General features: G+C 43.8%; 2 protein-coding genes across 11 annotated transcripts in view; one reads left to right on the top strand and one right to left on the bottom strand.

Annotated features, from left to right (window-relative positions):
- Positions 1–148236: 148236 nt before the first annotated feature.
- On the top strand, positions 148237–254441 carry LOC121232951 (lens epithelium-derived growth factor-like). 3 transcript variants are annotated; one of them, XM_041121507.1, is made up of 17 exons: positions 148237–148345; positions 148735–148902; positions 161357–161433; positions 166135–166273; positions 178000–178116; positions 183527–183619; positions 184001–184063; positions 222920–223013; positions 224926–225001; positions 226901–227126; positions 227800–227918; positions 232684–232700; positions 238674–238744; positions 239666–239767; positions 239980–240199; positions 240997–241108; positions 254321–254441. In XM_041121507.1, exons 1-17 carry the CDS (start codon positions 148298–148300, stop codon positions 254367–254369), a joined length of 1791 nt encoding a protein of 596 aa, XP_040977441.1. In that variant the 5' UTR covers positions 148237–148297; the 3' UTR covers positions 254370–254441. The 3 variants fall into 3 exon arrangements, with proteins under 3 accessions (XP_040977441.1, XP_040977439.1, XP_040977440.1); XM_041121505.1 differs by having other exon boundaries at positions 232684–232739; XM_041121506.1 differs by lacking the exon at positions 254321–254441 and adding an exon at positions 241194–241233 and having other exon boundaries at positions 232684–232739.
- A 15360-nt stretch (positions 254442–269801) lies between these two features.
- Positions 269802–288358, bottom strand: part of LOC121232949 (transcription factor RFX3-like) — a 175664-nt gene continuing 157107 nt past the window's right edge. For 4 of the 8 annotated variants that reach the window (XM_041121486.1, XM_041121485.1, XM_041121487.1 and 1 more), the window contains 6 exons: positions 284431–284528; positions 283965–284114; positions 282085–282293; positions 280897–281050; positions 277578–277620; positions 269802–276814 (listed from right to left, as the gene is read on the bottom strand). In XM_041121486.1, the coding sequence (XP_040977420.1) occupies positions 276573–276814; positions 277578–277620; positions 280897–281050; positions 282085–282293; positions 283965–284114; positions 284431–284528 (896 nt within the window). In that variant the 3' untranslated portion in view covers positions 269802–276572. Of the gene's footprint in view, positions 276815–277577; positions 277621–280896; positions 281051–282084; positions 282294–283964; positions 284115–284430; positions 284529–284842; positions 284920–288358 lie in introns of those variants that run through there. The other 4 variants (XM_041121484.1, XM_041121489.1, XM_041121491.1 and 1 more) reach the window with 4 other exon arrangements.

The following is a 288358-nucleotide window of genomic DNA, read 5'->3' as shown; positions in this document are numbered from 1 at the left end:
TGCTTTTTCCTGAGAAGCAGTCCATTCCCATTTGGCCCCTTTTCTCAGTCAAATCATAAAGAGGTCTGGCAATGATAGAAAAGTCTGGGATATGTTTTCTCCAGAATACCAATAACCCTAAAGCATGCTGCAAATCCTTTTTTGATTCAGGCATTTTAATCTGATCTAGAGAAGTGAGGGTGTCTGGTGGGATACATGTCATTCCCCCTTTCCACCAAATTCCCAAAAACTTTACTTCTTGTGAGGGTTTTTGGATCTTTTCCTGGGGGAATTTGCAAACCCAAGTTCTCCAAATGAGAAATTATGTTCTGTTGGGTTGCCCCCACCTCCTTTTCTTCATCTCCACCCACGAGAATATCATCAATATACTGATAGACAGCTATGCCAGTCGGCTTTTGGTATTTTCTCCAATTCTTGGGCCAAAGCGTGGTGAGCTAGTGTAGGGGAATGTTTGTATCCCTGAGGCAGCTGGGTAAAGGTAAATTGTTGTCCCTCCCAAGTAAAAGCAAAACGATGTCTGTCTTCTGGTCGCAAAGGTATCATGAAAAACATATCTTTAACATCTATGGTTGCCATGATCGGATGAGCTTTCTCCTGAATTGTTATTACCAGTTCAGCCATATTAGGGACTGCGGCAGTCAGAGGCCCTGTGTTAGCATTCAGCCTTCGAAAATCTACTGTGAGCCTCCACTTCCCATTAGGTTTTTTCACCGGCCATACCAGCGAGTTGAAAGGAGAATGGGTATTTATCACCACTCCTTGTTCCCGCATCTCCTGCATGACTGGTTTGATACCTTCCTTTGCTCCCAGGGGGAGGGGATATTGTTTAACACTAGTTACTTTGCTAAATGGCAGAGGGGGTGCAGCTTGAAGCAGCCTGATGTTCAGCTGCGGTGTCCCGAAAGTCCACAGCAATCCTTCTGAATCCTCCCACCCCCTTCCTTTAAGGGTATCTATTCCTAACAGGTTAGTCGGAATGTTCCCAACCACCATGTCAATAGTGATTGTGCCTTCCTCTCCCGGCAGCATCAGCTTTACCGGAACAACGTTCATAACTTCTGTTGACCCTAAAGCGTTCAAGACACAAACGTTTCGCTTAGAGGGAATCACCCCACACCTCTGTGCATCTTCCTCAGTCAGGGCAGAGATCTGTGCACCGGTGTCAATTAAAAAGGTTACAGGTGCACGCTTAGGACCTACAATAGCTAGTAATCAATAAATCTCCTCTGTTAGTTTTAGTGAGCTGTCGGATATAAATCCATCCTCCGTTCCCCCGCCCACTGCTAAGGAACGGAGGTTCTAGTTTCCCTGCTGACTTTCCCCATCGCCCGTGCTCTCCGCGGGGGGGGGCTGTGGGCATGACAGGGGAGATTTCTCTATTTGAACCTAAGTGCTGTGGGTGTTGTTTCGGACCATACCACTTTGATATCAGTTTACTCAGTTTATTAAGGGGTAAACCATCCATCACATCTCTGGGAACTCCCTTTTTAATTCCCAAAGCCCACCATTGCTGTCGAGTCAGGGGCTGTCTTCCTCCTCCCCCAGTTTTAGAGTAGGAGTAGTCAGCAGCACTGGCGGAGTCAGTGAGAGCAGTTACAGTTTTACTAACAGATACGGGTAGATCTTTAGCTCCTACTTGACGGATTCCTTTAGGTTTCTCCTCCAAAGTTCTCACAGGACCGTATTTTCTGCTATAATCTATCAATTCCTGTGCTACATCTCCCCACGTCCACATCCTTTTATGTTTTGAGTGGGAAGAAGCCGAGCTATGATTAAAAGGTGAATCTGTGCCAACATTAGTTTCATCTCTTTTGCCTTTAATAAAGCTCTCCAACTTTTCTACAGGGTCTAAAGACGCTATGGTCCTTTGGAGAACAATCCCGGTAGATTTGAGTGATTCTGGGAGTCCCCTTATCAAAGGAGTCATGATTTCAGGATTCACCAGCAACATCATTGGGGATTCACATCCGGGAACTAACTTCCTTTCATGTATCATTTGCAGGCAAGCTGCTTTGTGCACACTTTCTAGCAATTGATCAACTGTGCCTGTGATTGCTAGGGGATCCCCCCTGTCTAAGGGGTTCAGCCCTCCGGCTCAATAGGCAGCCCGCTGGGTTAGGGACCATGGGGCACATCTATCCCCTGTTGTTAAAAAGACACCGTGGCCCCAGCAACCACTAGCTTCCCTTTCATTTAACTGAATTTGGTCCCCTCCAGTTAAAGATACACGCCACACATACTCTGTTTCGGATTCTTTGGGAAGGCGCCCATATTCTCTTTTCATTTTGGCCAATTCAGTGGGAGTGTATGGTATCTCTTTAGTTGTAATATGTGGGTCATTATCCTCATCATTTATATAAGTATATTCTGCTTTAATCAAAGGCCTCACTTGGGGGTTTTCCCTGAAGTGTTTCCTTGCTTCCTCTAGTTCCTTTTGGGGGTATACCTGACTTATTTGCCGAATACCTATCTTTTCCATTTTCATTTCTATCTCATTCAATGATTCAACAGACTTTGAAAGTTCTTCTTTCAAGGCATCTTTTAGACAGCGATTTTCTTCCTCCTTTTCCTCTGCTTGCTGTTTGTACAAGCAAATTACTCTTTCTTTCTCTGCTAACTGCTCTTCCAGGTTGGAGGTTGTTTTCTGCAAAAGTTGTACCAAATTTTCAAGGGATTCTATGATTTGTTTTTCCTGGCTACGCCGCTTATAGCGGTCTTCAATTGCTGCGACCAGGCTGGCTCCAAGAACTGCACAGATTATCGCTTTGCCTTTGCCTGACCGTGATCTAGCCTCATTCTGTATAGAAATCACTCGGTCTGTTACACTCTGTAAATTTGCCCAATTGTCTCGAGCCCACTCTTCCCCAGGCGGGGAGGGTCGAGCTCCATACTTTGCCAAGAGTGCATAAAACGAGTCCAAGATTTTTTACTGATGGAGAGTTTTGATAACCATTCTTTTCAGTCATTTTGTTGCAAAGGGCCAAACTCACTTCGGGGAGGTCAAACTTAGTTACACCACACACGCAACAACTGCTGCGTTCGCCCTCCTCTTCCCCGAGTGGCTGAAGGGACCAAAATCTCACTTCGGGGAGTCAAAACTTAGTTGCTCACAAGTGCAGACTTTCTCTGCTTGTCCCTTCAACTTCCCCGAGTAGTCAACCTCATCTAACGAGGACAGTTCCCCTTTTGCACTAAGAGATCCTTCACTTGATCCTGATAGACAGAGCCCTCAATTCGAGTTTGGGGTGAAATACACTGAGGTGTGTGGGGTGTGCGGGAATCCTGAATCGCCCCCCTTGCTTTCTGGACACCTCTCACCCTTTCAGGTGTAGGGCCAGGTGCGGCTGGAACGAAACGTTCTTCCCCTGTTACAAACCACACAAAACCTGCACCCCTCTGTCTCTCAGGATGCTGTCCGTGACGCCAGTTTAATGTCACGGTCCACTCGGTGGACTCGTGATGGTTCGTTTGCTACGATCTCGAAAGTGCAAAATTAAGGTGACCAACACCAAAGGGGATAGCAGTAATCACACAGTAAAACTTTATTGTATTGCCTGTGAAGAGGCACGTGATAGAGATGGGTGAAAGAAAGGAGAAAAGTAAAGTAAAGTTTAGAGAGAGGAGAAAGAGAGGTTATAGCTACCACCGCTGATCTCAAGACATCCTAACGCTAATGCTGCGTCATCGATCATCGTGGTCCTTGGTGGGGAAGCTTCAAATTCCCATTGTTCAGAAGTCATCTTTTATGCTTAGTAACACACCTTGCTCCACCTCTGCCTCAGGAGTCTCCACCCTTCTCAGAATACAAATATATCTCCGCCCTTCTCGAGCGAGGCTATCACGCAGGTGCAGGGTCGGTGTCCGAGGCGTGGTAAGTCTTGGAGGCGGGTAGCCTTCGACCAGGAGGTGTGTTTTGGTATTATAATGAAGCAAAGTTCGTCTAGAGTTCATGATTTCTTCATCGATGTTATGGCAACGGTTGCAATCCATCCTTTTTGACAGTAGCTATGCGGTTACCTCTAACGGCTCTAGCCAGGGTACCTTCCAGGAGCCTTGTAACCAGCACATTCTGTCCTTGGGATTGGCCGCTGCGCTCCAAACAGGCCGTTGTCAGGTAACGTACTGTTCATGTTCCTGATGACAATGTTGAGACAATGCTGATTTTCTGACCGACTCTTACAAATGACCACAGATCAGATTTGACAAGGGTATAAATGGGGCCCCGCCAGAAGACATTTTGAGTCAGTCCTCCTCAGAGCAGCAGGTCTGCAGTCAGGGACTCTCCCCTTGGGTCTGGACACTGTCCTAGGTAACTCCTCGAGGTTGAGAGCCCTCATCTTTTAGGTGAGTGATATGCACATTTTGAGTCATCATTTTTAAACCTTAAGAATTCTTAAGTCAGCTGTGTAGTACTAATTCCTGTTACGTCATTGAGCCTGTGGTTCACTAATGTTACCGGAGTTTTAACTAACTTTTTACTGAAGAATAAATCTGATTTTTAACACCTGTTGGATTTGATTGTGTGAGCCTCCATACTCCATAACAAGGTGATTCTGCTTAAGCCCCTTTTTTTTGTTTTTTTGATCCCTTCCTGTCACATCACCCCATGCCCTTGCTCAGTGATCCTGTCCATCACTCGTTCACAGGGCTGCTGGTTGCTCTCTCCCTCCCCCATCATTCTTAGTTTAAAGCCCTCTTTTTGTGGTCAGTCATCCTATTGGCAAAAATACCTTTGCCCTGCTTAGTGAGGTGGATCCCATCTCTCCCAAGCAGATGCTGTTCTGCAAACAGGGTCCCGTGGTCATAGAACCCAAAACCCTGTCATCAACAACAGTTCCACAGCCAATTATTGACTTGTTCTTTTAGTGCTCTTAAATAATTTTTAATTTCTATTTGTACCTTTTTTAATATTTTTTTTAAATCAGTAGCTAGAAAAGTGTTGAAAGTGTCATGTACATGTAATGGCTGCAGTCCCCACAACCCAACTTATTGGCAATTCTCTACCATAATAATGTGTTGAGATTTTAAAAAGTCTGGTGATGAGTAGGATCTCATTTAAGCAACAAAGAAAACTCAGATAATTGTTTCAAGTGCAAAGTCCTGCTACAGTACAGACTATATCGAAGTCCTTCACATTGTCCAGGTTCAGTGACCTAGAGACAAGAACTACACTACTAACAGAGGGACTTGAAATGTTAGGAGTTTCAATACAGGAAATGCAAGAGAGTAAGATCATAGAGCTTTTCACATGTAGCTTGACACTTAATTTTTGCTTCCTTTAAAGGATCTCCAGTGAAAACTGTATTTTTTTCTGTAAGCACAATCAACTAGTAAGGAGCAGCTTTGTAATGGCAAACTGAAAGAAGGTATTGAAGTACGGCAAATGGACCATTTTGAGGTTAATTATGTAATGATATACATTTCTCTGTGTTAAAGCTTCAGGCTTAGAGCTGGCCTTTATTCCTGGTAAGCATTGGAAGAGAATGTTTATGAAAATTGCTGACCTGTAATTCAGATGTCTTGATTCTGCTGATAGACATATTTGCACACTGCAATCAAAAGGCTGATTCAACTCCTGCTGATGCATCCAAGCTAGCCTTCAGCTAGCTAATATGAGTGCTGAAGTTGAACTAGCACAGAGGTTAGCATGGCTTAGTGCTTGAGTGTTTGGTCAGGATGGATTTTGCAGTTCACACTTTACTTTTGATTTCTGTGGCTATGTTACTATTGGTACCTGAGTTAGCAAATTTGAATCTTGCTTTGTAAATCTGCCTGCTCTCAGGTGTTTGACTGTGGTAACAACATCCCCCCCCCCCCCAACTATTTCATGGTGAATCAATGTTACATCCTGATTGCCAGTACCTGTACCTCAGTCAAAGCATTGGCCCTGTATTGCTTCTCCTACCATTACCCACCAAAGAACTCTTCTTCCTTCCTTTCAAAGATCCACCATGGATAAATTTCCGAGACTGTAATGAGTTCAGCAGCCTCAGGGGCTGCTCTTTATTCCAATACATTTGGTATTGCAGAGTTTTCTCCAGAAAGGTCTGGCTCCATCTTTTTTACTCCTTCCCTTCAGGTATTTATATGCATTGATGATATCCCCCTGAGCCTTCTCTTCTCCAGGCTAAACAATCCCAGCTCCCTCAGCCTATCCTCATGAGAGATGTTCCGATCCCTTAATCATCTAAGTGGCCCTTCGATGGACTCGCTCCAGTATGTCCATGTCTCTCTTGTACTGGGGAGCCCAGAACTGGATACAATACTCTAGATGTGGCCTCACCAGTGTTGAGTAAAGGGGAAGGATCACCTCCCTCGACCTGCTGGCCAGGCTCTTCCTAATGCAGCCTGGGATGTTGTTGAATTTCTTTGCTGCAAGGGTGCATTGCTGGCTCATGGTCAGTTTCTTGTCCACCAGGACCCCAGGTCTTTTTCTGCAAAGCTGCATTCCAGCTGGTTGTCCTGCAGTCTGTCCCAGTGCCTGGGGTTATTCCTCCCCAGGTGCAGGACTTGGCATTTCCCTTTGTTGAACTGCATGATGTTCCTGTCAGCCCATTTCTCCAGCGTGTCAGGGTCCCTCTGAATGGCAGCACAACCCCCTGGTGTATTGGCCTCTCCTCCCAGTTTTGTATTATCTGCAAACTTGCTGAGGGTGCACATGATCCCATCATCCAGTCCCATCATCCAGGTCAATGAAGATGTTATTCAGTACTGATCTCAGTATTGATCCTTGGGGTACAACACTGGTGACTAGCCTCCAGCTGGACTTTGTGCCACCCCCATTCTTCCTTCCTTGGTAACTTCAAGTTTCTACCTCAAAGTAGTGGAGTTGCACTAAGATTTTCAGATGTGTAGTTGGCAACATGTTTTCCATAGACAACATTTTTTTAAAAAATTTTAGTTCAGCCTTATCCTGGTTTTAGCTGGGATAGAGTTAATTGTCTTCCTAGTAGCTGGGATAGTGTTGTGCTTTGGATGCAGTATGAGAAGAATGTTGATAACACACTGATGTTTTCAGTTGTTGCCAAGTAGTGTTTAGACTAAAAGTCAAGGATTTTTCAGCTTCTCATGCCCAGCCAACAAGAAGGCTGGAGGGGCACAAGAAGTTGGGAGGGGACACAGCCAGGGCAGCTGACCCCAAGTGACCAAAGGGATATTCCATACCATGTGATGCCATGCCCAGTATATAAACTGGGGGAGTTGGCCTGGAGGGCAGATCGCTGCTTGGGAACTAACTGGGCATCTGTTGGTGAGTGGTGAGCAATTGCATTGTGCATCACTTGTTTTGTATATTCCAATCCTTTTATTATTATTGTCATTTTATTATTGTTATTATTATCATTATTAGTTTCTTCTTTTCTGTTCTATTAAACTGTTCTTATCTCAACACACAAGTTTTAGCTTTTTCCTTCCGATTCTCTCCCCCATCTGTTGTGGTTTAACCCCAGCCAGCAACTAAGCACCACGCAGCCGCTCACTCACTACCCCCCCACCCAATGGGATGGGGGAGAAAATCGAGAAAAAAAAACCAAAAAAACTCATGGGTTGAGATACGAACAGTTTAATAGAACAGAAAAGAAGAAACTAATAATGATAATGATAACACTAATAAAATTACAATAGTAATAATAAAAGGATTGCAATATGCAAGTGATGCAGAATGCAATTGCTCACCACCCACTGACTGATGCCCCGTTAGTCCCCGAGCAGTGATCCCCCCACCCCCACTCCCCCCAGTTTCTATACTAGACATGACGTCACGTGGTATGGAATACCCCATTGGCCACTTTGGGTCAGCTGCCCTGGCTGTGTCCCCTCCCAACTTCTTGTGCCCCTCCAGCCTTCTTGTTGGCTGGGCATGAGAAGCTGAAAAATCCTTGACTTAGTCTAAACATTACTTAGCAACAACTGAAAACATCAGTGTGTTATCAACATTCTTCTCATACTGAACTCAAAAACATAGCACTGTACCAGCTACTAGGAAGACAATTAGCTCTAGCCCAGCTGAAACCAGGACAGGATCCCGCTGGGTGTTGGGGGGTGTGAGTGAGCGGCTGCATGGTGCTTAGTTGCTGGCTGGGGTTAAACCACGACAAGCCTTTAGAAAAGTGTTTATATTATGTTTGGGTTCTGAATCTGCTGTTTGGAATTTTGTCACATTTTATAGCATTATTCATGGAGATGTATTGGGTCTGGCTGAGATGGAGTTAATTCTCCCCATAGCAGCCCTCATAGCGCTGTGCTCTGTATTGGTAGCTAGAAAGGTGTTGATAACACACCAGTGTTTTGGCTACTGCTGAGCAGTGCTTGCACAGCATCAACACTGTCTCTCCAACATTTCCCCCCTCCTCACCAGCAGGCTGGAGCTGGGTAAGATCTTGGGAGGGGACATAACCAGGACAGCAGACCTAAACTGACCAAAGGGATATTCCATACCATATGACGTCAACTCAGCTATAAAAGCTAAGTAAAGGGAGGAGGAAGTGGGCCATTCCTTATCTACATTTGTCTTCCTGAGCAACTGCTACATGTACTGAAGCCCTGCTTCCCAGGAAGTGTCCAGACATTGCCTGCTGATGGGAACTAGAAAATAAAATCTTTTGGTTTCCTTTGCTTTCGCTTTATTAAACTGTCCTGATCTCGACCCATGATCCTTTTGTTGTATTTTCTCTCCCCGTCCAGTTGAGGAGGGGGAGTGATAGAGCAGCTTTGGTGGGCACCTTGCATCCAGCCAGAGTCAACCCACCACAGGGAGTGTAGCGATAGGATGAGGGGTAACAGTTTTAAACTGAAAGAGGGTAGATTTAGCTTAGATATTGGGAAGAAGTTCTTTACTGTGAGGGTGGTGAGACAATGGAACAGGTTGCCCTGAGAAGTTGTGGATGCCCCCTCTCTGGAAGTGTTCATGGCCAGGTTGTATGGGGCTTTGAGCAACCTGATCTAGTGGAAGGTGTCCCTGCCCATGGCAGGGGGGTTGGAACTAGATGATCTTTAAGGTCCCTTTGAAACCAAGCCATTCTAAGATTCTATGATTCTATGATTCTATGATATAACAGTCAATTATTTCCATGACCGAAAAGACAAACTACTTATCAAGCTCAAATTTCCAAAAGCACATAACATCCCAGAGCCCAGTTGTAGAAGCTAAGTTGTAGTTAGTAGGCGTTTTCTTGGGAGCCAACATCAAAGAAAGGTACTGCCTTGTCTAAACGCAAACATAGAAAAATATTGAAACATTCCAAATTTAAGTTCACTTTATTTAGTGTGTGTCTGTGTTTGCCTGGCTGCACCCAAGAGGAACTTCGCCCAAACTGGAGTTTAGGGCATCTTAGGCTTTTAGTAGAATGTCTTTGTTTGCAGGACTGTTGGGGTGCTGTGATGCAGCATGCCACATATATAAGCCCTAAAACTGTGAAAATACCACTGAATAAGACAGGGAGCAATCACATTTAGACAGTTGTAAGAGCAATCTCTGAGGCCTCCTGCCCTATGATTTTCAAGGTTATTTGCTTGAAGTAGAGGATATATAATTTTCCTGATGGTTGAAAATGGTAATTTATCTGTGTCCTGGTTTCAGCTGGGATAGAGTTAATTGTCTTCCTAGTAGCTGGTACAGTGCTATGTTTTTGAGTTTGGTATGAGAAGAATGTTGATAACACTGATGTTTTCAGTTGTTGCTAAGTAATGTTTAGACTAAGTCAAGGATTTGTCAGCTTCTCATGCCCAGCCAGCAAGAAGGCTGGAGGGGCACAAGAAGTTGGGAGGGGACACAGCCAGGGCAGCTGACCCCAAGTGACCAAAGGGATATTCCATACCACGTGACGTCACATCTAGTATATAAAGCTGGAGGAAGAAGGGGCAAGGGGGGGGGTGTTTGGAGTTATGGCGTTTGTCTTCCTAAGTAACCATTACGTGTGATGGAGCCCTGCTTTCCTGCAGATGGCTGAACACCTGCCTGCCAATGGGAAGTAGTGAATGAATTCCTTGTTTTGCTTTGCTTGCGTGTGCAGCTTTTGCTTTACCTATTAAACTGTCTTTATCTCAGCCCACAAGTTTTCTCACTTTTACTGTTCTGATTCTCTCCCCCATCCCAGTGTGAGGGAGTTGAGTGAGTGGCTGCGTGGTGCTTAGTTGCCAGCTGGGGTTAAACCACAACAGAGGGTCTCAGCATCAGTAGCTGGAGGGGCCATAGCTCTTGGGAGTCCCATGGACTTTGTGTCCAAAGTGCCAGCTACTGGGGGACCAGTGTGAGTGTATTTGGTGTCAGCCACTGGAGTCAGACCAGGAATACACCCTGGGCCTGTGGGGTCAGCTCCAGTCAGCAAGTGGGGGTCTCAGTGCCAGCTACTGGAGCAGGTGAAGGTCTTGGCTTCAGCCACTGGAGTGAGAACCATGTGTGTGTCCCCCAAAAAACAGCTACTGGGGGGACCAACATGAGTGATGCAAGTGAGGGGCTCAGCACTGGCAGCTGGAGTGGGACCAGGGGTCACAGGCCCACGTGCCTGGTGCCAGCTGCTGGGGAGGGGGGACAAGTGTCTGTATCTTGCCCAAACATGGGGGTGTGTGTGTGTAATTTACTAGTAAACTTCAAGCTGGACTAGCTAGCAATTAGGAGGCCCTGGGTCTGGGCAGGGGTATCAGGCCAACAGAGGGTCTGTGCTGGTATTCTAGGGAACCCACGAGTGTGGAGTGCCTGTGAAGCAAGTGTGTGAGCATGTGTGTCTGTTAGCGAGCACCAAGCTGGGCTAGCCAGCGAGTAGGAAACCCATGGAGCGGGTAAGAGGGCTCAGGATCAGGGCAGGGGTATTGGAGGGACAGAGGGCTTGTGCTGGTACTTGAGGGATCTGTGAATGTGCATGTATTTGTGAATCTAGAGAGTGCTCTGTGTGTGCTTTCACTAGTGAACTTCAATCCTTACCAGCCCAAGAGGGAGAAAGGGAATTTGTTGTCTATGCTTATGTTTTATGAGAGTCCTGCTAGTGTTATACGTGGGTGCTGTTGAAGGCAGCACCTTGTCTGTGGCAGTCTATGTAGCCAACCATGTGGATGTCCTGTGTGAGTCTGTGTCTCTGGGATACAGTCTCAGCTTTGCTACTGGTTGAACCTGCAAGCGGGAAAGCAGCAACCACATCCCTCAACCTAGTGCAGACACCTCCCAGATCCCTGGATGCACTGGGCTGGCCTCCAGCAGAATTCCCAAGCCCTGGAACTGCTGGAGGCAGCAACTGCTTATAATAACCCTTAATAGACTATGGCAGGGCCAATTGTTTAAAGGATATGTAGTAGTTCAGAGAAATGGAAAAGTTAGATTTCAGCTTGGTGTCTACATCAAAGCTCTGAAATCAATGCCATTCTTCTTCTATCATCTCCTTCATCCTTTCCCCAGAACCTGAAGTTGCATTGCTTCACAGTCCCAAGGGCTCCAACTGCAATGTTACAATATGTTGTAGAAAAACAGAGTCTGTCATAAGTTATCATATATTTTTAAAATGTGTATTTTGTGGTCAATTTTGTTTTACAATATAAATATTTGCCCCAGAGCACTTGCTAATTTTAAATGGAGTCAACATTCACGAGGGACAGGCTTTTTCCCCACTGTGAATGACCCCAAACAATGAAGTCTGAGGAAATCTTAATCTTCTAATTGTTTCTCTTCTGAGTAGTTTCAGCAGTTCACAAAAGGGGATTCAGCAGTAGTGTCTTATTTCTTTATTCTGTTGTACTTAGAAAGCCTCGATGCTTGCACAAGTTTGAGTGCCTGTCTTACCAGCCTTCAGATCACTATACAACTCTTCTCAGAACCAGAGACTTGTAATGATGGCAAGCAAAATGCTCTAAGTTATGTTCGGTAATAGTCTTTCTCATGATGAGGTAAATGAGCTGTCCTACAATGTGATTATAATGCCACCTTCCAAGTATCTGCTAAGTAGCAGAGTCCATATTCAGTTTTTAATTGAACAATGGAAGATTTTGGTTTATGAATGTCATTTAAATAAGAAAAGTGATAATAATAATAAAAAAATAAGATGATGACCTAAGGATGCAGGGAGGCCGGGGGGAAAATCAGTCTTTCTGTATTCCAGGTGGACCTTTGTGCTCTGAGTTTCTGAAATGTCAGTGATGTTTGGGAAAGGAAGGAGAAATCATGCTGCTACCGTATGCTGTTTATCCACCTCCACAATGTCTCTGGTAGGTCTTTGTGTTTTTAATGAGCAAATTGTCAAATTCATCTGATGACTCATATGTTCCTTCTGTCAGAGTTCTCATCCTTTCTGTCAATTTAAAACTATACAGAATTCCTCTGAGATTATAGCAGCTTTCATTTACTCAGTATTGTGATAAGCCATGTGCCCTCCAGCATTTGCGTAACCTTTACAGTTAAGACCACAAATCAGAGCATGGTTCAACACAGCAGTTTTATGAGATTTCTACAGTGCATCAACATTACCAGAATAATGTTTTGACTGTGTCCTGTAGACCTCTGGATTCTTCAAAAAGCAACTTGCTTTAAGCAATTGAGAGAGCAAGAAATTGTTTTGTCTGTCTATATACATCATACTGTGTAGGGAACGGGGACCACTCAGGCAGCAAGGTTCCATGTGACAGAGAGCTACCTTGTCAGGAAGTATTTGATGGCAATTAAGACACTTAATGCAAAATCCACATTTTCTTAAAATGAATTCTGAGTTATTTGTGGTCTTCACACATGGTTTTCCATACTTCCCATTCCACATGCTGTTAATTTATTGCAAAAGGAAATTAGGCCTCTTACTGGAATATCTCTGCCTGTATGCAATCTCCTTCATTTTGTTCTTACAGCTCTGGTGAATGTATGCATAAAAGTAGCATAGTAATCTGTGCCAACTTCAATGACAACCTAGCTCTATACAAAGAAAAGGTTAAATAATGAAGTCAGAGTAAATCTGGCAGGAGATCAGACCTAATAATTCCACTTGGCAAGATTATCCATGCCAGTAAAGAGATGCTTCAGTTTGACTTTATAATATAAACAATTAACTGTGATTATAAAAGATCTATCACATGCTATATTACTGGCCAAGAAAAAAAAAAAAGCATAAGTGGCCAAAGTCTTTCAATTAATTTGCTCTCTGCAAACTAATTAGATATCTTTTTGGATTTCATGGATTGGTTTATTCATTAAAAAACAGGAGAGCCAATAGTATACTTCTTGAATATGTCTAAAGGGAAAATAATGCATTCTGTGTCTCAGCAACCGATTTTTGCATATTATCTCTTCTGACTTTCAAAGCAATATTTAATTTGTAACAGGGCATTTGCCACCATCCATGAGTCAGTGTAGAGATAAAGTACTGGCCCTTTTTCTCATTCAGCAATGTCTAAAGCCAGCTGGATGGCTTTCACCTCTGCAAACTGACTCGATTCACCACCTCCTTCAGCAGTTTCTGCGACTTGTTGTATGGGACTCCATACAGCAGCCTTCCACCTCCGATACTTTCCTACAATATGGCAGGACCCCATCAATAAACAAGGCATATTGCTTCTCATTTTCTGGTAATTTATTATACAGTAGGGCCTCTTCAGCATGCGTCACCTCCTCCTCTGCTGATATTCCAAAATCTTTGCCTTCTGGCCAGTCCGTGATCACTTCTAAAATTCCTGGGCGACTGAGGTTTCCTATTTGAGCTCATTGTGCGACCCACTTAGACCATGTAGCATCAGTTGCATGAGGTGTAGAAGAAATCCTCCCTTTGAACATACAACCCAGAACCGGCAGTCGGGGTGCTAAGAGGAGCTGTGTTTCAGTACCAATCACTTCTGAGGCAGCTCAAACTCCTTCATATGCTGCCAATATCTCTTTTTCAGTTGGAGTATAGCGGGCCTCAGATCCCTGATATCCCCAACTCCAAAACCCTAGGGGTCGACCTTGAGTCTCCCCTGATGCTTTCTGCCAGAGACTCCACGTAGGGCCATTCTCTCCAGCTGCAGTATAGAGCACATTTTTAACATCTTGTCCTGCCCAGACAGGTCCAAGGGCTACTGCATGAACAATCTCCTGTTTAATTTGTTCAAAGGCTTGCTGTTGCTCAGGGCCCCATTTAAAATCATTCTTCTTCCGGGTCGCTTGATAGAGAGAGCTTACAATCAGACTGTAATTTGGAATATGCATTCTCCAAAAACCCACAACACCTAAGAAAGCCTGTGTTTCCTTTTTATTAGTTGGTGGAGACATAGCTGCTATTTTGTTGATCACATCCATTGGGATCTGATGACATCCATCTTGCCATTTTATTCCTAAAAACTGGATCTCCTGTGCAGGTCCCTTGACCTTACTTTCTTTTATGGCAAAACCAGCTTTCAGAAGGATTTGGATTATTTTCTTCCCTTTCGCAAAGACTTCTTCTGCCGTGTTGCCCCATACGATGATGTCATCAATGTATTGCAGGTGTTCTGGAGCTTCACCTTTTTCCAGTGCCATCTGGATTATTCCATGGCAAATGGTGGGGCTGTGTTTCCACCCCTGGGGTAGCTGGTTCCAGGTGTACTGGATGCCCCTCCACATGAAAGCAAACTGTGGTTGGCAGTCTACTGCCTAAGGGATTGAGAAAAACGCATTAGCGATATCAGTTGTGGCATACCACTTAGCTGCATTTGACTTCAATTCATATTGAAGTTCTAGCATGTCCAGCACGGCAGGACTCAGTGGCGGTGTGACTTCATTCAGGCCACAATAGTCAACCAGGGAGTCGTGTTTAATTTGAAATTCCCTCGGGCTAAATTAAGGTGAAACAACACCAAACGATCAGTTAAAGATTTTATTCATGACAGAAGCAAACTGAACTGGGGAGGTGTGGTAGTAGGTGGCAGGGTTTCTCACAACAGGAATTGGCATAAGACTACTTCTGTAAACTGTGTAACCATATACATCAATTCAGGGAATAAGGAGATTCCTCCCGTTGAGTCACGAGGTTCAGAGCAGACCCCCTTGCTTTCCAGACTCCTCCTCAGAGAAGGGCCCAGGGGCGGCTGGATCCACTCTTAGTCTCAGACTTGGTCAACGGTTTATATCTTGATACGGATGAGGTGTAGGGATTGTGGAAAAGGACAAGGAAAGAGAGAAGACAGAGAAAAAGGAAGACAGAAAGATTACACTGGTCCTGGGTCCAGCGTTGGTTCAGTCAGCTGAGGTGTCCAGTCAGCTGAGGGGTCCAGTCCTGGTGGGCTTGCGCACCCGGGGCTTCAGTTTGTGTCCTTTTATCATCCTTGCCCCTCCTTTGGGTGGGCACCTGAACTCGTTAGGTTAATGAGCAGTTTGTGAGCCTTTGGGCTTGGGGGTCCTTTGTGGAGTGACTTCTCCTTCCCTGCAGACACTGCCATTGTTTGATCTTTGCATCAGAACAGTTTATCAGAACAGGGAGCTGCGCACCCTCTAGCATGCCCTCCCCCTCCTGTTGCTGATGTCTGAGCTGATGGGCTTTTCACCTTGGTTCCTTGCTGTGCAGGGTTTGTCTTTAAGCAGAACTTGTCCCACCACAATGTTTGAGACATTAACTCTTTCAGTCTCTCACAGTCTCCACTCTCCATTAGATTTCTGCACTGGCCATATGGGACTATTAAAGGGTGAGTGAGTTTTGCTGATCACTCCTTGGCTTTCCAGTTGACAAATCAGCTTATAGATGGGAATCAGGGAGTCTTGGTTGGTGCGATATTGCCGCTGGTGCACCATTGTGGTAGCATTCAGCACTTGTTGTTCTTCAACCCTCAGCAACTCCACAACCGAAGGGTCTTCAGAGAGACCAGGCAAGGTGGACAGCTGTTTAATTTCCTCCGTCTCCAAGGCAGTGTCGTGGTTTAACCCCAGCCAGCAACTAAGCACCACGCAGCCGCTCACTCACTCCTCCCCCACCCAGTGGGATGGGGGAGAAAATCGGGAAAAGAAGTAAAAGTCGTGGGTTGAGATAAGAACGGTTCAATAGAACAGAAGAAACCAACAATGATAATGATAACACTAACAAAATGACAACAGCAATAATAAAAGGATTGGAATGTACAAATGATGCGCAGTGCAATTGCTCACCACCCGCAGACCGACACCCAGCTAGTCCCCGAGCGGCCATTCCCCACCCCCACTCCCCAGTTCCTATACCAGATGGGACGTCACATGGTATGGAATACCCTGTTGGCCACTTTGGGTGAGGTGCCCTGGCTGTGTCCTGTGCCAACTTCTTGTGCCCTTACAGCTTTCTCACTGGCTGGGCATGAGAAGCTGAAAAATCCTTGACATTAGTCTAAACACTACTTAGCAACAACTGAAAACATCAGTGTTATCAACATTCTTCACATACTGAACTCAAAACATAGCACCGTACCAGCTACTAGGAAGACAGTTAACTCTATTCCAGCTGAAACTAGGACAGGCAGCTATACCAAAAGCCCACTGATACCCCTTTGGGTCCTTAAAATACCCTCTCCTGAGATAGTCTATGCCATGGATGCACAGAGCCTCTGGGCCAGTCACAATGGGGTCTTTCTGCCATTCATTCCCAGTTAAACTCACTTCAGCCTCCAATACAGTTAGCTCTTGGGATCCCCCTGTCACACCAGAAATACAGATGGGTTCTGCCCCTTTATAACATGATGGCATTAGAGTACACTGGTGTCCACTAGAGCCTTATACTCCTGTGCGTCTGATGTGCCAGGCCATTGGATCCACACAGTCTAGTAAACCTGGTGTGGGAGCAGCTCGGAACACCTGGCATTCGTTTTCAAGAGTGACCGTTAGAATTTGTTGTGCTACATGTTTGCCAGGCCTTTGAAGAACTAGTTTCACAACGTCAGGTTGGAGGATGGCCTTGTGTAGGCCTGGGAAGATGTGGCTGAAGACAGTCATGAGTATGTCTATGGAATGTTTTTATCTTTAAACTGTTCTGAGGACTGGCAAACATCCCAGCTGGGCCAGATATGCCCTCCTGTGCTAGTAGTATTGGCTGTGTGCCGTTATTCCCTTTCTGGATCTTTGTTGAAACATATATAAGTTGGATTCTTTTGTGAAATAAAGGGAATCTTGCACAGAGAGTTTGAGCGCTTAATTGAGTCTCTGCAGATGGTGACCCTGACGTGATCGAGAGAAGAAGACGACGTGATCGAGAGAAGAAGCTGGCACGATTAAGAGAAGAAAACGATGTGACTGAGAAAAGAAGAGGTGATTCCCCTTCACTGCGGAGACCATGTAATCTAATGGGGAGAGTTTTGAAGAAGTGGGCCACGACTCCGAGAAAATAGGTAACAGCAACCCCTGCGGAACGGGTGAGTTGCGAGATTGCGGTAGCATGGCTCAATCAGTTTCCCAGGAGCATAAGCTCTACTTAAACATTTTGCAGCAGATTTTACGGGCCTCTGGGTGTAAAATAACAGAGGGACAAATTGCTTCACTTTTAATATGGGTAAAGGATAGTTGTAACTGGTTTCCCCACAGAGGGAACTTTTGATAGCAAGGTTTGGGAAAGAGTCGGGGAGCATTTACAAACGCGAAAACTTTGGCTTTGGTGTATCAGAAAATTTAATTATGACATGGAGATTTATTTATGCTGCGCTGGTGCATTTAGAGCCGGCAGTGAAAATCATACCAATACAGCCTGATACTGCTTTTGAGGAGACAGTCTGTAAGCAGGCCGCTACTGAGCAGGATTCTGATTCTGATAATAATTCTTTTGTATCAGGTAGGGTGGACTCTGAAAAAGAGCCAGATTTATATCCCTCATTATCTCCACCACCGCCTGCACTAACACCGTTAACGCACCCACCCCGCCGGCAGGCAGGCAGGCAGGCAGCGGGCGGGCAGCACGGGGTCCGCGGGCTCACCGACCCTCACCAACGCATACAGGTCCCCGCCGCCCCGCCGCTGCTTCCCGCCGCTTTCGCACTCCCTTCGCTGCCACTGCCTCCCGCAGCCTCTGCGTCCGCCACAGCCGCCGCCGTGCCGCCGCCGTCCCCCACCCACCCACCCCAATCTCCTGGTACTCCCTCTCCAGGGTTTGCAGAACTTAAAACAGAACCTGGCTTTGCTGCACTGCCTGTATCTCCTTGTCCTACTAATCCCTCTAACTCTGTGCCTCTGTCTAATCCTGTGGCTCCTGCTTTACAGCGGTGCGGAGAAAACATTATAGTGCCTTCAGCTCCACCTTTAACAGACTTTGATGCTAAATGTGATAATTCACTTAATGATTTGGGAAAAAATAAACATAGCTTGATGCAACGCTGTCGAGAAAAAGCTCTACAGCAAGGTGATACCATGTTCACTTCCTGTTATATACAAACCCCATACTCCACCACAGCATGACAGTTTACCTTATGAAATGATAAAAGAATTACGGAAATCGATTCGTGAAAATGGGGTACACAATTCATTACAATGGGACTAGTGGAAGCAATTGGAGGAACTTTATCTAATTGACTCCTTGGGACTGGAAATTGCTTATGAAAACGGTGTTGACTTCTGCTCAGTATTCTGTATGGCAATTAGAATACAATGATTTGTCAGTGGAACAAATTATGGAGAACTTGTCATCAGGGATAGCTATAGATCAAAACATGTTACAAGGAACAGGCCCTTACATTACACCTCAGGCACAAGCAGCTTTGCCAAAGCAAGTCTTCAATCAAGCCACTCATATTGCAATCATGGCTATACGACGAGTACCTGAAACTGGGCAAAGTACCATTTCATTTGCCTCTATACGACAGGGCTCTCAGGAACCGTATGTATCTTTTATTGATCGCCTTCAAGCTGCGATAACACGGCAGGTAGAAAATCAGGAAGCTGCAAAAGCATTATTATTTCAATTGGCTTATGAGAATGCAAATACGGACTGTCAGGCTGCACTGAAGTCAGTTAAAGGAAGAGCTACTGACATCGGGCAGTATATTAAGATATGTCAAAATATAGGGACAGAAACTCATAGAGCTAACATGTTAGCTGCTGCACTGTCACAGCAACTAAAGGTTCATCAAGTTACTGTGAAATGTTTTGACTGTGGAAAATTGGGACATATGGCTAAGCAATGTCCTAAACGACAAAAATCCAAATGTGATAAACCTGTAAATCACTTCTGCCCTCATTGTAGTAAAGGATATCATTGGGCAAATCAACACAAATTGAAATTTGACAAAGAAGGTAATCTCTTCCAGGGAAACTACAGGAGGGGTGCGAGACCCGGTGCCCCGCAAACCAACAGGGTCTGGAATTCAGTGGAGGCACCACTAACCGATAGGACTGCTACACAAACAGGCAGCACACAAGAACCATCTATGACCTCCAGCCCGCAACTACAGGGAGTGCCAGGATGGATTTGGCAACAGCAGCCGACCTCTCAATAAAAGAACAGAGAATTTATATTGTGGGGACTGCAATATTCGGACCTTTGCTTGATGGCATGTTAGGATTAATAATTGGACGATCTAGTGCTACGACACAGGGAATAATTGTATACCCTGGAGTTATTGATTCAGATTATCAAGGGGAAATTAAAATCATGCTAGCTTCAACGCAAATTCCATGTACAATTCCGGCAAACACAAAAATAGCTCAATTAATATTGCTTCCTTGTTGGGTACCTCAAAGCATGCAAAATAATCGAGGCGACGGTAGCTTTGATAGCACCGGGGGTCCTTTTGTATTGTGGTCACAGGAAATAACACAGCAACAGCTGATTTTAAAATTGCAAATTGAGGGTAGATGGTTTTCGGGATTGCTAGATACTGGAGCAGACATTTCTATAATATCAAAAAAAGGACTGGCCAACTTCGTGGCCATTGCAAATAGCTCTTTCTACAATTGTTGGTATAGGAGGCAATCGACAGCCCATGCAAAGTGCCAAACTTTTGTCAGTAAAGGGGCCTGAGAACCATGACACATGGATTCAGCCTTATGTACTTGACTCATCTGTAAATTTGTGGGGCAGAGATTTATTGAAACAATGGCACATTACCCTAACCACAGTCACTTCAAATTTATCCTAAGGGTCACTGATGTAAAACCCCTGCTCAAACTTACGTGGCTAACTTCTGCGCCTGTTTGGGTCGATCAGTGGCCGTTAAAAGGGGACAAATTGATACAAGCACATAAATTAATTCAAGAGCAGTTGCAGCAAGGACACATTGTCACTTCAACTAGTCCATGGAATACACTGATTTTTGTTATTCCCAAAAAGTCAGGAAAATGGTGATTATTGCAGGATTTACGAGCAATAAATGCAGTGTTACAACCGATGGGGATTACCCAGCCGGGAACGCCAAATCCTGCAATGATCCCTAAAGAGTGGGAGTTACAACTCATTGATTTAAAAGACTGCTTCTTCATGATTCCTTTACATCCTGATGATTGTGCACATTTTGCCTTTTCAGTGCCTAGTGTAAATAACGCCGAGCCTATGCAGCGTTATCAGTGGACAGTGCTACCTCAGGGCATGATGAATAGTCCTACTATCTGTCAGATAGCAGTTGCTGCGGCTATTCAACCGAGCCGAGACGCATTTCCAAATGCTATAATATATCATTATATGGATGATATTTTAATTGCTACAGAAACAACGCAGTATTTGCAGTATTTGGAAAGTGTTGTGCAACATCTTGTAAATTCTTTGCACACCTTTGGACTTCAAATTGCTACAGAAAAAATTCAAACGATGCCGCCCTGGAAATATTTAGGGTGGATTCTTACAGAAAGAACAGTACAGCCTCAATCATTAAAGTTGCACACAGATATACGAACTCTGAACTATGCTCAGAAATTATTAGGAACAATAAACTGGGTACGACCTATGTTAGGTATAACCACAGAGGAATTAAGTAATCTCTTTAACATTCTGAGAGGTGATCCTGATTTAACATCACCACGGATCTTAACTCCAGCTGCCAAGGAAGAGTTAAATTTAGTTTCACAAGAGATATCTACATTACAGGCCTATAGAAGGGACTTAACTTTACCTGTTGATGTATATGTCATACAAGGTCCAAAGCAACCTTTTGCTATTATAGGGCAACATGATAAAGTCGCTCAGAAAATTTTATATTTGGAATGGGTGTTTCTCTCTCACACTTTGAAGAAAACTGTTACACAGCCTTTAGAAATGATTGTGACTGTGGTACAAAAAGCACGGTCACGTACTCAGTGTCTCATTGGTTTTGATCCCGATACCTTGTATCTTCCTTTTTCAAAACAAGATTTTGCTTACCTTTTTGTCCAATCACAATCACTGCAAATCGCATTGGCCGACTTCACGAACAAAATTTCTTTCTCACTGCCTAAATGTAAGTTACTGCAAAACCTTCACACATTAAACATCAAACCACAGACGATAGTATCAGATACTCCTATTGTTAATGCTCGTACAGTTTTTGTGGATGGCTCTGGAAAAACTGGACGAGGTGTAGTTGCTTGGCTAGATGATGGAGTATGGCACACATCTGTTGTTCTGTTACAAGGTTCCACACAGCGTGTGGAATTACAGGCTGTTTTACACGCTTTAACTTTATTTCCATCGGAACCACTCAATATTGTTTCTGATTCAGAATACGTCATACGTGTTGTACAGCGATTACCAGGATCTTACTTAAAGGACATAAATGATGAAGACTTATTCAACAAATTTTTGGAATTGCAAACTCTTTTAAATAAAAGAGCTTATCCTTTGTTTATTTGTCACATTAGGTCGCACACTGTGCTGCCAGGACCTTTGACTAAAGGCAATGCCGTGGCTGACTCTTTTACTGTTGGCACAGTGCAATTCCACTCTGTTGTGGCCTCTCATTCCTTTTTTCACCAAAACGCTGCAGCATTGCAAAAGATAATTTGACAAAAGCACAGGCTAAAGATATAATTCGTTCTTGTCCAGATTGTCGAAGAGTTTCTTCTGATGCATTGAGCATTGGAGTTAACCCACGTGGTTTACACTCTAATGCCATTTGGCAAAGTGATGTTACACGTGTATCTGCCTTTGGCTCCTTGAAATTTGTGCATGTTTCTATTGATACCTTTTCCTCTTATATTTGTGCTACTGCTCGTTCTGGAGAAAGGGCACGTGATGTACAACGACATTGGTCACGATGATTTGCAATTATGGGGGTTCCACAAACCATTAAAACTGACAACAGTCCAGGGTATGTAGCTAAATCTACTCAATTATTTTTGCAGCAGTGGCAGGTATCCCATGTGACAGGAATTCCACATTCACCTACTGGACAAGCAATAATTGAGCGTGCGCATCATGCTTTAAAGTCCATGTTGCATAAACAAAAAAGGAGAAATATGCCACCACAAGAACAGCTAGATAATGCTATGTTTACTTTGAATTTTTTAAATCGCTCACCAGACTTAATGGCCAGCACAGCGATAGATGGACATTTTAAAATTCCTGATTCTATTTCACACAGACCTAAAGTACTGTATAAAGATCCTTTTAGTGGACCTGGTTGGAATGGACCTGTGGAACTAATCACTTGGGGGCGAGGGTATGCTTGTGTTCTTCTTCCCACAGGAACCAAGTGGATTCCAGCTAAACACATGAAGCCATATCATGAGCTGGCGAAACCACCCGGACAACCCAATCCCGCAGATGAAGACTCTGAATTTGAAGGAGAAGAGACAAATGAGGAGGAAGCAGCACATCGAGAATGAAAAAGCTATCACATAGGGACATTTGAAGAGAATGCAACAACAAGCTAGCGAGATGATGCAACGTGTATCCTATTCCAAAGAATACCTTTATTAGCATACCTGGCAATAGTGGCCAGCAACAGTATTGTAAGAATTCTGATCTTTTTTCTTTGCGGATGGGTTAAAAAATGGGATTTTGGTCCGTGGATGAACACTGGGGGAGAGGTAGATAGCCGAGGAAAACGCAGACTGCTGGATGATGACAATAAGCCGCATGTACAAAGCCCATGAACCAACAGACAGGGTGGCTATGGCTCGTGCAGCGCGCCTGGCCAGCGAGCGCATGCGTCATAGGCTCCCTATGTTACAATCGAGGCGTCTTTTGGCACCCTGCTGGCCACGTGTGCTGAAACCCGTTCCTTTGCAAATGTATAAATACCAGGATTTTTCCGAAGAGCATCGGGCTGGTGTACGGCGAGGCCACCGTTGCCTCCGTGGGGACACCCACGTAAAGCTGGCACCTACCGATTGCCAGGCTGAGCTCGCGGCGTAAGACGGCACAAGAATGTATAGAATCACAAAGATTTGGTGATGATATGTACTTCACATCCTTATGTTTTTGTAGGAACTCAATTTCTAGATGTAGCTTTATGTAACCATGCTTTTGAAACTAATCTGAATTAACCTTGGTATTTTAGCTGTTTTACTCATAAGAATATATCTGAACTAAGTCTTACAGTAATCATGCCAATATGATGTCGTGCTGAATTGTGGATCCCTGTGAATATGACAAAATCGTGGGAAAGGGAATAAGGATTAAGTCAATTATCAAGGCTTTTAAAGCGGACAATTAGTCACCCAAAACAATTTATAGGATGGCTCATTGCCTTTATAATATCAGCTATCATTATTGCAGCTACTGCCGCCGTTGCTACTACGGCGCTTGCGAAATGTGTTCAGACTGCTCACACAGTAGCTAATGTATTCAAAAATGTTATGGCTGAAATGAATACCCAGGTACAAATTGATCAACAATACTAGAATGATTGGATGCTTTGGAAGCAGTGGTAATTTGGCTTGGACTGTATTGGGTTTGTGTGGCAAGGTTTTGGTAGCGGGGGGTTACAGGGGTGGCTTCTGTGGGGGCTGCTGGAGGTTTTCCCCTGTGTCTGATAGAGCCAGTGCCAGCTGGCTCTAAGACAGACCTGCTGCTGGCCAAAGCCGAGCCAGTCAGTGATAGTGGTAGCACCTGTATTGGCTTTGTGTGGCAAGGTTTTGGTAGCGGGGGGGGGGTGTTACAGGGGTGGCTTCTGTAAGAAGTTGCTGGAAGCTTCCCCTGTGTTCGAGAGAGCCAATACCAGCCGGCTCTAAGACGGACCCGCCGCCGGCCAAGGCCGAGCCAATCAGTGATAGTGGTAACGCCTCTGTGATAACATTTTTAAGAAGGAAAAAAAGTTGGGATAGAGAGAGAATACGGCAGCCGGAGAGAGGAGTGAGAACATGTAAGAGAAACAACCCTGCGGACACCAAGGTCAGTGAAGAAGGAGGGGGAGCAGATGCTCCAGGCGCCGGAGCAGAGATTCCCCTGCAGCCCGTGGTGAAGACCGTGGTGAGGCAGGCTGTCCCCCTGCAGCCCATGGAGGTCCACGGTGGAGCAGATATCCACCTGCAGCCCGTGGAGGACCCCACGCCAGAGCAGGTGGGTGCCCGAAGGAGGCTGTGACCCCGTGGGAAGTCCGCGCTGGAGCAGGTTCCTGGCAGGACCTGCGGATCTGTGGAGAGAGGAGCCCACGGAGCGGGTTTTCTGGCAGGACTTGTGACCCCGTAGGGGAACCACGCTGGAGCAGTGTGCTCCTGAAGGACTGCACGCTGGGGAAGGGACCCATGCTGAAGATCTTCGTGGAGGACTGTCTCCCGTGGGAGAGATCCCACGCTGGAACAGGGGAAGAGTGTGATGAGTGCTGCCACTGAGGAGGATGAAGCAACAGAGATAATGTGTGATGAACTAACCGCAAAACCTCATTTCCCGTTCCCCTGTCCAGCTGAGGAGGAGAGAGTGATAGGATAGCTATGGTAGGTAACTGGTGTCCAGCCAGGATCAACCCATCACATAGACAAAATGCATTATAAAATAGAATGAAATTACATGCAATTGGGAATTTCAAAAACAAGGGCTCTGTGTAACTCCTTTACAAGGGAATGAAAGTGTATGTGATTGGAATTAGGTAAAGGCACATTTGCAAGGTGCATTTGCTACTAATATTGCAGGAGAGACCTAAGACCTTGCACAGATATTACAAGATCAAATGGGAAATACACAAAATTAGCAGAATAAGGTGTTTTTCAAAGAATTGTCTAATAGTGTTAAATGCTTAAATCCAAAAACATGGTTTGAAGGTTTAAATTTGTGTATCTGAATTTATATTGCTATTGGAGGGTTATTAATCATTTGTGTGTTTGCAGCAATCAGAATCACCTGAGGAGCAGTACGAGGATTGCGTCGGTTCGAAGCTAGAGTCCTCGCTGCCTTCCTCGTGAATCTGATGTTCCTAAACAAAAAAGGGGGAGATGTGGGAGCAGCTCGGAACACCTGGCATTTGTTTTCAAGAGTGACTGTTAGAATTTGTTGTGCTGCATGTTTGCCAGGCCTTTGAAGAACTAGTTTCACAAGGTCAGGTTGGAGGATGGCCTTGTGTATGCCTGGGAAGATGTGGCTGAAGACAGTCACGAGTACGTCTATGGAATGTTTTTATCTTTAACTGTTCTGAGGACTGGCAAACATCCCAGCTGGGCCAGATATGCCCTCCTGTGCTAGTAGTATTGGCTGTGAGTCGTTAGTACTTTCTGGATCTTTGTTGAAACATGTATAAGTTGGATTCTTTTGTGAAATAAAGGGAATCTTGCACAGAGAGTTTGAGCGCTTAATTGAGTCTCCGCACCTGGTTGTCCCTTTCCTCCACCTGGCTGGAGGCAGGGCCCCTCTACTCTTGATCATAGGATTCTCCACTCACTTCTTGTAAAAACAGATTAGAATTCCTTTCCATAGGATCAGGCGTAAGATCAGCCCTTCCACTCTGTCTGGGGAATTGCCCGATGGAGACTGGAGCAGCAATTTTCCTGGATGAACTCCCATTTGTGATTGTTTTTCCTTGTAATTCACGTACCCGTGCTTCTAGGGTTGAGGTAGGTTTTTCCATCCAACTTCCTCAAGTCTTCTTCGTTGTTCTGCAAGTAAAACCACAGGGCACCTCGTGGTGTGTACCCTCTATATCCTCTTTCTTGAGCGGAAGAATGGTTACTCTTAATAGCCGAGACATTGGTCCGTACAGGTGGGGAGTAGGACATATCCTCTTTGAATTGCTGGAAATCCCAGGACAGCTTCTCCACAGCCGAAATGCAGACTTGTAAGGAAGAGGAGAGATTTTCTTTGTATTGCTGGAGTTGGTGAGCCATTTCATCCACTGTCGGTGCCTCTTCGTCTTTCCAGGTCATTATTGCCAGTGAGTTGGCATAGGACGATGGTGCGTTCCGTACAAACTTCCGCCACATGGGTCGTGTGCATTGGACTTCGTCTGGATCTTTGGGTAATTGTGGGTTGTCCGGGTCATGATGAATTGTCTCTAGCCAGCTTATTTCCCTCAGATATTGGATACCTCTTTCCATGGTGGTCCACTTGCTTGATTGACATATAACATCTTCCTTAAAGGGGTACCTTTCCTTCACACTTGACAGGAGTCGCCTCCAGAGGCTGATGGCTTGTGTTCCTCTTCCAATTGCCTTGTCAATGCCACCTTCCCTGGCAAGCGATCCCAGCTGCTTGGCTTCCCTACCCTCTAATACCAGGCTACTAGCCCTATTATCCCAGCATTGAAGCAGCCAGGTGACAATCTGCTTGCCTGGATGACGGCTGAAATCTTTTCGCATAACCCGCAGATCACTCAAGGATCGGGATGGAGTGGTTACCTCTGGTTCTGCGTCTTCCTCCTGTTCCTGTGATGGCCCTGCTTCATCCTCCTTTACTAAGCGAACTGATTTTCGTGTCCATTTCTTCTTGTGTATAGGGGGGACTGATACTGGCACTGGTTGATTCTCTGGTTCAGCTGCATCACCCATCGCTGTGGTTTGAGTAGCCACAGTGCCTGTCGTGGGGGTTGATCTCTGGGTGGTATTCTTAAATAGTTGTTTAACCCTAAACAAGACCTGAACCATATTCAGGACCATGCTGGTTTAAACATCCCAAGGATATTCAAAATTTTCAAACACTTTTGTAATTAGCCTGGCAGAGAAGGGGAATATGTCTCCTTCATAGGTTTGCACCCCGAGAAAAGGTAAAAAGTGTAATTATTAATAGTCTCCAGGAGATGACAACCGAAGTACAGAGATGATGGCAATGCTGAATACAAATACCAGATTAGTCTCGCAATCAGTGTTACACAGTACAGCTGACTGATCCCCTTGATCCAGACTCCAGAGCTGATAACCAGCATAACAAGGAGCAAGTAATGTGTTACATCCCACAGCTCTAATAACAATTCAGAGAGCAAATCAATCAATATTGTGACCAGTGACTTTTAAACCAATAAAATGAATACTTATAACAAATATGTTTTAACACACTCTGATCAGATCTGTCATTATCTCAACCCTTTGAGCCCCACGTTGGGTGCCAAAAAGGACTGTCGTGGTTTAACCCCAGCCAGCAACTAAGCACCATGCAGCTACTCGCTCAATTCCTTCCCTCCCCGCAGTGAGATGGGGAGGAGAATTGAAAAAAAAGTAAAACTTGTGCGTTGAGATAAGAACAGTTTAATAATCGAAAAAAAAAATAGTAATGAAAAGGAATATAACCAAAAGACAGAGCAATAAACCCCAAGGCAGACAAATGATGCACAATGCAATTGCTCACCACCCGCTGACTGATGCCCAGCCAGTTTCCCGAGCAGTGATCAGCCCCTCCTGGCCAACTCCCCCCAGTTTATATACTGAGCATGATGTCCTATGGTATGGAATATCCCTTTGGCTGGTTTGGGTCAGCTGTCCTGGCCATGTTCCCTCCCAGCTTCTTGTGCACCTCCTTGCAGACAGATCATGGGAAACTGAAAAATCCTTGACTTGGGATAAGCACTACTTAGCAATACCTAAAACATCAGTGCGTTATCAACATTATTCTCATACTGAACCCAAAACACAACACTATACCAGCTACTAGAAAGAAAATTAACTCTGTCCCAGCCGAAACCAGGACAATCTTCAAACAAAACAAAAAAAATCCACATAACATATTTAATAACTGATCTGAAGTGAACAGTAGCAAGCTCTTTTCCACTAATATCTTGGTAAGGTAATGCAAAAACATAGAAAGATAGAGATTGCATATTGAATTATATACATTGACATCTTAAAGAAAGCCACTTCTTGAAGCTGCAGTATTATCCTTCATAATTATTTAATGAAGTGAGGAGGGCTGACTCTTTTAAGAAACAGAACTTCAAATCTTTAAAAATATTTTCTCCAAAAGAAGATTTTATGCATGTATTATTGTTATGACTTTTCACAAAGTTTTAGTATCCAAGCTTCAGGATAGCTTTCTGATTTACAAAAGCTCCTTAATTTTACCAGTTTGTTAGTTGTCCCTTCCCTAGCATTTGTCTAAGCCCTTCTTAGTTTAGTAAAACTTGGTCTATAGACTTAATATCAAATCTGTCATAGGTAATTTTAGAAAAGTTCTGTGTGGTTTTTCCCTGTGGAAGTTTGTCTATAATATATATTGAATTGGGAACACTTTCTTTCAGAGGAATGAGTTTCTAGGACAAATGTAGCATGGTAATATTGAAGGCCAAAGCTCCAAATAATCCTAAATTTATTTAAGGCATGATATGAAATAACTCTTGCAATAGCAGGGCATCAAACTCAATAACCAGGAGATTTCTCACCATCTGTGTTCTTTAGTGCTCCATAGCTACATATTTATACTACAGCAACACCTAATCTGAGACTGAAACTGAGAACCTGATGAGACACTTCCCAAAATTTATTTAACAAATTAGGGGGCAAATCTGATGTATTGGGTCTGCACGGCAAGGTTCTGGTAGTGGGGGGCTACAGGGGTGGCTTCTGTGAGAAGCTGCTAGAAGCTTCCCCTATGTCTGACAGAGCCAATGCCAGCTGGCTCCAAGACAGACCCACCGCTGGCCAAGGCCAAGCCAATCAGTGACAGTGGTAGCGCCTCTGTGATAATGTATTTAAGAAGGGGAAAAAGTTGCTGCGCAACAGAAACTGAAGCTGGAGAGAGGAGTGAGAATATGTGAGAGAAACAACTTTGCAGACACCAAGGTCAGTGAAGAAGGAGGGGGAGGAGGTGATCCAGGTGCCAGAGCAGAGATTCCCCTGCAGCCTGTGGTGAAGACCATGGTAAGGCAGGCTGTCCCCCTGCAGTCCATGGAGGTCCACGGTGGAGCAGATATCCACCTGCAGCCCGTGGAGGACCCCACGCCAGAGCAGGTGGGTGCCCGAAGGAAGCTGTGACCCCGTGGGAAGCCCACGCTGGAGCAGGCTCCTGGCAGGACCTGCGGATCTGTGGAGAGAGGAGCCCACGTTGGAGCAAGTTTGCTGGCAGGACTTATGACCCTACAGGGGACCCACGCTGGAGCAGTGTGCTCCTGAAGGACTGCATGCCATGGAAGGGACCTATGCTGGAGCAGTTCGTGAAGAACTGCAGCCCATGGGAACAACCCATGTTGGAAAAGTTTGTGGAGGACTGTCTCCTGTGGGAGGGACCCCACGCTGGAGCAGGGGAAGAGTGTGAGGAGTCCCGTCCCTGAGGAGGAAGGAGTGGCAGAGACAACGTGTGATGAACTGACCATAACCCCCATTCCCCGTCCCCCTGTGCTGCTGGAGGGGGTAGGTAGATGTCGTGGTTTAACCCCAGCCAGCAACTAAGCACCACGCAGCCGCTCACTCACTTCCCCCCCACCCAGTGGGATGGGGGAGAAAATCGGGAAAAAGAAGCAAAACCCACGGGTTGAGATAAGAACGGTTTAATAGAACAGAAAAGAAGAAACTAATAATGATAATGATAACACTAATAAAATGACAACAGCAATAATGAAAGGATTGGAATGTACAAATGATGCGCAGTGCAATTGCTCACCACCCGCCAACCGGCACCCAGCTAGTCCCCAAGCGGCCATTCCCCACCCCCACTTCCCAGTTCCTATACTAGATGGGACGTCACATGGTATGGAATACCCTGTTGGCCGCTTTGGGTCAGCTGCCCTGGCTGTGTCCTGTGCCAACTTCTTGTGCCCCTCCAGCTTTCTCGCTGGCTGGGCATGAGAAGCTGAAAAATCCTTGACATTAGTCTAAAAACTACTTAGCAACAACTGAAAACATCAGTGTTATCAACATTCTTCTCATCCCTAACTCAAAACATAGCACTGTACCAGCTACTAGGAAGACAGTTAACTCTATCCCAGCTGAAACCAGGACAGTAGAGAATTCAGGAGTGAAGCTGGGCCAGGGAAGAAGGGAGGGGTGGGGGGAAGGTGTTTTAAGATTTGGTTTTATTTCTCATTACCCTACTTTGGTTTGATTGGTAATAAATGAAGTCAGTTTTCCCCAAGTCGAGTCTGTTTTGCCCGTGATGCTAATTGGTTGAGTGATCTGTCCCTGTCCTTATCTCGACCCACAAGCCTTTTGTTATATTTTCTCTCCCCTGTCCAGTTGAGGAGGGGGAGTGATAGAGTGGCTGCATGGTGCTTAGTTGCTGGCTGGGGTTAAACCACAACACCTGGATTCATCTACTGTTTTGCTCATAAACTCAATCAACTTTTGCTGTAAGTGTAGAAGATATGTAAATTCTATACTGCTTTTAACCAACCTACCAATAAAGATGATTCCAAGTCTATTGTATCTGACACCCAGAGTACTTTTGAAAAGTGCAGTGTATCTGGCCATCTTGGCTAATTCTGTGCGTCTCTGTTGCCTCTATGGATTAGCTCAGCTTCACAGGAGCTCAAATCCTGTCCCCTCCATTCCCAGTTTATTTAATTTTCAGTGAAAATGTAAAGCATGTGAGTTAATAAATCGACACTTTACATGTTAGAACATCAATGGAGTTCTACTGAGAGCCAAAGATACCAAAACAACATGTGGTTTGAAACAGTCCAACTGTGTAATCAAATATAACTCTGCTGCAGGCTTAAAATATTTTCTGTAAAAGGTTGGTTCTTTACTTTTCCTGTCCCAAATGGTCCATGATTGTCTCATCTCTATTTTTCCCAGCAGTGGTCTTATGCCTCCCAAACCATATGAGTCCTATTATAAGAGTGGCACCTGGCTTATGATCCATCAGCGTCTCACCTTCACAAGGTGCTGATGGAGCAGTACAACATGCTAACACCTTTTAGACATTCCAGCAAAAAAACCAGGAGCATAAAAATAGACTGTATACTACCAACAATGCTAATAAATTCTAATTATAATGGAGCCAGCTGTTAGAAGCTACAGGCCATAATAACTTTATGTGAATTGAACTAAGTTAGATTACAATTTAATCCAGCTATGTCTGATGATTGTTCTCTTGTGCTGATACATTGTCACTTCCCACAGAGGCCAACACATGCATGTTGCATTAAAGGGTAAAAAAGTTTGGCAAAAAATAAACCCCCTTGCATTCCAGCTTATCCTCAGATGTCAGAGGTGTTGGGAGCAGCTAGGTTTAATTTCTGAGTGATGTCCAATTCGACGCTATAAGTCCGGTTGCGTTCAATATGTTGAACTATCACGATGATGGATGCACTTAATAGCGTACTGCACTCTCAGCTTAGCCACGTTCAACACACAAGAATTACCAGACTTAGGGAGTTTGGTTGCGTTAAAGAACTATCATGACTAGATTAATGAGCAGCGCAGTTTATTAAAGCAACAGTACAGATTCTTTTGGATTGCCAATGATAAATACACTGTCTGCAAAGCACGTGCAAGTACCAAGAATACAGTTGACTACAAGCACATTAAATTATGGAAAAAACTCTATAGAGATTTCTAAGTTTCCCAGAGAAGCACTCAGTATAACCGAGGGTTTGAATCTTACCCAATAGGCATCCCTATGGGAGGGGAAGAGAGGTTCAGCCCATTGACTGATCCCAGAAGTCAGCAATGTCCTCTCAACTTGTCTATGATGGTATCTTCCCTAACATTCCTCCTCTCTTAAGCCCTTTTATATTTTCTTATTTTTTAGGTGGAGCTTGAGTGACTCTAGTCACACATACCTTTACTTTGATTGGTATAAAGTTCCCTCGCTTTGCTTTTAAAGGTACATGCTAGAGAAAATTCAGAGCGCATGCTCAGTGAGGGGTGGTCGCACGTTGGAGGCGGGTAGTTTTTGGGACGGAGGTGTGTTTTGCTATTATAATGAGATTATAATGAGCAAAGTTCACCCAGAGGACACAATTTAGCATGTCACTACTCCAGAACTGGGCACTTCTGATATAAATCAGAAGTAAGGCAATAGCGTTGACAGAACCCCATTGTTTCACCTCCTTGCTTCAGTGGACTCAATGCAGGGACCTTCCATTCTTGTTCCAGTAGTTCCAGTTCCCTATCCCTGCGGTGATATCGCAGAGCCTGGCCGTGGTGTCTCCACTCCATGTTGCTTCTCTTAGAGTCAGCATACCAAGGTCCCCTGGTGTTGTTACCATTTGAGGAGACTGAAGTAAACGGACGCCTGTAATCTTGAGAGCAGACAACAGACGACACTTTATTGCTAAAACACACACATACTTATAGTCACATATTCTGCAAAGTCACTGTACACGCGCACAAGCATAAAATATGATTGGTTATATCAACACTGTACACGCGCATAAACATAGGACATAATTGGTTATACCAATTAAAACATGCAAAACTTGTCTCAGTCTAATTGGTCAAGATAAACTGCCGAATTGAGGTTCTTTGTGCCAATTTCCCTTTATCGTGGGATGCGCACCTGTGTTCTTCTAATTGGCATCTTTCTTTTTTTGTCTTCTTGTTTATTCTGTTCAAGGTCTTCTAAAGGCATCTGGAATGCTCTTGCGACCGATGTTAGCTAAATATGTGTCCACAATTCCCCCTTTTTGGTTTTTTTTTTGACAATTAACAACGTGCTGTATTGCCCTTTGCAAAAACCTATGAACATAGTTAATTAAACACGGCAAAAGCAACATTATACCTAATAAAATACATAAGAATAAAAGACACACAAAAAGAGGTTTGATTAATAGCTTTAGCCACTGTCACCCAAACATTCTTACTGTCCCATGGCGTTAAACGATGTGGATCAAACACCGGTGTCACTGTCATGCTGCTTACTACAGTCAGTGTGTTCCATATCAATCTCAGCATAAGGTTTCGTCCATTTAGTTGGAATCCACTTTGGCCCATTTTCTGTAATGACACAAGCATAACCTCGGCCCCACGTTATTACTTTAAAACGTCCTTCCCATTGCTGACGCTCAGTATTTTTAACCCAGACTTTCCACCCATTATCAATATTTTGAATCCCACTATTCATTGTTTGAAAATGCCGAACTACAAGGGGAACAACTGACTCTCCACGCAGGGTCAAAAAATTCATCACATATATTGCTTTCATGAGTCTATTTGAAGGAGGTTCCCCTAATTCCCCTGTTACTTGTTTTTCCAAAAAATCTTTTAATACTTTATGAGTACGTTCAATTATAGCTTGACCTGTGGGAGAATGAGGAATGCTGGTAATATGAGTAACTCCCCATTGCTGAAAAAATTCCTGAGTCCGTTGTGCTATAAAACATGGTCCATTATCTGTTTTTATCTGGGCCGGGACACCCATTACTGCAAATGCTTGTCGTAAGTGTGTTTGTAGATGTCGACTTGTTTCGCCCGCAAGTGCTGTGGCCCATATCATCAAGGAACATGTATCAACAGAAACATGAACATAACACAATTTTCCAAAAGCTGGTACATGAGTCACATCAGTCTGCCACAATTGCAAGGATTGCAGACCCCTAGGATTTACAGCGCCATCTCTGTGCCCAGATAATTTCTGGCACTCAGCACAGGACTGAATGATGGCTTTGGCATCTGCTATAGAAATTTGAAACTGTTTGGCTAATACTTTCGCTGGTTGGTGGAAAAAACTATGAGCTCCACGTGCCTGTAGAAGTTTATTGGGGAGTGGCCCAGTCCATACAGGATTAGCTAGTAAATCAGCTCGTTTATTCCCTTCTGTGATCCATCCAGGCAAACTGGTGTGACTTTGCACATGCATTATATAATAACACTTTGTCCGTTGATTTAACAGAAATAGCAACATCTTAAATTTTTCAAACAATGTGATGTTATCAATTTCTTTCAAATAAGCCCGTCTCAAGCGTTTTACTACACCTACCACGTATAAAGAATCAGCAATAATATTGACCTCAACATCCTGCCACTTTTTAAATACTTCTATTACAGCCTGAAGTTCCACCACTTGGGGGGAGCCTTCACATGTGACAATGTGATTTTTCCATACCTGGCCTTCTTTCCAAACTACTACTGCCTTTCCTGTTTTTCCACTGCCATCCGTAAATACTGTAGGACCATCAGTAGGTAACTCTGCACACAATTCTTTTTCTTCTAGTTGCATATTTTGTAGCAAGGTAAACATTTTGTGTGCAGGAAGATGAATATCTATTTTTCCTTCGAAATCTGAGAGTTCCATAGTAAGATGGTTTCTATTGTTGAGACATCCACTCCAGCACTTCCAGCTGTTCGGTCTGGCGATTCTGCCAGACATCCTTCTTGGCGCCGTTCTGGGATCCTTTCGGAACTGTTGGGGTCATCGCACCGCTCCTCGCACTCTTCTTAGAGTTTCCCGGCGATGAGGTACCTCGAGGTGGCAGAGCTACACCTTCACTTGTGAAACGAGATCTACATTGGTTAGCATAACGTCTCCCTTTATGACAACGAGGGCATATATTAGGCCCAACTTCCAGTTTGTTTCGCCCCTCTTTACACTGAAATTGCAAATGTCCCGGTTGTCCACATTTATAGCATTTCTTAACATTTTTTGTATCCATTCGCATGGCTACAGCAAAAGCATTGGCTATTAATGTAGTTTTATGCTCCAAAGACCCAACTTTGTTACAGGCCTCTATCATATCTACTAGCGTCACTCTTCCTGGCATTGATTGTAGTATTTTTTTACAGTCTGCATTTGCATTTTCCACGGCCAATTTTATTATCAATGCTTCTTTGGCATCAACATTATCTATTTGCTTTTCAATAGCATCTCACAGACGATCAATAAAGGACATATAAGGTTCCGTATTACCCTGCCTTATACTTGTAAATGATTGTTGTGGCTTTCCAGCTTCAGGCAAGATTACCATTGCCTTCAGAGCTAAGGAAGCTGATTCTTGTAACGCTTCCACCGGTAGCCTTGCTTGCCTATTAACATCTGCAAAGTCACCAGTCCCCATCATTTGTGCAGAAGTGATCATATACCGCGGATCTCCTTCTGGGCAGTCCAAATTTCTTAGTGCCGCTAAATCACATAATTCTGCCCATTTCACCTTCCATAATAGACGCTGAGTCGGGGTTAAAATCATTGTAGCCAATTGTGTACAGTCAAAGCCCGTTAAAATTTGACCAGAAAATATATTCTCCAATAACGCCTGACTAAATGGAGCAGACAGTCCATTAGCCATTACTGTTTTCCGTACTTCTTTTATTAAATCCCAATTGAAAGGTTACCACACGTTTGGGGCATTCTGCCTGACTGTAACTGGAAAAGCCACAGGATTTAGACCTTCAGTTAACATTTTATCATTTATGTCCTTCCATCGCTTTTTTATAGCTTCTCCTGGGGATGTATCTGCCTCATAGGGAGGTGCAGAGGGGATAGGTCTCTGCTCGAGAGGCAGGTTACTTAAAGGTTGATCGTTGCCTCCATTAATGACATCTCCCTCGGTGTTTAATTGCTCATCACTGTCCGAATTATTTACCACCTCGCCACACACACTTTTCTCTTTTTCCGGGGTATTTTCAATTGAAATTTTTACAGCAGCAGCCACCTCCTTTTCTTCCTTAAGGGCTTTCAACGTTTCCAGCACCAGTCTCCATGTAGCGGAGATTTTCTGAGCCTTCACGTCCCCACGCGATACAAAGTCCCAAATTACTTTTCCCATTTCTTCCCAATTTTTAATTTCAAAGACTTCTATATTCGAAGTGGGGGCACCATGGTCCTTAAGCCACTTCAGCATCATACGTAAAGTATTTGAATCATATTTAACTCCTCTCACGGAGAGGATATGCGAAAGCATTTGTACAATTGCCCCTTCTTCCACAGACATTTGGGCACCCATTTTAATCCTTCTAGCCACTCACCTTACTTCCAAACGAGCAGGGTGATTGATCTCCCGGGAGAAAGTTGTCCGCTCAGTCCAGCTGGCTAGACGATCATTCGGCTAGAGTCTCCTCCGGACGCACTTCCAGCAATTCCAGCGTTTTCTCGGCCCGCAATCACGTCGGGGTCACCATTTGAGGAGATTGAAGTAAACGGACGCCTGTAATCTTGAGAGCAGACAACAGACGACACTTTATTGCTAAAACACACACATACTTATAGTCACATATTCTTCAAAGTCACTGTACACGCGCACAAGCATAAAATATGATTGGTTATATCAACACTGTACACGTGCATAAACATAAGATATAATTGGTTATACTAACTGTACACGCGCATAAACATAGGACATAATTGGTTATACCAATTAAAACATGCGAAACTTGTCTCAGTCTAATTGGTCAAGATAAACTGCCGAATTGAGGTTCTTTGTGCCAAGTTCCCTTTATCATGGAATGCACACCTGTGTTCTTCTAATTGGTATCTTTCTTTTTTTGTCTTCTTGTTTATTCTGTTCAAGGCCTTCTAAAGGCGTCTGGAATGCTCTTGTGACCGTTAGCTAAATATGTTCCCACAGGTACCCGTTTGCATTGGAAGCCTAGGTGTCTGCCCGTAAGTCATAAGTGAAAGCTATTGCTGGGTTGGACATTTGTGTATTTGGGACAATTGTCATTTGCATTTGTTTGGTATTTGATATTTGGTATTTGATATTTGGTATTTGAATGTATATAAGTATAATGGCATTAGCAAAATTGTTTAAGAATAAGAGTGCAGGAAATATAACTGCTGATGAAAAGATACCAAAAACATCACTGTTGGGATGTTTATTGGCACATTGGGGTGAATTGCAGGAAAAATGGTAAAGAAACAGAACTTTGAGTTATAATACTATATTGCAATTAATGTTGTTTTGTAGAAGAGAGAGTAAATGGAATAAAGTGCCATATGTAGATTTGTTCTTTTTAAGTGAAAGTATCTGACGGGGACTGGAGGGGAGTCTCCCAGCAGAACCTCTGGTTACAGCTAACCTGGGAGAACAGAAAATTGAATTTGAATTGACACTAGAGTCACCTTTTCAGTTTTAAATACCTTAGAGGGAGAGTTAAGTTTTGAAGAAATTGGTGGAGTTAGTGCAACAAGTGAACGAGAAACTAGACCCTTCTTTAAATCTTTAACAATGAAATTAAGAAAGCAATGGGTCACTCATCAGTTTCTGTATTTGCCAAATTCTCCTAAACCCCTGTTAGGGAGAGACCTACTTGAGAAATTGGGAGCAGAAATTAAATTTAAAAATGGTGAGATTAAAATTTTAAATTCCAGAAACTAAACATATCGAAGCAGTGGCTTTGTTGTTACAGGATGGTTACCGAAAGCAGAAGATTACACCAGTCGAAGTAAATAATGCTGTAATTCCAACCGTCTGGACTGGGAAGTTGCCGGTAAATCCAAAAAGCAGAACCTGTGAGAATTGATGTAAAGCCAGGATCGAATCCGGTGAGAATTAAACAATACCCCCTAAGACTGGAAAGTTGGAAAGGGTTAGTATCAATAATACAAGAATTTCTAAGATATAAATTGTTAATAGAATGTGAATCCAAATATAACACCCCAATCTTGCCTGTTAAAAAGGCTAATGAAAAAGATGACAGGCTAGTTCAAGACCTCAGAGCAATAAATCAAACAGTACAAGATATTCACCCGGTAGTAGCAAATCCTTGTACTTTGTTAACAACCCTAACAGAGAAACAAGAATGGTTCACAGTGTTAGACTTAAAAGATGCCTTTTTCTGTATTCCCTTGGATCCCAACAGTCAAGGGCTTTTTGCTTTTGAATGGGAAAATCCTGAGACTGGGAGAAAAACACAATATACATGGACAGTCTTGCCTCAAGGCTTTAAGAATAGTCTTGCCATTTTTGGAAATCAATTGGCATGAGAATTAGAGATTTGGAAGAAAGAAAATAATCAAGAAATTTTGTTGAAATATATGGATGATCTGTTAATTGCAGCCGAGATGGAAGAACAATGCACAAAGTTAACTTAACTTTTTGGGAATCAGTGGATATCGAGTGTCAAAAGAAAAAACGCAAATAACCCAGAAAGAAGCAACTTATTTGAGTTTTGAAATCCTGAAAGGACAGAGACGATTAGGAACTGAGAGAAAGGAGGCAATTTGTCGTCTCCCCGAACCTAAGACTCAAAAAAATTAATGACGAGCATTTCCGGGAATGGTTGAGTGGTGTCACCTGTAGATTATAAAGTGTGGCTTGCTGGTCTGACCTTTATACGAGCAGCTCAAAACCTCAAACAATGGATTGGACTGATGCCGAGAAAGCTACTTTCAAAGAATTGAAACAGGCTGTAATAGGGGTGCCAGCCCTAGGCCTGCCAGATCTCACAAAGACATTTGAACTTTTTACTCGCGAAAGAAGAGGTATAGCTCTGGGCATCCTAGCCCAATATTTAGGGCCAAGTTGGTGAGCTGTGGCCTACTTCTCGAAACAATTAGATAATGTGAATCTGGGATGGCCTGGTTGTCTGAGAGCTGTCGCTGCAACTGTGCTACTGATCCAGGAAGCTCGTAAGTTCACCTGAGGACAAAGGATTACTGTGTATGTTCCCAATATGATAACTATTGTGTTAAAACAGAAAGGGGGCATTGGTTATCCCCTAGTAGAATGCTGAAATACCAAGTGGTGTTGCTGGAACAAGATGATGTTTACTTAAAAACTACTACCATCGTTAACCCTGCTGTGTTTTCAACAACTGATCAAGGTAAAGAACTGGAACACGACTGCTTGCAGGCAATCGAAGAAGTTTACTCCAGCCGACCGGATCTCCGAGATGCGCCACTGGAAGAAACAGATTGGGAACTATATACTGACGGAAGCAGTTTCATCTGTGAGGGAAAACGTTTATCAAGATATGCGATAACTACTACTGAGGAGGTAATTGAATCGTGAGCTTTGCCTTCGAATATATCTGCCAAAAGGCTGAATTGATAGCTCTTACTCGAGCACTGGAACTAAGTCAAGAAAAACAAATCAACATTTGGACAGACTCAAAGTGCTTTTGGAGTAGTACATGCACATGGAGCAATATGGAAAGAAAGAGGACTGTTATCGGCACAAGGAACCACCATGCAGCATGCGGAACAAATGCTGAAATTGTTAGAAGCCATTCAAAACCCAACAGCAGTCACAATAATGCACTGTAAAGCACATCAGTCAGCTAGGACTGTCCCTGAAACAGGTAACCGGTGGCTGATAGAGCTGCTAAAGAGGCTGCAGAAAAAGGCATCCTAACACTAGTTCCAGAGAAAAGTGTAAAATTGCCTAAAGAAACTCCAAATTATAATGAACAAGATGAAGAATTAATTACTAGATTGCAGGCTAACAAAAATGAAACAGGATAGGCTGTAACACCGACAGGTCAAATAATAGTCCCACCCACAATAATGAGAGAAATTGCCCGAGCTGAACATAACAAAGTATATCGGGGAACAGAAAGTAAAATATGACAAAGATTGTTTAAACAATTATAAGCGGATGTGAAATTTATATATAAGATTATCCCCAAACCAGTAATAAGATTATCTTTGGAATTATTAAACAAGGGAATTTTCCAGGATAATATTAGCAAATTGATTTTATAGAATTGCCTTGAAAAGAAGGATATATCTTAGTTTTAGTTGATATCTTTACTGGGTGGCCTGAGGCTTTCCCTTGTTGCACCAACAAAGCAAGAGAAGTAGTTAAAGTCTTGCTCAAAGAGATAATACCAAAATTTGGGGTGCCTGTAGGAATGTCATCTAACAATGGCCCTCATTTTATAGCAAAGATTATGAGACAAGTTGATCAAAGTATTATTTATAGATTGAGACTATCACACCCCATATAGACCACAAGCAAGTGAGAAAAAAAAAAAAATAGAAAGAATGAACTATACCCTTAAGCAACAGTTGAGTAAAATTTGTCAGGAAACCTCACTCACATGGGTTAAAACATTACCCATGGCTCTATTAAGAATCAGAGTATAGCCAGAAGAGAAAGAAAATTTAAGTCATTATGAAATGCTATATGAAAGACCATATCAAGAGTCCTATGTTTTGAGTACCTTGAGTGTCTTTGGAGATATGTTTGTAAAGGGTGTTATGATTTTTTTTAAGAAATTCTTTTTAAGAACTTTGTCAGTATGTCTCCACAGCTGGACCCTTAGAATTGGACATAGCAGTGCATCCCTTCCGACCAGGAGATTGAATATATATAAAATTGCTGAGAAGTGGAAAGGACCGTATCAAGTCATTTTAACAACATATATAGCAGTAAAGGTCTGGGAAAAGAACCTTGGCTTCATTATTCAAGAATAAAGAAAACACCAACAGGAAATTGGAAGTCTAAAGAAACTGGTCCTTTGAAATTGAAAAATCTATAAATAAGTTTTATGTTATCTACTTGGGAAAACAATTGTGTAAAGCTTATAATATTAGGGTTGCTATTAGGAATATTGTCAAGGGCAGCAATCTTTTTGTGTGTTACTGATTTTAAGTATTTTTTTTTAAGTTGTTCTAAACATAAGATAAATAAAATTAAACAATTATTGTTAGAGCTACTAATCTTGATATTAACTGTCTCTGTAATTCTGATTAAAAAAAAATTAGTTTTGTAATTGATTCAAAGTTTTGTAAAGACACAAATTTTAACCTCAATAACAGTCTGCCTTCCGATTCCAGTCAGATGAAAATCCAGTTCCATGGAAAATATTGACATTGAATTTAACCGAAACTTGAGAAAAGATGTGGGACAATGAAAATCATTTTAGCAAATTAAATTGGATGGATTTAAAAGGCAATTTTTTTTTTTTAATTTGAAAGAAGGAATTATAGCATTTTGAATTATAACATTACCAAACCATCCACCTCATGGGCAAAAGAATTAATTTATCGCCCTTCGGGAGAAACTTGTATAAATACCCCTTGGGGCTGCCAATTGCCAAAACCATAGAGACAAGTGCAAAAATGAACTTGAGATCATATTCAAAATATAAAATGGTGTTTAGAATTTATTGGAGTTCCAGGATCCTTGTTAGATCCACCCAGAGTCAGGACCATCTATGGAAATTTAGATTGGTTTAGACAGAGAAAATCACACATCCTAAATAGAACTGTATGAAAGTTTATACTTGTAACTCCTCTGACCCAGAAATTCAAAGACTTTATCCAGTAGCTAAAGCTCTAAGATGGAGATGTACTTGTAGAAATTATAATAATATTTTAAATTATATTTGGTCCCTTTTTAATAATGGAAGAAAAATTTGACCTGGAATTGACTGTATTAAAGGACAGGTGAAAAGTTTAGGGTTAACTGTTTGGGTGAGTAGTGATGGTACATGGTCCACTCACCTTCCCATGAAAGACAAAAGCAAGTAATGGACCTTAGACTTAATACCTCTATAACCTCTCTGGAAGAAAAAAAAAAAAAATGTTGCAATTGAAAATGGACCCTGAAGCTGGTTGCAAATGAAGACCCTTTACTGAACAAAACGAGTCCTTTTATCTGCTAGTTGTGGCCGACGCAACAGCCAGCAATCATAGGCAGAAGCTTTCCAAAATTTTCCACTCAGCAGCAACTATCTTATCTCTACACAGTTCTTGGCTCCGTGTTCTTTCAGCATGATTACTTCGCCGGGAACCTCACTGTTCCCATGGCTTTCTGCCAACCAGAGCAATAATATCATTGTTTTCACAGGTGGTCACTGAGTCAAGTGTTCCCACAAAAAAACCCCCCAAAAAAACCCCAAACACCTCCCTTGTGGCCTTGATGGTGGAATTGGGTAAAGTGAGAAGATGATACTTGGTAATTGCCAGGTATTAGAACTAAAATAGGATGGGTATTAAAGTCTATATTTTTACCACAGTTAACAACTCTTTAAAATAAGATGACTCCTCACAATCTTTCATTCCAAGTAGAAACATTAGCTAATGTTACTCAAAGTGGGTTAAATAAACTCAATGTATAAATACAAGCTACTAGTAAAATGACATTGTAAAATCAATTAACTTTAGACTTATTACTATTAAGAAACATGGAGTATGTAGGTACATTGGACTTTTAAATGATTTATGTTATATCTACATACCAAATATGACAGATGATCTAAATCATCAGATAGACAAAATAAAACATGTAGCTCAAAACAGTAGAGAATTAAGATCAAACATAGAAAGTTTTTAGCTAAACAAAATATTTTAAAACTTTAGATTTTCTCTGACTGGATGGTTGACTGAGCTTTTATAAAATATAATTCTGATAGTTATCATCGTTGTTATAATCTGTGTCACTTTTGGCTGTCTTAAACGAACTGTGACATAATCCCTGTTCAAGTGAGACTACTAAAAAAATTAGTAGCCTCAAACAGAAAAGATGAAAGTATTGAAATGATTTTCAAAACTTTCAAAGGGGGGAAATGTTGCAAATATTCTGGTAAAGAAATCAGAATTTAATCACATAGAAGAGTTAGGTTTGATTAAGAAGTAAGATTGTAAAGCATAATGTATAGGATTGTTAAGTTTGAAATGTAGCCATAGAAACTTTAGGAACTGTGTTATGTGTGACTATAGGAACCTTAACGTTGTTAAAGTTTGAAATAGCTAACCATAGAAACCTCACCAGGAAGTTACTGGTCTTTCTATGTTTTGTTTCAAGAAACTAAGGAAACAGTCATGGACACCAGTTTGCTGCTTGGAAACCCCCTTATTCTTCCCACCTTAATTTGAGTATCGAAGATTCCAAGCAGTAGAGCTAAGTGTAACTGACCAATGATTGTTTTTTAAATAAGAATATTGATAAGGTTATATAATCAAAGGACCAATCATTATAAAGGTTAAGTTTAAGAGCGAGCATAGTATGCATTTTTATGTAAAGAGCTTACATAACAATGACCTGACAGAAAAAGTCTATAAAAACTGATGGATTTTGATACTAAGTTGGACACGCCTTTGGAGGAGCGATCCCCCGTGTCCCCAGCGCTGCAATAAACGAAGTGCCTGCTTCTTAACTTCACGTTGGTGTTAAGGAGTTTTATTCCGGACTTTGGTAACAAAGTTGTTTGCTTGAACCTTGCAGTTAAGTCTCTTTCCGCCACACTGTTTTAGATAATCAAAGCTACATTTTTGTCATTGTTTTGTAGTTATCCTTTCCATTGGCATGTATTGGAGCCTTAATACTGAATAATGGTATCATGGTCATGTAACTGCTTAAATACTGAGATTCACGAATCTGGAACCAGTATCCAACAATCGAAACCCAAATATCTGCCATAGAGTGAAAACAAATTGAGGCCAGTGAGTCAAAGAGTATAAAAACAAACTTTGAGAGCCCCTTGCTAGAAGCTTACAATAAAGCAGAGTGTTAAAGAGATGGTCAAAGTAGCCTACTGGAGTTTAGAAAGTCCAGATTTATCACTCCTTGCCCAAGCTGATCCAAACCTCTGGAGGTTTTGACTGCTGTCCATCATTAACATTAATTTCTTATGCTGTATTGGGTTTATGTGGCAAGGTTTTAGTAGCAGGGGGGCTACAGGGGTGGCTTCTGTGAGACGAGACCAGGGGCTGTCCCATATCGTACAGAGCCAATTCCAGCCAGCTCCAGAACAGACCCACCCCTGGACAAAGCTGAGCCAATCAGTGATGCCATAAGCGCCTCTGTGATAACATAGTTAAGAAGGGTAAAAAACGCTGTGTAATAGCAGATGGGAGAGAGAGGAGTGAGAAAAATGTGAGAGAAACAACCTTAAAGACAGAGAGGTCAGTGAAGGAGTGGGAGGAGGTGCTCTAGGTGCTGGAGCAGAGATTCCCCTGCAGACCATGGTGAAGACCATGGTGAAACACGTTGTCCCCCTGCAGCCCATGAAAGATCATGTCGGAGAGGATATCCACACTACAGCCCATGGAGGACCCCATGCTGGAGCAAGTGGATGTGTCCTGAAGGAAGCTGCAGCTCGTGGAGAGCCTACGCAGGAACAGACTCCTGGCAAGAACTGCAGCCCGTGGACAGGAGCCCATGCAGGAGCAGGTTTTCTGGCAGGAACTGTGGCCCATGGGAGACCCATGCTGGAGCAGTCTGTTCCTGAAAGACTGTACCTTATGGGAAGGACTCATGCTGGAGCAGTTTGTGAAGAACTGTATACTGTGGAAGGGACCCCACACTGGAGCAGGGGAAAAGTGCGAGGAGGAAGGAGCGGCAGAGACAAAGTGTTATGAACTGACTGCAACCCCCTATTCCCCCATCCCCCCTGTGTTGCTCAGGGTCGGGAGGAGGTAGAAGAGTTGGGAGTGAAGGAGTGAAGTTGAGCCTGGAAAGAAGGGGGGTGGGAAGGTGGTTTTAAGGTTTTTTTGTTTGTTTGTTTCTCACTATCCTACTCTATTTCTAATCGGCAATAAATTAAATTAGTTTTCCCCAAGTCGAGTATGTTTTGTTTGTGATGGTAATTGGTGAGCAAACTCCTTGTCCTTATCTGGACCCAGGAGCTTTTTCTTCTCCTGTCCTGATAAGGAAGGGGAGTCAGAGAGCAGCTTGGTGGGTACCTGGCAGCCAGCCAACATTAACCCACTACATATGCTTCTTTTATAGCAGTGATAAAAAGCACTGTCTAAGAAACTGGGATGCAGCCCACAGAAAACAAACAAAATTTCTTACGGGGGAACATCTGAGAAATGATTCCTGGAAAGCAAACTGGAAAAAACAGTGGTATCTTGTTATATTAAAGTACAGTTTAAATACTATTAATTTCTTTTACAAACCATAAAAACACAGGTACATACTATAAACTAATGAAACTCATCAGTACTACTGAGCATCATTGTGCTGAGTCTTGGCAATACACATGCTGCTGTTTTATGCCTTTCCCTCCTGTATGGGAAGCTCTTTCTTCTTAATATGCTTAAGCTAATTGGTTCTATTTAACAGAATTGTAGTTCCCTACACACAAGTGTATGGATGAAAGACTATAACAACCTCATTTTTTTTCTAGCATGTATAACTCAAAACAATGAAAGATCTAAATTGTGCATTATTATTTAGTTGTTAAATAATGATGATCTTATATGACTTAAACTTATCCCCTGTTCTCTCTTACCCATTTCATGTCTTTTTCCATATCATACATTTGCTTGCTTTGGATTCGGACTAGTTTCGTAGAGTAGGGGCTACTGCATTAAATAAACCAAAGATTCATTGAATATTATAATATTAAACAATACTTATCATTAATAACAACAAGCATATCTCAGAAAAATGTTCAAGTAAAGCCAAAACTCTGGTGCTATTGCCAGGGTTTTGGCTTTCATGATAATAGGACACTCTTTGATGACTATAACCTTATAGGAAGAGATGGGATCCACCTGACTAGAAAAGGAAAAGGAATCTTTGCCAACAGGCTAGCAAACTTGGTGAAGAGAGCTTTAAACTGACAAGTCTGGGGGATGGGGTCCATAGTGGTGACACCTGTGAAGTTGAAAGCAACAGGGTAAAAAGCCATGCCAACCAGAGCAGCAATGAACGCTCCTTAGCCATCTCAGTGGGGGTAGGGGGTGGAGATCCACATGGCAGCAAAAACACAAGGATTATTGATGTGTTAGAAACCACAGTAGCACCTGAGAACAGTCATGTAGGAATTAGGGCTTCTCCCCCAAAAAAGGTGGTGGCAGCATCAATGGCCCAACTGAAGTGAATCTACACCAATGCACACAGCATGGGCAACAAACAGGAGGAGCTGGAAGCCATTGTGCAGCTGGAAAACTATGATATAGCTGAAATCACAGAAACATGGTGGGATGACTCACGCAACTGGAGTGCTGCAATGGATGGCTATAAACTCTTCAGAAGGGATAGGCAAGGAAGGAGAGGCGGTGGGGTAGCCCTGTATGTTAGGGAGTGTTTTCACTGTCTAGAGCTTAATGATGGTGATGAAAGGGTTGAGTATTTATGGGTAAGAATCAGGGGAAAGGCCAACAAGGCAGATATCATGGTGGGAGTCTGTTATAGACCACCCAAGCAGAATGAAGAGGCATATGAAATATTCTATAAGCAGCTGGGAGACGTCTCACGATCGCTAGCCCTTGTTCTCATGGGGGACTTCAACTTACCAGATGTCTGCTGGAAATACAATACAACAGAGAGGAAACAGTCTAGGAGGTTCCTGGAGTGTGTGGACGATAACTTCCTGACACAGCTGGTGAGGGAGCCAACTAGGGAAGGTGCCCCGCTGCACCTGTTGTTTGCGAACAGAGAAGGACTTGTGGGTGATGTGATGGTTGGAGGCTGTCTTGGGCATAGCGATCACAAAATGATACAGTTTTTGATTCTTGGTGAAGTAAGGAGGAGGGTTAGCAGAACTGCTACCTTGGACTTCTGGAGGGCAGACTTTGGCCTGTTTAGGGGCCTGGTTGACAGAGTCCCTTGGGAGGCAGTCCTGAAGGGCAAAGGAGTCCAGGAAGGCTGGACATTCTTCAAGAAGGAAACCCTAAAGGCGCAGGAGCAGGCTGTCCCTATGTGCCGAAAAACAAGCTGGTGGGGAAGACGACTGGCCTGGCTGAACAGAGAGCTTTGGCTGGAACTCAAGTTAAAAAAGAGAGTTTATGACCTTTGGAAGAAGGGGAAGGCAACTCAGGAGGACTACAGAGATGTTGTGAGGCTATGCAAGGAGAAAATTAAAAGGGCCAAAGCCCAACTAGAACTTAATCTGGCTACAGCTGTATAAGACAAAAAAAATGTTTCTATAAACACATTAACAACAAAAGGAGGGCCAAGGAGCATCTCCATCCTTTATTGGATGCAGGAGGAAACAGTGACAAAGGATGAGGAAAAGGCTGAGGTACTTAATGCCTTATTTGCCTGAATCATAGAATCATAAAATCATTTAGGTTGGAAAAGACCTTCAAGATCGAGTCCAACCATCATCCATGCCCACTAAACCATGTTACTAAACCATGTTATGGAGTACCCTGTCTACGTGCTTTTTGAATACCTCCAGGGATGGTGACTCAACCACTTCCCTGGGCAGCCTGTTCCAATGTCTGACAACCTTCTCAGTAAAGAAATTTTTCCTAATATCTAACCTAAATCTCCCTTGCTGCAACTTGAGGCCATTTCCTCTCGTCCTATCTCCAGCCACCTGACAGAAGAGACCAGCACCCACCTCACTACAACCTCCTTTCAGGTAGTTGTAGACAGCGATAAGGTCTCCCCTCAGCCTCCTCTTCTCTAGACTAAACAACCCCAGCTCCCTCAGCCGCTCCTCATAAGACTTGTGCTCCAGAGAGGAGAATGAAGCCCCCATAATCCAAGGGGAAATTGTTAGTGACCTGCTACACCTCTTAGACACACACAAGTGTATGGGGCCGGATGGGATCCACCCAAGGGTACTGAGGGAGCTGGCAGAAGTGCTCACCAAGCCACTTTCAAGCATTTATCAGCAGTCCTGGCTAACTGGGGAGGTCCCAGTTGACTGGAGGTTAGCAAATGTGACCCCCATCTACAAGAAGGGCCAGAAGGAGGATCCAGGGAACTACAGGCCTGTCAGCCTGACCTCAGTACTGGGGAAGATTATGGAGCGGTTCATCTTGAGTGCGCTCACATGGCATGTGCAGGACAACCAGGGGATCAGGCCCAGCCAGCATGGGTTCAAGAAAGGCAGGCCCTGCTTGACCAACCTGATCTCCTTCTATGACCAGGTGACCCGCCTAGTGGATGAGGGGAAGGCTGTGGATGTTGTCTACCTGGACTTCAGTAAGGCCTTTGACACTGTCTCTCATGTCATACTCCTTGAGAAGCTGGTGTCTCATGGCTTAGACAAGTGTACTCTTTGCTGGGTAAAAAACTGGCTGGATGGACGAGCCCAGAGGGTTGTGAACAGAGTTAAATCCAGTTGGTGGCTGGTCACAAGTGGTGTTTCCCAGGGCTCAGTTTTGGGGCCAGATCTCTTTTATATCTTTATCAGTGATCTGGAAAAGGGGATCAAGTGACCCCTCAGTAAGTTTGCAGATGACACCAAGTTGGGAGGGAGGGTTGATCTGCTTGAGGGAAGGAAGGCTCTACAGAGGGATCTGGACAGGCTGGATCAATGGGCCGAGGCCAACTGTATGAGATTCAACAAGGCTAAGTGCCAGGTCCTGCACTTGGGTCACAACAACCCCATGTAGCGCTACAGGCTTGGGGAAGAGTGGCTGGAAAACTGCCTGGCAGAAAAAGACCTGGGGGTGCTGGTTGACAGCCAGCTGAATATGAGCCAGCAGTGTGCCCAGGTGGCCAAGGCGGCCAATGGCATCCTGGCCTGCATCAGAAATAGTGTGGCCAGCAGGAGCAGGGAAGTGATTGTTCCCCTGTACTTGGCACTGGTGAGACCGCACCTCGAGTACTGTGTTCAGTTTTGGGCCCCTCACTACAGGAAAGACATTGAGGTGCTGGAGTGTGTCCAGAGAAGAGCAACCAAGTTGGTGAGGGGCCTGGAGCACAAGTCTTATGAGGAGCAGCTGAAGGAACTGGGGTTGTTTAGTGTGGAGAAGAGGAGGCTGAGGGGAGACCTTATAGCTCTCTACAACTACCTGAAAGGGGGATTGTAGCGAGGTGGGTGCTGGTCTCTTCTGTCAGGTGGCTGGAGATAGGACAAGAGGAAATGGCCTCAAGTTGCAGCAGGAGAGGTTTAGATTGGATATTAGAAAAAATTTCTTTACTGAAAGAGTTGTCAGGCATTGGAACAGGCTGCCCAGGGAAGTGGTTGAGTCACCATCCCTGGAGGTATTCAAAAAGCATGTAGACAAGGCACTCCAGAACATGGTTTAGGGGGCATGGTTGATGGTTGGACTCGATCTTGAAGGTCTTTTCCAACCTAAATGATTTTATGATTCTATGGTTTAGTGGTGGATTTGGTAGTGTTAGGTTAACAGTTGGACTCGATGATCTCCAAGGGTCTTTTCCAACCTAAATGATTCTATGTCTCAATTGTATCAGAAAAATGTATAAGAACATCCCAGTTGCTAAGTCCATGATTCTATCCAACAATAACAAAGTCCAGACTGCCCACTTAGTTCCCGAGCAGTGATCCCCCCCCCAGTCCAACTACCCCCAGTTTATATACTAGGCATGACGTCACGTGGTATGGAATACCCCATTGGCCACTTTGGGTCAGCTGCCCTGGCTGTGTCCCCTCCCAACTTCCTGTGCCCCTCCAGCCTTCTTGCTGGCTGGGCATGAGAAGCTGACAAATCCTTGACTTAGTCTAAACATTACTTAGCAACAAATGAAAACATCAGTGTGTTATCAACATTCTTCTCATACCTAATTCAAAAACATAGCACTGTACCAGCTACTAGGAAGACAATTAACTCTATCCCAGCTGAAACATGTTGTTTCAAACCAAAGGAAAAAGGCATTACTTGAGGGATGAACTGTAGCTCCTAGGGTCACAAGTGCTTCCTTGGTTCTTTCCTTGTTTTATGGAGGAGATATACCGTCACTACTTACTGTAAGAGTAGTAGTAATAATAACAAAAGGGAACATTCACATTCCTTTTTTCATTAATTGGTATTCTGGAGGATGAGAGAGGGAATGAATCCCTTTTCCTCCATCCCTTTTTCTCATCAGCTACAGGTCTAGGTTTTAAAAGCTGATTTTAGAAGTTGCAGATAAGAAGACTCTTAGAGCACACAATAGGTTTTATTAATCCTTCACCACTAAACTATACACTTTCAAGGGCCACCTACAGCCAACCTCTCAGACAACAATTTACAAATATACAGAATTAGAGTAGTTTTTCAATAACACACACATGCAGTTTGGTGATGCTGCCCAACAAATGAAGGGATGTATTAAGGCCCCTTTATTTTCTTGTTTTGCCGCAATATCAAATGCAATTTTCTCTGTAAGCCACACAGTCCTTGTATATGATTTCAAAGAGGATTCAGGGAAGAAACACTTTGATGAACAATATGCTGTCATATACATTTAAGAATTTTAAATAACTGATTCACATAAAGCCACAGTAAGTTGCAAAAGCCTATAAAAATATCATTCTCTAACCACCACCTCTGGTATACCTTAAAATTGTACATAATACTATGATAAAACGAAGCATCTCATCCCTGCTATGAACAATTGTCGTGGTTTCAGCCCAGCCGGTAACAAAGGACCACGCAGCCGCTCACTCACTCCTCCCGCCCCCCTCCAGTGGGATAGGGAGGAGACGGAGGAGAGAAAAGAAAAAAACCCTGGAACCTCGAGGGTTGAGATAAGGGCAGTTTACTGGGACAACACAAAAAAAAGGTTACAACAACAACAACGGTACTAATGAAAGAGTATACAAAAAGAGTGATGCACAGTGCAACTGCTCACCACCCGGAACCCCAATGCTCCGCCACTTCCCCCACCGAAAGTCAGTCGAGAGAGCTCTCCCCCTGCCCCACTCCCCATTTATATACTGAGCATGATGTCACATGGTATGGAATAGCTCCTTGGCTAGTTCAGGTCAGCTGCCCCGGCTATGCCCCCCCACCTCCCAGGTTCCTGTAAAAATTAACTCTATCCCAGCTGAACCCAGGACAACAATGCATAAGAAAATAATACTGTTATGCAAAACTTTTCTATTTATATTTCAGCTTTTCATAAAAAGTAGTTATAAAGTGTAACATAAAATGATTAATGCTAATTAATACATACAACACATAAAATAGATGGAATTTGAATAGGTGATGTTGAACTTGAAACATCTACTGTAAATATTTCTGCTATGCTTGAAGTTATCCAAAATACTACTGTAAAGGCTTTAAAAGATTTACAATCTGAAACTGACTCGCTTTCACAATTAACCATTCAAAATCATGGGGCTTTAGATTATCTTTTAGCATTACAAGGAGGTGTATGCATACTGTTAAACACCACTTGTTTTTATGCTAAAAAATCTAAACAAATTGAATATGACATAAACATCATTCAACAACATTTGTACTTTTCACCAAATAACTCAAGAGCGACCCTTATTAGAAGGTCTATCAGCTGACTGGTCTTGGCTCTGGTCCTGGCTACCTGACCTCAAACCATGGGCTGTCCTGGTTTAGGCTGGGATAGAGTTAATTTTCTTCTTAGTAGCTGGTACAGTGTGTTTTGGATTTAGTGTGAGAATAATGTTGAGAACACACTGATGATTTAGTTGTTGCTAAGTAGCAACCCATTTCCCGAAGGTTCTGAAAGCACAAACTGTGCATGACAACTAATTAGCCTAATGAGTTTGAGTGCCCACCTGAAGGAGGGGCAAGGAGATGATAAAAGGACACAAATTGAAGTCACGTGTGTGCCTACTGGAACCGGACCTCTAGGCTGACTGGATCAATGCTGGACCCAGGACCGGTGAAATCTTTCTCTTTTCTCTTGCTTTTTCTCTCTCTGTCTTGCTCACTCTTTCCTCTTTCATAATCCCTACACCTCATCCCTTTAGACATAAAAGCATTGACCAAGTCTGGGACTAGGAGGGGATCTAGCCGCCCCTAGGCTCTTCTCTGTGAAGGAGTCCAGAAAGCAAGGGGGTCTGCTCTGAACCTCGTGACTCAACGGGAGGGCTCTCCTAATTTTCTTCCCTGAATTGATGTACGCGGTTACCACGGGTTACTCGGTTTACTGAGGTAGTTCCATGCCAATTTCTGTTGTGAGAAACCACGCCATCTACTGTTGCACCTTCCAAGTTCAGGTTGCTTCTGCCATGAATAAAATGTTTAACTGATCCTTTGGTGTCGTTTCACCTTAATTTAGCCCGAGGGATTTCCGAACTCACCACAACCCCTCCCTGGTCTGTCTAGTACGGGTCGTGACACCAAAAAAACCACTAAGCCATGGTGAAACATGAACAAATGCCAGTAGAACCTCTTACCTGCCTGTCGTGGTTTAACCCCAGTCAGCAACTAAGCACCATGCAGCCGCTCACTCACTCCCCCCCACCCAGTGGGATGGGGGAGGAAATCGGGAAAAGAGATAAAACTTGTGGTTTGAGATAAGAACGGTTTAATAGAACAGAAAAGAAGAAACTAATAATGATAATGATAACACTAATAAAATTACAATAGTAATAATAAAAGGATTGCAATATGCAAGTGATGCAGAATGCAATTGCTCACCACCCACTGACTGATGCCCCGTTAGTCCCCGAGCAGTGATCCCCCCACCCCCACTCCCCCCAGTTTCTATACTAGACGTGACGTCACGTGGTATGGAATACCCCATTGGCCACTTTGGGTCAGCTGCCCTGGCTGTGTCCCCTCCCAACTTCCTGTGCCCCTCCAGCCTTCTTGCTGGCTGGGCATGAGAAGCTGACAAATCCTTGACTTAGTCTAAACATTACTTAGCAACAAATGAAAACATCAGTGTGTTATCAACATTCTTCTCATACCTAATTCAAAAACATAGCACTGTACCAGCTACTAGGAAGACAATTAACTCTATCCCAGCTGAAACCAGGACACTGCCACAGGCAGCAGTGTAATTTCTAAAGCCAGATCTAGGTTTGCAGAATTATAATTGCATTTTCTGATTGCAAAGCACTAAATAAATGGTACTGGTCACTTTGCTGATTCAGCTTAGTCAAAGACAATATAGATATATCTGGCTCCATAACAGAAAAATAAATATGGAAAAAAAAGATGGCGTGCTTCCGGAACCCAGTGCAATTTTTGGCAAGTTGGACCAACAAATAGAAGAAGCTAGAACGGCCAATTAGCAGGCCTATCAATGGGAGACCAGGCACCAATCTCCAGCCCTAACTAGAAGAAATGCGGTAGATGATAAAAGCCTGAACCCTCTATAAGTGCCTTCCACATTGTCACAAGCAAAATGGTCTCAGTTTGTGGCAACCCACACTGAAGCAGGTACACTTGTGAGAGACTGTGGCCTGTAGATGACCCATGGTGGAGCAGAGGAAAACCAGTAAGCAGCAGAGAATGGCAGAAAGAAACCATTATGCATGCAACCCTCCTTAAATTAAATTAAGTAAAAATTCCCCAAACTCAGGGTTTTTTGCCAAACTGGGACCAGTTCTCAGTTTGGGGAATATTGAGGGGGCTTCATGTTAATTCTTTTATCTGGTACCAAAGCTCCAATTACTTGATCACGCAATGCCACTCTTTTGGCTGGCAAATTGGTCTTTCTATTTCCCTGGATTATTTCTCCTTGTCCTCTTTGGTGGGCTCTGTAATGAATTATGGCTACCTCTTTTGGTTTTGAAACTGCATGTAACAATTTCAAGATTTCTTGTCCATTTCAATATTTCTTCTGGTCCCTTTATAGCATCATAGAATGGTTTAGTTATTAATCCAAAATTCAGGATCCAAATATGACAAAATCCAGCCATCCCCAAAACTCCCCTTAATTGTCTTTTAGTTTTTGGTACTGCAATCCTGCATACAGCCTCTTTTCCTTCTATTCCAAGTTCTCTTTTGTCCTTTTGATACTTCAAAGCCCAGATATTGAACTTTTTCCTTTGCTATCTGAGACTTTTTCTTGGAAACTCTGTATCCTGCCAATCCCAGAGAGTTTAACAAGCTGATTGTTGCCTTTAAACAACTTTCCTCAGTGTCAGCTCCTATTAGTATGTCACCAACATATTGTAACAAGGTCACATAGTCATTGTTACCTTGCTATTGTTCCAATTAGTTCACCATTATGTTACCAAACAGGGTAGGGCTGTTTTTAAATCCTTGTGGGAGTACAGTCCAACACAGCTGCACTTTTCTCCCTGTTGTGGGGCTCTCCCATTCAAAGGCAAAAATTGTTTGGCTTGGTTCGTCCACTGGGATACAAAAGAAGCCATCTTTTAAATCCAAGACAGTAAAATAAGTGTTTGATTTATTGCTCTCAAATCCTGTATCAGTCTGTATTCCTGAGAATGAGGCTTCTTTACAGGTAAAATAGGAGTTTTAAATTCGGATTGACATTCTCTGAGCAATCCATACTGCATAAAAACATTTATCAAAGGCTCTAATTCTTTGAGTGCTTCCAGCTTAATAGGGTACTGATTTACCCCTACTGGACCTGCGTTGTGTTAAAGGGTAAAGATGTTTGGCAGAAAATAAACCCCCTTGCATTCCAGCTTGTCCTCAGATATCAGAGGGTCTGGGGGTGGCTAGGCTTAGATTCTGAGTGATGCCCAATTCAACTCTATATGTCCAGTTGCATTCAATATATAATGAACTATCACAATTACAGATGCAGAAATAGCGTAATATGCTTTCAATCTAGTCACGTTCAATGAACTATCACGGCTAGATTTTAATGAACTGTACTTTCAATCTAGTCACATTCAATGAACTATCACGGCTAGATTTTAATGAACAGTACAGTTTATTAAAGCAACAGGAGTACAGGTTCTTTTGGATTTGTTACGGATGCATGACTAACCAAATCCAACAGGTGTTAAAACTCAGATTTATTCTTCAGCAAAAGTTAGTTAGAAGTCCGGTAACATTTTATAAAACCACAGGCTCAATGATGTAAAGAGAATTAATACTACACGGCCGACCCAAGAATCCCCAAGATTTTAAGTGATGGCTCAAAATGCGCATATCACTCACCTAAAAGCTGAGGGCTCTCTCCCTCGAGGAGTTACCTCGGGCGGTGCCCCGACCCGAGGGGGAGTCCCCGACTGCAGCCCCGCTGCTCTGAGGAGGACTGCCCACGTGTCCTCTGGCGGGACCCCGTTTATACCCCTGTCGAAGCTGACCTGTGGTCATTTAATTCTATTGGCTAGGAGGGTCACCTCGGTGTACCTGGCGCATCTCAATTGGCCAGTTCAAATTTCAACCTGCAGCCTCCAGGGTTTCCTTCCCCTTCTCCCTTCCTGGAGAAGTTTTGTTTCCTGCTGGCAGGACGGGGGGGGGGCGGGATGTACTGCCACAATCCACCCCGTGACCACAGTCATGATTCAACTGGTTTCTTTGGAGTGGTGGTACAGTCACCTCTTGCCTCCAAAGTTAAAAGAGGGTGCAGTTTGGTGAGTTTGACGCTCACTGTGGGTCATCGTTCCCTTCTGGTCTAGAACTAAAGTGGAATATCGAACACAGGAATATTCAGTGTATGGACAGTTTAAAGGAGTATACTTAACCATTAGTACAGGCTTCACTACCAAGCGTTTGATAGAACTTATTGCAATATAGATTACAGTAGTCATAATTACAAGCATTATTAAAGATTAGAGAAGGCTGGTCTCCCATCCCGTGAAAGAAAATCTGAACATATCAAAACTTTTCCCAACCAGTTGGTCCCTGTGGCAGAAAGAGTTGCCTCCATAGAATTTCAGAGCGTAGTGTAGTACCATTCCAACTCCACCCTGTGATTCCATGGGTTAGTCGGAGGATATAGTCACATCTGGTGACCAACTATAATTGTTACATTGCTCTCATGCGAGGTCAAAGACTCGCGATATTAATGTCCATCATTTTGCCACAACATTATAATCTAGATCTTCACCATCCACGTCTGTCACAGTCATCACTGTCAACAAAAGGACTGGAATGACTCGTTCCTTCATGGTCCTGTAAAAAAAGCACGAACTAGGCCTCGGTCTTAAAACCGGGTCACAGGGTTAGAAGTCTGGGATTATCCACCGGGTACTGATACGGTGAGTCTTTCCACTCCCATCCAAGGCTTCCCAGGCATGCAGGCCTCTGGGTTTTGCTAAGGGCATAGGAACAATACCAGTGGAGGGCAGTTTCACCATGACAGGTTGGCCCACGTATGTCTCCCGTGGGAACTGATGTCTCTGGTCATCTGGTATAAAGTCCTTGCCCCTTAATGGTTCCGTAGGACCAAATTCTCGAATTTTTGGACTACCATAATTTCCCCACCGGTTATTAACCGTAAAAACTGCCTGTGGTAATCGCATGTCCCAGTTATGGCATGAGACATCAGCATGTTTTTTAATCAAGCCATTCATTCGATCAACTATACCATTGGCTTGGGGGTAATATGGGGTGTGAAACACCCATTTGATGCCCTCCCCTCGAGCCCAGTCTTGTACCACTGTGGCTGTGAAACGTGATCCGTTGTCACTTTGAATGCATTCAGGAATAGGTAGAATACCAAACCACCCTCGCAAAACCTGAACTGTCTGGTTTCCAGTGGCTGTACCAACAGCCGTTGCCATAGACAATCCTGATACTACTTCCACTCCTGCCAAAATATACTTCTTCCCGTGAGATGGTCTTAAAGGACCAATGTAATCAACCTGCCACGTGCTCCAAAGAGCCTTGCCTTGTCTGATATGCTGGGCCGGAGCTTGGTTTGGGTGATTAGCCTGTAGGAGTCGGTCAGAAAATCAGCATTGTCTCAACATTGTCATCAGGGACATGGACAGTACGTTACCTGACAACGGCCTGTTTGGAGCGCAGCGGCCGATCCCAAGGACGGAATGTGCAGTACAAGGCTCCTGGAAGGTACCTGGCTAGAGCCGTTAGAGATAACTGCATAGCTACTGTCAAAAAGGATGGATTGCAACTGTTGCCATAACATCGATGAAGAAATCATGAACTTTAGACGAACTTTGCTTCATTATAATACCAAAACACACCTCCTGGTCGAAGGCTACCCGCCTCCAAGACTTACCACGCCTCGGACACTGACACTGCGCCTGCATGATAGCCTCGCTCAGGAAGGGCGGAGATATGATAATTTTATTCTGAGAAGGGTGGAGACTCCTGAGGCAGAGGTGGAGCAAGGTGTGTTACTAAGCATAAAAGATGACTTCTGAACAACGGAAATTTGAAGCTTCCCCACCAAGGACCACGACGATCGATGACGCAGCATTAGCTGGACCCGGGACCGTTAGGATGTCTTGAGATCAGCGGTGGTAGCTATAACCTCTCTTTCTCCTCTCTCTAAACTTTACTTTACTTTTCTCCTTTCTTTCACCCATCTCTATCACGTGCCTCTTCACAGGCAATACAATAAAGTTTTACTGTGTGATTACTGCTATCCCCTTTGGTGTTGGTCACCTTAATTTTGCACTTTCGAGATCGTAGCAAACGAACCATCACGAGTCCACCGAGTGGACCGTGACATTAAACTGGCGTCACGGACAGCATCCTGAGAGACAGAGGGGTGCAGGTTTTGTGTGGTTTGTAACAGGGGAAGAACGTTTCATTCCAGCCGCACCTGGCCCTACACCTGAAAGGGTGAGAGGTGTCCAGAAAGCAAGGGGGGCGATTCGGGATTCCCGCACACCCCACACACCTCAGTGTATTTCACCCCAAACTCGAATTGAGGGCTCTGTCTATCAGGATCAAGTGAAGGATCTCTTAGTGCAAAAAGGGGAACTGTCCTCATTAGATGAGGTTGACTACTCGGGGAAGTTGAAGGGACAAGCAGAGAAAGTCTGCACTTGTGAGCAACTAAGTTTTGACTCCCCAAAGTGAGATTTTGGTCCCTTCAGCCACTCGGGGAAGAGGAGGGCAACGCAGCAGTTGTTGCGTGTGTGGTGTAACTAAGTTTGACCTCCCCGAAGTGAGTTTGGCCCTTTGCAACAAAATGACTGAAAAGAATGGTTATCAAAACTCTCCATCAGTAAAAAATCTTGGCTCGTTTTATGCACTCTTGGCAAAGTATGGAGCTCGACCCTCCCCGCCTGGGGAAGAGTGGGCTCGAGACAATTGGGCAAATTTACAGAGTGTAACAGACCGAGTGATTTCTATACAGAATGAGGCTAGATCACGGTCAGGCAAAGGCAAAGCGATAATCTGTGCAGTTCTTGGAGCCAGCCTGGTCGCAGCAATTGAAGACCGCTATAAGCGGCGTAGCCAGGAAAAACAAATCATAGAATCCCTTGAAAATTTGGTACAACTTTTGCAGAAAACAACCTCCAACCTGGAAGAGCAGTTAGCAGAGAAAGAAAGAGTAATTTGCTTGTACAAACAGCAAGCAGAGGAAAAGGAGGAAGAAAATCACTGTCTAAAAGATGCCTTGAAAGAAGAACTTTCAAAGTCTGCTGAATCATTGAATGAGATAGAAATGAAAATGGAAAAGATAGGTATTCGGCAAATAAGTCAGGTATACCCCCAAAAGGAACTAGAGGAAGCAAGGAAACGCTTCAGGGAAACCCCCAAGTGAGGCCTTTGATTAAAGCAGAATATGCTTATATAAATGATGAGGATAATGACCCACATATTACAACTAAAGAGATACCATACACTCCCACTGAATTGGCCAAAATGAAAAGAGAATATGGGCGCCTTCCCAAAGAATCCGAAACAGAGTATGTGTGGCGTGTATCTTTAACTGGAGGGGACCAAATTCAGTTAAATGAAAGGGAAGCTAGTGGTTGCTGGGGCCACGGTGTCTTTTAACAACAGGGGATAGACGTGCCCCATGGTCCCTAACCCAGCGGGCTGCCTATTGGGCCGGAGGGCTGAACCCCTTAGACAGGGGGGATCCCCTAGCAATCACAGGCACAGTTGATCAATTGCTAGAAAGTGTGCACAAAGCAGCTTGCCTGCAAATGATACATGAAAGGAAGTTAGTTCCCGGATGTGAATCCCCAATGATGTTGCCGGTGAATCCTGAAATCATGACTCCTTTGATAAGGGGACTCCCAGAATCACTCAAATCTACCGGGATTGTTCTCCAAAGGACCATAGCGTCTTTAGACCCTGTAGAAAAGTTGGAGAGCTTTATTAAAGGCAAAAGAGATGAAACTAATGTTGGCACAGATTCACCTTTCAATTATAGCTCGACTCCTTCCCACTCAAAACATAAAAGGATGTGGACGTGGGGAGATGTAGCACAGGAATTGATAGATTATAGCAGAAAATACGGTCCTGTGAGAACTTTGGAGGAGAAATCTAAAGGAATCCGTCAAGTAGGAGCTAAAGATTTACCCCTATCTGTTAGTAAAACTGTAACCGCTCTCACTGACTCCGCCAGTGCTGCTGACTACTCCTACTCTAAAACTGGGGGAGGAGGAAGACAGCCCCTGACTCGACAACAATGGTGGGCTTTGGGAATTAAAAAGGGAGTTCCCAGAGATGTGATGGATGGTTTACCCCTTAATAAACTGAGTAAACTGATATCAAAGTGGTATGGTCCGAAACAACACCCACAGCACTTAGGTTCAAATAGAGAAATCTCCCCTGTCATGCCCACAGCCCCCCCCGCGGAGAGCACGGGCGATGGGGAAAGTCAGCAGGGAAACTAGAACCTCTGTTCCTTAGCAGTGGGCGGGGGAACGGAGGATGGATTTATATCCGACAGCTCACTAAAACTAACAGAGGAGATTTATTGATTATAGCTATTGTAGGTCCTAAGCGTGCACCTGTAACCTTTTTAATTGACACCGGTGCACAGATCTCTGCCCTGACTGAGGAAGATGCACAGAGGTGTGGGGTGATTCCCTCTAAGCAAAACGTTTGTGTCTTGAATGCTTTAGGGTCAACAGAAGTTACGAACGTTGTTCCGGTAAAGCTGATGCTGCCGGGAGAGGAAGGCACGATCACTATTAACATGGTGGTTGGGAACATTCCGACTAACCTGTTAGGAATAGATGCCCTTAAAGGAAGGGGGTGGGAGGATTCAGAAGGATTGTTGTGGACTTTTGGGACACCGCAGCTGAACATCAGGCTACTTCAAACTGCACCCCCTCTGCCATTTAGCAAAGTAACTAGTGTTAAACAATATCCCCTCCCCCTGGGAGCAAAGGAAGGTATCAAACCAGTCATGCAGGAGATGCGGGAACAAGGAGTGGTGATAAATACCCATTCTCCTTTTAACTCGCCGGTATGGCCGGTGAAAAAACCTAATGGGAAGTGGAGGCTCACAGTAGATTTTCGAAGGCTGAATGCTAACACAGGGCCTCTGACTGCCGCAGTCCCTAATATGGCTGAACTGGTAATAACAATTCAGGAGAAAGCTCATCCGATCATGGCAACCATAGATGTTAAAGATATGTTTTTCATGATACCTTTGCGACCAGAAGACAGAGATCGTTTTGCTTTTACTTGGGAGGGACAACAATTTACCTTTACCTGGCTGCCTCAGGGATACAAACATTCCCCTACACTAGCTCACCACGCTTTGGCCCAAGAATTGGAGAAAATACCAAAAGCCGACGGCATAGCTGTCTATCAGTATATTGATGATATTCTCGTGGGTGGAGATGAAGAAAAGGAGGTGGGGGCAACCCAACAGAACATAATCTCTCATTTGGAGAACTTGGGTTTGCAAATTCCCCCAGGAAAGATCCAAAAACCCTCACAAGAAGTAAAGTTTTTGGGAATTTGGTGGAAAGGGGGAATGACATGTATCCCACCAGACACCCTCACTTCTCTAGATCAGATTAAAATGCCTGAATCAAAAAAGGATTTGCAGCATGCTTTAGGGTTATTGGTATTCTGGAGAAAACATATCCCAGACTTTTCTATCATTGCCAGACCTCTTTACGATTTACTGAGAAAAGGGGCCAAATGGGAATGGACTGCTTCTCAGGAAGAAGCAATGCAATTGTTAATTTTTGAAGCAACAGCTCATCAGGCTCTTGGCCCTATCCACCCTACAGACCCTTTTCAGGTAGAATGGGGGTTTGCCACAACAGGATTGTCAATACACATTTGGCAACGTGGTCCTGAGGGTCCAACCCGCCCTGTAGGATTTTACTCCCGCGGCTTTAAGGATGCTGAGAAGAGATATACTGCATGGGAGAAAGGTTTGTTTGTGGTTAGCATGGCTCTCATAGAAGTGGAGAAAATTACACGTCAGCAACCAATCGTGCTAAAAGAGGCCCGTTCAAAGTTATAAAAGCAGTCACTAACAGGACCCCCCCTCCTGATGGGGTGGCCCAGAGAGCCTCGGTACGAAAGTGGTATGCCCAGATTGAACACTATTGTAACCTTTTCTCAGTGACTGAAGGAGCTTTAAAAAACTTAGCTATCCAAGAAACAGAAAGCCTGGACGGCAGCCAAGACAAACCTATCTCAGTTATTCAGGTAGCCCCTCCTTTCTCCCACGATCAGTCAGTGAATGCTTGGTTTACTGACGCTTCTGCAAAGCGAGAAGGAAAAGTGTGGAAATACCGGGCAGTAGCCCTCCATACTATTACTAAAGAACAGATAATAACAGAGGGAGAAGGGAGTGCCCAGGTAGGAGAATTAATTGCAGTATGGAGCGTTTTCAAGCATGAAGCACAAACCGCTTCCCCTGTCCACATATATACCGATACCTATGCAGTGTTTAAAGGATGTACTGAATGGCTCCCTTTCTGGGAGCAAAATGAATGGGAGGTTAACAGAATTTCAGTGTGGCAAAAGGACAAGTGGCAAGAAATCCTGAGCATTGCAAGACAAGGGAACTTTGCTGTGGGATGGGTAGCTTCTCATCAAGTAGATGGGGGCTCGGCAGGAGAATGGAACAACAAAGCTGATGAATTAGCAAGACTAGCTCCTGTACAAAAGGACCAGATCACAGAAGATTGGGATCGTTTGCTAGAATGGTTGCATATAAAACGTAAACATACGGGAGCTAAAGATCTGTATTGTGAAGTATTGTGAAGCCCTTGCCCGAGGTTGGCCTTGTCACTAGGGAAATGTGTAAAACCTGCATATCAGCCTGTGAACAGTGCCGTACATGGCTCGAAAGACACCCCTTAGAGGATGACCCTCTGCATTTAAGAGAGGGTAAAGGCTTGTGGGATGCTTGGCAGGTAGATTATATAGGCCCCTTTAAGAAATCAGGAGGAAAACGCTTTGTGCTGGTAGGAGTGGAAATAACATCGGGGCTAGTCCAAGCCGAAGCTTTTAACAAAGCTACGGGAGAAAAAACTGTGAAAGCACTGCGTGAATGGTTTGGAATTTTTCCAAAACCACAAGAAATACAATCTGACAATGGCTCCCACTTCACCGCCAAAATCATACAGGATTGGGCACGAAGCGAAGGGATTAAATGGGTCTTCCACACTCCATACTATCCACAGGCCAATGGAATTGTAGAGAGAACAAATGGTCTCTTAAAATGACTCTTGAAACTACAGGAGGGAAATTGGGATGCTCACCTATGGGAAGCTGTCAAAGGTGTAAATGACAGATGGGGGGTAAATGGATGCCCCAAAATTACTGCCTTTTGCCCGAAGGCTCCCTCTCTAGTTCCCTCATTAAAGGGACCAGATGATTCTAAGAAGCCAGCACATTTCCCTGGACAACCTGTCCTGGTAGAACTTCCCACCATAGGAAGTGTGCCACTGGTATTAAAAACCCCACTGAATGCATACTCATGGGTAGCATCCGATGCCCTAGGGAAGGAGCATCGGATAAATACTCGCTGGATAATTCCATCATTTTAATTTTCTGTATAGTATTAATCTCTTTTGCCTCAGAGAGGCAAGTTTTGTTTGTTGGTTTTTTTTACAGAAGAACTCCGAAGGATGCCAAGAACAGCATGAATTATGAATCACTTAATTGGATTGATAGTACTTTTTTGTATTTTACCACTAATCTGTAGCCAAAAGAATACAGAATAGCCATGGTCTCAAGCTATTGTCCAGCATACTTGGAGTATGGGACAGTATCCCAAAGACCATCTCCCAAACTTAGCCACTGTAGTAATGCATGATTCTGAAGTATACCACCCACTTGAGTGGGGGGAATGGGACAAAAAAGACTGGGTCCGTGTCCTGACTGGAATGATTGGAGAAAAAAATCCAAGTGGGATGCAGAAAGGTGGAAAGATCTCTTTATGAGAAAGCCTCTTCAATTACCATCTCTGGAAATCTATTGGACCCTAGTTCCAACATCACTGCGAAACTCTGTCCTACTACAGAATGGGGAAGTAACAAACAGGATTCTCTCATTATGTGTTGCTGTCAAAAGAATGTCAGTAACTACCCCCTAGACCCACGTACCAATAATATTGAAATCACCAAATCCTGTATTAAGGAACAAGGAGATTGTTGGTATAATTTCACTTTGACCAAGCCAGTCTATGTGACGTGCGACTGGCGATCTAATCCACTGACAGGAGGGCTATCAGGCCTAACATTTAAATTCAAAATGAATGCTGTAACTAGGCCTCTAGTGATGCTTGTTGCAGTAGTCACGCACGATGGCATAGATACCCTCTTTACGCTAACTGACAAAGATGAAGTTATACCCTCTTTTACGGTGGTACAAGGAAATAACATCACAATAAGATGCAGACTGATCACTGAATCTCACATTGAATCCACAAACAGTTATGGAATTGGACCTCATGGCCCTATTTTGTTGTGTAAAAATCAAAACCTAGACTGTTGGTTAAATTTGACTGCTGTACAATACTCTTATAAAGTTATGTGTGGTAAAAATAACACTAAATACTGGGGAGGATTTAAAATAGACGTTGTAATACCCGCTACCCAACCAATTGTTGTGCTTAGCCCAAAAAATCTTTGAAATTGGACCGTATGTGATCAGAAATATGGGCCTACAACAAATGTTGTTTAACCCAGCGTGGTCTCTCAAACGAGTTGAATTGTCGATGCAGAACAATGTTTCAGACATTCAGCCAGCTTGCTCACCTTTCCTAAAGACTTCTTACGAGGGATGGACAACCTGGCTGCAAAAACGAACTCTTCCCATGAGAAGAACACAGAGAGACCTAACCGGTGTTTTGGGAACAGGACTGGGAGTTTTAAATAGCATCGATTCGGAAGTAATAATGAACAAGTTGGCTACCTCAATTAGTGATTTGGCTAAATTACAACAGCCTTTGCGGTCTTCTTTATTGGCTTTGGGGACTAACGAGTGGCTGTTGTCAAATATATTACCAAAATGGGAAAAGGTAAATGTAAGGGACCACGAATTGATTATTGACGCACTTGGGGTGATCCAAAATAACCTCTCTTTGGCTCTCAGTTGTATCCAGGCTCAAATATGGATGCAGTCGGTAGCCGCCTCAATTATAAGAGAAGGTGAAGAAGGCACTCTCCCCACTGAAATTCGGAAAATAATTTGGGACAGTGCCACTGATTTCGAGAAGGAACTCCAATCCTGGTGGGACCTGGTAAACTTTACTTATGATCCCGTTACAAACATAGCTACAACTTTTGTGCTTACTATATATAATGCTACCATATACCCAATTTATCCCATTATTGCATTAGGGTTGAACCACAACGGAACTATACTCTATCCTTTTGAGCATAGAGTATGGGCCCGAAAGGTGAATGAAAAATGGCAAACTGTTAATTTGGAATCTTGCATTGTACGAGAACGACAAGGATTTGTTTGTGAAGGCAATGCAATTGAGGCGCAAGATATTTGTTTAGATACAGAACAAAATATTTGCCACTTTGAGATTCATCCTAATGAAAACCCTGAAACAGTACTCATATATATCGGCAAAGGCTGTGTATGTTTGAGGACTGTTTGTGACTTTCTATCTGTAGATAATGTAGTTGTGGACACTAAAAATCATTCAAATTTTTGTGTTTGTAATTTCACTAAGATTGTTGGATGTGACTTTTCCTATTCGGCCCCGGTCACATCTCACCAACTTTTGCAATCTAACTATATGTTGATTCATGAACTGCTGCCTATACCCATTGGAATGAATCTCACTTTGGTAAAACAGTTATTACAACACAAGGATTTGGTTGAGATTTTGGAAAAAATTAGGGAAAACGGACAGAAAACCTTAATAACTGTTCATCACAATGTGAAAGAAATACACCGAGTTTTAGAAAGAGTGCAAAAGGATGCAGAACATAGATGGTGGGACACACTTTTCGGATGGTCACCTACTGCTACAGGCATCCTGAACAAGTTGTGTCACCCCATCATGGTTCTCTTGATATTGGTTTTGATCAGTTTGGCTTTGTCAGCAGTATTGTATGTCATAGCCTGGAGAATGATGATGAATTGGTTAACACATTTGATGTCTGTATTGAACACATACAATATGCTTGATGTCCCATCCAATGTGGATATCCCCAAATCAATTGATGTTTTGAAACCTCATTAATTTTTCTTTTATATAAACAGCTTTGATTGTAATTTATATCACTGTAGTTGCCTTACTATCTTCTCTCCTTCTCTCTCTCTCTTTTCTTTTCCTTTTCTTCTTCCTCTTCTTTATCATGCTACCACCAAGCGGTCCTGACATCCCGATGACCATGTTGAGCCACGGGGTGGTGTAGGAGTCGGTCAGAAAATCAGCATTGTCTCAACATTGTCATCAGGGACATGGACAGTACGTTACCTGACAACGGCCTGTTTGGAGCGCAGCGGCCGATCCCAAGGACGGAATGTGCGGTACAAGGCTCCTGGAAGGTACCTGGCTAGAGCCGTTAGAGATAACCGCATAGCTACTGTCAAAAAGGATGGATTGCAACTGTTGCCATAACATCGATGAAGAAATCATGAACTTTAGACGAACTTTGCTTCATTATAATACCAAAACACACCTCCTGGTCGAAGGCTACCCGCCTCCAAGACTGACCCTGCGCCTGCGTGATAGCCTCGCTCGAGAAGGGCGGAGATATGATAATTTTATTCTGAGAAGGGTGGAGACTCCTGAGGCAGAGGTGGAGCAAGGTGTGTTACTAAGCATAAAAGATGACTTCTGAACAACGGAAATTTGAAGCTTCCCCACCAAGGACCACGACGATCGATGACGCAGCATTAGCTGGACCCGGGACCGTTAGGATGTCTTGAGATCAGCGGTGGTAGCTATAACCTCTCTTTCTCCTCTCTCTAAACTTTACTTTACTTTTCTCCTTTCTTTCACCCATCTCTAACTATCACGTGCCTCTTCACAGGCAATACAATAAAGTTTTACTGTGCGATTACTGCTATCCCCTTTGGTGTTGGTCACCTTAATTTTGCACTTTCGAGATCGTAGCAAACGAACCATCACGAGTCCACCGAGTGGACCGTGACATAACCTTAAGCCTTATTTGGCATTGCGGGCAAGCTGTAAGAATTGCTTCACAGGTTTTCATAGACACTGGCCAACCCCGAGATCGGCATTCATAATAGAGATCTGCTTTCCCTGAGGGGCCTCGTTTGATATGCAACCATTCTGCTAGTCTATCCCAATCTTCCTTCTCACTGGTGACCATCCTGATTTGGGCCAGGTGATCCACCTGTTGATTCCATTTCACAGCTGGGGTTCCATCCCAAGCATGTCCCTTCACCCATCCCACCTTTAAAGGTCAGGATCTCCCTATTGCCAGGAAATGTTGCCAGTCCTCTGTCCTCCACACTTTCACATGACCTACTTCCTACTTACTAGATTCCCACTGACATATCCACTATGTAGCGCCCTTAAAGGTCACGTAAGAGTCAGTATAGACGATGGTAGCACCATTCTCTACAGCCAGTAATAAAGCCCATAGTTCTCCTACTTGTGCACTACCTTCACCGTCTTCCTCAACTGTCTTCCCTGTACCAATCTCCAATGCCACTTCTTTATATTGCCACTTTGATCCCACTCGATGGGCAGATGCATCTGTGAACCACACTCCCTGCACATCTGAGCCTGCCACAAATTCGGGTGCCTCCTCAATCAGAGAAGGTTTATACGGTTGACCCAGCAAGGCTGGGTCAGAGTTCACAGGTTGCTGTAGTTTGAAAACCTTAGTCAGACCCTCTTTTAGTGGAGCAATTGGCTTATCCCTTCTAGGTATGCATACCATTTCCTTACTGTGGCCTTTTGGGCTACTCCCTCCGGAGGAGGTGACCCATTGAGGATTGAATTTAAGAGAGGGAAAGGACCCTGTACTATAACATCCTGTGATGTACACAGCTTTTCAGCCTCCTTAACTGCTCTAGTGAGGGAAAGGACCCCCTTTTTCCAATCTGAATATCATTGCTCAGTCTCCTTAGATGAAGTGGAAGAGAATAATAAAGGCCTAGCTGATCCTTGCGGTCCCTTTTGAAATACACCACAGTACAAGGCATGTGCGGCAAATCCCCATTCCACCCTTAACGGATCTCGCGGATGCAACGGGCCTAGTCTCTGATAAGCCTTAAGCTCATCTTTCAAAGTGTTAAGGGCTTCCGTATGTTGCAAAGTCCAATCCCATTTCCTATTCTTTTGGAGCAAGTCATAGAGAGGGTGGGCAATCACTGAGAACCCTGGTATATGTTTTCTCCAGTAGCCCAAAGTACCTAGCAGCTGCTGTAATTCCATTTTATTGCCTGGAGTCTGTCCCTTTTCAATAGCTGATAGAGTGTCATCAGGTACCGCAACTGCTCCAGCTATCCACCATGCCCCCAGGAATTTAATTTCTTGTCCAGGACCTTGACATTTAGAAGATGGATTGTCTAGCCCATTCTTGACTAACAGATTCCAGATGGCCTCAGCCACTTGCCCTACCTGTTCCTTGTTGTCCCCACCAACTAGGATATCATCTATATATTAATATATGTGGACACCTGGTGGTACCTCCACAGCATCAAGGAGCTTGGCTAAAGCATTGTGAGCGATAGCAGGGGAGTGCTTGTATCCCTGGAGAAGTCGATTAAAGGTGTATTGGGCACCTTCCCAAGTGAAGGCAAACTGGGGTTTGTCCTCTTCCCTTAGGGGAACCATAAAAAACATATCTTTGACATCTAAAGCAGCCATCCATGGGTGGGCTGCAGCCTGTATTGCTGTTATCACTGAGGTGATACTTGGGATGGCAGAAGTTAATAGTGGGGTATTACTATTCAATGTTCTATAATCAACTGTTAGTAGCCACCTTCCATCTGATTTACGGACTGGCCAAACAGGAGAATTGTAAGGAGAATGTGTGCAACTGATGATCTCTCTTTTCTCCAGATTATTAATTACTTCCAAAATGCCCCATTTGGCCGCAACTGGCAGTGGGTATCGAGGGACACGGGTTACCTTAGATTGCAGTAGTGCAGGAGCAACCTGCAATGTTCTCACATGGGTGGCCTCTGCCTCCCTGCCCCCAAAGCTCCACACCCTACCATTGGGTAGATACCATTGTCTGCCTGCCAGCACATCAAATCCCAATATATTTCCCTCATAGGGGCATAAAGCCACCTCCACAGCTGTCATTCTTTTTTCCCCTGGTAGCCAAAGTTGGGTTCGAGCTATGGGGCATTTTTCTGTCACCCCTGTTACTCCTCTAGTGTTTATAGCCTTTCTTGATGGCTTAATTCCCAGCTCACTAGCTTGTAGATCATTTAAAACACTAATTTGGGCTCCTGTATCAATTAAGAATTCCAAACTTATCCGTTTTGGGCCCACAGGAATGTGTATATAAGGCTCCTTATGAGCAGACCATTGGCAAGTATTCACCATGCGGATTGGGCGGCCTGAACCCCAAACCGCAGCTCCTAGTTTTTTAGCCCTTCCAGTTCCTCTTGCAGTGCCGCGAAAGGATTCTGTTTCCCTTCCCGAGGGGGCGGGGTTGCTGGCGCTTCCCTCTGTTCTCTAGCTTTCCCCTCCAGCAACTCCACCAACTTCCGGACGTCGTCAGCGGCCTGCCCGTGCAGCACGGCTCGGGGTGCCCCCAGTGCCAGTGCCTTCCGCCAGAGAGCGTTCCTTTCGGGACCGTAATTCCGGTCCGCCCGCCCGCGAGATCGAGACCGCTCGAGGGGGCGGGGCTTACAATTGGCTGCCCGGACCTTCCTGCCACCCTCCGTGCCACCGCTCGGCTCCGCCCATCCCATCTCGCGCCCGTAAACTACTATGCTGTGCAGTACTTCCGCCCAAGTCATCACATGCGCGGCCGGCCCCTGGGGGTTCTGTCGGTTACGATCAATGGCCCCCTGGATTCTTTCTCTGAGGGACTGGACGTGTATTTTTAAAGCGTCCGGCAGCCCTCTAATAAGGGGTCTGAGGTGGCGGGGGTCCACCGGTACAGTCATCGGTATCCCTTGCTGCCCTCTGTCGTACATGGCCTGAACACAGGCAGCTTTTTGCACTCCCTCCGTTAACTCCGACACTCCCTTTACCCGGATAGTGATAGGTTCTCCTCTCTCCCTCGGGTCCACACCCCCAGCCCAGTAAGCTACTCGGGACGTTATTGACCGATCCCCCGTCAGTCCATCATTCAGAAACACTCCCGGTCCCCAGTAATTTCTTGCTTCATCATCACTCAACAGTATCCGGTGTCCGTCCCCCGTTCCCCCCCCCCCCCCCCCCCCCGTTAAAGAAACTCTCCACAAATACTCAGTTTCGGTTTCACCCAGCTAGCGTGAAAACTTAGCTTGTAACTCACTGAGTTCGGGGCCTGACCAAGGAGTTGTGCGAATAGTGGTTCGGGGGTTCCCACCATGTGGACCCGTGTGCCTTTCTGTTATAATAAGGGGTCACACTTCTCTTTCTTGAAATTCCTCTACCTTGATGCAGAGGCTGACACTAGGCCTAGTAGATGCAGAAATAGAACGTATGCTTTGACTCAGTGTATTGTCAGATAAAGGACTTCGGAATTTGTTAGAAGATTAACAACTGTCTTCATAAGTTGATTTATGTAGACAAGCCAAGGACATAAGCCTGTGTATGTAATGATATGTCTTGTTTGTGGAGGTATCCTGTGTGATAAGGGGAGATGTTCTGTCTTTTGTGATGTCTGAGCTAAAGTTAGGAGATAAGCAGAGAAGTTGTTTGTGAGGCCCAGAAGAGGAGCATACTGCGCAAACTCATACAACAAGGGTCAAACAGCGGACAAGTGAGGAAGACTATGGACGACCACCAGAGGACTCCGGACGACCACCAGAGACCTCCAATGTGCTTGCGTAAAGGACATTTACATATGCTAATAGCTTTTCGGATAACTAATGACTATGCATAACATTTCTCGGAAATCTAGTGAATATGTATGTAAGGCATGTATTTAACCCATACAGTTAAGCTCGTGGTTAAGCACGTTTGGAGGAGCGATCCCCCGTGCTTCCAGCGCTGCAATAAAGAATACTGAACTCCATCACCGAATGCTCAATTTGTGAAACAATCTGGCACCCCAGATGGGACCCGCTCTGCTCGGCTGCAGGACCCGCTGAGAACAGGACTCCCTAGGGTACCCCCGGGATTTTCCCGGAGGGACTCCTCGCCTCACTCGGATCACTGTGGGAGCAGACAAGGACACCATCTAAAGGAGTGTGAGGTATTCTTTATTTTGTATCTTTGGGTTTGGGACCGGTCATTTGTAAAGCTATCCATAAGTCATAAGACTAACTTATGCAGGACAGCGTATGCCAGGTAGCCAATGCTCTTGGTATGCATTTGGTTTGATACGTGTTTGGGCACTTTTGTTGTGCACTTTGTGCGCTTTAGGTTTGGTTTGGTGCCCACTCATGTACTTTTGGTTTTGATCTTTCGGCTAACTGAATGTGGTAAACAACCATCGGAATTGGATTATGGATACCGTTTGTGAGTTCTGAGTTAAAACTGTGTCGAAACGGTAAATTGAATGATTGAGTGAGTGAGAAGCAGCTGCAGGGAGTGTGTGAAATTCCGATCCGCAGTTCATAACTCCGTGGGAGGTACGGCCGGAGACGAATGAGGTGTGATTGATTCACTGATGGTTTGGGATGTGAACTCGTACATTATTATTTTAGTTATAAGTCTGAGTTTGATTGTCTTACTTGTCTTGTGGTGTTGTTATTGTAAGAAATTCCCTGTTTGGTGTATTATATAAATGTGGATATATGAATGGTGTCTTTTGCATCCGGGAAACGAGTGTAGATCTATTATATATCCTGGAGTGTGTGTGGTGTAAAAAAAGGTTGCAAATAGGTTGTGGAAAGGATATTGACTGCCCTAAGTGTCGGGTCTGGACTTCCTGGGACAAGAGGGAGAGAGCTACGTACGTAGTGGAAATAATTTGTGGTTGGGCAGACAGAAATCAGGGCGAGTAATATGGGAGGGAAACAGAGCGGTGGAATATTGAAAAAGAGCCCCTTAGGTTGTATCCTGGCACATTGGAAGGAAATCAGGGGACCTTCAGGCGGAAGCGTGGACAAAAAGACCTTAATTAAATATTGCAACCAGTGGTGGCCTTTATATAGACTGGACAGTGGCGAAGTGTGGCCTTTTAATGGAACTTTGAATTATAACACATTGCTACAGCTGATGTTATTTTTAAGGCGGGAGGGAAAATGGGATGAAGTTATATATGCGGATATGTTTTTCACTTTGAGAAATCATCCAGAATGGCAAAGAGAGTGCGGAGTTAATATAGCTCCGCAAGACCCACTTGTGCTAGCAATGGAAAAGGAAAAAAGAGATTCTGAGAAATTGAAGAGATGTTGTTCAGCCTGTAACATAGGGCAGAGGTGTTTAAAACTAAGAGAAATTGAGGAGAGAATGGAGGATTTTGTTTCCCCACCATTACCACCTCCAGTCCCGGCAATAATGGAAGGATCTCCTGGAGGAGAAGGAGAAGGGGCAGGGGCAAGTGCGGGCAATGGTAACATCGAACAGGACTCTGAAGACTGGGGTTCCACTCCGATTACAGCTCGTACTCGGAGTAAGACGAGACCGGTGCTTCTGGCCCCCTTAAGACAAGCAATGGGAACGGCAGGCCCCACTAGAATTAAAATACCTTTCACTATGAATGATTTGGATTCATGGAAAGAAGTGGTAAAAGGATACCGTGATGATCCTGAAGGGATTGCTAAAAGATTTGAACTGATTGTTAAAAATCAGGACCCAGATTGGAAAGACATCGATTTAATGTTGGATGCTCTAACCGAGACCGAAAAACAACTAGTAATAAGAGCAGCTCAAACACAAGTTCAGATTCAAATCACTGCTGGAACCTTACCAGGCACAGTAGATAATCATGTGCCCAGGACGGATCCCAACTGGGACCCGAATGATAATACTGATTATCGGCTTTTGAAAAGATACCAAGAATGGATAAAATTAGGTATTGAAAATGCAATACCAAAAGCAGTGAATTGGTCGAATCTGTATGCCGTAAAACAGGGTCAGACAGAGACCCCAACAGAATTTTTGGATCGGTTAAGAGCAGCCATGCGAAAATTTACCACTTTAGACCCCTCATCTGACGTGGGGAGACAGCAATTAGTGTCCTTATTTCTTGGGCAATCCTCAGAGGACATAAGAAGAAAACTCCAAAAATTAAAAGAGCCGGATATTAGAGACTTAGAGAGATTAATGGAGGAAGCCTGGAGAGCATATCGGAACAGGGAAAGGGATGAGAAACAGAAATTGGGGATGGCAATTGCCATAGCCACTGTGGCTGCACTGGGACGACAAGGTAACTTGCTTCGTGGGAGAGGTCGAGGAAACGGGAATCGAAGGGGTGCTCGACAGCCTTTAAAATCAGATCAATGTGCCTATTGCAAAGAAACGGGTCATTGGAAAGGAGAATGCCCTAAATTAGAGAATCGTGCTGTCGTTGCCAATGTTACCTCCGAAGCATGAAGGGAACCGGAGGAATCCACCCTAGCGGACCCTCTGGTTAAAATTAAGCTAGGGATGGGAGAGCAAGAAATAGACTTTTTAATAGATACAGGGGCAACATACTCAGTGTTAAATCAAAAGTCAATACCAGAGGACACCGAATTCGTAACAGTAAGAGGGGCTACTGGACGACAAACAAAAGCATACTTTTTAAAACCACTTAAATACAAATTAGGTAAACAAATTGGAATACATAAATTTTTGTATTTACCGGAGTCCCCACAGTCTCTATTGGGACGAGATCTATTAGAACACCTAGACGCAAAAATCACCTTTGATAGAGGAAATATGGTCTTGAGAATTAAGGAAAATCAGTTGATTAATGTCTTAAGCCTAGCCCTGTTACAAGCCCAAGTGAAATGTAATACAAATACTCCTCAGGAAATTGTTAATCAAGTATACCCTGGCGTGTGGGCCTCTGAAGTCCCGGGAAGAGCAAAGAATGCAGCACCAATAGTGATAAGATTAAAGGGCGGAAAGGAACCTGTCAAAATTAAACAGTATCCTTTGAAACTAGAAGACAGAAAAGGGATAAAACCAATAATAGACAAATTCCTACTATATGGTCTGTTGATAGAATGTGAATCAGAATATAATACTCCAATATTACCAATTAAGAAAGCTGACAGAGAGAGTTACAGGCTAGTTCAGGATTTGAGAGCAATAAACAAAATTACTGAGGATATACATCCTATGGTAGCAAATCCGTATACTTTACTAACAAAATTAAAAGATAATCAAGTTTGGTTTACCGTGCTGGATTTGAAGGATGCCTTTTTCTGCCTGACCCTAGCCACTGAGAGCTGAGAGCCAAAATTTGTTTGCTTTTGAATGGGAAAATCCAGAGTCAGGAAGAAAAACTCAATTAACATGGACAGTATTACCTCAGGGTTTTAAAAATAGCCCTACCATTTTTGGAAATCAATTGGCAAAGGAGCTCGAAACCTGGGAACCGCCCAGCCGAGAGGGAGTCTTGTTGCAATATGTAGACGACCTCCTAGTAGCTACAGAAACTCGGGAAGATTGTATTCAGTGGACTATAAGCCTTCTTAATTTTCTGGGTTTAAATGGATATCGAGTTTCTCAACAGAAAGCCCAGCTGGTCCAACAACGCGTGACCTATCTAGGACTAGAAATCTCCGGAGGACAACGGGAACTTGGACCTGAACGGAAAGAAGCCATCTGTCGAACTCCAGAACCACAGACGGTAAAGGAGTTGCGAACTTTTCTGGGAATGACAGGTCGGTGCCGGCTTTGGATATACAATTATGGAATGTTAGTCAAACCTCTGTACGAACTGATAAAAGGAAATTAGTCTGGACAGGTGAAGCACGAAATGCATTTAAGCAGCTTAAACAAGAACTAATGAGGGCCCCTGCCCTAGGGTTACCGAATGTCTCCAAACCGTTTTGGTTGTTCTCCTACGAGAGACAAGGAATTGCTTTAGGAGTGTTGGCACAAAGACTTGGTCCCTACAAACGAGCAGTGGCTTATTTCTCTAAACAATTAGATGAAGTAAGCAAAGGCTGGCCAAGCTGCCTTCAAGCTGTTGCAGCAGTTGTAATTAATATCCAAGAAGCCCGAAAGTTTACTATGGGCCAGAAAATAACAGTACTAGTCTCTCACACGGTATCAGCGGTCCTAGAACAAAAAGGGAGCCATTGGCTCTCACCCCAAAGGTTTCTGAAATATCAAGCAATATTGGTAGAACAAGATGATATAGAAATTGTGGTTACTAATATTGTCAATCCAGCCTCTTTCCTCAGTGGGACTCTAGATGAGCCAGTGACACGATTGTATTGAAACCATGGAAGCCACTTATTCAAGCCAACCAGACCTTAAGGAAGAACCTTTGGAGGATGCAGAGGACTCCTGGTATACAGACGGGAGCAGTTTCCTGCAACAAGGACAACGTAAGGCTGGGTATGCCATCACAACAACTCAACAGGTAATTGAATCACAACCGTTACCCCCGGGAACTTCGGCCCAAAAAGCAGAAATAATTGCTCTAACTCGGGCATTAGAGCTAGCAAAAGGAAAGAGGATAAACATCTGGACGGACTCTAAATATGCATTTGGTGTAGTACATGCTCATGGGGCCATTTGGAAAGAGCGAGGACTACTGACTGCCCAAGGAAAACAAGTAAAACACGCTGAAGAAATCCTAAGACTATTAGAGGCTGTACAACAACCGGAGAGAGTGGCCATTATGCATTGCCGAGGACATCAGAAAGGAAATACTGACTCGGAAATTGGAAATCGTCTGGCTGATTATGAAGCCAGGAGAGTGGCGAAATCAGGAGAAAAGGTTTTATCCTTAATACCAGACGGTAAAATCCAAACTGTAAGTACAAATCAGAAACCAAACTACTCAAAGGAAGATTTGAAGTTAATTGAAGATTTAAAAGGTAAAATGGCAGAGAATGGGTGGGTCCATATAGCAGATGGTCGGGTCATAATACCATCTAACTTATTATGGCCCACAGTTTTAATTGAACATAATAAAACACATTGGGGGTCAGATGCCTTGTATAAGAGCTTAAATCAGAAACTGATAGGGCGAAATTTATATACTATAGTGAAACAGGTGTCCCAACAATGTGAAACTTGCCTACGTAATAACCCCAATGTGACCAACAAAGTAAAATTGGGAACGATCGGCAGAGGAAATTATCCAGGACAACAGTGGCAAATTGATTTTTCAGAGCTCCCTAGAAAAGGGGGGTATCGATATCTATTAGTCATGACTGACACCTTTTCCGGCTGGCCAGAAGCCTTCCCTTGCCGAACGAACAAAGCAAGAGAAGTAACTAAAATATTATTGAATGAAATTATTCCTCGTTTTGGAATTCCTGCCACGATATCCTCTGATCGGGGTTCTCATTTTTGTGCCAAAATAGTACAACAAGTAAGTACGATCCTAAAAATAGATTGGCAATTGCATACCCCATATAGACCTCAGGCAAGTGGGCAAGTGGAAAAAATGAATCATTTAATCAAACAACAAATAGCAAAAATCAGTCAGGAGACTAACTTAACATGGCCCCAATCTCTCCCCTTGGCACTGCTTAGAGTGAGGGTGAAACCAAAAACAAAGGACAATTTAAGTCCCTTTGAAATACTGTATGGAAGACCGTACTTGTTTCAGTTTACAGGGGAGGACATAACCCAGCAAGGTACGGGATATATATATAATTATATGATCTCCCTCCAAAAGCAGCTAGAGAAAATAAACAAGCAAGTTTTAGGAGCTAGAGCTAGAGGATTAGATCAACAGTTAAGCTCGTGGTTAAGCATGTTTGGAGGAGCGATCCCCCGTGCTTCCAGCGCTGCAATAAAGAATACTGAACTCCATCACCGAATGCTCAATTTGTGAAACAACCTCTTTAGAGCTGCTTCCATCAGAGTCTCCCCAAATGTTCCCATCCCAATCCTCAGGGTACATATCCGTGATTAACTTTCGGATTTGGGTGATGCTGGTTTTTTTTTTCGCTTGTGCCAGCATCTTTTCAATCTTTTTTTCCAAAAAACGCGTCCGCTCCTTCCCTTTTCTCAATTCCACCCTCAAACAATCTATTTCTCCTTGCTTTTTAACATTATCCCTTTTCAATTTATCCATTTTCCGCTGCCATTGAACAAAATCACTCTTTTGGTTTTGTGCTTGAATCAAGCAGGCGCCCAGGACGGCACACATAATACCTTTGCCTTTACCGTCCCGACAAAGTCCACGGCACAGTTCTACTCTCTCCACGACCGCTGCCGGGTCGGACCACTTCTCCTTCCCCCAGTCCAGACCTGGGGGAGAAGGGCTACAACCGTGCCTCCGTAATAATTCCTCCATTAACACCATCCTGCTGACTACGACAACTTAAAATGTTACAGATGCGCGACTAACCAAATCCAACAGGTGTTAAAACTCAGATTTATTCTTCAGCAAAAGTTAGCTAGAAGTCCGGTAACATTTTATAAAACCACAGGCTCAATGATGTAAAGAGAATTAATACTACACGGCCGACCCAAGAATCCCCACGATTTAAAGTGATGGCTCAAAATGCGCGTATCACTCACCGAAAAGCTGAGGGCTCTCTCCCTCGAGGAGTTACCTCGGGCAGTGCCCCGACCCGAGGGGGAGTCCCCAACTGCAGCCCCGCTGCTCTGAGGAGGACTGCCCACGTGTCCTCTGGCGGGACCCCGTTTATACCCCTGTCAAATCTGACCTGTGGTGATTTAATTCTATTGGCTAGGAGGGTCACCTCGGTGTACCTGGCGCATCTCGATTGGCCAGTTCAAATTTCAACCTGCAGACTCCAGGGTTTCCTTCCCCTTCTCCCTTCCTGGAGAAGTTTTGTTTCCTGCTGGCAGGACGGGGGGGGGGGGGGGGGGGCGGGGAGTACTGCCACAGGATTGCCGGTGATAAATGCACTGTCTGCAAAGCACGTGCAAGTACCAAGAATATGAATAATACAATCGACTACAAACACTTTAAATTATGGAAAAACTCCAGAGATTTCTAAGTTTCCCAGTGTCTTGGGTTCAGGTGGGATAGAGTTATTTTTCACAGGAACCTGGGAGGGGGCACAGCCAGGACAGCTGACCTGAACTAGCCAAGGAGCTATTCCATACCATGTGACATCATGCTCAGTATATAAATGGGGAGCAGGCTGGGGGGGGTGTCTCTCGGCTTTCTGTGGGGGAAGTGGTGGAGTGTCGGGTTCGGGTGGTGAGCAGTTGCACTGTGCATCACTCGTTTCGTATATTCTTTTATTAGTACCGTTGTTGTTGTTGTAACCTCTGTTTTTGTGTTGTCCCAGTAAATTGTCCTTATCTCAACCCTCGAGGTTCTGTTTTTTTTTTTTCTTTTCTTCTTTCTGATTCTCCTCCCCATCCCACCGGAGTGGGGTGGGAGGAGTGAGCGAGTGGCTGCGTGGTCCTTTGTTACCGGCTGGGCTGAAACCACGACACCCAGGAAAGCACTCGGTATAACTGAGGGTTCTAATCTTACCCAATAGGCATCCCTATGGGGGGGGAAAGAGAGGTTCAGCCCATTGACTGATCCCAGAAGTCAGCGATGTCCTCCCAACTTGTCTATGATGGTATCTTCCCTAACATTCCTCCTCTCTTAAGCCCTTTTATATTTTCTTATTTTTTAGGTGGAGCTTGAGTGACTCTAGTCATACATACCTTTACTTTGATTGGTATAAAGTTCCCTCGCTTTGCTTTTAAAGGTACATGCTAGAGAAAATTCAGAGTGCATGCTCAGTGAGGGGTGGTCGCACCTTGGAGGCGGGTAGTTTTTGGGACGGAGGTGTGTTTTGCTATTATAATGAGATTATAATGAGCAAAGTTCACCCAGAGGACACAATTTAGCATGTTACTACTCCAGAACTGGGCACTTCTGATATAAATCAGAAGTAAGGCAGTAGCGTTGACAGAACCCCATTGTTTCACCTCCTTGCTTCAGTGGACTCAATGCAGGGACCTTCCATTCTTGTTCCAGTAGTTCCAGTTCCCCATCCCTGTGGTGATATCACAGAGCCTGGCCGTGGTGTCTCCACTCCGCTCCACCCTTCATGTTGTTTCTCAGAGTCAGCATACCAAGCTGCCCTGGTGTTGCTAACATCTAAGGTTGCAGGTTATGTTGCTTAGGGAATTATTATGGAACAGACTTCTTGTATATCCACTGCATTCCACCCCGGAGGTTTACCTTCCCTTAAGAGGGGACATATCAATAAGTCACCTCCAGCAATTATTCTACAACCTGCCCCTGGTTTGAGCTTGATTTTGATCGGGATCGCATTCTTGGCTTTACCTGGCATCTTTGAGGCCCATACCAGAGGAATTACTGCATCCAATAGCATGTCCAGAATGTTATCTCCAGGTTCTTCTGAGATTTCATTCATCAGTAAACAGAGTTGAGCTCTCCATGCTGTTTCTTGAGGAATGTGCAGCTGTACAGAATTCTCAGAGAACGTTGTTTGAGCATTAAGCTTGCATAACAAATCGCATCTCAAGAGTGGAAGGAGGCATTCAGGCATATATAGAAACTCATGAGTTAATTTAGTGTCTCCAATCATACACTCCATAGGTTGTAAAAATGGCTGCAAGATTCTTTTTCCTGTTGCCTCAACAATTGGTACCGCAGTCTTACTAAGAGGTCCCTTACAGCTTGTTACCACTGAATGAGTAGCTCCACTATCTATTAAAAAATCATTTGTTTTATTCCCCAGCTTTATTGGGATTAGGGGATCCTCTGGGGATGCTTCAATGTTCTCCCTGGTCCTCTTCATTTGGTTGTCTTCATTTATTATCTGAGCTCTCTAATACCATCACAGTAACATCCTTGTCTGGCTCCTTTTTCTCCTTGTTGGGGTATTCATTCCTCTGATGCCCTTCTTGCCTGCAAATAGCACATTGATTCAGACCTAAGGGATGACCTCTATGTGCCCTGGCTTTTTGCCTTTATCCTCACAGCCTCGGCCTCCTTTCTTTTTTTTTTTTTTTTTTCCCCATTCTCTATCTACTATTGCTGCCACTAACAAAGAGGCTTGTGTCCACTAACAGAGGCTATGTACCACTAACACATATCGTTTTCCCTCTGATACCCAAAAGGGGCCAATATAGTCAATTTACCAGTTTGCCATAAACCTTTGTTTGTCCTTAAATGTAGGGGTTGCTCTTTTAAAGGGTTATATTTTTCCAAATGAACTCGACATTGACCGCATGCAGAAATAACAGTGTTACATAATTCTCGTGTAACAGCCCATCCTCTACTAATAGCCTCTTTGTACAGGTCTTTACTCCCCGAGTGGCCACGCTTCATGTGCAGCCACTGCAGAAGGTGTTCCCATTTCTCTGTTTCGCCATCGACGGCAAGACTAGCTAGACACGTTAAAGAATCTACTTGGTTATTTAGGAGGTGAGCCGGGTTATCTCCTGCCTGGTGTGCAGCAACCCAGCCTACCAAGAAAGATCTCTGCTTGGTGATATTCAGTATTTCTTCCCATTTGTCTCGTCACCACACTGGCACTCGGTTTACTTCCCATTGGTTTTGTTCCCAAAACGGTAACCATTCAGTACATCCTTTAAACACTGCATAGGAGTCAGTATAAATGTATACCGGTTCTGTTGTCTCAGCTTCCTTAGTGACTACACTCCACACAGCAACTAACTCCCCTACTTGGGCGCTGCCCTCTCCCTCAGTTATCACATGCTCCCCTGAATCAATATGTAATGCTACTGCTTGATACTTCCACGTCTTTCCTTCCCTTTTTGCAGAAGCATCAGCGAACTACACGTTTGTTAAATGGGGCTTAAAAAGGGGAGACTCTGATGTACGATCGAGGGGGTTCTGTATCTGGGTGATCAGAAGGGGGATCCTGTATTTGGAGCATTTTGGGTGTTCCCTCCTCTATCTGTCTAGTGTGACAGTAGTGGTCTAACTGGGCGTACCACTTCCTTACTGTTTCTAGTTGAGCTACTCCTACGGGGGGAGGAGTTCCAGCCAATATTGGTTTCAGGATCTTAAAGGGCCCTCGTAAGATGATGGGCTGCTGCCGTATCATTCTCTCGGCTTCCTGTAAGGCTAGGTTAACCACAAAGAGTCCTTTCTCCCAAACTGAATACTGTTTTTCAGCATCCTTAAAGCTACGCGAGAAAAACCCTATAGGACGAGTAGGACCTTCAGGTCCACGCTGCCACATATGTATAGATAACCCATGAATTGCGAAACCCCATTCTATGTGGAGCGAGTCTGTTGGATGTATCGGCCCTAGGGCCTGGTAAATCCCTGCTTCAAAAGTTAATAATTTCAGAGCCTCTTCATGGACAGGTGTCAAGTCCCAAGCAGTTCTTTTACAGATTAAATCATATAAAGGGCGAGCTATGATAGAAAAGTTGGGGATGTGTTTTCTCCAGAACACTAGCAAGCCTAGGGCATGCTGCAATCCTTTCTTATTTTCAGGCACTTTTACTTGTTAGAGGGTGGACAAGGTTTCGGGAAGTATACACACAGTCCCTCCTTTCCACCAGATACCTAAAAATTTTACTTCAGGTGATGGGAGTTGCACCTTTTCAGCAGGAATTTGGAGCCCTAAATTCTCTAAGTGACTAATGATTTCTCTCTGGGTTTCCCCCACCGCAGTGGCATCTGGTCCTCCAATTAGCACATCATCAATATATTGATATACTCTTACTCCATCTTTAGGAGTGATCTGATTTAGTTCCTGGGCCAATGCATAGTGAGCGATGGTTAGCGAGTGGCGATAGCCTTGGGGAAGTCATGTAAATGTATATTGTACACCTTCCCAGGTAAAGGCAAAGTGGTCCCTATCTGCTTCTTGCAAGGGAACCATAAAGAACATGTCTTTCACATCAATGGTTGCTAAAATCTGGTGACCCTGTTCTTGTATGGTTGCAATTAATTCTGCTATATTGGGGACTGCAGCTGTTAATGGGCCAGTATTGGCGTTCAAGCGTCAATAGTCAATTGTCAATCGCCACTTCCCATTTGGCTTGTGGACCAGCCATACTGGGGAATTATAGGGTGAGTGCGTAGGAATAACTATCCCCTGTTCCCATAACTCAGTTATCATTGAAGTGATCCCTTCCCTTGCTCCCAAAGGCAAAGCATAAGGTTTGACATTAACTATTTTTGAAGGTGGGAGAGTCGGTGCTGACTGCAAAAGCCTCATAGAGATTGCAGGAGACCCAAATTTCCATTCTCTGCCTTTTGAGTCTACACACAACTGGCCTTTTAAGAGGTCAAGTCCTAGAATATTGGTGGGTAGAGGACCTAGTATCATAGTAACCTCAACAGGGGACGAACCCCCTGGCAGCCAGCATTTAACTTTAGCTGTTGGCTGTGGTTGGGAGCTTCTGAAAACATCTGTGACCCATATCTGCTTCTTATCTGCAATTATTCCATTGTGGTTAGCAACATCCGCATAGAGTGCTGACATCTGAGCACCCGTATCAACTAAAAAAGTTACTGGGGTCTTAAAGGGACCAAGGGGAAAAGTAATCAACAGGTCTCCTGTCTTATTTTCAGTGAGCCTCCTTAAATAAACCCACTGGCTGTCCCCAGGCTCACTTATTGGGGATGGCGTGTCCAGTTTCCCATCCTATGGACAGTCATACCTTCCTCTGGGGCAGTAGGCATTTAGGGAGTGGGAGTTGCCAGCAACTGCAGATTCACCCCCTTATCGCACCAAGCAGCTAACTTAGTATGGGGAGGCTCCTTGTTCTTGTCTTTCCACCCTAGGACCAACTTTTCTAGGACAGAGGCGAGCATGCTGTCCATCACGTCCCGGGGAATTCCCTTTTCTATCCCTTCTTCCCACAACAAGTTCCGCTGAGCCCCATGTGGCTTTTGGGCGTTTACAGTCTTAGACAGGGGAGGTCGGCCAAGTCCTTCTATTCGGCGGATAGCAGGCTTAGCCCTGCTTTCTTCCCTTGTTAGACCCATTCTCCCGCCATAGTTAATCAATTCCTGTGCCACTTCTCCCCAGGTCAGAGCCCCTCCTGCATTCTGCCTGATCCCTCTAGGTGCTATTGCATAGCGTAGTCTATCCTGCAGCTGGACGGCATATAATTTCAAAGAATCTGGTAAACCTCGGATTAGAGGAGTCATTCTATCGGGATTGGCATTTAACAACATCGGGGAGGGCTGTTGTGGCACTAATCACCTATCATGCATTAATCGGAGACAAATGGTTTTATGTAAGCTCTTGGTTAACTGGTTTGTAGCAGTGCTACATATCAAGGTGCCGCGATTAGATCACTGGTCGGCCTGGACCAGGGAAGAGACAGATAACACACATGGTGTGAGTGCCAACTCCGTCCTTTATTGCGCAGTTAATTCCTTTTATACTAACAACAGTAGGTGGGATTACTGATATGTCATAGGGAGGTGACGACTAGCCTTCTACCTTTCCGTGACATCGCGAGATCTTCCGAACGGTGTTCCCTACATCTCCCCCTCCTCATGTCCAACTAGCTCCCATTGGTTACACCCACTATTCATGCACTGTCCACGCGTCCAGTTGCACTCAATGATTGGCTGCATCAACACTGCACACACGCATAAACATAAAATATAATTGGTCATACTAACTAAACATACGAGACTTATCTCAGTCTAATTGGTCAAGATAAACTGCCGAATCGAGGTTGTTTGTGCCAAGTTCTCTTTATCGTGGAATATGCACCTGTGTTTTTCTAATTGGTATCTTTCTTATTTTTGTCTTCTTGTTTATTCTGTTCAAGGCCTTCTAAAGGCGTCTGGAATGCTCTTGTGACCGTTAGCTAAATATGTTCCCACAACAATTCCCCCTCCCTTTTTCTATTAGAAGAGTATTAGCAGATCTAGTCACCACCATCCGCGAACTCAGGCCAGCAATCGGTAGGTGCCAGCTTTACGTGGGCGTCCCCACAGAGGCAACGATGGCCTTGCCGTACACCAACCCGATGCTCTTTGGAAAATCCTGGTATTTGTACATTTGCAGAGGAACAGATTTCAGCACACGTGGCCAGCGGGTGCTAAAATTTGCCTCAGTTGAAACATAGGGAGCCTATGGCACATGCGGTCGCTGGCCAGACGTGCCGCACGAGTCATAGCCATCCTGTCTATTGGTTCACGGGCTTTGTGATGTGGTTGCAGTGCACAGAGAATCTTGACCTGTTATGTTGGCTAAGGTGACCTACAAGATATATGAACACAATTAATTAAACACAGTAAAAGCAACATTATACCTAATAAAATACACAAGAATAAAAGAAACCCCGATTTTTAACAAAGATACAAACCAACTCCTAAGTCCCCATCCCGCAGCTAAATGCTCCAAGCCAAAATGACAGTTTTCTTAATTGCTATAAAGGTCTTGCAGCGCCTTCTTGCTTCTGCAGTTCTGTTATCTTGTTTATTAATTGCTCCAGCATCAGAAATTCGTAGCAGATACCCAAGACATCACAAGCCAGGAAAGGATAACAGCAATCTGTAAAGAAAAAACACTCAAAACACTACAAGGTTAGGGCAGGACGAACCATACGACTAGGGACCCATTTCAGTAGCCCTTCAGGTGTCTGTACACAGGTGTACCCCCGCCTGAGGCAACGCAGCTCAAACGGTCCGTCCCATTGGCGTGTCTGGGGATCACGCACACGGACCAACGGGTAGGGGCCTTTCTCTTCCGTACTCGTAAAATGTTGTTGCGCCGTCGTCTGGTCCAGGTCCCCCCGAATTGTCTGATTTAATGAAGTTAACGCAGTTAACAGGAGACGCTGTGCACGGAGAACAGATGAATTATCCCGTAAGCAGGAGGGCTCCGCCTGGTCCCCCTCCCTAAGACGATCTAGCAGGGCGTTCTACAATGGCCTGCCCGGTGCTGTTATAAGGAATGCCATGTACAAGGGCTATATCCCAGATTGCACAAAATCGTTTCACCTTTTCCGCAGCATAAGCTGTACCATTATTCGTCTTGATCTGTCGTGGAATCCCCAGTTGGGCTATGCAAGCACGCCAGTGTTGTACAACCACCAAGCTATTCTGCTTCCTGTGCGCTGTAGCGAGAATATATTTACTATAGGTGTCTACGGTAACATGCAAATACTGTAGTGGCTTAAAGGGAGCGTACTCCGGTCCACTCATGTTGACTGCGGGCTACTTATGCTAACTGTAAATAATCAGGCTCAAAGAAATGTTCCCCCATTTTCTATGAAATCTCCCACAATTTGCCCTTTTTTTTTTTTTTTTTTTTCCGTGCAAGATTCCCTTTATTTCACAAAAGAATCCAACTTATATATGTTTCAACAAAGATCCAGAAAGTACTAACGACTCACAGCCAATACTACTAGCACAGGAGGGCATATCTGACCCAGCTGGGATGTTTGCCAGTCCTCAGAACTGTTAAAGATAAAAACATTCCATAGACATACTCGTGACTGTCTTCAGCCACATCTTCCCAGGCCTACACAAGCCCATCCTCCAACCTGACCTTGTGAAACTAGTTCTTCAAGGCTTGGCAAACATGCAGCACAACAAATTCTAAGGGTCACTCTTGAAAACAAATGCCAGGTGTTCCGAGCTGCTCCCACATCTCCCCCTTTTTTGTTTAGGAACATCAGATTCACGAGGAAGGCAGCGAGGACTCTAGCTTCGAACCGACGCAATCCTCGTACTGCTGCTCAGGTGATTCTGATTGCTGCAAACACACAAATGATTAATAATTCTCCAATAGCAATATAAATTCAGATATACAAATTTAAACCTTCAAATCATGTTTTTGGATTTAAGCATTCAACAGTATTAGACAATTCTTTGAAAAACACCTTATTCTGCTAATTTCGTATATTTCCCATTTGATCTTGTAATATCTGTGCAAGGTCTTAGGTCTCTCCTGCAATATTAGTAGCAAATGCACCTTGCAAATGTGCCTTCACCTAATTCCAATCACATACACTTTCATTCCCTTGTAAAGGAGTTACACAGAGTCCTTGTTTTTGAAATTCCCAATTGCAATGTAATTTCATTCTATTTTACAATGCATTTTGTCTATGTGATGGGTTGATCCTGGCTGGACACCAGTTACCTACCATAGCTATCCTATCACTCTCTCCTCCACAGCTGGACAGGGGAACGGGAAATGAGGTTTTGCGATTAGTTCATCACACATTATCTCTGTCACTTCATCCTCCTCAGTGGCAGCACTCATCGCACTCTTCCCCTGTTCCAGCGTGGGATCTCTCCCACGGGAGACAGTCCTCCACGAAGATCTTCAGCATGGGTCCCCTCCACAGCGTGCAGTCCTTCAGGAGCACACTGCTCCAGCGTGGACCTCCACAGACCGCAGGGGAACGACCCGTCTCACCATGGTCTTCACCACGGGCTGCAGGGGAATCTCCGCTCCGGTGCCTGGAGCATCTCCTCCCCCTCCTTCTTCACTGACCTTGGTGTCTGCAGGGTTATTTGTCTTACATGTTCTCACTCTTCAGCTGCCATGTCTGTGTGTTCCGCAACCGCATCTCTCTTCCCCCTCTCCAGCCGTTTGTTTTCATTAATTTAATTTTTTTTTCTGTCTCTTCCTCTCTCTCTGTCTTTTTTAAAATTATTTTTATGCAAGCCAAGTTACATGAAATGCTTTTGCAATCATACGTTCAACTATTTTATGATACGTAGTACAATCATTACAACTGCTAATATTACAATTAAAATAACTAAGCCATGCATAAGCAAATCTTTTAATCATCCCGTAATTCCCAAACTTGTTAGCCATCCAGTTAAACCTGTGTCAGTTATCGTGAGCCTTTTACTGTGAATCATATTAATATCGGGTGTTAGTAACGTAAGTCGTCCGAGGCTACATGGCCTCCTGTTAAGTTTCGATGGAATTCCTCTCCCACGCTCTATTCCCACAAATTAAAAACATCCGTGTAGGTAAAGCAGCTGGAATAGAAAAAAGAGTGTGATATTCTGGAATAGATATAGTTACACCAAGCTGTAGCATTTCTATATACAGGCAAAATAGCATTTACATTCTGACCCTTTCGAGTGGTGTTATAGATGTAATTAAAAATCACACAGGGATTCATGATGACTGATCCTAAGAACTCTCTCTTGAGGTTCTTGCATTTCTTGAGGCAGGTGTGCATACAACAGGAAGAGTAAACATGGTATCTCCTTGCTGTAGAGCTTTTCCTCGACAGCATTGCATCAAACTATGTGTATTTTTTCCCAAATCATTAAGTGAATCGTCATGGATTAGACAGAGGCACAGAGTTAGAGGGATTAGCAGGAGAAGGAGATACAGGCAGTGCAGCAAAGCCAGGTTCCGTTGTAAGTTCTGCAGACCCTGGAGAGGGAGTACCAGGCGATTGGGGTGGGGGGGTGGGGGCCGGCGGCGGCACGGCAGCGGTCCCGGCCGCGCAGAGGCCGCGGGAGGCAGCGGCGGGACGGCCGTGGGAGGCAGCGGCGGAGGTAATGAGGGATATAATTCCGGCTCTTTTTCAGAGTCCACCCTGCCTGATACAAAAGAATTATTATCAGAATCAGAATCCTGCTCATTAGCGGCCTGCTTACAGACTGCCTCCTCAAAAGCAGTATCAGGCTGTACCCGCCTGCAAAAGTTCTTGCAAGGCCGCCACTATCGGACGCGCTTCCCGGTGTTGCTCTCTCTGCAGTACATGGCGTATCATGTTACCTAGGGACGAACCCGCTGGCAAATGAGAGACAAGCGCTGCGCTCTGTGGGTTAGCTTGAGCCCTAGCACATTCAAGCACAATCGCCTCTTTAGCCGCCTCCGGGAGGTTTGCCGCCTGCACAGCAAGCTGAAGCCGATCTAAAAAGGCAGTAAACCTCTCGGCAATCCCCTGCGGAACTTTCACGCAAGGGGGGTCCACTCTATCCATGGCCGCGACACGCCCAAGTGCGGCCAAGGCAGTTGTTGCAAGTGCCGTAAAGTCACGCCCGCGCATGCCCTGTGCCTGTGCCTGAGGCGTTGCAAACCGTCCCTCCCCCATGAGCTGCCGAACCACCCACCGCAACTCCTCTCGTGGATACTGGGGGGGGGGGGGCGCATCAGGTCCCGCTGGTGCCGCCTCTGCAGGAAAAACCTCCGTCTCCGCCGCACCCTCCGTGCCCATGTCCGCAATCAAAGACGGACCACTCTGCGAGCCCCGCTCCACGGCCGCCCGCTCCGTCTGAGTCCGACCCGCTGTTCCCGAGGGCACTGTCCCCGCTGTCCCCGAGGGCGCTGTCCCCGCTGCTCCCGAGGCGGCGCTGCACCCGCAGACGCAGCAGCTCGCGCCGCCAGCCAGCACGCCTCAGCCTCCCGTCCCGCCGCGACCACCTGCTCCACCTTCCCCCAACTCTGCGATCGTTCAGCAGCTCCGCGCTCGGATCGGAGCAAGGACTCCCGAATCTCTCCCCAATTTGGGGGGCTCAAAACTTATCTAGGAAACTCAATGTCCCCCCAGCGCAGCATCCATTGGATGCATTCGCCCGTGGGGCCCCTCCAAATCGAACCGCGGGCACCCACCTCATAAGCTAACACCTTTAATACCTTAATCGCTTGCGCAAGCCCCATCGTCGCCTGTGCGGCCGATCACGTCGGGGTCACCACTATGTAGCAGTGCTACATATCAAGGTGCCGCGATTAGATCACTGGTCGGCCTGGACCAGGGAAGAGACAGATAACACACATGGTGTGAGTGCCAACTCCGTCCTTTATTGCGCAGTTAATTCCTTTTATACTAACAACAGTAGGTGGGATTACTGATATGTCATAGGGAGGCGACGACTAGCCTTCTACCTTTCCGTGACATCGCGAGATCTTCCGAACGGTGTTCCCTACACTGGTTTATAGAAGGGGTGTCTATCCGTGCTGGCTCTCATTCCATTTGGTCTATTCCCCCCACCCAGTAAGCTCCCGCTGCGTCAGAGACCATGGTTCCCTAGGATCATCGGTAGTTAGGAACACTCCTGGCCCCCAATATCCTTGGGCTTCATCTTCTGACAATAAAATCTGGTCACCACCAGTTAATGACACCGTCCACACATATTCTGTTTTGGTCTCCTTTGCTAGTTGGATATACTTTTCCTGAATTTTAGATAATTCAGTGGCGGAATATGGTATCATCTTAATGGTCACCTGTGGTGCTCTGCCATTTTGGCCATTGTCTATGGTTTCTGTCTTTAATTAATGGCCTCATTGCTATCCCCTCACCCTCAGGGTAAAAAACTTTTCTGGTACATTCTAACTCTTGATTTGGGGATAAAGACTGCTGTTTCTCCTGAACTACCTCTAGACCTTCCAGATCTAAATCCAGGTTGGATCATTCATCCACCTCGGCTCGCAGAATTCTTTCCCAATCTAACGCATCAGACAAGGTGGCACGAAGCTGCTGCATTGTATTACGCTCAGCAGTTAACTGATCTTGCAGGACTTTAACTAAATCCTGCAGGGACTGAATCTTCTCCTCATCTGCCTGCTTAGCTCTCATTGTTTCCTGTCTGTCTTCCTGGGCTGCTACGAGTGCGGCCCCTAAAACTGCACACACTACAGCCTTCCCTTTTCCTGGGCGAAACGTGCCTTCTTTTGCTAGCTTCTCAATTCTTCCTACAATGGTTTTTGGGTCATGCCAGTGATCTTGTGCCCAGGCTACTCCTTGTGGGGAAGGGTGGGCTTTATAGGCAGTTAGCTTCTCTAAAACAGGGGAACAGTCAGACACAGATGTTTCCCAGGTCTCTATGTCTGCCACTGCTCGGATCCCTCCCGACTTATTGTTGAGAGATCCTTCCCATATCCTCCCCGCCCATTCTCCGAGTGGAGGTCTGGTATCCTGTTAGGAACTCCCTTCCAACAAGGGAAATCCTGTCCATGACGCCAATATAAGATGTGGCATCCCAAGGTTGGAGCGACTCAGGTTCGTGGATTTCTTTTGTCAGAATTGAAGTGAAACGACACCAGAGGAGTTCAAACAACAATCAACATTTATTTAACCAAGCTAACCTTTGCCCAAGTATAAGTGAACTTATCAATATGAACCTTGCATTATGTCATTAAGCTGCTGTTTGAAAAGAGAAGAGAGGTGTAGAAAAAGAAGTGGAAAAAGGAACATGAAACTGTCAGGAGAGCCCTCCTGTTGAGTCACGAGGTTCAGAGTGGACCCCCTTGCTTTCTAGAATCCTTCTCAAAGAGGAGCCCAGGGGCAGCTAGATCCACTCCTGGTCCCAGACTTGGTCAATGGTTTATGTTTAAAAGGATGAGGTGTAGGGACTGTGGGAAAAAAAAGAGAGAGAGAGAGGAAGAAAGAGAGAAGAAAAGGATTTCACCAATCCTGGGTCCAGCATTGGTCCAGCCAGTCTAGAGATCCAGTTCCAGAGGGCATGCCCCGAGAACTCGTCTTCCCTTCTTTTATACCTAAAGGGTCCACCCCTGTAGGTGGGGGTTTACCATCATTAAGCAAGCACAGTGTGAGCTCAGGAGTGTTCCAGAAAATGAGTCGGTGGTCTCGACATGAGCAGTTCACGTTCCCGTGATTCTCTGGAAATGGGTCGGTGGGCTTGGGGGGGGTCATTGGGGAGTTGCTTCTCTCTCCCTGCAGGCATGACTGCTGTCTGGCCTTTCCTCCAGGCGCATATGTTGTGCTCCTTCTCATGGTCGCTTAAGATAAGGAATTGTGGCTTTGGAGAAGTGCGGTCCCACCCTCCGTGGGGCCTTCTCCTCCAGCCACATTTTCCTGTTCACACAACTCCAGCACTTTTACAGAGGCCGCCTTCTCCACCAAAGTTCTTTAACAGATGTTTGAGACATTGGCTATAATTTGTCAGACCATCACAGCTTGTGATTTCATTTTCGCTTGCTCTCTTCTTTCTGCTCCTCTCTGTTATTATACACTTTATAGGCAATTTCAATTAATTGTGAAATAGACATTCCTTCTGCCCCATCCACCTTTTGCAACTTTTTCTTATGTCTTGGGAGGACTGACCCATAAACAGCATATTAAACAGCCTTTGATTGGCATCTTCCTCTGGATTTAAATCCATCAACTTCTTAGCTACCTTACACAACCTCTCATAAAAGGCTGAAGGGTTTTCATCAGGCACTTGTCTCACTTCATATAGTTTGGACAAATTTTTAGGTTTAGGGACCCCATGTTGTATTCCATATAATATCAACTGTTGATACTGCTTCAATTTAGTTTTTCCAAATCCAGTATTTGGGTCCCATCCTGGATCTTCCCTTAAAGGTAAGTATTGATCAGGATCCTCCTGCCTATTTCTTTTTTCCCCTTCCTCTTTTGCCATACCTAGCACCATTCTTTTTTCCTCTGCAGTAAAAAAGGTGTTCAGTAAAGCTTGCATGTCTCCCCAATTACAGTTATGAGTTAACATAATAGTTTCTAAAAGTCGATACATCCCATTTTCCCAATCAGCGACAAAACAACATCAATTGCAATATTGTATTACATTGTAAAGATCCATTTTCTGGCCACCGTTCTCCATCATCCAATTTATAATTTGGCCACCATTGATTACAATATCTTGTCATTTTATCTTTAGTCATTGGATCTCCCCCAAACTTATTCCAATTTTTCAAAATACACCCCAAAGGGCTACAGGGAGGAATTGTGGATTGGCCTGATCCCATTTTTGCCAAACATTCAGATTATTAATTATTTGCTGGCTCTGATCCCCCCAGTCAGTAATTCCTTCTGCGGTTCTGACCCCCCGGTCAGTAATTCCCCTTGTGCACACTTGGCTCTGACCCCCAATTTGTCAGTAAAGGCAATCTTTTCCCCTATTGCCAAGCGTCTACATGCGATTTTATAACCTTCCGTGGAAGCAATTAAATTAATTTAAATTAAATTTAATACTCACCAATCCAGGAATTCGGTCCCCTTTCACCCTTGTACAAATATCTATGTTCGGTGTTGCACCTTTGAGTCGCTTGTCACCCCGACTTCGGAAAGAATCTGGAAGAGTCCCCAATCAATAGGTCAGTGCGCACTGGAGCTCTGTCTGGTCCGGTCCACTGTTGGGGACGGCAAGACGATCCGGGCAAGGCCTTATGGCTGTCCCTTCTGGGTCGCCAAAATGTTGTCCCAAAATGGGGTTCTTCACCCAGTGTGCAAAGAGCCGATAACACACAGAGACGAGATATTTGTTTATTTCATGTCTGTGCAGAGATGGGCGCTAGGTGGTAACTCTACAAAGCTAGCATGCACCTGAAATGCAAACAGGGTCTTATATACACATCAGGATCAAAGAAAAAGTGGTAACAAAATACATGATTGGTTACAAACAATTTAGATAACAAAAGCACTTCTATGCATGTCTAAATAATTGCCCAACTCATTATATTAAGGTGGTCTTACATTTACATACTCATTATGCATGAGTGGGTGTCATTTTTAATATTAAAATCAAGCTAAGTTAGCTAAGGACACACTTTTTTCTTGACACTACGCCAGAACTGGGCACTTATGATATAAATCAGAAGTAAGGCAATAGCGTTGACAGAACCTCATTGTTTCACTTCCTTGCTTCAATGGATTCAATGCAGGGACCTTCCATTCTTGTTCCTATGGTTTCAATAAGAGATTGTCCTTCTGACATCAGTTTGACAGTGATTTAAACGATGATTTAGATGATGATTTAGATGATGATTTAGACAGCAGTCAAACACTCTACTACTTGCTACACTTCTAATAATTAAGCTATAGCTGTATATATATAAATGTTGCCAGCATATGATATACTTTTAGGCCTAATGTAAAATGTTGCTTACCTCGTTATAGATATCAGATGCTGGGTAAGGGGTGTCTCAGCCTCGAGGAGTAACCTTGAGAGGCATCCCTGCTCAAGGGGGAGATCACCACTGTGCAGCCTGTTGCCGTGCAGGAGAGCTCAATGGGCTCAGAGAGGCTACAGATTTTTATAGCGTAAAGTGATTGACTTGTAGTCACCCCCCCCCCCCCCCCACTTTAGTGTATGTGCAGGTGTGCAGCTGTAGCAGTTTTAGTTTTGTCTAGTCCCAGCTCGAGCTGGTACTGTTAGCTCCTGATAAGACATGGCCTAGATTCCTTAGTTCCTGAGATGTGGCCTAGCACAGTTCTCATGGTTTGCACAGTAAGGCTGATTTCAGTCAGGCCTACTTGTCGGTGATGCCTGAACCAAAGTACTGTTCACTCATTCAGAGTGGGTGCATCCGTCTGTTGTGGTTTAACCCCAGCCAGCAACTAAGCACCATGCAGCCACTCACTCACTCCCCCCCACCCAGTGGGATGGGGGAGGAAATCGGGAAAAGAAGTAAAACTCATGGGTTGAGATAAGAACGGTTTAATAGAACAGAAAAGAAGAAACTAATAATGATAATGATAACACTAATAAAATGACAACAGTAATAATAAAAGGATTGGAATATACAAATGATGCACAGTGCAATTGCTCACCACCTGCTGACCGATGCCCAGTTAGTCCCTGAGCGGCGATACCCCCTGCCCCCACTCCCCCCAGTTTATATACTAGATGTGACATCATATGGTATGGAATACCCCGTTGGCCACTTTGGGTCAGCTGCCCTGGCTGTGTCCCCTCCCAACTTCCTGTGCCCCTCCAGCCTTCTTGCTGGCTGGGCATGAGAAGCTGAAAAGTCCTTGACTTTAGACTAAACATTACTTAGCAACAACTGAATACATCAGTGTTATCAACATTCTTCTCATCCCTAACTCAAAAACATAGCACTATACCAGCTACTAGGAAGACAATTAACTCTATCCCAGCTGAAACCAGGACACCATCAGACTCCACCCCATGACTACAATCAATTCACTTTCTTCACAGAGTGGTGGTATGGTCACCTCTTGACTCTGTGCTATAAATATGAGGCGGTAATGGCATTATGTTATCTACTGGAGGATTAAGCGATAAATACAGAAATTAAAAGGGTTAATTATAAGACAGTTCTGCACAATCAGATGGTTTCACATAATCAGTAGCAAGATATCAGGCCAAAGTACTGTTTACTCACTCAGGAGTGGGTGCATCCATCACAATAGTTTATACACATTTTATTTAATCTAATAATTCTATAACTTGAATGACCAATGTTATAGACGCTCGTGACAAATTGGAGGAGCCAATTTGTATTAAATAAAAGATCGAATTTATTAGCAAGCGATAAAAGAGCAAAACAGCGCTGGGCGGCCGGGGAGACAGTGCTCCGCCACAAGCTCGCACCCAAACAGGGGAAGAGCCTCTTTATTTATACAGTCTTTTTAGTCCCTGGTATGTGAAGGCTGGCTGGTATCTTTGGTATCTTGTGCCATCAGGTGTTAAGTGGTCGTAATTTGCCTTCAGGTGGTTGTTGGGATGAAGGCCGAAGTCTTCCTCAGCTGTTCTTTAGGTGACTCAAGTCCCATTCATGCTCTGTAAACGTTTCTCTACATATGCTAATCATCGGTACTCATGGTCTCAGATAAGTGAAGAATATTCCTACCTCCACATGCAATTTCATGAACAAAGTTAACCCGTTCATTACAATCCCCCCTTTTCTATTTTATCCTGATTTTGTTCATTAAATCGATCTAATACTTCTTTTGTCCGCCCGAGGATAGGATTAATTCCTTCATCCTCTATTTGTTCATATTGTTTTCGTAACAGCATTAAGTGTGCAGCTTCTAAGCGCCCTTTAACAATAGCGATCAACTTATTAAAAATGCATGGCCCAAAAGTCAAAAATAAGATCAACAAGATAAGGGGTCCTGTAATAGTTGACAATAGGGTGGTTAACCAGGGTGAATAATTAAACATAGACTCATACTAGCTCTGTTGTGCTTCCCTGTCTTTCTTCCGTTTTTCTAACCCCTCCCGTAGCTTGGCCATTGTATCTCTAACTACTCCAGTATGGTCAACATATACACAACACTCTTCCCGTAGGGCTGCACATAACCCCCCCTGCTGCATGAACATTAGGTCTAAGCCCCGTCTGTTTTGTAATACTACTTCTGATAAAGACCTAACAGACTGTTCTAGGGCTGTCATGGCTTTTTCTATCTGTCGTGGTTTAACCCCAGCCAGCAACTAAGCACCACGCAGCCGCTCACTCACTCCCCCCCCACCCAGTGGGATGGGGGAGAAAATCGGGAAAAAGAAGCAAAACCCATGGGTTGAGATAAGAACAGTTTAATAGAACAGAAAAGAAGAAACGGATAATGATAATGATAACACTAATAAAATGACAACAGCAATAATGAAAGGATTGGAATGTACAAATGATGCGCAGTGCAATTGCTCACCACCCGCCGACCGGCACCCAGCTAGTCCCCCGAGCGGCGATTCCCCGCCCCCACTTCCCAGTTCCTATACTAGATGGGACGTCACACGGTATGGAATACCCTGTTGGCCAGTTTGGGTCAGGTGCCCTGGCTGTGTCCTGTGCCAACTTCTTGTGCCCCTCCAGCTTTCTCGCTGGCTGGGCATGAGAAGCTGAAAAATCCTTGACATTAGTCTAAACACTACTAGCAGCAACTGAAAACATCAGTGTTATCAACATTCTTCTCATACTGAACCCAAAACACAGCACCGCACCAGCCACCAGGAAGACAGCCAACTCCATCCCAGCTGAAACTAGGACACTATCCTAGCCAAATCCTCATCGACTGCTATTCTTAAGGATTGAAATTCTTGATTTTGTTGTACGAGGGAGGTTATTCCTGTACCAGCTCCAGCAGCTCCGACTGCTATGAGGGTTGCTACCGTGAGGGCTGTCAAGGGCTCACGTTTTTGTATGTGATGGGCCTGAGTAGTTTGATAGTTATAAATAAAATCTTCGGGATGGTAAATAAGCTTAGGTATTACAGTTACTTGTAAGATAGTAGTAGTCTGTACAATATTGTTATTATCATCTTCCTCTGTTACGACTGAATTTGGTCTTACACCAGAGGGTTTATTTGGCACCAGCTCTTTCCTTATCGTAATTATTCCCCCTTAATCTGCGCCTGGTTTTCAAAGTCTGACTCCCCATGTTCTCTCGGTTAACCAAGCAGGATCTTTCGGGTTGGTTGCATTAATATAAACATATGGGCAATTTCCACTCCATAGTCCTGTTTGGCTTCCATCCCAACCATGTGAAGCAGGTGTACATCCATGAGGTCCCCACCTTACAGATAGGAATTTATCTGGACCTCCCCTAGGAATCCAATCAGAAGCTATAGTTTTGCAACCCCAATAAGCATAATAGTAAGAGTCGGGATGGTTGCAATACCCCTTTCCAGGGTTAGAACTGGGACAAAAGTAAAAGCCCAAGTTATGTAGACATGGGTTCCTGGGTATGATTTGACATAAGGATTGATTAAAGCTTGGGGCCCCGGCAGCAATTACTTGCTGTAGTATCTTTTGATCCTCCCACCTATAAAGCGTCTATTTGTAAGGTTGGTGGGGGTTCCCTTTGTCTTGGGTTGTCTCCATTAGCATTAGTAACAGTCCTATCATTCAAGTGCTTAATCTCAAGTTTGAGAAAAGTGGTGTCCCTTTACCCTTGTGACAGGTATTCCAAGGGTGCTGATAATCATTTTGATTTTTGTCTTCATCCCTGGTGAGAGATGGGAGACTTTGGGGAAGCTCTGAGGATGTTTTATTTGGGAGTAATAAGTCAAGAGGCTCCGTGAGCCTTCTCTGGAGGTAGTTCATCAACCTTAATCCCCACAGCAGTACGTCTCTGCCCTCTTCTCTGCCTACTCTGTTGCTTAGAGCAGCGAGGTATACTATCTTCTCGGCAGCAGTCGTATTCTTCAGGGGAACCTCCTTTATATTTACTTTGTTTTGACTTATATGCGTCCCAGTTTGTATCCTTCACTTCCCAAGCTCCTCACCCCACTCTGACCACTGTTCGTCTGCGGGATACTTGCACTATTTCAGTCTTCACTGGGCATAACTCATTTACATAAAGACAACACCTCTCAGGGTTTATGCCTTTAGCAAAAATATCCCACCATTCTTTGGAGTCTTTTATAATTTTTCCAGTTGATATTCCCATACATAATGCTTGCTCAATTAATTCCTGTTCGTAATTATAACATTCGTGGCAAATGTCACTAGGGGAATACCCATAGGAGCAATGTGTCCACCACTTTTCTCTACAAAGTTTACACCTGTAACGTATAAAGATAACATATACAGTGAGGATTTTTACAAAAGACAGTCTCACTCCTCCCCTTTTCTTCGGAGCTTGATTTTCAAGCTGTCAGGGTCTTTGGTCACCTCTCAATGAGAACTCCGAATTGGTCCTTTGATCCTGCTTGCATGAGTCTATCCTCGTTCTGTAGTTCGGACAGCAGTTTCTGTGGTAAGTAAAACAAGAAAGGGCCCCTCCCACCTAGGAGTGAGAGAGGATTTTTTCCAGGCTCTTATTAATACCATATCACCTGGCTTTACTGAATTTCAGGGGTTGTTTTTCTTTGGTGTCCCTTAACATGTACCACAGTTATTCGCTTGGGCCCTCTTATTGCTTGTCTTGACTTCCTTTTCCCTGTTATTACTAGAGATGACCATCAGCGAATAACTTTTCTCCCTCTCTCAATTTTACCTCTTCCAGATCTAGCCTAATTTTTGTTTGTTCTTCAATGGTCTGAAGGCAATTATGTGTTAATTCTTCTTCAGGACCCCCATACAAAAATTGCGCCGGATTTTGCAAGTTCGTTGTTCCGATCTCCAATTTAGGGGAATGGATTAGGATCCCCTTATATTTAAAAGCCTAGCATCGGTGATCCATTTTTCAGCCTTTTGTTGGAGAACTCCTCGAATATTATGGGAGAACACCCTTAATTCACTTCTAAACGTTATCTTATTTGCTTCTTCCACTATCAGGGTTACAGCAACAACTGCTTGTAAACAGGTGGGCCACCCTCTACTGACGGGGTCTAATAATTTGGAAATATACCCTACAGGTTTCTTTTTCCCTGCCCACTCCTGGGTTAAAACTCTGTATGCTGTCCCCTCCTCAGTGGCCACAAATAAATAAAAGGGTCTCCTCACATCAGGCAGACTCAAGACAGGGGCGTTAACTAGATCAGCCTTGAGACTCTCTAATCTCTCTTCATCCTCCGGGGTCCATTTAAGCAACCCATCCATAGTTAACTTTTGATACAAAAATCGTGCTTTCGCACTAAAGTTTTCAATCCACTGCCTACAATACCCAAATAGCCCCAACAATTGTCTAATCTGTCGTTTACTCCTCGGGGCTTTCAGTGATAAAATTCCATTTACTCGTTCGGGGTCTAACTTCTTAGTCCCCTTGCTTATCCAGTGTCCTAAATATTTCACCTCCTTTTCTGCAAACTGTAGTTTTGGCCGTGATACCTTGAGGCCTTGAAGGCCCAAGAAATTTAACAACCGTATGCTTTCTTTTCTGACTGTTTCTTGATTTTCTCCTGCTAACAATAAGTCATCCACATACTGTATTAGTACGACCCCATCCTGCAGTTGGTATTCCCGTAGAACCCGTTCTAGGGCTTGTCCAAATAAGTTTGGGGATTCTGTAAACTCCTGGGGGAGTACAGTCCACCTTAACTGCTGTCTCCTATGAGTGTCTGGGTCTTCCCACTCGAAGGCAAAATAATCTCTACGTTCCTCCTTTAGAGGGCATGACTAGAATGCATCCTTAAGATCTATTACGCTATACCATTGGTTCTCGGGTCCCAATTGACTCAGCAGGGTGTGTGGGTTTGCCACTACCGGGAACCGGCTGACAGTCCGTTTATTGATTTCCCTTAGGTCATGCACCAACCGATAGCTACCATCGGATTTTTTTTTACTGGTAAAATCGGGGTATTAAAAGGGGACATGCAGGGTTCGAGTATCCCCTTTTCTATTAGTCTCTCGATCTCAGGTTTTAGTCCCCTTCTCCCTTCATTAGATAAGGGATATTGTTTAACTCTCACTGGAATCTCTGGGTTCTTAATAACCACCTCAAATGGTTCAATCAAGCCATTCCATTGGGGTCTCATCTTTTTCCTGTGAGCCGGATCCTGATTATTCCAGTTTGGCCGATTTAAGGGCCATTTTTGATCCGTCGCTGGGCCAGCCTGATGTTGCTGGTCCCACAGTCTCATCCCAGCTCCCCTAATCTTGTCCCTTTCTTCTACGGTAAATAATATGCCCAGGATAGACTGTAATTCATCCCACGTGTACAAATTCAGTCCCAAAAATTGATCCAACCTTTTGGCTACCCCCAGGGGATCATCTAACAGATTCCCCATTTCCTTCTTAAATTTTCTTACATCCCCTGTATTAAGGGGGACTGCCACATACCCCGTTCCCGGTCCCCCCTGTTCATCCTCACCAGGCACCAACATTTCCCGAAGAAGGAACAATCTTTCCTTTCTTCGTATTATTTTATTACGTGCAGACCTTCTGGGAGGGGGTGCCGGGGCTGAGGAATTAGGTTCTGAATCTGACCCTTCCTGGGCCTGGGCTATTTCCTGGCCTTGGAGTGGGTCCTGAGGAGGAGGGGCCTGAGGGGCATAGGGAGGGGGCCAAAGGGGGTCCTCATCATCTTTTCGAGGTTTATCTGGTCTGTTTTCTCTTAAGGCAAAGAGGAATGACATTTCCCAGGATTGGGAAATCCATAAGGCAGCATATTCACTTTCCTCTGGGCTGGCTGGTGGTCTCTTATTGTTTACCCATATATTTAATTGTTGACACACCCAATCCTCAGAGGACCCGAACACAGGCGAGAGTATATGAGGATTGCTGAGAGGTTTTCCACCCCAAATCTCAATACAATAACTAATCATCTTTTTCCTTAGACCTATCCTTTCTCCTTGGTGAACTGTCTCAATATCTTAGCATCAGGCTTAGGGGACTGTCCGGGGGTATGTCTGGTAACTTATTTCCTTTCCCCATCCCCATGGGTCCAGAGGGCTTGCTTTTCCTCTGCCCCATCTTCCAAGGTGCCTTTGTCCACACACACACTCACTTCCCCTCGGTCGTGACTCGCTCCCTCGCGGGCTACGAGAACTGCACTACTGGAGGGTCCGCACTCGCGTGATCTCAGAGAGACTTCTCACACAATCGCACCTCGGGATAACCACCCCAACCAAACGGCTCACGCTTTATATACTCACCCGCTCCCGGGGTCTTCGTTTGGTCTTCGTGCACAAAATTTAAGGGGTCCTGCAGGTTCTTTTGCTCAGTTATCATAATTTAGAGGGGTTCGTGGATCCAGGGTATGGCGGCGGCACCTCTTCAAGACGGGGCTATCCGGGGATAGGGCGCCTCCCCGCTTGAAAGGGTCCGCACCAAAGAACCTGGATCCGAGTCACGGCACCAAGTTTGTTATAGACGCTCGTGACAAATTGGAGGAGCCAATTTGTATTAAATAAAAGATCGAATTTATTAGCAAGTGATAAAAGAGCAAAACAGCGCTGGGCGGCCGGGGAGACAGTGCTCCGCCACAAGCTCGCACCCAAACAGGGGAAGAGCCTCTTTATTTATACAGTCTTTTTAGTCCCTGGTACGTGAAGGCTGGCTGGTATCTTCGGTATCTTGTGCCATCAGGTGTTAAGTGGTCGTAATTTGCCTTCTGGTGGTTGTTGGGATGAAGGCCGAAGTCTTCCTCAGCTGTTCTTTAGGTGACTCAAGTCCCATTCATGCTCTGTAAACGTCTCTCTACATATGCTAATCATCGGTACTCATGGTCTCAGATAAGTGAAGAATATCCCTACCTCCACATGCGATTTCATGAACAAAGTTAACCCGTTCATTACAACCAAGAAGGGGCTTTCGTTTTGTCAGAAATTAAGATGTAAATTATTGAATCTTGCTAGTAAAGTATTGTTCAAATTCTCAATCTTCATATTATTAGGACACCTTTTCAACAAAATAATATAGGACAGCAGGAAAAAAAACAAGTATAGCTGTACACCCTATACTGTGGGGATCATTTGTAAATTTGCAAATTGACTTTATTCAAATGCCTAAATGCTGTAATTTTGAATATGTCATTTTAGATATGTTCTCAGGACGGATAAACATGCAGATGCAACAACTGTTGCAAAAAGCAGTTGCTGAAAGAACGAATTCCCTGGTTTGGTATTCCCCTAATACTAGATAGCAATAGAAGAACCCATTTTACTGGATAAGTAATGCAGAAAATTTGTGCAGCCCTATAAATAGAACCAAAGTTACATTGTGGCTATCATCCCCAATCTAGTGGGGCTATAAAAAGAAAAAATTTGATTTGGAAGTCAAATTAGCAGAGGTTTGTACAGAGACTGGCCTGAAATGGTAGGATGCGTTACCTCTCCCACTGATGTATATAAGAAGCATTGTGAATAGAAAATATGGGCTGTCACCTCATGAGATTTTAATTAGCAGACCCATGTGACTGGCTTACACAGCACCCTGAGCTCCCCATACAGGCAAACTTACAATGGACAGGTGACGCTCTTCTAAAATATTGTCAGGCATTAATGAAACGTGTAAGGACTTTCCACACACAGCTGGAAGAAGCCTCACTCGAACCTCCTACTGATGTGTGTCACTTCTTGAAACCAGGAGACTGGGTCTATGTTAAGGTATACCAGCAAAAACACACACTTCAGCCGCACTGGAAGAAAACTTATCAGGTACTGTTAATTACTAATACTGTGGTAAAGTACAAGAGCCTGCTCAACTGGATCCACACTTCCCAGTGTAAAAGGGCCATGCCACCTTCAGACACAATGCAGCATGTAGCAACTGTCACAGCAGAGCTCAGTGATCTGTATGAACTTCCTCTGATCAAACATCAACAAAAGTACAATCTACGACTCTGCAAATAGACTTTGATGACCCTGCTGTTATCATCTGAACCTGTTGAATATTTCTAGAAAACATAGCTTTGTTTGCTCTGGGATTTTGCATTTGGGTTTATATTACTGGTCATATACTAACCTATAAGAATTATTATATAATAGAACCTTAGGGATCAAATTATACTAACCACGGGCGATAATAGAAAACTATTGGGACTCAAGGCATTATTGTATTCATAGTACTTAGTGTTTTATTCATTGATAATCTTTTGTTGGCACCCCAAATTTTAAGCATGATAGAAAGAATATTGTGTTTTTCTCCTCGTACTCAAAATAATGCAAATTAATAGCTGGGAAAACAATACAGCTGTCCAATGAATGAAGGCTGTTGCCACTGCTGGCAAAAAGTCCAATTGCTGGTACTGTGTTCATGGACCCCAGCAGACCGAGGGTAGTTATAATTGAAAGGCCCTCTCCCTTGACACCGTATGGTTATAGGGTAAAATCACCGATATTCAAGGCTGACCTCTGGTTCCTAACTATCAAACACAAGCCATCCCTATTCATCAACCATCCACATCTAAACTATGTGTCCATAAAATCTATAATTCAAACCGTGGATCTAAATTTATAGGAAAACAAATAAACTGTAATATAACCATATACTATAATTGTTCAATAGGACAATATTATTTTAATCAAAACCATACAGGTCAACATAAGGGCACCTATAAGGCATATGGAAAAAATCGTACGCAATCTAATAACACCCAGTGTCTAGATTATTGGGATCTAGACATTGACAACACCACAATAAAAATAGATGCCCATGGAGGAGTCAGCCTACTAACAAACAGTGCTGTAAAAATATCCATGCATCCTTTATGGAGAATGAGAGGCTGATAAATGCCTGTACTCATGGAACTCCAAATCCACCAACTCTAGCAATCCATACCATGCAACTGCTAGAGCCCTCACACTCACTTGTCAAAACTGAACAAAACCTCTAATTCCCACTCTCCTTATTTCTGGGCATTACTGGTTATGTGGCTCCAGTGCTTATAAAGCACCCTGTCTCCATTGTCTCTCTTATATTTCTACAAGATTACTTTACCACTGGACTGTGGATTTCAAGGGGTATGCAAATCCCATTTAATACCCCAAAATCTAGAAACTCCCTGTACTATTTCTATAATAAAATGGGGTCCTTTATAAGAAGAAATATGTTCTGGAATACCAAACCTAGGGATAATTTCTTTTAATAAGGCCTTAATTACTTTTCTAGCCTTGTTGGTACGACACAGAAAGGCCTCTGGCCAACCAGAAAAGGTATCTACTATCACCAATATACCTTGGTAGTTCCGTAAAATCTATTTGCCAGTATTCCCCAGGAGTTATTCCTTGTTTTACAACTCCTCCTATAACCCTCTTGGTAATTTTTGGATTATTAGCACAACAAATAGCAGATATAATAATTAAAAGATGTGCTAGATTTTGCATTTTTGGTCTTACAGTCTTTTAAGTAGAACAATATAATTGTTCTGCCAATTTATCTTCTTTTCAGTATACTGTGGCTGAAATTAAGGCTCCTTCAAATTTTGACTCTTTTAGAGCTGCTTCTTTTGCCAGTTGATTTGCTTTTCTATTTCCCTTTATAATTTTGCTATTCCCTCTTTGATGGGCTTTACAATGTATTATTGCAACTTCCTTGGGTTGAAGAAATGCCTGTCGAAGTTTCATTATTTTTTTTCCATATTTAATTGGGGTTCCTTGTGAGCTTAAAAGTCCTCTTTCTTTCCAAATTGCTCCATGTGCATGCACCACTCCGAAAGCATGCTTAGACTCTTTTTCCTTGGCCAAGTTCCAAGGCTCATTTTAATGCTACCAATTCTGCCTTTGGGGCAGAAGTATTATTACCACAGCATATTCAGCTTTTAGCCTTCCTTTCAATATAAAACCGCTCTGTGAGAGACTGAAAGAGTTAATGTCTCAAGCATTGTGGTGGGGCAAGTTCTGCTTAACGACAAACTCTGCATAACAACGAACCCTGCATAGCAAGAAACCACAGGTGAAAAGAAGCCGATCAGCACCCATCAGCAACAGCACTGGGAGGGCTGCCAGAGGGTGCACAGCTCCGTTCTGATGTGCTGTTCTGATATGCTGAACAGGGCAGCTCACCATGCATGGCCAAAGATCACATCTGCAGGGAAGGGGAAGTTACTCCCCAAACGACCCCCAAGCCCAAAAGCTCACAAACTGTCGTGGTTTAAAGCCAGCCAGCAACTAAGCACCACGCAGCCGCTCCCTCACTCTAATTTGCAAGAACACTATGGCTGTAGGCCAGGTGACACTGAAACTGAATACCTATGGCAAGTATGTCTAACTGGGGAAGATAGAATCTTACTCAATGGCAATGAATTTGTTATAAACGCTCGTGACAAATTGGAGGAGCCAATTTGTATTGGATAAAAAAATCGAATGTATTAGCAAGCGATAAGAGAGCGAAACAGCGCTGGGCGGCCGGGGAGGCAATGCTCCGCCATAGGCCCGCAAATTTATGTTACTGTTACATTCCTTATATACATTTCATGTACCCCTTTCTTGTAAATCTCCGCCTTGTCCTGCTTCTTCTTTCTTCATTCGTGCAGTGTAATGAACAGGTTAACTTTGTTCATGAAATCGCATGTGGAGGTAGGGATATTCTTCACTAGACGTTATCACTAGAATAGCGTCTACTCTTAAATAAAATTTGTATAAGGAATGCTGGTGGACACACTGCAGGAACAGCCACCCATTTAGGGACGGCTGTACACAGTGTACCCAAAGGAGAAGGGGACTAAACGCGTCCGCCTTACGGCGGGGGGGGGGGGGGTAACTACAGGAAATCCCTAACCAACCCGAAGCTCCTATAACCCTGAATCCTGCGAGTGTCTTGTCATTTCCCAGGTAATATAAAATATTCTACACAGTTCCCGGGGAGGAGCTAAGTCCCGTAAGGGCTTTACAAGTGGAAAACACACCCTTAAGAAGTACGACTGCTGCCGAGAAGATGAGAAACCTCGCTGCTCCAGGCACCGGAGTAGGCGAAGTAGGCAGAGGCGTACGGAAAAGGGAGTGTGAGTACACCGTGAGATCATCGGCGGGTAATGGCGAAAAACAGACACTTCGAGAGGAGGAATGGACTCTGGGAGCCCGACCAGGTATGCCCTGGCAAAGAGATAATCGGGAATTGACATCGACACCCATTGGTGTTCCTTGGGAAACCCCACCAGCAATCCGTGTTTGGATGATGTTACTGTGATATTTGCTTGTTGGGCCTATGGTATCTGATAATGTCAGCCATCAACCCTTCAAGTGGTCACTAATACAACTAGAACACTCAGTTATCATACAAAACAGAATTACCCCGGGCGCTCCCTCTTTCACAGCCCACTTAAGTTCCCTAGTAAGGTCATACCATGGATGGGCCCCCATTGATGAAAATACTCGCAAGTATACAGTTCAGCGTAAAGCCTTTTAAATGTGTCCAGCTAACAATCCAGGAAAAGGATATTGCAATCACCTAACTGAATATTACTGTGCATATTGGGGCTGTGAAACAATAGCATCAGAATGGACACCAGGGGGAGGGAAAGACCAATTTTTAACTGTAGGATGGGGACCGCCAGGATGTCAAAAACCCACCTATGGACCTCAGGGTTCGGTTCGGAGAGGCACATGTTGGCATATTTATCTTAACATTTCGAAACCTGAAGATCTAGGATAGACTATAGGGAGAACTTGGGGAATCAGGTTTTGGGAACCAGGCACTGATACAGGGGGAATAATTTTAATAAAAAAGGAGCCGGTGCCCAATGAACCCTCTGGTGTAGGACCAAATCCAGTCATAGCAGAGGAAGATGATAGTAACAGTATTGTACATACTGTTACAATCTCTCCTAATATAAACATCACTGAAAATAACACCCCAGGCGTATCAACAAAAATCAAACCCTCGACTCTTACACCCGAAGTCAGCCCATTGTGGGATATGCTCCAAACCAGTTATCAAGTACTGAATGCCACCTACCCTAATATAACTGAGCATTGTTGGTTATGTTACAGCATTCGTCCACCCTTTTATGAAGCTATTGGGGTGGACATTAGATTTAAAAAGGCCAACGGAACAAACCCAACTCAGTGCTTATGGAATAAGGAATCTGGACGTAAACAAGGGATAACAATGTCCCAAGTATCAGGAAAAGGAAGATGTATAGGGAATGTCCCAAAAGACAAACGACACCTGTGTAACACAATTCACAAATCAAGAGAAATAACAGCTGAGTGGTTAATTCCTGCAGATAATACTAAGTGGATTTGTTCCCAAACTGGGGTTACACCTTGTATATCCCTAAAGGTTTTTAATTGGACAGCTGAATATTGTATACAAGTAGCTGTAATACCTAGGCTTATTTACCATCCCGAAGATTTTGTTTAAGACTATCAAACTACTCAGGCCCATCACATACAAAAACGTGAGCCCTTGACAGCCCTCACGATAGCAACCCTCATAGCAGTCGGAGCTGCTGGAGCTGGTACAGGAATAACCTCCCTCGTACAACAAAATCAAAAATTTCAATCCTTAAGAATAGCAGTTGACGAGGATTTGGCTAGGATAGAAAAAGCCATGACAGCCCTAGAACAGTCTGTTAGGTCTTTATCAGAAGTAGTATTACAAAACAGACGGGGCTTAGACCTAATGTTCATGCAGCAGGGGGGGTTATGTGCAGCCCTACGGGAAGAGTGTTGTGTATATGTTGACCATACTGGAGTAGTTAGAGATACAATGGCCAAGCTACGGGAGGGGTTAGAAAAACGGAAGAAAGACAGGGAAGCACAACAGAGCTAGTATGAGTCTATGTTTAATTATTCACCCTGGTTAACCACCCTATTGTCAACTATTACAGGACCCCTTATCTTGTTGATCTTATTTTTGACTTTTGGGCCATGCATTTTTAATAAGTTGATCGCTATTGTTAAAGGGCGCTTAGAAGCTGCACACTTAATGCTGTTACGAAAACAATATGAACAAATAGAGGATGAAGGAATTAATCCTATCCTCGGGCGGACAAAAGAAGTATTAGATCGATTTAATGAACAAAATCAGGATAAAATAGAAAAGGGGGGATTGTAATGAACGGGTTAACTTTGTTCATGAAATCGCATGTGGAGGTAGGAATATTCTTCACTTATCTGAGACCATGAGTACCGATGATTAGCATATGTAGAGAAACGTTTACAGAGCATGAATGGGACTTGAGTCACCTAAAGAACAGCTGAGGAAGACTTCGGCCTTCATCCCAACAACCACCTGAAGGCAAATTACGACCACTTAACACCTGATGGCACAAGATACCAAAGATACCAGCCAGCCTTCACATACCAGGGACTAAAAAGACTGTATAAATAAAGAGGCTCTTCCCCTGTTTGGGTGCGAGCTTGTGGCGGAGCACTGTCTCCCCGGCCGCCCAGCGCTGTTTTGCTCTTTTATCACTTGCTAATAAATTCGATCTTTTATTTAATACAAATTGGCTCCTCCAATTTGTCACGAGCGTCTATAACATGCAGGTCTGTTACTATGCAGATTCGGTAAATTTTCTCAAGGATGAGTATCCTTTGATGTCAATGTCTTTTGACGTGGAGAAATACAGTCTTGGTAAATTGCAGCTGTTGTCCTTCCTCTCCTTATCTAGTAAGTTATAGCTGTTGTTCTTTTCCCTCCTTATCTAGTAAGTTATAGCCATTGCCCTCTTCCCGTGACCTTTACGCATCACTTAAGCAAGCTTTGTTATTTACACAAGGCATATGTTAACTCTCAATATGTCTCTTCCCCCTTCTCGATTTCATGAACAAAGTTAACCCGTTCATTACAAAGCCAATGGATTTTGGGGCCCTGGTGTCTTTTTAAATGCTGGACCCAAACGATCCCCACTCGATAACAAGTAGGGTAGCATACTGGGCTGGCAGAATAGATATATTAGAGAGAGGAGAACCTCTGTTAATACCCATCAAATCCTTGAACGAGCTCTCTACAGCTATTACAAAAGCTGCCTGTATCCAGGCCATGCATGAACGCGGCCCTCTTAATGTTCCCATATCAGCAATTGCGGATCCTGACATGCTAAAAGCCTTTAATCAAGGGAGCCCCTGCTATGCTTAAACCCCACCTCATTGCAAAAAGAGATTAAATTAGGAGAGACGCAGACTTCAATGCCCTATTGCTGATAAGGGATGCTGCTGATGACCCGGAAGAAGCCCTAGTGCATAGAAATCTCCCCACCCAGGCAACATTGATGCATGACATCATAAATCATGGATGAGAAATGGGATGGGGTGATCTATCTGATGAAACCAAAAAGACAGGTTGTAATGTGAGACAAATTAAACAATCAATCCAAAATAGTTCACAAGAACTGGAACCCATTGATCATGAACCCAGGACTCAGAGGTGGAGATAATTATACAACCAAGCATTGTCATTAGGCATCCCTAGAGCTGCAATTCAGAGACAAACTGCCAGCATTATCCACAGTCAAATTCATGCATTTCAGAGACATGATGATAACAATCGGAGAGGAAATGCTCCAAAAGCTCAGATACCGTCACCACCTCCAAGAGGGTTTAATACCCCCTTTCCTCCCCAAAATTCGGGAGCAAAAACCGAATAGCGCCTGTGATGTGCGGAAACAGACTCCACAATCAGTGAGATTGTAAAGTAGGTATGTTCATTCAGCGCTGGGCAGCACGGGGGGTAGTCCCACCAAAGTCGTGCACCTGACTCGGCAGTTCGCTTTAAATTTATACAGTCAAGTGTCGCACTTTCTCCGCTGCGACAATCTAGGGAAAATGACACATCACCAGGGACTCGCCCTGGGGAGAAAATGGACTAACACAGATACTGTGGATCAAATGATTTCTCCGTTTATTAACTGCGCAACACTCGGTTATATATGTTTCTAGTATCTACTCACGCATAAGCCATTTGTTGATTGGTTAACATGTGCCGTTCACGCGCTTAAACAATAGTCTAATTGGATAAAGTCTTCTAATCACGTGAATAGTTTCCTCCGCCTGCATGCTGTCTTGCACTGTCTTCAGTCACATCGCCCTCCTGTTATCAGTCACGTATGCCCGACCTTGTTCTACTTTTTGTGCATTCTTCAGCAAGCTCATAATAATTGTGCCTTTGTGCAGTTAGTAAACTTACAACAACAGTTGTGCCTTGTGCAGTTTCCTTCGTCCTCCCACAATTTCTCCCACAAATTCTCCCACAGTCAAGTGTTACATATACATAGAGTTTCGCAATACGCCTATACATAGGCATGACCTATCCCCGCTTCATATTAAAATTAGCTCCAGGAAGTCATTTCCATAGTCTCCTCTCAACTGCGCTTGCGCAGTGCCTCCTTATGGTGGTTGTCTGGTGGTCGTGAAGATGAAGGCTGTATGTCTTCTTCGTGGTGAACTCTTAACCTTCTGTCCCTGCAGACTCAGTCGCTCCTTGGCATTTATCCAAATCACAAGGCTGGTCTTGGCTAGTTCTTGGGGTCGACTGCTGCTTCTTATCAGGGACTATCTCCTGCCCCAGCCAGCCTCAACAATGCAAACGTTAAGCATCACCTCTCATCCCCTTGGGCCAACAATGCAAACGTTAAGCATCACTTCTCATCCCCTTGGGCCATGTCTACCTCTATAGAAATTTCTTTAACTTCACTATAAGCTAGATAATTATTAAACAGTTCCTATCTACATCCATATATCTACTATATCTACTAAGGTTCCTTTGGCTCCCCGTCTCACCTGGACAACAATTGGGTTTGTCTGTCCGGCAAGTGGAATCCTATCAATGGATAGATAACAATGGCCTATACATTTTGATTCCAGTTGGTCCTCAACAACAATTAATGAAATTCCTAATAGATACAGGAGCACAAATTTCAATATTAACACAACAAGATGCTGAGAAGCTGGGTGTACAATCTGGACAGCAAAGAGTTAAAATCACTGCAGTAAACAGAGCGATATATGCCAAACTGCAAAAGGTAATTTACGGTTCCCAGGCGAGAAGTGCATGTCGTCCACTCGCTTTGCAGTTAAAGATCATAATGAAAATATTTTGGGTTTTGATATTTTGAATAGCCAAACCTGGCGCCTGCCAAACGGCAGTGTGTGGTCATTCGGTTCAAACATTAACCCTAGCCCTGATAAAAATCAGGAGGCTACAGTCCATGTACTCTAGCACTAAAACAGCCATTTAAACCTTCACTGATTCTAGATGCACCCCCCCCCTCACTGAGGAAACACCAACTGAGGGCATTTGGTTTACTGGCGCCTCAGCAAAAAGAATAAATGATAAATGGCAATATAAGGCTTCTGCATTAGAAATTAACACTGACCGACAAGTAACTGAAGAAGGTGAAGGTAGTGTACAAGTAGGAGAACTAAGGGCAGTTGTTCTAGCAGCACAAAATGGAGCAAAAGTTATCTACATCGACTCCTATGCCGTATGGGCAGGAGCCAAACAATGGCTTTTCCAATGGGAAGCCCTAAATTGGGAAGTAAATAGATCCCCAGTCTGGAGAACCGAGGATTGGCAACTATTACTAAACATAGCCATAAAGACACCATTCATGATGGGATGGGTGAAAGCTCACGCCAAAGACAATAAACCAGCTACAAACTGGAACCAACAAGTAGATGAATTAGCCAGAGTTAGAAAAATAAAATCAGGGGATACGTCAGATCCTGAATGGTACTGACTAGGGGAATGGTTACATGAAAAATTAGGGGACACAGGCCGAGAAGCACTTTACCTTGCAGCCCGAAGCTGAGGTTGACCTTGTGGCAGGCACACTGTCCCGATCCAATGTCGGGGAAGGTTTCGATATGATCCCAAGAGCGAGATTAAGACACAAACGAGGTCAAATGCCGTATAGTCAAAAGAGTTTTTATTATCAAAAGTATCAAAAGTGGAAAATGGTAGCGATAGGATAGAATGGAAGAAAAGGTAGAAATTAAGCAAGCAGTCGGGATAGAGTTGCAAGGATAGTCACCACCATGGATCCAGCGGCGTCCCGTCGGCCCTCAGGCAAGCAGTCGGTGGTGGGAGTTGCAAGGATGGTCACCAGCACGGATCCAGCGGCGTCCCGTTGGTCCTCAGGCCAGCAGTCGGTGGTGGGAGTTGCAAGGATGGTCACCAGCACGGATACAGCGGCATCCCGTCGGTCCTCAATCTTCAATTCTTTGGTGAGGAAGAAGAGGCCCTCTCACCACTTGTTTCTAGGGGTTCTTTATAGGGCATATTTCGATGATGTCATGAGCTGCAGGTTTCATTCATCACACAATCTTCGCGTGATTGATACCAGAAACCAATATCTTATCAGCTCCAGCCCAGTTTCCTCCCCTGGATGCCTCAATGGCCTGGTAATCGTCCTTATGGACAGAGGAGTGTCCCGCTTAAACCGGCCATCTTGGAGACAAAGGGCTCACGATGAGCAGTTCACAGTTCCTTGATGACAGCCCAGTCCCTCATACCTAACAATCTTTGAGGCAAATGGTTCGAGATAACAATTCAGCCTCTTACACACACCTGCCCTGATAGAGCGTGAAACTTCTCAGACATGGAAAAGAAAAAAAAAAAGCTAGAAGTCACGGTTTGGGGGTCAAGCCACCCCGCCTGCAGAGTGGGGTCGAGTTACGACTGCCAGGTGTTACAGATGTATGCATAACCAAATCCAACAGGTGTTAAAACTCAGATTTATTCTTCAGTAAAAAGTTAGTTAGAACTCCAGTAACATTTTATAAAACCACAGGCTCAATGATGTAAAGAGAATTAATACTACACGGCCGACCCAAGAATCCCCAAGATTTCAAGTGATGGCTCCAAAACACACGTATCACTCACCTAAAAGCTGAGGGCTCTCTCCCTCGAGGAGTTACCTCGGGCAGTGCCCCGACCCAAGGGGGAGGCCCCGACTGCAGACCCGCTGCTCTGAGGAGGACTGCCAACATGTCCTCCGGCAGGACCCCGTTTATACCCCTGTCGAATCTGACCTGTGGTCATTTAATCCCTATTGGCCAAGAAGGTCACCTCAGTGTACCTGGCACGTCTCGATTGGCCAGTTCAAATTTCAACCCGCAGCCTCTAGGGTTTAGGGTTTTTTTCCTTCCCCTTCTCCCTGCCTGGAGAAGTTTCATTTCCTGCTTGTGGGATGGGGGGGGAACTGTACTGCCACACCAGGTAGAGGTACACACTTTGGTCAGGAATAAGGAAGCGTTGGACCTTGGCCAATGAGGACTAACATGACCTGATTTGACCACAGATCAGATTTGACTAGGGTATAAACAGAGTCCTGCCAGAGGGCAAATTGAGTCAGTCCTCCTTGGAGCAGCGGGTCTGCAGTTGGGGACTTTCCCCTTGGGTCTGGACGCCGCCCAAGGTAATTCCTTGAGGTTGAGAGCCCTCATCTTTTAGGTGAGTGATATGCACATTTGGGTCATCATTTCTAAAGCTTAGGACTTCTTAAGTCAATTGTGTAGTATTAATTTCCTCTTACATCATTGAACCTGTGGTTTACTAATGTTGTTGGAGTTCTAAACAGTTCTGATTGAAGAATAAATTTCGTTGAGTTTAACGCCTGTTTAATTTGACTGTGTGAGCCTTTGTGACAGTCCCCTCCCAACTTCTTGTGCACCCCCAGCCTACTCACTGATGGGGTGGTGCGAGGAGCACAAAAGGCCTTGACTCTATATAAACACTGCTCAGTGATAACGAAAATATCTCTGTATTATCATCACTGTTTTCAGCACAAATCCAAAACATAGCCCCATACTAGCTACTATGAAGAAAATTAACTCCATCCCAGCCAAAACCAGCACAGGAGTGAGCGCTCCTCTGCCCAAGAGAGAGAATATAGAAGGTACACACCGCGAGGTGCCCTGTGGTTCTACCTATGTGACCACGGAGAGGACATGAGGAAGTGGGATGGAAAACCTACCTCGGTCCTAAATGCACGGGTACGTGAGCTGCGAGGAAAAACCACCACAAAAGGGGATTCTCCCAGGAAAAATGCCGCTCCAGTTTCCAAACAGAGTAGAAGGGCTGATCTTATTTCTGACCCTCTTGAAGGGACTTCTGAGCCAATTTTACGAGAAGTGGGTAATGGATACTCTGGCCAGAATTAGAGGGGCCCTGCCTCCAGCCAGGTGGAGGAAAGGGATAACCGGGTCTATTGGACTGTGTGGATTCAATGGCCTGGCACGTTAGACCCACAGGAGTATAAGGCTCTAGTAGACACCAGCGCACAGTGTACTCTAATGCCATCAAGTTATAAAGGGGCAGAACCCATCTGTATTTCTGGTGTGACAGGGGGATCCCAAGAGTTAACTGTATTGGAAGCTGAAGTAAGCCTAACTGGGAATGAATGGCAGAAACACCCCATTGTGACTGGTCCGGAGACTCCGTGTATCCTTGGCATAGACTATCTCAGGAGAGGGTATTTTAAGGACCCAAAGGGGTATCGATGGGCTTTTGGTATAGCTGCCTTGGAGACGGAGGGCACTGAACAGCTGTCTACCCTGCCTGGTCTCTCTCAAGACCCTTCGGTTGTGGGGTTGCTGAGGGTTGAAGAACAACAAGTGCCAATTGCTACCACGACGGTGCACCGGCGGCAATATCGCACCAACCGAGACTCTCTGATTCCCATCCACAAGTTGATTCGCCAACTGGAGAGCCAAGGAGTGATCAGCAAAACTCGCTCACCCTTTAATAGTCCCATATGGCCAGTGCGAAAGTCTAATGGGGAGTGGAGACTAACAGTACACTATCGTGGCCTGAATGAAGTTACGCCACCGCTGAGTGCTGCCGTTCCAGATATGCTAGAACGTCAATACGAACTAGAGTCAAAGGCAGCCAAGTGGTATGCTACAACTGACATCACTAATGCGTTTTTCTCAATCCCTTAGGCAGTAGAGTGCCGACCACAGTTTGCTTTCATGTGGAGGGGCATCCAGTACACCTGGAACCAGCTACCCCAGGGGTGGAAGCAGAGCCCCACCATTTGCCATGGACTACTCCAGACTGCACTGGAAAAAGGTGAGGCTCCGCAACACCTGCAATACATCAATGAAATAATCGTATGGGGCAACGCGGCAGAAGAAGTCTTTAAGAAGGAGAAGAAAATAATCCAAATCCTTCTGAAAGCCGGTTTTGCCATAAAAGAAAGTAAGGTCAAGGGACCTGCACAGGAGATCCAGTTTTTAGGAATAAAATGGCAAGATGGACGTCGTCAGATCCCAATGGATGTGATCAACAAAATAGCAGCTATGTCTCCACTGACTAATAAAAAGGAAACACAGGCTTTCTTAGGTGTTGTGGGCTTTTGGAGAATGCATATTTCAAATTACAGTCTGATTGTAAGCCCTCTCTATCAAGTGACTCGGAAGAAGAATGATTTTAAATGGGGCCCTGAGCAACAGCAAGCCTTTGAACAAATTAAACGGGAGATTGTTCATGCAATAGCCCTTGGGCCAGTCCGGGCAGGACAAGATGTTAAAAATGTGCTCTATAGCACAGCCAGAGAGAATGGCCCTACCTGGAGCCTCTAGCAGAAAGCACCCGGGGAGACCCGAGGCCGACCCCTGGGGTTTTGGAGTCTGGGATACAGAGGATCCGAGGCCAGCTATACTCCAACTGAAAAAGAGATATTGGCAGCATATGAAGGAGTTCGAGCTGCCTCAGAAGTGGTTGGTACTGAAACACAGCTCCTCTTAGCACCCCTACTGCCAGTGCTGGGCTGGATGTTCAAAGGGAGGGTCTCCTCTACACATCACGCAACTGATGCCACGTGGAGTAAGTGGATTGCACTGATCACACAACGAGCTTGCACAGGAAACCGCAGTCGCCCAGGAATTTTAGAAGTGATCATGGACTGGCCAGAAGGCAAAGATTTTGGAATATCACCAGAGGAGGAGGCTGAAGAGGCCCCGCTGTATAATAAACTGCCAGAAAATGAGAGGCAATATGCCCTGTTCACTGACGGATCCTGTCGCATTGTGGGAAGCATCGGAGGTGGAAGGCTGCTCTATGGAGTCCTACACGACAAGTCGCAGAAACTGCTGGAGGAGAAGGTGAATTGAGTCAGTTTGCAGAAGTGAAAGCCATCCAGCTAGCGTTAGACATTGCTGAAAGAGAGAAGTGGCCAGTGCTCTATCTCTATACTGGCTCATGGATGGTGGCAAATGCCCTGTGGGGGTGGCTACAGCAATGGAAGCAGAGCAACTGGCAGCGCAGAGGTAAACCCATTTGGGCTGCCGCACCGTGGCAAGATATTGCGTCCCAGCTAGAGAATCTGGTTGTGAGAGTACATCACGTAGATGCTCATGTACCCAAGAGTCAGGCCACTGAAGAACATCAAAACAACCAACAGGTGGATCAGGCTTCCAAGATTGAAGTGGCCCAGGTGGACCTGGACTGGCAACTTAAGGGTGAGCTATTTATGGCTCGATGGGCCCATGATGCTTCAGGCCATCAGGGAAGAGATGCAACATATAGATGTGCTCATGATCAAGGGGTGGACTTGACCGTGGACGCTATTGCACAGGTGTGGAATGATTGCTGGAGGTGACTTATTGATATGTCCCCCTGCCCTCTTAAGGGAAGGTAAACCTCCAGGGTGGAATGCGGTGGGTATACAAGAAATCTGTTCCATAATAATTCCCTAAGCAACATAACCTGCAACCTTAGATGTTAGCAACACCAGGGGAGCTTGGTATGCTGACTCTGAGAAGCAACATGGAGGGTGGACTGGAGTAGAGACACCGTGGCCAGGCTCTGTGATATCACTGCAGGGATGGGGAACTGGAACTACTGGAACAAGAATGGAAGGTCCCTGCGTTGAATCCACTGAAGCAAGGAGGTGAAATAATGGGGTTTCTGTCAACGGTATTGTCTTATTTCTGATTTATATCAGAAGTGCCCAGTTCTGGAATAGTGACACGTTAAATCATGTTCTCTGGGTGAACTTTGCTTATTATAATCTCATTATAACACCAAAACACACCTCCATCCCAAAAACTACTTGCCTCCAAGGTGCAATCACCCCTCAGTGAGCATGCACTCTAAATTTTCTCTAGTATATATCTTTACAAACAAAGCAAGGAGATTTGACACCAATCATAGTAAAGGTATGTATGACTAGAGTCACTCAAGCTCCACTTTGTTGTGGTTTAACCCCAGCCAGCAACTAAGCACCACACAGCCACTCACTCACTCCCCTCCCCCACCCAGTGGGATGGGGGAGAAAATCAGGAAAAGAAGTAAAACTCGTGCGTTGAGATAAGAACGGTTTAATAGAACAGAAAAGAAGAAACTAATAATGATAATGATAACACTAATAAAATGACAACAGTAATAATAAAAGGATTGGAATATACAAATGATGCACAGTGCAATTGCTCACCACCTGCCAATTGACACCCAGTTAGTCCCCGACTGGCGATCCCCCCACTCCCCCCAGTTTCTACACTAGATGTGACGTCACATAGTATGGAATACCCCATTGGCCACTTTGGGTCAGCTGTCCTGGCTGTGTCCCCTCCCAACTTCTTGTGTCCCTCCAGCTTTCTCACTGGCTGGGCATCAGAAGCTGAAAAATCCTTGACTTTAGACTAAACACTACTGAGCAACAACTGAAAACACCAGTGTTATCAACATTCTTCTCATACCGAACTCAAAAACATAGCACCATACCAGCTACTAGGAAGACAGTTAACTCTATCCCAGCTGAAACCATGACACAAAGTGATCATGACACCTAATTAGCCTAATGAGTTCAAGTGCCCGCCTGAAGGAGGGGCAAGGATGATAAAAGGACACAAACTGAAGCCTCAGGTGTGTAAGACCACTGGAACTGGACCTCTTGGCTGACTGAACCAATGCTGGACTCAGGATTGGTGAAATCTTTTTCTCTTCTTTTTTCTCTCTGTGTCTTGTTCTTTTTCCTTTTCCATAATCCCTACACTTCATCCCTTTAAGATGTAAAACTGTTGACCAAGTCTGGGACTAAGAGTGGATCCAGTCACCCGTAGGCCCTTCTCTGAGAAGGAGTCTAGAAAGCAAGGGGGTCTGCTGTGAACCTTGTGATTCAATGGGAGGGATCTTCTTATTCCCTGAATTGATGTATATGGTTACCACGGGTTACACAGTTTACTGAGGTAGTTCCATACCAATTCCTGTTGAGAGAAACCCGGCTACCTACTGTTATACCTCCCAATTTCAGTTTGCTTGTCATGAATAAAATGTTTAACTGATCGTTTGGTGTTGTTTCACCTTAATTTAGCCTGAGGGAATTCCAAATTCAACACAACTCCCTGGTCTGTCCAGCCCGGGTTGTGACATGCTCCCATCAGTAAATAGCTCCAACTCCGCATAAGGCAAGGGTTCATCCTGCAGATTGGGTCTACTGGAATACACCCGTTGAATAGTCATGATGCAACATTATCACTTTGCTATTGTTCTAGCTCTTTAGTCAGTTTGTTACCGAACAAGGTGGGGCTATTCTTGAATCCTTGGGGAAGAACAGTCCAACATAGTTGTGTCTTTCACCCTGTAGTTGGATTTTCCCACTCAAAGGCAAAGATGATCTGGCTTTGTTTATCCACAGGCATACAAAAGAAAGCATCTTTTAGGTCCGACACTGTAAAATAAGTGTTATTGTCAGTGATTGAAGCAAGGAAAGCATATGGATTTGGAACCACAGGGTGAACATCTACTGTCCTCACATTAATTTCTCGTAAATCCTGTACCAGTCTATACTCTGAAGAATGAGGTTTCTTTACAGGTAAAATTGGAGTACTATATTCTGATTGACATTCTCTTAACAGTCCATATTCCAAAAAGGAGCTTATCATAGGTTCTAAGCCCTTCTGGGTTTCTAGCTTAAAAGGATATTGTCTTTTTCTTACCGCCTGGGCTCCCAGTGTAAGCTCAGTCTTTACCAGAATCACATTCTTTGCTTGTCCGGGTATCTTTGATGCCCATACCAAAGGTATAACTGCATTTAGTACTTCTTCTGGAATATCCATTTCTTCATCAGGATTCTCTTCAGTTATTAAATGTATCTGGGCTTTCCAAGCTGTCTCTGGAGGAATATGCAACTGAACAGAATCTTCAGAAAAGGTTAGTTGTGTATTCAACTTACAAAGTATGTCCCATCCAAGCAGTGGTAAGGGGCGTTCTGGCATGTAGAGAAATTCATGAGTTAATTTAGTATCACCAATTGAACACTCCATAGGTTTTTAAAAACGGTCTTAAGGTCTTTTTCCCTGTCACAATAACAACATTTATTTTAGTTTTACTTAAGGGTCCCTTACAACTAGTTACTACAGAATGTGTGGCTCCACTATCAACTGAAAAATCTATTATCTCATTCCCCAGTGTCCTGGTTTCAGCTGGGATAGAGTTAATTTTCTTTCTAGCAGCTGGTATAGTGTTATGTTCTGGATTTAGTATGAGAATACTGTTGATAACACACTGATGTTTTCAGTTGTTGCTAAGTAGTGTTTAGTCTAAAGTCAAGGATTTTTCAGCTTCTCATGCCCAGCCAGCAAGAAGGCTGGAGGGGCACAAGAAGTTGGGAGGGGACACAGCCAGAGCAGCTGACCCAAAGTGGCCAACGGGGTATTCCATACCATGTGACGTCATGCCTAGTATATAAGCTGGGGGGGGTTGGCCTCAGGGGGGATCACTGCTCGGGAACTAAATGGGCATCGGTCGGCGAGTGGTGAGCAATTGCATTGTGCATCACTTGTTTTGTATATTCCAATTCTTTTATTATTTTGTCATTTTATTAGTGTTATCATTATCATTATTAGTTTCTTCTTTTCTGTTCTACTAAACTGTTCTTATCTCAACCCACAAGTTTTATGGGGTTTTTTCCTGATTCTCTCCCCCATCCCACTGGGTGGGGGGGTAGTGAGTGAGCAGCTGCGTGGTGCTTAGTTGCTGGCTGGGGTTAAACCATGACACTAGGCACTTCCTGGGAAGTAGTGTTATGTATAATATGATTGAAATAACCAGGGACCTGCTGAAGTCCTGTGTACAGCCCCCATCTGTTAATATTTAAAATAGGGAAATGATAACTAGACATGATTTAGGGTTTAGGAACTAACTACTAGACAATGGGGCTTTATGTTTATGTCAGAAAAGGTAATGGACTGTGGTCTGGTCAATAAACCTTGAAGAACCACTTGGAACTGCCAAGATTAGGGAAGACATAGGTAAAAGGTAATTCCTACAGGGGGAGATTGCGACCACCAACTCATTGACCACGAGTCTGCACAGTAATTTACATGAGGGGCGAAGAAGAAAGAACCAATCATTAAGGAAAATAACAATGCATATATATGTATGTTAAGTGTATAAATGTGGGAATTTTTGAGATAAGGGTGTGCTGTCTTGAGACAGGCACCCATTCATGCGCATCAATGAAATTAATTTGAAAATACCTTGACTCTGTGTGTTATTGGCTTGCACACCGGGTAAACAAACCCTGTTTGTGGGACAACAGTTTTCTGGCAACCCAGATGGGACCACGCTGACAGCCTTGCCCGGATTGTCTTGCCACACCTGATGGGGAGAAAAGAATTGAGTGGACTCCAGCATGCACCGACCTGTTGATCGGGGACTCCATCAGCTCCTCTCCTGCGGTCGTGCAGTAAGCGACACAATGGTGCAACGCTCTTTAAAAGAGGTATTTTTTTAGAAAAAGGGGGGAAAGGAAGACTACTGAAAAGCAGTGAGCATTTGGATCTTGCATAAGATGTATCAAGGAGGATATGCAGCAGAGGACGAAGGGAGACATCTCTTGTAAATTGTTTTCGGTACCGAAATGGGCGCTATTGCTTCTCAGGAAGTACCCTCCTGCTCTCCCTTAGGATGCATCCTAAAGAATTGGAATAAATTTGGTGGGGATCCACTGACAAAAATAAATTAAAACATTATTGTAATCAGTGGTGGCCACAATATCGATTAGAGGATGGTGAGAAGTGGCCAGAAAATGGATCTTTGAAATATAATATGCATAGGACTGAAACATGGTATGAGGTACCTTATGTTGATTTATTCTTTACTTTGAGGAATCATTAGAATGTTCAAAAAAATGTGGCTTAGTAGATTCTAAACATCAAATTGGTATATATGCATTAAAAAAAAAAAAGGAAAAAGGAACTAAATCTTGTTGTACTGGATGTGGGGGTAGAAAAACTGAGACTGGAGAAAATGAAGAGGATGTACAATTACCAGTATCCCCCCCACTAAGAATTCAGAGGCAAATAGTTTGAGTGATGAAGAAAGTGATAATATGAGTCCAATCTCAGGAAGAACAAGACAACAGAAACCTATAGTGCAGGCTCCCCTTAGACAAGCAGTGGGACCAGAAGGAACACCAGTATATGTACATGTACCATTTACCACCTCTGATTTGTTAAATTGGAAACAGGTGATTGGATCATATCAAAGCAATCCTGAAAGGATGCATAGTACTATCAAAACTGTGATGATGACTCATAACCCTAATTGGAGAGATATACAGGCCCTTTTAGAATATTTGTTCACTACTGAAGAAAGAAGAACAGTTTTAGAAAAAACTGGGGAAGGAGTAACCCAACAGCATGGGGGGTTACCTAATATGGACATTTACCTCCCCAAAAAAGATCCTCATTGGGACCGTAATATGGGAGGAGGAATGGAAAGGCTAAAGGAGTACCAAAAATTTATTTTATATGGAATTCAACACAGTGTACAGAAGCCTAAAAAATTTATCCAAATTATATGAAGTAAGACAAGGGGATAAAAAGACCCCTTCTGCTTTCTATGAGAGAGTGTGCGAAGTAGCATGAAAATGGACTGATTTAGATCCAGAAGACCCCAGCAATTTGAAGGTGTTTAATATGTTGTTCATCGGTCAAACTGCAATCGATATTAGAAAAAAATTGCAAAAAGTAGAAGGGGCAGATGGAATGACAATTTCACAGTTATTATCCATTACATATAAAGTATAGAATAATCAAGATGAGGAGGCTGAGAAGGAAAAATGAGGATGGGCCAAAATTCAGACATCCCTAGTAGCTGCCCTAAATGATGGGAGAAGTAGAGGGCGAGGAAGGGGACGTGGAAGAGATGGATTTCAAGGAAGGGGAAGAGGACAGGGAAGTTATGATAGAGAAAATTATAACATCCCTTTAGGAGCAAATCAATGTGCATATTGCAGACAGGAGGAACACTGGAAAAAGGAATGCCCTAATCTCTCTAATGATCAGGGAAAGAGGAAAAAAGAGGCTATTGAAGTAATAGCAGAGATTGGGTTAGACTGAAGGGGACCGGAGGAATCTCTTAAAATCTCCCCAGCCAATCCTCTGGTTCCAGTTGAGCTGGGTGTCGTGGTTTAACCCCAGCCAGCAACTAAGCACCACGCAGCTGCTCACTCGCTCCCCTCCCCCGCCCAGTGGGATGGGGGAGAGAATCAGGAAAAAAACCCATAAAACTCATGGGTAGAGATAAGAACAGTTTAATAGAACAGAAAGGAAGAAACTAATAATGATAATAAAAATATTAAAATTACAATAATAATAATAAAACAATTGGAATATACAAAACAAGTGATGCACAATGCAATTGCTCACCACTCGCTGACCGATGCCCATTTAGTTCCCAAGCAGTGATCCCCCCTGAGGCCAACTCCCCCCAGCTCTATATACTAGGCATGACGTCACATGGTATGGAATACCCCATTGGCCACTTTGGGTCAGCTGCCCTGGCTGTGTCCCCTCCCAACTTCCTGTGCCCCTCCAGCCTTCTTGCTGGCTGGGCATCAGAAGCTGAAAAATCCTTGACTTAGTCTAAACACTACTTAGCAACAACTGAAAACATCAGTGTGTTATCAACAGTATTCTCATACTAAATCCAGAACATAACACTATACCAGCTGCTAGAAAGAAAATTAACTCTATCCCAGCTGAAACCAGGACACCTAGACATGGCCTGCTGATGGGAAGTAGAGGATAAATCTTTTTACTTTGCTTTGCTTCCACGCATGGCCTTTGCTTTTCTTCATTAAATGCCTTTATCTTGATCCACAAGGTTTTCATTTCATTTTCTCCCCCCTGTCCTGCTGAGGAGGGGGAGTGAGAGAGTGGCTTGGTGGGAACCTGGCAGCTAGCCAAAGTCAACCCACCATAAGGGGGCATAGCTCTTTGGATCTAGGGAGGCTCCTGCAGACTTTGTGCCCGGAGTGCCAGCTACTGGGAGGACTGGCATGAGAGGTCTGGGTGCCAACTACTGGAGTCAGACAGGGCTTGTAGTGTCAGCTACTGGAGTGAGTGGGGGTCTCTAATCTCAAGCCACTGGGGTGGGAACAGTGTGCAACCCGAAAACCAGCTACTGAGGGGGAACAGTGTGAATGAGGCGAGCGAGGGGCTCAGTGCTGGCGCTGTAGCAGGACTGCGGGTTACAGCCTGTGTGCCTGGTGCTGGCTGCTGGAGGGAGCTGAGTGTCTCTATCTTCTCCAAACCTGTTGTGCATGGGGGGGGGGGTGTATAATTTGCTAGAGAGCTTCAAGGTGGACTAGCCAGCGAGTAGGGGGGCTTCAGGTCCAGGCTGGGGTATCAGGCAGGCAAAGGTTCATGCTGGTATGCCCAGGGGGACTTGCGAATGTGGAGTGCCTGTGGGACAAGTGTGTGAGTGCGTGCCTGTTTGCTAACAAGCATCAGGCTGGACTAGCCAGCAAGTAGGGGACCCATGAAGTAGGTAAGAGGGTCTGAGATCCAGGCAGGGTTACCAAAAGGACAGAGGGGCCGTGCCAGTAGTCAAGGGCTCCGCAAATGTGCACGTGCTTGTGAATCTAGAGTGTCGTGTGTATGCCTTCACTAGTGAAGTATCTCTACCAGCCAAAGAGGAGGAAGGGGACTTGGCTGTCTATGTTTATGTTTTATGCCAGTCTTGTATGTGTGTGCTGTTGACAGCATGTGGTGGGTTGACCCTGGCTGGGTGCCAGGTGCCCACCAAAGCCGCTCTATCACTCCCCCTCCTCAGCTGGACAGGGGAGAGAAAATATAACAAAGGGCTCATGGGTCAAGATAAGGACAGTTTAATAAAATGAAAGCAAAGGTCGCGCGCGAAAGCAAAGAAAAACAAATGATGTTATTCTCTACTTCCCATCAGCAGGCGATGTCTGGCCACTTCCTGGGAAGCAGGGCTTCAGTACGCGTGGTGGTTGCTCCGGAAGACAAAAAATGCCTTCCCTTCCGCCTCCTTTTACTTAGCTTTTATATCTGGGCTGACGTCATATGGTATGGAATATCTGTTTGGTTAGTTTAGGTCAGCTGTCCTGGTTATGTCCCCTCCCAAGATCTTGCCCTGCCCCAGCCTGCCATTGAGGGAGGGGGCAAAAATGTTGGGGAGACAGCCTTGATGCTGTGCCAGCGCTGCTCAGCAGTAGCCAAAACACTGGTGTGTTATCAACACCTCTCTAGCTACTAATGCAGAGCACAGTTCTATGAGGGCTGCTATGGGGACTATTAACTCCATCTCAGCCAGACCCAATACAATCTCCACCCCTTATTCCATACCATTTGCGTCATGCTCAGGTCCCACATAATTTAATACAGATGTCTTCTAACCATGCCATTGAATTTAATTCTCATTACTGAAATCCCTTCTTACCAACACTTACAACTGTAACTACGTACTTAAACCACTTTTATACCCAACATACAGATTTATACATTCTTATTAATTACTATCCCCTGTCCTTTAAGAGATAGATCTTCCACTCCTCCAGATGTTCACACACAGGTTATGACTTGGGCCCCATCCATCAAGATGAGTGGTCAGGGCAGGAGAAGCAGTATGTTCGATCGTTGGGCACCAACACCGGCTTGGTTTGGGTCACCGATGCACTTTGGTTCCTTGCGAAGTTCACTCCTTTGCAGTTCAGGTCATTCCTGCTACATTACTTCCTACAACATACAACTCACATCACAGATTATTTTTCCCTCAAGGTTAAATGTCCTTGAGGCACACATTGGGTCTCCCCATCCTTCCGCATTACCCACCAAGTACACCCAGGTCCCTGAGCAAAGACGATCCCACGAATGGGTTTGCCTTTTCCCATGGGAGGAGAAATCCACACTGCCTTCCCCAGCCACTTCCCCATGTGCACTACGGGGACCTTATCTCCTCCCACAATATGTAGGGGTTTTGTTTGGGCAGGACCAGGACGGTTAGCAGATCCTCTGGTGTTAACTAGCCAAGTGGCTTCTGCTAAATTTGTATCCCAATGCTTCCATGTCCCATTGCCTAGTGCTCTCAACATAGTCTTCAACAGTCCATTATATCTCTCAATTTTTCCAGATGCTTGCGGGTGATAGGGTATGTGGTACACCCACTCAATGCCATGTTTCTTTGCCCAGGAGCTTATGAGGTTATTTCGGAAATGAGTCCCATTGTCTGATTCAATTCTTTCTGGGGTACCATGTCGCCATAAAATTTGCCTTTCGAGGCCTAAGATGGTGTTTCGGGCAGTGGCATGGTTTACAGGGTACGTTTCTAGCCAACCAGTAGTTGCTTCCACCATCGTGAGTATGTAGCGCTTGCCTTGGCGTGTTCATGGCAGTGGTCCAATGTAGTCAATTTGCCAGGCCTCGCCATATCGAAAACCCAGCCAGCGCCCTCTGTTCCAGGGACACTTTACTCTGGTGGCTCGTTTGATTGCAGCACGTTTCACATTCATGAGTGACCTGTGTGATGGCTTCCATGATCAGGTCCACCCCTCGATCACGAGCCCACCTATATGTTGCATCTCTCCCTAGATGTCCCGATGTCTCATGGGCCCATCGAGCTACAAATAGCTCACCCTTACGCTCCCAGTCCAGGTCCACCTGAGCTACTTCTATTTTGGCAGCCTTGTCTACCTGTTCATTATTTCGATGTTCTTCAGTGGCACGGCTTTTGGGCATGTGAGCATCTACATGACGTACCTTTAGAGTCATGTGTTCTACACGGGCAGCAATGTCCTGCCACAATGCTGCTGCCCAGATGGGTTTACCCCTGCGTTGCCAATTGGTCTTCTTCCATTGCTGTAGCCACCCCCATAGGGCATTAGCCACCATCCAAGAGTCGGTATAGAGGTAGAGTACCGGCCGCTTTTCTCGTTCAGCAATGTCTAGGGCTAGTTGGATGGCTTTCACTTCTGCAAACTGACTTGACTCGCCTTCTCCTTCAGTGGCCTCAACGACTTGTCGTGTGGGACTCCACACAGCAGCTTTCCACTTTCGATGGTTCCCTACCACACGACAGGATCCATCAGTAAACAAAGCATAAGACCTTTCGTCTTCTGATAACTCATTATATGGTGGTGCCTCTTGGGCACGAGGTACCTCCTCAGGCGTTGCTCAAAAATCTCTGCCTTCTGGCCAGTCCATGATCTCTTCCAGAATTCCTGGGCGGTTAGATTTTCCCAGTCGAGCCCGTTGCGTAATCAATGCTATCCACTTACTCCATGTAGCGCTGGTTGCATGATGTGCAGAGGGGATGTTTCCTTTGAACATCCAGTGTAGCACAGGCAATCGTGGTGCCAAGAGGAGATATGCTTCTGTACCAACAACTTCGGAAGCGGCTCAAACCCCCTCGTATGCTGCTAGTATTTCTTTTTCAGTCGGGGTGTAGTGGGCTTCTGATCCTCGGTACCCCCGGCTCCAAAACCCTAATGGTCGACCTCGGGTTTCTCCTGGAGTTTTCTGCCAGAGGCTCCAGTTGAGACCATGCTCCCCAGCTGCAGTGTAGAGTACATTTTGTACATCTGGTCCTGTCTGGACAGGCCCAAGAGCTACTGCACGAGCTATTTCCTGTCTGATATGCTCAAAGGCTTGTTGTTGTTCAGGGCCCCATTCAAAATAGTTCTTTTTCCGCGTTACTCGATAGAGAGGGCTCACAAGCTGACTATAACCTGGAATATGCATTCTCCAGAACCCCACAAGGCCTAGGAAAGCTTGTGTTTCCTTCTTGTTAGCTGGTGGAGACATAGTTGCTATCTTGTTGACCACATCCATAGGGACATGACGGCGTCCATCCTGCCATTTTATTCCCAAGAACTGAATCTCCTGTGCAGGTCCCTTGACCTTGCTTTTCTTTATGGCGAAACCAGCTTTCAGAAGAATCTGAATTATTCTTTTTCCCTTCTCAAACACTTCTTCTGCCTCGTTGCCCCACACGATGATGTCATCTATGTATTGTAAATGTTCAGGGGCATCGCCCTGTTCCAGTGCCGTTTGGATTAGTCCGTGACAAATGGTAGGGCTGTGCTTCCACCCCTGGGGCAGTCGATTCCAGGTGTATTGGACACCTCTCCACGTGAAAGCAAACTGTGGCCTGCACTCTGCTGCCAAAGGAATGGAGAAAAATGCATTGGCAATATCAATTGTAGCATACCACGTGGCTGCCTTTGATGCCAGTTCATATTGGAGCTCTAACATGTCTGGTACAGCAGCACTCAGTGGCGGTGTCACTTCATTCAGGCTGCGATAATCTACTGTTAACCTCCACCCTCCATCAGACTTTTGCACTGGCCATATAGGACTATTAAAAGGTGAATGAGTCTTGCTGATGACTCCTTGGCTCTCTAGTTGATGAATCAGCTCATGGATGGGAGCCAGGGAGTCTCGGTTTGTCCGATATTGCCGGCGGTGCACCGTCCTGGTAGCGATTGGCACCTGCTGTTCTTCAACTCGCAGCAATCCCACAATGAAGGGATCTTCCGAGAGGCCAGGCAGGGTAGATAGCTGTTTGATCTTCTCTGTGTTTACAGTGGCTACACCAAAAGCCCATCGGTACCCCTTTGGGTCCTTGAAGTACCCTCTCTTGAGGTAGTCTATGCCAAGGATACAAGGGGCCTCTGGGCCGGTCACAATGGGGTGCTTTTCCCACTTGTCCCCTGTCAAGCTCACTTCAGCCTCCAATACAGTCAATTCTTGGCATCCCCCTGTCACTCCAGAGATCCAGATGGGTTCTGTGCCCCTGTACCCTGATGGCACCAGCGTACGCTGTGCACCAGTGTCTACCAAAGCCTTATACCTCTGTGGGTCTGATGTGCCAGGCCATCGAATCCACACAGTCCAGTATATCTGGTCATCCCTTTCCTCCTCCTGGCCGAAGGCAGGGACCCTCTGTTGCTGTTCCTCATCAGAGTATTCACTGTCTGACCCTTGCGGTGCCAGACCAGAAGTCCCCTCACCAGAATCAAGGGAGGTGGTTTCAGTTCTTCTATGCCTGGAGGATCGCTGATTGCTTTCTTGGGCCTCTACAGCAACTACGCTGACAGCCTTCTTCTTGGGTGACCCCTTCTTAACAGCTGTCTTCCCTCTCAGTTCACGTACGCGGGCTTCCAACTTAAAGGTGGGTTCACCATCCCACTTCCTCATGTCCTCCCCTTGGTCACGCAGGAAGAACCAGAGCATACCACGTGGCATACGCCTTGGGCTCCCTTTCCCTCTGACTGGGGCAGGAGAGGACTGATTTCTTGGAGCATCCCTAACAGCCAAGGCACTGTCCTGTAGGGATGAGGAGACACAGAGATTTTCTTCAAAGTTTTGGAGCCAAGATGACGCTTTCTCCACAGTTGGTGTTTCCATATCTGGGCAATACATTGCTGCCAAGCTGTTAGAATACGACGCTGGGGCACCTTGAATCACCTTTCTCCACATGGCCCGTGTGCACAGGACATCCTCTGGATCTTTTGAGACTTCGTCCTCATCTAGATCACTGTAGATGACTTCCACCACTGCTAACTCTCTCAGGTACTGGATGCCTTCATCTGCGGTAGTCCACTTTTCTGAGGAATTCACAAGATCTTCCTTGAATGGATATCTTGCCCTCACACTTGAGAGGAGCCGGCTCCAGAGACTGCAAATTGCTCCTTCTTTTCCAATTCCTCTTTCAATTCCCCGGTTTCTAGCGAGGGATCCCAGCTGTTGGGCTTCCTTGCCTTCCAGTAGCTGACTGTCGGCCCCATTATCCCAGCATCGGAGCAGCCAGGCAGGGATCCGCTCACCTGGCTGGCGGCTGTAGTCTTTCCGCAAGTCCCGAAGTTCTGAGGACGTCAGGGACCGGGTAGTTTCCGCTTCCTGTTTAAGTTCCTTCACTCCTTCCTCCAATTTCTTTATTGAAGGACCAGGTTCTAAATTAAGGCTTTCCTCTTCTTCTTCTTCCCTTACTAATCGATGGTATGGACCTGTTGATCTCCTTATCCATTGTTTCCTTTTCACTACTGGGGCAATTACTGTGGTGGTTGTTGTTGTTTGGGTCCCTATCTCAAGCATGGTGTCCTCAGATGCAGTCTGGGTCCCTGCCTCAACCACGGTCCTCTGAGAGTGTTGAACTATGGCTCGGTAGGCATAGGCCAAGCCCCAGTACAGTGCGAGAAGCTGCTGGTTTTCATTGGGATAGGCAAGGCACCCTTCTATCAGGTGGCGCGCCAGTTTGCCAGGGTTACTTGCCTGTTTGGGTGTAAAGTCCCAGGTTATGGGAGGTGATAACCGTCCTAGGAATCTGCCCAAATCCTTCCATATACCCTGCCACCCAGGGACCGGTCGCTTGAGGGCACATTTCAGTATTGCCTCACCCGAAACTTGTCTTCTCTTATACCAGGATGAGACCAGATTCCACAATACCCATAATACACCACCAGTATTAATTATTAGTATTGAACAACTCACATAAGGGTGAACAAGGACCTCAGGAGCCTGCATAATGAAACCATTCACATCAATGCCTGGTAGGGAGAGGGAGATGTGTTCCCTCATCTCCTCCACAAGATAGCTTCCACAACACAGCAAAGCCATCAGTGCCAGGACAAAGCACATAGATATTATTTGTATTAGCATGTTCCCGAGTTCCTTCATTCTCCCCACAAGATAGCTCCCGCAGCACAAAAAAACCATCAGTGCCAAGGCAAAGCACACAGCCATTATTTGCATTACCATGTTCCCAAACTCAGCAAGGTAGAGATAAGCAAGCAGCCAACAAGCTCCGTGACCTGCACAGGAGCTTGCCACTTAATAACTAGCTAAGGCACGCTTAATGCAAAACTGCCGTTGTCTTGCCCCACGTTGGGCGCCAAAAAAAGGACTGTGGTGGGTTGACCCTGGCTGGGTGCCAGGTGCCCACCAAAGCCGCTCTATCACTCCCCCTCCTCAGCTGGACAGGGGGGAGAAAATATAACAAAAGGCTCGTGGGTCAAGATAAGGACAGTTTAATAAAATGAAAGCAAAGGTCGCGCGCGAAAGCAAAGAAAAACAAATGATGTTATTCTCTACTTCCCATCAGCAGGCGATGTCTGGCCACTTCCTGGGAAGCAGGGCTTCAGTACGCGTGGTGGTTGCTCCGGAAGACAAAAAATGCCTTCCCTTCCGCCTCCTTTTACTTAGCTTTTATATCTGGGCTGACGTCATATGGTATGGAATATCTGTTTGGTTAGTTTAGGTCAGCTGTCCTGGTTATGTCCCCTCCCAAGATCTTGCCCTGCCCCAGCCTGCTGTTGAGGGGGGGCAAAAATGTTGGGGAGACAGCCTTGATGCTGTGCCAGCGCTGCTCAGCAGTAGCCAAAACACTGGTGTGTTATCAACACCTCTCTAGCTACTAATGCAGAGCACAGTTCTATGAGGGCTGCTATGGGGACTATTAACTCCATCTCAGCCAGACCCAATACACAGCAGCACATTGTCTGTGGCAGTCTGTGTGACCAGCTGTATCAGTATCCTCTGTGTGTGTGTCTGGGATACGTGCTCAGCTTTGCTACTGGTTGAACCTGCAAATGGGAAAGCAGCAGCCACATCCCTCAGCCTGGGCAGAGACCCTGGGTCCCTGCACGCACTGGGCTGGGCTCCAGCAGCTGGGCAGGAGGAGGCCTGGGCCGGAATGGCTGGAGGAGGCAGCCCTGCTCTTAACCTCCCTTAATACTTATGATTAATTGGCTAGTGGTTGTATAAAAAATAATCAAATAAAATGAAACACCAAATTTTCCATGCACTTGTCCTTCAACAAACTGGCTTCCACCAGTTTGCATGAGCATTTCTTCCCTGGCTAGGAGTATCTGCATTAGAAAAAGCCATTATAAATATCTTGGCCTCCCTTGAGAAAATTGAAAATGTTACAATAGATGCAATCCAAACTGTGCAACTAGAAATCACTTCTTTGTCCCAAGTGACATTACAAAAACATATGGCACTAGATTACTTACTAGCAACACAAGAAGGTGTATGTGCCTTAATTAACAATACCCGTTGCTTTTATGTCAACCAAGATAAGAAAAGAGAAACAGATATAAATCAAATATAGACCCAACTAAAATTTTACATGAAGTAGCTGAAGAAAAACCCTTTGACTGGTGGGGTTGGCTGCCAGATGTGGGAGAATGGCTAGGTGCCCTATTTAAAACTGCATTGAAATATATCTTAATAGGACTAATATGTTTAGTTATCATATATATGTTAACTCAACTTGTCTTATGTTGTTGTAAACAGACTTGTAACAAAGTTGAATGAGGTCTGACTCATGCAGAAGCTAAAATGATGATGCTGAACTTACAAAAAGACAAAGAAAAGGAATGAGAAGAAACCATCAATTTGATGTATGTCAGTCAAGTCTAGAGGCAAGAACCGATGGTGAAACAGCATGGCCTACACAATGATCGACCCACTTCCTCTGAAGTCTGTGGTTCACCTACTGTACTCTAGACTCTCAGTTGTGTGAGACTATACGTCTCAAAGGATGGAATGTGAAAGTAAAAGAGTTAACACTTCATAGGCCTTTGCAGACCTCACTAGATAAAAAATACTTGTCAGCATGATCTAATGGCCTCACCAAGTCAGCACGATGTAATTAACAAAGGAGTGAATTATTTGTAAAAAAGAGGTACTGTCTAGAGCTTCCTTATCTCACTGTCCAGGGCCTCCCTATATGAAGTATATCCACATGTTACCGCTCTTTGTTGCAATTACTATAGTCCTGCTTATCTGACATGTTTTAGTGAAGAACAAGTCACATAACCTAAAGGTATATAGACTCTGTAACTGCCCTATTTGGGCAGAGTTCATACCAGCAGAGGCTGTCACTCTGCTGCTCTGTGTTCTCTCCTATAGCTATAGTAATAAACTGCTGCTGTTCCTACCTGATCTAAATGTAGTCTGGTTATTCTGTGACAGAGTGGAAGGCAGGCTACAGAGCTGCAAATAGAAGACCCTTAGCAATACAAAGGCTAAGGCACCTAAGGTGCTGTGCAGCACCCCTCCATCTCCAGGCATTTGCAGATCCTATTCTTCACTCAGCACTCCTGAATATGAATAAGACTGTAGGATGTATGTCTGTATACATCGGAAGGAAACAAGTAAGACTATGAATAGATTCAGTAGCCAGGACTTGGAGGATGAAACTTAAATCTCTTCCCAAACGAGCATATTTTTGGATGTTCTTTTATTTGTTTATTGGTTAGAATTAAAATAAAAAATAGCAACTCTAACCTTAACCATCTATTTTCACCAAAAGGAAAGTGTGCTGTGGGAGTGGTGCGGTTGTGTTTCCTTCCTGCAAATCAAAACCTTCTTGGAAACATGAGTGTTTCTCAAGCTCAGTAAAATCAGCTTTTCTACCTAAATGTCCTAGTTTCAGCTGGGATAGAGTTAACTGTCTTCCTAGTAGCTGGTACAGTGCTATGTTTTGAGTTCAGTATGTGAAGAATGTTGATAACACTGATGTTTTCAGTTGTTGCTAAGTAGCGTTTAGACTAAAGTCAAGGATTTTTCAGCTTCTCATGCCCAGCCAGTGAGAAAGCTGGAGGGGCACAAGAAGTTGGCACAGGACACAGCCAGGGCACCTGACCCAAAGTGGCCAACGGGGTATTCCATACCATGTGACGTCCCATCTGGTATAGGAACTGGGAAGTGGGGGCGGGGAATCGCTGCTGGTGGACTAGCTGGGTGTCGGTCGGCGGGTGGTGAGCAATTGCACTGCACATCATTTGTACATTCCAATCCTTTCATTATTGCTGTTGTCATTTTATTAGTGTTATCATTATCATTATTCGTTTCTTCTTTTCTGTTCTATTAAACTGTTCTTATCTCAACCCGCAGGTTTTGCTTCTTTTCCCGATTTTCTCCCCCATCCCACTGGTTGGGGGTGAGTGAGTGAGCGGCTGCGTGGTGCTTAGTTGCTGGCTGGGTGTCGTGGTTTAACCCCAGCCAGCAACTAAGCACCATGCAGCCGCTCACTCACTCCCCCCCCCCCACCCAGTGGGATGGGGGAGAAAATCGGGAAAAGAAGCAAAACCCGCGGGTTGAGATAAGAACAGTTTAATAGAACAGTTTAATAGAACAGAAAAGAAGAAACTAATAATGATAATGATAACACTAATAAAATGACAACAGCAATAATGAAAGGATTGGAATGTACAAATGATGCACAGTGTAATTGCTCACCACCCGTCGACCGACACCCAGCTAATCCCCGAGCAGCGATTCCCCGCCCCCACTTCCCAGTTCCTATACTAGATGTGACATCACATGGTATGGAATACCCCGTTGGCCAGTTTGGGTCAGGTGCCCTGGCTGTGTCCTGTGCCAACTTCTTGTGCCCCTCCAGCTTTCTCGCTGGCTGGGCATGAGAAGCTGAAAAATCCTTGACATTAGTCTAAACACTACTTAGCAACAACTGAAAACATCAGTGTTATCAACATTCTTCCCATACTGAACTCAAAACATAGCACCGTACCAGCTACTAGGAAGACAGTTAACTCTATTCCAGCTGAAACTAGGACACTGGGGTTAAACCATGACACTAAATTAAATTTATTGAGCTGTATGGGAGAGTTATAGGAAGTATTTTTAGCAAGGTTAAAAACTCCATGGCATCTTGTCACCTGACACTAAGGGGACAGACAGGTTCTTTTAGGCATCCTTGGCAGAATGATGATGGCACTAATCGTAGTTACAATTAAAGCTTTATTTTCTTAACAGGATATTATGATTAGTATAGCACAGAATTTATTATTAGAATGGCACAGGATTTCTACAAGCAGAATCAATATAATACAATCTATAAGTAGCGTAATACAGAATTTATAATACAACTTATAATTTCTAATCACCTGGACCCTCTGCAGATCGGGTCAGATCTTAATACATGGTTTGTGGTATCAATATAACAATCATAATCTAGACTCAAAAATCATATGAAAGAATATGAGTCACTCAATCCTCGGAGGAAGCAGACGATGGTGGAGGCATCCCTGGCCACCAGGGGGTCACAGGTCTCACTGTCCAGCAGCATTGCCAGTCCAAGTTCCCCACTTAGGACTTGTAACTTTGATTTTATAGACAGTGCTCTGCGTGCTGTTATGCTTCCCTGTTCTGTGATGGGGTCATCAACAACACCTCTTGGTCGGGTGTCTGGGACCTTCAAGGCTGGTAAGGAGGGAAGAAGTCAGCCTGGCACCCAGGAATCTTGAGGCCAGTAGGGAGGGGATGAAGAAATCCGTTTGGTTTGTCTACTTGGTTCACAGGAACTTCAGGGCCTGATAATGAGGGGAAAGGGAACGAATACGTGACCCGCTCGGTCACAGAGACTGGCTGCTTGCCTTATAAAATGGCATTAGTTATGCTAACCACATTACCAGGGGTCGGGAGCAGGGGGTACCGATCACACATCTCACTAACAGCAATACCTGGTGTCAACCTAATTGACAACCTAATCTGTCAACCTGGATTGAAGCCTACTACATAGTCCTAAAGGGACTGGGTGAAATCCCAAATGCACTGGATTTAAAGCAGGAAGGGGGAGAAGGAACTGAAATTGACAAGAAGAAAGCCTATAAGTAGTAACAGACTTCCAGCTAGTCAGGTATAAGGTCTGCTACACCACATCCCTATCAGTTCTAAGCACTCCTCACCTGCCTCACTAGCCCCCTTCGATTCAGTAGCCTCCCTCAATGTCCTGCCCTATCAGCTCACTCCATCTCCCTGAGCCTCAGCCCAACTCTCCAACTACCTACTACCTCCTGCTTCCCACCACTTTGTGTGTCTGCAGTTGCTAGCATGGAGCTGCAGTCATAGGACACTGGGATGGTCATTACAGACCAAGTAGGCTTCAGCAAGGCACTGAAACAGGCCAGTCTTGTTTCCCAGAAGGAAGGAAGTGAACAAGCTAAAATCTCAATGGCCACAGGAGACATTTGCAATGGTTACTTCTGGTAACACCACCATGATCATCTCACTCCATCCCAGTTGCTGTGGAGCAGTGTTTTTGACTGGAAGAGTGGAGCATTGTGACACAGCACATTTGGACTGGATGGAGACAAAGAACAAGCAACCCTAGCTGGGTGTTGGAAGGTGGGGCATGGCACATGCGTAGTAAGTGAAGGTGAACAGGGCCTAAAGAAGGTATGTGTGGAGGAAGTGCTACTCTTGCCTTATCTCAGTGAGGTAGGCCAGGAGCTGCTTCTCTTGTAGACTGTGTCCAGTTCCAGTTAATACTCCAACCTTTTTTTGGAAATAAAAGCGCTTTAGAGAATTTCAGATGCTCCTTTTTGCAGCCAAGCTCTTCAGCAAACAGTGATGCTATATCCCTGCAGGCAAAAAGCTGTGTGATTTTGTTTTCCCTGTGCAGATGTAAATCACTAAGCAGGACAACTTAAAACAGTGGGAGAATGGCTCAGGTTACCATAAGCCCGATGTACTCTCTTTTTTTCCACCTAGAAGTTTTGTCTCGTACAGTTTGAGGATTTCTTATGGTTATCCAAGATTTCTGGATATATGAAAACATCACCAGACCTGTTAGTTGCAACCATATCTGGAAACACTAGCCATATCCTCATCCTGCATACCAATCAACTGTGCAAGAAGGGCATGTGACTGTGCAGCACAGTCTTTTCTGGAAACAATGGACAGATGTATTAACAGAGCATGTGGATCAAACCCAAAGCATCCCCAGAAGAACTAATTTACTGAACACGTACAGGGAGCCTGTACAATGTATGAGGTAAATCTGTTATTTCCCAGAACTGCTGGAATATACACACACACACGCATATGTTTCTGTCTGCCAAACACCAGGCATGTTTTAGGGATAGTAGTTCTCACTCAGGAAAACATGATACCTAATACCATATTTAAAGTACAGCTGGTTGCTTCGGATCCTGAATTGGGTTTAGGCAAAAGCATGACATCATAATTACAAAATAGTGTTATATCAGTGTATTGGGTCTGGCTGAGATGGAGTTAATACTCCCCATAGCAGCCCTCATAGCGCTGTGCTCTGCATCAGTAGCTAGAAAGGTGTTGATAACACACCAGTGTTTTGGCTACTGCTGAGCAGTGCTGGCACAGCATCAAGGCTGTCTCCCCAACATTTTTGCCCCCCCTCAACAGCAGGCTGGGGCAGGGCAAGATCTTGGGAGGGGACATAGCCAGGACAGCTGACCTAAACTAACCAAACAGATATTCCATACCATATGACATCAGCTCAGATATAAAAGCTAAGTAAAGGGAGACGGAAGGGGGAGGCATTTTTGTCTTCCGGAGCAACCACCACGCATACTGAAGCCCTGCTTCCTGGGAAGTGGCTAGACATCGCCTGCTGATGGGAAGTAGAGAAAAACATCATTTGTTTTCCTTTTCTTTCACGCACGCGACCTTTGCTTTCACTTTATTAAACTGTCCTTATCTTGACCCACGAGCCTTTTGTTATATTTTCTCCCCCCTGTCCAGCTGAGAAGGGGGAGTGATAGAGCGGCTTTGGTGGGCACCTGGCATCCAGCCAGGGTCAACCCACGACAATCAGGTAAGGTCCCTTGGCACTTTTTATTTCAGGATTAATTCCTGTTGCTTTTAGCTTTACCAAAATGTTACTGTTTGGGTTGAAATTTTCTAAGCTGTGGGATCAGAGAAAGCCTGATAGCAATGTCCTTCAGGATTCAGGAAGGGGCAAATAGCTCCCTCAACTTTTCACACCCTCCAAAGCAACAGTTACAGTTCTTTATCCTCAGTTTGTGATCTGATCTGCACAAATGTCTTTTATCTGTATTTTTGCTATTTCTGAATCATATAGTATTTTTTTAATTTATTCATTATATGACAAATGAATAATCTTGTTTGACTTCATCCAGGTGCATGCAGTTGAAAGACATTGTGATGTGGCTCTGAAAAATAAAAGGGTACTTTCTTGATGATCAAAAACCCAGTACTGAACAGGGCTTCCTCTCTGTTGCCTGTCTGCAGCCTGAAAATTAGTTTGAAACTGAATCAGTTGGAAAATGGTATTGTCCCCAGACAAATTATGGGATAGCATGGAAGGACTCATAGAGATTTAAATACCATGTTCCCAAATTCCAGTAGGGTTTAGCACTATAATAATTTACCAAGGACTTGATCCTACTAGCAGACTAATGTACCTGCCTAAAATACTGTGTATATCTTTTAAAAAAACCAACAAAGCACAGTAGTACACATTCACTAATTGACAAAAGTTACTTTAGACAAAATAGTGTTGCTACACTGTTTAGGCTAGTACAGGTGTATTACTATAGCAAGACAGGCAAACAAAACCATTTCCTTCCTCCCATATTAATAAAAACCCCCATATATTGTGTAAAAGGTCTTACATATTACTGTAAAGCCAAGAAATATTTCAGTCTAAATAAAGACATAATATTTTAACAAGGTAGAAGGAAATCAAAACCATAATATTAATTGAATTTAACATTAACTTATTTTTGTGAAAAAGATTCTGTACAGCGATTTATTTATAATGTGCAGTGCTTGAAATTCAGAATAGGAGTGAAAATACAATATTTCAGTATGGTTCTGACCTCAGGAAGAGTAAGAAGCAACTGTTTCATACTCAGAAAGGATAACTTGCCTCTCTGCAGGAAATCCATTGGAACTACTGTTTTAAACACACAAGATCCAGCTAACCAACTGCTCATGGGGAGGAAGTGGTTCTAAGTTCATATAGGCTCTGTGAAACAGGTGTGGCAACAACAATTTACTGCTTATTAGTGGACTAGTGTCAGGTAATAGCTCTCTGTTGGGTTTATGTGGCAAGGTTTTGGTAGCAGGGGCTGCAGGGGTGTCCTCTGTAAGAAGAGACCAGGGGCTGCCCCCATGTCAGACAGAGCCAGTTCCAGCCAGCTCCATAACAGACCCTCTGTTGACCAAAGCTGAGCCAATCATCAGTGACATTGGTAGTGCCTCTGTGAAAACATATTTAAGAAAGGGTAAAACACTGCACAGCAGTTGTGAGAGAAGAGTGAGAAAAAAAAGTGTGAGAAACAACCCTGCAACCACCAAGGTCAGTGAAGAAGGAGGGGGAGGAAGCATTCCAGGTGCTGGAGCAGAGATTCCCCTGCAGCCCATGGAGAGGACCACGGTGAAGCAGGTTGTTCCCCTGCAGCCTGTGGAGAGAACCACAGTGGAGCAGATATCCACACTGCAGCCCATGGAGGACCCCATGCCACAGCTGCTAGATATGCCCTGAAGGAAGCTGCAGCCTGTGGAGAGGAGCCCACGCAGGAGCAGGTTTTCTGGCAGGAACTGTGGCTCCGGGGGAACCCACGCTGGAGCAGGGAAAAAATGTCCGGTGAAAGTAGTGGCAGAGATGAGCTGTTATGAACTGACTGCAACCCTCCATTCCCACCCCCCCTGCACTGCTCTGCAGTGGTGGAGGTAGAGGAGTTGGGAATGGAGAAGTTAAATTGAGCCTGGGAAGAAGCGGGGAAGGGTGGGGGGAAGGTGTTTTTTAGCTTTGTCTTTGTTTCTCACCATCCTACTCTATTTTTAATTGGCAATAAATGAAAATATTTTTCCCCAAGTCAAGTCTCTTTTGCCCGTGATAGTAATTGGTGAGTGATCTCCCTGTCCTTATCTCAACCCACAAGCTTTTCCATTTTATTTTCTCCCCTTGTCTTGCTGAGGAGGGAGAGTGAGAGAGTGACTGGGTGGGGGTCTGGCAACCAGCCAAGGTCAAACCACCACAAGCTCTACAGGTATTGTCATTCAGAATAAAACCATTTGCTGGAAAAAACAGTGATATGATGCTACTCAAAACTTAAAAGCAGTAATATAGCTTTTTACTTCACTGTACAGTTTATATCATAAAGATTGCTTGCAGAATATATGTTTCCATTCTATTAGAGGCTGTACTTGAATGTTTTATTTGACTTCAGTTTTATGTTTACTTAACAGTGCATAAATGAACCTGATTACAAACAAAATACAAGCCTCTCAAATTTCTTCAGTATTTTTTTTCTCTACTTCTTAAATTGTATTTAATATACTTTCTTTCTGTTTTCTGGAAGCAAGCATACTTTAATCAGTTCTTTCCTCAAAGAAAATATTTTCACTTAAGGCTTGCACAAAGCGCAAGGCTTCTAATTCCTGAGAAACATTAGTTTTCCAAGTCAGCTTCAAAAGACTGAAAAAATGACCATGTCCTTCAAAAGCATCGCTTTAAAACTAAAATATAAACTTATTAAATAAGATGTTGTTGCAAATATTTTGATAAAGAAATTAAAATTTGATTATATAAAAGAGTTTGGTTTGATTAAGAAGTAGAAAATTGTGAAGCATAGGTGTGGGAGTGTTAAGTTTGAAATGCAGTCATAGGAACTTAGGAACTTTAGAAAATGTACTACGTGTAACCATAAGGATTCAAGTATTGTCTAAAATCAGTTAACCACAGAAACTTTGACAAAGATTTGTTGTGTTTTGTTTTAAGAAACTAAGGAAACTGTTATGGACACCAGTTTGCTGCTTGGAAACCCCTTACCCTTCCCACCTCGATCTAATTATCGAGGATTCCAATCAGTAGAGTTAAGTGAGATTAACCAATGATTGTTTTAACATAAGAATATTAATAAGATGGTGTGTCTGAAGGACCAATTATTAGAAAGGTTAAATTTAAGAATAGACATAGTATGCATTTTTATGTAAACTAATATAGATGATGGTGAGAATCGTACTGCGCAGAATCACCTAAGAGAGGTCAAGAAGCGGACAAGTGAGGAAGACTATGGAAGACCACCAGAGGGCTTCACTGCGCCTGCGTGAAGAGACATTTACATATGTTAATGATTTATCGGAAAGTTAATGATTATGTATAACATTTTCCAGAAATTTAGTGAATATGTATAACAGGTGTGTATTTAACCTGCACAGTTAGACTAGACAGGTGCACACGATAGGTGGAGCGATCCCCCGTGTGCCCAGCGCTGCAATAAAGGAGTGCCTGCTTCTTAACTTCTCATTGCTGTTAAGGAGTTTTGTTCCAGATTTCGGTAACAATGTGGAAGACAAATATAACTGTAGGATTAAACAGAAATTGTGCTGAGTTGACTCCAGCCATAACCTAGCACCCACACAACTGCTCGCTCACTACTCTCTCCCCCAAGACGGGGAAAACAGAAGGAAGGTGAGAAGACTCCCAGGTTGAAATAAAGACAGTTTAATAGGTGAAACAAAAGCTGCACACGCAAGCAAGGCAAAAAGAGGAATTAATTCACTACTTCCCATCAGCAGGCAGATGTCCAGCCACTTCCTGGAAGGCAGGGCCTCAGCACATGTAATGGTTACTTGGGAAGACAAACACCATAACCATGAATGTCTCCCCTTCCTCCTTCTTTCCCCGAGCTTTTATTGCTGAGCATGACATCATAGGGTATGGAATATCCCTTTGGTAAATTTGGGTCAGCTGTCCCAGCTGTGTCCCCTCCCAACTTCTTGTGCATCTCCAGCCTATTCGCTGGGGAGGGCAGAGTGAGATACATAGAAGGCCTTGACACTGTGCAAGCACTGTTCAGCAACAGCCAAAACACTGGTGTGTTATCAACACTGTTTTGATTGCAAATCCAAAACACAGCACCATAGGGTCCCCAATGGTCAGGCATTTGTGTGTAGGAGGTGAGGAAAATACAGGGTTTTTTTTGTCCCTGTCAAATATGTTACCGATGTTTCATTTTTTGATAAGCTCTTGTGCTTCCTTTAGGAACTTGGTATTTGTGCTAGGGATAGGAGGTTTTTTCTGCCTCTACAAAAATAAGCCTAAACTTGACCATGCCATTAGTTTTAGCTAAATATCATTATGAGAACATCACAGGAGCTAAGCACCAACAAGATTTGAGAAATTCCAGAGTCAGGATTGAATATCACATCTCAAGTCTATCTCCACATATTTAAAGTACACATATTTCAGTTTTCTCTCTCACCGATTATAAAGAACAGTATTTCAGATGATCTGTAACAATGTCATGATCTGTGGTTCCTGAGCAAGTACATCTTACTTTTGAGAGATTGACGTGCAGAAAACAGACTCCACAATCAGTGAGATTGTAAAGTAGGTATGTTCATTCAGCGCTGGGCAGCACGGGGGTTAGTCCCACCAAAGTCGTGCGCGCCTGACTCGGCAGTTCGCTTCAAATTTATACAGTCAAGTGTTACATATACATAGAGTTTTGCAATATGCCTATACATAGGCATGATCTATCCCGGCTTCATATTAAAATTAGTTCCAAGAAGTCACAAGGCCGGTCTTGGCTGGTTCTTGGGGTCGACTGCTGCTTCTTATCAGGGACTATCTCCTGCCCCAGCCAGCCTCAACAATGCAAACGTTAAGCATCACTTCTCATCCCCTTGGGCCATGTCTACCTCTATAGAAATTTCTTTAACTTCACTATAAGCTAGATAATTATTAAACAGTTCCTATCTACATCCATATATCTACTATATCTACTAAGGTTCCTTTGGCTCCCCGTTTCAGTCCCCCCTTTTCTAGAAAATAGTAAATTCTTTTACTATATCCAACTCTAGTACGTCTAATGCATTGTTTCCCTATCTAGCGTTCTCTCAAAATATTTGTTGGACTCGAGTTTTTGTTGTAACTGATTCTTTTTCCATTCGCTGTAGGAATCCCCTGTGCTTTGGAAACACCATAAGCCGCATCAAATTGTTGTACAAAGGATTATGAGCAGAAAAATGATTATTATTGCTGTCACAGTTGTTTTAGCCATGTTAAATTTGGCAACCAGGAAGATAGTTTTTCGCATATCTCAGAAAATCCCCATGATGTGTCATCCATAGTGATAAGATGTAACTCCTTAGAAATTTCCCAAATCTTTTCAATATCTGTCTCTATTTGCTGTCTTTCATTTAAATAAGCACAACAGCTTTGATTTATAAGTACGCACACACCCCCTTCCTTTGCGGTTAACATATCTAATGCAAGGCGATTTTGTATCGTTATCTTTGCCAAGGAATCAATTTCGGCTTGTAATTTTCCTAGAGCGTCAGCAGTAGTATTGGCTAAAATCTCGACCACCGCTGATACATTGACTATTGCTTTTTCCAATTCAGATACTCCAAGCATTGGGAAAAGCCATCGTACCACACTGTGGAATGTGGTGCCTCGTTCTATAAGAGGGTTAGAGGTTCTTTTAGTCCTCGTGTGGTGCCATGGGGATCGGAATATTCCCTGTAATTTTCCTAAGACAGGGAGTGTTTGTGGGATTATTATTCCCTCTGTGCATTCTCCCCACCAATCGATAGGTAAACTCTTATGTGCCTCCCCATTTGCACAAAGGTACCAACGTCCGTCAGGGAGATTACAATTGGACGGCTCCCGAGGAGGAGGAAGATAACAACTCCCTGTTAGATTTTCCCATCCTGTATTAGCTATCCCTGTAGAGTGTGATTCATTACATCGAAAGCAAGTTTCATTCAGTGTCCCAAGAAAACTAGAAGTGTTGGCATAATGGGGGCGCATCATTACAGGGTCTCCCCCTCTGCCTCTTTCCATGTCTTTTAATCTCCAAGACCAATTGTATCGATCATTATCATGTGGGTCTCTGCTATCCAGATCAAGTTTATACTTCACTATAGTTCTGGAACCATTTCCATATAAACAAGTATAGTTGGCAGTTCTATTCAATAGTGTTTTAGTGCTGTTTGTTCTGAGGGGGACACCAATAAATGGGAAGGTTTCTCCTTGTCTGGGTATTAAGGTACACATCCAACAGCTTGATACATTAATATCCTTTGCTAGCTCCTGGTTATATCTGACAAACAGGTTTTCATCCCACGCCTTATACAGAGTCCCCACAACTCCCCATATTACCGCGTAAAAACTAAATGTCCATTGGGTTTTGTGGTGACTTTCCATGGAGTTTTGGGTGTCTTTTTCACTCTGGTGTGATGAATCCAAGCGTCCTGTTCCTTGATTCTGATTGCAGTAAAGGAGGTGAGTAGTACTTGGAATGGTCCTTCCCACTGTGGCTCCAGGGTTTTTTCTGTAAAAGACTTTACATATACATAATCCCCAGGTTGTATATTATGTACAGGTCCATCCAAACCTCTCCCTCGAGTCCCAGCCACATGCTTCCTGATTTTATTGAGCTGCTTACTCAATGCTATCATGTAAGAGGTCACAATTTCGCCCCCAGCTTGCACAGACACCCCTTTCTGTATTTCATAGGGTCGTCCATACAAAATTTCAAAGGGGCTCAGTCCTTCCCTCGCCCTTGGTCTTGTTCGTATACGCAGAAGGGCTAAAGGGAGAGACTGAGGCCATGTCAAATTTGCTTCTTGTCCTAATTTCACAATTTGCTGTTTGATTAAGTGGTTCATTTTTTCCACTTGACCACTCGACTGGGGGTGATATGGAGTATGAAGTTGCCAATCTATACCCAAATGGTGGCTAATTTGTTGTACTATTTTTGAGACAAAATGTGGTCCTCTGTCAGAGGACATGGTAGCTGGAACCCCAAAACGTGGTATTATCTCTTGTACTAGTATTTTAGTTACCTCCCGAGCTTTAGCCGTTCTTGTTGGGAATGCTTCTGGCCAACCTGAAAAGGTATCAGTTAATACCAATAAATATCGATACCCCCCTTTTCTTGGAAGTTCTGTAAAATCAATTTGCCATTGTTGTCCAGGCCCATTGCCTTTTCCAATCTGGCCCATTTCCGGCTTGGGGGTATTCTTAGGATTAGTCTGGAGGCAAAGATCGCATTGTTGAGTCACCTGTCTCACCGTGGTATATAAATTTCTAGCCACAATTTCTCTTATCAAATGATTATACAGAGCCTCTGTCCCCCAATGTCTTTTCCTATGCTCCTCTCGTATCAAATGCCACAGTAAGCAAGAGGGAACGATTAGTTTTCCCTGTGGGGTATGAGCCCACCCCTCTTCATTGTATGACCCTTCTAAATCTGTAATGAGCTTCTGATCTTCCCTGGTATATTCTGGCTTACCTTTTAGGGAGATTTGTCTATCAGGAATTAAGGCCCCTTCTATTTTTACCTTTGTTCTGGCCACTTGTTTTGCCTCTCTGTCCACCAGTTCATTCCCTTTTTCCAAATCTGAGCTCACTTTCTGGTGTGCCTTAATATGCATAAGTGCCACTTTCTTAGGGAGCTGGACAGCTTCCAGTAACTTCAGAATTTCTTCTGCGTGTTTGATATTTTTCCCCTGGGAATTCAATAGTCCTCTCTCCTTCCAAATTGCTCCATGTACATGTACAACTCCAAAGGCATATTTTGAGTCTGTATAAATGTTCACAACTTTGCCCTGGGCCAACTCCAGGGCGCGGGTTAGAGCAATTATTTCTGCCTTCTGTGCGGAGGTGTTCATGGGCAAAGCCCCTGATTCTATTACCTCTTGGCTGGTGGTGACGGCGTATCCCGCATGTCGATTACCATTTAGGACGTAACTGCTTCCGTCTGTGAACCAAGTTTCCCTGTTTTCCATGGGGCTGTCTTTCAGGTCTGGGCGGCTGGCGTAGGTTGCTTCGGTGGTTTCCAAACAGTCATGATGTACTGGTTCTCCTGTGTTCCTGCTGAGAAAAGAAGCTGGGTTGACAATGTTAGTGACTACAATCTTCACATCATGCTGCTCTACCAATATAGCTTGATATCTCAGGAATCTTTGTGGAGAGAGCCAATGTCCACCCTTTGCTTCCAGTACTGCTACTACTGTATGAGACACCAAAACAGTCATTTTCTGGCCCAGAGTAAACTTTCGGGCTTCCTGTATGTTCAGTCATCCGCCCGCAGGCATCCAGGCCAATCTTTTGCAGTTGTGTCTAACTGCTTAGAGAGGTAGGCAACTGCCCGTTGATATGGACCCAGGTTTTGTGCTAATATTCCCAGGGCAATGCCCTGCTTCTCGTGGGAGTAAAGAAGAAACGGCTTACTCACATCTGGGAGTCCTAAGGCCGGGGCTGACATCAAAGCCATTTTCAGTAGCTCAAAGGCTTGTTCGGTCTCCTTGTTCCACTCAAGGTGTTTCTGCTCAGTGGCTGTCAGCGCATACAGTGGTTTAACAAGCAATCCATAATTATAGATCCACAATCGGCACCACCCCATCATTCCCAGAAAAGTCCGTAACTCTTTCACTGTCTGAGGTCTCTGAGTTTGACATATTGCCTCTTTACGGGCCTGTCCCAAAGTTCTTTGTCCCGCACTAATTTCATAGCCCAAATAATTCACTTTGCGTTGCATTACCTGTGCCGCCTTCTTGGATACCCGGTACCCTTGAAGTCCCAGGAAATTCAACAGACTCACCGTCCATATTATACAATCTTTCTCTGTCTTGGTGGCGATCAGGATATCATCCACGTACTGCAATAGCTTCCCCTCCTCAGACGGGGTTTCCCAGGATTCTAAGTCTTTCGCAAGCTGATTGCCGAAAATGGTAGGACTATTCTTGAATCCTTGTGGCAACACCGTCCAAGTGAGCTGGGTCTTTTGACCACTCTTGGGGTTTTCCCATTCAAATGCAAATAATTTTTGGCTGGTCTCATGGAGAGGGAGGCAAAAGAAAGCATCCTTCAAATCTAAAACAGTAAACCAAGTCAATTCAGGTGTTAATACGGACAACAGGGTATATGGGTTCTCCACTACTGGGTAAAGATCTTCAGTTATCTTATTCACCGCCCATAAGTCTTGGACCACCCGATATGACCCATCGGGCTTCCGAACAGGTAATATAGGGGTATTGAATTCAGACTCACATTCTTTTAATAATCCCAATTGCAAAAAATTTTTCTATCACTGGCCGGATTCCTTCTCTGTCTTCCTTCTTTAGGGGATATTGTTTAATTCTTACTGGCTTTTGGCCTTCCTTGATCCTGACTTCAACAGGTGGAGCACTTTTCGCTCTTCCAGGTCCATTAGTAGCCCATACCCCTGGGTACACTTGGTTTAAGATGTCCTCGTTAATGCTTCCTTCTAGGGGGAGACTGGTTAAGGTTAGGCTCAATATTTGAATATATTGCTGATCTTTTACCTCCAGACTAATTTCTCCCTTTTTGAATACAATTTTTGCTCCCAATTGTTCCAACAAGTCCCTTCCCAAAAGTGCCTTTGGGGAGTTGGGCATATATAAAAATTTATGAATGCCCCACTGTTTTCCTAATTTATATTCTAAAGGTTTACAAAAATATGCCTTTTCACTTTGGCCAGTCGCTCCTTTCACCATGCCATAATCATCTCCCAGGGGCATCAAAGCTTGGTTCAGAACCGAGTATGTTGCCCTCGTATCTACCAAAAATTCTGCCTCTTGTTGTGTTTTCCCTAGCTTAATTATAACCAGTGGATCCGCTAGGGTAGATTCCCCAGGTTCCCGTCAATCTCCCTTCACATGGGCTACCGTTCTTCCTGGTTTAGCCCTCTGATCCTCCTTCTTGTTCTTTGGGCATTCCTTTTTCCAATGACCAAATTTCTTACACAAAGCACATTAATCCTTGCCCAGTCGGGGCAAGTCTCATCTAGGCCCCCTTCCTCTTTCTTCCTGGATAACAGCCATTAATTTCCTTTGCCCTTGTCTATATCCTTCTTCTCTGTTACTAAATACTCTCCATGCTTCATCCAACAATATTTCTAAATTCCTACCCTCTGTAGGGCATAATTTCTGAAGTTTGCGCCTTATATCCCCTGTAGATTGACCCAAAAACAGGGAGACCAATTGTTGTACTCTTACCTCTGACCCAGGATCCAGCGGTGTGCTGCGGCGCATTACATCCCTCAGTCGATCCAGGAATTCAGATGGAGACTCGGAAGGACTCTGTTTGACTGCATATAAAGCTGACCAATTTATAGTTTTGGGGATTGCCCTCTCCATTCCTTTTGTAATCCAATCCTGATACCCCTGCAATCTTTCCATATGTGCAGATCTATTAACATCCCACTTTGGGTCTTGGAGAGGGAAATATTCCTTAATGTCCCCTCCTGTGATCTTATAATAATCTTCAGCAAGGTTCCCTGCTGTTTTTAAAATCAGCTGTTTCTCTGTCTCAGTCATATATTCCAGTAATAGCTGTATATCCTTCCAATCAGGGTTATGCTGTTTTACAATAAATTGGAAATGCTTAGTTACACTTATCGGATCACTCCTATAATCTTTTGCAACCTTTTTCCATTCCCCTAGGTCAGCAATAGAAAAGGGTACTTTGATTAACATCGTCCCACCATCCGGCCTCACCGCCTCTCGGAGAGGTGCTTGTAAAGCTGTTGAGGTAGTTTTCTTCCTAGTACGGGAAGATACAGGGCTGTCCGGGGGGGTCGGAGTTCTATCCGAATCTGCATCCTGTTCCTGTGGTCGAGGGGGAGGCTTAAACAAATCAGTTAGATCTTGTTCTGGTGCCTGATGGATTTTATTTGTCTTTGTACATCTTTGTCCAATACTACATGCCGAACAGCACCGCCTCAGTTTACCTCTAAGCTCCTTGTTGTTTTCTCGCTCAACTGCGAGCACCATGGGGTCCTGTGGGGGTACCATTCCACAGTCCCTTTGCCACTCCGGATGGTTTCGGAGGGTGAAAAACATGTCTGCATACGAAACCTCATCCCATTTTCCTTCTCTCCTTAAAAACAGCATTAGTTGTAATAGAGTATTATAATCTATTGACCCATTAAGTGGCCACTTAGCATCACCTTCTAACTTATACAATGGCCACCATTGATTGCAATATTTAATAAGGTTCTTTTTACTTTCCGTACCTCCGGTCCCAACAATATCTTTCCAGTGGGCAATTACACAACCCAGAGGACTCTTCCTCAATACTCCTCCTAATGATTCTTAAGTTTGATTTTGGCTTCTCCTTTTAATAAGCTTCCATGCAAATTGTTTCTTACACTTCTTTATAGTCTTCCCCCAGTTTTCTTCCCACACATCCCAAATTTCTTGGAATTAAATTTTCCCTTCCACACCAATATTCTTGGAGAACTCTTTCCCAATCATAAAAGTGTGGAATTTGGGGAAAACACTCAAAGCAGTCTGGTTTCTGTCTGCTAGATGTACAGTACCACCTCCTCCCACAAGATTTACACTTCAACAAAACCCAAGTCGGATGCTAATTATTATATAGTCCAGTTGCAAGCCCACATACAAAGCAGGGAATCACCCCTATTAATACGTAAAGACATTCACATGTTAACAAACATACATACACCTATAAATTTCAACATATCATTTCCACACACCCACACAAAATGTTTAACATAAATTTCCAAAAATTCACATCATACAATCATCGCTCCAGTTGACAACCTTTCAGCAGCTGCAAAAATAAACCAAGCGCAATTGCGAGGGGGTCCGCTTACCCCATAAACCAAGTGCAATTGCGAGGGGGTGCGCTTACCCTTCTCCTGCCTCTTATATACCAGTCATCGACAGGTCCGTCCTGGCTCCCGATACTGGGATGCAGCGGTCACCCCGGATTTGCTCAATCTACCCCCAAGATCACTAGCAGCCGCTCTATTGGTCAGCAAATCCCCCCTTGTTACCGTATAGGGTACCCTCCTCCCATACGGGGACTACGCTGCACGCCAGATGTCTCTGTGCGATTTACCAGCTGCCCCAGCCTGTACTTTTACAGGCTCCCTCTAAGACACATACCATTTGGTCCGCGGCTTCAGGAGGTTGTTGTCTGCTCCCGCGGTGAGTGGCTGGCAGCAGAGGCTCCTCCGAGGAAAGTGCTCGGGGCGCGCCGAGGGGCGTCCGCTCCGCAGTCGGTCCCACAGCCGAGCAGAGAGTCTCCTGGCTGGCTCGCCAAACTGACGTGCGGAAAACAGACTCCACAATCAGTGAGATTGTAAAGTAGGTATGTTCATTCAGTGCTGGGCAGCACAGGGGGTAGTCCCACCAAAGTTGTGCGTGCCTGACTCGGCAGTTTGCTTCAAGTTTATACAGTCAAGTGTTACATATTCACAATACACCTATACATAGGCATGACCTGTCCCCGCTTCATATTAAAATTAGCTCCGAGAGGTCATTTCCATAGTCTCCTCTCAACTGCGCTTGCGCAGTGCCTTTTTATGGTAGTCGTCTGGTGGTCGCAGAGATGAAGATAGATGACTCCTCTTCGTCACTGCTAGTAACCTCTTTTCTTGCGCAGGCTCAGTGGTTTCTTGGTATTCACCCAAGCCGCAAGACCAGTCTTAGCTGGCTCTTGGGGCCAGCTCCTGCTTCTTATCAGGAACTGTCTCTGCCTCGTTGGCTGGTTCTTGGGAACAGCTCTTCTTATCAAGGACTGTCTCTACCTCAGCTAATTTCAACAATGGAAGCGCTAAACATCATCTTTCATGCCCCTTTATTATGTCTATTGAGATTCTTTTGACTCCCCTTGTCTCAAGTGCTTTTCAGCAGACTTTTCTCTCTGTTTCTGCACAGTTGTCGCCAGGAGCTGCCTGCAGGCTTCTGTCCGGAGGCAGCTCCCTCCCAGATAATTGCCTGCACAAGCAGGTCAAACTTGCTAAGGCCAGTACGTCACAACCACTGTGTGGAATGGTGAAGTTACTAGACAAATATTGCAGTACTTAGTACATGTTGACCGTCTCTTCCCTCAGCCTTGCCTGAACACAGCTGCCACTGCCTCCTCTACGGAAGTGCTTCTCTTTCCCCTATTCCCAACTGTGACAGATACCACATCCCCTCCTCCCCCCCTCCCCAAGCAGCAGCCGCGAAAGAAGGAATGAACTATTTCATCTGCTCTATAGGGGGAGAACGCAAATTAGGGTCTCTTTCCCTTCTCTAACGCAGGAAGACAATATCACTTTCTTTTCCCCTTCAGCCTTCTACATGCCCGCATGGGAAGGGATTAAGCTCCTTTCAGCAGGGCTTGCTTATTTTTTCTTTCTCTTTTTTTTCTGTTTTTTTGTTTGTTTGTTTTTGGTTTTTTTTTTTTTCACTCCAGTTAGTATCAACAAGCTTTCTAGAGGGAGAGAGGGAACATAGTGGTATTTTCTACCGCAGGCTAAAGTGAACTGTGGGATTGGACATGAATGTGGTAGAGACTAGACTGCAACAGTTGAAGCTATGGGGGAAGGGCAAGCAAAATTTTGTTCCTCCGCCCCTCTTCCCATTCTGGCGTGTGCGCGTACGTGTGGGGTGGGGGCAGATGGTACGGCGGGAGCACTGTTGGCCTCAGGGAAGCTTTAGTGGAGGGGTGTGTATATATATATATCGTATGTATATTATACAAAGCACGTATCATATGCATGTGTCTGGTGTTGATTGTGTGGGGAAGGGGAGTGAGAGAACACGAGCAGAGGGGGGAAGTCATGTGTGAATGTAAGCAGGTTGGGACAAGGTTGGGGGTGCTGCACATGGGCGGAGAGGGGTCTCTGGAGATCAGAGATGAGGTTGGGTGGTGTCTGCACTAGGAGAGGGTATGTGCGCGTGTGTGTAGGTGTAGATGTATTTGGCAGCTTGGTTTCAGTATCCCTTTACTAGCCAGAAGGTGGGCGGAGAGGGTAATGACATGGGGTGGGGGCTACCCTTGGAGCGCTCTGTTGGCATCCTCTTCCTATCCCCCGGTATTTTTATCTCTGGCAGTGTGATCTTGAGCGGCTAGAAGCACCTCAGTGGGGGGAAAAGGAGGTGCAGATCCCTCCCCCGACCTTATTCATCTCGTCACATCACTGTGAAAACATGAGCCGAGATTTCAAACCCGGAGACTTGATCTTTGCTAAGATGAAAGGTTATCCCCATTGGCCAGCCAGGGTAAGACACTCCCTCCTCTATGTGCAGGCTGCTGCTACCTCTTTACCTGTCCTTTTTTCCTCCTCACCGCCTTTTCTGTTCTTCCAGTTTTGTGTTGAGAAGAGTGTTTTCAGACACCTATAGAGAAGAAAACAGATAAATTGTGTTGTGCCTCTATCTTGCCAATGTGTGTGTGGGGGTGAGTCTGTGTGTGTGGTAGCACTGCTGTTGCTGAAAGTGACTTCTAAATCACACTGCAGATCCCACAGTGTGGTTTGTTCTTGGCTTATGGTGCTTTATAAGTCTCTCTTTTTTGACATGTAGCCCTGTCTAGTAGTCATTAGCTGTCATTAAGTTTTTTAAGTCGTGGAAGGGCTACTTGAATTCTGTATGTGAAGATATGTATTGGGTTTGTGTTAAAGTCAAGCAGTAATTTTTGAGAGTCTTAAAATCTGGAAATGAATTAATTAATAGTGTTTTTAGGAGGAAAAAGTCCTACTGAACTTCATATTTATTGCTTTAAAGCTTTTTATATGTCTGTGGTGGGTTGACCCTGGCCAGCAACTAAACTGAATGTACATAAAGGGTGTGGAGGTAGAGTGGCATCTTGCATGTAGAATCTCTGTTATTCAATTTGATTACTTGTCCCTCCCTAACTTTAAATTAATGCTATTGCCTATTAAATATAAACACTCCTCTCTGTAGCTTGTACTGAAATACAATATTATTAATCAAAGACAGCTTCTCAACAAAGATAGATGGTACAGAAATATTTGCAAATGAACATATAACCCATCTCAGAGAATTAGACATGTATATGCTCAAGTAGAGAAGCTTAATATCATTACCATCTATGCAAAAGTAATAGCACTAATGGGGAGAGAAATGCTAATTTCAGTAAGCAAGCCAACTGATATGCTAGAACTGTCTCTGTGGAAAATTACAACTAATTTATGGAAGGTGCCAGAGTCATTTTACATACTGGATTTGCACCATTTGTGTGCAGCTGCCAACAAACAACTGAAAAAGAAAATAACCAAATGCAGTTTGTCCCTTTTTTAAAACAAGAAAGAATATTCTGACATAATGCCTTGGTGATGTTCATTAAGAAACTTCAAAAGTTTCAAGAGAAATATTCAAAGCTAATGCCTTGTGCTGTCTGAGCCTTCTCTTCTCCAGGATAAACAGTCCCAGCTCCCTCAGCCTTTCCTCATAGGAGAGATGCTCCAGTCCCTTAATCATCTTTGTGGCCCTTTGCTGGACTCTCTTCAGGAGCTCTATATCTCTCTTGTACTGGGGACCCCAGAACAGGACATTGTATTCCAGGTGCGACCTCGCCAGTGCTGAGTAGAGGGAAAGGATCATCTCCCTCAACCTGCCGGCAATACTTTGTCTAATGCAGCCCAGGGATACCATTCACCTTCTTTGCCCCAAGGGCACAGTGCTGGATCATATTCAACCTGGTGTCCACCAGGACCCCCAGGTCCTTTTCTGCAAAGCTGCTTTCCAGATGATGATGACTGGACCCAGTATTGACCCCTGGGGTACACTGCTAGTCACTGTCCTCCAACTAGACTTTGCACTGCTGATCACCCTCTGGGCCTGGCCATTCTGCTCATCCAGATATGTTGGGGATCCTGAGTACAGAGGTCACAAGCTTGAGCTGCACATTTCTTTCCCAAAGATAGCAAGGAGTCTTGGATACCTGGATAACTCCAGGGTCACCAACCTCTGGCACCCCACGCTGGAGCAGGTGGATATATCTTGAAGGAACTGTGGCCTGTGAAGAGCCCATGCAGGAGCAGGTTCTCCTGACAGGAACTGTAGCCCATAGAGAGGACCCATGCTGGAGCAGGAGAAAAGTGTGAGGAGGTAGGAGTAGCAGAGAGGAACTGTTCTGTACTGATTGCAACCCCCCCATTCCCCATCTCCACTGCGCCACTTGGGGCAGGAGGGAGGTAGAGGAGTTGGGAATGGAAGAGTGAAGTGAAGTCTGGGAACAAGGGGTGGGGGAAGGTGTTTTAGGTTTTGTCTTTGTTTCTTGCCATCCTGCTCTATTATTTTAATTGGCAATAAATTAAATTAATTTTCCCCAGGTGCCCACCAAGCCACTCTCACTCCCCCTCCTCAGCAGGGCAGAGGGAGAAAATAAGATGATAAAGCTTGTGGGTCAAGATAAGGACAGGGAGTTTGCTCATCAATTACCGTCACAGGCAAAACACACTAAACTTGGGGAAGATTAATTTAATTTATTGCCAATTAAAAATAGAACTAAAACCACCTTTCCCCCACCCCATTCCTTCTTCCCAGACTCAACTTCACTCCTTCATTCCCAACTCTTCTATCTCCTCCCCGCCCCATGAGTGGCCCAGTGGAATGGGAAATGGGGGTTGCAGTCAGTTCATGACAGTTCATCTCTGCCACTCCTTTCTCCTCATACTGTTCCCCTGCTCCAGTGTGGGGTCCTCCCCACAGAATACAGTCCTTCATGAACTAATCTAACCTGAGGTGAGCCAATAATTCCACACAACACACTGCCTCTCCTGTCCTGAGCAACCACCATAACAGATTGAGTCCAAATCATTGGAGTAAATGAACTCAATGGACATTTTATATGGGTGGCCCATAAACTAAGGGAATGATGTCTGTGGGTAGGAATGGAGGGATGGTTAATGAGGATGTATTGGATAATGTGGGTCCTGAGCATGACGTAAATGGTATGGAATAAGAGGTGGAGATTGTTCTTGTTTTGGCTGGGATGGAGTTAATTTTCTTCATAGTAGCTTGAATGGTGCTATGTTTTGGAATTGTGATGGAAACAGTGTTGATAACACACTGATGTTTTAGCTATTACTGAACAGTGCTTGCACAGTGTCAAGGCCTTTTCTATTTCTCACTCTGCCCCGCCAGTGAGTAAGCCGAGGGTACACAAGAAGTTGGGAGGGGACAGCTGACCCCAAACTGACCAAAGGGATATTCCATACCATATGACATCACTCTCAGCAGTCAGGGAAAAGAAGGAGGAAGGGGAGACACAGTTAATGGAAGCAGAAAACAGATGTAGCAGCTTGTGCAGGAATCTCTGCATTTTTCTTTGGGAGCTTCTAGGTCTTCTGGGGGCAGGGTACAGGATCATCAGGGAACTCCTACGAAACCTCTAAGAAACTTGAGGTTTCCTGCTGCTGTCAGGTAAGGACAAGGTAAGGGGAGCTAAAAGGGTGTGGACCTGAGGAAGCTCTAGCAACTTCTAACAAGCTTGGTCAGCTGCCCTTGACCCAGGATGCCTGGAGCCTTTGTTGCAGCTACACCCTGATTAGGGAGGGTCAAGCACCTGCTTAGCAAGTGCCAGGCAGAGGTCTCTATAAAAGCCATGCCCAGCACAGCAGCTTATACATAAAAATTGCAAAGAAGGAGTTCTCCTTTTAATTCAAACCAGCCTAAGTGTTTTCACTTATGGTGATGATACACCATGGGGCAGTTTCCCTGGCAGGTTTTAGAGCAGCTGCCCCTGCTATGGTAGAGGCTTTGATGCAGGCAGACATTCAGATAGTGGATGCAGCCCTGTGATTTCCAGGTTTCAGGGAGTGCCTGAGGCCTCTCTCTGAGGCCAGAAGAGATGGCCCTCTGGTCCTGCAGGAGGTGTGCTGTCTTGGAGGAGCTGTGTTACCAAGTGGAGGAGTTATGGGAGGAAGTGAGCAGGCTGCACAGCATCGGAGAATATGAAAGGGAGATAGATGGGATCTTCTCTGAGACACAACAGCTTGAAGAGCCCCAGACCCCAACTGCAGTAGAGATACAGGCAGTGTCCACCCCTAGTACTAAGGTAAGTGCAACCTCTGGAAAAGGGGAAGAATGGAAGCTGGGGACTCATGGCACCAAGAGGAAGGTTCCTGCCCCGCCTAAGGGCTTACAGCTATAAAATAGGTTCACCACTCTCAAAGGTGAAGAGAAGCCAGATGTGCTTTCAAGCAAAGGATCTGGGCCACCTTACCCTAAACCATGCAAGACCAACAGGAAGAAGCAGTGAGTGATAGTAGTGGGTAACTCCCTGCTGCAGGGGACAGAGGCACCTATCTGCCTACCTGACCTATCAACAAGAGAGGTTTGCTGCTGGCTGGGGGCCTGGATCTGGGATGTTGTGGAGGGACTGCCCAAGTTTGTCTGGCCCTCTGACTACTACCCCCTGCTGTTCTTCCACGTGGGCACCAATGATACTGCTGGGGCAACCTGGAGAATATCATAAATGACTACAAGAGCTCTGGAGGTGGCAGTTAAGGGCATGAGGGCCCAGATGGTGTTCTCAGTCCTTCAGGTGAGGGAAAAGGGTGTGAAGAAGAGGGCACCGATAACGCATGTCAACAATTGGTTCTGGAACTGGTGTCGGCAACAAGGTTTTGGTTTCTATGACCATGGGACCCTGTTTGAGGATCAGCATCTGCTTGGGAGAGGTGGGATCCACCTTCACTAAGCAGGGCAAAGGTATCTTTCCCTGCAGGATGGCTGACCTGGTAAGGAGGGCTTTAAACAAGGAATGATGGGGGAAGGAGAGAGTTAACAGCAGCCCTGTGAGGGAGTGTCAGACAGGGATGATAAGCAAAGGGCCTGGAGTAATGTGACAGGAAGGGATCAAAAAATAAAAAAAACAGGGCTTAAGTGGGGTCACCTCCAGCATTTGCATGTAAGCAAGGAAGTACCTACAAGACACCATTATGGAGGAATCCCCAAAAGCCTTTCTGGCTGTATCTGTATTTCCTGTATTAAATTTTAAAAATACTACACTTGTTTAAAGAATAAAAAATGCATATCATAGCCTTAAATAATCAGGAATCTGCCCATCCTCTGTTGAGAAAATCTGAATTTCTAAATACAAAATTAATAGGAAAAAAAAATGCTTAGAGAAAAAAAGAATCTCTTTCAACATACTACTGTTAAGTTTCCCTCCACAGAGCAAAATAATCACACCCACATATATGGGAGGAGAAATGAGGGGTAAGGAAAGGAGAAGGATATTGTTCATTTTTTTCAAGTTTTGTTGGGGGGGTAAATTCTAGTGATAAATAAGACTCCTTATATGGAGAGTACACAATGCCAGCAAACAAATGAAGAGTTTCTGTGATGTAAACACAAAATGCCTGTAGTGATCCTAAATGAGTCAGGAATAGAGAGGAGACCAATAAGGATGACATTCTAGTCAATGTCTGCTACAAGCCACCTGACTAAGAAGAACAAGTGGATCAGGCCCTCTACAGACAGCTAGGAGCAGCTGCATGTTCAGAGGCCCTGGTTCTTATGGGGGTCTTCAACCATCCTGATATCTGCTGGAGGGACAACACAGCAGGGCATAAGCAATCCAGGAAGGTTCCTGGACTGCATAGATGATAATTTCCTCCTCCAAGTGACAGAGGAGCCAATGAGGAGAGGTGCTCTGCTGGACCTCATACTTGCCAACAAGGAGGGGCTTGTTGGAGATGTGAAGGTCGAAGGCAGCCTTGGCTGCAGTGAACATGAGGTGGTGGAGTTCAGGATCCTGAGGGCAGGGAGGAGGGTGAAAAGCAGGCTTACGGCCCTGGACTTCAGGAGAGCAGACTTTGGCCTCTTCAGGGACCTGCTTGGAAGAGTCCTGTAGGATAAGGCCCTGGAGGGAAGAGTGGCCCACAAAAGCTGGTTAATATTCAAGGATCACCTCCAAGCTCAAGAGTGTTCCATTCCAATGAATAGGAAGTTGCAGGAGCATAATCATGGACTCAACGACAGATCAATATGATTATAGTTGAAGACCCTTTACTAGAGCATCAGACATCATTTTATACATTAGTTACATCCGTACATGCGTTTAGCTATTTTACTATTGGTTACACACATTATTCACGCACTGTCCACGCGCCTAGTTACACTTAATGATTGGTTATATCAACACTGTACACGCGCATAAACATAAGACATAATTGGTTATACTAACTAAAACATGCGAAACTTGTCTCAGTCTAATTGGTCAAGATAAACTGCCGAATTGAGGTTGTTTGTGCCAAGTTCCCTTTATCGTGGAATGCGCACCTGTGTTCTTCTAATTGATATCTTTCTTATTTTTGTCTTCTTGTTTATTCTGTTCAAGGCCTTCTAAAGGTGTCTGGAATGCTCTTGTGACCGTTAGCTAAATATGTTCCCACAGGAAGTCAGGCAAAAATGCCAGGAGGCCTGCGTGGATAAACAAGGAGCTCCTGGCCAAACCCAAACACAAAAAGGAAACATACATAGGGTGGAAGCAAGGATGGGTAACCTGGGAGGAATACAGAAACATTCTCTGAGCATGCAGGGATGAAGTTAGGAAAGCTAAGGCCCAAATGGAATTTAATCTGGCCAGGGATGTCAAAGACAAATAGAAGGGCTTCTATAAGTACATAGGCAACAAAAGGAAGATGAGGGGAAAATGTGGGCCCATTGCTGAATGGGGCAGGGGCCCTGGTGACACAGGACATGGAAAAGGCTGAAGTACTGAATGCCGCCTTTGCCTCAGTCTTTACTGGCAAAATTGGCCTTCAGGAATCCCAGGCCCCAGAGACCAGGGGGAATATGTGAAGCAAGGAAGATGTACCCTTGGTGGAAGAGGATCAGGTCAGGGACTACTTAAGCAAACTGGACATACATATGTCCATGGGTCTGTGGTGGTGCAGCCCCCCCCCCCCCCGCCCACATTGCTATGTCAGGACCAGCCAACATTGTGTTCTTGTGCAGTGAGTTGGGACAATCTGGTACTTTCTTATCCTGGCTACGGTACAGTGAGTTAGGACAATTAGGCACTCCCTAACTGTACCTGAAATTCCTGCTGCCTGAATCATGGCCCACCTTGGAGGGTACCAGAATTACCCGACAAGAATTATGGCCAGAATGGAAATACACTGACCAAAGCCAATCATCTCGCGAACCTATAAACAGTGATCCGAAGTGAGGCCCTTTGAGCTCTCCCGGACCACAGCAGGCTGCGACCAGCATCTCTCTCTGAGTGGGACGCCTCTCAGAGCTCGCAAACTCTCCAGCTGGTGAAGTTCAGAGGACCATCGCTGAAAGCTGACGATGGGACCTGGGCTGAAACCCTTTGCTCCTTGAGGCTTAACCCTTGCCCATTGAGAAATGCCGAGACATTTGAAGTGAATATTTCCCTGAACTTGAAGGGAATTTTTAACAGGTATACCTTTGTTATATATATATATATATATATCTCTAATATATATATATCTTTGTGTCTGTGTGCATGCATGTGTGAATTGACCTAGGTATCTGATAGCAAGTATAGTATAAATATTGCCATTTTGAATCTATAATTAAGTCACTGTTGTGATTGTAGTAAATTATATTGAATCACTTAATCGTTGACTAATTTAACATTTTATAAAGTGCTGCTAAATCTTGTGATTCACTTTAAACTGTGAATGAACCTTAGACTGCTGCTACACACATATAATCCCTGAAGACATAAACCATTGCCCAAGTCTTGGACTAGGAGTGGATCCAGCTGTGCCTAAGCTCCATCAGGAGTTTAGAAAGCAAGGGGGTCTTCTCTGAACCTCGTGACTCCATGGGAGGGTCTCCCTTACCCTTTTGCGTCTTCGGTCTCTGTATAAATCATTCTAGTTTGATTCTAACTTGATTTTTCCTTTGTATGCTTCATCCATGTATTAAGTAATAGAGTGAACCTTGCCATTGAACTTTGAAGTTGTGCTTTTATAAACTCCTATTAAATCACTTTTGCTAATACCCTTGACGGTGATTCTTTAAGCGGCCCAAACCACTCATTCATGACAGGGTCCTGATGGGATGCACCCATGAGTGCTGAGGGAGCTGGCTGATGTCATTGTGAGGCCACTCTCGATAATCTTTGATTGATCATTATGATTGGCAGAGGTGCCTGAGGACTGGAGGAAAGCAGTTGTCGCTCCTGTCTTCAAGAAGGGCTAGAAGGAGGATCCCAGGAACTACAGGCTCGTGAGCCTTGTCTCGATCCCTGGGAAAGTGATGGAGCAGCTAATCCTAGGAACCACTTCCAGGCACATGGAGGACAAGGAAGTCATCGGGAGTAATCATCATGGCTTCACTAAGGGGAAGTCACACTTGACCAACTTGATAAAATTCTACAATGAAATGACTGGCCTGGTAGATGAGGGGACAGCAGTGGATATTGTCTGCCTAGACTTCAGGAAGGCCTTTGATGCTGTCTCCCATAAGATCCTCACAGAGAAGCTGTTGATGTATGGGCTGCATGAGCAGATAGGGAGGTGGGTTGAAAACTGGCTGAACGACTGGGCCCAGAGCATGGTAATCAGTGGCACAAAGTCCAGTTGGAGGCCAGTAACTAGTGGTGTACCCCAGGGGTCAATACTGGGTCTGATCCTGTTCAACACCTTCATTAATGATCTGGATGATGGGGCAGAGTGTACCCTCAGCAAGTTTGCAGATGACACAAAACTGGGAGGAGTGGCTGGTATGTCACAGGGTCATGCTGCCATCCAGAGGGACCTGGACAGGCTGGAGAAATGGGCTGACAGGAACCTCATGAAGTTCAACAAGGGGAAAGGCAAAGTCCCGCACCTGGGGAGGAACAACCCCATGCACCAATATATGCTGGTGGCCACCCATCTGGAAAGCAGCTTTGCAGAAAAGGACCTGGGGGTCCTGGTGGACACCAGGCTGAATATGAGCCAGCACTGTGCCCTTGGGGCAAAGGCGGCGAATGGTATCCCTGGGCTGCATTAGACAAAGTATTGCCGGCAGGGTTGAGGGAGATGATCCTTCCCCTCTACTCAGCACTGGTGAGGCTGCACCTGGAGTATTGTGTCCTGTTCTGGGGTCCCCAGTACGAGAGAGAGTGAGTTCCTGGAGAGAGTCCAGCAAAGGGCCACAAAGATGGTGTTTAGCCTAGAGAAGAGAAGGCCCACAGGGGGATCTCATCAATGTATATAAATACCTGAAGGGAGGGTGTAAAGAAGATGGAGCCAGGCTCTTTTCATTAGTGCCCAATGACAGGACCAGAGGCAATGGGCACAAACAGAAATACAGGAGGTTCTGTCTGAACATCAGGAAAGACTTTTTTTACTGTGAGGGTGACTGAGCACTGGAACAGGTTGCCCAGGGTGGTTGTGGAGTCTCCCTCCTTGGTGATATTCAAAAGTTGTTTGGACATGGTCCTGGGCATCCTGCTCTAGGTGGCCCTGCTTGAGCAGGGAGATTGGACCAGATGACCTCCAGAGGTCCCTTCTAACCTCAACCATTCTGTGAGTCTGACATGATGACAAGCTCAGTGAGCGCTGTACTTGAGTTCGTGGTTGTGGGCTTTTAGACAAAATATTCAGAAGTTAGAATTATTAAAAAAAAAACCAAAACAGCTTCTATATTTTTCATAATATATGAGATTTGGGCTTGGGTAAGCCATCAGCTGGGTATGGGAACAGGAAGTGTTGCTATAGATTATGGTGAGGAGGAGGTGATATTTGGGAGGAACTGAATACTGCTTTTTACCTATACTCCATCTTTTCTTTAAGTAGATGATAATTTGAAAATTATTGATGCTATTTTCTTTTTTACCAGTTGTTAGTACTGTTAAAGGATGTTATGAGTGCAGCTGCCTTCTCCAGCCCAGGACTCCCTCTTGCTTGTCTGCTGGAGCCCAGTCTGGTGAACCCAGGGTTTCTGCCCAGGCTGAGGGATGAGGTGGCTGCTTTCCCATTTACAAGTTCAACCAATAATGAAGCTGAGCACATATCCCAGAGACACACACAGGACCCTGACACAGCTGGCTACACAGACAAGGCACTCCCTTCAACAGCACCTACATATAAGATTTGCATAAAACAAAGACAGCCAAGTCCCCTTCCTTCTCCTCTATGGCTGGTAGAGATAGAAATTCAACTAGTGAAGGCACACACATGACACTCTAGATTCACAAGCACATGCACATTTGATGATTCCCCTAGTACTGGCATTCCTGCCCTGATCCTAGGCCCTTTTACCTGCTTCATGGGTTCCCTACTCACTGGCTAGTCCAGCTTGATGCTTGCTAGTAAACACAAACAGGCATGCACTCACATGCTTGTCCCACAGGCACTCCACATTTGCAAGTTCCCCTGGGCATACCAGCACAGACCCTCCACCCATGTGATACCCCTGACTGGACTCAGGGCTTCCTATTCACCAGCTAGTCCAGCTTGAAGCTTGCTAGTGAATTACACACGCATACCTGCATGCATACCCATGCACACTCAGTTTTGGGAAGATACAGACACTCCACCCAACCCAGCAGCAGGCACATGGGCTGTGACCTGCAGTCCTGTTCCAGCTGCTGGTTTTGAGCCCCTTACTTGCCTCACACATGCTGATCCCTCCCAGTAGCTGGTTTTCAGTACTCACCCTGATGTTGCCCCAGTGACTGGCGGCCAAGACCCCCACCCACTCTAGTAGCTGACACCATAGGCCAGGGTGTGGTGGGTTAACGTTGGTTAGCTGCCAGGTACCCACCAAGCTGCTCTTTCACTCACCCTCTTCAGCAGGACAGGGGGAGAAAATAAGATGAAAAAGCTCATGGGTCAAGATAAGGATAGGGAGATCACTCACCAATTACCATCATGGGCAAACCAGACTTGACTTGGGGAAATTAATTTAATTTGTTGCTGCCAATTAAGAATAGAGTAGGATTGCAAGAAACAAAACAAAACTAAAAACACCTTCCCTCCACCCCACCCCTTCTTCCCAGACTCACCTTCACTCTGAACTCTTCTACCTCCTCCACCCATGAGTGATGTAGGAGGGATGGGGAATGGGAGTTGCAGTCAGTTCATAACACTTCATCTCTGCTGCTCCTTCCTCCTCACACTGTACCTCTGCTCCAGCATGGGGTCCCTCCCACAGGAAACAATCTTTCAAGAATTGTACCAACATGGGTCCTTTCCACAGGATACAGTCCTTCAGGAACTGACTGCTCCAGCGTGGATCCCCAATGGGCCACAGTTCCTGCCAGACAACCTGCTCCTGCATGGGCTCTTCTCCATGGGCCACAGTTCCTGCCAGGAGCCTGCTTCTGTGTGGGGTCTCCACAGGCTGCAGCTTCCTTCAGGGTATATCCACCTCCTTTGGTGTGGGGTCCTCTATGGGTTGCAGTGTGGATATCTGCTCCACCATAGACCTCATTGGGCTGCAGGGGGACAGCCTGCATCAACTTGGTCTTCTCTGTGGGCTACAGGAGAATCTCTGCTCCAGCACCTGGAGTACCTCCTTCTTCACTGACCTTGGTGTCTACATAGTTGCTTCTCTCACATTTTCTCACTCCTCTCTCACAACTGCTGTTGCGCAGCCTTTTTTACCCTTTCTTAAATATGTTGTCACAGAGCCACCACCAGCATCACTGATTGGCTCAGCTTTGGCCAGCAGTGGGTCTGTTATGGAGCTGGATGGAACTGGCTCTGTCTGGCACAGGGGTGGCTCATTTTCTCACAGAGGTCACCCCTGCAGCCCCCGCCCCCCACTACCAAAACCTTGATATGTAAACCCAATACATGCACCTACACCCCCGGTCTGACTCCAGTAGCTGGCACTTAGTCCTTGCAGCAAACATACACATAGGATAGAGAGCAAGATTACACAGAGGGACAGTTGAGAAAAGATTAATAAGAAGATAGGACAGACTGCAGTGATCAGGCACAGAGCTCAGCTAGACAAGCATACTGACCAGCCCTGTTTTTAACCCTTTCTTTCTACACCCCTCTTTGTTTCTCCCTGCTTTCCATTTGCCCAATGTCTCCCTTCATGGGTTTGCATAGTTCCATTGATTCCCTTACCCTTCCCAGTCTGGTGTCTGGGATCTCCCCTGGTTTATAATCTTAGCTGCAATGTCCAGGTTGATCTTCCTGGAAGTGGCGCCTGTTGTTTCTTGATAGCCCATCAATTAGTGTGAGTAGCAAGGTTTGTTTCTTTTCACTCTCTCCGTGTTTGTTTTTTCAGGTCTGTGTCTCTGCATATTTTGTTTCTGGCTTCCCCCTTTTCCTTAAATTTCCCAACTGACAAGGTCCCTGATTAGATAACCTTGCTGGAATAAACATTCTCACACTCCACATATCCTTAACAATTAGAGTGAGTGAACAGGTTTGGTTCTGGTCACTGCATCCCTTATTATTTGTTGGTCAGGTTTGTGTTCCTGTATGTTCTTGTTTATGGTTTCCCCCTTTGCTTATTATACCTTTTTTGCATTGAAAAGGTCCTTGACCAGATACACTTAAAGGAGCAAACACTCTCCTACGTACCCTTACAAACATCACTTGTTTCTTTGGGGTTTTTTTATATATATAATCCTTGGGTCTTGTTTTGTTTAAATCTCTTTCACTTTTTCGATAGTATTTTGCTTCTTCAGGTTAATACTTAATGCTTAAGTGTTTTCCCCTAGAGTGTTTTTTAATTGTTACTAAACTTTAATTCTAGTCTCTCTTTCTCTTAGGTGGATGAAATTCCAGATGGAGCAGTAAAACCTCCTATGAATAAAATGCCTATATTCTTTTTTGGCACTCATGAGACGTAAGTACTTTAGATTAAAGGGCATATTGTTTTCATTGAAGGATGTCTTAACAGTAGTTTAACAGTTTGCATTGTGTGTTTGAAAATTATGTGACTCAGTAGCAGACTATATTTTCTTAAATTAATTTCTAGTGGCAAGATAGGCAGCTTGCTTTCCACATTTGCTGTGAAATGGTGTGGTTATAGTCTACTATTCCCTGCAACATGCACTTTTTCCTGCTCAGTAAAAAAGCAAGAGCCTACCCAAAGTGGTATGATTGACATACCTTTTTTTCTTTTCTAAGGGATTTTAATTATAGTCCCATGTATCCTCAAAACTGTGTTCTAAAGGAAAATGAAATAAAGCTGAAAACTATGGAATAAGTAGCATTTGAGTCCTTTCAGGGGGAGAGGGGGAAGGTTTGAGAAAAAGTGAAGAGGTGCATTTGAAGCCCAAGGTCTCACCCCAGTTAGTTTCAGGCCTGCTATTATGTGAAGTACCCAAGAAAGACGAATATTTTTGGTAACCCTAACATTTTGCAATGGAACGTAACATTTCCTTTGAAAGGACTCGATTTTTCCCACTTCTAAATATGTTTTTATGCTATTCTCTGACTATTATAGTGAAATTTGTCATGCTACTTCATAATGTTGTTCTACTGTAGATTACAGAGATCTTTAATTCCTGTTTGACTTGTGGGGGAAATGCTGTTTTTATTCCCTTTTTTTAATAAGCTGCAAATAGTATTGTAAAGCAGGTCAGAGCTAGTTGTTTGTATAATTGTTTCATTTCTTGTACAGCTTGCAGAAAGCTTTTTTTGTCCTCCTTCAGACCATTAAGAAATCTATAAAAATCTCTCTACGGTGGTACTTCCTACCTATTTTTAAAAATAAATGTGGTAGAGAAAATGCAGTATTCTGATAAAATAAAAAGAAAGCATTCTCAGCTCTCACTGACACTACTTTCTGTTTGACTCTTTTTAAGAAGTGACTTCTCTGTCAATAAGCTTTGTGCATGTTTGGCTCCTATAACTATGCATTTCATTCACTGTTCACATCACTCCATATAGTTCTATACAGACTCAATTATTTTTTGTGGTTTTGTGGGGAGAGGAAGCAAGGTTTGAATTCTGTTCTCCCCCCTTTTTTTGTCCTTGCTTTATACTGTTCAGTAGTTTTGTACCCTTTTCAGGATGTTTTGACAGTTAAAATAAAGCACCCTTTTACTTCTCTCCTTTTTAACATATGCCATTGTCATGGTTTAACCCCACCCAGCAACTAAGCACCACGCAGCCGCTCACTCACTCCCCCCGCCACCCAGTGGGATGGGGAGAAAATCGGGAAAAGAAGTAAAACTCGTGGGTTGAGATAAGAACGGTTTAATAGAATATAAAAAGAAGAAACTAATAATGATAATGATAACAGTAATAAAGTGACAGCAGTAATGATAAAAGGACTGGAATATACAAATGGTGCACAGTGCAATTGCTCACCACCTGCCGATTGACGCCCAGTTAATCCCTGAGAGGCAATCCCCCCGCCCCCACTCCCCCCAGTTTCTATACTAGACATGATGTCACATGGTATGGAATACCCCATTGGCCACTTTGGGTCAGCTGCCCTGGCTGTATCCTGTGCCAACTTCTCGTGCCCCTCCAGCCTTCTTGCTGGCTGGGCATCAGAAGCTGAAAAATCCTTGACTTCAGACTAAACATTACTTAGCAACAACTGAAAACATCAGTGTTATCAACATTCTTCTCATACTGAACTCAAAACATAGCACCGTACCAGCTACTAGGAAGACAATTAACTCTATCCCAGCTGAAACCAGGACAGCCATTCTGGATTGCAGTACTTCTTTTTACTGTCATTCCTGAAGATGTATTCAGGAACAGAGATCAAGTGTAGGGTAAAAAGAAATGAATTTATATGTAATCTTAAAAGTTTCTGTAGAATTTTGAGAAGCACAATGACCTTTTTTCAAATGTGACTTAGGTTCTGAAATCATGTTTGATTACATGTAGATTACTGGCAAATTTGAAACTTTATACCCACTCTTTGATACTCATACAAAGCAGTTTTACTGAAATCTGGTTTTGGTAATGTGGTAGACTCAGGGCTACTGCATTTTAAAGTTCTCAAATGTTTTCTTTAGAATATAACTTTGAAAAATGTTTTTGAATCTGTGCCTCATATCTTACAGTGTTGCAAAGTACTTCCTTTCTTCTGGAACTGGTGGCTCAGAGAGGTTGTGGGATCTCCATCCTCGGAGATGCTCAAAACCTGACTGGGCATGGCCCTGAACAACCTGCTCTAGTTGACTTTGCTTTGAGCACAGGGAGCTGGACTAGACAATCTCCAGAGGTGTTGCCATCCAACCTCAATGATTCTATGTTTCTAAAGTATAAGCTTGTACTTTGATTTTCATTGTTGCTTTCTTCTGAGCTTCACCAAAACCTAAATTTGTGGCTTCTTGATATTCTTGAAAAAAACCCCAACAAAACCCTAAGAGCCTATTTCTTCTTTTCAAGATATTTGCCAGCTGTCATCTTTTTTTAGAAATATTACCCTTTTCTAAAGGAAAACTAGATATAAACTAGATATTTGTATTTTAACAAAGCTTTATGTGAATTTCTTGTGAGAGTAAATCACATAAGCACAAATTTTAGCCAGTCACAGGCAGGCAGAAGTTCATGCTCTGGACTCAAGACCCTGGACCCTATACATCAGGGTGATAACTGTCCCGTTTAGATTTCCTTGACCTTTTCTCCTTCTTGTGTATGGGGATTTAACTGCAAAAACCCAGTAAGCTACATGACCTTAGCAAGGTAGCTAATTCCTAGTATTTCTCCAAATCTGAACAGTGTAGGTAGAGACTTGCAACTGTGGAAAAATGCTTCCTTTCAGAGCAAAGGAAAGAAAAGAAGCAATGTTTTCTCTTTCCTCTGGTCTGTCCTCCTCTCTTCCCCCCATCCCTCCTTTTGCTCTGGTTAAGTAGGCTTTGCAAGTGTGTGGATCCCTGGCTGGATGCTCTCTAACAATCTTCTGCAAAGACATGGATGATAGCCACTGTGAAAGATTATTGTTTTACACTACTGGAGTAGGAAATGTTTAAGCTTCCTAGATGACTTGCAACTTCTCTTTATCTTATCTAAATTAATAGGGAGTAAGTCTCAAATACTTCATTATAGAGATGATGAAAAAAATGGGGAAATGAAACTTAGGGGTTTTTTGTTTGTTTGAACTTTACCATGAACTATCTCATAAAAACAGTAGCAGCATCTTCAATTTAAGCAATTGGGTCTTAGATTTATACTTTGTCAGACAGAGCTGGATATAGGCACAGGGATGAAAATGAGAAAGTTGGTCACTGAGGTTTTCTGTTTTGCTATTAACAGCAGTTGAATTGCTACTATGAAATCCTAACTCTAAAGGCCATGGTACTACAGCAGAAACTTCATGTGCCTTGATGTTCTGCAGTACAAAGTAGAATATTGGTGTTTAGTACTTTATTACCTTGTTTCCCCAGGTCTGGCTTAGAAAAAAATTACAGTGTAGATACTGCAATTTGTGGGAAAAGGTGCCAGTCTAATAGCCATAGTTGTGCAACTTGCACTACGAATAATAATGTATGGGTTTTAGGGGGAGGATTTTTTGCCTGCCTTAGAGGAGGCCAGTTTCTGTAGATGAAAACAAAGATAAAAAGAAGCAGTTTTAAGCCCCAGATACTGAGAGTAGATGATTTTTTTTTTCACTTTTTTTATGAGTAGGGATGGAGAAGAAATTTAAAATAAGGAGCAATTTAACACTTCTACTAGCCAAATTATTTAGTATCTCTCTCTCTCTTCACACTTAAACTAAATAAATATAATTAATTAAAAAACAGAATATACAAAAATTGTAAGTTTGTTTCCAACTCTGTACCGCCTCATTTCAAAACACTATTAACTTAAAGGTTTTAGGCCTTTTTAAGTATCTTTGAACAGCAAAATTATCTTTATCATTTTCTTGATAAGCTGCTTTTCATTCAGATATACAAGATACTTAAAGACAGAAATGTTGAGCATTTAATGTAAAACATTTAATAATGTTGTATATTTTTTTGGTTAGATTTCCATGTCTTTCAGGATAAACTATACAGCATTCTTACAAAGATCTAGGCAATCATTCTATCCCAACTTTGTTTTGTCATCTCAGACATATTGGTTTTCATTTAATAATTTTGAAAGATTTTTCTTTGGCTTGAAGCCATATCTTCTTATACTTGTACTCATTATCTTGCATTATGTTTCCAGGATTTAAGGAATCGTTATTTCTTCACATTTTAGCTTGGTTTGCTAAGGAAGCAATGGCTCTTTCTGTACATCAGTCAGCTGCTCAGTTTTTAATCATTGTTTGACAGTGGTGGGTGGCTCTGTCAACTGTGATCTTAACAAGACATAACATTCAAGACATAGCATTGACAGTTTCTTGCCAGGACACTCAACACCTAGGAGAGAGCAGTGAGTGTGGTAGTATTAATGGAAAACTGGGTTTGCTGAAAGCAAAAGTTTAGAAGACTAAAGATGCTTCAGTAGCAGCACTTTGCTGATTACAGAATATCACTTCAGATGCCTCATTAATGAATATTATTTTTTTATATATCTGGTACTAAAGTTAATTTGAAGAGCAGCAATTTAAAAATGTGATGTTTCTGGTAGCTAATGTTTTCATCTCTTGAAGGGCATTCTTGGGACCAAAGGATATATTCCCTTATTATGAAAATAAAGAAAAATATGGCAAACCAAATAAAAGAAAAGGCTTTAATGAAGGATTATGGGAAATTGACAACAATCCCAAAGTGAAATTCTCTCATCAGCAGGTAAGTAAGTGATTCACAGTCTGTGAATACTTTAATCTGTTTTGTCATATTGTTGTAATAAAGCAATGATAGCTTAGCTGCTATAGGGGAATAATTTATTGATCTGCATCACTGAGTTGCAAGTTGGACTAATGTTGCTTTTGTTATTTACAATTATTTACCTCAATTTTTCAGCAAAATAAGAGAAAATTGCTCTTCTATATAATTGGGGATGCTATTTTATTATAGTAAAGTTAAGGAGGGATCATGTTAATAGTTTCAGGACACAAGGATAAAGTTATGTTAGTTACTGGGGAGGTCCCAGTGGACTGGAGGTTAGCAAATGTGATGCCCATCTACAGGAAGGGCCGGAAGGAGGATCCAGGGAACTACAGGCCTGTCAGTCTGACCTCGGTAACAGGGAAGGTTATGGAGCAGATCATCTTGAGCGCCATCACACGGCATGTACAGGACAACCAGGCAATAAGGCCCAGTCAGCATGGGTTTATGAAAGGCAGGTCCTGCTTGACTAACCTGATCTCCTTCTTATGACAAGGTGACCCGCTTAGTGGATGAGGGAAAGGCTGTGGATGTTGTTTACCTGGACTTCAGTAAAGCCTTTAACACCATTTCCCACAACATTGTCCTGGAGAAACTGGCTGCTCATGGCTTGGATGGGCATACTCTTCACTGGATAAAAAAACTGGCTGGACGGCCGGGCCCAAAGAGTTGTGGTGAATGGAGTTAAATCCAGTTGGCGGCCGGTCACAAGTGGGGTTCCCCAGGGCTCAGTATTGGGGTCAATTCTGTTTAATATCTTTATCAATGATCTGGACGAGGGGATCGAGTGCACCCTCAGTCAGTTTGCAGATGACACCAAGTTGGGAGGGAGGGTTGATCTGCTTGAGGGAAGGAAGGCTCTACAGAGGGATCTGGACAGGCTGGATCAATGGGCCGAGGCTAATTGTATGAGATCCAACAAGGCCAAGTGCCGGGTCCTGCACTTGGGTCACAACAACCCCATGTAGCGCTACAGGCTTGGGGAAGAATGGCTGGAAAGCTGCCTGGCAGAAAAAGACCTGGGGGTGCTGGTTGACAGCCAGCTGAATATGAGCCAGCAGTGTGCCCAGGTGGCCAAGGCGGCCAACGGCATCCTGGCCTGTATCAGAAATTGTCGCACTTTCTCCGCTGCGACAATCTAGGGAAAACGACACATCACCAGGGACTTGCCCTGGGGAGAAAACGGACCAACACAGATACTGTGGATCAAATGATTTCTCCGTTTATTAACTGCGCAACACTCGGTTATATATGTTTCTAGTATCTACTCACGCATAAGCCATTTGTTGATTGGTTAACATGTGCCGTTCACGCGCTTAAACAATAGTCTAATTGGATAAAGTCTTCTAATCACGCGAATAGTTTCCTCCGCCTGCATGCTGTCTTGCACTCTGTCTTCAGTCACGTCGCCCTCCTGTTATCAGTCACGTACGCCCGACCTTGTTTTACTTTTTGTGCATTCTTCAGCAAGCTCATAATAATTGTGCCTTTGTGCAGTTAGCAAACTTACAACAGTTGTGCCTTGTGCAGTTTCCTTCGTCCTCCCACAATTTCTCCCACAAATTCTCCCACAAGAAATAGTGTGGCCAGCAGGACTAGGGAAGTAATTGTCCCCCCGTACTCGGCACTGGTGAGGCCGCACCTCGAGTACTGTGTTCAGCTTTGGGCCCCTTACTACAAGAAAGACACTGAGGTGCTTGAGTGTGTCCAAAGAAGAGCAATGAAGCTGGTGAAAGGTCTAGAGAACAAGTCTTATAAGGAGTGGCTGAGGGAACTGGGGCTGTTTAGTCTGGAGAAAAGGAGGCTGAGGGGAGACCTTATCTCTCTCTACAACTACCTGAAAGGAGGCTGTAGCAAGGTGGGTCTCTTTTCCCAAGTAGCAAGCGATAGGACAAAAGGAAATGGCCTCAAGTTGCACCAGGGGAGGTTTAGATTGGATATTAGGAAAAATGTCTTCACTGAAAGGGTTATCAAGAATTGGAACAGGCTGCCCAGGGAAGTCACCATCCCTGGAGGTATTTGTGTAGATGTGGCACTTGGGGACATGTTTTAGTGGTGGACTTGGCAGTGTTAGGTTTATGGTTGGACTTGATGATCTTAAAGGTTTTTTCCAACCTAAATGATTCTATGATTCTATGAATGCTTATAGCCCTGAGGAAGTCTGTTAAAAGTAAATTGTATCCCATCCCAGGTAAAAGCAAATTTTCTTTTATTCTCCTCCTGCAGTGGCACCATAAAGAACATATCTTTTACATCTAGTATCACCATCCAGGAGTGAGCAGCAGCTTGGAGGGTGGCAGTTAATGTAGCAGTGTGTGGTAGGTTGACCCTAGCTGGAAGCCAGGTGCCCATCAAAGCCACTCTATCACTCCCCCCGCCTCAGCTGGACAGGGGAGAGAAAATATAACAAAGGGCTCATGGGTCGAGATAAGGACAGGGAGAGATCACTCAACCAATTACCATCATGGGCAAAACAGACTCGACTTAGGGAAAATTAACTTCATTTATTGCCAGTCAACCGGAGTAGGGTAATGAGAAATAAAACCAAATCTTAAAACACCTTTCCCCCACCCCTACCTTCTTCCCAGGCACAGCTTCACTCCCGAATTCTCTACCTACCCCCCCCAGCAGCGCAGGGGGATGGGGAATGGGGGTTACGATCAGTTCATCACACGTCATCTCTGCCACTCCATCCTCTTCAGGGGTAGGACTCCTCACGCTCTTCCCCTGCTCCAATGTGGGGTCCCTCCCACAGGAGACAGTCCTCCATGAACTTCTCCAACATGGGTCCTTCCCACAGGCTGCAGTTCTTCACGAACTGCTCCAGCATGGGTCCCCCACGCAGTCACAAGTCCTGCCAGAAAACCTGCTCCAACGTGGGCTCCTCTCTCCACGGATCCGCAGGTCCTGCCAGGAACATGCTCCAGCGTGGGCTTCCCAGGGGGTCACAGCCTCCTTCGGGCACCCACCTGCTCCGGCGTGGGGTCCTCCACAGGCTGCAGGTGGATATCTGCTCCACTGTGGACCTCCATGGGCTGCAGGGGGACAGCCTGCCTCACCATGGTCTTCACCACGGGCTACAGGGGAATCTCTGCTCCGGCGCCTGGATCACCTCCTCCCCCTCCTTCTTCACTGACCTTGGTGTCCGCAGGGTTGTTTCTCTTACATGTTCTCACTCCTCTCTCCGGATGCAGTTTCTGTTCTGCCGCAACTTTTTTTTTCCCTTCTTAAATATGTTATCACAGAGGCGCTACCACTATCACTGATTGGCTTGGCCTTGGCCGGCAGTGGGTCCCTCTTGGAGCCGTCTGGCATTGGCTCTGTCAGACATAAGGGAAGCTTCTAGCAGCTTCTTACAGAAGCCACCCCTGTAACCCCCCTGCTACCAAAACCTTGCCACACAAACCCAATACAGTGTGTTTGGGATGACGGCTGTAAGAGGAGTGGTGTTTGCATTTAACTTTCTATAGTCTATGGTTAAGGACTATCTCCCATCTGTTTTTTTTTTTAACTGGTCACACTGGGGAATTATATGGGGACTGCGTTCAGGAGATAATGTGTCTTTTTCTAGGTCATCTATGACCTCCGCAATACTCGTCTGGTCAGCTGCAGAGATAGGTTACTGAGGAACATTAGTTATTGTTGAGTCAGGCAGCGTGGGTGCAGCTCACAGCAAGCAAACTATGCCAGTTCACTGACACCCTTGGGTAGCTGCTAATTTTCGCTCAGCTAACCAAGTACACTCCAGGCGGCCAAAAGATCAAACACTACCATCTGGCAGTTACCAAACTTGTCCTTGTAATACATCAAAGCCTAAAACATTTTCCTTCCCTGAAACTACTGCTAATTGGTGTCTTTCTCCCTTTGCAATAACAAGTTTACTTTAGCTATGGGGCATATTTCACTTTTGCTGGTAAATCCTATTATTTTAACCCTTTGTTGACCAGGCTTAACATTAGTTTTTTGAGCATCCAAATTTGAAAGCATTGAAATTTGAGCTCCTGTTTCAATTAAAAATTTCACTAGTTGTCTTTGGGGGCTGATTGGAACATAAATATGAGGGCCATCTGTGTTATCTCACTGATAAGCTTCCATCATGGGCTTTATGAGATCGGGGAACATGTTGGGGGTTCTGGGGAGTCTGTTTACTTGCTGGATCCATCTGCTGTCTGCATCAGCTTGGGATTGCCCTGCTGGTGTTGGTTTGTCCCACCCCATTTCTCAACTATGATTTACAATGCATCAAATCTGCCCAGGTCGGCATGGGTTGGAGGCAGGGTTGGCTGTCCTGACTCTCCTGAGCGTTATGTTCTATGTTTTGTCTTATTTCATCCCTTTTTGCAATGAGGTAGGATTTTAAAACAGCAGGGGGTCCCCTTATCAGTGGTCTCATGGCTTGGGGGTCTACAGGGACAGAGACAGGATAATTACTATATGCACCCCTGTTGTTTATAGCCTGAAGGGAGGCTGCTTTTGTAGCAGCAGTAGAAAGTGTGCTTAATGATCTTATTGGTATAGCAGTGGGCTCCCCTCTATCCCGAGGGTCTATGCCCCCTGCCCAATACACTACTCGACACGTAATAGCATGTGGTTCAGTGTTAGGGGCTGGTCCCTCATTCAAGAACACTCCTGGTCCCCAAAAGCCATCCACTTAGCTTTGATCTAACATAATATGATCACCTCCATTTAAGGAGACATGCCACAGATATTCAGTCTTGCTTTCACCAGGCTTCCACCCATATTTTTTCATGCAGATTGGCCAGTTGAAGGGGGTCCCATGGAATGGTCTTTATGGTATCTCTCTGGTTGCCCCCTTGAGGTCCAGCAGATATCTCAGTTTTAATAATAGGGGCTACCTTAAATTCTGGTTCATCTAATTCACTCTCATCGCTAAGTTCTTGGTGGGGGTCCTCCCAAATATCTCCATCCCATTCTTCCGGGGAAATGATTAGCTTATAAATTTTCACAGGATCTGGGGGGGTTGGTGTCCCGATCCAATGTCGGGGAAGGTTTCGATATGATCCCAAGAGCGAGATTAAGACACAAACGAGGTCAAATGCCGTATAGTCAAAAGAGTTTTTATTATCAAAAGTATCAAAAGTGGAAAATGGTAGCGATAGGATAGAATGGAAGAAAAGGTAGAAATTAAGCAAGCAGTCGGGATAGAGTTGCAAGGATGGTCACCAGCACGGATCCAGCGGCGTCCCGTTGGTCCTCAGGCCAGCAGTCGGTGGTGGGAGTTGCAAGGATGGTCACCAGCATGGATCCAGCGGCGTCCCGTTGGTCCTCAATCTTCAATTCTTTGGTGAGGAAGAAAAGGCCCTCCCACCGCTTGTTTCTAGGGGTTCTTTATAGGGCATATTTCGATGATGTCATGCGCTGCAGGTTTCATTTATCACACAACCTTCGCGTGATCCATACCAGAAACCAATATCTTATCAGCTCCAGCCCAGTTTCCTCCCCTGGATGCCTCAATGGCCTGGTAATCGTCCTTATGGACAGAGGAGTGTCCCGCTTAAACCGGCCATCTTGGAGACAAAGGGCTCACGATGAGCAGTTCACAGTTCCTTGATGACAGCCCAGTCCCTCATACCTAACAATCTTTGAGGCAAATGGTTCGAGATAACAATTCAGCCTCTTACAGTTGGGGACCCGAATTCTCATGAGTTCTAGTTTATCCTCTAAATTCCTGCATTTTTCTTTTTCCTCCCCCAGTTGTTTCTGCAATTGCTGTATTCACAGAGATAACAGCATTTCTTGTCGCTTTCTTTGTTCAACCTCATCTTGTAACACTTTCATTTCCTGTTCTTTACATTTCTTATACTGATATGCAGCTCCCAAACATGTTCTCAACATTTTGCATATTATTCCCTTCTCTTTACCATCTTTCATTTTCCCTCTTACAAGGTTTAACTGTTCTTTTATCTTATTCCAATTATCCTGCTTTTCGCGTGCCCAATCATCCAAAAATTTCAGTGAAGGGTTAACTCCGTGCCTCCGTAAGTAGTCAGTGATTGAATCCACCATCCTGCAGACTGCCAATTTTTGTTGCAGGTGATTTATTAAGAGAAGTCATCGTTATGGGGTTAACTAAAAGGGTTTTATTAATGATCAAATGGTAATTAATCAATGAATGAAAATCAAATGGCAATCAAATGGTGATTAAACAATAATTTAATGTTAGTTAAGCAATGATTTAGACAATGATTTAGACAGCAGTCAAACACTCTACTACTTGCTACACTTCTAATAATTAAGCTATAGCTGTATATATATAAATGTTGCCAGCATACAATATACTTTCAGGCCTAATGTAAAATGTTGCTTACCTCATTATAGATATCAGATGCTGGGTAAGGGGTGTCTCAGCCTCGAGGAGTAACCTTGAGAGGCATCCCTGCTCAAGGGGGAGATCACCACTGTGCAGCCTGTTGCCGTGCAGGAGAGCTCAATGGGCTCAGAGAGGCTACAGATTTTTATAGCGTAAAGTGATTGACTTGTAGTCACCCCCCCCCCCCCCCCACTTTAGTGTATGTGCAGGTGTGCAGCTGTAGCAGTTTTAGTTTTGTCTAGTCCCAGCTCGAGCTGGTACTGTTAGCTCCTGATAAGACATGGCCTAGATTCCTTAGTTCCTGAGATGTGGCCTAGCACAGTTCTCATGGTTTGCACAGTAAGGCTGATTTCAGTCAGGCCTACTTGTCGGTGATGCCTGAACCAAAGTACTGTTCACTCATTCAGAGTGGGTGCATCCGTCACACCTTCTAAGCTGCAAGTACTCGCTCTCCACAGATATCACGGCAACATTTCATTATGTGATATCTTACTGTACTATATTTTCCTCCCTTCTTATATTTGTTGGAAGCAATGTTACATCTTATTACCACCAAAATTGTCATATAGCCTGCTTGCATCAGTCCTTGTCTGTCAGTGATCCCCTGTTTCATATTCTCCTGATAAACTTTTTGGGCTTAAATTATAGCCAGCCAGCCATCAGAAGCCCCAAAGTTACTCTAAAGACAAAGAAATTGTCCTCTTCCTGCTTATTTTGTTTATACTTACCTGCTCAGAACATTGTAAGGACTACAGGCCATTTGTGTGGACCTTGATCACAATCTAGGGCCTCTGGATAATACTGTAATACAAATAAGAAAAATTGGTCTCTCAATGTTCAGCATTACTTTCACATGAAATACTAGATATCCTTTTTGCATTGGTAATCTCTGCTTCACAAGACTTCTCTAGTTACTGTGTGCCTAGTTTAAAGGAGAATATGGCTAAAGAAAGAGTTTTGAGTTTCCAAAGATAGACCAGCAGATCAGATATCCTCTTCTGGATGAGTATTTTCTCTGCTTACATATACAGAAAGGTGCTGATCCACTCATGGCAGTGGAGAAAGACTGTATTAACAAGGGACATGTACTTTTCCCTATTTGGAAAAAAGGAGTCAGTATACTTTTTCACCATTTCCTTGTGAAGTTGTAAGAATTTCAGTTCACACAGCAGTAGCACCCAGCAGCCCTAGTCATAAACAAAAACCTTTATTGCATATGGTATTCTACAACTGCAGAAAAGAACAATAGCCCTTTACAACTGAAGAGAAAACAATGGGTGAAGGGAGCATAAAAAAACATGGAAGGACATTCATCATCCTGATAGGCCATAATCTCTGCATCTGGCATAATTAACAGCTAACCTGTTTTTTTGTTTTCTTTTCTTTTTAGTGGGGGAAGGTAAATAGGTTCAAATAAGAGTTTGATGCTAGGTAGTTGTATGGTTTTATGGATATTTATGAGGAAGCTTTTGCTCATTTTGGGAGCAGCATATGAGGAAACAAAATTGGTTGAAAGTGGCAGAGGCAGAATCTGAGACCTCAGTAGCTGATGAGGGGGGGTCCAAAACAGGGTGAAAGTAGGCGGTGAAAAGTCTTGAAAGCTAAAGGCATGCAGTTTCTCATGGAGACTGAAGAGTCAGTGGAAAAGTGATGTGGACAATCTGACAAGCTAGGAAAATTTATTTTTCTGGCAGTATTCAAAGTGGGACTGTGTACAGCCAGTACATTACAGTAGTCACTACATGAGGTTATAAGTAGACTGACAAGGTTTTTAGCTGTGTTGTTGGAGAGGAAAAGATGCATATTAAAGATGTTATTTGATCTACATGTACTTTTTTTTAAAAAAAATTTGTACCTACTTAGAGGAGGCACAGGTTTTGGGACAGTAGCAGGGAAGAAAATGTAGCTGTCCCCAGTGTCCAGAAAATGAATGATGAATAGGGAACTCTGGCCACATGCAGAATAAGTTAATAGTGGGATATTCACACTGAGATGTCAGAATAATTGAATTTTTAATTTGGATGCGAGATGGGCTTAGAGTAAAGGGATAAGACATTAGTCCTTACTAGGGGATGATTAATTTTTATTTCACAGATTTTTTTATTGTTGTTGTTATTATTATTATTTTTAATTCCCTTCCCTAAGCAAACTTTATCTTGATAGGTCTTTGAGAGCTTCGTTTTACATTCAGCTGACAGAAGTAGCTAGAATGTTCCAAAGGCATTATTTATACTTTGCAGAGGTAATTGTAATTGTTAGGGAGGTGGACAGTAAAAGGGAGCTTGTGGCTTGGGTTTTAAGCCAGACCCACTTTCTCAATGGGAGGAAAAAAATTAAAGAGTTGAGGGAGTTCTGCCAGTTCTGTGCAAAAGAGCTAAGATTTAATAATGAGAACATTATTCATAAAATAATCTAATTAAAAATAGTAATTTTGCCTTCTCCTCCTCTACTTCCATGTCATTTACTTTAATTCTTCAGGCTTTTGAAATATTAATCTATTAATGTTTTCAGGAAAAGAATAATTGCTTTCTGTGCTCACTTAGTATTGACAGCTAATTAAAAAAATGGATTTCTTGACCAGGAAGAAGGTTAACCATGCTTTTTGGTATTATTTAAAATAAAAACTGTACAAAAGTTTTAAATAGTGGATATTGGTTTCTTGCATTTGTTGATGACGAATTGCTGATTGGCTTTATTACATTGTCGTGGTTTAACCCCAGCCAGCAACTAAGCACCATGAAGCCGCTCGCTCACTCACTCCCCCCCACCCAGTGGGATAGGAAGGAGAATCGGAAAAAAAAAAGTAAACCTCATGGGTTGAGATAAGAACAGTTGTCACGACCCGGGCTGGACAGACCAGGGAGTTGTGTTGAGTTCGAAATTCCCTCGGGCTAAATTAAGGTGAAACGACACCAAACGATCAAGTAAACATTTTATTCACGACAGAAGCAACCTGAACTTGGGAGGCATAACAGTAGGTGGCGTGGTTTCTCACAACAGGAATTGGCATGGAACTACCTCAGTAAACCGTGTAACCCGTGGTAACCACGTACATCAATTCAGGGAAGAAAATTAGGAGAGCCCTCCCGTTGAGTCACGAGGTTCAGAGCGTGTTACTGATTTGTTATTAATTTGTTATTAGTTAGAATTAATCATATTTAGTTTTAATATTTTAGCAAAATCATATGTATGTTGTATTTTATATATTTAACCACCAACCAGTGTCTGCTGTGAAATCCCCTGTATAGCCCCGTATCAAGGCCAGAGAAATTGGCTAAAATCATCTAGTAGGAACATTTAGAACTTAGAGAACAGGATAAAGAAATACCTGACAAATGGGTGGTGTAAGAGTTGTCAGTACGTTACCTGACAACGGCCTGTTTGGAACGCAGCGGCCGATCCCCAAAGATAAAATGTGCAGTACAAGGCTCCTGGAAGGTACCTGGCTAGAGCCGTTAGAGATAACCGCATAGCTACTGTCAAAAAGGATGGATTGCACCTGTTGCCATAACATCGATGAAGAAATCATAAACTCTAGACGAACTTTGCTTCATTATAATACCAAAACACACCTCCTGGTCAAAAGCTACCCGCCTCCAAGACTTACCACGCCTCGGAGAGACCTTCACTGCGCCTGCGTAAAGGACATTTACATATGCTAATGATTTCCCGGAAGTTTAATGAATATGTATAACTTTTCTTGGAAATCTAATGAATATGTATCAATAAGTCTTAATATAAGGTGTATTGTTTTGGTGACAGGTGTGCGTGGTTCGTGAGAGGACTCGCCCGCGCACCCGGCCGTCAATAAAGAAGTGTCTGCTTATCTACACTAAATTGGTGTTGATAAGTTCTTCATTCCGAGCTTTTCGGTAACAAGCGGACCCCCTTGCTTTCTAGACTCCTTCTCAAAGAGGAGCCTAGGGGCGGCTAGATCCACTCCTAGTCCCAGACTTGGTCAACAGTTTTATGTCTTAAAGGGATGAGGTGTAGGAGTTATGAAATGGAAAGAGAAAGAGAGAGTGAGACAGAGAGAGAAAAAGGAAAAGAGAAAGATTTCACCGGTCCTGAGTCCAGAGTTGGTCCAGTCAGCCTAGGGGTCCAGTTCCGGAGGGTGCACGCATGCGGGGCTTCAATTCGTGTCATTTTTATCATCTCCTTGCCCCTCCTGTGGGTGGGCACTTGAACTCATCAGGCTAATTAGGTGTAACCTTCGGGAAATGGGTCGGTGGGCTTAGGGGTCGTTTGGGGAGTAATTTTCCCTTCCCTGCAGACATGACCACTGTTTGGTCTTTGGCTATGCATGGTGAGCTGCCCTGCTCAGCATATCAGAACACGGAGCTGTGCACCCTCCAGCATGCCCTCCCCCTCCTGTTGCTGATGGGCTTCTTTTCACCTGTGGTTCCTTGCTAGGCAGATTTCTTTGTTATGCAGAGTTAGTCGTTAAGCAGAACTTGCCCCACCACAATGTTTGAGACATTAACTCCTTCAGTCTCTCACAACAGTTTAATAACTAAAATAAAATACAATAATAACAGCAATAATAAAAAATAACAATAATAATAATTGAATGAAAAGGAATATAACAAAAGGAGAGAAATTAGACCCAAGAAAAGACAAGTGATGCACAATGCAATTGCTCACCACCTGCTGACCGATGCCCAAGCAGCGATCTGCCTCTCCCAGCCAACTCCCCCCAGTTTATATACTGAGCTAGTTCGGGTCAGCTGTCCTGGCTATGCTCCTTCCCAGCTTCTTGTACACCTGCTTGCTGGCAGAGCATGGGAAATTGAAAAATCCTTAACTTAGGATAAGCGCTACTTAGCAACAACTAAAGCATCAGTATGTTACCAACATTATTCTCACACTAAATCCAAAACACACTGTACCAGCTACTAGGAAGAAAATTAACTCTATCCCAGCCAAAATCAGGACATACATTTATAGGTATATACAAGAATGCACCTGTGGATTTTACCATATGTTTGGAAAAGGTACCCCATGGTGGAATTTATTTCTGGTGTAACTTCATCTCTTGGCCAAAGATCCTGACAAGCCATGTTTGACTCTGAACTCTTCCATTTATTAAATTGCACTTCAGAAAACGTTCCCCTGCAGTATTTATAACCTAAATATGAGCTGCTGTTAGTGCATGAGAGCTTGAAAGGTAGATAATGAAAATACTGTCACTTCTCAATTTCAATTGAGAATTAATAAATTAGATAAGGTGTTTTAACATTCTTGCAGCTTTAACCAGAGGTTACTTAGATCTTCAGATACAGTGCAACTTTTAATATCTTTATTCTGTAGTTTAGGAAGGTATTTAGATTTCAAGTGTGATGTTTTTGTATTTTAGTCACATCCAGCTGTTAACAGTGCTGTCAAAGAAACTATTTGCAAAAGTTGTCAAGAGCCTACTGAGGGCAATGAAGAAAAAGGAGAAGCCAAAAGGAGGAAGTCTGTTATTTCAAAAGTGACTGGCTAAATTAATTAGGTTTGTTTTATCAGAAAATCTTTCAAGTTTAAAAATGTATTGCTAAATTCATAATTACTTTAAATTAGCAGTATATCAGTGATGTGACTTCTTTTTTCTTGTTTTCAGGCTTGAACATTATAACATTTTTGTCCTTCTGTAGTGCTTTTCAGGTGCTGTAAATGTTTGTGAAAATGAATTACTTTACAGATCTAGTTTTCTAAATCAGAATACACTTAATGAAAACTTATACAGTACTTTTAGCTAAGTGAAAGGGGAAATGACTGCCAAGATTAAGTATTGTTTCACAATTTCTTTCTGAAGGCTGTTTAATAGCTTGAACAGTTAGGGCTCTCTGTGACAACTTTGGCTGAAAAATCTACAACAACATTAGATTCTGTCTAGGCTCAGAGAGTACTCTTTCACTAAATAGATTTTTTTTTTTAAAGAGTCAATTTAAATTACTACAAATCTTCATATGAATGCATGTAAGGATTTTCATACTCATCAAATTTTTGTGTCAGGAAGTCTATCAGTAACTGGTATATGCTAGTTTATGTAGACAAAGTTTTTCTTTTTGACTTGCATAACCATGTATTGTTTTAAAATCCTACTGAAACTAGATTGTGTCCTTTTAAAATATATTGTACTTGAACTTAAACTGCATTTATCTGAAATGTCTGCTGTTTATTGCTGCTGTATGTAGTCTCTACTACAAGGGAGAGAGGGAAAACCTTTCTACTTCACTATGCATTTGGTATTACAGTGTAACAAACATCTTTAGATTTACATCCTTAATTTTTTTTAGCTCTGTTCATGTGATGTACACATGCACTCACACACATCATATACATATATACACAGAGTATGGAAGAGAGGTATGTGGTCTCTTTTCATGAAGGTGTTGGTGGTATGTGTGGTCTAAATAATCCTAAAAGCACAAAACTAGGTGAGGATGGTAGTGATACATCTGTAGTACCTCAGTTATTTCCAACTCATTTCTGAAAACTACTGTATTACAGGAATATCAGTGTCCTTTTATTTTAGGTGTTAAATTCTCAACAGTTTTAGATACTACATTGATGGATGTTGTCAAGAGTTCTTTTGTTACAATGAGTTGGTAGTAGGAAGGAGACTGTAGATGTATCAGGAATTCTTATTTTCTAGATTCTCTCCCAACTTCTTGTTGCTTTGAGGTTTTCTTTAATGTTTCTAACCCATGTTTCTAAGGACAGTATGATTTGGCTTCTCTGCTACACATTAGGGGCATGGTTTGATAAGTAACTTCATTGTAGTATTACTTAGCCTGTTGCTGCTGCTCTTTCCTGCCATTGTACTGTGCTGGTAAAAGCATTTGTTCATTTATGTGAGGAGCTGACCCTGCTTTTGGGAGTGGGGGAGACAATTTTATTTATTTTTTTAAGCTGGACTGCTTCGCTGGGAAGCTGTGCAAAAGCTTGTGTGGTGCTGGGGATGGCAGTGGGCTTAAAGCCACAAGTATTTTTTCAAACTGTCTCAGGTTGGTGCTGCCAAGGTAAATGGGCAGAAGTATGTGGAGAGCCCTTTAAATGAGAAGATGGGATGATAAAAGCCTGAGGGACTCCTTTTCCATAGGCCTCTAATTAGTCTTTTAATCAGCTAATCAAAGGCAAGTTAAGGACCAGTTTTACTCTCGTGCTGGCTCTCTCCCCCCCCCCAACTGTCTCTTCGTTGTGTGTGTCTCTAGTTCTGTCTGTCTCTTGTCTCTCGTGTATCTCTTGTTCTGTCTCTCTCTTTCTAGTTGTGTCTCTGTGCCTGTCTCTCGTGCCGGTCTGTCTCTCCCTCATGTCTGTCTCTCTGTCTTGCCCGCTCTCTCTCTCATGTATCTGTGTATCTCGTGTGTGTCTGTCTCGTGTGCCTGTCTCTGTCTCATCTATCTTGTTCTGTCTCTCTCTAGTTCTTTCAGTCTCACCTGTCTGGCTCTTGATGCATCTGTCTCTCTCATTGTGTGTGTCTCTCTTGCACGCCTTGCTCTCTCATTGTGCCTGTCCCATTGTCTCCTGCATCTGTCTCTAGTTTTGTGGGTCTGTCTCTCGTCTCTCTCCCTCCTGTCACTCTCTTGTCGCGTCTTGCGCCTGACTTGTGACTCTTACTTGCTCTTTCATCAAGTCTCTCGTGCCTTGTCTCTCATCTCCCTCTCTCGTTATGTGTCTGTATCACATGTTTGTCTCATTGTGTGTCTCTTGGTTCTTGTCCGGTGCCTCTCTTCTTGTCTCTCTCTCGCTAGTTGTGTGTTGTGCTCTCATCTTGCCTGTCTCCATCTCACTCTCTGGGTCCGTCTCTTGCTGTGTGCCTCTCTCACATCCTGTTCTGCCTCTCTTGTTGTTCGTCTGTGTCTTTGTCTCATTGTGTGTGTGTCGTGTGTCTGTCTCATCTTGCTTGTGCCTGTTTCTCTTGTGCCTCTCATTCTGTCGCGCCCTCTAGTTGTGCCTGTGCCCATCTCTCACATCTCTCTCATTTCACGTTCTGTCTCTCTATTTGTGTGTGTCCCCCTGTATCATTGTGCCTGTCTCATGTCAGCCTCATGTGCTTGTCGCCTCCCGTTCTGTGTCTCTCTCAAGGTGTGTATGTCTCGTGTCTGTCTCTCGTTGTGTCTCTCTCTTGTGTGTCTGTCTCTGTCTCATGCATCTGTGTCTCTCATGCATCTCTTGTGCCAGCCTCATTGTATGTCTGTCTCTCATCTCACATTCTCTCATGTTTTCTCACACTTTCTCTCATGTTGTGTGTGCCTCTCAAGCTTGCATGCTCTCTCTCTCCTGCCGTGCCTCTCTCATATTGTCTGTGTCTCTGTATCTCTCACATTGTGTGTGCACCTCTCATGTTGTCTGTGTGTGTCTCCCTCCACCTTGTCCCTCTCCCTTCCCACCTTGTCTCCCCCCCTTGTCTATCACACCTCTTACTCTCTCTCACACTCTCTGTCTCTCTGAGTCCACCGCCCCCCCGCCCATCTCTTGCCATCTCTCCATCTCTCCCCTGTCTCCCTCCATCTCCCCTTGCCTCCCTCCCCCTGCATGCTCCCTCTCCTCACACTTGCTCTTGCTCTCCCCACCCTGCTCGGGCTCCCCCCATCTCTCAGACCCTCTCTCAGACCCCCTCTCACTCACTTGCTTTCTTCCCATCTCTCTTTCTCACTCTCGCTCACTCTCTCAGTCTTGGTCTCTGCCCCCCCCCCCCCCCTCTTTCTAGCTGTGTATCGTGGTTCCACTCTTTCATGCTCTCTCTGTCTCGCTGCCTTTCTCTCTATTGGTACATCTCTCTCAGTGTCTCTTAGTCTACCCCACCGCTCAGTCTCTCTCTTGGTCTCTCTCTCAGAGCCTCCCTCAGCACCTCTCCCTTGTTCAGCCTTTTCCTCGCTCATTTTATCTCTCCCCATCTCACTCTCTTGGGGTCATTCTCCACTTCTCTCTCAATTTCTCTCTCTCATTCTCAGCCTCAGGACTCCCCACCCCCCATCATTTTCTTGGTCTCTCTCACATGCTCTTGGTCTCTCACACTCTCCCTCTCAGTGTCACCTGGTCTGTCTTGGTGCCCCCCTCCCCAACTCCCATCGCTGTCTCTCTCTCCCCCCCCCCCCCATCTCCCTCCATCTCTCCATCTCTCATTCATTCATTCTTCTTCTCCCTTTCCTTCTCCCGGTCTCAGACTTTCTCTCCCTGAGTCTCCCCCCCCCCCCCTTTCTCATTTGCACCCATCTGATTTTCTTGGTCTCCCTTTCACAAGCTCTCTCGCACTCTCTCACCCCCTCTCACTCACCCTCTCACTGCCTCGGTACCCCACGCTCTCTCCCTCCCCCTCCATCTTGGGCTCGGCATCTCTATTTCTCTTGATCACTCTCTCAGTCTCAGTGTGTGCGTGACTCTCTTTCAGCCCCCCCTGCCTCAGACGTGAACACACCCCCCCCGGTCACAATCACACGCTCTCAGTCTCCCTCTGTCTTGGTCCTAGCCCCCCCTCCCTCTCTGTGCTACCCCACCTATCTCTCTCTCCCCACCATCTCTGTTCCCCCCCCCCCTTTTTTGGTCTTGATAACTCTGTTTATCCACGTCTCTCTCCCTCTCCTCTGTCTCTCCCTTCCCCCTCCCCTCTCTCTTCCCCCCCCTTCTCTTTTCCTTCTCTCTCTCTTTCCTTCCCTCTTTCTCTCTCTCCCAATCTTTTTTGCTTCTCTTTTCCCTTTCTCCCCCCTTTCCCCTTATCTTTTTTCACTCTCATCCTATCTTTCTCCTCTGCTATTTAATCCTGCTCTCTCTTCCCCCGTCCTTTTCTATCTTTCTCCTGCTCTTTTGCTGCCTCGTTCTCCTTCTCTCTTCCTCCATATCAACCTCTCTCTCTCTGTGTCCACCTCCCCCACTCTGTTTCTCCCTCTTCTTCTCTCTTTTCCTGTCTCTTTCTCCCCCATCTCCTGTATCCCTCTTGCCCTCCCCATCTCCCTCTCTGTCTCCCCCTTCCCTCTATTCCTCTCCCCCCTCCCCCTTCCCCCCCTTTACTTATATCTCCTCCCACTTCTTCTCTCTCTCTCCTGCTCTCTCCCCCCTCTACCTTCTCTTGCCTTCCTTACCTACCTCTGCCCCCCGCTCTCTGACTATTTTATCTCTTTCTCTCTCGCTATCTTTCGCATCCTCTTTCTCCCTATCTTTTTATATCTTTTTCTCTCTCACTTTTGTGCGCACCCTCTTTTGCTCTCTTTTCTTTTTCTCACAGGGCTAAGGTGATTATTTCCAAGTATTACAAACTCTTGATCATCAAACTTAGCTATATCTCTAAAATAGATCTAAAAATATATCTCTAAAAACCAGCTCTTCTAAAGGATTTTTGTTTTGTCATTTTAAAAGCATAGCATTGTCAAAATCCAGTTACTGATGGTCAGTGTTACCGAATTTTAGCTCATAAACCATTAAATGCCTTGTTTGTAGTCTACTGCATTTTGTTTGTACACCTTTACATTCATATTGTTTGCTCGTTCTAATCCATATACATAGATAAGCAGTTGTCCGGATGAATTTTTTAGTATCGGTATGAACATTTAGAAGTACTGATAGGGAGAAATGTAATGATGTTACCATGAACATAAAATGGAATAAAATAAGTCCTGGTGGAATTTTTTTTAAGTTCTGTCATGATATGTTGCAATGTTTTTGACCTGTTCTGACAACTGTTTGTAAATATGAAAAAAATGTAGAGAGCAAGAGGTACACATTTGAAAATGAAAATGTTTGATTTGGAGGTATTGATTTCTATCTAAAGAAGCAATGTGCATATATAGCCATAAACTATTTAAACCGAAAGTGCAAAGCAGTCTGATAGTTGAGTTCCTCTTTTTCACTTCTGTTTTTCTATAAATGAACTAACTCCATGTTAATTTTTCCATTTTCAGTCATCAAGTAAACAGGATAATAATTTACCTACAGAAGACAAAGAGATGGATACTGTCAAAGATGATGTCCTGTTTGAAAAACTCAATAGCAAAGTATGTGGAATGTTACTCTTTTTAACCTAAAGAAGTTAACTTTAATACTGTGTACTTCAACTTGCAACTGTATGTTCAAATATTTAGAAGCTACAGTTGCTAGCACTGTGACTGTCTCAGGAGTGGTTTAAAATTTAAAGTTTCATATGTATTCAGATATGTTTATACCGCTCATTGAAGCTAATGGGAATTAGAGATATCATCAGAGAGTAAACTTTAATGTAATGATATTTACTAACAGAAAGCATCTTGATCTGATGAAATTTTTTGCCTAAGTCACATATCAGAAGCTTCAGTTATGTGATTTCCCTGAGAAATTCTCAATCATTTAAACTATATCTTAAGTTTGCTAAGACACTTTATTTTTTCTTATCTTCATAGGATGTGATGAAAACAAATGATATATGCATTCCTAAAGTTGTTAGAAGAGGAAGGAAGAGAAAGGTAACAATATATTTAACTAACTTGTTAGAATCTGGATTGGAAGGTATTTTCTTATGGGATAGTCCGATTTCTTTAATAATAGAGTGCGTCAGTTTATAGTGCTTTTACCTTCCCCTGTGTGCACCATCACCACCTCCAATTTGAAAGGGTTGTAGTAACTTCTGTTTTCCCAGAGGCCATTTTGCCACTCACAATTCTGTGTTTGAACTTGATGCAAAGTAGGGAGCTCCCATCTTTTCCTGGTTTAGTGTAAATAAGAAATGTTAAGGAATAAATTGTTGTTAAACCACTAACAAAATAATCTCTTTTGCCTCCCCCCCAACATTTCTGTAACATGTTCATAATACCAAATCAAACACTTGAAATACTGTCCCTTTTCATGAGGCTATGCTTATGTAGTCACATCGATCTGGCATAAATCTGGCCGCCTTCTGAAAGCAGTGGTCCCAACTGCTTGCACTTCTTGTGCAAGCATTAATGATCATGCAGCCACACAGCAAGCCAGATCAGGAAGCTGATTGTATTGGTTTTGTGTGGCAAGGTTTTGGTAGCGGGGGGGGGGGTTACAGGGGTGGCTTCTGTAAGAAGTTGCTGGAAGCTTCCCCTGTGTTTGAGAGAGAGCCAATACCAGCCGGCTCTAAGACGGACCCGCCGCCGGCCAAGGCCAAGCCAATCAGTGATAGTGGTAACGCCTCTGTGATAACATTTTTAAGAAGGAAAAAGTTGGGACAGGCGGTATTCGGCAGCCAGAGAGAGGAGTGAGAACATGTAAGAGAAACAACCCTGCGGACACCACTGACTCATGGATGGTGGCAAATGCCCTGTGGGGGTGGTTACAGCAATGAAGCAGAGCAACTGGCAGCGCAGAGGTAAACCCATTTGGGCTGCCGCACTGTGGCAAGATATTGCGTCCCGGCTAGAGAATCTGGTTGTAAAAGTACGTCATGTAGATGCTCACGTACCCAAGAGTCGGGCCACTGAAGAACATCAAAATAACCAGCAGGTGGATCAGGCTGCCAAGATTGAAGTGTCTCAGGTGGACCTGGACTGGCAACATAAGGGTGAGCTTTTTATGGCTCGATGGGCCCATGATGCTTCAGGCCATCAGGGAAGAGATGCAACATATAGATGGGCTCATGACCGAGGGGTGGACTTGACCATGGACACTATTGCACAGGTTATCCATGAATGTGAAACGTGCTGCAATTAAGCAAGCCAAACAGTTAAAGCCCCTGTGGCATGGAGGATGATGGCTGAAATATAAATTTGGGGAAGCCTGGCAGATTGACTATATCACACTCCCACAAACTCGCCAAGGCAAGCGCTATGTGCTCACAATGGTGGAAACAACCACCGGATGGCTGGAAACATATTCTGTACCCCATGCCACCGCCTGGAACACTATCCTGGGCCTTGAAAAGCAGTTCTTGTGGTGACATGGCACCCCAGAGAGAATTGAGTCAGACAACGGGACTCATTTCCGAAACAACCCTGCGGACACCAAGGTCAGTGAAGAAGGAGGGGGAGGAGATGCTCCAGGCGCCGGAGCAGAGATTCCCCTGCAGCCCGTGGTGAAGACCATGGTGTCCGCAGGGTTGTTTCTCTTACATGTTCTCACTCCTCTCTCCGGCTGCCGAATACCGCCTGTCCCAACTTTTTCCTTCTTAAAAATGTTATCACAGAGGCGTTACCACTATCACTGATTGGCTCGGCCTTGGCCGGCGGCGGGTCCGTCTTAGAGCCGGCTGGTATTGGCTCTCTCTCGAACACAGGGGAAGCTTCCAGCAACTTCTTACAGAAGCCACCCCTGTAACCCCCCCCCCCGCTACCAAAACCTTGCCACACAAAACCAATACACTGATCTAGAATAAAAAGTGGGGTAAAGTCTGATTTTAAGTTGAAGCCATTTCCTGATTCAACTTGCTTTCATTAGTGCTGGCAGCAGAAGTGAGTACGAAGGTATAACCATGGCCTTAGTGTGCTATGCCATGAATTATTAGCATACTGAATATCAGAAAGATAAAGAAAGATGCAGCATTTGTATGTCCTTATGAGAATTCTCTTTTTTAAAAAACAGAGTTTAAATAAATACCTTATTAAAAATCCAGCCTTCAACCTGGAACACTGAGGAGCCAAAAGACTGTGTGGGTGTTTTGGATTTTTTTAACTTCCTAAAGGGACAAAAACCTCACAGATGACACTCTGAAAGAGAGATCTCATTCTTGAACTTTTTAAACACTCGAGCTTTCTGGTTCTTTGGCCTCAAAATGGCTTCCAGGCCCAAGATGATTTTCTCTGTCAGGCATGTGCAGCTCTGCTCAGATGAAAAAGGTGTTTGAAAACTTCTCCCATAAGTTCTTTAAAATGAATTAAGATTATTTTATTTTTTTTTAAAGTCTGAGCCTGACCTTATTCATATAAAACTGGACTAATTGCATCCACCCCCATGTCAGTGGTATGAGCTAGAACTAGTTTTGATACTTTTGGTACTAACAAGGCTACAAGTATATGTAGTGGACAAAGATGTACAAAGGAGTACATTTTCTTTAATCTTCGTTTTCTGTCCAACGTACGTGTGTCAGTCAAGTTTGTCTCTGTATGTTCTTGTTTATGGCTCCTTTGACCAGATATCCTTAAAGGAGCAGACACTCTCCTTCCACATACCCTTACAAAGACTTGCAGCTAACTGCCTACATCAACGCAAATGCTCACAGCCAAGTTCTCGTCAACTACACTTGCTGTTTGCAGCCCATTCTTGTGTTACAAGACAAGAGTTTTGGCTAAAAGACAAGAGTTTTGAACTGTGACAAGAATGGGCTGCAGAAAGGAAGTGTAGGCAAGTAGGAGAATTTGGCTGTGAATATTGTTGGCATGGGCAGTGTCTGCAGGTCCTTGCACAGTCAAGAGAACAGCTTGTTGGTAAAGATGGTTTTTGGCTGGTGAGCAAGGAGAGTGCCCAGAGCTTCAGTTGGAGTGCAACAAGAATTAGCTGCAGAAGGCAGTTGTAGGCAGGAAAGAGAAAATGGCTGTGAGCACTTGTGTTGGTGTGGGCAGTGGCTGTGTGTCCTTTTTAAGTGAGCAGTTGAGATGAGCGCTTAGTGGTAGACACAAGTTTCAGCTGTCAAGCAAGGGGAAGCAAGGTGCTCAACTGCAGTCAGAGTGCAACAGAATGGACTGTGGAAAGGCAAGGCATATGCAGGAAAGAGAAGTTGGCTCTGAGGACTTATGTTGGTGTGGGCAATGGCTGCATGCCCTTAAGAAGCAGACAGTTCAGACGAGAGTTTAGCAGTAGAAGTGAGTTTTGGCTGGTATGTGTGGGGAAGCCCAGAGCTTGGGTCAGAGTGTGAGAAGAATTTACTGCAAAAGGCATTGTAGGCGCTCAAGAGAATTTGACTGCAAGATTGTGTTAGAGTGGACAAGGGCTGACAGGGAGGATAAGGGTTGGGCATGAGAGGGGTGGGCTGGTAGGGTAGGGCTTTGGCTTGGAGGAGTTGGTGTGCAGGGTAAGGGTTGGTCTTGGAGTGGTTGTCAGGTAGGGTATGGGTTGGGCTTGGAAGAGTTGGTGGGTAGGGTAAAGATTGGTCATAGAGGGGTTGCTGGTAGGTTATGAGTTGGGGTTGGTGAGCAGGGAAAGGATTGGGCTTGGAGGGATGGGTGGGTAGGTAGGAGAAGGGTTGGAGCTGGAGGGATTGGGTAGAGTATGGATTGGACTTGGAGGGGATGGTCTTGGAGAGGTTTGGCTTGCTTTGAGGGGTTGGGTGTGGAATGGTTAATGGGCTTGGGAGGGATGGGCTTGGTGGGAAGGGTAAGGGTTGGGCTTGGGGGATTTGGGGTTAGGATAAGGGTTGGGCTATTTGGGTTTGGACTTGGAGGGTTTGGCAGGCAGGGGTTGGTGGGTAGGATAAAGGCTGTACTTGGAAGGGGTGGGGTTGAAGGAGTTGGCAGGCATGGAAAGGGTTGGGGTTAGGGAAAGTGTTGGGCTTTGACAGGTTGACAGGCAGGGTAAGGGTTGGGCACTGAGGGGTTGGTGGACAGGGTAAGGGATAGGCTTGGAGGGATTGGTGGACAGGGTAAGGGGTAGGCTTGGAGGGGTTGGTGGACAGGGTAAGGGATAGGCTTGGAGGGGTTGGTGGGCAGGGTAAGGGTTGAGCTTGGAGGGGTTGGCGGGCAGGGTAAGGGTTGAGCTTGGAGGGGTTGGCAGCAGGGCTTGGAAGCATTGGGCTTGGAAGGGTTGGTGGTTAAGGGAAGGGTCAGGGTAAGGGGTTGGCATTTGGTTTGGGTAAAGTGTTGGAGTTTAAGGAGTTGGGGGTCAGGCTGAGGGTTGGGCTCAGAGGGGTCAGTGGTTAGGGTAAGGGTTTTGGTTAGAGGGGTGTGGTTAGGGTAGAGCATTGGTGTTAGCAAGTTTGGTGGTTAGACTAGGCCTTGTGTTTAGAGGGGTTGGGGGTTAGGCTGGGGGCTGGGTTTGAGCTGCTTTCAGTTGGGGTTAAAGTGGTTGGATTTTAGGCTAGGGGTACAGGTTGGGCTTGGAGGAATTGTCAAGAAGGGTAAAAGTTGGGGTTGGAGGGGTTGGCTAGACCTTGAGCTTACAAGGGTTGGTGGTTAGAGATGTTGGGGTTTAGGCTAGAGATTGGGCTGAGAGGGGGTTGGTGGATAGGGTAAGGTTTGGGCCTAGAGTGCTTGGTACTTAGGGTTAAGGGATGGGCCTGGAGGGGTTGGGCTTAGAGGGGTGAGCAGCTAGGTTTAAGGGTAGGTCTTTGAGGGCTTAACCATCTGGATATGGGTTGAGCTTGGAGGGCTTGGTGTGATAGGGTAGGGGTTGGGATTGGAGGGATGGGTAGACAGGGTAAGGGTTGGTCTTTGAGGGTTTGGAGGGGTTGGCAGGCAGAGTAAGGGTTGGGCGTGGAAGGGTTGATGAGCTTGGATGGGTTGGGCTTTGAAGTCCTTCATGGGTAGGGGGAGGGTTGGAGCCAGAGGGGTTGGCAGTTAGGGGATGTGTCAGGGCTTGGAAGAGGTTGGTGGGTAGAGGAAGAGTTGGGGTTGGCTATTAGTGGAAGTTTTGGGTTTGGATGGGTTGGCGGTTGGGGTATGTTTGGGGGTTAAAGGACTTGGAGGTTAGGCTAGGGGTTGGGCTTGGAGGGGTTGATGGGTAGGGTAAGGGTGGGCTTGGAGGATTTTGGGTTGGGGTGAGGGTTGGGATTGGATGGGTTAGCACATAGGGGAAGGGTTGGACAGATGTATTGGGCATAATTGGCAAGGTTTTGGTAGCAGGAGCAGGCTGCAGGGATGACCTGTGTAGGAGGAGGTCACGGACTGCCTTGTGCTGGTCATAGCCAGTTCCAGCCGGTTCAGCAACAGACAAAATGGACTGACTGCGCACCAATACTGAACCACTCAGATGACTTTACAGTGCCTCTGCAAAAACATATTTAAGGGTGGTAAATGCTGAGAAAACAATGCCGGAGCAGGACAACTGGCCTGTGGGGAACCCATGATGGAGCAGTCTGTTCCTGAAGCACTGTACCCCATGGAAAGGATCCACGCTGGAGCAAGGGAAAAGTGTGAGGAAGGAGCGGCAGAGAAGAACTGTTATGAACTAACTGACTGCAACCCCCCATTCCCCACCCCCCTCCCCCGTACTGCTTGTGGGGGCAAGAGGTAGAAGAGTCAGGAACAAAGGAGTAAAGTTGAGTCTGGAAATAAAGGGGTGGGGGGAGGGAAGGTGTTTTTAGTTTTGTCTTTGTTTCTCACCATCCTACTCTATTTTTAATTGGCAACAAATTAAATTATTTTTCCCCAAGTCGAGTCTTTTTTGGCTGTCATGGTAACTGGAGAGTGATCTCCCTGTCCTTATCTCGACCCATGATCTTTTCCATCTTATTTTCTCCCCTTGTCCTGCTGAGGAGAGGGAGTGAGAGAGCAGCTGGGTGGGGGTCTGGAGCCAGCCAAGGTCAACCCACCACAGTGTGAATGTTTATTTGTATTGTATACCTCTGTTTGTTTGTGTGCCTCCTGGGAATACGTGCTTAGCCTCACTACTGGTTGGACCTGGGGACATGGAGCTGTGGCAGCCTCGCTTCTCTCAGCCTGTTGGATTCAGAAACCCCTAACATCAGGGATAGAGAGAGAGGGAAGGCAGAGAAAGGGGGAAGATAGAGAGATGGCAAAAGGAGGGACAGAGAAAGAGAGGCTGAGAGAGAGAGAGGCAGTGTCATGGTTTAGGTCAGGACAGACTAAATGCATACATTCATTACTATGCAATAATTGTATCCACGTGTGTCCGGGTTTCAGCCGGGATAGAGTTAATTGTCTTCCTAGTAGCTGGTACAGTGCTATGTTTTTGAGTTCGGTATGAGAAGAATGTTGATAACACTGGTGTTTTCAGTTGTTGCTCAGTAGTGTTTAGTCTAAAGTCAAGGATTTTTCAGCTTCTTGTGCCCAGCCAGTGAGAAAGCTGGAGGGACACAAGAAGTTGGGAGGGGACACAGCCAGGGCAGCTGACCCAAAGTGGCCAACAAGGTATTCCATACCATGTGACGCCACATCTAGTATAGGAACTGGGGGGGGGGGGTGGGGAATCGCTGCTCGGGGGCTAGCTGGGTGCCAGTCGGCGGGTGGTGAGCAATTGCACTGCGCATCATTTGTACATTCCAATCCTTTTATCATTACTGCTGTCATTTTATTAGTGTTATCATTATCATTATCCGTTTCTTCTTTTCTGTTCTATTAAACTGTTCTTATCTCAAGCCACAAGTTTTACTTCTTTTTCCTGATTTTCTCCCCCATCCCACTGGGTGGGGGGGGAGTGAGTGAGTGGCTGCGTGGTGCTTAGTTGCTGGGTGGGGTTAAACCACGACAAGTCCCATGCACACGACCCATGTGGCGGAAGTTGATACAGAGTGCACCATCGTCCTATGCCAACTCACTGGCGATAATGACCTGGAAAGACGAAGAGGCACCAACAGTGGATGAAGTGGCTTGCCAACTCCATCAATACAAAGAGAATCTCTCCTCCTCCCTATAAGCTTGCATTTCAGCTGTGGAGAAGCTATCCCAGGATGTCCAGCAAATCAAAGAGGATATGTCCTACTCCCCACTTATAAGGACCAATGTCTCAGCTATTAGGAGTGAGCGTTCTTCTGCCCGAGAGACAGAATATTAGAAGGTACACACCACGAGGTGCCCTGTGGTTTTACCTATGTGATCATGGAGAGGACATGAGGAAATGGGATTGAAAACCTACCTCAGTCCTAGATGCATGGGTATGTGAGTTGCGAGGAAAAACCACCACAAAAGGGGATTCTACCAGGAAAAATGCTGCAGTTTCCAAACAGAGTAGAAGGGCTGATCTTATTTCTGATCCTCTTGAAGGGACTTCTGAGTCAATTTTACGAGAAGTGGGTAATGGATATTCTGACCAGAATTAGAGGGGCCCTGCCTCCAGCCAGGTGGAGGAAAGGGATAACCGGGTCTATTGGACTCTGTGGATTCGATGGCCTGGCATGTTAGACCCACAGGAGTATAAGGCTCTAGTAGACACCGGCGCACAGTGTACTCTAATGCCATCAAGTTATAAAGGGGCAGAACCCATTTGTATTTCTGGTGTGACAGGGGATCCGAAGAGTTAACTGTATTGGAAGCTGAAGTAAGCCTAACTGGGAATGAATGGCAGAAACACCCCATTGTGACTGGTCCGGAGGCTCCGTGTATCCTTGGCATAGACTATCTCAGGAGAGGGTATTTTAAGGACCCAAAGGGGTATCGATGGGCTTTTGGTATAGCTGCCTTGGAGATGGAGGGAATTGAACAGCTGTCTACCCTGCCTGGTCTCTCTCAAGACCCTTCGGTTGTGGGGTTGCTGAGGGTTGAAGAACAAAAAGTGCCAATTGCTACCACGACGGTGCACTGGCGGCAATATCGCACCAACCGAGACTCTCAAAGGCAGCCAAGTGGTATGCCACAATTGACATTGCTAATGCATTTTTCTCAATCCCTCTGGCAGCAGAGTGTCGTCCACAATTTGCTTTTACTTGGAGGGGTGTCCAGTACACTTGGAATCGATTGCCCCAGGGGTGGAAACACAGCCCCACCATTTGCCATGGACTATTCCAGACTGCACTGGAAAAAGGTGAAGCTCCGGAACACCTGCAGTACATCGATGACATCATCGGATGGGGTAACACAGCAGAAGAAGTCTTTGAGAAGGAGAAGAAAATAATCCAAATCCTTCTGAAAGCCGGTTTTGCCATAAAAGAAAGTAAAATCAAGGGACCTGCACAGGAGATCCAGTTTTTAGGAATAAAATGACAAGACGGGCGTCGTCAGATCCCAATGGATGTGATCAACAAAATAGCAGCTATGTCTCCACCAACTAATAAAAAGGAAACACAGGCTTTCTTAGGTGTTGTGGGCTTTTGGAGAATGCATATTCCAAATTACAGTCTGATTGTAAGCCCTCTCTATCAAGCGACCCGGAAGAAGAATGATTTTAAATGGGGCCCTGAGCAACAGCAAGCCTTTGAACAAATTAAACGGGAGATTGTTCATGCAGTAGCCCTTGGGCCAGTCTGGGCAGGACAAGATGTTAAAAATGTGCTCTATACCACAGCCGGGGAGAATGGCCCTACCTGGAGCCTCTGGCAGAAAGCACCCGGGGAGACCTGAGGCCGACCCCTGGGGTTTTGGAGTCGAGGATACAGAGGATCCGAGGCCAGCTATACTCCAACTGAAAAAGAGATATTGGCAGCATATGAAGGAGTTCGAGCCGCCTCAGAAGTGGTTGGTACTGAAACACAGCTCCTCTTAGCACCCCGACTGCCAGTGCTGGGCTGGATGTTCAAAGGGAGGGTCTCCTCTACACATCATGCAACTGATGCCACATGGAGTAAGTGGGCCGCACTGATCACACAATGGGCTTGCATAGGAAACCCCAGTCACCCAGGAATTTTAGAAGTGATCACGGACTGGCCAGAAGGCAAAGATTTTGGAATGTCACCAGAGGAGGAGGTGACACGTGCTGAAGAGGCCCCACTGTATAATAAACTGCCAGAAAATGAGAGGCAATATGCCCTGTTCACTGACGGATCCTGTCACATTGTGGGAAGCATCGGAGGTGGAAGGCTGCTGTATGGAGTCCTACACGACAAGTTGCAGAAGCTGCTGAAGGAGAAGGTGAATCGAGTCAGTTTGCAGAGGTGAAAGCCATCCAGCTAGCGTTAGACATTGCTGAAAGAGAAAAGTGGCCAGTGCTCTATCTCTATACTGACTCATGGATGGTGGCAAATGCCCTGTGGGGGTGGCTACAGCAATGAAGCAGAGCAACTGGCAGCGCAGAGGTAAACCCATTTGGGCTGCCGCACTGTGGCAAGATATTGCGTCCCGGCTAGAGAATCTGGTTGTAAAAGTACATCATGTAGATGCTCATGTACCCAAGAGTCGGGCCACTGAAGAACATCAAAACAACCAGCAGGTGGATCAGGCTGCCAAGATTGAAGTGGCTCAGGTGGACCTGGACTGGCAACATAAGGGTGAGCTATTTATGGCTCAGTGGGCCCATGATACCTCAGGCCATCAGGGAAGAGATGCAACATATAGATGGGCTCATGATCGAGGGGTGGACTTGACCATAGATACTATTGCACAGCTTATCCATGAATGTGAAACATGTGCTTCAATTAAGCAAGCCAAATGGTTAAAGGCCCTGTGGTATGGAGGGTGATGGCTGAAATATAAACATGGGGAAGCCTGGCAGATTGACTATATCACACTCCCACAAACTCGCCAAGGCAAGCGCTATGTACTTACAATGGTGGAAGCAACCACTTGACGTTGCAATTGAAAACAGACTCCGAAGCTGGTTGCAAACGAAGACCCTTTATTGAACAAAACGAGTCCTTATATCTGCTAGCCGTGGCCAACGCAAGAGCCAGCAATCATAGGCAGAAGCTTTCCAAAGTTTTCCACTCAGCAGCAATTATCTTATCTCTACACAATTCTTGGCTCCGTGTCCTTCCAGCATGATTACTTCGCTGGGAACCTCACTGTTCCCATGGCTTTCTGCCAGCCAGAGTAATAATATTATTGTTTCCACAGGTGGTCACTCAGTTAAGTGTTCCCACATCTCCCCCTGCTTTGTTTATAATTTACACAGCCTTACTTGATCTATCTTTTAATTTTTAAACACATTGCAACATACAAGGCACACAAATTAAAATACATAAAAACACTACAAGACAAATCAAAACTGTCTTAACTAATGATTTAAGAGCAGCTCTATTTTGTAAGGTTGAGTGTCTAATACCATCTACATCTAACAGTAAATCAGAGAATGCTACACCAATCTGTATTCAGGGACCCCAGAATTTGTGATTCCTGGGGTGGCAATGAGGGTGAATGCCCGATCCATGGAAACCAGGCATTCCCATCCATTGAGTCCATGACCTGCTGCACAGGGGTCTCCATCAATAGGTTCTTAAACTTTGTTGATGCCAGCGGAACCCCCTATTAAACCTGTGGAAAAGGGATTGTTTGGTGTTGCTGTACTGAGGCATAAGCAATCTTGTCCGGTCACGTCAGCCAGGGTCATCCAGATGTTTTCTTTGGCTTGCGGCAGTATCCATGACTATGTCCATCCAAGGACTGTGAGGAAGATGGACCATCCGTACATTCTTGTGCCATCTTGCTCCGCGAGCTCAGCCCAGCGATCAGTAGGTGCCAGCTTTACGTGGTTGTCCCCACAGAGGCAACGGTGGCCTTGCCATACACCAGCCCGATGCTCTTTGGAAAATCCCGGTATTTATACATTTGCAGAGGAATGGGTTTCGGCACACGTGGCCAGCGGGTGCCAAAACCTGCCTCGGTTGCAACATGGGGAGCCTATGACGCATGCGCTCGCTGGCCAGGCGCGCTGCACGAGCCATAGCCATCCTGTCTATTGGTTCATGGACTTTGTGATGCGGTTGCAATGCACAGAGAATCTTGACCTGTTATGTTGGCCAAGGTGACCCACACGTTAGTTTTTGGCTGAAGTGGTATCCATATTGCTGCACCATCTAGGATGTTCCAGATGATGATGGTTGTACAAATCGAGCGGGAGTCCATCGTGGGCCTGTATCTGTGGAAACACAAGCATAACCTCACCCCCAGGTTATTAATGGAACTGGACCTTCCCATTGCCCTGTTTCTAGATTCTGAACTAAAACCATGGCCTTACCCCTAATTTCCGGCCGCTCCTGATATGTGGATAAAAAGTGTCTAAATATCGGTGGACCGCCTGCATCAGACCAGCAATTTAGAAAATTTAAAACATAAGTGGCTTTAGCTAACTTTTCTTGTGGAGAGAGATTCCCTACTCCCCCTTTTTGTTTTAATAACATCGCTTTTAGCGAATTATGAGCACGTTCCACAATCGCTTGACCAGTGGGAGAATGAGGGTGTAGCAGTGCTACATATCAAGGTGCCGCGATTAGATCACTGGTCGGCCTGGACCAGGGAAGAGACAGATAACACACATGGTGTGAGTGCCAACTCCGTCCTTTATTGCGCAGTTAATTCCTTTTATACTAACAACGGTAGGTGGGATTACTGATATGTCATAGGGAGGCGACGACTAGCCTTCTACCTTTCCGTGACATCGCGAGATCTTCCGAACGGTGTTCCCTACATGAGGGATACTAGTGCTATGCCAAATACCCCATAGTTGCAAAAATTCTTGTGTTTTTTGAGATACATAAGCTGGACCATTGTCCGTTTTTAGTTGCTTTGGAACACCCAAGTTTGCAAAAGCGAGTAAGAGATGCTTAAAAACATCATGGGATTTTTCACCTGTGTGGGCGGTGGCCACAAGTGCTCCTGAAAAAGTATCAGTAGATACATGGACATATTTTAATCTACCAAATTCTGCAATGTGAGTAACATCAGTTTGCCAAATCTCTAAAGCTTGCAAGCCTCTCGGATTGAGTCCATATGATAAAAGACGGAGTCGTCTGTTGGCAATCCGGACAAGCTGTCACAATTTGACGGGCTTGATTCAAAGTGAGTTGAAATGGTTTTTGCAATGCCTTTGCATTTTGGTGAAAAAAGGCATGTGAAAACCATGCTTGCTCGAATGCGTTAGGAAGGATGGTGAGTCCAGCTAACCAATCTGCCATACTATTACCTTCTGTTAATGGTCCAGGCACTGAAGTGTGCAGTCGCACATGCATAATAAAATATTGGTTTTTTTCTATGATTTAACAAGGCCAAAAGAGTTTGGAATAACACGAATAACTGTTTATGATCTATTTCTTTCAAATAAGAGGCTTCAAGACGGCTCACAACTCCTGCAACATAAGCAGAGTCAGTTACAATATTAATAGGACAGTCCCACTTCTGAAAGACCCTAACAACTGCAGATAGTTCAACAATTTGTGGTGAACCTTTTACTATCTCAATGTCTGATTGCCATTCGTTCTGATCATTTTTCCAAACTATAACAGTTCGACCCGTTCTTCCTGGTCCATCTGTAAAAACTGTCAATGCGTCTAAAGGAACAGAACTACATTTGGGAAGTTCCTGTACATTAAACTGTAACTCTAACAATTTGTGACTTGGCGGACGAATTGAAATGGTTCCAGAAAAACCTTCCAGTGCAGTTTGAAACAAAAAAGAGTTTTGGTACATCCATTGTAACATCTGCATAGAGACAGGCAATATGAGAATTGAAGGTTCTTGGCCACTCAAAGATACCAGCCTGTGTCGTCCTTTCAAAATCAGAGACACAATCATTTCAATTTTTGTTGTTATTGTTTTGCTGAATTGATGCGACAAAAAAACCCATTCTATTATCAACAGAGGATCTCTTTGTTTTTCGTCCCATTGAAAAATGAGACCATATGGTTGAAAATCAGGATTTAAAATTATCAATTGAAATGGATGATCAGGATCGCATCTCTGAGCCTGTCTCTCAGACATTGCTGTGGCCACCTTTTGAAGTGTTAACTTTGCCTGCTGAGTTAAAGTTCTTTTGGAATTCAATGCTGGGTTTCCCTTTAAAAGCTGAAAGAGAGGATGCAGCTCTTCATTTGTTATGCCTAATAACGGTCTGACCCAATTTATTGTTCCAAGTAATTTTTGCATATCATTTAATCATAGAATCATAGAATCATTTAGGTTGGAAAAGACCTTCAAGATCATCGAGTCCAACCATTAACCAAGCCCACTAAACCATGTCCTTAAGTACCCTGTCCACTCGCTTTTTGAATATCTCCAGGGATGGTGACTCAACCACTTCCCTGGGCAGCCCGTTCCAATGTTTGACAACCCTCTCAGTAAAAAAATTTTTCCTAATACCTAACCTAAATCTCCCTTGCCTCAACTTGAGGCCATTTCCTCTTGTCCTATCTCCAGCCACCTGACAGAAGAGACCAGCACCCACCTCACTACAACCCCCTTTCAGGTAGTTGTAGAGAGTGATAAGGTCTCCCCTCAGCCTCCTCTTTTCTACACTGAACAGCCCCAGTTCCCCCAGCTGCTCCTCATAAGACTTGTGCTCCAGGCCCCTCACCAGCTTGGTTGCCCTCCTCTGAACACGCTCCAGCAACTCAATGTCTTTCCTGTAGTGAGGGGCCCAAAACTGAACACAGTACTCGAGGTGCGGCCTCACCAGTGCCGAGTACAGGGGAACAACCACCTCCCTGTTCCTGCTGGCCACGCTATTTCTGATGCAGGCTAGGATGCGATTGGCCGCCTTGGCCACCTGGGCACACTGCTGGCTCATATTCAGCTGGCTATCAACCAGCATCCCCAGGTCTTTTTCTGCGGGGCAGCTTTCCAGCCACTCTTCCCCAAGCCTATAGCGCTGCATGGGGTTGCCGTGACCAAAGTGCAGGACCCGGCACTTGGCCTTGTTGAACTTCATACGATTGGCCTCAGCCCATCAATCCAGCATGTCCAGATCTCTTTGTAGAGCCTCCCTACCCTCAAGCAGATCAACCCTGCCTCCCAACTTGGTGTCATCTGCAAACTTGCTGAGGGTGCACTCGATCCCCTCATCCAAATCATCGATAAAGGTATTAAACAGAACAGGGCCCAACACCGAGCCCTGGGGAACACCACTTGTGACCCGCCGCCAACTGGATTTCACCCATTCACCAGTACCCTCTGGGCTCGGCCATCCAGCCAGTTTTTCACCCAGTGAAGAGTGCACTTATCCAGGCCATGAGACGCCAGTTTCTCAAGGAGTATGCCATGAGAGACAGTGTCAAAGACCTTGCTGAAGTCGAGGTAGATAACATCCACAGCCTTTCCCTCATCCACTAGGTGGGTCACCTGGTCATAGAAGGAGATCAGGTTGGTCAAGCAGGACCTGCCTTTCGTAAACCCATGCTGACTGGGCCTGATCCCCTGCTTGTCCTGGACTTGCCATGTGAGTGCTCTCAAGACAAACCATTCCATAATCTTCCCCAGTACCGAGGTCAGGCTGACAGGCCTGTAGTTCACCGGATCCTCCCTCCGACCCTTCTTATAAATGGGAGTCACATTGGCAAGCCTCCAGTCCTCTGAGACCTCCCCTGTTGACCAGGAACACTGATAGATGATAGAGAGCGGCTTGGCAAGGACCTCTGCCAGTCCCCTCAGTACTCTTGGATGGATCCCACCAGGTCCCATAGATTTCTGAGTGTCCAGATGGCATAGTAGGTCCCTAACTAATTCCTCCTGGATTAAGGGGGGTATGCTATGCTCTTCATCCTTACCTTCCAGCTCAAGGGGTGGAGTACCCTGAGGATGACTGGACTCACTATTAAAGACTGAGGCAAAGAAGGCATTAAGTACCTCGGCCTTTTCCTCATCTCTGGTTGCTACGTTCCCTTCTGTATCCATTAAAGGAAAGATATTCTCCTTGGGATTCTTTTTACTGTTAACATATTTGTAAAAACATTTTTTGTTGTCCCTTGTGATAGTGGCCAGATTTAGTTCTAGCTGAGCTTTTGCCTTTCTAATTTCCTCTCTGCATGACCTAACAAGATCCCTGTACTCCTCCCAGGTTGCCCGCCCTTTCCTCCAGAGATGATAAACTCTCCTTTTTTTCTTGAGTCCTAGCAAAAACTCCCCATTCAGCCAGGCCGGTCGTTTTCCTCGGCGGTTCGACTTGCGGCACGTGGGAATAGCCTGGTCCCGAGCCATTAAGATTTCCTTCTTAAAGAAGGTCCATCCCTCCTGGACCCCTTTGCCCTTCAGGACCATCTCCCAAGGGACTCTCTCAACCCGTGCCTCAAAGAGGCCACAGTTTGCCCTCCGGAAGTCCATAGTGGTGGTTTTGCTGACCACCTTCTTTGCCTCACCAAGAATTGAAAATTCTATCATTTCATGGTCGCTAAGCCCAAGATGGCCTCTGACCATCACACCTCCCACCAATCCTTCCCTGTTCGTAAACAACAGATCTAGCAAGGCTCCTCCCCTGGTTGGCTCACCTACCAGCTGTGTCAGGAAGTTATCTTCCACACACTCCAGGAACCTCCTAGATTGTTTACTCACTGCTGTGTTGTATTTCCAGCAGATGTCTGGAAAGTTCAAGTCCCCCACAAGGACAAGGGCACACAATTCTGAGACTACTGCCAGCCGCTTGTAGAATGATTCATCCGTCTCTTCAACCTGGTCGGGCAGTCTATAACAGACTCCCAGCACAACATCTGTCTTATTGGCTTTCCCTCTCATCCTCACCCATAAGCACTCCACCTTGTCATCACAATCGTGTAGCTCTGTACAGTCAAAACATTCCCTAATATAGAGAGTCACCCCACCACCTCTTCTACCTTGTCTATCCCTTCTGAAGAGCTTGTAGCCATCCATTGCAGCACTCCAGTCATGGGAGTCATCCCACCATGTTTCTGTGGTGGCGACTAAGTCACATCTATCCTGCTGCACAATGGCTTCCAGCTCCTCCTGTTTATTGCCCATGCTGCCTGCATTGGCATAGATGCATTTGAGCTGGGTTATCAAATCCACCCCTAACATCAGCATGCTGCCCCCAGGCTCATCTCTGGTGCACCTAGTTTTATCCCTTACCCCCTTCAAACCTAGTTTAAAGCCCTCTCTATGAGCCCTGCCATCTCATGAGCGAGGATTCTCTTACCCCTTTGAGATAGCTGGATGCCATCTGTCGCTAGCAAGCCCGGTGCCATGTAAACCTCCCCATGATCAAAAACCCCAAAATTCCACCGATGGCACCAGCCTCTGAGCCACGTGTTAACCAGGTGTGTTTTCCTGTTCCTTTCAGTGTATTTCCCTGCCACTGAAGGGATTGAGGAAAACACTACCTGTGCTCCCGATCTCTCTACTAATCGTCCCAGTGCCCTGAAATCCCTTTTGATTGCCTTTGGATTCCTCCCTGCAATCTCATCACTGCCAACCTGCACAACCAGCAATGGGTAATAATCAGAGGTCCGAACCAGACCACGGAGTTTCCTGGTAATGTCTTTTACCCAGGCCCCAGGGAGGCAGCAGACTTCCCTGTGGGATGGGTCAGGTCTGCATATTGGGCCCTCTGTCCCTCTCAGAAGGGAGTCGCCTACGACAATTACCCTCCTTTTTCTTTTTTCAGAGGATGTGAGAATGCGTGGGGCTGCCCGACTGAGCCTAGGCACCTCCCTAGATAGGGCTTCACCTACACCCTGATCTTCACTGGCCTGGTCCTCAAGTTCCAGAGCCCCATACCTGTTGTGAAGGGGCAACTGGGAAGGTGAGGGAGACCGGGAGGGGATTCGCCTGCCTCCCCAAGCAGGGACCTGTATCCATTCCCCTCCACCTCTTAGGTCCCCTCCTGCCTGGTGGCAGGAGGGCAGGGGAACCTCTGCTTCTTGCGGAGCCTCCATCTGCTGCTTCTGCCTCAGGGATGGGAGGGTGTGGGCCCACCAATCTATCTCCCTCTCACACTCCCTGATACTCCTCAACCTTTCCACTTCCTCCTTCAGCTCTGCCACCAGGCTGAGCAGATCACTCACCTGGTCACACCTCACACAAGAGGTGTCCCCGCTGACCTCCATCATTTCTGATAGACTCAGGCACTCCATGCAGCCAGAGACCTGGACAGCTGCACATTTACATGGGACCTCTGTCTGCGTCGCCATATTTATCCTAACAATGGCTTTCACCCGAGTGGCAACCATACCTGGGTCTTCCTCCAGGCCGACACCCACCACTTGAGTAGCCTTCTCGAGCTGGGAAGAGAGGGGGCTGCGCCCTGCCTGCGCAAACCGCCGCGCCGCGCCCTGTTCGCCCCGCTCCTGGTCGCTGACGCTCCTCAGGGCCGTTCATATCTCCCGCGGTTGCCCCTGGCAACGCCCGCTCCGCGTCAGCCTCTCTCGCGAGAGCTGCGGGCTCTGGCCGGGTCCCTCCGCTCTTCCCCGGCGCTTAGCCGCCGACTTACCGTTGCCTCTGCTGGCCTCGCCGCTGACTGAATGTTTGAACCTCTGTGATAATTTTCAACTTTTGAGGTATTATGTGCTGATTAGTTATTTGCCACCCTAAATAATTCCAAGGTGTTGTTTTTTGAACCTTCTCTGGAGCTACCTCCAAATGATGAAGTTTAATATTGTCTAACACTACAGACATTGCTATTTGCATCTCCGATTCCGTCCGTGTTGCTACAAGAATATCATCCATATAATGATAAATGAGAGCATTAGGCAATTTCTCTCAAGCAGTGTGATGGGTTGACCCTGGCTGGTTGCCAGGTGCCCACCAAAGCCGTTCTATCACTCCCCCTCCTCAGCTGGACAGGGGAGAAAAAAAAAAATATAACAAAGAGCTTGTGGGTCGAGATAAGGACAGGAGAGAGATCACTCACCACTTACTGTCACGGGCAAAACAGACTCAACTTGGGGAAAAATTAACTCGCTTTATTACAATCAACCAGAGCAGAGTAATGAGAAATAAAACCGAATCTCAGAACACCTTCCCTCCACCCCTCCCTTCTTCCCGGGCACAACTTTACTCCCGGCTTCTCTACCAACCCCCCCCAGCGGCACAGGGGGACGGGGAATGGGGTTTACGGTCAGTTCATCACACGTTGTTTTCTGCCGCTTCATCCTCCTCAGGGGGAGGACTCATCACACTCTTCCCTGCTCCAGCGTGGGGTCCCACCCACGGGAGACAGTCCTCCATGAACTTCTCCCAATGTGGGTCCTTCCCACGGGCTGCAGTTCTTCACGAACTGCTCCAGCATGGGTCCTTTCCACAGTGTGCAGTCCTTCAGGAGCACACTGCTCCAGCATGGGTCCCCCACGGGGTCACAAGTCCTGCCAGAAAACCTGCTCCGTGGGCTCCTCTCTCCACAGATCCGCAGGTCCTGCCAGGAGCCTGCTCCAGCGTGGGGTTCCCACGGGGTCACAGCCTCCTTCAGGAACCCACCTGCTCCGGCGTGGGGTCCTCCACGGGCTGCAGGTGGATATCTGCTCCACCATGGACCTCCATGGGCTGCAGGGGGACAGCCTGCCTCACCATGGTCTTCACCATGGGCTGCAGGGGAATCTCTGCTCCGGCGCCTGGAGCATCTCCTCCCCCTCCTTCTTCACTGACCTTGGTGTCCGCAGGGTTGTTTCTCTTACATGTTCTCACTCCTCTCTCCAGCTGCCGAATTCTGCCTGTCCCAACTTTTTCCTTCTTAAAAATGTTATCACAGAGGCGTTACCACTATCACTGATTGGCTCGGCCTTGGCTGGCGGCGGGTCCTTCTTAGAGCCGGCTGGTATTGGCTCTCTCTCGAACGCAGGGGAAGCTTCCAGCAACTTCTTACAGAAGCCACCCCTGTAACACCCCCCCGCTACCAAAACCTTGCCACACAAAACCAATACAAGCAGGAGAAAGAGCCCTTGCTACAAACTATTGGCAAATGACAGGGCTGTTTTTCATACCCTGTAGCAACACTGTCCAGTGATGCCGTTTATTCGGTTCAGAAGCATTAACAGAAGGAATAGAAAAAGCAAATTTGGGGGCATCACATGGATCTAGAGGAATCGTAAAAAAACAATCCTTCAAATCAGTTACTTTTAAACACCAATCTTTTGGAATCATAGTGGGAGATGGGAGTCCTGGTTGTAAAGGACCCATGTCTTCTAATACCGCATTAATACGTCTCAAATCAAGTAACAATCTCCACTTTCCACTCTTTTTCTGTATCGCAAACACAGGCGAATTCCAAGGACTAGTCGTAGGTACAATATGCTTTGCCTTTAACTGTTCATCCACCAATGATTGTAAATGTTGCAGCTTTTCAAGTGTCAGGGGCCACTGATCCACCCATACTGGAGTCTCAGTTTTCCATGTTAATTTCAGGGTGTGCTGCACCTCAGTGACCCCTACGACAAATTTGACCCAATGCTTAATCCCCATTGCGCAAGACAATCCCGTCCCCATAAAGTTAGGTGAGTTGGGAGGATAAAAGGACGAATGGTAGCTCTTTTACCCTCAGGACCTATCACTTGCACCAAATACACACTTTGCAATGGAATGGTGTGACCTTCTATGCCTGTAATTGCCGTGAATACTTTGGAAATTGGCCAATGAGAGGGCCACACGGAGTGCGATATAACTGTCACATCTGCTACGGTATCAATAATGCCAGACAACTCAATTGTTTTGGCGAGGATTTCCCCATTCCAATCTACAACTGAGAGTCGGTCTGGAATTAGAGACCCGCTGAGCCCAAAAAATATGTGGAACCCCTGTAGAGCCAAATCCACCGGAGCCCCTTGTTTTTGCTGCTGCCAAGGATGGCTGAATGTTAAAAACAACCAATAGTGCAATACGAGAACCAGTCGGCACAAAACAAGGAGGCATAGGTGTCCACACCATAATTTTGATTTCCCCTTGATAATCAGCATCAATTACACCTGGCAACACAAAAAGCCCTTGCAATGTGGTAGATGACCGTCCTATTAACAACGCACTTTTGTTACCCCCTAACGGTCCCCACACCCCCGTGGCTACCGCTTTTACTTCAGATGTTTCTAAGGTTACTGATTCTGCGGTGGCCAGATCCATTCCGGCGCTGCCGCTTGTTCTTGCGTATAGACTTGAGACTGGGGTCCCGCTTGTTGAATGGGGGCTGCTTGTGTCTGCGCGCAGCCCCTCTTTGCGCTCCACTTCCCGTTTCCCTGAATTGGCTGTCCTTCCTTATTAAAACGAGATTTGCATTGATTAGCAAAATGTCGACCCTTTCTGCACTTGGGACACACTCCCGGACTTTTGGTGTGCCCTTGTTTTTCACCTTTATTTCTATTTGGACATTCACGGCGTACATGTCCCTTCTTCCCACGAGAAAAACACGTTTGGGAACTGACATGCATAGCTGCAAATGCCTCAGCCATGAGTCCCGCCTGATAATTACGTGTACCAATGTTTTGGCAGGCTTCTATCATTTCTGTAAGATCAGGGTTTCGCAATGAGCGTAAAACTTTTTGACAGTCGGCATTTGCATTTTCAATAGCCAATTGTTTTAACAAAATTTTCTTTGCTTCCTCATTTTCAACTTGTTTATCTACTGCACCTTTAAGTTTGTCTAAAAATGACAAAAGACTCCTGAGGAGCCTGCCCAATCGCCGCAAAAGACTGTTCAGGTCTGCCACCTTCAGGAACATTAAAAAGCGCTCTGAAGGCTAACTGTTTTGACTGAGTTAATGCCCCGATATCCAGCCTGACCTGAGCAGCAGGTACTGCATAGTTACCTTCCCCCATTAAAGCATCAATCCCGATTAGTCGCAACGGATTATCACGTGGAAGATTCAAATTGTCACAGGCAGCCTGTTCTGCCAGCCTTCCCCATTGAGATTGCCACAACATATATTGCATATTAGACAAAATCAACTGGCTAATCATCTTACAATCATGTGGACATAACACATAGCTCTCGAAAATAGATCTTAAAAAATTCATAGTAAATGGAGATTTTAACCCATTTTCTTTCACAGTTCGGCGCATCTCTTTGATAATAGAAAATTGCAGACCCTCCCATCGGGGCTGGCAATTGGCTTCATAGATGACTGGAAAAGCTCGCAGGTTTTGTAAAATGTCAGTGTCCCCTGCCTTAGCAGCCTCTTGTTTAATTTTTCCCCAAATATCACAGGGATCAGGAGGATATAAGTCTGGTGCATGTTATAGACGCTCGTGACAAATTGGAGGAGCCAATTTGTATTAAATAAAAGATCGAATTTATTAGCAAGCGATAAAAGAGCAAAACAGCGCTGGGCGGCCGGGGAGACAGTGCTCCGCCACAAGCTCGCACCCAAACAGGGGAAGAGCATCTTTATTTATACAGTCTTTTTAGTCCCTGATACGTGATGGCTGGCTGGTATCTTCAGTATCTTGTGCCATCAGGTGTTAAGTGGTCGTAATTTGCCTTCTGGTGGTTGTTGGGATGAAGGCCGAAGTCTTCCTCAGCTGTTCTTTAGGTGACTCAGGTCCCATTCATGCTCTGTAAACGTTTCTCTACATATGCTAATCATCGGTACTCATGGTCTTAGATAAGTGAAGAATGTCCCTACCCCCACATGCGATTTCATGAACAAAGTTAACCCGTTCATTACAATCCCCCCTTTTCTATTTTATCCTGATTTTGTTCATTAAATCGATCTAATACTTCTTTTGTCCGCCCGAGGATAGGATTAATTCCTTCATCCTCTATTTGTTCATATTGTTTTCGTAACAGCATTAAGTGTGCAGCTTCTAAGCGCCCTTTAACAATAGCGATCAACTTATTAAAAATGCATGGCCCAAAAGTCAAAAATAAGATCAACAAGATAAGGGGTCCTGTAATAGTTGACAATAGGGTGGTTAACCAGGGTGAATAATTAAACATAGACTCATACCAGCTCTGTTGTGCTTCCCTGTCTTTCTTCCGTTTTTCTAACCCCTCCCGTAGCTTGGCCATTGTATCTCTAACTACTCCAGTATGATCAACATATACACAACACTCTTCCCGTAGGGCTGCACATAACCCCCCCTGCTGCATGAACATTAGGTCTAAGCCCCGTCTGTTTTGTAATACTACTTCTGATAAAGACCTAACAGACTGTTCTAGGGCTGTCATGGCTTTTTCTATCCTAGCCAAATCCTCATCGACTGCTATTCTTAAGGATTGAAATTTTTGATTTTGTTGTACGAGGGAGGTTATTCCTGTACCAGCTCCAGCAGCTCCGACTGCTATGAGGGTTGCTACCGTGAGGGCTGTCAAGGGCTCACGTTTTTGTATGTGATGGGCCTGAGTAGTTTGATAGTCATAAACAAAATCTTCGGGATGGTAAATAAGCTTAGGTATTACAGTTACTTGTAAGATAGTAGTAGTCTGTACAATATTGTTATTATCATCTTCCTCTGTTACGACTGAATTTGGTCTTACACCAGAGGGTTCATTTGGCACCAGCTCTTTCCTTACTGTAATTATTCCCCCTTAATCTGCGCCTGGTTTTCAAAGTCTGACTCCCCATGTTCTCTCGGTTAACCAAGCAGGATCTTTCAGTTTGGTTGCATTAATATAAATATATGGGCAATTTCCACTCCATAGTCCTGTTTGGCTTCCATCCCAACCATGTGAGGCAGGTGTACATCCATGAGGCCCCCACCTTACAGATAGGAATTTATCTGGACCTCCCCCAGGAATCCAATCAGAAGCTATAGTTTTGCAACCCCAATAAGCACAATAGTAAGAGTCGGGATGGTTGCAATACCCCTTTCCAGGGTTAGAACTGGGACAAAAGTAAAAGCCCAAGTTATGTAGACATGGGTTCCTGGGTACGATTTGACATAAGGATTGATTAAAGCTTGGGGCCCCGGCAGCAATTACTTGCTGTAGTATCTTTTGATCCTCCCACCTATAGAGCATCTATTTGTAAGGTTGGTGGGGGTTCCCTTTGTCTTGGGTTGTCTCCATTAGCATTAGTAACAGTCCTATCATTCAAGTGCTTAATCTCAAGTTTGAGAAAAGTGGTGTCCCTTTACCCTTGCGACAGGTATTCCGAGGGTGTTGATAATCATTTTGATTTTTGTCTTCATCCCTGGTGAGAGATGGGAGACTTTGGGGAAGCTCTGAGGATGTTTTATTTGGGAGTAATAAGTCAAGAGGCTCCGTGAGCCTTCTCTGGAGGTAGTTCATCAACCTTAATCCCCACAGCAGTACGTCTCTGCCCTCTTCTCTGCCTACTCTGTTGCTTAGAGCAGCGAGGTGTACCATCTTCTCGGCAGCAGTCGTATTCTTCAGGGGAACCTCCTTTATATTTACTTTGCTTTGACTTATATGCGTCCCAGTTTGTATCCTTCGCTTCCCCAGCTCCCCACCCCACTCTGACCACTGTTCGTCTGCGGGATACTTGCACTATTTCAGTCTTCGTTGGGCATAACTCATTTACATAAAGACAACACCTCTCAGGGTTTATGCCTTTAGCAAAAATATCCCACCATTCTTTGGAGTCTTTTATAATTTTTCCAGTTGATATTCCCATACATAATGCTTGCTCAATTAATTCCTGTTCGTAATTATAACATTCGTGGCAAATGTCACTAGGGGAATACCCATAGGAGCAATGTGTCCACCACTTTTCTCTACAAAGTTTACACCTGTAACGTATAAAGATAACATATACAGTGAGGATTTTTACAAAAGACAGTCTCACTCCTCCACTTTTCTTCGGAGCTTGATTTTCAAGCTGTCAGGGTCTTTGGTCACCTCTCAATGAGAACTCCGAATTGGTCCTTTGATCCTGCTTGCATGAGTCTATCCTCGTTCTGCAGTTCGGACAGCAGTTTCTGTGGTAAGTAAAACAAGAAAGGGCCCCTCCCACCTAGGAGTGAGAGAGGATTCTTTCCAGGCTCTTATTAATACCATATCACCTGGCTTCACTGAATTTCAGGGGTTGTTTTTCTTTGGTGTCCCTTAACATGTACCACAGTTATTCGCTTGGGCCCTCTTATTGCTTGTCCTGACTTCCTTTTCCCTGTATTGGTTTTGCTGGCAAGGTTTTGGTAGCGGGGGGGGTTACAGGGGTGGCTTCTGTAAGAAGTTGCTGGAAGTTTCCCCTGTGTTCGAGAGAGAGCCAATACCAGCCGGCTCTAAGATGGACCTGCTGCCGGCCAAGGCCGAGCCAATCAGCGATAGCGGTAACGCCTCTGTGATAACATTTTTAAGAAGGAAAAAAGTTGGGACAGGCAGATTCGGCAGCCGGAGAGAGGAGTGAGAACATGTAAGAGAAACAACTCTGCGGACACCAAGGTCAGTGAAGAAGGAGGGGGAGGAGATGCTCCAGGCGCCGGAGCAGAGATTCCCCTGTAGCCCATGGTGAAGACCATGGTGAGGCAGGCTGTCCCCCTGCAGTCCATGGAGGTCCATGGTGGAGCAGATATCCACCTGTAGCCCGTGGAGGACCCCACGCCGGAGCAGGTGGTTTCCCGAAGAAGGCTGTGACCCCGTGGGAACCCTGCGCTGGAGCAGGTTCCTGGCAGGACCTGCGGATCTGTGGAGAGAGGAGCCCACGGAGCAGGTTTGCTGGCAGGACTTGTGACCCCGTGGGGGACCCACGCTGGAGCAGTGTGCTCCTGAAGGACTGCACACCGTGGAAAGGACCCATGCTGGAGCAGTTCGTGAAGAACTGCAGCCCGTGGGAAGGGCCCACGTTGGAGAAGTTCGTGGAGGACTGTCTCCCGTGGGTGGGACCCCACGTTGGAGCAGGGAAGAGTGTGATGAGTCCTCCCCCTGAGGAGGATGAAGCGGCAGAAAACAACGTGTGATGAACTGACCGTAAACCCCATCCCCGTTCCCCCTGTGCCGCTGGTGGGGGGTTGGTAGAGAAGCCGGGAGTGAAGTTGTGCCCGGGAAGAAGGGAGGGGTGGAGGGAAGGTGTTCTGAGATTCGGTTTTTTTCTCATTACCCTACTCTGGTTGATTTGTAATAAAGTGAGTTAATTTCCCCAAGTTGAGTCTGTTTTGCCCGTGACGGTAAGTGATGAGTGATATCTCTCCTGTCCTTATCTCGACCCACAAGCTCTTTGTTATATTTTCTCTCCCCTGTCCAGCTGAGGAGGGGGAGTGATAGAACGGCTTTGGTGGGCACCTGGCAACCAGCCAGGTTCAACCCATCACATATTACTAGAGATGACCCATCAGCGAATAACTTTTCTCCCTCTCTCAATTTTACCTCTTCCAGATCTAGCCTAATTTTTGTTTGTTCTTCAATGGTCTGAAGGCAATTATGTGTTAATTCTTCTTCAGGACCCCCATACAAAAATTGCGCCGGATTTTGCAAGTTCGTTGTTCCGATCTCCAATTTAGGGGAATGGATTAGGATCCCCTTATATTTTAAAAGCCTAGCATCGGTGATCCATTTTTCAGCCTTTTGTTGGAGAACCCCTCGAATATTATGGGGGGAGAACACCCTTAATTCACTTCTAAACGTTATCTTATTTGCTTCTTCCACTATCAGGGTTACAGCAACAACTGCTTGTAAACAGGTGGGCCACCCTCTACTGACGGGGTCTAATAATTTGGAAATATACCCTACAGGTTTCTTTTTCCCTGCCCACTCCTGGGTTAAAACTCCGTATGCTGTCCCCTCCTCAGTGGCCACAAATAAATAAAAGGGTCTCCTCACATCAGGCAGACTCAAGACAGGGGCGTTAACTAGATCAGCCTTGAGACTCTCTAATCTCTCTTCATCCTCCGGGGTCCATTTAAGCAACCCATCCATAGTTAACTTTTGATACAAAAATCGTGCTTTTGCACTAAAGTTTTCAATCCACTGTCTACAATACCCAAATAGCCCCAACAATTGTCTAATCTGTCATTTACTCCTCGGGGCTTTCAGTGATAAAATTCCATTTACTCGTTCGGGGTCTAACTTCTTAGTCCCCTTGCTTATATAGTGTCCTAAATATTTCACCTCCTTTTCTGCAAACTGTAGTTTTGGCCGTGATACCTTGAGGCCTTGAAGGCCCAAGAAATTTAACAACCGTATGCTTTCTTTTCTGACTGTTTCTTGATTTTCTCCTGCTAACAATAAGTCATCCACATACTGTATTAGTACGACCCCATCCTGCAGTTGGTATTCCCGTAGAACCCGTTCTAGGGCTTGTCCAAAGAAGTTTGGGGATTCTGTAAACCCCTGGGGGAGTACAGTCCACCTTAACTGCTGTCTCCTATGAGTGTCTGGGTCTTCCCACTCGAAGGCAAAATAATCTCTACATTCCTCCTTTAGAGGGCATGACCAGAATGCATCCTTAAGATCTATTACACTATACCATTGGTTCTCGGGCCCCAATTGACTCAGCAGGGTGTGTGGGTTTGCCACTACCGGGAACCGGTTGATAGTCCGTTTATTGATTTCCCTTAGGTCATGCACCAACCGATAGCTACCATCGGATTTTTTTTTACTGGTAAAATCGGGGTATTAAAAGGGGACATGCAGGGTTCGAGTACCCCCTTTCCCAATAGTCTTTTAATCTCAGGTTTTAGTCCCCTTCTCCCTTCATTAGATAAGGGATATTGTTTAACTCTCACTGGAATCTCTGGGTTCTTAATAACCACCTCAAATGGTTCAATCAAGCCATTCCATTGGGGTCTCATCTTTTTCCTGTGAGCCGGATCCTGATTATTCCAGTTTGGCCGATTTAAGGGCCATTTTTGATCCGTCGCCGGGCCAGCCTGATGTTGCTGGTCCCACAGTCTCATCCCAGCCCCCTAATCTTGTCCCTTTCTTCTACGGTAAATAATATGCCCAGGATAGACTGTAATTCATCCCACGTGTACAAATTCAATCCCAAGAATTGATCCAACCTTTCGGCTACCCCCAGGGGATCATCTAACAGATTCCCCATTTCCTTCTTAAATTTTCTTACATCCCCTGTATTAAGGGGGACTGCCACATACCCCGTTCCCGGTCCCCCCTGTTCATCCTCACCAGGCACCAACATTTCCCGAAGAAGGAACAATCTTTCCTTTCTTCATATTATTTTATTACGTGCAGACCTTCTGGGAGGGGGTGCCGGGGTTGAGGAATTAGGTTCTGAATCTGACCCTTCCTGGGCCTGGGCTATTTCCTGGCCTTGGAGTGGGTCCTGAGGAGGAGGGGCCTGAGGGGTATAGGGAGGGGGCCAAAGGGGGTCCTCATCATCTTTTCGAGGTTTATCTGGTCTGTTCTCTTAAGGCAAAGAGGAATGACATTTCCCAGGATTGGGAAATCCATAAGGCAGCATATTCACTTTCCTCTGGGCTGGCTGGTGGTCTCTTATTGTTTACCCATATATTTAATTGTTGACACACCCAATCCTCAGAGGACCCGAACACAGGCGAGAGTACATGAGGATTGCTGAGAGGTTTTCCACCCCAAATCTCAATACAATAACTAATCATCTTTTTCCTTAGACCTATCCTTTCTCCTTGGTGAACTGTCTCAATATCTTAACATCAGGCTTAGGGGACTGTCCGGGGGTATGTCTGGTAACTTATTTCCCTTCCTCATCCCCATGGGTCCAGAGGGCTTGCTTTTCCTCTGTCCCATCTTCCGAGGTGCCCTTATCCACACACACACTCACTTCCCCTCGGTCGTGACTCGCTCCCTCGCGGGCTACGAGAACTGCACTACTGGAGGGTCCGCACTCGCGTGATCTCAGAGAGACCTCTCACACAGTCGCACCTCGGGATAACCACCCCAACCAAACGGCTCACGCTTTATATACTCACCCGCTCCCGGGGTCTTCGTTTGGTCTTCGTGCACAAAATTTAAGGGGTCCTGCAGGTTCTTTTGCTCAGTTATTGTAATTTAGAGGGGTTCATGGGTCCAGGGTATGGCGGCGGCACCTCTTCAAGACGGGGCTATCCGGGGATAGGGCGCCTCCCCGCTTGCAAGGGTCCGCACCAAAGAACCTGGATCCGAGTCACGGCACCAAGTTTGTTATAGACGCTCGTGACAAATTGGAGGAGCCAATTTGTATTAAATAAAAGATCGAAATTACTAGCAAGCGATAAAAGAGCAAAACAGCGCTGGGCGGCCGGGGAGACAGTGCTCCGCCACAAGCTCGCACCCAAACAGGGGAAGAGCCTCTTTATTTATACAGTCTTTTTAGTCCCTGATACGTGATGGCTGGCTGGTATCTTCAGTATCTTGTGCCATCAGGTGTTAAGTGGTCGTAATTTGCCTTCTGGTGGTTGTTGGGATGAAGGCCGAAGTCTTCCTCAGCTGTTCTTTAGGTGACTCAAGTCCCATTCATGCTCTGTAAACGTTTCTCTACATATGCTAATCATCGGTACTCATGGTCTTAGATATCGAAGAATGTCCTTACCCCCACATGCGATTTCATGAACAAAGTTAACCCGTTCATTACAGTGCAGCTTCAGGATCAATAGGTCTGGGGTCAAAAGGATCATCATCCTCATGATTACCCTCTTCTGCCCCCCCCAACTGCTCCTACCAGTGGCGGAGCCGAAGGTTCCAATATCGGAGCGGAAACTCCGGGGACTGCAGGACCTGGAGCTTCTGCAGCAGCAGATGTCTGTTCCAGACCAGTCCCAACATGTTTCTTTAAGCATTCAAAAACAGTTCTCCAAGCCCCTAATAGGGATTGTGCAATTTTGTCATCTCGAGTTGCTGCATCCCAGAGTTTGACTCCTATCGTGACCCACTGTTCAGGATCAAAGATAGTTACGAAGTCAAGATCAGGGCACGTCGCCTTTGTCCATTTTAGCAGCATTTTCAAATTATGCTCAGTTATATGGGCTTGATATTTTTGCAGGAGCTGCTGCATCATACTATATATGGTTTTCTCTTCCCGGGACATTTCACTCCCCATTGTTCCCAGCTGCTCACCTGTGGTCCAGCGAGAGGCGATTTGGCTGCGCAGTCTTCTGCTTCCTTTCAGCAGTTTGAGAAGTTCAGCGGGGCTTGCCACCGGTGCAGTTGAACCCACTGCGTCTTAGGCCCTAGGATCCTCAGCCTGTTCGGGCACCATTTGTTGCAATTGAAAACGGACTCCGAAGCTGGTTGCAAACAAAGACCCTTTATAGAACAAAAGGAGTCCTTATATCTGCTAGCTGTGGCTGACGCAACAGCCAGCAATCATAGGCAGAAGCTTTCCAAAATTTTCCACTCAGCAGCAACTATCTTATCTCTACACAGTTCTTGGCTCCGTGTCCTTCCAGCATGATTACTTCGCCGGGAACCTCACTGTTCCCATGGCTTTCTGCCAACCGGAGCAATAATATTATTGTTTCCACAGGTGGTCACTGAGTCAAGTGCTCCCCACAACTGGATGGCTGGAAACATATCCTGTGCCCCATGCCACCGCCTGGAACACTATCCTGGGCCTTGAAAAGCAGGTCTTGTGGCGACATGGCACCCCAGAAAGAATTGAGTCAGACAATGGGACTCATTTCCGAAACAACCTCATAGACATCTGGGTCAAAGAGCATGGCATTGAGTGGATGTATCATATCCCCTATCATGCACCAGCCTCTGGGAAAATTGAGCGATACAATGGACTGTTAAAGACTACATTGAGAGCAATGGGGGGTGGAACCTTCAAACACTGGGATACACATTTAGCAAAAGCCACCTGGTTAGTCAACACCAGAGGATCTGCCAATCGGGGTGGCCCTGCCCAGTCAGAACTTTTACGTACTGTAGAAGGGGATAAAGTCCCTGTAGTGCACATGAAAAATATGTTAGGGAAGACAGTCTGGGTTACTCCTGCCTCAGGCAAAGGTAAACCCATTCATAGGATTGCTTTTGCTCAAGGACCTGGGTGCACTTGGTGGGTGATGCAAAAAGATGGGGAAGTCCGATGTGTGCCTCAAGGGGATTTGGTTTTAGGTGAGAATAGCCAGAATTAAACTGTATTATATTAGTTGCTATATAATCCTGCTGCTGTATGCTATCAGTACTCTAATTTTTATATGCTATATCCATAGTACTACAGTAAGAATCACTTAGATCAAGCAAGAAAGAACTGTGATAAAACCAAGCAAAGCGCAGTAGTGATGGAACCAGAACTGACTCCAGCATGCAACAATCCAACGGTGCACACTATCCTCCTGCTGCGTCCAATGTCACCTGCTCGTCACACTGCACTGAAGCCCAGTCCTGCTCTGCCAACTGAGAGGACTTTGCACCATCCCTCCTGCCCAGAAAGACTGGTATGACGGTGATACCGAAAAGCCGGTCGAAGAAACTCTCTAAGACTCATTTTTGGAGTTTTAGAAAGCAGGCATTCTTTATTGCAGCGCTGGATGCACGGGGGATAATTCCACCTAGCGTGCATACCACAGCTGTAGCACAAACAGGTTATATAGAATAACTAATTGCATATTAATCAGATTAGTATACATATACATAAAAATGATTGCAACTGATTATCTTAGTACTGTCTACATCCGATCACGCGCAATGAAGGATCCATTTGAGTTGAAGGGCTGCTTTTGCAACCACCGACCCATTTGAAGTTCTTGTTGGCTGTCCTTGAAGTCTTTATTCTTGTCCTTGTTCTTTGATCTTGAAGCTTAACGCAGTTTCAATCACATGTGGTCAGTTTCAACATTGTTCTCATCTAGCATACAGGAACATCTAGTCATAAGAGCAAAGAACTGCCAAACTTATTGACGTGTGGAAACACACTCCACAATCAGTGAGATTGTAAAGTAGGTATGTTTATTCAGCACTGGGCAGCACGGGGGGTAGTCCCACCAGTCGTGCGCGCCTGACTCGGCAGTTCGCTTCAAATTTATACAGTCAAGTGTTACATATACATAGAGTTTTGCAATACGCCTATACATAGGCATGATCTATCCCTGCTTCATATTAAAATTAGTTCCAAGAAGTCACAAGGCTGGTCTTGGCTGGTTTTTGGGGTTGACTGCTGCTTCTTATCAGGGACTATCTCCTGCCCCAGCCAGCCTCAACAATGCAAACGTTAAGCATCACTTCTCATCCTCTTGGGCCAACAATGCAAACGTTAAGCATCACTTCTCATCCCCTTGGGCCAACAATGCAAACGTTAAGCATCACTTCTCATCCTCTTGGGCCATGTCTACCTCTATTGAAATTTCTTTAACTTCACTATAAGCTAGATAATTATTAAACAGTTCCTATCTACATCCATATATCTACTATATCTACTAAGGTTCCTTTGGCTCCCCGTTTCATTATGAGTAACTGCCTCTACTAGTTAATTGCTTGGCTATACTTTTGTCTATTGTTTCAATCATAGTGTTAGTATAAGATTTCTAATAATTATTTACTAAATCTCACTTTTACAGTCACCTAGCAGCAAACCAGTTTCCACGGCTGGTACAAAATATTAAAACCATCAAAATATTTAGAGATACCATACAGAATGTATGGACATATGCTATCAACAGATGGAGCCCAGAGTCGGGAACTAAATGAACTCAACAAACATTTTATGAACATGACCCATAAACTAAAGGAATGATATCTCTGTGTGTATATACATATATATATATATATATCTGTGACAGAAAAGGACTTCACTGCAAGGTTCAAGCAAACGACTTGAACTTCACTCACAGACTTAACTGCAAGGTTCAAGCAAATGATTTATTTGAACTTCACTTACAGACTTAACACACCACTATTGCAGGTTTTACAGATACAATGGAGGAATGCACTATTGCAATTTTTTAAGGCAAGAGTAGTATACTATTACAACCACAAGCGATTCACAGACAACCACAAGCACACATGTGTTTACAAACTTTAAGCATAAACAATATTCACTTACCCCTCCAGGTAAGGGCTTTCAATCCCAGGGAAGCTACGACTGGCGTCCCGATCAAGGCAGGGGGAAGGGTTTCCTTCACAAGCCAACTGTATAGTTGGAGAAGTGACTCCCCCATTTCCAACCTGAATCTTACAGTTTTTATCCCCTGACTTGTGGAATGGTGTGTATGACTATGTCTGAGTGGATTATGATATATGCCTAAATGGATTATGTGTATCTGAGTGGAGTTTCCCCTTATCTTTCCTTTGTTGGTCTGTGATTGTTTGAATACACAAGGTTGTCATTTGAAACTGAAGCTGAAACCCTCCAGTTTTTGGGGTTTTTTTACCTTGCTTCCACAGGCAACTGAATAGTGGCTGGATTGAGCCTCAGGGCATACTATTTGTTAAGGGATTTCAAGGCTCAATTCAGGTTTTTGTTCTTTGAATGGCACAGCCACCGCCCTGTTTAGTTTAGGGTTTATCAGACAACCCAGGGCTAAGCTGTCTACACAGCTCCCCGTGAGTCGTCTCTGCAGAGAGACAGGGCCTCAAGGCAATCCAAGGCTGGGTCGCTTTTGTAACCCCCCATGAGTTGCCTGTGTGTACTAGACAAGGTGAAACTCGTTTGTGAACTATGAGCTGGACAATCCATGCAATATCTCATTGTTTATATGTCTCAAAGGGATGGAAAAGGTGATGATGATTCACTAGGATGTAACTGAAGGTATGGGAACTGAGCATGACGTCAATGGTATAGAATAAGGGGTGGATACTGTCCTGGTTTCAGCTGGGATAGAGTTAATTGTCTTCCTAGTAGCTGGTACAGTGCTATGTTTTGAGTTAGGTATGAGAAGAATGTTGATAACACACTGATGCTTTCAGTTGTTGCTAAGTAATGTTTAGTCTAAAGTCAAGGATTTTTCAGCTTCTGATGCCCAGCCAGCGAGAAAGCTGGAGGGGCACAAGAAGTTGGGAGGGGACACAGCCAGAGCAGCTGACCCAAAGTGGCCAATGGGGTATTCCATACCATGTGACATCATGTATAGTATATAAACTGGGGGAGGTGAGGGTGGGGGGATCACCGCTCGGGGAGTAACTGGGTGTCGATCGGCGGGTGGTGAGCAATCGCATTGTGCATCACTTGTATATTCCAATCCTTTTATTATTATTATTGTCATTTTATTATTGATATTATTATCATTATTAGTTTCTTCTGTTCTATTAAACCGTTCTTATCTCAACCCATGAGTTTTACTTCTTTTTCTGATTCTCTCCCCCATCCCACTGGGTGGGGGGAAGTGAGTGAGCAGCTGCATGGTGCTTAGTTGCTGGCTGAGGTTAAACCACGACAATGTGAAGGAGTTTGGCAATTTATTGCCTCTGTGAAAGAGTGATTATTAATGCATAGAACCCTATCTCAAATGTCTACAGGGACTATTTTGTTTTGTTTACTGTCTATCCATAGCCATGGAGGTGTCAATCTGTGCATCCATAACTGACCAGCCATTATGGCTGGTAATCCCACTCCTTGGACCTATGTAGCCCACACAGGTTGTTTTTTCCACCTAATTCTTAGAAGTGCCCTTGCATCTTAGTTGTGCAGCTCACAGCTAAGTACTTCTGTTGAGGTACTAGGAAGATGCAACATATGGGCTCTGCTATCCCAATGTTTTCCTTTGCAGATTAACCATACTTGTTCATTATTAGTAAACTGGCCAGTTGCATACTTTGGCAGGTAGTGTCCAAAGAGTCATTCTGAACACCAGTAGAAATAGTCTTAGATACATTTTTCATGACTTCCCAGGTCTTTCTTTCTATTCAGTGCAATTGGAGGTGAGCCATTTCTAATCGGATAGCAGCTTTAGCTAGCCCCTCAAGGCGCTGAGATGTTAGTTGTCCAGCCAGTTGCAGCTGGGCTTGGAGGGCTTGGATATCCATGGCTAAAGTAAGATAATTCTGTCCAAAAAACATAAAATGGAAATGAAATATAACCAGCATGGACCATAGAGTCAGAATGGAGTTGTTGTTGGTTAACCCCATGTCATGGTTTAATCCCAGCCAGCAACCAAGCACCATGCAGCCACTCACTCACTCCCCCGCACACCCAGTGGGATGGGGGAGAGAATCGAGAAAAGAAGTGAAACTCGTGGGTTGAGATAAGAACGGTTTAATTGAACAGAAAAGAAGAAACTAATAATGATAACACTAATAAAATGACAACAGTAATAATAAAAGGATTGGAATATGCAAGTGATGCACAACGCAATTGCTCACCACCCACCATCAATGCCCAGTTAGTCCCCGAGCGGCAATCCCCCTAACCCCACTCCCCCCAGTTTATATACTAGACATGACATCACATGGTATGGAATACCCCATTGGCCACTTTGGGTCAGCTGCTCTGGCTGTGTCCCCTCCCAACTTCTTGTGCCCCTCCAGCTTTCTCGCTGGCTGGGCATCAGAAGCTGAAAAATCCTTGACTTTAGACTAAACATTACTTAGCAACAACTGAAAGCATCAGTGTGTTATCAACATTCTTCTCATACCTAACTCAAAACATAGCACTGTACCAGCTACTAGGAAGACAATTAACTCTATCCCAGCTGAAACCAGGACAGTATCCACCCCTTATTCTATACCATTGACGTCATGCTCAGTTCCCATACCTTCAGTCAAATCCTAGTCAATCATCACGACCTTTTCTGTTCTTTGAGATATATAGAGAAAGTTATATATATATGTATACATACACACAGAGACATCATTCCTTTAGTTTATGGGTCATATTCATAAAATGTTCGTTGAGTTCATTTAGTTCCCGACTCTGGGCTCCGTCTGTCATACCAGTCTTTCTGGGCAGGAAGGATGGTGCAAAGTCTTATCAGTCGGCAGAGCAGGATCGGGCTTCAGTGCAGTGTGACAAGGTGACATTGGACGCAGCAGGAGGATGGTGTGCACCGTTGGATTGTTGCATGCTGGAGTCAGTTCTGGTTCCATCACTACCGCACTTCGCTCAGTTTTATCACAGATAATTCTTGTTTGATCTAAGGGATTCTTACTGTAGTACTATGGCTATAGCATATAACAATTATAGTAATGATAACATACAGTAGCAGGGTTATATAGCAACTAATATCATACAGTTTAATTCTGGCTATTCTCACCTAAAATCAAATCCCCTTGAGGGCAGTAAGTGGTTTTGAACAGGGCTCAATAGGCATGGGCCAGGTGCCAGCACATTGCAGTGATTTGTATCTCTCTGGATTTGCCAGGGTGACAGCATACCTTTTCCAAATATTTTACTAGTTCTTCTGGATTCTGCACTTGTTCAGAGGTGAATTTCCAAAACATTGGAGGTGCCCACTGTTCTAGGTACTTGCCCATACTACCCCACACACCCTGCCACTCATAATTATCTAGCCTCAGGGCAGATCTCTGGGTGAGCTTCTTGAATAGTTGTTTAACCTTAAACAAGACCTGAACCACATTCAGGAGCATGCTAATTCCTACCAGTAGGGCTAGGACCATGCTGGTCTCAACATCCCAAGGGTATTCAAATTTTTCAAAATTCTCAAACACTATTGTAACTGGACTGAAGGAAAAGGGAAGAAAGGTACCCCACCCATAGATTGGCTCTCCGAGGAGGAAAGGTAAAAGGTGTAATTATTAATAGTTTCCCACAGATGGCTCCTGAAGTACAGAGGTGATGACAATGCTGAGTGCAAATGCCAGATTAATCCCACAACCAATAACTTTATCATACCATAAACCAGTGTAACACAATACATCAAAGTGAAAACCTTAATCCACCTCCCACAGATGATAAGCAGCAGCACAGGGACTACATACAGCAAGCAAGGTGATACATAACAGAACTTTAAAAATGATAGCAAAAATTCTAAGAACACATAAATCAACATAGTGACCAGCGACTATTAGACCAATATAATGAATGCTTCTATCAAATTTGTTTTAACGACAAACCTGACCAGAGCTTGTTATCTCAACCCTTCATGCCCCACGTTGGGCGCCAAAATAGACTGTCGTGGTTTAACGCCAGCCAGCAACTAAGCACCACGCAGCCGCTCACTCACTCCCCCCCCACCCAGCGGGATGGGGGAGAAAATCAGGAAAAAAAAAAAGTTAAAACTTGTGGCTTGAGATAAGAACGGTTTAATAGAAAATAAAAAGAAGAAACTAATAATGATAATGATAACACAAATAAAATGACAATAGTAAGGATAAAAGGATTGGAATATAAAAATGATGCGCAGTGCAATTGCTCACTGACCGACACCCAGTTAGACCCCGAGCAGCGATCCCCCCACCCCCATTCCCCCCAGTTCCTATACTAGATGTGACATCATATGGTATGGAATACCCCATTGGCCACTTTGGATTAGCTGCCCTGGCTGTGTCCCCTCCCAACTTCTTGTGCCCTTCCAGCCTTCTCGCTGGCTGGGCATGAGAAGCTGAAAAATCCTTGACTTTAGACTAAACACTACTTAGCAACAACTGAAAACATCAGTGTTACCAACATTCTTCTCAAACCAAACCCAAAAACATAGCACTGTACCAACTACTAGGAAGACAATTAACTCTATCCCAGCTGAAACCAGGACATATCCCAATGGATGTGATCAAAAAAAAAAAAGCCCCGCCAGATAACACAAAAGAAACACCAGATTTCCTAGGCATTGTGAGTTTCTGGACAAAGCGTATTCCAGGTTACAGTCAGATGCTGAGCCCTCTCTGTCGAGTGACCTGAAAGAGAAATTGTTTCGTACAGGGCCACAAAGGGGGGGTTGACCCCGGCTGGCAGGTAAGCCCCTACCCAGTTGCTCGCTCACTTCCCCCCCTGCTCCCCAAGAGATGGGGGAGACAATTGGAAGGGCCCAAGTGAGAAAACTTGTGGGTTGAGATAAAGATAGTTTAATAAGGGGCAGTGGGAGAAAGTAAAAAAAAAAAAAAAAAAAAAAGTGATGCAAGAGCAATCACTCACCACCAGCAGACCAATGCCCAGCCAGTTCCCAAGCAACAGCTACTTTGGAAAGAATACCTCCCCTTCCCCGCCACCTTTTATTGCTGAACATGTCATTATATGGTATGGAATAACTTTTTGGTCAGTTCAGGTCAGCTGTCTGTCGTGGTTTAAACCCAGCCGGTAACAAAGCACTACGCAGCCGCTCGCTCACTCCTCCCGCCCCTGGCCACGGTGGGATGAGGAGAAAATATAAAGGCAGGCTCGTGGGTCGAGATAAGGACTGGGAGGGATCACTCCCCACTTATGGTCACGGGCAAAAGACAGGCTCAACTTGGGGAAGAAACAAAATCAATTTAATTTGCTACAAATCAAATCAGAACAAAGATATTAGGAAGTAAAACCAAACCTTAGAACACCTTCCCCCCACCCCTCCCTCCTTCCCGCCTCAACTCCACTCCCGGTTCTCTCTACCTCCTCCCCCCGGCGGCGCAGGGGAACAGGGGATGGGGGTTGGGGTCAGCTCGCCACACATTGTCTCTGCCTCTCCTTCCTCCTCAGGGGGAAGGACTCCTCACTCGTCCCCTGCTCCACCGTGGGGTCCCTCCCACGGGAGACAGTCCTTCACGAACTTCTCCAACGCGAGTCCTTTCCGCGGGCTGCAGTTCTTCCCAAACTTCCCTGGCGGGGGTCCTTTCCGCGGGCCAATCTTCAGTCACAAACTGCTTCAGCACGAGCTTTCCCATGAAGTCACAGCCATCTTCGGGGCATCTGACTGCTCCAGCGTGAGCTTCTCCACTGCCTGCAAGTGGGCATCTGCTCCACCGTTCACCTCCATGGGCTGCAGGGGCATCAACCTCCTCAGGCGCCCCTCCTCCCCCTCCTTCTTCACTGACCTCGGTATCTGCAGAGGTACTCCTCTCACACTCCAATCCCCCTACTCACTGGGGGTTCCCCTTCTTAAATATGTTATCCCAGAGGCGCTACCACCGTCACTGATTGGGTCAGCCTGGGCTAGAGGCGGGTCCGACTTGGAGCCAGGGGAGCTTCTAGCAGCTTCTCACAGGAGCTGCCCCTGCGGCCCCCTCCCCCGCTACCAAAAAAAACCGCGCCACACAAACTCATATGCTTATAAAATTTTTAAAACTTTTGGTCTGTAGATTTCAAATGCAAAACTTAATAACTTCTATTTTGTATTAAAAAAAAAAAAAGACTCCAGTGGCATCATTTCTTTTCAAAGAGATTCCTTTGGATTTTCAAGCTCTCTCCCTTCACCTGATGCTCTAGAAAAATAATAAAGCAACATTAATAGGCATATAAAGAATTTCAGACATAAGTCTTATTTTAAAATTCATTGACCTGGAATAAGACTAGAACCTCAGTGTGTCGATGCACATTCAGCAGTAGATGAAGTTTGGAAGACTGAAGCAGTTAGTGATGCCAGCTTCTCTCCTTGAGAGGACTGTCATCCCCCCACACCCCCCCCCCCCCCACCAATTGAGCTCAAGTCAACATGCCAAGCTGTGAACTGCAGTTATTCAGGATCTGATTTGTATTCCATTCAGGCGTTCCTGAATAATAAGCCAAACAGTTTTTTACTGTAGTTCTGACACTGGTACCAGTACCAAACTCAATGCCCTTGGAGGTGTAGAAGATGGAATTCAATATTCTTTTTGTGCTGGAAAAAGAAAAGGAAGTTTGTGTTGACTGCAGGACCATGCCATCAGCAGCGTGCACATTCAAGCTTGTAGCTTCCTTTCACTCCAACCAGCACTAATGTATTGGTTTGCTAGAAAACTTTTCACATCCTTCTTCTGGATTTTAGCAGTGGGGTTTCTTCCACTGAGTTATAAAACCTGAATGATTGCAGCATATTGCTCCAGGTTGTTTGTAGTGACCATTGCAACAATCATTTAAGGTTTACTTTCCCCCTTATAAACAGAGTGCTTTGTCCCAAATATTTATGAATTTTTATCCAGAACCTATTGGGTTTTTTATGCATCCTTACTCTACTAAACTAGTTTGTTTATTTTTTAGCGGTTTAGAAATATATTTTATGCAATATTTTAGGAAGCAAGTAAGAAATAGCTGCTTTACGGGGAGAGGGTCTATGGTTTTAATTTGTGAATTGCTTTCTTTAAATTAGGCTGAAAAACAAGCTGAAGCTGTGGAAGCTGCAGTGGTAGCAGCTGCAGTGGCTGTGACTCCAAAAATAAGCCCTAAAAGGGGAAGACCAGCAGGTAACTTTAAACAAAAAGGAATTTTGTTTATTTTTCCCCATACAAAATAACTTAATAGAGATGGTTGGAGGATTTATTGCCCCCAGATCTCCAGAGTATTACAGAATATTTCCTAATATGTAAACTTCCAATTTTTATTTTTATATGTATATATAAAAATATATATATACATATATACACATCTAAACTATCCTACATGGCAACCTGAGGTATTTAGCAATTTAGCACATAAAGGGCCTTAAAATGTTTATGGTTATGCTGGGTCCTCTGAAATAAGGATCATTGTATCCCCTTGCAAGTATCACCTTTAGGAAAGCCTCCATAGGATTCTGCTAACTTACAGACTATGCAATAAGACCTCTGTTTCACTGTGGCTTCACAAAGGTTTATATTATTCAAAGGTGTATAACATTGGTACTTAAGTTGTGTTAGAATATCCATAAAACAAGTTTAAAAAAAATGGGGGGAAGGAGACTGTCTATAGGTAGAGCTCAGAGGACAGTAAAAACAAGTGAAGAGCTGGAGAGATTTTGCTGAAAAGACGTTTAAAGGAAATCTCTGTAGACCAATAAACAACTGAGAAGAAAATATAGCTATTAGAAGCAGCATGTAATTTTAAAGATTTTGCTAATAGTTCTGCAGTACTTGTTTGTGAAAGTAGCAATGACTTAATTGTAATTCTTATGGCAAGTTTGCAAGTATTCTTGAAGGAAACGTTTTAAATTTGTTTACTGCTAACATGGGGAAAGTTATTGGAGCACTTAAATATATGCTATATGAGCATTTAGTCTGGGAAACAGATAATTTAATACTTTATACTCACCTGTATCTGGTGGCATTATGAAAATAACTTTTAGAAAACGCAACCATAGTTAGCTCTCAAGGCAAACTATTTAAGACTAGATGTGAGGAAATGAAGTATTACCTTAGTACTTCACCCACTTTCATTATATTTATTAAATGAACATTTTAAATATTTTAATGTGTGTGGGATTATATTGATCTTTCAAATGAATTGTGTTTATACAAGCTATTGTCTGTAAGAGCAGGGAAGGACCTTTACAAGAGATGCTTTGGCACCCTATGGGAAATGTGTTACTAGATGATGTACTGTGCAGCATTCTCTTGCATTAATATGATGCTTGCATCTCTTGCTTAGCAGTGCTCCACACTAACATCAGCAGCACTTCAAACACTGGGCTGTTAGTTTTATTCCTAACAGACTGTTCACTGGGGATAGCAGATAAGCATGTTCCGTAAATTTCAATCCATAATGGCAGCATACTAAGTATTTTCATTTTACAGAATTTGAAGGGTATAAACGTCGACAAGGCGGATAAACTATTTAGCTCGCTTTAACACTGAAACATGGTGAAATTGAGAAAATGTAGAACTGTGCTGTATACCTCAGTGTGGTGGTAGAGTTTCTTGACACTGATTTACTCTCAGGGAAAGGGATGGAAGCTCCATGAAGCTCTTAAGACTACTACTAATAAATAGGCTGAGTTTAGATTTGCACACTAAATTACTTAAGTCTTTCCCCCCCACTTATTATTGTCTTATTATTCCACTTATTATTCTCTTGTTTCAGGCTTCTTTTTTTTTATTAGCTGCGTAACATGAGGCAGGACCATTCTGAGTGCACTGGGTGGAAAAGGCACAGGAATAGATGGTTTAAACCTCTTAGACTGCTATCTTAAAGTACCAAAGTGTTGGTTGAGATTTTAATTTTTCAGAGGGATCTCGATTAAACTTTGATACACAGTTCCGACGTTTGAATTTTTTTAAATAGAGTATTTACTCTACTAAGTTTGACTCAAGTGTTGCTTCTATGTGTTGACATGAGAAACAACCCTTTTAGATAAGGAACGGGTGGTGGCTGTAGACTAACCTGTTCTTTTTGTATAATTAGCTACTGAAGTAAAGGTTCCAAAACCAAGAGGGAGACCCAAATTGGTGAAACCACCTTGTCCTTCGGAGACCAACATGTGAGTTGGCTTTTTATACAAAATGCCTGTCTTTATTGTAAACCAAGTGGTTGCATTTGATGAGCTGTCATGACTTACTGAGTTCCTGCCCAGCATTTTCCTTGTAGTACTCAGTATAAGTTAAATGTTGCAGTCAGGATGGGTGGACAACCAGATGGGTAAAAAAGTGGTTGGATGATTGGGCTCAGAAGACAGGGGTTAATAGGTTGTTTTCTACCTGGACGCTGGTAACAAGTGGAATACTGGAGGGGTCTATCTCTTCAAGTTTGCAGATGACAGCAAATGGGGGGGGGGGGGGGGGGGGCAGTCAATACACTTGAGGGCAGAGCTGCCATCCAGAGATAACTAGACAGGTTGGAGGAACAAGCTGACAGGAACCTCATGAAATTCAACCAGCACAGATGCAAAGTCCTGCCCCTGGGAAGGAAGAACCCCTGGCAATGGTACAGGCTGGGGACTGACTGTGGAGCAGCAGCTCTTCTGAAAAGGACCTGGGGATCCTGGTAGACAGAAAGCTGACCATGAGCCAACAGTGTGCCCTGGCAGCAAGGGAGGCCAACAGTATCCTGGGCTGTATGAACAGGAGTGTAGGCAGTTGTATTGGGTCTGGCTGGGATGGAGTTAACTTTCCCCATAGCAGCCCTCATAGTGCTGTGCTTTGTATTTGTAGCTAGAACGGTGTTGATGATAGCACACCAATGTTTTGGCTACTGCTGAGCAGTGCTCCCACAGCATCAAGGCTGTCTCACCACCACCACCCCTCCCCCCCCCAAAGGCTGGAGGGTAGGCAAGAGATTGGGAGGGGACATAGCCAGGACAGCTGACCCAAATTGACCAGAGGGATATTCCATACCATATGACGTCATGCTCAGCAATAAAAGCTAAGAGAAAGGAGGAGGAGGAGGGGCATTCGTTATTAAGGCGTTTGTCTTCCGAAGCAATCGCTATGCGTACTGAGGCCCTACTTCCCAGGAAGTGGCTGGACATGGCCTGCTGATGGGAAGTAGAGAATAAATCTTTTTTTTTTTTTTTTTTTCTTCTTTGTTTCTGGCTGCGGCCTTTGCTTTCTTTCATTGAACCGCCTTTATCTCGATTCACCAGTTTTTCATCTTATTTTCTCCCCCTGTCCTGCTGAGGAGGGGGAGTGACAGAGTGGCTTGGTGGGTATCTGGTGGCCAGCCAAGGTCAACCCACCACAGCAGTAGATTAGAGAAGTGATTATCCCCCTCTATTCAGCACTTGTTAGACCACATCTAGAATTCTGGGTCCCCCAATACAAGAAAGATGCTGACTAACTGGAGCGAGTTCAGCAGAGGGCCACCAAGCTGGTCAGAGGGCTGGAACACATCCTATGAGGAGGGTCTGAGGGAACTGGGCTTGTTCAGCCTGGAAAAGAGAAGGCTTTGGGGGAGATCTAATAACAGCCTTCCAATACCTACAAGGAGTTCATCAAGAAGAAGGAGCCAGGCTCATCACGACGGTGCATGGTGGGAGGATGAGAGGCAACGGGCATAAATTGAAACGAGAAAGGATCAGACTGGATATAGGGAAATACTTTTTCACCCTGAGGACAGTCAAGCAGTGGGGCAGGTTGCCCAGAGAGGTTGTCCAGTCTCCATCCTTGGAGGTTTTCAAGACCAGACTGGAGAAAGCCCTGAGTAACCTGGTCTGAACCACCCCCAGCAAGGGGTTGGACAAGAGACTTCCAGAGGCCCCTTCCAACCTGAATTATCCTATGATCCTATGAAATGAAAGATCTAAGAGTGATCCAACTTTGTGCAGGTGGAGTATTTGATAGTAAAAACTAAGAAGTACATCTTCTTGAATTGAGAGTTAGGTTCTCTTTTAAACTGGGTATAGATAATGAATATGAAGCTTAAATAATTTACTGTGTTTTAGTGTTCATGAAGAGGAGAAGACAAAGAAAAAAGGACTGGAAGAAAAGCCCAAAAAACAAGGGGAAAAAGATGAGGAGAGTCAGAAGGAAGAAGACAAATTGAGGAAGGAATTTGATAGAAGAGAAGCAAAGAGGGAGACCGAACCAAAAAGGAGAAATACTTCCCAAGTGGGTTCTGCATCAGCATCTGATTCTGAAGAGGATGAAGGAGAACATGAAGGTGATAAGGTATATTGCTCTTTATTGACTTACTTATTGTAAAGAACAGTAGTTCACTGAAAATATTTCTTAAAGCTAATACTAGGTCTTCAATTTTGTCTATTAAGTGTTGGAGCCTTGTGTCTGGCTAACATAGATGCATGTCTTGGAAATGAGAAGTTGCAGAATTCCTTTCTGTCAAATAATCCTTTCAATAACTTTTAGATATTTACAAAGAAAAAAATTTTCTAATACTTTATTTTTTTAAAAGATGGATTTAAATGCAAGTGATTTATTGTAGCAAAAGTTTGTTTGTTTGTTTGTTTGTTTTAATATGCTTACTTGAATGCATATATTTTTTTGTCCTGAGCGTTGAGAATCTGTGGGGTCTGTGAAATATATTTTTGAAAGATAGGAAGCTGTCTCTAGCTGATCATTTGGGAATGGCTTTGGGTTTCTTGGTGTTTGGGATATTCTTCTCCATATCTGAGAGAAAGCACTAATAAAACTCAGCTTCTCATCTGCATATAAAAGATTTGGATTTAGTTACAGAGGAATGCTAACTCTCATCAGGGTGTTTCATGGACTAGAGCAATAATGTGTAGACATCTAGAGCAGGCAGGTTTAACTATTAATGTTTTTGACGTTCAGTAATCTAAAGACTCCTTCTCTCTTCTCACCCTAAAACCCTAAATAAAAACAGAAGAAAAAAGGAGGGAGAAACTTTCAAGGAGCTCATAGAAGAAACATGTTACAAGGCCAACATGAGAGAGAGCTGACAGAAAGAAAGTGTAAGCAAGAGGAGCAAATGGAATCTGAGCTGTGAGTATGTTTTAATACATAGTGTCTGTACATTGTGGTAGTACTTTGAAACTAAGAGGAGGCACAAAACCTGACAAAATTCCCAATTGGTTTGCACTGTTCCGTGTCCTCCCTCTGCCTTTTTTTTTCCCCAAGCATTATTTAATTTTTTAAGTGGAGAATAAAAAAGCTCTTGTAAATCAATATGTAGCATTGTGGGAGGATGGGAAAAATTGAATCCAGAAATTAAGTGATGTCAGTCTTTCAGTGACTTAGATTTCCTAACAGTAGGACAGAGTTGGTGGGTTCTGTTTAGAAGTATCCTGAGAATACCTGAAGAGAGAGCTAACTCTCTTGTTCTGGCAGGGCCATGTATTACATTTTAAGCAAGTCTTGAATACATGAGATTGAGATTTATATCAAAATTCTATAGCCATTAAGCTGCTCAGGTTGTGGAATACATAGGGTTCCCTGGAAAACACTTCCTTCTCTGTCTGGCAGCTGGAGGCTATACTATCAGACAGAACAAGGAAGAAGTTATGATTTATGCTACTCTGGCTCTGCAAAGCCAATTGAGTAATATCAAGCAGTTTGCAGTCAGAAGATAAATTATCACAAATGAACCAAGCATTAGCATGGAGAGAAGATCCTGCCAGAAACTTAGGGGGTTGGGACAGCAGGAAGAAATCGATCTGACCCATTCTCAAGACCTATTCCACAAGTGGGTGAAGAAGCCACCACCATGAGATTGAGATGTTCCCATCCACACAGTTCTTGGGAAGGAGGAAGAAGGGGAAGAACAAGGTAAAATTTCTGGGAATTAGGAGAAGGAAATGGTCCCCTTCATCTATAACAATACAATTATAACCTTTCTCTATCCTTTAACAAGAATCTAGATTTATTTCCCCCCCCCCCCCCCCCAAGCGATTTCGCCTCTTGTCAGTTATTCTTTCTCTAGAAACCTAAACACACTTCTTCCTTGGGGCAAACCTAAACTTTTCCAATGTCCCAAAGACACTAAATTGTTTTTATCATTTCTGCAATTCTTAATATATTATTATGTAAATCTGACATGCTTTTTGATTTCTGCAATAAATTGTCATGTGTTGTTTTGGTTATGATAGAATGGTTTGGGTTGGAAGGGACCTTAAAGATCATCTAGTTCCAACCCCCCCTGCCATGGGCAGGGACACCTTCCACTAGACCAGGTTGCTCAAAGCTCCATCCAACCTGGCCTTGAACACTGCCAGGGATGGGGCATCCACAACCTCTCTGGGCAACCTGTTCCAGTGCCTCACCACCCTCACAGTAAAGAACTTCTTCCCAATATCTAATCTAAATCTACCCTCTTTCAGTCTAAAACTGTTACCCCTCGTCCTATCACTACACTCCCTGATAAAGAGTCCCTCCCCATCTTTCCTGTAGGCCCCCTTTAAGTACTGGAAGGCCACTATAAGGTCTCCCCGGAGCCTTTTCTTCTCTAGGCTAAACAACCCCAACTCTCTCAGCCTGTCTTCATAGGGGAGGTGCTCCAGCCCCCTGATCATCTTCGTGGCCTTCCTCTGGACCCGCTTGAGCAGGTCCATGTCTTTCTTATGCTGGGGGCCCCAGAGCTGAACACAGTACTCCAGGTGGGGTCTTCACGAGAGCCGAGTCTTCTTTACTTTTAAATAGATTTCATATTTTATGCATCTAGGGAACTATACAGAGCTCCACTTCAGTAAAAGTAAGGAGCAGTAGCTTATCTTAGTGACTGTGCATAGTTTAGATTATACCTGATGCCTAATTATTAAGCACAAAACCTAATGATAAAATGTGAAAAGGTTTATTTTTCTTTTTGCTTTCTTGCAACTTCCTCTGTCAGCATAATGGATATAAATTGAATTTTTTGTTTCATTTTTTTAAATCATTATTTTCCATTTTTCTGGTCTAGGTAGCTACCTCATTAATATTTGTTAGGCAAACTCAATTCAGTGCTTCGTACATAAGACACAGCCTTGCTTAAAGAATGTGAGTCTGTGCAGGTACAACTGTGTTGCTCCTCAGTCTACTGCCAAATTTGTGCCAACGTCCTCAGCTATTCATCCTCTCAGTTGGTAAAAAGAAACAAAGCAGCTTGTTGAACAGTGTTGCAGAAAAGACCTTGACTTTTGCTGATTTAACATGCATTACCTACAGCTTTTCTTAGTACCAATGAATAATTCGACACATCCCAAACTTTAAAAAGATAACTTAAGGAAACAGCGTATATGCCTATCAACACAACTGAAAGTAGTTCTTAAGCACAATCACTTGGAATACATTATTTTCTAGAATGCACAGAATCATAGAATAATTCAGGTTGAAAGGGACCTCAGGAGGTCATCTAACTTCAACCTCTGGCTCAAAGCAAGACGAGCTATGGAATCAGATTGTTCAAGTACATATTCAAAAAGATATGAAAGCACCTTATCTCTAGTTAACAAATGGAGTAAAGTTATAGCGATATTTAAAATACAGAACTGAAGAGACATTTACAAACCATTTGCTCAGACTCAATACTCAGTGCTTACGAGTGTTTTGTAAATTCACGTTTTGCTCATGTTTACTCTGCTTAATGGTCTCTTCTTTAAGCAGTTTAACACTGCGTATGAAATTGTAAGCAAGTTTCATGTGACAGAAATATAGTTTGCAGATTGTTCGAGTTTTAACATGTGCAGCATATGCATTTCTCAGCATGAAAGGTGTACCAGTTTAGTCAGAGTGGTAAGCTTAGAAGTGGACTTTTACTGCAAAAACTGTAAACTAACATTGGTTTAAGCAAGATAGGTTTGTGTTATGCACACATTGTTTGATAATGGCTAATCCAAATAAATTGCTCTTAAGTAGCCATACAAGGGTTTATGTAAACAGGTTTGATTTCTTCATTTAGATGAGTCAAACAATGCTAACTGGAACTTAGAGTTCAAGCCAATGCAAATACACACACACACACACACTCACACTCTCTTGAATAGAGGGAAACGTATATTGGCAGAACGTAACACTACCACTGGCTCAGTTCTTGGAAGATATACTTGTAAGTTTTAAAGAACAAAAACACAATATTGTGCTGGAATATTTAAAGAAATATATGAATTAATTTGCCTATAGTTGCTTGTTTGAGACAACCTGGTCAAGACACCTTGCGCAAGTATGTGAGGTGTTCGTCTTCAGTTTCTTCCGACCAGTAATGACCACTGGTGTGTCACGTCTGCACCCAAATAGCCTTATGCTTTTGACAGGAAATAAAAAGGGCAATCTGACTCAGTTTGTCTCTTGCCACTAAAAAAATCCAAGTGTTGTCAGGTTCTGTAGAAACAAGGAAGTGGAACAGGTCATGAAAAATGTGCCTTAAGAGAGACAATTATTAAAAGTGGCCATTTGTTTTCAAGTGATTGGCCAAATACGTTCCACTGTCCAACCGCTTCATTTACAATTTCAATTAACTCAGATGCCACACTACATTAATGTCATATTGCATTTTGAACAACTCATTGATTTAAGCACAGTGCTGTGTTGCATAACTTGGGTTTGGAACCTGCACTGATCTCTTGGTTATAAAAGGTACTCCTTTAGTATGCCACTCATCCAGGCAAAAAACGCATTTGTAATTATCATTATTTAGCTGAAAAAAACTCCCAAATGACATTTTTTAAAGCTGTCCAAACAGAAACCAGTAATTCCAAGACTACCTCTGAGCAAAATCAAATTCCTGTTCATCTAAAAGAAGAGTTAAAACATAACTTAAGTTTACCCTACTGCAATAGTCAACATGTCCCACAGATTTATATACAAAGTTTTAGCTTCCAGGCAGCCAAAAGGAGTGCTGGACACCACAAGTCTCTCAGACTCTCTCATGCTTCTAAAACCAAGGACAACACTGCTGACAGTATAGCTTCCCCCAACGAATACTGCTGGGCAAAAACAGTCTGTGAGCACTGACAACAGGAGTACTTGAAGAAAACAAACTAGCACTTCAAGAAAAGAGTTCAGCTAAGGGTTGATCTTAGAATTTTCCCCCCTCTTTTACAAAATTCTGCAGAATTATATAATAATCTTAAGCTTTTGGAAGTCTGATTCAGTATCTGAATAAAATGTGAAGCGAGTATGGAAACTGATATACATGCAGGATTTTTATTTAATGGATGCTTATTTTTATGACATTTGGAAAAACTCACAGAATGGTGGAATATACCAATTAGAATAAGGCTTTTAAATTCTATGATAAAACAAGACTGAAGACTTGATAAATAGGGTTTGTTTGGGGTTTTTTTTGTGTGAATAAAAATATTTTGGGAGTTTTCTTTAAAGATTGTGGTATACTTATAGCTTACTTATTTCTGTACTTTTTTTAGTAGAGTTGCTATGGGAGTCATTTTATTTGTCATATAATCGATCTTTTTCCCATAATTCCCTGAGGTAAACTTGAATGTTACTTTTAAATTTGGGTCCTCTTACAATATTCTCTCTCCATCAATCTGTTTCATACACTGCAGCTTTGTCTTAATTTTTACATTTTAATAATACTTTCATTTGCTGCTTCTAGGGGAAACAGTCTGCTAATCTGGAGGATTCCTTATCTGCAGTATCTTAAAATAAATAAATAAATTTAATTTATTTTGGTCTTTGAAGAAACCAGAGTTTGACTTCTGTATTTTTACACACAGTTTGAATATCTCAAAACATCTCATTTAAAAATAAAAATAAAAAAAAGACTCAAGACTTTAGAAGACAGCATTGTAAAAATGCTTTCATGTTTTGACAGGCAAAATAAAGAAGGAGGTAAGAAATTGGAAGTTAAGAGGATGGAGAAGAAGAGAGGTTAGTTTAAAGACTATTAAATATTCTTTATATATATATATACATACACAGAATATATAAACACAATATTTTTTACTATCTTAATTTTTTTAAAAGAAATACATGTCTAGACTTATGTTGTGGTTTAACCCCAGCCAGCAACTAAGCACCATGCAGCCGCTCTATCACTCCCCCTCCTCAACTGGGCAGGGGAGAGAAAATATAACAAAAGGCTCGTGGGTCGAGATAAGGACAGGGAGAGATCACTCAACCAATTACCGTCACGGGCAAAACAGATTCGACTTGGGGAAATTAGTTTCATTTATTACCAATCAAGCCAGAGTAGGGTAATGAGAAATAAAACCAAATCTTAAAACACCTTCCCCCCACCCCTACCTTCTTCCCAGGCACAGCTTCACTCCCAAATTCTCTACCTACCTCCCCCAGCGGCACAGGGGGACGGGGAATGGGGGTTACGGTCAGTTCATCACACGTCGTTTCTGCCGCTCCATCCTCTTCAGGGGTAGGACTCATCACACTCTTCCCCTGCTCCAGCGTGGGGTCCCTCCCACGGGAGACAGTCCTCCACGAACTTCTCCAACGTGGGTCCTTACCACGGGCTGCAGTTCTTCACGAACTGCTCCAGCGTGGGTCCTTTCCACGGCGTGCAGTCCTTCAGGAGCACACTGCTCCAGCATGGGTCCCCCGCGGGGTCACAAGTCCTGCCAGAAAACCTGCTCCAACGTGGGCTCCTCTCTCTACGGGTCCACAGGTCCTGCCAGGAGCCTGCTCCAGCGCGGGCTTCCCACGGGGTCACAGCCTCCTTCAGGCATCCACCTGCTCCGACGTGAGGTCCTCCACGGGCTGCAGGTGGATATCTGCTCCACTGTGGACCTCCCTGGGCTGCAGGGGGACAGCCTGCCTCACCACGGTCTTCACCACGGGCTTCAGGGGAATCTCTGCTCTGGCGCCTGGATCACCTCCTCCCCCTCCTTCTTCACTGACCTTGGTGTCCGCAGGATTGTTTCTCTTACATGTTCTCACTCCTCTCTCCAGCTGCAGTTTCTGTGCCCCAGCAACTTTTTTTTCCCTTCTTAAATATGTTTTTACAGAGGCGCTACCACTGTCACTGATTGGCTCGGCCTTGGCCAGCGGTGGGTCTGTCTTGGAGCCGTCTGGCATTGGCTCTGTCGGACATAGGGGAAGCTTCTAGCAGCTTCTCACAGAAGCCACCCCTGTAGCCCCCCCCCGCTACCAAAACCTTGCCACGCAGACCCAATACAACTTACTGCTAAGGGGGTTTTGTGATCTCAGTCAAAGATGTTTGATCTGCGATTACTTCCTTCAGATCTCTGAAGCAGTGTATTCTTGTTTTAGGTCTTCTAAATTCTTTCCTTCAGCAGTGTGTTAGAACTGGTCTTTAGTATTCTCATCTTATTGTCATCCTAGTTTTTAAACCTTTTACATGTTCTCCATTCACCAGCATATGAAATCAAAAGTTCTATTTCTTTGAACTGAATCACTTCAGTTCTTTATCTTCACAACTAATTGTCTGTTCCATCACAGCAGACTAATCAGAGGGGACCCCTTGCAAATAGTCAGATGGTATCCTTTTCCAGGGAAGGGGCTTAGATTTGGGATAGTTACTGAGTTCTTGTCCACCAGACCAGACTTCCAAACCAACCTTTACAATAAGAAGTCATTCCCTTCTTCGTGTCCCTACCCTTCTTAGATATGTCTTAAGGTCAGTTCAAACCACTGCCTTCAGGTTCCATCTATCTTTTGTTATATAGTAGAAATCCAGTGGTTTAAACTGGAACCAATTCCAGTGTTGGCAGAAGGAGAGATTTTTATATAAAGGTGTCCAAGACAGATGGGACAAACAAAATAAGCAGTTTTCCTGTAATATTACTTAGTATGTATACCACTTGTATACCGAAGAAAATCCAAATAAATGTTTTGATGCATTGACCTTGGCTGACTGCCAGACCCCCAACCAGCTGCTCTCTCACTCTCCCTCTTCAACAGGTTGGGGGAGAAAATAAGATGGAAAAGCCCATGGATCCAGATAAAGACAGGGAGATCACTTACCAGTCACCATCAGGGGGAAAAACATACTTGAGTTTGGGAAAATTAATTTAAGTTATTGCCAGTTAAAAATAGAGTAGGATGGTGAAAATCAAAGACAAAAACTAAAACATCTTCCCCCCACCCCCCCTTCTTCCCAGGCTCAACTTCACTCCTTCAATCCCAACTCTTCTATCCCCCTGCCCCTAGCAGCACAGCAGGAATGGGAAAAGAGGGGTTGTGGTCAGTTGATAACAGTTCATCTGTGCTGCTCCTTCTTCCTCACACTTTTCCCTGCTCCAGCATGGGTCCTTCCCACAGGCTGCAGTTCCTGTCAGGAGTCTGCTCCAGCGTGGGCTCTCCATAGGCTGCAGGGGAATCTCTGCTCTGGCACCTGAAGCACCTCTTTCCCCTCTGTACTTGGTATATGTGTCAAGGTTTTGGTAGCGGGGGGGGGGGGGGGGAGAGGCAGGCGGCTGCTGCAGGGGTGGATTCTGTGAGAAGACATCAGGAGCTGCCCCCATATCAGACAGAGCCAGTTCCAGCTGGCTCCAAGATAGACCTGCCACTGGCCAAAGCTGAGCCAATCAGCAATGTTGGTGTCACCTCTGTAAAAACATATTTAAGAAAGGGTAAAAAATGCTGCACAGAGCTGTGAGAAAAATCTAAGAGAAACAACTCTGCAGATACCAAGGACAGTGAAGAAGGAGGGGGAGGAGGTGATCCAGGTGCCAGAGCAGAGATTCCCCTGCAGCCCGTGGTGAAGACCATGGTGAGGCAATTTGTCCCCCTGCAGCCCATGGAGGACCCCATGCTGCCAGAGCAGGTGGATGTGCCCTGAAGGAAGCTGTGACCCCATGGAGAGCCCATGCTGGAGCAGGCTCCTAGCAGGAACTGTGGCCCGTGGGAAGGACCCATGCTGGAGCAGGTTTTCTGGCAGGACCTTTGGCCCCACGGGGGACCCACGCTGGAACAGTCCATTCCTGAAGGACTGCACCCCATGGAAAGGACCCATGCTGGAGCAGTTCTTGAAGAACTGCAGCCTGTGGGAAGGATTCATGTTGGAGAAGGTCGTGAAGGATTGTCTCCTATGGGAGGGACCCCACGCTGGAGCAGAGGAACAGCGTGTGGAGGAAGGAGCGGCAGAGACAAAGCATTATGAACTGACCACAACCCCCATTCCCCTGTGCCACTTGGGGGAGGAGGTAGAGAAATCGGGAGTGAAGTTGAGCCTGGGAAGAAGGGAGGGGTGGGGAGAAGTTTTTTTTAGATTTGTTCTTATTTCTCATTATCCTATTCTGATTTGATTGGCAATACATTAAGTTAATTTTCCCCAAGTCAAGTCTGTTTTGCCCGTGATGATAATTGCTGAGTGATCTCCCTGTCTGTCCTAGTTTCAGCTGGGATAGAGTTAACTGTCTTCCTAGTAGCTGGTACGGTGCTATGTTTTGAGTTCAGTATGTGAAGAATGTTGATAACACTGATGTTTTCAGTTGTTGCTAAGTAGTGTTTAGACTAATGTCAAGGATTTTTCAGCTTCTCATGCCCAGCCAGCGAGAAAGCTGGAGGGGCACAAGAAGTTGGCACAGGACACAGCCAGGGCAGCTGACCCAAAGTGGCCAACAGGGTATTCCATACCATGTGACGTCCCATCTAGTATAGGAACTGGGAAGTGGGGGCGGGGAATCGCCGCTCGGGGGACTAGCTGGCTGTCGGTCGGCGGGTGGTGAGCTGCGGAGGCACAGGACAACACACACAGACCAATGTGATCAGGTGAAGTCCACTTTACTAGAGCATCAGACATCATTTTATACATTAGTTACATCCATACATGCGTTTAGCTATTTTACTATTGGTTGCACACATTATTCACGCACTGTTCACGCGTCTAGTTACACTTAATGATTGGTTATATCAACACTGTACACACGCATAAACATAAAACATAATTGGTTATACTAACTAAAACATACGAGACTTGTCTCAGTCTAATTGGTCAAGATAAACTGCCGAATTGAGGTTGTTTGTGCCAAGTTCTCTTTATCGTGGAATGTGCACCTGTGTTTTTCTAATTGGTATCTTTCTTATTTTTGTCTTCTGTTTATTCTGTTCAAGGCCTTCTAAAGGCATCTGGAATGCTCTTGTGACCGTTAGCTAAAAATGTTCCACAACAGTGAGCAATTGCACTGTGCATCATTTGTACATTCCAATCTTATTATTGCTGTTGTCATTTTATTAGTGTTATCATTATCATTATTAGTTTCTTCTTTTCTGTTCTATTAAACCGTTCTTATCTCAACCCGCGGGTTTTGCTTCTTTTTCCCGATTTTCTCCCCCATCCCACTGGGTGGGGGGGGGAGTGAGTGAGCGGCTGTGTGGTGCTTAGTTGCTGGCTGGGGTTAAACCATGACACTGTCCTTATCTCAACCGACAAGTTTTTCATCATATTTTCTTCCCCTGTCCTGTTGAGGGGGAGTGGCAGAGTGGCTTGGTGGGCACCTGGCTGCTAGCCAAGGTCAACCTGCCATACCATCCTTCTTCACTGACCTTGGTGTTTGCAGGATTGTTTCTCATACTGTTGGGTTTTTTTTCTTTTTTTTTTTTCCCCTCACTCCTCTCTCTCACACACTGCTGCGCAGTGTTTTTTACCCTTTTAAAAATACATTTTCACAGAGGCACCACCAGCTTCACTGATTAGCTCATCTTTGGCCAGCAGTGGGTCCACTGCAGAGCCAGCTGGAATCGGCTCTGTCCAGCACAGGCGCAGCCCCTGCTCTCTTTTCACAGAGGTTACCCCTGAAGCCCCCTGCTGCCAAAACCTTGCCACATAAACCCAATACAGACCTTTAGCACCTATGAGTTAGAGAACAAATTATTCATTTGTCTTTACCACTTGTTAGGGCACATGCATTGTGAACTACTTTATTTGGATGGATTTGGACTATGACTGTGTCCAGGTCTCTGAAATCCAAAGCATCAATATTCAGGTATCCTCTCATCATAAAGCTTCTACAGTTTCCGAGCTCTTACTATTTATTGAAACTTTCTTTTAATCTGGGTTAACTTCTAGAAAGCAACAGCAGAAAAATGTTCAGTTGTAACTCCATTTTGTTGTTGTGTGTCCAGTTAAAAAAAACCCCTACATTATTTGTGTCGTGGTTTAACCCCAGCCAGCAACTAAGCACCACGCAGCCGCTCACTCACTCCCCCCCCACCCAGTGGGATGGGGGAGAAAATCGGGAAAAAGAAGCAAAACCCACGGGTTGAGATAAGAACAGTTTAATAGAACAGAAAAGAAGAAACGGATAATGATAATGATAACACTAATAAAATGACAACAGCAATAATGAAAGGATTGGAATGTACAAATGATGCGCAGTGCAATTGCTCACCACCCGCCGACCGGCACCCAGCTAGTCCCCCGAGCGGCGATTCCCCGCCCCCACTTCCCAGTTCCTATACTAGATGGGACGTCATATGGTATGGAATACCCTGTTGGCCAGTTTGGGTCAGGTGCCCTGGCTGTGTCCTGTGCCAACTTCTTGTGCCCCTCCAGCTTTCTCGCTGGCTGGGCATGAGAAGCTGAAAAATCCTTGACATTAGTCTAAACACTACTAGCAGCAACTGAAAACATCAGTGTTATCAACATTCTTCTCATACTGAACTCAAAACATAGCACCGTACCAGCTACTAGGAAGACAGTTAACTCTATCCCAGCTGAAACTAGGACAATTTGCTACCTTAATGCACCTGAGGAAAACTTATTATGAGTTGCCTACTCATAGTTTTTTGCCTTCTGTATCTCAAGTTCTGGTTTTGTAGAAATGTTTCTACAAAAACATCTCATGAGATTATTAAATATTCATGTCTGCTATTTCTGATCTTTAGAAACATCAGTGGATTCTAGGCTTCAAAGGATACATGCAGAAATTAAAAACTCACTGAAAATTGATAATCTAGTAAGTATATTTTGTTCATTGATGTATGCATACAATTCAGGTAGGAAATATTTTTTGAATGCCTGGTTTGAAGTATGATTTAATCTCCTTAATTTGCAAGACCTGGTTTGGGGACCTTCTTTCTTGATTACTCACCTGGTCTTCTCAGAGTGCCATCATGTGAAAAGTGTTGAAAGGGATTTGGCCTCTGACAGCACTTCATGAAGGCTATTTGTGTAATGAGAAACTACTAGTTTAAGTGAAGAAGTCTTTCACAACAAATGCTGCAGTGGCTTCTGCATTTAGCAGCATGAGAAGTAGTGAGCAGTTTCAACTCAGTCTACGAGTTTGTGCTGTCATGCGAAAAAGTAAAACATTTGTTTCTAGTACAGCTAACTCTTAAGTCTATAAAAATTTTCTGACTTCAAAGTAATTCATATGAAATTTAAAAATTTCCACCTCAGAAAAATGGTTCAGTTTAAATATTTTTGTCAGCTGAACTCCAGATAGTAAATTCACTTCAAATGTAAAAATACTTGAAATAAAAGCTCACAGAGATATAATCTTATTCTTGCCTGGATTAGATTTTATAAAATTGGTTGTAGAGCTAGAGCAAAGATGCTTTCATTATTGTATTTATCACTGAGTAAATGTGGCAACTACCATATTCTGCTGAGAGTAGTCCCGAATCCTTCTTTTTCTCTGCCAAGTACCCAGGTGGTTTCTACAACTTGAGCATCTTTGTATATAATTTGATGAGTGAAGATCTCACCTCTTTAGAGAGAGATCTAAGCAGTCTGACTTTTTTGCTACTTTCCCCCAAGAACAGGAACTAAAACTCAACGTTGCCTTCAGTTTTATATTTTTCCCCTCTTAATGTGGCTACCAAAGAGTGTTAGTATTTACACAAAGTCTTCAAATCAAACTTTTGTTTATATACAGGATGTGAACAGGTGTATTGAGGCTCTTGATGAGCTTGCTTCCCTTCAGGTCACAATGCAGCAAGCTCAAAAACACACAGAGATGATTTTGACTCTAAAGAAGGTGAGTTTTGCAACTTCATTTAAAGTAACTTCAAAAGGGAAACATATTTTTTTTAATTAACATCAAATTTATTTACTACTTTGGAGTGTGTTTCACTTCAAGTCTAAACGTAACATACAACGAGTTAAGAATTTCATATAGCACTTACTGAGATTAAGTAGATATGTGTATATATATAAGTGGAGTTGACTGTTTTACCTTTTCATTTTCAGATACGGAAGTTCAAAGTTAGCCAAGTTATCATGGAAAAATCTACAATGCTCTATAACAAGTTCAAGACCATGTTTCTAGTTGGAGAAGGAGATTCTGTTCTCTCACAGGTACTAAATAAATCACTTGCTGAGCAGAAGCAGCACGAGGAAACCAAAAAACCCAAGGAACATTGGAAGAAAGGTCCAACCAAAAAAATAGAAAAGGAAAAAGAACTAACAGGTAGGTGTTGGTGTACTTCATCCCACTCTCCCCAGGTGACTTCACTATAGTAGCACAGAGGCTGAAATGTTACCAGCTATGTTTGTGCTATATTTTTAATGAACTTTATAGTGCCATAGGATTTATTTAGTAACTAATTATACTGCAGTTATCTTCCAAGTTGCATCATGGGAGTAGGGAAGGAAGAGGATTAATACTGAAGTGAATTCAATTGGCATACTTCTAGGAGTATAATAGCTGAATGAGCTTCCATAGTTAATACTTTATGTGGTGTTTTAAATAAAATAGTTCTTTCAGTTAGGCTCCCAGTTCATTTTTAGTTTCTTGTTTATATCCAATCTCCACTACTTTCTGAGCCAAGTTCAAGTCGTTCTGGGATATTCAAGAGTGGTTGCTTCCTCCCGCAGCTCTGGCCCAGGACTCCCTCCTGTCTAGCCACTCTTGAAATATATGCTGATCACTTCCAGTTAACTGTCATACACTTAATACTTTTCAAGTTAATTTTCAAATGTTCTTGAGTTTGTCCTGAAATGTGTTGTGAATTATGTTGAAACCGTAGCCTTCAGCAATATTTTATATGCTTGCTCATTTTATTTAGATAATGCAATTTATGGGACTGAGGTATACTGAATTCTTAAGTCATCATAATATCTCTTCTTGCTTTTATATATAGCTTCAGCTGGTAGATTTCAAGATTATAGGAAAAACATTTGTAGTGTTGGAGTTGATGCTTCTTATGACAAAATTTTGGTTTTCTTGCTTCCTACAGTGCTGATTCTTTCCCCTTCATTTTAAAGGTGCGAAGACACTAAATGGAGGGTCTGAAGCTCAGGACATCAACCAATCACAACAGAATGGAGAGAACACTGAGGAAAAGAAAGAGAAGCATGAAGTTGGAACTAAGAAAAAGTGAGTTAATGTTAGTAAGTTCACTGAACTAACCATTTCTAATTTGAAGCAACTTAATCATGTTTAATTAATATTTTCTTTACAGGGTTTTCTCCTCAACTTTATAGAAATATAGTATGTTAATTCCACTCTAGTTCTGAACAAACATTTTCAGAAGAAATGCTTCACTCATTTCTATAGTGTAGGTAAAAGGAACTTCTATAGGATGTTCTACTAGTGGACTAGATAGCTTGAGGTGGGACAGAATTCTGTATACTCTTGCTTCTGTGTTTTAGAGTGGTATTAAGCTGGAAGCAATGGAATCTTGGACTATATTGCACAGAAACTCATGAAACAACAAATTTTTGTAAATTCTCTTATTCTAGTGAGTAGGCAAGTAAATACATTGTAAGAGAATTGACTAAATATAGTTAACTAGCATTACAACTTCTGCCTATAAAATTTCAGAACTCTTTGGCTGTGACAGGTGTATAAAGTTGCCAAATTAAACTGTTCTGGTCAAACATCCATAAGAATGCTTGAATTTGTACATGTACGTTTATTCAAGTACTCCTATTATCAGTGCTCACGGACTGGTTTTGTTCATCAGTATTCGTTAGGGGAAGCTATACAGTCAGCAGTGTTGTCCTTGGGTTTAGAAGCATGAGAGAGTCTGATAGACTGATATTTTGTTTGTCCCATCTGTCTTGGACACCTTTATATAAAAATCTCTCCTTCTGCCAACACTGGAATTGGTTCCAGTTTAAACCACTGGATTTCTACTATATAACAAAAGATAGATGGAACCTGAAGGCAGTGGTTTGAACTGACCTTAAGACATATCTAAGAAGGGTAGGGACACGAAGAAGGGAATGACTTCTTATTGTAAAGGTTGGTTTGGAAGTCTGGTCTGGTGGACAAGAACTCAGTAACTATCCCAAATCTAAGCCCCTTCCCTGGAAAAGGATACCATCTGACTATTTGCAAGGGGTCCCCTCTGATTAGTCTGCTGTGATGGAACAGACAATTAGTTGTGAAGATAAAGAACTGAAGTGATTCAGTTCAAAGAAATAGAACTTTTGATTTCATATGCTGGTGAATGGAGAACATGTAAAAGGTTTAAAAACTAGGATGACAATAAGATGAGAATACTAAAGACCAGTTCTAACACACTGCTGAAGGAAAGAATTTAGAAGACCTAAAACAAGAATACACTGCTTCAGAGATCTGAAGGAAGTAATCGCAGATCAAACATCTTTGACTGAGATCACAAAACCCCCTTAGCAGTAAGTTGTATTGGGTCTGCGTGGCAAGGTTTTGGTAGCGGGGGGGGGGCTACAGGGGTGGCTTCTGTGAGAAGCTGCTAGAAGCTTCCCCTATGTCCGACAGAGCCAATGCCAGACGGCTCCAAGACAGACCCACCGCTGGCCAAGGCCGAGCCAATCAGTGACAGTGGTAGCGCCTCTGTAAAAACATATTTAAGAAGGGAAAAAAAAAGTTGCTGGGGCACAGAAACTGCAGCTGGAGAGAGGAGTGAGAACATGTAAGAGAAACAATCCTGCGGACACCAAGGTCAGTGAAGAAGGAGGGGGAGGAGGTGATCCAGGCGCCAGAGCAGAGATTCCCCTGAAGCCCGTGGTGAAGACCGTGGTGAGGCAGGCTGTCCCCCTGCAGCCCAGGGAGGTCCACAGTGGAGCAGATATCCACCTGCAGCCCGTGGAGGACCTCACGTCGGAGCAGGTGGATGCCTGAAGGAGGCTGTGACCCCGTGGGAAGCCCGCGCTGGAGCAGGCTCCTGGCAGGACCTGTGGACCCGTAGAGAGAGGAGCCCACGTTGGAGCAGGTTTTCTGGCAGGACTTGTGACCCCGCGGGGGACCCATGCTGGAGCAGTGTGCTCCTGAAGGACTGCACGCCGTGGAAAGGACCCACGCTGGAGCAGTTCGTGAAGAACTGCAGCCCGTGGTAAGGACCCACGTTGGAGAAGTTCGTGGAGGACTGTCTCCCGTGGGAGGGACCCCACGCTGGAGCAGGGGAAGAGTGTGATGAGTCCTACCCCTGAAGAGGATGGAGCGGCAGAAACGACGTGTGATGAACTGACCGTAACCCCCATTCCCCGTCCCCCTGTGCCGCTGGGGGAGGTAGGTAGAGAATTTGGGAGTGAAGCTGTGCCTGGGAAGAAGGTAGGGGTGGGGGGAAGGTGTTTTTAAGATTTGGTTTTATTTCTCATTACCCTACTCTGGCTTGATTGGTAATAAATGAAACTAATTTCCCCAAGTCGAATCTGTTTTGCCCGTGACGGTAATTGGTTGAGTGATCTCTCCCTGTCCTTATCTCGACCCACGAGCCTTTTGTTATATTTTCTCTCCCCTGCCCAGTTGAGGAGGGGGAGTGATAGAGCGGCTGCATGGTGCTTAGTTGCTGGCTGGGGTTAAACCACAACATAAGTCTAGACATGTATTTCTTTTAAAAAAATTAAGATAGTAAAAAATATTGTGTTTATATATTCTGTGTATGTATATATATATATAAAGAATATTTAATAGTCTTTAAACTAACCTCTCTTCTTCTCCATCCTCTTAACTTCCAATTTCTTACCTCCTTCTTTATTTTGCCTGTCAAAACATGAAAGCATTTTTACAATGCTGTCTTCTAAAGTCTTGAGTCTTTTTTTTATTTTTATTTTTAAATGAGATGTTTTGAGATATTCAAACTGTGTGTAAAAATACAGAAGTCAAACTCTGGTTTCTTCAAAGACCAAAATAAATTAAATTTATTTATTTATTTTAAGATACTGCAGATAAGGAATCCTCCAGATTAGCAGACTGTTTCCCCTAGAAGCAGCAAATGAAAGTATTATTAAAATGTAAAAATTAAGACAAAGCTGCAGTGTATGAAACAGATTGATGGAGAGAGAATATTGTAAGAGGACCCAAATTTAAAAGTAACATTCAAGTTTACCTCAGGGAATTATGGGAAAAAGATCGATTATATGACAAATAAAATGACTCCCATAGCAACTCTACTAAAAAAAGTACAGAAATAAGTAAGCTATAAGTATACCACAATCTTTAAAGAAAACTCCCAAAATATTTTTATTCACACAAAAAAACCCCAAACAAACCCTATTTATCAAGTCTTCAGTCTTGTTTTATCATAGAATTTAAAAGCCTTATTCTAATTGGTATATTCCACCATTCTGTGAGTTTTTCCAAATGTCATAAAAATAAGCATCCATTAAATAAAAATCCTGCATGTATATCAGTTTCCATACTCGCTTCACATTTTATTCAGATACTGAATCAGACTTCCAAAAGCTTAAGATTATTATATAATTCTGCAGAATTTTGTAAAAGAGGGGGGAAAATTCTAAGATCAACCCTTAGCTGAACTCTTTTCTTGAAGTGCTAGTTTGTTTTCTTCAAGTACTCCTGTTGTCAGTGCTCACAGACTGTTTTTGCCCAGCAGTATTCGTTGGGGGAAGCTATACTGTCAGCAGTGTTGTCCTTGGTTTTAGAAGCATGAGAGAGTCTGAGAGACTTGTGGTGTCCAGCACTCCTTTTGGCTGCCTGGAAGCTAAAACTTTGTATATAAATCTGTGGGACATGTTGACTATTGCAGTAGGGTAAACTTAAGTTATGTTTTAACTCTTCTTTTAGATGAACAGGAATTTGATTTTGCTCCAGAGGTAGTCTTGGAATTACTGGTTTCTGTTTGGACAGCTTTAAAAAATGTCATTTGGGAGTTTTTTCAGCTAAATAATGATAATTACAAATGCGTTTTTTGCCTGGATGAGTGGCATACTAAAGGAGTACCTTTTATAACCAAGAGATCAGTGCAGGTTCCAAACCCAAGTTATGCAACACAGCACTGTGCTTAAATCAATGAGTTGTTCAAAATGCAATATGACATTAATGTAGTGTGGCATCTGAGTTAATTGAAATTGTAAATGAAGCGGTTGGACAGTGGAACGTATTTGGCCAATCACTTGAAAACAAATGGCCACTTTTAATAATTGTCTCTCTTAAGGCACATTTTTCATGACCTGTTCCACTTCCTTGTTTCTACAGAACCTGACAACACTTGGATTTTTTTAGTGGCAAGAGACAAACTGAGTCAGATTGCCCTTTTTATTTCCTGTCAAAAGCATAAGGCTATTTGGGTGCAGACGTGACACACCAGTGGTCATTACTGGTCGGAAGAAAACTGAAGACGAACACCTCACATACTTGCGCAAGGTGTCTTGACCAGGTTGTCTCAAACAAGCAACTATAGGCAAATTAATTCATATATTTCTTTAAATATTCCAGCACAATATTGTGTTTTTGTTCTTTAAAACTTACAAGTATATCTTCCAAGAACTGAGCCAGTGGTAGTGTTACGTTCTGCCAATATACGTTTCCCTCTATTCAAGAGAGTGTGAGTGTGTGTGTGTGTGTGTATTTGCATTGGCTTGAACTCTAAGTTCCAGTTAGCATTGTTTGACTCATCTAAATGAAGAAATCAAACCTGTTTACATAAACCCTTGTATGGCTACTTAAGAGCAATTTATTTGGATTAGCCATTATCAAACAATGTGTGCATAACACAAACCTATCTTGCTTAAACCAATGTTAGTTTACAGTTTTTGCAGTAAAAGTCCACTTCTAAGCTTACCACTCTGACTAAACTGGTACACCTTTCATGCTGAGAAATGCATATGCTGCACATGTTAAAACTCGAACAATCTGCAAACTATATTTCTGTCACATGAAACTTGCTTACAATTTCATACGCAGTGTTAAACTGCTTAAAGAAGAGACCATTAAGCAGAGTAAACATGAGCAAAACGTGAATTTACAAAACACTCGTAAGCACTGAGTATTGAGTCTGAGCAAATGGTTTGTAAATGTCTCTTCAGTTCTGTATTTTAAATATCGCTATAACTTTACTCCATTTGTTAACTAGAGATAAGGTGCTTTCATATCTTTTTGAATATGTACTTGAACAATCTGATTCCATAGCTCGTCTTGCTTTGAGCCAGAGGTTGAAGTTAGATGACCTCCTGAGGTCCCTTTCAACCTGAATTATTCTATGATTCTGTGCATTCTAGAAAATAATGTATTCCAAGTGATTGTGCTTAAGAACTACTTTCAGTTGTGTTGATAGGCATATACGCTGTTTCCTTAAGTTATCTTTTTAAAGTTTGGGATGTGTCGAATTATTCATTGGTACTAAGAAAAGCTGTAGGTAATGCATGTTAAATCAGCAAAAGTCAAGGTCTTTTCTGCAACACTGTTCAACAAGCTGCTTTGTTTCTTTTTACCAACTGAGAGGATGAATAGCTGAGGACGTTGGCACAAATTTGGCAGTAGACTGAGGAGCAACACAGTTGTACCTGCACAGACTCACATTCTTTAAGCAAGGCTGTGTCTTATGTACGAAGCACTGAATTGAGTTTGCCTAACAAATATTAATGAGGTAGCTACCTAGACCAGAAAAATGGAAAATAATGATTTAAAAAAATGAAACAAAAAATTCAATTTATATCCATTATGCTGACAGAGGAAGTTGCAAGAAAGCAAAAAGAAAAATAAACCTTTTCACATTTTATCATTAGGTTTTGTGCTTAATAATTAGGCATCAGGTATAATCTAAACTATGCACAGTCACTAAGATAAGCTACTGCTCCTTACTTTTACTGAAGTGGAGCTCTGTATAGTTCCCTAGATGCATAAAATATGAAATCTATTTAAAAGTAAAGAAGACTCGGCTCTCGTGAAGACCCCACCTGGAGTACTGTGTTCAGCTCTGGGGCCCCCAGCATAAGAAAGACATGGACCTGCTCAAGCGGGTCCAGAGGAAGGCCACGAAGATGATCAGGGGGCTGGAGCACCTCCCCTATGAAGACAGGCTGAGAGAGTTGGGGTTGTTTAGCCTAGAGAAGAAAAGGCTCCGGGGAGACCTTATAGTGGCCTTCCAGTACTTAAAGGGGGCCTACAGGAAAGATGGGGAGGGACTCTTTATCAGGGAGTGTAGTGATAGGACGAGGGGTAACAGTTTTAGACTGAAAGAGGGTAGATTTAGATTAGATATTGGGAAGAAGTTCTTTACTGTGAGGGTGGTGAGGCACTGGAACAGGTTGCCCAGAGAGGTTGTGGATGCCCCATCCCTGGCAGTGTTCAAGGCCAGGTTGGATGGAGCTTTGAGCAACCTGGTCTAGTGGAAGGTGTCCCTGCCCATGGCAGGGGGGGTTGGAACTAGATGATCTTTAAGGTCCCTTCCAACCCAAACCATTCTATCATAACCAAAACAACACATGACAATTTATTGCAGAAATCAAAAAGCATGTCAGATTTACATAATAATATATTAAGAATTGCAGAAATGATAAAAACAATTTAGTGTCTTTGGGACATTGGAAAAGTTTAGGTTTGCCCCAAGGAAGAAGTGTGTTTAGGTTTCTAGAGAAAGAATAACTGACAAGAGGCGAAATCGCTTGGGGGGGGGGGGGAGTAAATAAATCTAGATTCTTGTTAAAGGATAGAGAAAGGTTATAATTGTATTGTTATAGATGAAGGGGACCATTTCCTTCTCCTAATTCCCAGAAATTTTACCTTGTTCTTCCCCTTCTTCCTCCTTCCCAAGAACTGTGTGGATGGGAACATCTCAATCTCATGGTGGTGGCTTCTTCACCCACTTGTGGAATAGGTCTTGAGAATGGGTCAGATCGATTTCTTCCTGCTGTCCCAACCCCCTAAGTTTCTGGCAGGATCTTCTCTCCATGCTAATGCTTGGTTCATTTGTGATAATTTATCTTCTGACTGCAAACTGCTTGATATTACTCAATTGGCTTTGCAGAGCCAGAGTAGCATAAATCATAACTTCTTCCTTGTTCTGTCTGATAGTATAGCCTCCAGCTGCCAGACAGAGAAGGAAGTGTTTTCCAGGGAACCCTATGTATTCCACAACCTGAGCAGCTTAATGGCTATAGAATTTTGATATAAATCTCAATCTCATGTATTCAAGACTTGCTTAAAATGTAATACATGGCCCTGCCAGAACAAGAGAGTTAGCTCTCTCTTCAGGTATTCTCAGGATACTTCTAAACAGAACCCACCAACTCTGTCCTACTGTTAGGAAATCTAAGTCACTGAAAGACTGACATCACTTAATTTCTGGATTCAATTTTTCCCATCCTCCCACAATGCTACATATTGATTTACAAGAGCTTTTTTATTCTCCACTTAAAAAATTAAATAATGCTTGGGGAAAAAAAAAGGCAGAGGGAGGACACGGAACAGTGCAAACCAATTGGGAATTTTGTCAGGTTTTGTGCCTCCTCTTAGTTTCAAAGTACTACCACAATGTACAGACACTATGTATTAAAACATACTCACAGCTCAGATTCCATTTGCTCCTCTTGCTTACACTTTCTTTCTGTCAGCTCTCTCTCATGTTGGCCTTGTAACATGTTTCTTCTATGAGCTCCTTGAAAGTTTCTCCCTCCTTTTTTCTTCTGTTTTTATTTAGGGTTTTAGGGTGAGAAGAGAGAAGGAGTCTTTAGATTACTGAACGTCAAAAACATTAATAGTTAAACCTGCCTGCTCTAGATGTCTACACATTATTGCTCTAGTCCATGAAACACCCTGATGAGAGTTAGCATTCCTCTGTAACTAAATCCAAATCTTTTATATGCAGATGAGAAGCTGAGTTTTATTAGTGCTTTCTCTCAGATATGGAGAAGAATATCCCAAACACCAAGAAACCCAAAGCCATTCCCAAATGATCAGCTAGAGACAGCTTCCTATCTTTCAAAAATATATTTCACAGACCCCACAGATTCTCAACGCTCAGGACAAAAAATATATGCATTCAAGTAAGCATATTAAAACAAACAAACAAACAAACAAACTTTTGCTACAATAAATCACTTGCATTTAAATCCATCTTTTAAAAAAATAAAGTATTAGAAAATTTTTTTCTTTGTAAATATCTAAAAGTTATTGAAAGGATTATTTGACAGAAAGGAATTCTGCAACTTCTCATTTCCAAGACATGCATCTATGTTAGCCAGACACAAGGCTCCAACACTTAATAGACAAAATTGAAGACCTAGTATTAGCTTTAAGAAATATTTTCAGTGAACTACTGTTCTTTACAATAAGTAAGTCAATAAAGAGCAATATACCTTATCACCTTCATGTTCTCCTTCATCCTCTTCAGAATCAGATGCTGATGCAGAACCCACTTGGGAAGTATTTCTCCTTTTTGGTTCGGTCTCCCTCTTTGCTTCTCTTCTATCAAATTCCTTCCTCGATTTGTCTTCTTCCTTCTGACTCTCCTCATCTTTTTCCCCTTGTTTTTTGGGCTTTTCTTCCAGTCCTTTTTTCTTTGTCTTCTCCTCTTCATGAACACTAAAACACAGTAAATTATTTAAGCTTCATATTCATTATCTATACCCAGTTTAAAAGAGAACCTAACTCTCAATTCAAGAAGATGTACTTCTTAGTTTTTACTATCAAATACTCCACCTGCACAAAGTTGGATCACTCTTAGATCTTTCATTTCATAGGATCATAGGATAATTCAGGTTGGAAGGGGCCTCTGGAAGTCTCTTGTCCAACCCCTTGCTGGGGGTGGTTCAGACCAGGTTACTCAGGGCTTTCTCCAGTCTGGTCTTGAAAACCTCCAAGGATGGAGACTGGACAACCTCTCTGGGCAACCTGCCCCACTGCTTGACTGTCCTCAGGGTGAAAAAGTATTTCCCTATATCCAGTCTGATCCTTTCTCGTTTCAATTTATGCCCGTTGCCTCTCATCCTCCCACCATGCACCGTCGTGATGAGCCTGGCTCCTTCTTCTTGATGAACTCCTTGTAGGTATTGGAAGGCTGTTATTAGATCTCCCCCAAAGCCTTCTCTTTTCCAGGCTGAACAAGCCCAGTTCCCTCAGACCCTCCTCATAGGATGTGTTCCAGCCCTCTGACCAGCTTGGTGGCCCTCTGCTGAACTCGCTCCAGTTAGTCAGCATCTTTCTTGTATTGGGGGACCCAGAATTCTAGATGTGGTCTAACAAGTGCTGAATAGAGGGGGATAATCACTTCTCTAATCTACTGCTGTGGTGGGTTGACCTTGGCTGGCCACCAGATACCCACCAAGCCACTCTGTCACTCCCCCTCCTCAGCAGGACAGGGGGAGAAAATAAGATGAAAAACTGGTGAATCGAGATAAAGGCGGTTCAATGAAAGAAAGCAAAGGCCGCAGCCAGAAACAAAGAAGAAAAAAAAAAAAAAAAAGATTTATTCTCTACTTCCCATCAGCAGGCCATGTCCAGCCACTTCCTGGGAAGTAGGGCCTCAGTACGCATAGCGATTGCTTCGGAAGACAAACGCCTTAATAACGAATGCCCCTCCTCCTCCTCCTTTCTCTTAGCTTTTATTGCTGAGCATGACGTCATATGGTATGGAATATCCCTCTGGTCAATTTGGGTCAGCTGTCCTGGCTATGTCCCCTCCCAATCTCTTGCCTACCCTCCAGCCTTTGGGGGGGGAGGGGTGGTGGTGGTGAGACAGCCTTGATGCTGTGGGAGCACTGCTCAGCAGTAGCCAAAACATTGGTGTGCTATCATCAACACCGTTCTAGCTACAAATACAAAGCACAGCACTATGAGGGCTGCTATGGGGAAAGTTAACTCCATCCCAGCCAGACCCAATACAACTGCCTACACTCCTGTTCATACAGCCCAGGATACTGTTGGCCTCCCTTGCTGCCAGGGCACACTGTTGGCTCATGGTCAGCTTTCTGTCTACCAGGATCCCCAGGTCCTTTTCAGAAGAGCTGCTGCTCCACAGTCAGTCCCCAGCCTGTACCATTGCCAGGGGTTCTTCCTTCCCAGGGGCAGGACTTTGCATCTGTGCTGGTTGAATTTCATGAGGTTCCTGTCAGCTTGTTCCTCCAACCTGTCTAGTTATCTCTGGATGGCAGCTCTGCCCTCAAGTGTATTGACTGCCCCCCCCCCCCCCCCCCATTTGCTGTCATCTGCAAACTTGAAGAGATAGACCCCTCCAGTATTCCACTTGTTACCAGCGTCCAGGTAGAAAACAACCTATTAACCCCTGTCTTCTGAGCCCAATCATCCAACCACTTTTTTACCCATCTGGTTGTCCACCCATCCTGACTGCAACATTTAACTTATACTGAGTACTACAAGGAAAATGCTGGGCAGGAACTCAGTAAGTCATGACAGCTCATCAAATGCAACCACTTGGTTTACAATAAAGACAGGCATTTTGTATAAAAAGCCAACTCACATGTTGGTCTCCGAAGGACAAGGTGGTTTCACCAATTTGGGTCTCCCTCTTGGTTTTGGAACCTTTACTTCAGTAGCTAATTATACAAAAAGAACAGGTTAGTCTACAGCCACCACCCGTTCCTTATCTAAAAGGGTTGTTTCTCATGTCAACACATAGAAGCAACACTTGAGTCAAACTTAGTAGAGTAAATACTCTATTTAAAAAAATTCAAACGTCGGAACTGTGTATCAAAGTTTAATCGAGATCCCTCTGAAAAATTAAAATCTCAACCAACACTTTGGTACTTTAAGATAGCAGTCTAAGAGGTTTAAACCATCTATTCCTGTGCCTTTTCCACCCAGTGCACTCAGAATGGTCCTGCCTCATGTTACGCAGCTAATAAAAAAAAAGAAGCCTGAAACAAGAGAATAATAAGTGGAATAATAAGACAATAATAAGTGGGGGGGAAAGACTTAAGTAATTTAGTGTGCAAATCTAAACTCAGCCTATTTATTAGTAGTAGTCTTAAGAGCTTCATGGAGCTTCCATCCCTTTCCCTGAGAGTAAATCAGTGTCAAGAAACTCTACCACCACACTGAGGTATACAGCACAGTTCTACATTTTCTCAATTTCACCATGTTTCAGTGTTAAAGCGAGCTAAATAGTTTATCCGCCTTGTCGACGTTTATACCCTTCAAATTCTGTAAAATGAAAATACTTAGTATGCTGCCATTATGGATTGAAATTTACGGAACATGCTTATCTGCTATCCCCAGTGAACAGTCTGTTAGGAATAAAACTAACAGCCCAGTGTTTGAAGTGCTGCTGATGTTAGTGTGGAGCACTGCTAAGCAAGAGATGCAAGCATCATATTAATGCAAGAGAATGCTGCACAGTACATCATCTAGTAACACATTTCCCATAGGGTGCCAAAGCATCTCTTGTAAAGGTCCTTCCCTGCTCTTACAGACAATAGCTTGTATAAACACAATTCATTTGAAAGATCAATATAATCCCACACACATTAAAATATTTAAAATGTTCATTTAATAAATATAATGAAAGTGGGTGAAGTACTAAGGTAATACTTCATTTCCTCACATCTAGTCTTAAATAGTTTGCCTTGAGAGCTAACTATGGTTGCGTTTTCTAAAAGTTATTTTCATAATGCCACCAGATACAGGTGAGTATAAAGTATTAAATTATCTGTTTCCCAGACTAAATGCTCATATAGCATATATTTAAGTGCTCCAATAACTTTCCCCATGTTAGCAGTAAACAAATTTAAAACGTTTCCTTCAAGAATACTTGCAAACTTGCCATAAGAATTACAATTAAGTCATTGCTACTTTCACAAACAAGTACTGCAGAACTATTAGCAAAATCTTTAAAATTACATGCTGCTTCTAATAGCTATATTTTCTTCTCAGTTGTTTATTGGTCTACAGAGATTTCCTTTAAACGTCTTTTCAGCAAAATCTCTCCAGCTCTTCACTTGTTTTTACTGTCCTCTGAGCTCTACCTATAGACAGTCTCCTTCCCCCCATTTTTTTTAAACTTGTTTTATGGATATTCTAACACAACTTAAGTACCAATGTTATACACCTTTGAATAATATAAACCTTTGTGAAGCCACAGTGAAACAGAGGTCTTATTGCATAGTCTGTAAGTTAGCAGAATCCTATGGAGGCTTTCCTAAAGGTGATACTTGCAAGGGGATACAATGATCCTTATTTCAGAGGACCCAGCATAACCATAAACATTTTAAGGCCCTTTATGTGCTAAATTGCTAAATACCTCAGGTTGCCATGTAGGATAGTTTAGATGTGTATATATGTATATATATATTTTTATATATACATATAAAAATAAAAATTGGAAGTTTACATATTAGGAAATATTCTGTAATACTCTGGAGATCTGGGGGCAATAAATCCTCCAACCATCTCTATTAAGTTATTTTGTATGGGGAAAAATAAACAAAATTCCTTTTTGTTTAAAGTTACCTGCTGGTCTTCCCCTTTTAGGGCTTATTTTTGGAGTCACAGCCACTGCAGCTGCTACCACTGCAGCTTCCACAGCTTCAGCTTGTTTTTCAGCCTAATTTAAAGAAAGCAATTCACAAATTAAAACCATAGACCCTCTCCCCGTAAAGCAGCTATTTCTTACTTGCTTCCTAAAATATTGCATAAAATATATTTCTAAACCGCTAAAAAATAAACAAACTAGTTTAGTAGAGTAAGGATGCATAAAAAACCCAATAGGTTCTGGATAAAAATTCATAAATATTTGGGACAAAGCACTCTGTTTATAAGGGGGAAAGTAAACCTTAAATGATTGTTGCAATGGTCACTACAAACAACCTGGAGCAATATGCTGCAATCATTCAGGTTTTATAACTCAGTGGAAGAAACCCCACTGCTAAAATCCAGAAGAAGGATGTGAAAAGTTTTCTAGCAAACCAATACATTAGTGCTGGTTGGAGTGAAAGGAAGCTACAAGCTTGAATGTGCACGCTGCTGATGGCATGGTCCTGCAGTCAACACAAACTTCCTTTTCTTTTTCCAGCACAAAAAGAATATTGAATTCCATCTTCTACACCTCCAAGGGCATTGAGTTTGGTACTGGTACCAGTGTCAGAACTACAGTAAAAAACTGTTTGGCTTATTATTCAGGAACGCCTGAATGGAATACAAATCAGATCCTGAATAACTGCAGTTCACAGCTTGGCATGTTGACTTGAGCTCAATTGGTGGGGGGGGGGGGGGTGTGGGGGGATGACAGTCCTCTCAAGGAGAGAAGCTGGCATCACTAACTGCTTCAGTCTTCCAAACTTCATCTACTGCTGAATGTGCATCGACACACTGAGGTTCTAGTCTTATTCCAGGTCAATGAATTTTAAAATAAGACTTATGTCTGAAATTCTTTATATGCCTATTAATGTTGCTTTATTATTTTTCTAGAGCATCAGGTGAAGGGAGAGAGCTTGAAAATCCAAAGGAATCTCTTTGAAAAGAAATGATGCCACTGGAGTCTTTTTTTTTTTTTAATACAAAATAGAAGTTATTAAGTTTTGCATTTGAAATCTACAGACCAAAAGTTTTAAAAATTTTATAAGCATATGAGTTTGTGTGGCGCGGTTTTTTTTGGTAGCGGGGGAGGGGGCCGCAGGGGCAGCTCCTGTGAGAAGCTGCTAGAAGCTCCCCTGGCTCCAAGTCGGACCCGCCTCTAGCCCAGGCTGACCCAATCAGTGACGGTGGTAGCGCCTCTGGGATAACATATTTAAGAAGGGGAACCCCCAGTGAGTAGGGGGATTGGAGTGTGAGAGGAGTACCTCTGCAGATACCGAGGTCAGTGAAGAAGGAGGGGGAGGAGGGGCGCCTGAGGAGGTTGATGCCCCTGCAGCCCATGGAGGTGAACGGTGGAGCAGATGCCCACTTGCAGGCAGTGGAGAAGCTCACGCTGGAGCAGTCAGATGCCCCGAAGATGGCTGTGACTTCATGGGAAAGCTCGTGCTGAAGCAGTTTGTGACTGAAGATTGGCCCGCGGAAAGGACCCCCGCCAGGGAAGTTTGGGAAGAACTGCAGCCCGCGGAAAGGACTCGCGTTGGAGAAGTTCGTGAAGGACTGTCTCCCGTGGGAGGGACCCCACGGTGGAGCAGGGGACGAGTGAGGAGTCCTTCCCCCTGAGGAGGAAGGAGAGGCAGAGACAATGTGTGGCGAGCTGACCCCAACCCCCATCCCCTGTTCCCCTGCGCCGCCGGGGGGAGGAGGTAGAGAGAACCGGGAGTGGAGTTGAGGCGGGAAGGAGGGAGGGGTGGGGGGAAGGTGTTCTAAGGTTTGGTTTTACTTCCTAATATCTTTGTTCTGATTTGATTTGTAGCAAATTAAATTGATTTTGTTTCTTCCCCAAGTTGAGCCTGTCTTTTGCCCGTGACCATAAGTGGGGAGTGATCCCTCCCAGTCCTTATCTCGACCCACGAGCCTGCCTTTATATTTTCTCCTCATCCCACCGTGGCCAGGGGCGGGAGGAGTGAGCGAGCGGCTGCGTAGTGCTTTGTTACCGGCTGGGTTTAAACCACGACAGACAGCTGACCTGAACTGACCAAAAAGTTATTCCATACCATATAATGACATGTTCAGCAATAAAAGGTGGCGGGGAAGGGGAGGTATTCTTTCCAAAGTAGCTGTTGCTTGGGAACTGGCTGGGCATTGGTCTGCTGGTGGTGAGTGATTGCTCTTGCATCACTTTTTTTTTTTTTTTTTTTTTTTTACTTTCTCCCACTGCCCCTTATTAAACTATCTTTATCTCAACCCACAAGTTTTCTCACTTGGGCCCTTCCAATTGTCTCCCCCATCTCTTGGGGAGCAGGGGGGGAAGTGAGCGAGCAACTGGGTAGGGGCTTACCTGCCAGCCAGGGTCAACCCTCCACAGTCCTTTTTGGCACCCGACATGGGGCTTGAGGTGTTTGAAATAACAACAGATTTGATTGTAGCATGCTAGATGGAATTTACAGTTGTTATATCTGTTTAGCTGTTGCTTGAGAAGTTGTTACTTGCTGTTGTTGGTTGCAATGTTGACTTAATTGTTCTCGATGCTGGTTTATTTGTTCGCTTACCCGCTCCATGGCATACTTCCTTTCTTGCTGTACATCAAATCTGAGGGCTTGTTAAAGACTGGTTTTGGCTTCTGCAGTTTGCTGTGCTGTTTATCACTTTGTTGTGTTTTTCCTGGCAGAGTTATGATAAAAGCACTGGCCTTGAGCCTAATCAGGTATTTGGGCCCTGCATTGCTGCTGTCCCAGTACTTTGGGAACCATCTGGTGGAGAGAATTAATAATTACACGTTTTTCCTCTTTGAGAGCCAATTTGTGGAGGAAACAAAAGATGGCACCTTCCCCTTCTCCTGTGGGGTAGATGTTTTCTGCCTTGTTACAATGGCTCTTTAGTTTCTTGAACATCTTTGGGTATGTTACGGAGGCTCACTCAATCAAATCCAACAGATGTTGAAAATCAGATATATTCTTCAGTAAAAGGTTAGTTAGACCTCCAATAACATTAGTGAACCACAGGTTCAATCATGTAAGGGGAATGTATACGGAGGGGTTAAAAGATGGAATTTTGGTCTGTGGATGAACACTGGGGGAGAAGTAGATAGCTGAGAAAAACGCAGTCAGCACAGAAAACAGATGGTTTATCGCTCGTCATTTGGAATGCTGACCACAGAGATAAGAAAGCTGAGCAATACTGGGGGACTATGTGCAGCGGGCTGTTGCACAGTACAGCTGTGAGCATGGTCGGTGTGTGACTGCTGGATTATGACAATATGCTGCGTGTACAAAGCCCATGAACCAATAGACAGGATGGCTATGGTGCATGCAGTGCGCCTGGCCAGCGAGTGCATGCATCATAGGCTCCCTATGTTGCAACCGAGGTGTGTTTTGGCACCCGCTGGCTGCGTGTGCTGAAACCCGTTCCTCCACAATTGTATAAATACCGGGACTTCCTGAAGAGCATTGGGCTGGTGTATGGCAAGGCCACCGTTGCCTCCGTGGGGACGCCCACCTAAAGCTGGCACCTACCGATTGCTGGGCTGAGCTCGCGGTGCAAGACGGCACAAGAATGTACAGATGGTCCATCTTCCTCACAGTCCTCGGGTCGGTATGTTAATTTGCTTTACAAGATACCCTTAGCATAACGCATGTCTGTAGTTAAATGCTTGTTTTTTCCCTTATAGTCAGTGTGTGTGTGTTCGCCTTCTCGGGAATCTTTGAAACCACTCTAAAACAGGGAATTAGTACTACACAGCCGACTTAAGAATTCTTAAGGTTTAAAAATGATGACTCAAAATGCACATATCACTCACCTAAAAGATGAGGGCTCTCAACCTCGAGGAGTTACCTAAGGGCAGCGTCCTGACCCGAGGGGAGAGCCCCCAACTGCAGACCTGCTGCTCTGAGGAGGACTGACTCAAAATGTCCTCCAGCGGGGCCCTGTTCATACCCTTGTCGAAACTGATCTGTGGTCATTTTAATCCCCATTGGCCAAAAGGTCAACGCTTCCATGTACCTGGTATGTGTCGGATTGGTCAGTTCAATTTTCAACCTGCAGCCTCTAGGGTTTGGGGTTTTTTTTCCTCTTCTCCCTGCCCAGAGAGGTTTCATTTCCTGTCGGGGCAGGTGTACATGCCACACAATCCACCCTGTGACCACAGTCATGATTCAACTGTTTTCCTTGGAGTGGTGGTGCAGTCACCTCTTGCCTCCAAAGTTGAAAGGGAGCGCAGTCTGATGAATTTGATGCTCATTGTGGGTCATCATTCCATTCTGGTCTAGAATTAAAGTGGAATATCTGACGCAGCAATATCCAGCGCACAAACAGGTTTTAAGGGGGTATACTTAACTGTTAGTACAGGCTTCACTACCATGTATTTGATACAAGTTATTGCAATACAGGTGACAATAATCATGACTATAAGCATTGTTAAAGATTGGAGAAGGCTGGTCATCCATCCTGTCAGAAAATCTGAACATATCAAAAACCTTTCCCAGACAATTGGTCCCTAGTGCAGAAGCAATTGCCTCTGAGTCTCTTGCCACTTTCTTTATTTTGTTGATTTGATCTTGAAGTGGCATTAACACATTCAGAACGCAAACACAGCAGTTGTCCATTGACAGGTTCAAAACACATACACCCTTCTCTTTCAGTAGCATCAAGTCCAATACAGCTCAATTTTGGATGGTCATTTTACTGATATGTTGTAACTGATTGCTCAAGAGTCTCAAACTGTCAGATGTAACATTGGCTAAGGCTGATAGTTGCAAACTCAGTTCTAGAATGCTCTGTCGGTGCCCCCCATGGAATTTCTGGGCATGGTGTAGTACCATTCCAGCTCCACCCTGTGGTCTCATGGGTTGGTTAGAGGATATAGTTACATCTCGTGTTCCATACCAAACTAGCATTTAACGCACCTGGTGACCAACTATAGACAACATAAGTATAACCTCTTCCCCTGTCCTCTCTGAACATCCAGCTATAATTGTTACATTGCTCCCATGTGAGCTCAAGGGCTCGCGATATACTGATGTCCTGCACAAAAATCGGTAAGGGGTCATCAGCTGATTTGGGGGTAGGCAGGCAAACTGTTACAGAAGTTCATCATTTGAGCGAATCCCACCATCATTTTTTCCATGACATTATCATCCAGATCTTCACCATCCACGCTTGCCACCATCATCACTACCAGCAGAAGCACTGGAATGGCTCATTTCTTCATTGTCCTGTAAGAAAGCACAAAGCTAGGCCTCGGTCCTAAAACTGGGTCACAGGGTTAGAAGTCTGGGATTATCCACCAGGTACTGATGCGGTGAGTCTTTCTGCTCCCATCTAAGGCTTCCCAGGCATATAAGCCTCTGGGTTTTGCTAGGGTCATAGGAACAATGCCAATGGAGGGCAGTTTCACCATGACAGGTTGGCCCACATATGTCCTCAGTGGGAACTGGTGTCTCTGATCATCTGGTATAGAGTCATTGCCCGTTAACGGTCCCGTAGGACAAAATGCTCGAATTTTTGGACTACCATAATTTCCCCATTGGTTATTAATAGTAAAAACTGCCTGTGGTAATCGCATGTCCCAGTTATGGCATGAGACATCAGCATGTCTTGATCAAGCCATTGGTTCGCTCAACTATACCATTAGCTTGGGGATAATATGGTGTGTGAAATACCCATTTGATGCCTTCCCCTCGTGCCCAATTTTGTACCACTGTGGCTGTGAAATGTGACCCATTATCACTGTGAATACATTCAGGAATAGGTAGAATACCAAACCATTCTCACAAAACCTGGACTGTCTGGTCTCCAGTAGCTGTGCCAACAGCCGTTGCCATAGACAATCCTGATCTCCACTCCTACCAAAATATGTTTCCTCCCATGGGATGGTTTCAGAGGACCAATGTAATCAACCTGCCACATGCTCCAAAGAGCCTTGCCTTGTCTGATATGCTGGGCCAGAGGTTGGTTTGGGTGATTAGCCTTAAGCTTTATTTGGCATTGTGGGCAAACTGCAAGGATTGCTTCACAGGTTTTCATAGACACTGGCCAGCCCTGAGATCAGCATTCATAATAGAGATCTGCTTTCCCTGAGGGGCCTCGTTTGATATGCAACCATTCTGCTAGTCTATCCCAATCTTCCTTCTCACTGGTGACCATCCTGATTTGGGCCAGGTGGTCCACCTGCTGATTCCATTTCGCAGCTGGGGTTCCATCCCAAGCATGTCCCTTCACCCATCCCACCTTTAAAGGTCAGGATCTCCCTATTGCCAGGAAATGTTGCCAGTCCTCTGTCCTCCACACTTTTGCATGACCTACTTCCTACTTACTAGATTCCCACTGACATATCCACTATGTAGCGCCCTTAAAGGTTGCGTAAGAGTCAGTATGGACGATGGTAGCACCATTCTCTACAGCCAGTAATAAAGCCCGTAGTTCTCCTACTTGTGCGCTACCTTCACCCTCTTCCTCAACTGTCTTCCCAGTACCAGTCTCCAATGCCACTGCTTTATATTGCCATTTTGATCCCACTTGACGGGCAGATGCATCCGTGAACCACACTCCCTGCATATCTGAGCCTGCCACAAATTCGGGTGCCTCCTCAATCGGAGAAGGTTTATAAGGTTGACCCAAGAAGGTTGGATCAGGGTTTACAGGTTGCTGTAGTTTGAAAACCTTAACCAGACCCTCCTTTAGTGGGAGCAATTGGTTTATCCCTTCTAGGTATGCATACCATTTCCTAACTGTGGCCTTTTGGGCTACTCCCTCAGGAGGAGGTGACCCATTGAGGATTGAATTTAAAGAGGGGGAAAGGACCCTGTACTATAACATCCTGTGATGTACACAGCTTTTCAGCCTCCTTAACTGCTCTAGTGAGGGAAAGGACCCCCTTTTTCCAATCTGAATATCATTGCTCAGTCTCCTTAGATGAAGTGGAAGAGAATAATAAAGGCCTAGCTGATCCTTGCGGTCCCTTTTGAAATACACCACAGTACAAGGCATGTGCGGCAAATCCCCATTCCACCCTTAACGGGTCTCACGGGTGCAACGGGCCTAGTCTCTGATAAGCCTTAAGCTCATCTTTCAAAGTGTTAAGGGCTTCCGTATGTTGCAAAGTCCAATCCCATTTCCTATTCTTTTGGAGCAAGTCATAGAGAGGGTGGGCAATCACTGAGAACCCTGGTATATGTTTTCTCCAGTAGCCCAAAGTACCTAGCAGCTGCTGTAATTCCATTTTATTGCCTGGAGTCTGTCCCTTTTCAATAGCTGATAGAGTGTCATCAGGTACCGCAACTGCTCCAGCTATCCACCATGCCCCCAGGAATTTAATTTCTTGTCCAGGACCTTGACATTTAGAAGATGGAATGTCTAGCCCATTCTTGACTAACAGATTCCAGATGGCCTCAGCCACTTGCCCTACCCGTTCCTTGTTATCCCCACCAACTAGGATATCATCTATATATTGATATATGTGAGCACCTGATGGCACTTCCACAGCATCAAGGAACTTGGCTAAAGCATTGTGAGCAATAGTGGGGGAATGCCTCTATCCCTGGGGAAGTCAATTAAAAGTGTATTGTGTCCCCTCCCAAGTGAAGGCAAACTGGGGTTTGTCCTCTTCCCTTAAGGGAATCATAAAAAACATATCCTTGACATCTAAAGCAGCCATCCATCAGTGGGCTGCAGCCTGTATTGCTGTTATTACTGAGGTAATACTTGGAACAGCAGCAGTTAATGGTGGGGTATTACTGTTCAATCTTCTATAATCAATTGTTAGTCACCACCCCCCATCTGGTTTATGGACTGGCCAAACAGGAGAATTATAAGGGGAATGTGTGCGACTTATGATCTGTCTCTTCTCAAGATCATGAATTACTTCTGAAATGCCCTGTTTGGCCGTGGCTGGCAGTGGGTATTGAGAGACACGGGTTACCTTAGATTGTGGTAGTGCAGGAGCAACCTGCAAGGTTCTCACATGGGTGGCCTCTGCCCCTCTGCCCCCAAAGCTCCACACCCTGCCATTGGGTAGGTCCCATTGTCTACCTGCCAGCACATCAAATCCCAGTATATTTCCCTCATAGGGGCTCAAAGCCACTTCCACAGCAGTCATTCTCTTTTTCCCAGGTAGCCAGATTTGGGTTTGAGCTATGGGACATTTTCCTGCTGTTCCTGTCTCTCCTCTAATGTTTATAGCCTTTCTCGATGGTTTAATTCCCATCTCATTAGCTTTGTTGTTTGTTTAAAACACTAATTTGGGCTCCCGTATCAATTAAAAATTCTAAACTTATCTGTCTTGGACCCACAGGAATGTGTATATAAGGCTCCTTATGAGCAGACCATTGGCAAGAATTCACCACGCGGATCGGGCGGCCTGAACCCCAAACCGCAACTTCTAGTTTTTTAGCCCTTCCACTTGCCCTCGCAGTGCCGCGAAAGGATTCTGTTTCCCTTCCCGAGGGGGCGGGGTTGCTGGCGCTTCCCTTTGGTCTCTAGTTTTCCCCTCCAGCAATTCCACCAGCTTCCGGATGCCGTCAGCGGCCTGCCCGTGCAGCACGGCTCGGGGTGCCCCCAGTACCAACGCCTTCCGCCAGAGATCATTCCTTCCGGGATCGTAGTTCCGACCCGGCCGACCCCGGGAAGGAGGCTCAGGCTCCCGGGGGCGAGGAGGCCGTTCGGGGCGGGGTTTACGACTGGCTGCCCGGACCTTCCTGCCGCCCTCCGCGCCACCGCTCGGCTCCGCCCATCCCATCTCGCGCCCGTGAACTGCTATGCTGTGCAGTACTTCCGCCCAGGTCATCCCGTGCGCGGGCGGGTTCTGCTGATTACGCTCAATGGCCCCCTGAATTCTTTCTCTGAGGGACTGGACATGTATTTTTAAAGCATCCGGCAGCCCTCTAATAAGGGGTCTAAGGGGTGGCGGGGGTCCACCGGTACAGCCATCACTATCCCTTGCTGCCCTCTGTCGTACATGGCCTGAACACAGGCCGCCTTTTGCACTCCCTCCTCCCGGATAGTAACTAACAGGTTCTCCTCTCTCCTTGGGGTCCACACCCCCAGCCCAATAGACTACTTGGGACGTTATCGACTGATCACCTGCCAGTCCGTCACTCAGAAACACTCCCGGTCCCCAGAAACCTCTTGCTTTGTCATCACTCAATAGTATCCAATCTCCCCCCAGTTAAAGAAACTCTCCACAAATATTCAGTCTCAGTTTTGCCCGGCTTGTGCGAAAACTTAGCTTGCAGCTCACTGAGTTCAGGTCCCGACCAAGGGGTCGTGCAGACAGTGGTTTGGGGGTTCCCACCGTGTGGACCCGTGTGCCTTTGTTTTAATAAGGGGTCGCACGTCCCTTTCCTCCAATTCCTCTACCTCTTCAGAGCTGTTTTCATCAGAGTCTCCCCAGATGTCCCCATCCCAATCCTCAGGGTCTGTACCCGTGATTAACTTTCGGATTTGGGTAATACTGGGGGGCTTTTTTGCTTGTGCTAGCATAATTTCAATCTTTCGTTCCAATAGATGCGTCCACTCCTTTTCTCGTTTCAATTCTGCCTTCAAACAATTTATTTCCCCTTGCTTTTTAGAATTATCCCTTGCCAATCTGTCAGAATCACTCTTTTGGTTTTGCGCTTGAATCAAGCATGCGCCTAGAATGGCACACATACTGCCTTTGCCTTTTGCGGAGGCACAGGACATCACACACAGACCAATGTGATTAGGTGAAGCCCCCTTTACTAGAGCATCAGACATCATTTTATACATTAGTTACATCCATACATGCGTTTAGCTATTTTACTATTGGTTACACACATTATTCACGCACTGTCCACGTGTCTAGTTACACTTAATGATTGGTTATATCAACACTGTACACACGCATAAACATAAAACATAATTGGTTATACTAACTAAAACATACGAGACTTGTCTCAGTCTAATTGGTCAAGATAAACTGCCGAATTGAGGTTGTTTGTGCCAAGTTCTCTTTATCGTGGAATGTGCACCTGTGTTTTTCTAATTGGTATCTTTCTTATTTTTGTCTTCTTGTTTATTCTGTTCAAGGCCTTCTAAAGGCATCTGGAATGCTCTTGTGACCGTTAGCTAAATATGTTCCCACAACAGCCTTTGCCATCTTGACTACTGCTGCGGCATTGTTCTACTCTCTCCATGACCGCTGCTGGGTCGGACCACTTCTCCTTCGCCCAGTCCAGACCTGGGGGAGAAGGGCTACAGCTGTGCCTCCATAATAATTCCTCTATTATCACCATCCTGCCGACTACGCCAATTTAAAATGTTACGGAGGCTCACACAATCAAATCCAACAGATGTTAAAAATCAGATTTCTTCTTCAGTAAAAAGTTAGTTAGAACTCCAATAACATTAGTGAACCACAGGCTCAATGATGTTGTTGCAAATACTTTGATAAAGATTTGATTAAAACAAAATCGTGAGATGGGAGTGTGAAGTTTGCAACGTAGTTATAGAGACTTAGGAACATTACAAACTGTGCTAAGCATAACCATAAGAATACAAGTATTGTTGGCAGTCAGTTAACCATAGAATTCTAACACAGATTGGTTAATTATAGTGGTTTGTTTTAAGAAATCGTTATGGACCTTAGTTCTGTTGCTTAGAAACCCTACTTTGATCAAAGTTCTGGTTAATGGATTATGTGAGATCGACCAATGATTGTTTTAACATAAGAATATTAATAAGGTGGTATGATTAAAAGACCAATCATAGAAAAAGAATTAACATAGAATGTACTTTTGTGTAATCTAATATAATGGCAAGAATCGTACTGCGCAGAATCACCTAAGAAGAGGTCAAGAAGCGGACAAGTGAGGAAGACTATGGAAGACCACCAGAGGGCTTCGGAGGACCACCAGAGACCTTCAACGTGCTTGCGTAAAGGACATTTACATATGTTAATAGTTTCTCAGAAAACTAATGATTATGTATAACATTTCTCGGAAATCTAGTGAATATGTATAACAGGTGTGTATTTAACCTGCATAGTTAAACCAGACAGGTGCACACGATAGGTGGAGCGATCCCCCGTGTGCCCAGCGCTGCAATAAAGGAGTGCCTGCTTCTTAACTTCTCATTGCTGTTAAGGAGTTTTATTCCGGATTTCGGCAACAATGTAAGGGGAATTAGTACTACACAGCTGACTTAAGAATTCTTAAGATTTAAAATGATGACTCAAAATGCACATATCACTCACCTAAAAGATGAGGGCTCTCAACCTCGAGGAGTTACCTAGGGCAGCATCCCGACTCAAGGGGAGAATCCTCAACTGCAGACCTGCTACTCTGAGAACTGACTCAAAATGTCCTCCAGTTGGTCCCTGTTTATACCCTTGTCGAATCTGATCTGTGGTCATTTTAATCCCCATTGGCCAAAAGGTCAACACTTCCATGTACCTGGCGCATTTGATTGGTCAGTTCAATTTTCAACCTGCGGCCTCTAGGGTTTGGGTTTTTTTTTCCTCTTCTCCCTGCCTGGAGAGGTTTCATTTCCTGTCGGGGCAGGTGTTCCTGCCACAGGGTAATCAGAATTCTCATATTGGTGCATGTCAATGTTGTGGTTTAACCCCAGCAGGCAACTAAGCACTCTTTCTCCTGGAAGAACTGGCTCCGATAAACCTCCCATAGGGAAGCCCTGCCCCCAGCCAGGTTGGGAAAAGGGATGATGAAGATGTTACAGAGGATAACAGGATTTACTTTCCCCCCCATCCTCCCCCTTTCCCTGAACTTTTATTGCTGAGCATGATGTCATATGGCATGGAATATCCCTTTGGTCAGTTGAGGGTCAGCTGTCCCAGCTGTGTCCCCTCCCAACCTCTTGCCCATCCTCCAGCCTACTGGCCTTTGGGCGGGGGGCAGGGTTTGGAGAGACAGCCTAGATGCTCTGCAAGCACTCTTCAGCAATAGCCAAAACATTGGTGTGTTATCAACACTGTTCTAGCCACAAATGCAAGCACAGCACCATATGGGGTGCTATGAAGAAAGTTAACTCCATCCCAGCCAGAGCCAATACACTGGCACTCCAGGCTCAAATTCTGTAGGACCCTCCCTAGATCCAGAGATTTATGGCCCCTCCAACTACTGATGCTAGGACCCTCACTTGTTTCAGTAGCTGACATTACAGGCCGGGGGTGCCCACACCCTTGGTCTGACTCCAGTAGCTAGCACTAAATCCACTCACAGAGGTCTCACCAGTAGCTGGCACTTAGCCCTTGCAGCACACATACACAGGGGATAGGGAGTGAGATTACACAGAGAGAGAGTTTGTCCTGGTTTCGGCTGGGATAGAGTTGTCTTCCTAGTAGCTGGTACAGTGCTATGTTTTGGGTTCAGTATGAGAAGGATCTTGATAACACTGATGTTTTCAGTTGTTGCTAAGTAATGTTTAGTTTAAAGTCAAGGATTTTTCAGCTTCTCATGCCCAGCCAGCAAGAAAGCTGGAGGGGCACAAGAAGTTGGGAGGGGACACAGCCAGGGCAGCTGACCCAAAGTGGCCAACGGGGTATTCCATACCATGTGACGTCATGTCTAGTACATAAACTGGGAGGAGTGGGGCTGGGAGGGAACCGCTGCTCTGGGACTAGCTGGGCATTGATCGGCGGGTGGTGAGCAATTGCATTGTGCATCACTTGTTTTGTATATTCCAATCCTTTTATTATTATTATTGTCATTTTATTATTGTTATCATCATCATTAGCATTTTCTTTCTTTCTGTTCTATTAAACTGTTCTTATCTCAACCCATGAGTTTTACTTTTTTTTCCCCAATTCTCTCCCCCATCCCACTGGGTGGGGGAGAAGTGAGTGAGTGGCTGTGTGGTGCTTAGTTGCTGGCTGTGTTTAAACCACGACATTTAATAATAAGATAGGACAGATTGTGGTGATCAGGAGCAGGGCTCAGCCAGACAAGTGTACTAACCAGCCCCATTTTACATGTGACTGGCCCCTTTTATACCCTTTTCTGTCTACCCCCCTCTTTGTTCCTCCCTGCTCCCCCTTCTCCTGGACATTGTCTCATCAGCTGGAATAGTTCCTCCTGGACCCCCAGGTTTGCATCCTTATCAGTTGCAAGGTCCTGGGTTTGCCTGCAGTTCCTTGATAGCCCATCAATTAGTGTGAGCGACCAGGTTTGTTTCTGGTTATTGTCTTTGTTAATGCTAATTGGTCAGATTTTATGACTCTCTATTTGTCTCCCTCCCTTTCCTTATCATGCACCTGAAGAAATAAACATTCTCATACCCCACATATCCTTACCAATTAGGGTGACTAACCAAGTTTGTTCTTATCAGAACCTCCCTTATCATGTGTTGGTCAGGTTTGTCTTTGTATATTCTTGTTTATGGCTCCTTTGACCAGATATCCTTGAAGGAGCAGACACTCTCCTTCCACATACCCTTACGCAAATGATGCCTGAAGAAGTCTTGTAAGAGTTTCACCCATCTATCAAAATATTTAGGCTATTTGAAATATTCAAAGATAGTATTCTTATGACCAAGTATCAAGTTTAAAGGTAAAATTTATTTTGTGATCAGTGGTATAAAGTCCAACCATTGACTGATTACCAGTGACCTCTCAAGGACTGATACTAGGGCTCACACTGTTTAACATCTTTATTAATGACTTGAATGATGGGATGGAGTGCACACTCTGAAAATTTCTGGATGCTACCAAATTAGGGGGAGCAGTTGATACACTGGAGGGCAGGGTTGCTACTCAGAAGGACCTTGACAGGCTGGAGAAATGGGCTGACAGGAACCTCACTGAGTTCAACAAAGGGAAATTTCCCAGATCTGGGATGGAACAACTCCATACACCAGTACAGGCTGGGGGCTGATTGGCTAGAGAACAGCTTTGCAGAAAAGGACCTAGGGTCCTGGTGGACAACTAGTATATGAGCTAGCAGTGTGCCTTTGTGGTCAAGGCAAACTGCATCCTGGGCTGTATTAACAGTAATGTAGCCAGAAGGTTAAGAGAAGTGATTTTTTCCCCCTCTGTTTAATACTGATGAGACTACAACTGGAGTCCTGTGTCCCCTTTTGGGCTCCCCAGTACAATAAAGACATTGACATACTGGAGTGACCCCAGCAGAGGGCCACCAAGATGATCGGGGGCTGGAGCATATGACATAAAAGGAGAGGCTGAGAGCTGGGATTGTTTAGCCTTCAGAAGAAAAGGAAGGACAAGAGGCAATGGGCACAAGCTGAAATATGGGAAATTCCACTTAGCTATTAGGAAGTTTTTTCCCCATGAGATGTCAAACACAAATAGGGGCCGTGCTTGGCAAGTGGGATGGGTTGGACTAGAGACCTCCAGATGTCCCTTCCAACCTATATCATTCTATAATTCAATAAATGCCCATCATCATCCACTTGTTTTGTTGTTCCTCTAACTAAGCTACTACAACATCTTAGGAAGCTTTAAGGACTTCCTAAGCTATGGAACAAAGATATTAGTACAAACTACTTCCAGCTAGTTTGAGCAAAGGTAGTTGGTTTTGTCTCAGAAATATGCTAGTTGTACTCAGGTCATCTGTATTCACATCCCACCCACTGTGGGGAACAGCAACTTCCAGCTGAAAAGAGAGAACAGCTTGGGACAACATCTTTTTAAGCACCGCTCCAGCTAGATCTGTGAAAGTATGTCTGACTATGCCCTAAACTTTAGTAGTGAAGACAGCTCCAGATTTTGGGTGCATAGTATTTCCTTGAGAAAACAGTTCTGTTCATAAAATTGTTCAGAATAAACTGTCAACTGCACCACATTGTAGTCAAGATTGTTTGTTTGGTTGGTTGTTTTCTTTTTTAATACTGTTAGGCTAATCCAGTTATTGGGGAAGAATATATACAATGGTATTTAGCGAAAACTGGAATAAGATCAGGAATAACAGCATCAAGTCAACACAGCAACTCTATTTGGCATACCATTAACAGTGCCAGAAATGGATAAAGGTTTGACTGCCTTGGTTCCTTTGTGGAATAATAATTGGCTTTATATTTGTGATGGCTTTTGGCACAGTTTAGATTGTTGTGGGCTATATGACTTTTTACACATTAGAAGTGATTGTCTGAGGTGAGGCAAATTAAATACATTTAAAATAACTTGATATAGAATGTAACTTGCTTGATAATATCAACATTGTGCAGAAAAATCACCTTGCAGAAGTAATAAAAATGGTAGTTTGATGTATAACCTATCTTATTCTGCTGTCTTCTTACAATACCTTGCATTTCCCTGAATTTCCACCATTTCTGCCATATTGTATGCTATGGGATCTATATTACAGCACTGTGGGGAGGTTGAACTGAACTTCCATTTATTATTTAAATGATTAAGCTATTTTAATTAATATTAACAATAACAGAGGCTGAATCCTGAACATTCTTTCTAGTAACACTGTCGCTGAAAAAGAATCTAATAATATGACCAAATACTGTCAGTCAGGATGAAAGAAGATGTCTTTTACAGCTCCTTCTCTACCAGATGTGTGCTGGAACTAAACCCACTCAGTCTCAACCAAAGCACCAGCTAGGACAGGAAGTCTCAGTCTTCAAACCAATTAGGAGGATTTTGTAAACGCAAATCTGGCTTGTCATCAGGGTATAAAGATTTATAGTCTTGTCTGGTAGGATTCATTGCAGGAGCCAGTATTGTATTTGTAATAAGCTTTTGAACCTTAGTCGAAATAAACTGTATGAGACGGGCAACTGTGGATTATAATGCTCATAATCTGAACTTCCCAAACAAAATAAATTCAAGCTCTAGGAAGCAGCTTTCCTATCTTTTTTCTAAGCTTTATATGAAATACCTGATTTGATCCTGGTATTCCAAACTCATTTTAACGTTCTAGCATTCTGTTACTTGGTGGGTCTTCCGCAATTAAAATAGCATGCTACATTTTTAAATGCAAAACACACTGTCTGGAACACACATTAGAGATCCATGAGAAACATGGCTTGATACAACAGAGATTTTATTCTTTGTTTTCAGATTAAGTACGCTGAAATACGTTAATGCTGCAAATATTTTCACAATTTTACTAAACCAAAACTTGCAGTAGTAGGCTTTGGTGGTCATACATTAACAGCAATGAAGTCCAGATGCCAAAGTCTTCTTGCTCCTAACAACCCTATTTTAGCTAGCTAAATTTAGAATGGAAAATTATTCTTGATATTTAAATTAACATATTATATTCTGCAGTTATTAGAAGCATGAACAGCTATTTAATCAAGTTGACACCTCAAATAATAATCACTTTTGCAGTCTGACAAACACTCAGTGTTAGTTTTTTACTCCTAATACTGCTACATAAATATTAACTGGCTTATTTAAAAGGCAGAAGTTGAAATCATTTTTCTTTCAAAATCAATAATATTACAGTCTAAAATATTTAATTATATAAACACCAAAACAATTCAAATGTCAAATGTTTGTAACAGGAAAACAAATTTATTTATTTCAGAAGACAATACACAATTTTGTTTTGAAAAACACAAGAAAACTAGCCTGAGTTCGTCTGAAATATTCAGAAAAATCCTACTGTCTTTAGTATGTTCCAGTCATTATTTTTAAACAACACACTAAAAGTTAATATATATTTTTATAATTATAAAAGTTTCCTAGTTATTGTACAGTACACAATACAAATTGCCCACAAACTATTATTTAGCTCCTTTCAATTTTGAGAGGACATGAGATACTAAAAGATTTAGCATTTCTCACAAAAAAAAAAAAATCACATCAGGAAATACATATTTACAAAATCAGATACATTATACAAAAAAACTATCAAATTATTCTGTAAAGATGTTTTCCTTAAATAATTAAAAAGTCTGTTCAACTAATTAAAAAATTGCAAAACAACATTACATTATGTCACATGTACAGTCTACAAAAAAGTTGCTTTCTTAATTTACATAATGTATGCAGTAAATAGGAAAACAAAAGATCAATTTCTCCTAGTGTTATTACATTTCTGTGCCTGTGGGACTGAGTAATGTAATCTGCCACTTACTAAGTGAAATTTAAATGATGGCACTTTAAAAAAATACAGTAGAAAATAAATGGAACCAAGTAAGTTTCCTAGAAGGTAAGAAAGCCCTGAGTGATGACAGAATTATTGATTGGCAAGCTCTAGAATTAACCTAATTACAGTTTACCACCTGAGGCAAAATTTCCCAAGTGTTAGAAAGGCACTCAAAGTTTATTCAATAGCCTCATTTGTTATACTGTAAATCCAAATTTCCAGTGAAGATGATAAACTTGCTTTGGTACAAAATTATATTTTTCTGACATTTTAAATTGCTTTATTGGGTTATTTTAATATGATATTTAATGTTTAAATTAAAAAAAATCACTTTAACAATGTATTTGGGAACCCTTTAGTATTCTTTGTGTAAAAAAAAAAAAAAAAAAAAAAACAAAAGAAAAAAACCCCTCTTGTTGATATCAGCAAGTCAAAAGATACTGGATTAGGTCCCTGGTAAACACCAGTCAAGGTGAAGTTGTCCCTCCACAGTCTTAATTCTTTTAAAATTTTTATTATTTTAGAGTAAAGTTCACCCAGAGCTGAAAATTCTTGCAAGACATTTGCACCACAATCAAGGAGGCACTTAAGAACATAAGAGCATTTCCCTGATTCGGATTTAAGTAAGGGTCATTTTGATGCTCATAGTCTTGTTATGGACTTTCTTCTCTATAATGAATTTCAGCCTTAATGATCAATTACAAGAACAATTTTTACCAAATGTTTAATTACTCAGGGCTTCCAATCCTGACATTTCAATTGCTGGGTTTCTTTTTTTTAAAAGAAAAAAAATCAGAATAACCCAAGAGAGTTTAAATGATCAAACTAAGGCATGATTTCCTCAAATGAAAACCAGGCAGTCACTTTGTAAGTGGCTTTTACTATTTCTTAAGTAAAATGGGTAAATTAAACTCAAGTCTGCTGGCATATAAAATTGCTAGCAGCAATGTTCAAGGCATGCAAACTGGGAAGCATTTACAATAAATTATGAATAAAATATTGTTAAATTAAAACCCTTTGAGTATTGCATTTTAATTATGCATGAATTTGCATTAACTGGCTAAAAATCTTTACAATTTACTTGCACTATACTATTGATGTAATTCCACTAAACAATGTAATGAGACTTTTTTTTCACTCAGCTAGATTTGAATAAATACATCTGCACCTAGTGTTGCTGATTGCTACTGCAAGGACCTATTAGAAAAGCTCAGTAAAGTGGTATTTCTATCTATAATTTTCAACAACTCTCTACTTACTTCTGAACTTGTTCCCTTGTTCTGGTGAGTACTACTTGTAAGAACAAAAGACTCTTTCAACACAGAAGGCGGCAGGTGCAATTTCTAGGTGTTTTTATTTTTTCTTTCTAAATTCTGACATTCAATAAGTCATCCAAACTGCATCCCTGTAGAGGAAGCTGAATCTAGTACCTCTCTTTCCATTAGTTCATATCACAGTGACTGAATGTTAAAAGTAATATGAACACAACAATGTCCTTTTTGTCTATTTATCAGATAGACTGCAGAAAATTTGATTGCAAACATACCAAGGGTTCTGTAAAATTCATTCTCTAGTTAACTAAGCAGTTTTGGTTTTATGTTTAAAGATTTTCATTTACAGTATTAGAGTATTTTAATATTACCCTAAAGAGATTTTCAAAATAGTATAAATATTTTTTTTCTAAACCTCCATCTTGTAAAGGCATCTTAAAGTAAACAACTTATGTCTGTAGAGTCAAATATTTGATTTCTCCAGATATTTATGCAATTATGAAAACAAAATAGCAGAAGTAGTGTTTTGCACCAGACAGCACATATTGATGGCAGTGAATAATTTAGCCTAAATCTATTGAGCCTTCTGTAACAAAATCATTTCTGTCTAGTATGCAAGTATTTAATTTAGAAATTTAAAAAAAAAATTCTACAAGAAAATCGGTTACTTAAATGTATAGAATATTTTCAGTGGTCTAATTAAATTACCTGAAAAGTGTATCCTTACAATGCTCAAAGGGTTAATGCAAGGCATTACATTAAATTAATTTTCTAAGGCTAAAACTAAGCACTTTGTATTTATGCTTCTATTCCTGTTTTTTTTTCTTTTTATCACCAAAGTAGCAAAGATACTAGAATACCATTCATTGACCTGTTTTTAAACCACAGACATGATAGTTTTCCTGTTCTACAGAGACAAGGATGCAATTTTCACAAATTTATACTAATCTCTCAAATGAATGTTTTAAACTCTGAAATCACTGTCACATGAAGTACCAAAAATACTTACATTATTAAAAAAGTTAATTTTTCACCAATTTTTTTCATTACTATAAAAGATTATTTTATTTTGTAAAACCACTCTATAAATTAAGTTAGATTGCAATGTAGCTCTAGCTAATATAAATGTTTTTTCTAAACAATGCTGATATCATTTGGTGAGAACCACAAATATATCAGGTCAGGTCTTCCCCCATGGAAAATATTTTGAACAGAAGCAGTGTTTCAGACATTTAAAAATGCTTCAGTTTAAATTAAAATGTTTTATAGACCTATACATTCCTCAGTGACAGTACACCAGCACGTTATTTTACACATTTGTGAACTAAAGGCAGAAATGCCGTACATCATCATTTTGTAAGTAAGTAAACAATTTAAAGAATATTCTCCACATTTTTTAATGGAACATTAAAAAAAAAAGGTGCACAAAGCATGCTACAGTACAATAATAAAACACAGAAATAGATAACTGAAAAGAGGGGTTTTTTTAAACTGATTTACAATGAGAAATATGAAAATGTACCAACAACTTTTCATAACTATAAAACTTGTGAAAATTGGGCCCTGTGTTTTGAAAAAGTAATTCAACAATACCCATTCCTCCACAGTGTTCACTATGTTATTCGTGCTAATAGGGGAAGCATCTCTAAAATAATTATTTTGAATTTCACATCAAGATCGGGTAAAATCCACAAATCATATGAACCCTTATCTTATAATGTCTAGCCAGTAGATGCTTGCTACAGCTCTTTAGAGCTCTAAAAGAGTTAAGCAGGCCTCAGATTCAAATTCAGCCACATGCTACACACTACATAATTTGGATTGAGGTATCCATATTTCTGTTCTTAAATCATTAACAATACCCATCTATTAACAATACCTTTCCATTAACCAATATCAAAACTGTGTAAATTGTTTCATATGTGTATGTTTGATCAAAATTGCAGTAAATTTAAAAGCAAAGCACAAAAATCTCAAATCTATAAGTATACACAGCAGCTTACAGCAACTTAATTCTTTTAAATATTTGTTAAAGCAGGGAAAATATTACTTAAAAATCTGAGAGAATAATCAGTTGATAAACATAGTAAATACAAACTCCAGTTATCTGAATCAGGGATAGTTCCAATTTGTTTTGATAACTGCTGTTAGAATCCGTTATATACATTCTATCTTTGTATGCATATATTTTGTTTTCTTTTTGCACTACATGAACAGTGATCAACTGTTCAAAATATCAGTCAAAAGATATTCAGGTCCCACCTCTTCTTAGCAATCTAGATTTACATGTTATAACCATACTTTTCTCTCAGCAACAACAAATCCAACATTCTACCAATAAAGGACAATGATAAGAAAACATTTAAGGTTTGTCAACACAAAATTTTAAACCAGGCAATACAGACCATCAGCACAGCATAGAACACCCTATGTTAAAAATGAAAAATGCTGAATATTTCATTTTATTTTACTTGTTAAAATCTTATAATGCAAAATAAAAGGGAGTAAATATCATAGGTTAGTTTTTAGGATTTTTGGTGAAGGGTGCTGATTTCTAAGGGAAAAAAAACAGGATACAGTGATATTTGGGAGAACAAAATCTATGAGGATTCAGTGCACAGGTGAATTTAGAGATAAATGAACATAAACCTCATTTGCACTTTTTGCCGAGACAAAAAACATCTACTGACATCAGTAGGAATTGTGCCTACATAGAATGGAGCAGGATGAGTTGGCCTCCAAATTCTGATAAGCAATTTACAAATAATTTTGTACCCCAAAAAATTTTAGGACATCTTAGTTGATCTGTAACCGTTCTTGGAGCATATGAAAGCTCTAGCAACAAATTTTTTGCTGAAAATACACTGTTCATTTCACATGCTGTTCACCCATTTGGTATATATGACTTAAAAAAAAATCAATCCACAGTCACACTAGATAAAACAAGAGACTCCCTAAATATTTTATACAGTCCTTTCTATATAATTGATTTTTTTATTTTCTCCTTCACTTTTTTCTTTTATTTATTTATTTTCAATATTTTAGCTTAGCAAATCCATGTGTCTGCTTTAAAAATAATGAAAATGCTTAAAATAATCAGAAAAAATCAGAGATGTTTAATGTCAATTAATATGGACTGTATAAACTATCACTATAATATGTAATCATTAAAACATAGCATCAGGCTGACACCCTACCACATATACAAATTGAAAATATGCACTGCATTATGTACCTGCTCATTTATTTAGTCTGACTTTTAAAAATTAAAATCTGACGAGGGTTTAAAAATATATAACCATGCTTATGACTAGGGTCCATTTATTTTGTTAACAGCATTTGAAGTTGATATTAAATCTAGTTTTGCTTTTCAAGTTCCCAAGCAAATTTTATTTGTAATAAAGTGAAATTCAGCTAGAAACAAGAAAAAATAGTTTTATTATCAATTTTAAGAGGGATATCAAAATCACCTAATAATAAAACCCCCTTTTATTTCTTTGAAGACTATGTAACCTGCTCTTAATACTTAGGAAATTTGAAAGTGACAGGTACACCTCGTTGAATAAATGTTAAGAGTTATTAAGAATAACAAAAAATACTAAATCTTAGCTTCAGTTCTGTTTAAGGCACCATGTAATAGCCGAGGTACAATGATCCCTGATGTACATTCTTAAATGGCAATGGTCCATCTAGCCACCTATTCAAATTCAATGCAATTGGGAATAAGTACAAGTGGGGTGTGCCAGTTACACTACGTTATTAAATTTTTGTAAAAATTTAAATTCACTTTAATAATCAGGAAATATATTTTGAAAAGAAAATTATGCAGGTTGCTACATTCCTTACATTCTATTAATTATCATTTATGAAAGCAGCAGATTGAACTAGTAGTAGGAAAAGACTTGGAATAGAAGAAAGTCATCCAAAAGAAATGTTTTCCTGTATGTCCAGTTCAGCATTAAGTAGCATGTACACTTAAAAAAAATCAAGTCACTTATTTTCTGGTTCAGTTTCTATCAACTACAGTACCACTCAACAACCGAAAGCATCTGTGCAGTGGTCTCAAATATAGAATCAGTAGTCTCCAAAACCAGAGGAACTGGCATGCAAATAAAATCTGGAGCTGTTGATTTTAAAGGAAGCTTGTATTGTTTACATGGTGATCAGATAATTAGGTATGTCTACAGTGTACACATTACCACATTGTTACAATTCTATCACTCATTCTGCATTTGTAAATGCAGCGAAAACACTTCTTCCTTAGAGAAAGAAAACAGTAGATCTTCCCAACCCTCCAACATTATGAGAAAAATACCCCCTGAATGCTCATAATTTCATCAAAATAGTGTCTTCTAGTTCTGTTCAATGAAAAGAACCTTTTATAACAAATTTGATGCATCTGCTGTCAAATGAGTATGCCTCCAGTATAAGTCAAAGAAAGTATTTCTTTTAATATTTCACAGAAGTGCATCTAATTAAAAACCTATGTATATGAAATCATTATGACAAATAATTAACATTAAAATATTTTTAAACTATGAAAAAAATAAGTTATTTTCATTTTAAGAGGACAAAAGCATTGACATTAAAAGCTTGGCAAAAATCTTCCTTGACACTTGAAACTAGGAAAACTCATAATATTGAGTAACCAATGTAAAATGATTTTGCTTACAAATTTTTTTAAACATCTGGCAAAATGCATACACCCATTTCATTTCACAACTCCAATAAAAGGTTAAGTTCAGCACAGCTAAAATTTGATAAGTCAACTTTCAGACCTATTTTCTCCCCCATGTTAAGTCCAGCATCAACAAGATTAATGTAGTTGGGGGGGGCACTTCAATATTAGACTGCAGTATATGTATTTCCAGTAGCACTGCATTGTCTGATAGTCTGAGTATTTGTAACAATGTGCTCATTATGAAGTGGGTTCAGGAGGCTCTGCTCTACTCCACTGTCAAGCACTGGCTGCTGCATGCAGCCCACCTGAAATGCCTGGTTTAGTTCTGTTTTCTCCCTCTTGGCTTGTGGCTCTCCATTTTCATCCAGCTCTTCTTCTATTTCACTTTCAACTTCACTGCCCTCATCTGCACAAAAAAAAAACCACCAAGAAAAAATAGCACAAAGGGAAAAAATCTAAATACAAATAACATGAAATATGAAAACACAGGGAAGTGCAGCAACCTGATAAAGTAGAAACTGAAAGCTCAACATTTTATTGGGAAAAGTCAATAAATACTACAGATAAATAGGGTAATGAACTCTCTCTAATGTTATCTCATTTTACTGATAAGGAAACTGAACTGAAGAGAGGTTGACTTGCTCCAAATCATACAACCAGTGTAAGAACAGAGAACAAACTAAGCCTTCAATCTACAAAGAGGACATAAACTAATTTCTTACTATATCCTTCAGTAACAATTAGCAAGTTATTTGGCAAGTGTTTGGACCCAATTTCGCCATCTTCACTTAGCAAACCCATCATTCACTACAAATGTAGATATATGTACATGCTCATCATATCTTCCTTTTTCCAGCTGTCCATCCCCTTCAACTCTCTCACCAGGATATACAGCTAAATTCTGGGTGAAATTTTGAAAATTTCTTGTGTAAATAATAAACATTTTAAAAAATATTTTCCTATTAAGAACTTAAAGTATTCTAGTCATTATTATATACTATATATCATGTATAGCATATTGTACCCATATAATAGTAATATACACATAATTTAAATTATGATACAGCTTTATATTCTGCTTTACTATATTTTCAAAAAATAAAAACATATTTTGCTCCAAGAGACACATTAGTTCTATATAAAATTATTCGAGAGATTTGACTGCTTACCTTTTTCCATATTTCCAGGGGATATAGCATTTAAATCACCAAACTGCAAAATAAACAATAAAAAGTGTGGACACAGTCCTACACAAACATGACCTTAGATTATCTATGATGAAGCCAGTACTATGCTCCAATGGCTTGTGGCTAGTATGAAAGTGCATGCATGTGACTACAGTCATGTCCATAATATAACAGTTCATTTTCTATTCCATCATATTCGTGTTCATATTAAGGAAATTAACATTAAAATAAAAAATCCTCAGCAATTAAAACAATGCAATATAAACTTAAGCATATGTTTTTTTCTTTTTTTAGGGTGACTTATGTCAAGGCCTTTGCTGTTTTGAGTGAGATATTTCTGATGTAGAATGCTGGAAAATATGACTGGTGTCCATTTTTAAACTGTAATATTTTAACCAAAAGCTATTTTAAAAGTTCCCCTGAGAAGGTGTGTCACTAAAGGCAGTTATAGTGTAGTAAAACTATATGTAAGGTAAATAAATGACACTGCTGAAAAGAGGGTTTATGGTTATTACAGTGTATTCTGCTAACTATACAAAAAACAAAGTGAAAAGTTGCTCACGAGTAAAAAATGCAACCTTCCTTCCTCTCTTTCCTTGTCTGTCATCTACCTTTCTCTTAAATGAGAAGCAGCAGAGCATAATTTGATGAGTCAATCTCAAATGAAAGGAGTACAATATTTAGATAAATATATTTCTAACCATACCTGATTCAGTCCTTTTCAGAAATACAGAAAGATAAAACTTCAGTGAACACTAAACCAGCATAAGCAGCAGCAGCCCTATCCTTCCAGGTTCCCTCACACATACTCCCTCCTCACCTCTCCATACCCATCCTTTCACCTTAAGTGTTCACATGGCCGTGCAAAGAACCACATGACAGAACTGACCCAAGGAAAAAAACGCACAATTTTAATGGGGTTATTTTGCACAGGATAAATTCTCTGATCCAGTTAACCACAGGACTGCCTGAGTACTTGTGCCAGCATCAGTGTCTAAAGCTAAGGAGATGGGAGAGGAGGAGACAGTGTTTTTCTCAGCTGCAAAGCCAGTTTATATTGGCTTCAAGTGTTTGTCAAACTAGCCTTAGTCTTTTCCATTTTATTTCAACCACAGTCAGTAAATGCAGAGAAACACAAGAAGCCATGTACTTAATGAATATTTACATCTTCCCTGTTCCCCTCTCACCTCTAAAAGCTTTAGATTACATATTTTCTCTCTAAGATCATATCCATCTTAAGTTTACCAAAACATTATAGGAAGTCCCACAGTACACCAAAAACATTACATTTAACATATATCATGTCTGTCAAGAAAACAAGAATGTAGCAATACTACACTTCTGCAATACTTTGCTATAAATGTAATGGCAGAGTTTAATCAAATATCTAATCAGAAACAATAATTTATTTTTTCTAAAACATATCAATCAAACTACAAATTAAACCAAGACTCCCCATATCTATGAAAAAGTACATATTTTTATAATATTTAATGATACTATTTAATATATCCTGAGGGAAGAATGATATATCAAGTCATGCAAGGTGACTTACAACTTATCAGTAAGATAAAACATGATATAATGATCATCAAGTATAAAAACATTAAGCTTCAGTCTGGTGAACCATCTATTATATGTCCACATCTATCCATTTTCTAGCACTTTAAAAGTACAATTCCTTGATGATAACTCCTAAGACAATGTGAATTCTTAAGCAACTCACTCAAAATTAACGGTTAGGTGAGCTACTGAAAAAAAGAGGTCTGAGGTAAACTTCAGTTTGCAAATACCATGGATACATATAAGACACAGTGGTTCTGAATTGAGACTTTTGCTCTGTTTATTTTAAACAAAATACATTGAAATATAAGCATGAAAATATGCCATGTCCCAATCCTGCAAGTACTTCTGTGCTACTTTCATTTCATGCATGTTGTTGTTTGGCCCTGGTTAACAGCCAAGCACTCATCCAGCCGTTCACTTACTTCCCCACCCCCCATCCAGAGGGATGGGGGAGAAAACAGGAAGAACTGGAGTGAGAAAGCTCATGGATGAAGATAAAGACAGGGAGATCACTTACCAATTACTGTCATGGGCAAACCAGACTCGACTTGGGGAATTTAACTTAATTTATTGCCAATCAAAAGAAATATTTAATTACTGATTTGAGTAGTGGGAAGCAAAAGCAAAAAAGAACAAAACATTTAAACACTTAAGGAAGACATCTTTCTTCTCCCTTTCCCAGGCTCAACTTCACTCCAAGCACCTCTCTTCCCCCCGTGTTATTGTCGCAAGTTACGCTCAATCCCTTCAGTGAGGCAATGGGTGGTGCAGGGGGGCTTGTGGTCAGTACATAGCAGTTTTTCTCTGCCGCTCCTTCCTTCTCACACTTTTCCTCTGGTCTGGCGTGGGTTCTCCACAGGCTGCAGTTCCTTTGGGAATATCTCTCTGCTCTGGAAGTTCTCCACAGGCTGCAGGGAATATCTGCTCCACCATCGAGCATCTCCTACTGCTCTGACCTTGGTGTTCCCCCTGCTGTTTCTCACTCTCTTTTATTCCCTCCTCCTGTGCCTGTCTGGTGTTTTCTGCCCTTTCTTAAATATGTTTTCACAGAGGCACCCAAAACTTTGCTGATTGGCTCAGCTTTGGCCTGTGGTGGGTCCATTGCCAAGCCAGCTAGAACTGGTTGTGTCTGGCACAGGGCAGTCCCTTACCTCTTCTCACAGAGGCCACCCCTGCATCCCCCACCCTGCAGCCCCCCCCAAAGCCTTGCCATGTACAACCAATACACATGAACAGTACCACTGAAGCAAAACTAACTTCTGCATGTGAGCCACCCTTCTTAAGTCAATGGGACTACTCATTTGTGTAAATAATTGTATTGGAATTTTATGTATGTGTAAATATGTGTAAACAGATCCCTGAAAGCAAGTTTCCTATTATTCTGTTCCTTTATTATTTTCATATAAACTATTTAGTTTTCCAGAACTCAAAAAAGTAGGTTTCTACCTAGTAGGTTGATCTGCTTTTTTTTTTTTTTTTTTTGAGCAAGCTCGTTTGCAGAGAATCAGTGTTAGAAGTCATTGTGGTTTTAGTACTCTGAAAAACAATCAGCCAAGGAAACATGGATTAAAGTATATAACCCAAATTTGAAGATGCAAATGTATTTGCAACTCAATCTGCAACAGTTATATTACAAAATATCCCATAGCTCCATGTAAACTTTAAAAAAAATTGTAGAAGCATATCCAAATTGATCACTAAATTCACCAATCCATTGTCTTGCATATTATCTTACCTCTCCCATAACTGCGATAGGTGTCTCTCCTGTTGCCTGAGCAACACGATGTTCTACTAAGTAAAACATGTACTCATCATAAAGCAAGCGGATCAGATGAAAAGAGCCAAAGCTAGCAGCACTGCGTAAGGTTAAATCTCGAATCACCATTGAGCTATTTAAATATGGGGAAAAAGAAATTTATGAAATAAATATCACAATTCTTTAATAATTTATTAATATGGAATATGCACTTCAAGAATAATATTTTTTCAAGTAATGCTATCCAAAAAGAGGTGATTTATGGTGTCTTCGGAAAGAAATGTCTGGGAAAGACAATTATTTGCCTCTCCCCTTTTTCTGAAAGCATGGTTGGAGACCACATTACACAACTAGAAGCTAAATTTTAAAAAAGACAGGAAGGGTTTTGTTTTGGTATATGCACAATTACCAATATGTGAGCGCATGTAAAAACTGACCTTAGTGGAAGGAAGTTTTTTGTTAAAATATTAAATAATAAAATTGTATTAAGATTATTTATTTAATTTTAAACAAAGTAGTCCTTCAAAATATTGTGTCTGTTGTGCTCACATTCCTAGTTCAAAGGTTTTAATTGGTACGATTTTTAAACTCGTAAAATTTAAATAAGTTTGTGTATACCTTATAATAGAAAAATGCAGATTGTGGATGAAAATATCCATATGATACCCTCAGAAAGTAGATGCTATAATGTGCCATTTTGAAAAAAAAACTGGCTTTACTATGATAACTGATACAGTAGCAGATGACATGGAATATTTTTCTTGATGTTCTTTTTACACATTAAAAAATATTTTTTTTTCCCTACATAATAAAAATAGAAGCCATGGTATTTTAATAAAAAGTATTAAGAACATTGCCTTTAAAATTGTATAGCTATTCAATCCAAAATGTTTCCTAGCATGTTTCCAAATCAGGAAAAAAATTCTAACCTCATTACACTTGCACAAGGCCTATAAAATAATATACAAAGATCATTTCATCCACTGCTGAGTTGCACATAGCCCTGTATTTAATGTTAACAACACTAATCTTTCAGGGGGAGGTTGGGGGAAGCTCTTCATTTCTTGGGAACTATTGTCTGATATTAATTTTGTCAACATTATTACAGCATACAGTTCAGCAAATAATAAAACAGCTAAAATAATTTAGAAGACTATTAAGAACTACCTGTAGAAAGACCATTTTAAAAGAAATTGCCGTGCTGCTTTAGGAAAGCTGGGTCTTCCTTCATATGGTTTCAATGCTTGCATCATTACATTATCAAGCCAGGCAGCCCACTGCTCCAGAGTGCTCTGCTGCTGAAGAGTCATCTTGAAATCTGTTTCTAGTCTTTGAACCATATTGTCATCACACTGACACACCCAGGAAGCCTGTTCCTGTTACAACACATGTCAAACATGAAAGCAAAACACAAAATGTAAATTATTTTTAAAGATTGAACAATTAAATGAAAAGGATGAAATACACTTATTAGGCAAACTAATGAGTATTTTTATTTTCATGTCTCTTTCAATTTTGTTGGAAGAAAATGAGAGTAAGGAACCCAAAGTATAAAAATGGGCATCAAATAAAGCACGCACACACAAAAATACAATGGAAAAATACAAATACATTGCAATGTTCCATATTAATTTTCATGAAAGAATTTTCAACTTCCCTCATTCATAATTTTTCTAGTAAAAGTTTCAGGAATTATCAGGCTTGGGACTACAGGAACAAGGAGTGGAAAGGGCAGTCAAATGGAAGTTGAGAGAGAAAGAAATAAAGAGGAACCGAAGTACTATGGTTCCTATTGCTTTGCAGGAGTTAAGACCAAATACAATTTCTGTTACATTTTTTAATCACCTTGCTTAAGAAGAGCTTTGTTTTATAGGCAAAAAATGATTGTTGTGTTTATCCACAGTCTGCAATATATTACACCTTGCTTAATGAGTAATATAAATAGCACACAATTGGACAAACACAGTCCATGTACAATAATGAGCAATTCACAGTATTATCATAGAATGTGATTATATTACTTTTTAAAGTTTAAATAAGACCAATAGGACACTTCTGTTAAATGGAAGTTAAAGAAAAACAATATCAATTTAATATAGGCCATATTCTTAAACTCTAGCTATCACATGCCAAGTTAACATCTCAACATTCATAGACCTTATATCTTACCACAGAACAATATTTAATATACCATATATTTGGTCACATACTAAATCTTAGGTAGTTTACACACCATTATGCAATATAACTATATCTGTGTTAAATTTTATTTATTCAAAAGTCTTTGCAACAAGCAAAAAGAATGTAACTGTTGCTAGTAAACTTCTGAACTTCTGTTAAGATAAAATATGTTAAAATATTTGCTCATGAAAGAAGACAAATGTATGAATACCAGTAATCTGGGCCATGTCAGTTAGTTGAGCAACAGGAGAAAAAAAAAGTTGTTTCTTCTAAGGAGAAGAAACAGGTAAAAGGTAAACCTTTTTCTAAACCTAATGAAAAATAATAAATTGATGTTTTACAGATAACTGAAAACTAGTTCTAACCAGTTACTTAGAAAAGGTTGGAAATGTAAACACAAACAGTTGAAGAAAGTATACTAATGATATTGTCTTTGAAATAAAAAATAAATGTAATGAAACAATCTCTACTATAAATAGTGCTGTATGTTCAATATTTTTTTATGGAAGAACAGAAGCTATGCTATGTCCAAGATTTCATCTTCAGGCATTGTTCATGCTGTTCATTCTAAGAACACATGTACTCTACACTTTCATCTGCATTAAATAAAAATTGGCAGAATGCATGGTCTGAAAGATAAGAAGCCTTCAGAGAAAATGGAAATAGATAATGGTTCTGAGGTTTTATTTTCCTTACCGCCAAAGTGTAAGCTGGAAAGTTTCAGCTGAATCACTGCATATATAAAAATCAGCAAAATGTTCCCACTTTGCTTTTTTGATGGAATAATAAGAACTAACAATAAGGATAAAAAATTTGGGAGGAAATAACAATTTTTTAAAAATTCTGTTTCTTAAAGCCACAGCTACCTGTACATTGGCAAAATCAACACGGTTGAGATCACTGAGCATCTGGTTGATCTGAGAAGTGTTCTGAAGCACAGCCCGTGCTGCCTGAGCCAGGTGATTAAGAGATGTGTATCTTCTCAAAGTCTGGGCAAAGGCACTTACAGCAGCAACCTATGAAGAAATCCATTTATCTTAACACATTGTATTATCAACCAGTCTTCTGTTTTGTCTATTTTAATTTTAAAATTGCTGTATTAATTTATGAGCCCTCAGATATTGCAATTCACATATAACGGAACAAATACAGTTTTTCCTATTAATTTTTTTTGGCAAAACAAAGTTATTTCCAATCCCATGTTTCATGTTTGAAGTTCAACCTAAATATGACATTTAGCATAAAGGTTAAAATGCTGCTACTTTTAGATCTTAAATGACATCTAGTGTACAATTGCATAAAGTGACAAAAACTGCAGTAAACTTTGTTTACCTTGGTTTGTATCATTCTCTGTGGAATATTGTTCATGGCACTGGAAAGCCAACCTTCAAGGCTTTTTGCAAAATTGCGAATGGCTTGGGTCAAGGCACCTAAACATTAAAGAATAAAAATAAAATGAAAAAGATGGCAAGATGCCTCTCTTGAAACCTTTTGCATCCTCAGTATTTAAATATTCCACATTGAAATCTGCTGCATTTATTGGCTCAGAGACTTATCCAGTCTAGGTTCAGATCCCTCCCAGTACAAGAAGGATGTTGATAAACTGGAGCAAGTTCAGTAGAGGGCCACTGACATGGTCAGGGGGCTGGAGCACATACCTTATGAGGAGAGGCTGAGGGAACTAGGTTTGTTCAGCCTGGAAAAGAGAAAGTTTAGGGGGGACCTAAAAGAAGCCTTTCAATACCTACAAGGTATCAAGAAGATGGAGTCAGACTCTTCACAATGATGCATGGCAGGAGGGTGATAGACACCAGGCATAAACTGAAAAAAGAGAAGTCGTGACTTGATAGGAGAAATTTTTTCACCTTGAGGACAGTTAAGCAGTTCCAATTCATTGCCCGTCATTGGACTCTCTCCAGTATGTCCATGTCTCTCTTGTACTGGGGAGCCTAGAACTGGACACAGGACTCCAGGTACACAGTACTGAACTGGTGCTGAATAAAGGGGAAGGATCACCTACCTGGACCTACTGGCAATACTTTGCCTAATGCAGCCCAGGATACCATTAGCCCTCTTTGTGGCAAGGGCACACTGCTGGCTCATGTTCGACTTGGTGTCCACCAGGACCTCTATGTCCTTCTCTGCAAAGCTGCTTTCCAGCTGGCTGGCCCCCCTGGCATGTACCGGTGCGTGGGGTTGTTCCTCCCTAGGTGCAGGACTTGGCACTCCTCCTTGTTGAAGTACATGAGGTTCCTGTCGGCTCATTTCTACACCCTGTTGATATCTCTCTGAATGGCATTCTCCAAAAGGGTTTTTACAAAATAACTTTACCTGCAGTTGCTAGGCCCTTCCAGAATAGCAGAAAAGGGGTGCTTCTAGTGCATGCCCATGATCAAAAGCCATAGGGGACGCTGTTAAGATTTTTAGTCAGTACCCTTTTGTCATAAACTACCTTCTGCGTCTTCTGGAGGGGCCTGGTTTCTATTGCTTGCTGAGGGTGCGCTCTGCCCCATCATCCAGATCACTAATGAAGACGTTGAACAGTACTGGACCCAGTCTTGACCTCTGGGGTACACTGCTAGTCACTGGCCTCCAACTAGACTTTTTGCCACTATGACCATGGGATCCTCTTTGAGGATGGAGGACTGTGTGATAGGGAGAGACAGGATCCACATGTCCAAGTGGGGCACAAACAGCTTTGCCAACAGGCTGGCCAACCTGGTAAGGAGAGCTTTACACTAGGAATGATGGGGAAGGGATGACCAACAGTCAAGTGAGGAAGTCATAGACTGGATGGGCAAGCAAAGGATGTGGGGTAAACAGGAGGGACCTCATAATCAACAAAACCATGTTGAAAGTGGACCACTTCAAGCATATGCACATAACTAAGGAAGTGTCAGGAGATCAGTGTTATGGGAAAGCTTTCATGCCCTTTTGGGGAAATTGGTACAACTGGGTGCCTCTCTGAAGTGCCTGCACACTTATGCACGCAACATGGGGAAAAATAGGAGGAATTAGAAGCCTGTGAGCATTTGCAGGGCTACGATCTCAGGGATCACAGATATTGTGGGATGGCTCATACAACTGGAGTGCTGCAATGGATGGATACAGAATCTTTAGGGAAAACAAGCCAAGAAGGCGCTCTATATGAAAGAGGAGCTGGAATGCATGAAGCTTTGCCTAGGGATGGATGATAAGCCAGTTGAGAGCTTAAGGGTCCGGGTTAGATGACATACCAACGTGGGTGATGTTGTGGGTATCTGATACAGACTGCCTGATCAGGAAGAAGTAGATGAAGTCTTGTGGTGGGTTGACCTTGGCTGGCTGCCAGGTGCCCACCAAGCTGCTCTATCACTCCCCCTTCTCAACCGGACAGGGGGAGAAAAATGCAATGAAAAGCTCATGGGTCGAGATAAAGACAGGGAGATTGCTCACCAATTACTGTCACAGTCAAAACAGACTCAGCTTGGGGAAGGTTAATTTAATTTATTGCCAATTAAACAGAGTAGGATAATGAGGAATAGGAACAAATCTAAAAACACCTTCCCCCCACCCCTCTCTTCTTCCCAGGCTCAACTTCACTCCCAACTCTTCTACCTCCTCCCCCTGAGCGGTGCAGGGGGACGGGGAATAGGGGTTGCGGTCAGTTCATAATGCTTTGTCTCTGCCTTTCCTTCCTCCTCATGCTCTTCCCCTGCTCCAAGTGTGGGGTCCCACCCACAGGAGACAGTCCTTCACGACCTTCTCCAACGTGAGTCCTTCCCACGGGCTGCAGTTCTTCATGAACTGCTCCAGCATGGGTCCTTTCCACAGGGCGCAGTCCTTCAAGAACGGACTGCTCCAGTGTGGGTCTCCCCACTGGGACACAGGTCCTGACAGGAACCTGCTTCAGCATGGGCTCCTCTCCACAGGGCCACCATTCCTGCCAGGAGTCTGCTCTAGCATGGGCTCTCCATGGGGTCAGAGCTTCCTTCAGGGCACATCCACCTGCTCTCATGTGGGGTCCTCCATGGGCTGCAGGGGGACAATGTGCTTCACCATGGTCTTCACCACGGGCTGCAGGGGAATCTCTGCTCCGGCACCTGGAGCACCTCCTCCCCCCCCTCCTTCTTCACTGACCTTGGTGTCTGCAGGGTTGTTTCTCACATATTCTCACTCCTCTCTCCCAGCTGCTGTTGTGCAGCAGCAGTTTTTGCCTCTTCTTAAATATGTTATCACAGAGGCGCTACCACTGTCTCTGATTGGCTCAGACTTTGGCCAGGAGTGGGTCCATCTTGGAGCCGGCTGAAACTGGCTCTTTCCGACATGGGGACAGCTTCTGGTGTCTTCTCATAGAAGCCATCCCTGCACCCCCCACCTCTATCAAAACCTTGCCATGTAAAGCCAATACAGGTCTTCTTCAGGCAACTGGAATAAGCCTCGTGTTCACAGGCTCTGGTTCTCATGAGAGATTTGAACAACCCCAATATCTGCTAGAGGGACAACGAAGTAGGGCACAAGCAACCGAGGAGGACAGTTAAGCAGTGCAACTGGTTGCCCAGAGAGGTTTGAGTAGTTTCTGTCCTTATATGTTTTCAAGACCTGACTGGGTAAAGCCCTGAGCAAACTGGTCTGAATTCAGCATTGACCATGCTTTGAGCAGGAGGTTGGACTAGAGACCTCCTGAGGTCCCTTCCAACCTGAATTATTATTTGATTCTATATTATGTAACAATTATTTAGTTTCTGATTTAACAAACAGAACTGACCACCTAAGACCCTTTCAAGAAACTTATGATCAGCAATGAAAATTCTTTTTGGCATTCCTACAGGTACATTAGTAATTGCAACAATTGTTTCCTGTCTCCTGAAAACTTCCATCATGAATTTTCCACCTTCAGTTTTTGCCTAAGTGCTTTTGAAGAGCGAAACCCTGCAGGAAATGGCAATAATTGCAATACTGCAGTTTCCTCAAGTAAGCTCGAAGTACCCTGAACCATTGCCAACATGCTGTTTATTTTAGTTCTGAAGAACAAAATGCAATGTGCAGTGTTCAAAGACAGCATCAATATGCAATATATAAGAATGTGTTTAACTAACAGAAGGTAGGATTGCTCTTACTGCTGTGAAATCTTGGTGGTGGAGAACAAATGCTGCTACAGTAATGGAGAAGAAAAAACTAGAAAAGGGAAATCGTATTATCTTTAAGTGATTTTTTTTTTTTTTCCCCCCACTACATCTAAGAAGAAACAGTCCAAGTAAAGACTGGATTTTGTTTATGA

This window comes from Aquila chrysaetos (genome assembly GCF_900496995.4).
Source record: "Aquila chrysaetos chrysaetos chromosome W unlocalized genomic scaffold, bAquChr1.4 W_unloc_2, whole genome shotgun sequence".
Lineage (NCBI taxonomy): Eukaryota > Metazoa > Chordata > Aves > Accipitriformes > Accipitridae > Aquila > Aquila chrysaetos.
Note: the sequence above shows the minus strand (reverse complement) of the source record. Positions and strands in the feature narration are given on the sequence as shown.

Bases quoted from the DNA above. Each gene is read 5' to 3' on its own strand.
- LOC121232951 (XM_041121505.1), top strand. From the start codon at position 148,298: ATGGTACGGCGGGAGCACTGTTGGCCTCAGGGAAGCTTTAGTGGAGGG. The intron at 178,117-183,526 runs GTGACTGGCTAA...TTCCATTTTCAG, and splicing joins GGAAGTCTGTTATTTCAAAA to TCATCAAGTAAACAGGATAA. The intron at 227,127-227,799 runs GTATATTGCTCT...AAATAAAAACAG, and splicing joins GAGAACATGAAGGTGATAAG to AAGAAAAAAGGAGGGAGAAA.